Source organism: Lemur catta, chromosome 10 (assembly GCF_020740605.2).
Source record: "Lemur catta isolate mLemCat1 chromosome 10, mLemCat1.pri, whole genome shotgun sequence".
NCBI lineage: Eukaryota > Metazoa > Chordata > Mammalia > Primates > Lemuridae > Lemur > Lemur catta.
Window position 1 is genome coordinate 513,823 of NC_059137.1, and position 227,388 is coordinate 741,210.

Consider the following 227,388-nt stretch of genomic DNA (forward strand, 5'->3'; position numbering starts at 1 on the left):
ATATCAACTGGGTGAGGCTGAAATGCTAATTTGGGTGTGATGTTATGATTCTCAAAGTCAGTGAACCTTTCATTGTATTCTCCAATTAATATTAATAGGGCTGTAACAGCTGTGTATTCTTCAGATGATTCGCATATATCATCCTGCTCATCAATAACCTTTGCTAACGGGGGAAAATGTTCATCTGAAATTTCCTTTTGAAGAAGAAGTATTTTGAAAAAGATAGTTTTCAAAATGCTTGGATTTTTAGCCACATAGCATACATAGACTTAGTTTTACCTGGCAAACAAATAGTCAAGTCGTTTTGATTTGACATCATATCACACAGAAATGCTGCATTCCTATAGAAATCTTGTTTCACTAATTCACATTGCTGATGCTGTTCTTCATAAAATTTAACTATCTGTTCTCACAGAGATACAATTTTGGCTGACACCTGTCCCTGCAATAGGTGATATGGCAAATCCACACTGAATACCTCATCGTTCAACTTTACCATGTTATAGAGCTGACAATGCCGTGTTGCATTTGTATGAATATAGTTAATACTTAGAACTTTTTGCAACGTGTCACTTAAAATAGCAGCTTTAGTGCAGAGATTTGGTTGATGCAGGATACAATGAAAAGAAATGAGAGCATCTGGATCTGTGAATACTTTTTTAATCTGTGCAATAAACGCTTCATGTTTTCCTGTCAACTCACCCAAATTTACCAAATTCAGTCCAACTTCACATTTACCTTGAAAGTTGTTGAAGGTATTTATTCCCCATGTTCTGTTCGCAAGAGTGCCCAAACCAAGTAACTCTTCGTTAAATTTTCTTCTGTTATGACTCGAATGAAGTATAAAACCTGCCCGAGTCCGTAGTAACAATCGATTCATCCAAAGCGACTGAATAATACGTATCTTCCTTTCGAAGTGTTGCATGAAGTTTTCTGTTAAGTTGAAGGCTAATTCATGCTGCCAATCAGTTATGGTTCTCCTTGAAAGAGGCAGTTGTTTGTACTTTGAAACGTTATCGGGGTCTAAGCATCCTACAACTTGGACAGTGCATTCTTTCACAATTCCTACATCACTGAATGGGTTCCCCGAGTATATCAGCTACTTTATAAGTCACTTCAGTGGCATTATTTCCAGGCCTTATTGCTGCTTTAAAGAGTTGTCTCTGCTTTTGCTTTTTTCATCTTTTAATTTCTGCACTACGATCTTTTGTGCCTTTCCCTCTAATTTAAAATATTTGTGGTCCTTATGAGTGTTATATGCTGATGAGCACTGAATTTCTGTAATCGTGGTATTGCAGTATCACACAGCAAGCAAATCATCTTTAGTAGAAGATGATATTGCAATTCCCTATCCTGATTAAAAATCTGTTTTCCTCCTTCAGCGTTCTCTTGGTCTTCTTTGACACGATGGGCTGTTAAGCATCAGAATTAAAAAATACTGTCGAACTGTGCAACTATTCACAAATTCCACTTCAAACAGAAACACAGTGCACCCTTGGCAAAAGCTGACACAGACTGGCGTACTCAACCCCCATAAACTCTCGCCAACCAGCCTCGTGCGTAGTGACGCCAGTCAGGCGGGGGAAGTTAGAACTAAACCGTAAGCACAGTCAGTTTACCCTCATGGCTACTAATGTTCTCATTGTGCCAGTCACTCTGGGAGGATTATTTTGTTGAAACTTATTTTATTCTTTGGTATTTTAAATACATTCATTTTAAAAATAAAAATATAAAAGATGAACAAAAATGTCTTAATACAAATAAAAGGATTTGTTCCGTAAAATTTGGATTCAGTCAAAAGGCTGCACTTAAGGACCTAGAAGGTCACATGTGGCCTTAAGGCTGCAGGGTCCCCACCCCCGCCTGGAACATTCCGTTGCGCCATAGAGTAAGTTTGTGCTCAGTGAACGATGACAGGGAGGTCAGAGGAGGCAGGAGTCACCCTGGTAGGTGCCCAAGAGCCAAAGTTCGGGCGATTTCAGCACCCAAATAAGTAATGACAGTAACAGATTATAACCCACTGCATAAAACACAAAAACACGAGTCCACAGTCACACAGTAGGAGTTCGGGAAGGAGGCTTGAAGTACTTCCTCCGCAAGATACCTATTAATTACAATGGAAAACAAACTTTGCAATGCAAAAAGTCGGCAGACTCTCTTAATCAAATAATTCATATAAATAATAAAAATTTGATTAACTAAATTAATCGAATAATTAAAGTTCACATTATCAATAAATGGACCAGAGCCAAATTGTGGGCCACCCAATGGGACACACAGAAGGAGCAGCGGTGGCCCCGCCTGTGCCACGCAGCTGGCCCGCATCTGAGGACAGACACGCGTGCAGACTGCAGCTGCTGCAAGACCATCAGGGACCGAGACTGCTCTGATCGCGGTAACCAAGGAGACGCAGTGACCAAGTGCCACACGTGGTGCTGACCCGGCCCATCCGCCACGCAGGGAGTGGCAAGGACAAGCGGTGAAGCTGCACGGTCTGTGGCCCGGCCGTGGACAGGCACCGCCAATGCCTGACATGGCCCGCGAGGCTGTGGGTGGCCCTGCTTGCGGGAACGTTCACTGAACCACATGAGAATGTTGGGCACACGTTGGCGACTTACTCTTCAATAGTAGCGCAGAGAGAAAACCAGGTCCTGTGTTGCACCTGCAGCTTTTCTGCAAGTTTGAGATTGTTTCAAAGCATGAAGACACGTGTTCAGCCAGAGACAGAGAAGCACAGGCTTTAGGATTCTGATGACAGGAAATTCTAGGGCAGCAACTGTTAACCACAGCAACGGGAGCAGAGCAGCGTCTCCAGGGGTTCAGGCCTGGCTACACAGCGGCACCAGGGGACTTTCCGGAGTAATAAAAATGTCCTCTGTGTCTTAATTGTGATGGTGGCTACGTGGTGTGTATGTTTACCTAAACTCATGAAACACTTAACTGGGTGCCTTTCACGACATGTAAATGATGTCTCAATAAAGTTGAATTATCAGGTTAAAAAAATGCCAGGCACAGTGGCTCATGCCTATATTACAGCACTTTGGGAGGCTGAGGCAGGAGGATCCCTGTAGGCCAGGAGTCTGAAACCAGCCTGGAAAACAGCAAGACCCTGTGTCTTAAAAAAAAAAAAAAAAAATTAGCTGAGCATGGTGACATGAGCCTGTAGTCCCAGCTACTCGGGAGGCTGAGGCAGGAGGATCGCTTGAGCCCAGGAGTGTGAGGCTGCTGTGAGCTGTGATGATGCCACTGCACTCTAGCCTGGGTGATAGAGCGAGACCCTGTCTCTAGAAAAAGCAAAATAAAAGGTTAAGAAATAGTCATATCAGGCATTTCTGCAGATGTTGACATGGCGATTCTAAAATCTGTATAAAAATACAAGGGACACACGAAATCACAATGGCCAAATATTCACCCTTAGGAAAACAGTTGGAGGACTCACACTACCCATGATTTTGATACTTAAAGTCGTGATCATAAAGACAGTATGATATTGGCATAAAGACAGACAATAGACTGACGGGACCACACAGTCCAGATACTGACCCAAAGGGCAGACAGAGAAAGGAACAGAACGGTGCAGACTCTGTCCAAGGCCACGTGCTCGTACTAATGATGTTCTGTAAAGGAGCCTGTTCAATTCAACTGGGGAAAAGTCTCTAAAAGGTCACTTAGCAGATGAGGCTGGAACGACTGGACGTCCACATGAAAGACGACCTCTGGATCTCCACTCCGCTCACAAAAATACATCCCAGATGGATCACACACCAACCCAAAATCTAAAACTATAATGCTTTAGAAGAAAAGAGAGTATCTTCCCAAGTTGAAAAGACACATTCCTGTTTCCTTCTACAGCATTATTTCAAAGACACCTTTGGTAGAGAAAGTCTTAATTAAAAAAGATGATAAAAGATAAAGTGTACTCGGTCGTACCTGGAACGGATACTCACTGCTCCGAGGACGTGAGGCCACAGAGCGCGCCCACGTGACCGGTGCAAACGCACGTTGCCAGCCACAGCGGCACGTGGGACTCACCATGGGACTCAGCAAGTCTATTTCTGGGAATTTACCCTCGACAACCCAAGACATGTCCACACAAAAAGGCCTGTACAAGAATGTTCATGGCAGCTTTATTGATAATAGCTCCAAATTGGAAATAACCCAAACATACATGCATAAGAGAATGGTTAAACAAACTTCGTATGTTCCTAGTATGCAATTCTCTTCAGCGATAAGAAAGGATCAGTGTACCAAGGCTCCACACAGCGACAGCTACAGCAGCTGAGCAAGAGAAGGCGGGACAAGGAGGAGGGGCCTGTGGCACGGCTGCAGGTTCCACACACATCACGCGACGTAGAACAGGCAAAACTAATTGATGGTGGAAGGAATCAGGCGGGGAGCGGTGCCTCTGGGGGCAGGGATGGACTGGGAAGGAACAGGCATTTCCTGGGGGTTGGAAACATGCTGCATCTTGGTAAGTGGTGGATTATGGGCAAAGGCATTTGTCAAAGCACATTGAGCTGTGCTTACAGGACCGACGCGTACATTTCACTCGCTGTAACCTATGCCGCAACAAAAAAATTTAAATTTATATTTCACACCATACACAACAAATATATTCCACCTGGATTTAAGAGCTAAACTTAAAAATAAAATACTAGAACCAGTGCTGGAGGACTTTTTTATAAGGTAGAGGTGCTGAAGGCCTTTCTAATTATAATAATCATAAGTCACAAGACAGATTTTGCCACATAAAAATTTTAAATTCAGCATACATATAAAACTACAGTATATAAAGAGCTCATAGAAATCAATAAGAAAAATATAAGCAGCACAATAGCATTTTTGCACTAAGGCAATTTGCGTAAGAGGAAAGCCCAATCTGTAATAAATATAAAGAGACACGCAGCTTTATCAATAATAAAACTGCAAAATAACACATTAAAGTGTAATTTTTCCTCCAGACAATTAGAACAAGTGAGAAGCATGACAATGCTCTCAGTGCAAGATGTGGGGAAACGTATAATTTCGGGAGAGGCAAACACTGGCACGCATTTTGGGCTCAGCGTTTTGGTAACAGAGCCCCAGGGTGCGGCGTGCACCCTCGACCCCTTCCCTGAGGAGGTGACTGCGCAAGCGGAAAGACGCTGGCTGGGTCCTTCTTCACGGCATTGTTTCCACAAGGAAAAGGTGCAACAGCCACAGGTGTGTCGGCAGGGGCTTCTGCTGCGGTGCAGGTGTTGCACGCGGTACGACGTACTCGCCAAAGCCCGGAGCACATGTCTTTGCCGAGCAAACACGCAGGCTGCAGGAGCCGCATGTGTGGTGCTCGGCCAGGTGTGGTGTGTTACCCAGGAAGGGGGTGGGGGAGGCCGCGGAGGGGGATTTCTGGCAGGTTTCATTTTCTTTTTCCAGTTCTTAAGTGTTGAGCTTTGGCAATTAACAGGTGTGACTTGCATAGAAATATGGGCAACCCCATGTGACCTCTGCTCACACTCCAGCCGTGTTTTGGCGGCTGCCCCTCTGTGGGGAGAGCCCTGCACTCCTAAGGAAGGGGAGCCAGGGGCCCAGACCCTGCCCAGCTGCCCCACCGCACTTGCTGGGAGTCCCCGAGCTCACACCCCCAGGGACAGTGGAGACTGGCCGGTGGCTGGGCCCCATCGCCTGACCTCGGGGACCATGTTGCCCTCAAGCTATTCCAGTAAAGGGAGGTGCCGCGCAGGAGGCCCTGGGTCCCTCAAGCCTGAACTGGGTGTGCCAGGAGCTGGGGCACAAGGGACCATTGTGAGGGGGGCCCCACACCCCTGGCCTCCCCTGGCTGGGGGCCCTAGGGCTCCACGGGTCCCATCGGAGCCCTGGTCACTATGGGTGTCTAGTGTGGGCAGACCCTCACCCTAATGGGCTCAGGCCTCCCCGCCGGACCCCCAAGCTCACTTTCTTTCACAGACCACAGCCTGGCACAAGACAAGGATGCAGGATGCTCTCTGCCTAGGTGGGCTGAGAACCTTCTGGAAACAAGGAGCCTATATTCACAGCCTTGCCCAGGTGAAGGGTTCCAGCTGTTACAGGAACTTGAGAATGAGCCTGCATGGGTTTTAGACTTTTATGTATCCAAAGAAGGAAAAAGAAACGTAGAGAGGGAAGGGAAGGCCCTGCATGGCTCCCACCTGCTTGTCCCCACACGGGGAGCCCTTGTCCTTGCTCAGAGCCGTGGTCTGAAGATGCCACACTGCTGGAGCAGGGACACCCCCGGCGTCTGATGAGGAATGAGGTGGTCACTGTGGAGCCATCCAGGACCAGGGGAGTCAGGTTCCTGGGAGGGCCCAGCAGTGGGGGCCCCCATGGCTGGCCCTCCTGTCACCCCTTAGGCTTGCGACTGGCCTCATGCAGAAAATATTGCGAGTGCATGCAGCACCTGGCCCAGTGCCTGGGACAGGACAAGATGCAAACCGTGGTCGCCTGCCAGCCAGAGCCGTCTTGAGGGGCTGGAGGGGGGCTGTGTCCGCTGCTCCCCTCCCCAGGGCCGGCAGGGCTTACATTCTAGCTCCAGGTGGACCCTCAGCTACCTCTCGCCACTGGTTCAGGCACGAGGTGAGCTGCCGGCCCCGCCTCCCTAAACCCTCCCGGTTCTGGGCTCAGCTGGGCCCCCCTCGTGCACTAGGAGTGAGAGGCCAGAAGCTCCGGCGTGCCAAGGTGCCAGTGGTCAAAGTGGCCTCCGCCGAGGTCCAGCGCTGCCCTGTGCAGACCGTCACACCTGTCCTGGGCCCTCCTGCCCATCCCCCGTGCAGCTGCCGAGTGCCTCGGGTCACCCACCTGTCGGCCCGGCGTGTGGCAGGGCGCCCTGCTTGGCCTTCTACTGACAAAGCGCGAGACTGTCGTTACCGTTCCAGGCAACCGTCTAAAAACAACTGAATGAATTCTGTGTATTAAAACATGGACCATTTCAGCTATTTTTTGTTGAGTTTACCAGCTCTCCAGCCCAACACGGAGAACACAGCAGGTGGCAGGTTTGGGCCTACGGGTCCCTGTGGAGGGCAGAGGTCACGGGCTGCCAGAGGAAGGGAAGGGCCCGGCCTCACTGCACAGGGCTGATCTGGGACGTGGGGACTCACCTGGTGCTGCCCCTCCAGCTTCCAGGACAACGCCCGGACCTGAGCACCTGGCGCTGGACACACACTGTCACGCGTGCACACACACACTCACATGGACACATACACATGAACTGAATACACATGCGAACGAGTGCACACACACTCACATACATGGACATTCATGCACTCAAGCACACGCATGAACTCACACATGCAGACGCACACGTACACATGCACTCACACAGCCATGGACCCAGAAGCACACGTGCACGAGTGTACTAATGTGTACACACGACGCATTCACACGGACACACACACACGCGAGACACACCCACAGGCTCCACCAACACCGCCTGGGGCATCCGCTCCTCAGGGAGCTGCCCGGGCCTGCGTGTGGCGGTCAGTGTGGCACCCACGCGGGAAGCGCAGGTGTTGTGAAGCGCCCGGCTGAGACACGGTGCCATAAGAAAAGCCTCATTTAAAGTACTTCTTTTTTTTTTATTGATTTCATTGAAAACAGAACAAGAAATGGTCGGAGCCAAAAGATTGCTCTTAAAACCGTCAAAACATTTTAACAGAAAAAAATAAACATGGCTGCATTATGAATGTTTTAGAAGAGTCGCACAAAAAAACCCCACTGTTACTGCACTAATTACAGTATTTAAAAAGGTATATGCCAAAAAAAAGGGTATGACCTGCCTGGCCCTCACACAAAAGGTGACGGCAAATTTATTCACACTACAAGACTAATATTTTAAAAAAAGTTTTTTTCCTGCATTTTATTCTAAAATCACTTTGTTCTCTTTATACAGTTGATAGTTTATTTTCACGTGGTGAGTAGAAACCACACCAGAATCAGCACCGTTGTCTGTGTTTTGTGTTTTTTATTTTTTGTTTGTCCTAATGTTCATAATGGTAGAAAATAAATCAGTTTATGCATCATCATAGCATGTGGCTTAAAAAAAATCAACAGAAGGTGCCAGCATCAGCAGAACTGGCGGGCCGGTGCGGGGTCCGCCTGCACCCACCAAACCGCTTTCTTGAAAACAAATGTCAGTTAGAGGTTTGATATATAGGACTAGATATAGGATTCCTTTAAAAAGCAAACCCACGTTTTCTCCAAAGTTAGTGGTGGGCTCGGCCCCTGACCTCTCCAAGGCCGCGGCGGAGAGGCGTCCTCTGCGCGGGCGAGGGAGGGCAGGCGGCCTAACGGAGCAGCTCGCGGCGACGGCGGCTTTGGCAGGCGACACGCAGAACAGTCTGGCCCAGACAGGAGAACACACCGGCCCAGCGGTGGCGCAGGGACCTCGGAGATCAGAGGGAGAAACAAGGTACTTTGCAACAACAAAGCCACCATCAGACTCACACGGTTCCGCCGACGGGGAATCCCAGCCTCTTCCAAAGCTGCACGGCCGTCCCAGGCGTCCGTCCGTCCGAACCTGGCCCAGGTGCGAGGCCCCAGGTCTGGGAGGTGTCCACACCGCCCGCGGGACTTGCCGCCTCACCCCTGACCCCTCCGGGAGCCAGCGGCACAGCCCCTAAGCAGGACCTCCAGGCAACAGGTGCGGAGTCCCCTCCTCTCCCAACCGCTCCGACAGTGGCTCCCGAGCACCCCGCTGCCCCGGCGGCTCATAGAGGGTCGGCGGCGGCGGCAGAGCTGGTGTCCGGCAGGCCGTTCTCCTGGGCGTCCTGGGCCGCGCTGGCCTGTCGCTGGGCCAGGGCCGCGCTCGAGTGCCGGCACTTGGGGGACCCGCAGCGGCAGCTGAAGAGCTTGCCCTTGATGTCCCAGAAGCGCTCCCCGTAGTCGAACCTGGGGACGGAAGAGAGCCCGAATCGCACCGGCACCTCCCGCACAAACCAAGCCAAGGCTAAAGCCTCCCCGCCGCGACCTCCGCTGTCCTTTTCCGGCGGTGACTTCCGGAGGTCGCAGCACGAAGCTGCGTGGGCGGCAGCGCGCACGACCCGCCCCCCCGCCCGGCCGCCCCAGCTACGAACCCCAGCTGCTCCCCGGCCTCGATCGGGCGCGCGCTGAAGAAGGCGATCCTGGGGAAGCGCAGGTCCTGGTGGGACATGAACACGCGCACGGGCACCAGGTTGGGCTCGCAGTGGTGGTTGATGAAGCGGCTGACGTTGCCGTAGAAGCGCGCGTCGATGCAGTAGACGTCCCCGTCCTGCGGACACACGGCGGGGGGCGGGGCTGGGCCGGGCTGGGCCGGGCGGCCCCGGAGAGACGCGACCCGCCCCGCACGCGACCCGCCCCGCGCCCTCCCTGGGGCCCCGCCCCGCACGCGACCCGCCCCGCGCCCTGTAACACCGCCCCACACGTGACCCGCCCCCAGACCCTCCCGGGGCCCCGCCCCGCCTCTCCCGTGGGGCTCGACCGAGGGGGGCTGCGGGCCTGGCGGGGGACACCTCCAGGGGGACTATAACGGGGCGGCACCCACGACAGGCCACGGGGGCTCTGCGAGGGCGGAGCTGGCGTCCTGGCCACTGTCTGGTGAGGACCACGGGGCAGGGCGGCTCCTCAGAGACTTGGTGGCAAAGGTCCAAGAGTTGAGTCCCCGGGGCCAGGAGACTGGGGCGCCAGGGAGGACGCAGGGTGAGGGGCGGGGCGGGGCCGGGGGCGGGGCGGGGCCGGGGGCAGAGCGGAGGGAGGGGAAGGGGCGGGGACGTGTGGAGGGACGAGCTGGGTGGAGGCTGCCCTGGGGTTGGGGTCCGGGTCAGAGTCAGGGTCAGGCTGTCAGAAGGGCCCTCTGGCCACAGCCCTGGACCCACGACGCCAGAGACTAAGGGGTCCTGCTAACCCGGCGGCGGAGAGCGGAGCGCAGGCGTCCCAGCGCCGCGACCTCTGCCGGGGATGACTCCGGAGCTTGCGTTACACCCCGGAGGGTTCTGAGCCCACAGACTGGGCGAGTGGGTGGGTGGGCCTGACCCGACCGCGTGAGCCCTTTAAAAGCACAGTTTTCTCTGGAGAGACCCAGAGTGCGAGAAGCGACTGCCGGCCTGGACGGGGGCTGTGTGGGGAGGAGCGGGTGGCCCCAGCCACCAGGTGGCAAGGCCCGCGGACACTGCTCGCCACGGTAAGGAGCTGGACCCTGCATCACCCGGCACGAGCTGGCAGGACTCCTCCCCAGAGCTGCCAGTGGGGTCGCCAGGCCACGCGGGACACCCGCCCTGCCCGACAGGAGCTGCCCCGCGGTGTCGTCCCCAGCGTCCCGTGTGCAGTGTCATCTGTGCACAGCAACGGGAGCCGGTGCCCAGGCTCCGAGAGAACAGGCAGGTGAGCAAGGGGAGGTGCTCCAGCACCGAGTCCCCGCAGGGCGGGGCCTGCAGGCACAGGCTGTTCCGCGGACACCTGGCCACGTCATTATGCACGTGACCAGGAGGCCACAGGGTGCTCAGAGGTGAAGAGAAGTTAAAGACCCAAACCAACAGAGGGAGGAGTGACGCCTGGGCGCCAGGCAGCTGACAACGCCCACAGACGGGAGTCCAGGCGCGTGGGAGGTGTAGACACAGACAACCGCCTTCCATCAACACCCCCAAACTCCACCAGGCGCAGAAATCGGCCATCACCACCACCATCAAAGAGCAGCAGCCCCACTTCTCAGGGTTCAAAAATTCAAAGTGACTCGGGGGGGAGGGGCGGGGGGATTCTGGCCTCTGCTTCAGGGCGTGAGGAGCTAAGAATCCGCAGGTGGCGCGCGCTCCCCTGCAGAAAGCACCTCTAAAACCACAAACAGTAAAACCTGAAGGTCCTGGGGAACACACAGACCGACTCGGGGGGGCCCCCTGCAGGCAGGAACCAGGCCCCTCTCTGCCTGGGCTCCCGCAGGGCTGAGGCCGGTCTGGCCGAGCACACAGGGCTCCAGCAGGGGAAGGACCCTCAGTGCTTCTGAGGGGAGGGTGGTGTCACCTCTGCAAACACCAACCTCCGACTGGCCATGACCCAGACTAAAAGCAGCCACGAAAGACCTGAACAGAGACGGGTGACGCTGACAGTGGCAGACAGCTGGGACGGAGAACACAGCCACCACGCGCGCGCAGCCAGGTCAACCAGCAGAGCAACGCGCGCACGCTGGAGAAAGAGGGAGACTCTCTCCCAGGTCTACATGAACAATCCAAATGACCTGACGGACAACAAACCAAGACAAACGTAAATCAACTGAGTCCAGCCCTGAGATGCACCAGACACTGGACTAACAGATGAGTATTTTTAAAGCAGCTACTAAGACCATCCTCAACCAAGTAAAACAAGGCATTTCAGTGCATGAAAATCTCAGAGAAATGACAAGTTTCAGCAGAGAAATAGAGAAAGAATCAAATGGAAATTCTAAATCAAAATTCGCTGCCTGTTAAATCCGTCACTGGATGGATGAACAGCCTCGGAGACCTGTGTGGCGGCAGCGAAGGGTCCAACGAGAGGACCTGTGTGCAGGGTTATTCCTCGAGAGTTATTTGTGAGCAACAGCCGAGGCTGAACTTCACCTCAATGCCCCAAAAAGAAAGAAGGATTTCTATGTACTGATAACGGACAGGCAGTCCCCGGGTTACGGAGGAGACACGTTCCTGAGCACACCTTTGGGTCGGATTTGCATGTAACTCAGACCCCTGCAGAAGAGCACACGCACAGGAGCGATGACGGTACCGCTGCCCACACGTAACACCACTGTCCTGGAGTAACGCACTACAGAAACTACCGTGCGCTTTCTTTTAATTCAAACACACACAAAAACAAGCTCATACAAAAGGTTTAGACAGGAGACAGGAGAAGTTTCAAAAGAGAATATTAAAGGTTAACACTCATTTACTATTGCACCAGTGCTAGGCTAGTAGGAACGTTATGCTTATTTTGATCTTCTAACCAAATCGGTAACCACCTTTCCATCTCAATTACTGCTTAGTACTAACTGATGCTTTCAGCGGCTCACGCCTTTCACACATTTTGTTATTTTCACTTGATCGTTTATAATTGTTCCCACAGTCAGGTGACTCGAGGCCTAATGCTGTCCCAATGAGCGGTGGCATCTGGCCACCTCTGAACGCTTAATTATTTCTACTTTGGTTTCCACTGGAGTCACCCTTCTCTGTGCGGCTCACCTGGACTTGCAGTGGACTTCTGCTTTGGAGGCAGGTCACAGGGTAGACACAGACTCTCCTCAGACAGAAGTGACGCTTGCTAGGCGACACACAAACAAGGGGACTGGACGCCACACAATGAACCACTCATGCCATGCGGGTGTGTTTACATGTGCAGAAGAAACTGGTCCCGAATTGTCAGTTTGATTATTTGGTTATAAATCATCCTATGGGGAGCGGTGGGTCAGGCGTCCGCAGCCCTGGCACGGACTCGCGATACACGGCCACGTGAGAACTGTGAGGGTGGTACCGCGCGTGCATGCACACACACACTCACACACACACACTCACACACACACACCTCACACTCATATTATACCACATGTGTAAGAAAAGAAAGGAAATAAGGAACATGCATAAGTGTTTTTTCTATATTTCTACACATGTTGCCTGTGCAGGCAGGGCAGGTGCTGTGCTCAGGAGGTGGTAGCGCTGGAGGTGGGGCTGTCGGGAGAAGACCAGGCCTTGAGGGCAAAGCCCCGTGAGTGGGATCTGCCCTCACAAAAGGGAGCCCACAGAACCACCTCCCCCTCCTGCCACACGGGGACGCAGTGACAAGGCGCTGGCCAGGAGCCAGGAGCAGCCCCTCCCAGACACCCGACCTGCCGGTGCCTGCGCCTTGGGGCTGATGGCCTCAAGAAAGGCTGAACGGGGAGAAACACATTTCTGTTGTTCATAAGCCTCACAGTGTGGCAGCCTAAACGGACTGAGACAACAGGCAACAGGATGCAGAGAACACGGACAAAAGCAAGATATTTCTTAGGAGGATCTTGTCATATAATTTTTACTTTTAAAGCATGTAAATATTTTACATGATCAAAAAATAAAATAAAATAGGCCGGGCACAGTGGTTCACACCTGTAATCCTAGCATTTTGGGAGGCCAATGCAGGACGACTGCTCAGAGCCGGAGTTTGTGACTGGCCTAAGCAAGAGTGAGACCCCATCTCTACTAAAATCAGAAACAACTAGCTGGGCGTGGTGGTGGCGCCCATAGTCCCAGCTACTCAGGAGGCTCAGAGGCAAGAGGATCACTTGAGCCTAGGAGTTTGAGGTTGCTATGACGATGCCACCACACGCTACCTGGGGAGACAGAATGAGACTATCTCAAAAAAAATAAAAATTTAACTCGTAAAACTTACAATGCACTAAAATTAACATAACTGCATATCAAATTGGTAATATAATTACTTCAAGTACTGCAAAGCACAGTGCTTTGTACATCCTTAGTAGAATATGCTCTAAGGACCAGAACACTGCAAAGAACTCGTAACGGCCACTCACTGGTTGGACTGGTACTTGCTGTTATCAATAATATTGGTAGTGCTATTTTGAAACTGAAGTTTTTAGGAAGCAAGATTTTCACTGTAAGAGATGTAAGTATAAAGTCAAAGAAGCTGGGTAAAAACCCTATACCATTAAATTTGTTTCATAAGTTTTAAAAATTTACTTCACAGCTCTGTCCCCTGAAAAATGGGTCTTAAGCCAACAGCAGACCAGTAGCAATGAGCACCCCGGAGTCTGCGTTTGATATCTGAGAATCACCGTCCTCTAAAAGGAACAAGGACTTCTTGGAGAAATGGCTGATTCCAAGTCTGGGGCAGGGAACAGACAAGGGTGCCCTGGACGGTGGGCAGGACAGGCCACCAGGAGTGGTGCCGTGTCCTGAGGTCCGGTCACTCTGAGACTCTGGCGCTCGGCTGGGTCTGGGCTGGGTCTGGAGCAGACACCTGGGAGGCACTGGCGTATCTGTGGCCTTTTATGTCCCCAGAACGAACAAGAACCGCACCCGGGCCTGGGTGTCAGTGGCTGGGAGGTACGAGGACACACAGGGCAGGGCTGGACACTGCTGCCTCGGCTGGGCGGGGACCTGACTTAGGGACACTCACAGATGGCTCCGGGGGCAACGCCTGTAACGCAGGGGGGAGGAGAGGTCGCTGGCACAATGTCCCTGAGAAGGTGACAGTGGGTCTGGCTCCAGACAGGAACGTCCACGTCAGGGAAGGGGGACAAAGGCAGATCGCTGGCACGATGGGGGAGGTGGGGCGATTTGGGGAGGGCAGCGCTGGGTGGGCCGGGGCCTGGCTGGGGCTCCAGGTTCCCGCAGGCCCACGTGGTCACGTCTGCGGAGGGGCAGCGGGTCAGAGAGCACCCAGGCCGGGGGAGGCACGCGACCACTCGGAGGCAGTTCTGAAACCCCAGCACAGCTGCGCCCTCCCCTTCCCAGGCTGCTGTGCAGGGAGGTGAGTCCTGCTGGGGGCTGCGCCCCTCACCTACCCACCGCAGCGCCAGCAGGGCGACCAGGAACCCCAGACCGCCGACAGGGCCTGCTGAGGACAGCAGGAAGTCCGACAACATCATGAAAACAGAAAGAAAAGACGAGGTCCGCCTGAAGGACTCGCACTCCTATGGAAGCAAAGAGCTCCGGGCCGGATCCAGGAGAGAGCCGGGCGAGGCGGAGACCCGGCTCCTCGGGCTGCTTCGAGTGGCCGGAAGACGGACCTGCGGCTTCACGTCACTGTGGGGCCCGGGCCACTCAGGGGCAAGGGTCTCGGCTGCATCCTCTCAAGATTCGTGTGTTGAAATCCTGCACCCTGCAGAGGGCGGAACCTCTGGGAGGGGTCATGTCATGAGGGTGCAGCCTCATGACTGGGACCTGGGACTTGTGACGGGCCCCACGTGAGGACAGAGACGTCCACCTGGGAACCAGGAAGCAGGGCCCACTCCAGACCCTGAGTCCACTGGTGCCCTGATCCGGACTGTGAGACGCCAGGGTTCGGTGCTAAAGCCGCCCAGTCTGCAGCAGTTTTTCACAGCAGCCTGACCGGGCGGAGACGGGCTCCCCGGAACCAGGGCCCCGGGGGCGAAGGTCAGCTGGAATCGGAGGAGTCAGGCCTGCACTCGGCTCCGAACCACCTTCGTTCCTAGAAATGGACTGCACTGACCGGTGCTCTCCTTCAAGCGCGTTTGCAAACACAATGTTTGGCACCCAAACAAAAACTAATCAGGAACATGAGGACACAAGGGAAAAATAAAAACAGTAAGTAGAAAAAAACAGATGCTAGAAAAAGACGCACAGTGACGCCAGGTGCTAGAGGTGTCAGACAGAAGCGACGAGTCCTACACGAGGGCAGCAGACACAGCAAGGCAGAAACCCCACAGCACGCCGGCCACACGGGCAGGTCCACGCCGACCACACGGGCAACCCCAGCCACATGGGCAGGTCCACGCCAACCACACGGGCAACCCCAGCCACACGGGCAGGTCCATGCCGACCACACGGGCAGGTCCACACCAACCACACGAGCAACCCCAGCCACACGGGCAGGTCCACGCCGACCACACGGGCAACCCCAGCCACACGGGCAGGTCCATGCCGACCACACGGGCAGGTCCACGCCAACCACACGAGCAACCCCAGCCACACGGGCAGGTCCACGCCGACCACACGGGCAACCCCAGCCACACGGGCAGGTCCACGCCGACCACACGGGCAACCCCAGCCACACGGGCAGGTCCACGCCGACCACACGGGCAACCCCAGCCACACGGGCAGGTCCACGCCGACCACACGGGCAACCCCAGCCACACGGGCAGGTCCACGCCGACGACACGGGCAACCCCAGCCACACGGGCAGGTCCACGCCGACGACACGGGCAACCCCAGCCACACGGGCAGGTCCACGCCGACCACACAGACGACCCCAGACACACGGGCAGGTCCACGCCGACCACACAGACGACCCCAGCCACACGGGCAGGTCCACGCCGACCACACAGACGACCCCAGCCACACGGGCAGGTCCACGCCGACCACACAGACGACCCCAGCCACACGGGCAGGTCCACGCCGACCACACAGACGACCCCAGCCACACGGGCAGGTCCACGCCGACCACACAGACGACCCCAGCCACACGGGCAGGTCCACGCCGACCACACAGACGACCCCAGCCACACGGGCAGGTCCACGCCGACCACACAGACGACCCCAGCCACACGGGCAGGTCCACGCCGACCACACAGACGACCCCAGCCACACGGGCAGGTCCACGCCGACCACACAGACGACCCCAGCCACACGGGCAGGTCCACGCCGACCACACAGACGACCCCAGACACACGGGCAGGTCCACGCCGACCACACGGGCGACCCCAGCCACACGGGCAGGTCCACGCTGACCACACAAGCAACCCCAGCCACACGGGCAGGTCCATGCCGACCACATAGACGACCCCAGACACACGGGCAGGGCCACGCCGACCACACAGACGACCCCAGACACACGGGCAGGTCCACACTGACCACACGGGCAACCCCAGCCACACGGGCAGGTCCACAGTGACCACACGGGCAACCCCAGCCACACGGGCAGGTCCACACTGACCACACGGGCAACCCCAGCCACAAGGGCAGGTCCACGCCGACCACACAGACGACAGTGATGTTTCATGGTTCAAATATACACGACTTGCAAAGTCTAATAATGATGACATATAAGATCAGATTATTAACCACATCAAGAGGATACGGAGAAAAATTAAAGGATCATTTCAGTAGATTTGGGAAAAAAATTAACAAAATTCAACATCAATTCATGAAACTCTCGGGGACAGAAAAGAGAACTTTGTAGTCTGATAAAGGAATCCCAAACCCTGAGCACGAGCATCACACGAAGCAAGGGATTCCGAAAGGACACGGGTGCCCGAACCCCTCCCTGACACCACGGTAGGGGTCGGCTGCGGCAGGGGACAAGCATGGGAGCAAGACGGACGGGGACAGGGGCAACCTGCTTGCTGAAGACATGATTATGGACACAGAGGACAAACAGCCACAAATATAACGCTTAAGATGTGATTTTAGGTCACGGGTTAAAGGTTAATTTTTAAAAACCAACTCTATTTCTACATATCAAACAACCAAGTGTGAAAAAAACGTCATTTAGAAGAGCAACAAAATATTTCAGACCCCAGGGTTCTCGCTTCCGACCATGAGGGACGGCTGGCCCTGCCCTCTGGCCAAAACCAGCCAAACACCTGGCAAAACCCACGGGAGACCAACCAAGAACAACAGGGGGCCCCACTGGGCAGTTTACCATGGAGGTGACACCACTCGCCAGGTGGCCCAGCAATGACGTCAAGACACACTCCACCAAGTCCCACAGGAACGTCTGCAACGGCCCTGCTCATCAACGGGCTGAGCGCGGCCCTGAGCCGTCACCCGCAAGTGGACACGCAGAATGCGGGCGCCACACTGCGGGGCTTCTGGCAGCAGCCCCTGAACACCTCCGCAGGAAGCCCCGGTGCGTCCCAGACACACTGTGCTGGGCGAGAGAAGCCAGACGCGAGGCCGTGTGCTGTGACGGGGTTCTGGGGGAGACAGGCTGGGACAGCCGGGGCAAGGGGTGGGTCAGGCAGGCACCCTGGGAGACGGAGTGTCCCCACTTGGCGTGGTCGTTCTTACACAGACGCAGAATTCTAGGCTGACCCCAAGATGTGTGTGACCTCTTCCTGCTGGCCTTCAAGAACGAGCCGCCTCCGGGAGCTCCCAGCACCCCAGCGGGCAGCCAGCCCCACCCTACGGCAAGGTACCGAACGCCGACAACCGGGTGACCGCTCACTCAAGGGCTGGAGCTAGCATCACACAGGCGAAGACAACGTTTTCCCCAGTGACAGAAAACAAAGCAAGGAGGTCCCAGCCAGGAAAGAAGGCCAGGTCTAGCAACAAGAGTTCAAAGATCGGAAAAGAAGTAAAACTGTCTTCACTCACACATGAATATGTGCAGAAAATCCTAAAGAATATTACAAAAAGTTACTAGAATTAGTAAGTGAATTTAGCACGGTTAATATACAAAATACCAACTACTAACAATTGGAAAATGAAATTAAAAAGCAAGAGCTCATTTACAAGAGCGTAAAAAGCATGAAATACTCAGGAATAAATTTAACAAAGTACAGTGTAAGATCCATCCACGGGAAGCTACAGGCTCTGCTGGGGGACCCATGGCCCGTGCGCGGGGCAGAGCGGGACACACGCAGGCACCGGCAGCAGGGGACGCCCTGACAGGACCAGCAGCCATGCGCGTCACACGCAAGGTCCAGCGGCCGCTACCTGCACAGACACCCGGTTCCCCGATTTACACAGAAATGGAAACGACACAGAAGAGCTAAACAGTTTTGAGAAAGAACAGAGTTTGAGGACTTAGTACCACCTGGTTTCAAGATTTACTATAAACCTACAGTAATAGAGAGAATGTGGCGTTGCTCTGAGGATTAGCAACTAGACCAAAGGAACAAAATATGGTCCAGACACAGATCTGCATTCTTCTTCTTCTTTTTCTTCTTCTTCACCCAGCTGTGCTGGAATAACAGAAGGGACCTCAAGCCTTACCTAAAATCATACATAAAAGTTAGTTCAAAATGGTTCAGGCTTTTTAACTTTTGTTTTTATATAAAACTTCTAGAGAAAGGCGTAGAAGAAAACCTTCACAACCTTGGGGTAAACATGGATTTCTTAAGACATAGAAAGCACTAGACATTAAAAAAAATTCTGCTCACGCCTGTAATCCCAGCACTTTGGGAGGCCGAGGCAGGGGAATCACGCACCCTTAGCACATGGCAGGTTTACTCCAAACAGCAAAACTGGAGACAACCAGAGGTCCAACCGCAGGGGAGTGGGCACAGTGGCCAGGAGCTCCTGCTGGCACACGGAGGAACCAACCGGGTCAGCCACAGACACGCAGAGCTGGGCACGGGTTCCACTTACAGGAAATTGCATCACAGCTAAACTCACCCACCAGGACGGGGGGACGCAGGGCCCACAGGGCGTTTCTGGGGTGACGGAAATGTTCCCAGTTTTGATTGTGATGGTGATTATCCTGGTATGTATGTTTGTCAAGACTAAACCTACACATTTAAAGGCAGTTTGTTTTACTGTATGTAAACTAATTATAATAAAGTTGACCTGAAAGCAAAAACAACAACAACAACAAAAGAGATACAAGATCATACCACAGACAGCCGTCAGCATTACTGGAGGTAGGCAGGGAAGACTGAACACACGAAGAGACATACCATGTTCATGGACTAGCGAACAGCATGGGAAAGACCTCCATGTCCCCACCCTAACTGCAGGTTCAGCGATCCCAACCCAATCCCTACTGGGTTTTTGGAGAACTTGTCCAGCTGAGTTCAAAGTTTACACAGAAATCAAGACGAGCAAGACTCTCTGGAGCCCGCGAAGCTGGGCAGACGTCACCTACGCCAGCCAGGGAGGCGCAGCCCCGTCCACCGACGCTCAGCAGCTGGGCGGGGCAGGGAGAAGCCCGGGCGTGGACCCAAGTCACGACAAAGCCGCACTTCTGAGTGGGGGGAAAGACAACCTTTCCTGCAAATGGTGCCGAGTCAAGCAGGGATCAAGGTGCGGGAAGGAAAACGCCTGGCCCGACCTCGTCACACAGCAGTGAGCACAGACCCACACGGCCCCGGCGTGAAGGCAGACAGCACAGCTGCCGGGAAATACTCGGGTTTTCAAAAAACTTAACTGGGACATTATGAAACCCAACAAGTACTGAGGAAAAGATAAACTGGACTGTAATAAAAATTAGAACTTCTGCTCCTTAAAAGACATCATTAGGGGAAAAAGCCACACAGGGAAGAAGGTGCCCACAGCACACACCAGTGGCAAAGAGCCCGCAGCACACATGCGACCAACGGACAGAAGGCAAATCAGCCCCAGGAGGACTAGAACACGCAGTTCACCAAAGGCCCTCCGTGCAGTGCACACACACACACGCGTGTGCACACAGGACACCGTCCCTCGAGGGCCCAGCATCACTGTGTGTGGAGAGGAGCCTGAGCACTGTGACCTTCCGGAATTCGGCTTCTCTTCAGTGAAAGACACAAATCATCTCAGACAGTTACTCCCCGAAGGGGACTGCAGGCCAAGGCCAGGGCTCGGGGGCTGGGGGACACCGTGGTGACAAGGCCTGCCTGGCTTCGCCTGCTCTCCGGGGACATCCTCTATCCCGTGGTCTGGGGCTGCTGTTAGAGATGAGGAAACCTCTACCTCCCCAGCCACGTGCAGTGACTGCGAGTGTCAGAGGGTTTTCAAGAGCAGTGGTGACTTCGGGAGCAGCGGCAGGAACCCGTCTACAGAAGGGCAGCGTGGAGGCTAGGATGGCTCGGCTGCCTCCGTCCTGCCCCAGAACTCCCTGGAAGCCAGGCTCCTGGAGCAGCACCTGGTCCCTCCCACACACAGTTCCAGCCCCCGTGGGGGGCGAGGGTGTGGGCTGGGGACAGAAGGGACGTGCCCGCTGTACACACACTCGACCCTCTGCCTGCGAGGCAGCTCCGTGCTGCCTGTCTCCGTCACTGTCAAACACGCGTGCCCCTTAGCTTCTCAGAGGCCTTGGGGGTTGCTGGGCCCGTCCTGGGACGACCAGCGGGGTGGGACAACTGGAGTGCGACGCCCGAGGCCACACCCTCACGCCAGGCCGGCAGGCGCGGCATGTGCTCAGGGCCTCCCCCGCCAAGGATCCCGGCCGACGGTGCCGTCCAGGCCGTGCTGAGCGGTGCAGCCCGGCAGGTGTGTGGTACTGAGCACTCGTGTCTGAAGGACGTCTCCGAGACCGGCCTGTGCCAGGCACTTTCCCAGCCCTCCTAGAACAAACATGCGCCAGGTGTGTAGCACCGTCAGCACTCCGTGCCCCAACCCTGCAAAACGCTCACCTTGTTGTCGAGATCAAAAAGGTAAGAGTCTTCTTCCCGAACGTCGGCTTCCGAGTCGGAGATGAGCTCCCCGACGTACCTGCAGGGTGAGGCGGAGCAGCAGGTGAGAACTGGGAGGCCCTGAACACCAAGGACAAGTGTGTCAGCACCTCTGTGCCCTAAAATGGAAGAATGAAGCCCCAAGGAACCGTAATGGAACCCCAGAACAGGCCCTCAGACGTTCTGGAGACTCGTGCCTGTGACTGAACCAGGGTGTAACTTTGCGTCCCAGAAGACGATGACGATGGCAATAGAAACGTCTGCATCTGCAGCGTGGCAGACTGAGGACCCAGACGATTCTCCCCCCGGAGGGGACTGATGATGCCAGGTGACATCTCAAATGCGTTCATGCGCTTGTGAGAGAGGGACCGAAGGCAGAAAACCAGAGCAGTGGCGAAGGGCGGAAGCCAGCATGGGCTTGGTTGCTGGGGGCATCCCACCGGCTCGAGTGGCTGCCACTGGGCAGGGGCAGGGACAGGGCCCACAGCCCCCTCAGCCCACACCGCCGCAGGCCAGGAGGGACACGCCTGGCACAGGGGGGCCTTTGTCCCAGAAACGGCATGTGCCGCTGGCAGACCTAGGGACTCACTCACTCGCAGACAAAGGTGCCCAGTGGGATGTCCTGCAGGGACCGCACGCCCCAGCCCATGTCCCGCGTCCGAAAGAGCTGCAGCCTTGCCCTGGAAAACATCGAAGGTGGAGATGGCCCGGGCCACAGCCTCAGCCACCTGCCACAGTGGTCAGCACAACCCGGCCATTGACACGAGAGCATCAGAAAGAAACTGGCTTTGTGTCTGAAACGCGGGAACGTTGTAGGTGCCTCTCAGCAGCAGCGCCTCACACCCTCAGGAAGCTGAGAACCTGGGAATCAGCCTGGAACACATCAACCTGTGACCTTGGCAAGTCACAGGCCCTCGCTGTGCCTCAGTTTCCTCATCTGGGCGTGGTACACCAGGCTGCGGTGAGGACCGCAGGGCCAGCCCTGGAGAAGCCCTCCTGCCGGGAGCCAGGCTGCTGCGAGGCCCGTCGGCTCGGGCAGCAGTGTCCGCAGCCCGGACCCACATGGGCTCCTCAGTGCTGGGCCGGGCCGTGCTCGGTGAGGCCTCTGCAGCTGCTCTGAGGACCCCTCACAGCCATGAGCACCCCGTCTGTGCACGTGTCTGTCTACCGTGTCCCGTGGGCACGGAGGGGGACAGCCTCCGTCCTCCGCCCCCAGGCCTCTGTGCCACACAGAAGACAGGCAGGCTGGTCCCCGGCACTCTGTCCTCCGTCCACCACCACCAGGACTGAGGCTAAAAACAGTCACAGTACTATGAAAATTAGTGTTCAGCTAAGTTTGTAGTGTGCATAATTCTTCCCTATAACTCGGGGACTTTAGGTTTTCTAATCTTAGGCACATTCACAGAGGGACAGCTCGAGACCAGAGCTGGGGGTGGGGGCAGGGCGCCGCGGGAGCCTCACTTGACCACGCGCTTGTGTGACTCAGGAACAAGGAGTCCACGTGGTCTGGAAAGTGTCAGAACATTATCGACACTGGCTGTTGGAGAAACACAGTACGGAATATCTAGAGAATAATTTGGGTATTAAAACAGAATTATGATAACCCTAATCCGCTGAAGAATGTGAGTGTGAACTTGGTGGCAAAGGTAGCTCCACGCCACGCCTGTCCCTCTGCATCAGGTCACGTGAACCGTCTGTCTGTCCTCTCGAGCCCCAGTCTGAGCTGCGGGAGCAACACCGGGCACTTACAGCCCACGGAACACTTGCAGAGGATGCAGGGCTCAGAGGTAAACCGCCGGTTCCACCTGTGCGCATGCATGTGCACACACACACGCACACACACGCACACACATGCACACACACATGTACACACACGCGCACACACACATGTACACACACGCACACACACATGCACACACACACGCACACACACGCACACACACACGCACACACGCATGCACACACGCATGCACACATGCATGCACACACACATGTACACACACGCACACACACATGTACACACATACATGTACACACATGCACACACACATGCACACACACGCACACACACGCACACACATGCACACACACATGCACACACGCACACACATGCACACACACACCAGGTCCTCGTGTGCTGGGGACAGTCTCTGCACCGACACGCACGCCGCAGGGGCGGAGCGTGGGGCTGTGCGAGAAGCCCCCTCACCCCTCACCTGAGCCCGTTCTGCACCACGCGGTTCCGGCAGTTCCTCCAGCAGGAGCAGGCGTGGTTGCACTCGAAGATCAGGGGCGGCTCCGCCATGTTGAACTCCGGCAGCAGCCGGCCGTCCTGCGGGCAGACGGGCCGTCAGGCCGGGGGCCACTCGCTCTTTCTGAAGGAACTGGCGCCGACACCTCTCACAAAGCGCCCCGTGTGGCCTCAAACTGACTTAGGAACAACGGTTTCCTGTGAAACTCTAACACCCGAGAGCAACAACGGGGTGAGGCCTCACACTTGTCATCTGACGGGAGGGTCCAGCGAGAGGCCCGTGCGGATGGCGGCTGGGAGAGCTCCTGCCACCGCTGACGGGCCGTCTCGGTCCCCAGGAACCGCGGCCTTGCTCTGCCCGTCCTCTCTCGGCCCTGCGAGCCGCGGCCATGGGCCCTGCCCTTCCTTCAGGGCTCAGTGCCTGCTGGACCCTCGTCCGCGCTGCCCTGCGAAGCCCCAGCTCTGGAGGAAGCCGAGACCTGGTCTCCTGCCCACACCCGACGCCAGGCTGGCACAGCGACGCCGGGAGCAGACGGCACCGCCCAGCCCGGTACCACCCAGGCTCGCCCTGGCCCGACGGCTTCAGGGGCTGCTCAGAACGATGGGGCTTTCTTGTGTCCCATCCTGCCCACCCAGCAGGGCCTGCTCCCGGGGACAGGCACTGAGATAAGCCCACCAGCCACACACCCGCCCTCGCCCCTACTCCTTCCTGGGGCCCCTCGTTCAGGTGACAAACACTCCGCCACCATGGCCGTCCCCTCTTCCTCTAGAGCCAGCCTTTGGGAAGAGTCTGACTGATGCCTCCACTCTCAGCTTGTGGCTTCCGCTTCCACCAATGACCTCTGACCTCTCGAAACCAAGACGCTTCCCACTTCTCTGCCCTGACGCTCTCCTCGAACTGCAGCTGGGCCGCCCGGGGCCTCCTCTGCTCACCATCTTCACACTGGGCTTGGCCCGCACTCACCCAGAACTTCTGCGCCTGTGGTCTCCCCGCACAGTGTCCCTGAGCTCACCCCCACCCCCAGCCCCGGCCCGTCTCCCACTGGGCATCTCACGGGCCACCCACACGCCACAAGCACAGAGCAGAGCTCACAGACCCCACAACAGAACCACTGCCCCCACGGCCATGCCGGGCCTGCCAGCCGGCACGGTACGGGCTGCCACCGTCCAGGAAGCCCCAAAAGACTGGGGACACCCCTCGGCCCGCAGCCTGCCTTGGGGCTTGTCCCCTTCTTCCTGGGGCCACACCTGGCTCACCTCCACCGCCTTCCCAATGCCGCCTAGAGTCTCGGGGTAAGAGAGCCACTGCCGCTTCCCCGAGTCCCGAGCCGCAGGGCTCACCGCCACTCACCGCGCACGCAGGGCGGCGCCCTGTGGTCCTCACCTTATCGTACCAGCAGCGGATGCTGAGCTGGCCACACATGCAGTTGCTGGAGGAGCAGTCGTCGATGCACACGCAGTACTGGGGACAGAGACGTCACGTGGCCCTGTCAGCCGGGGCAGGCGTGTTCTGCCCCGCCCTCCCCGTCCAAGGCAGTGTGGGTCTGACCTTCCCCAGGGACACCAGGGCAGTGTGCGGCCTCTCAGGGGGAGGCTGTGAGGCCAGCAGGAGGCCTGGGCCACGGAGACAGGCGCTGAGGACGTGCGGGAGGGGTCCCGCAGAGGGACGGGGTGGGGACCTATGATGCAAGTGACGTGGCAACAGTGGAGGGCTGGCAGAGAAGGAGGCGCCGAGAAGGAGTCAAGGAAACCCTGCTGCCTTGAGGGCAGGATGCCCACGGGAAAGGTGAGGCGGCGGTGCCCACAAACCCTGAGCTGCGGCCCCCAGGCAGTGTCCGCTGCGAGGATGGGGAGGACAGCACTAGAGAACACGTCTGCCACTGGCCAGGAGAGGGACACACATGGGGTGAGCCAGGCAGGGCCGTGGGCTCGGAGGCGGGGGCTGCACTGTGCTCTGGCACCCAGGGCGCCTGGCAGGTGCCACACGGTCCTCACCGGTGCCCGGGGAGGAGGCAGCACCAGGTTGGGGTGCTCGGCACTGCTCTGGGGCCGGCAGGAGCCCCAGGAGGAACCCGGGCTATGCACAACATGGGGCTTGGGACCCTCTTCCCGGCAGGATCTTTATCTGCCATCCAGCTCTTTCCCAGGAGCGACGGCAGAGAGCAGGTGCTCTGGGAAGCCCCCCGGGCCCTCGTGCCTGGGGAGTGGAGAGGACCTGGGACCCCCAGGCTCCCACCAGCGCCCGCCCACCAACCTGCAGGTGGGTGATGTTCCTGTCGATGTTCATCGGGGAGGTCACGCAGCTCTGCGACACGTACTTGTAGTTGCTGGGGCACGGCTCCCCGTCCACCGCGTTGACACAGGGGATGGGGACTCGCTCGTAGCCTCGAGCAATGTCTCTGCCACGGGAAAGGGCAGGGGTCAGCCTCTGCAGTGACAAGCCCTGCCCAGCAGGGTGACACAGAGCATGACAGGGCACCAGCAAGCACCTGGACCCGACAGTCTGGACTCTGGCCTGGGATGTTTCCACTTTAGAAGAAACTTTCATTCCAAGTTCCTCATGCCCCGTTCATCGACACTTTGCTACAGAAGCGCCTTGGTTCTGGAACCTTCTCACCTGCTCACCGTCTTCTCCACGGGGACGGGCTTGTCGGGGGCCGAGTCTCGCAGTGCCTTGCTCATCTGCAGGGCTCCCCAGACCTGGGAGTTGAGGCTCGCACACTGCAGGGGCGTCTCTCCTTCCTTGTTTTTTAAGGTGACATCTGAATCCCGAGAAAGAAAGAGGCTAAAAGGGAAACGCAAGCCAACAAAACAGCCACATCTTAATGTCAGGTGCGAAGGTGGGATTTACCAAACGACTACAATCACTAAAAATAAAGACAACACATTCTTCATTTTGAAATATCTTTAACAAGTTTGCTCACCAACGATCCTAAAAAGATTGGCTTCAACTCACCCAAAACCACACACTTCACTACTCTCCCGCACGCAATCACAGCCTTTCTGGCAGGAAGAGCGTGTAAAGAACTAGGGATGGTCTTTGATTTTTCCCTCAGATCCACCCTCCAGGGTAAAAAGCAGAGCGACGGCGGAGAATCGAGCTCCGGTGCCAGCGTGGTCAGTGGCCCCAGGGGCTGGATTCCGGCCCACGGGGTTGAGACGTGGCCCCGTGCACGGAGCTCGGGTGAGGCCCCGACGTGGGAGGGCACGTGCCCACTGTGGGGGCCGTGGAGACATCTCGACACCCGTTCCCAGGTGAAGTGGGGAGTCACCAGGTCACACCATGAGGCAGGGCTCGGTCCTGTCCTGGGGGGGGGGCAGGGGATGGCCTCCCCCAGGAGCATAACAGAGACCCCAGCCCAGGACCCCGACCACAGCTGAGCACGAACGACTTACAGGAAAAAGGTCTCAAGCTTAAAAAGGGCCCTGAGTGCCGGCAGCGCCAGCATCTCCAGCCCTGTCTGCAGGGGATGCCCTCCCAGGCGGCACCCAGAGCCTTGAGGCTCTGAGCCGGAGTCCCCTGGGAGAGAACTGTCCCTGTGCCACCCCTCGCCCGCCTCTGGCAGCCTCCCAGCAGGGTGTGAGATCCGAGACTCAGCCTGAGGTGCAACCTAAGAACTCGGGAGTTTTTTGTGACGATCCCCCAAACCAGACATAAACGACAGCGATCTCGGTGTGGACTGGGACGTGTCTCTGCTGAGAGGACACCAGGATGCGCCTCCACCCCGGCAGCAGAGGCTGCAGCAACGCCAGGGCGGGTCGGCCACACTCACACGACGCAGTCGTAGCGGTTCTCCCGGGCGGCGATGTGCAGGGGCGAGTCTCCGTGGACGTTCACGGCGTGCAGGTCGCACTTGGCAGCCAGCAGGATCTCGGCTATGTCCACGCAGCCGGAGAACGCGGCCCAGTGCAGGCAGATGTTCTCCTCCTGGACAGAGACACAAGTGAGAGCCCGGACGGCGGCTTCTGGCCAGGGCGTGACGCACGCGCTCACCCGAGGGGCAGCGCCAGGTGCATCTGGCCAAACGGAAAGGGCTTCACGGGTCGTCGGAGAAGAGCACCAAGCACCCACCTGCGTTCTGGAGGGCGCTTCCTTTCTGTTTTATTTCTTCATTATACAAGTAACATAATCACAGTACAGAATATTTTAAAAATAGAAAAAAAATCACAGAGTTACCACCCGAAACTCAGCACCTTAAAACTCAGGGGGGCACTTGTTTTCTATCCGTGTTAGAAATTATATTCATTCCCAGAGTTACAGTCACAGGATAGGTGATGCTTGTGCTAACATGTGAAAAAGATAGGCACATTAGATTAACGTTTTTCTTTAAAACCCTCTATAAAATAAAAAATTTTAAATAAAACAAAAGTTGGAAAAATACTTGTGTGACTGTAAAATATATACGACTTATAATTACCCTGTAAGTTTATTATTACTACAATTCTGAAAAATAAATGTGCAAAGGATATGAAAATGAAACTTACACAGAAAGAGAGTAAACATAAATATGAGAGAATGTTCAGCCAGACGGCCGAGAAACAGAAACTAAAACACTAAGGCGACACTTGGCTCCGTCACACCAGGGGTGCGGTGGCAGTAAGTGACGCGCCCGTGCGCCCAGCCCCCCACCCGCACCCGCGGCTCCACCTGCGCAGGGCTCCCCGCGGCAGGTGGCGTCCACGCCAGACCCTCAGTGGCCACCTGATTGTCACACAGCCCACGCAACTCTGGACCTTCCCTTCACCAAACCCTTCACGTCTGCCTGTAACCGGATGTGATGCCAGAGAGCACTTTAGTGCTTTTCTGTGTCCGAGTTATTTCTCCAGGGACTGCTGGGCCAAAGGACGTGTCGCTGCCCTTGGGGCGGCCTCTCCTCCCCTGGTGGTGTCTGAGTGGACAGGCTCACCGCGGCCTCCTCCCTTCTGGAATAATCGGCAATTGCCACAGGCGCCATAAGCAGAGCTGGGCCCGACCGTCACTCGGTTCCGGGGGCCGCGGGAGGCCGAGTGCCTGCACAGACCCACCACGGCGCTGCTGGCCTTTCCCCGCAGACCCTGGCTCCTCGTGCGGCCCTGGACGGGCTGACGTGCTTCTCCCTAAACCTGCTCCCCCTGGGAGAGGCCCCCGCCCCACCCCATGGCCACCCCAGGGACGCTCTGCCATCCTCAGGGTGCCGCCCCAGGGAAGGGACACTCCACCATACAGTAAAATCAGCGCTTTTCAGCTCAATGAACATTAAAAAAGATAAAAGCAAAACAAAACCAGAGTGGCCCTGTCTCTCGACCCTCTACAGCAAACAGCTCCCGGCCCCAAGCGCAGGCTTTATTGTTTCCTCTGTTTCTACAAGAGAAAACTAAAAGCAAATGAACATTAAAAAAGATAAAAGCAAAACAAAACCAGAGTGGCCCTGTCTCTCGACCCTCTACAGCAAACAGCTCCCGGCCCCAAGCGCAGGCTTTATTGTTTCCTCTGTTTCTACAAGAGAAAACTAAAAGCAAACTCCTTTTGTCAACCTCAGTATTTTCTGGAAAACCTCAGCTTATCTGGGGCATTCTCTTCTGATGTTATTCTTAGTAGCTTTTCTCTCTCTGGTCTTTGTTTCTGGTTTCCATCCTCCATACATGCGGAAGTTCCCTGAACAAAGCACTGTTTCCTTGGGGGATTTTTTCTTTTTCTTTTATCAGAATGATTTATGATTTCATGACCACAATTACATTTCTGAGACCTCCCAGTGCCCTCTCCTGGGAGTGTCCAACGCCCGGCTTTTCTGAGGCTGCTGCTAAGCTGCACAGGGCTGGCCCGCACCTTTGAGCGCTCCTACTCTTAGAACAACAGAGGTGACTTCTGCTTCCTGCAAAGGTGCCTAAGGCAGACCATGGTCCCTGAGGTGGGGCAGGAGGGGGCCTGAGATGCCACTCACTGCCTGGGGAGTCCAGCCACGGCACCAGCAGGGACGAGGCTGGGCCCTGGGTGCTCAGAACAGAGGCCGGAGCTCCGGAAGGGGTTCTGGAGAGCAGGGGATTCCGGCCCGGGACAGCCAGCAGTGGCGGCCACGTCCTGGGAGGAAGCACCCCAAAGCCACGCAGGAAACACTCCCAGCCACGGGCCGAGGCTGGAGGACACAGGAGGGACCTGCTTCAGTGGCTCCAGACCCACTAACAAATCCGAAAAGTAAAATCCATCATCAGACCGACTCCAAGTAACTTAACTGCTTCCCAGAACAAAGTTCAAGAATATTTACAAGAGGATAAAAATCCCAGCACCCAACAAGGTAAAATCTGTCCCTTCCAGCATCCAGCTAAAGGTTAACAGCAACCAAAGCAGCAGGTGATGCGACCCACGACGAGGAGAAAGAGCCATCGGTGGAAACCCAGAGCGGCGGACACTGGACCCGCAGCTGGCGTGACTGTTCCATGTACGCCCAACAGTTAGGTAAAGGCGTGTTAGAAAATATCTGAAAGACTCCAACAGAACTTTCAGAGCTGAAAACCACAATGCCTGAAACGAAAGTACATCGGATGTGTTGACATCACGATTTGGTTGCAGAAGAAAACGTCAGTGACTTGAAAGCCACACCAATAAAAACCAGTGAAGCTGAGTTACAGGGTAAAAAAATAATTTTAAAAAACTGAAAAGAGCATCAGTGAGCCGCGGAACGGCTTCGAGCCGTCTGGAACATCCACGCCTAGAACACCCGCAATGGGTGGCAGGCAACAAACACACTGGAAGAAATAATAATCGGAAAATCTCCAAATTTGACAAAAACCCTAAATTCACAGATCCAAGAAGCTTGATGAACCCTAAGCACAAACAAAATAAAATAACACCAACACACCTCAATGATTAAAATTGCTAAAATCTAGTGACAAAGAAACAGTCTTAAAAATATCCATAACTGGGCACAGTGGCTCACCCCTGTGAGCCCAGCACTGTGGGAGGCCGAGGCGGGAGGATCACTTGCGCCCCGGAGTCCAAGACCAGCCTGGGCAACAAGGTGAGACCCTGTCTCTGCAAAAGATAAAAAAGATTAGCCAGGCGTGGTGGTGGCACCTGTAGTTCCAGCAACTGGGAGGCTGAGGCAGGAGGATGGCTTGAGCCCAGGAGTTGGAGGCTGCGTGAGCTGCGGTTGCTCCAGGGCACTCCAGCCTGGGCGACAGGCGAGACCCTGTCTCTACAAAACAAACAGCAGTAAGAAAAAAGGTGCGCTACCTACAGAGAAACAAAGAAGGGGATGACAACAGATTTCTCATTGCTGCAAGTAAGAACCCAGGGAAGCAACATGCTTAAAGCAGTGAACCTACATCCAGTAAAAATATGTCCTCAAAAATGCAAGCAAATCAAGGACTTTCTAGACACTAAAAAGCTGAAAGAATTCACCGCGAGCAGACCAAGACCACCAGAAGCGAAAGAGGAAGAGACTGGGTGGAAGGAGCGTGTGTCGCAGGGAAGGCGAGTCCATGCGGCGACGGCGGGAGCAAGCGAGGCTTTTTTATGAAGGAGACACAACCCTTTTAAAAAACCATCGACTGTTTAAACAAAATAAAACATGGTTACTGCGGTGTTTAAATCGTATGCACAGGCCCAGTGAGTAAGCAGGTCAGCATGGAGTCTGGGAGAGGAGAAGGGGAGGCGTCACGCAAGGCCCTTCTGCTCCGCGATTTCAAGGCCTGCTATGAAGCACAACGCCGGCGTCCCGACAGACGGACCAGCGCGGGGGACAGAGCCGGCCTGGACCCACAGGTACAGGGACGAAGGTGCATCACTCAGCCGCCACCCCAGACACAAAAATTAACTCGTGACATTCACAGGCCTAGATGCAAAACCTAAAACCATATAACTATTATAAGAAAATGTCAGGCAATGATTTCTTAAAAAGAATACCACAAGCAAGATCTATTAAACAAAACTGATAAACTAGACTTTATCACAATTAAATAACTTCCGCACTTCCGAAGACAGATTTATAAAGCACATATCTGATAAAGGACTTGTATTCAGAATACAAAATAAATTCTCAAAACTCAAGAATAAGAAAATACGCCGGGCACGGTGGCTCACGCCTGTAATCCCAGCACTCTGGAAGGCCGAGGTGGGTGGATCGCTCAAGGTCAGGAGTTCGCAACCAGCCTGAGCAAGAGTGAGACCCCGTCTCTACTAAAAATAGAAATAAATTATCTGGCCAACTAAAAATATATATTCAAAAAAATAAGCCGGGCATGGTGGCGCATGCCTGTAGTCCCAGCTACTCGGGAGGCTGAGGCAGAAGGATTGCTTAAGCCCAGGAGTTTGAGGTTGCTGTGAGCTAGGCTGACGCCACGGCACTCACTCTAGCCCAGGCAACAGAGTGAGACTCTGTCTCAAAAAAAAAAAAGAATAAGAAAATAAACCACCCAATAAAAAACAAGCAAAAGATATGAGCAGACCCTTCACCAAAGATGTAGGGACAGCAAATAAGCTTATAAAAAGATGCTTAACATCATTCATCGTTACAGAAATGAAAATTATCACCATGATGATATCGCGATACACCTACTGAGGTGGGTAAAACCGACAAGACTGAGCACGCTAAGTGCTGGGGAGAACGTGGAGGAACAGACAAGTTAAACACACACACTCACCGGACGACCCGGTACCCTACTCCTAGGTGTTGAATCAAGGGAAATGAAGGCAAGGATGTTCACGGCAGCTCAACTTGTAACAACCCCAAACTGGAATCACCCCAAATGCCCACCAGCAGGTGCGGGATTAACTGACTCGTCCACAGGAGGAAACACTCGGGTCGCGAGAAGGGGCGGCTGGCACAGTGGCACGGAGGAGCCACACAATTAGCAGTTTGAAAACAGCACACGGTGTAGGTTCTTTTCCCACGAAACCAAACCACGCACCCTAATCTGCAGTGGAGGAAGGCCACACGTGGACGGCTGGCATGGGTGAGGAGTGGCAGAAGGAAACTTCTAGAAGTGAAGGAGGGAGGTATTCACTACCTTGATTGTGGTGATGGTGTCGGGTGCTGAAACTCACCCAGCCGTGCTCTGCATACCCACAGTCTACCTACTCCGCGTCCACACAGTGGTTAAAATAATAAAGTATAACGTATAAATCACAAACCTGGAATTTAATCAATCACCCGTTTCACGGGAAGGGCCACCAGCACCACAGAGCTGACCCACGGCCACGGAGGCCACAGCTGCCCTCCCCTCACCAACCACGGAGCGAGGAAGCCACCGCTGTGTGACCTCGGCCGTGGCGACACGAGACCCTGTCCCTTTCCTCCATCACACAAACCCGCGTCCCGCTGCCACCCACTGCGCACGGCTCCTCTTGTGTGATGCCACTGTCCTCGTACCCGCGGGGACAGACTTTGATGGGACCAGGAGCAAATGCCCGGGGGCCCACCCGTCAGCCGCGGAGGCCGGTGCTCAGGCCTCACCCACCAGAGCCGCACGGCCGACGCCCGGCAGTCCCCAGTCGCCTGTGCGCTCGCCGGGCGGTAGGCCCACCCCAGCTGCCCCCACGTGGCCTCCCACAGTGCTCTTCAGGAGTCACCTTTTTCGTGTCAAACCTCCTTTGTTTTTATCAATTAATGAGTCTATTTGTGGTTGGACTTTCCACTCGAGGCCTCCGCAGACTCTCGGTAAAGGTGCACGCGCTCTTCGAGCCACGCCATGCCAGGTCTGCCCTGAGGCGGCCTGAGGACCCACCAGACCCCCGATTTCCCGAGGTCCCATCCGTACCCACACTCGACCCTCCTGCAATCCCTCTGGGTCTGCAGGTCCCTGAAGACCTCCCGGCGACCTCCCTTTCGGGCTCATCAGAGCCACCCGCTGCTGCTGAGCTGGGCTGACAGGAGCCGCCCAGGACCGGCAAGTTCCAGCTGGACTCCAGACCCCACCACCCTCACCACCAACACCGCGTCGGCCGACTGTGCGGGAACCCGCGGCAGAGCAACCTTCACTCTTCTCTGCTACAGCAAGTACAGGCGGAGCCAGTGGTAGCCACGGACCACGCACAAGGCCACAGGCCCTGACCACGCTCCCCGGGGCCGCAGCACGTGTGTCGCAGGAGGGAGAGCAGGCGGCGGTGCTGTGGGAAAGCGCAGATCCGCCCGAGGGCCTCGCCTGCCCGACTTCGCACCCTCCGTCAAAGCCAGCACAAAACCACCGCAGCAAACCGCGCTGCGCTCGTGAGCCACGGATGGGAAGAGGTCGGAGGTGCCACCACGCGCCTGGGCTCTGCTTTTGAGAAAAAGGAGCCTTCCAGAGGAGGATGCCACCCCTAAATGGTCTCCCATCCTCCAGCCGGACGCTGCTCCCTGGGGGCCCGAGACGCCCGAGAGACTCACGTTGTCCCGGATGTTGATGTCCGAGCCCCTGGACAGCAGCAGCTTCACGAGGTCCACGTGCTTGTACTCAGTGGCCCAGATCATGGGCGTCCAGCCTCCGTCATCCTAATTTCGAAAGAAGGAGACAAAAACCTGGCACAGCAGCAGAAACGAGCCATCTCGGGTGACGAGAAGGGCCCCATGCTGAGGCGTCCGTGACCCCAGGTGCTGTGCCCCAGCGCACACGGCCCCCTCGGGACCTGCAGGGCGGCCCAGGGCGTGGGAGCCGGGCCTTAGCTGCCCCAGGCAGCTCCTCAGGGACAGGATGAAGGCAGAGCCAGGACCGGGTCTGATCACACAACACAGCACTGCCCTGGGGGTGGGGAGTGGGACTGCTGGCCAACTGCCCCCTCCAGGTCAAGTTCCTCCAGTGGAACATCTCAACACGCCTGAGCACTCCTGATCTAGTCACGCAAGCCAGGTGGACCCAGGCGCCAGCAGTCCGTCGGGGGGACACCTGCTCGGCAGGTCTCTGCTCATCCTGCTGTCCCAGACGACAGACTCCAAGCACAAGAGCAGCAGCCGAGAGCGGCAGAGACAGGCGCACGCCGGGCACGAGGACCAATGCTCCTGCCTCTTCTTGAAGGCCCCCCCCCCCCCCCCCGGCTCCGCCTGAGTCCCCCCACCCCGGTCCCAGGGAATTCCATTCAAGACACAAAAAAGGTGACTTTTTAGGAACTGAGTGTCGTGCTGCTAGTTCCTAGTCTGGAGGCAAAACCTCAGCCTCCTCCCCTGCACCTCTGAGAGGACCGACCACCTTCACCCCCACGGCCCCCCGCTCCTCGGCAGACGCTCCAGCCCCCGGTGAAGCTTGACCTCCCTGCAGGTCCCGGGGACACCGCAGGGACGGCACAGCGCCAGCTCCCGGAGCCCAGCCCTGGGGACTCACCACCGCCCAACTACACAGGTACGAGAGAACTCGACAGTTGGGGACATTCCGGATGGGTGAGCAGGGGGGCCCCACCTACGGCTTGTCGGGGTGGACAGCAGGCTGTGGTCCAGGGAGCGGCGGTTTGGGTCTGTCGGGACGTCGCCGTGGCCAAGGTGGCACCACAGAACCTCCCAAGGGGAGGGGCATGTGGAGAAGGAGACTCGTCCCAGACCCGACCGCTCACAGCAGGGACCCCCAGGGCCCTCTGACGTCCTGACGTCCCCTTTCTCTGGTCTCTTCAGTCACTCACTGGTGCCGCAGACACCTCCGGTGCCCGTGAGGGAACGACACACACACACACACACACACACACACACACACACGAAGGCCAGTGCCCAGGGCAGAACGGGCAGGGAAGGAAGCTGGGGCTGCCGGGGGCACAGGGGGTCAGGGGGCGCCGCACTCGGGTGGGGCCGTCCGGACACAGAGCTGGCGGGGGCCGGGGCAGCCCAGGCAGACACACACGAGGCGGGGGACGAGACCTTCCCGGGCCTGGTGAGTGAACTCTCTGGGTGCAGGTGGGAGCCGCGGGCCAGGAAGCCAGGGCACAGGTGTGGCGCAGCCAGCTGGCCAGGCGCTGTGCTGCGAGACGGGGCGCCCTTACCTGGCAGTTGACATCCATCTGTCCATTCGAGAGCAGATACTGAACCACGTCATAGTGGCCTTTCTTGGCAGCCAAGTGCAAACACGTGGAGCCTTCTGCATCCTGCAACATGAACGCCATTTAGGTCCAAAGAAAGCACCTGGACCTCCGTGTGCAGGCCCCGAAGGCAGGGCCACACAGAACTCTGTTCCCTGTCACCAGAGGCACTGTCACTGCCCTGCTGCAGTGAGTCACAGGAGACCCAGGCCACGGGAGGCCCTGTCACTGCCCAAGGCCACCCGGCCCCTGCTGCTCCTTCCGGGCCGCTGTGAGCTCAGGGCCACACAGCGGGTTTCAGACAGTGCCTGTGATGCGGGAAGAGCAGCCCCCGTGCGGCAGGGCTCACAGTAACAGACGGCGGGAGGCGCGGGGGGAACAGGGGTGAGCCTGCCACACAGCCCCCAGACCACGGCACCGTGGCCTGCCTGCCTGGCCCTGTGTTCTCTGGCTGCCGGGGCTTCTCGTGAGCTATCAGCTCTGTGTCCCCAAGGACATTAAATGGATCACACCAGCCAAACTACCTCAAAGCGGGGAGAAAGCCACCCAGGGAAGGGTCGGACCCAGGGAACTCCGCGAGAGGCAGGAGAGCCACCAGCCACCGGCTCCACAGGGCTCCTCCCGCCTGCGCAGCACGAAGCCCCCAGGACACACTCGCACCGCCCTCTCCCCTCCGGCTTCCTCTCTCTCTCTCTCCGTCCCTGTCTCTGTGCCGGTCACGTCTCCCACCGTCGGTGCGGCAGTCCTAGACTTTAACCCGCGTCGTTAAGCTTATTCCTAATCACACGGTGCTCACCAGGACGCCCTTGCTCCAGAAAAGCCTGCACAGCCGATGCCCACAGGAGTGGCGTCAGCTTATTGTTTTGTCACACACAATGTATGGCTGTCACTCTAAAAGTCACCTTCCTTTCAAACGTCCTCAGTCACCGGGGAAGGCAAAGCTGAGACACCCTGGAGGCTGTGCAGGGAGGAGGCAGGCGCCCAGCAGGGCCCGAGCGGAGCCAATGTCCAGATGAAAGACGCGCTCGAGGAGGGGGAGCCCCAGTGGGCGTGGCCGGGCCCCGGACAGGGGGCAGAAGGTGAGGGGAGGCCACAGGGGTCTTGGGAGGGAAGGGCGGGTGGGGGTGGCAGAGTGGAGACCTCCCATGGGAATGAGCCATGGGGGGGGGCTGCAGGGGTGGCAGCTAGTTCCGACGTCTGGGCACCCACACAGGGGCTCCCGACACCACCCCCATGACCCTACCGGTCCCGGGGAACACCCCACACCACTCCGCGTTCCCAGGAGAAAAGTCACCGCCCTCGATGCGTTACGTATCATCCCGACACGCGTGCTGTGCAGGTATCCACACACGCTGGTCTTTCATGTTTTTAAATCGTCCACATCAACCGTCCATAAATTGTCCAATATTGCCGTGTTGCATATCCTTCTACAACTCCTACTTAGTGCAATGTTGTATTTTTAAGATTTATCTTTATAGATAACAGCACTTGCTCATTTACTTCAGAGGATGTAAAACTGTTTCCACTTTCTATATTCGTCATCGAGGAATATCCAGTTGTTTCTGACTGTTTGCTAAGGACGCACTGAGCACAGCAATGTTTCCCTGGTTACACGGGCACCTCCTGAGAGCGGCTGTGTCTGGGCAGTGCCAAGCTGCGGCACGACTGGCAGTGAGTGACCCCTGCGCCCCGGGGTCCACGATCCCCCCGGCAGCAGCCGCAAGGAGGGGCCCACGGCTGCCCACGCGTGCCGGCATCTCCAACACTCGCGTGTCATGTAATCGATGACTATAAAACGGTCTCTCAGGCTTGTTTTCAAAAGGCTGAGAACTTTCCCCTTGCTTGTCGGTCTGGTATTTCGTCTTCTGTGAACAGCCTGTTTATGTTCTTTGCCCAGTTTTGTTTTTATTTGCAGTCGTTTTGGGACAGGGGTCTCTGCCAGTGTGCCATGAGGCCTGCCCCAGGCTGCCACTGCTCCGTGCCCACTTTGTGACATCCTGTGTTGAAGGGAATTTCTTAAATTTTAACGCACTTAACTTTATCAATCATTTCTGTGCATTTCTGTGTCTCAAACCGGTCGCTGCCTGTTTGCTTCTACCTGTTTTAATTCTCTTTCCAGCATTTCAGTTGCACAAATTATTTTTCAGCATTTCATTTCACTTCCTCTATTAGCTTGTTTTTCCATAAGGCTGCATTTCTTTTCATGTTCTTTTTTTTAATTTTAGTTATTTTACAAACTATTGGGGGGGGTGTCTCCCAGTGAGGACGGGAAAACCTGCTAGGCAAATTCTGCAAGTGCCGTCTTGCTGCCCACACGCTGAGCTCCCGCTTACGTCCGTCAGCCGTGGCAAGGCCGTGTCCTGGGACGCCTTCCACCGGAAGTCACGGCTCGAGACCCACTGACACGGTACGTGGAGACTTACCGCACTGCTGAACTCGCACACACTCCACCTCGCAATGTCATTTGTGCTTTCACTGGTCTCCTGTCCTTTAGAAAAGTTACAGGGAAAACATTCACACTGGCCACTTCTCACGCTTCTCCTTCACTCCCAGGGCTGCATTTTCCTTCCAGAGTCTCACTATCCCTTTTAGTGCAAATCTGCTATGGAACCTTATCAGCTTTTGTTTTAACCGGAACACATTTTATTTCACTCTCATTTTTTGAAAAATATTTTTACTGGATGCAGAACTCCAAGTTCACTTCTTCCTTTTAGGTTTTTTCTTTCCACACAATGAAGATGTCATTCCACTGACTCAAGGCCTCCGTTCCACGCGGGAGGTCAGGAGCGTTTGGTAAGTCGTTTGCCTACATGTGTAACGTACTGTTTTCCTCTGGCTATTTTTAAAGATGTTCTCTTTATCGTGGATTTTCAACAGTTTCAGCATCATGTATTTAGGTGTAATTTTTTTTTATTCATCTTGTTTGGGGCTTGCTGAGTTTCTCAGACCTATAAGTTGCCGTTTTTCTCCAAATTTGGAAAATTTATGACCATTATTTCTTCAGTACGCTTTTTTCCTACTGGGTTTTCTGCCCACTGTCGTCCTGGGACTCTGAGCACGCACGGTGTACCGTCCGATGCTGGGCCACCATCTGTTTGCAGACCAGTTCAGGTTCACGGTCAGTCGTCACCTCCACACTAACCCTTATGCCCACGTTGTCCCACCTGCTGCTTAGCTCAGCCATGAATGCCCCACGTCAAGCATCTGCTCCAGCAGCACCGCGAGGCCTGCAGCTCCCTCTCCGGCTCTGTCCCGGAGGCTCCAGCTGCTTCCGCAAAGCTCCGAACTCCTCCGGTCTGTTTCTCCAGCTCGGCGGAGCTGTGCGTGGCACCAGCTGTCCCAGGCAAGGCCTGGAACTGTCCCCGGGCAGACGGTGGGGCAAGTGTGGAGCCTTCTCCCCAGCATGACGCCAAGGATCACCAGTAGTCATCTCCAGTTATTTACAGAAAAATTAAGGCTACCACATCTCAAAAGCCACCAAAACCAAGATAAAGGGCTAAATACCAACTTGAAAAACCATATTTGTAACATATGTGAGTAACTATACACAAAAAATGTTGACTTTAACAAGAGCAAACAGTAAAAAACAACACACAACACTTGTGCATATCCATCTGTTACCACGGACCCGGGATGGCACCGGGCAGGTGGGGGCAGGTGCTCGGGCACCACCGGGGCCGTCTGGAAACAGGCAGAAAAAGCCTTGGAGATGTTTGTATGTTTTGATCCAGCAATTCCACACCCAGAAATCTGTCCTGAAGAAGTCAAATATGTGCCAAAATTTAGCTATGAAAATGTTCATTGGAGCACTGTTTATAATAGAAATTGAAAATAAGATAAATATTAATCAATATGCAAAACTAAAACTGATACAATTATATCATAAAATATCATCAATGAGCCATTGGAAGTGATGTTACAGAGTAATATTTAATAATAGGAAAACGGAAAAAATCTAATTTGATGTGAAAAGAAGCTGACAGATTAGTATGGAGGGTATGATACCGTTTTTGTTTGAAAAAGTGAGTACTAACATGAAAGACTACAAAAACTGTATTTACATTTTTTATTGTGGTAATATATACAACTTTCCATTTTCACCATTTTTAAGTGTGCAATTCAGTGGCACCAAGTACATTAACAATGTGCAACCATCACCACTGTCTCCAAACTTTCTTATTACCCCAAACAATAACTCTATGACCGTAAAGCAGTAACAGGCCCTCTCCCCTCAGCCCCTGGTACCTCCAATCTACTTTCTGTCCCCAGGAATCTGACGGCGCTGCGACCTCACATAAGTGGAACCAAACAGCACGTGTCCTTCTGTCGGGATTCGCTTGCTCAGCATAGCGTCCTCAAGGTCCACCCGTGCTGGGCACGTGTCCGAAGACCACGGCCTCTTATGGCTGAGAATGGCCCCACTGCCTGGAGGGACCCTTTGCTCCCCACCCCCGTGGGGACAGTTTCCGGCTGCTGTGAGCAGGGCCGTGCCATGACCCGCTCCTGTCCCTGCCCTCAGTCCTCTGGGTCTCTGCGGGGTCACGTGTCAACTCTGTGCTGAGCTGCTCTCCACAGTGGCAGCAGCTCACGTTCCCACCATCTAGGCGTGAGGGTACAACCCCTCCACGCCTCACCAACACTCCCTGTCCGGCTTTTAGACTGTGGCCGTCCCCAAGGGCGTGAGGCAGCATCTCCCTGTGGCTGTGGTCTGTGTTCGCCTCACGACTCGTGGTGCCGAGCGCCTGTCCACGGGCCACTCTGGCCACTGGTCTTCTCTGGAGACGTGTCTGTTCAAATCCTTTGCCCATTTTGTTAATGGATTGTTTGGTTTCTTTGCTGCTAAGCTGTAGAAATATATTCTGGATCATAAACCCTGATCAGATACAGGATTTGCAAATACACTTTCCCATTCTATGGGTTTTCTTTTCACTCTCTTGATAGTATCCTTTCATGCACAAAAGTTTTAATTTTGATAAAGTTTATTTTTTTTTATTGTACTTTTGGTGTCATAGCCAAGAAATCATTGCCAAATCCAATGTCATGAAAGCCTTTCTCCATGTTTTCTTCCAAAAGTTCCATTGTTTTAAGCTCTTAAGTATAGGTCTTTGATCCATTTCCCATGAATTTTTGAATATGGGGTTAGGTAAGGGTCCAACCTCGTTATTTTGCATGTGGCCGCCTAGTTTTCCCAGCACGATTTATAGAAATGACTGTCTTTTTCCCATCAAAGGGTCTTTTCACCTTGCCAAAAACCAACTGCTTATATCTGGGCTTTTTATTTTACTCCATTGGTCTGGATTTGTCTTTATGTCAGAACCATACAGTTTTCAGTACTACAGCTTTATACAGTAAGTTCTGAAATAAGGAAGTGTGGGTTCTCCAACTTCATTCTTTTTAAAAACTGTTTGGCTATTCCAGGTCCCTTGAGATTCTATAAGAACTTTAGGACCGGGCACAGTGGCTCACACCTGTAATCCCAGCACTGTGGGAGGCCGAGGCGGGAGGATCACTTGAGGCCAGGAGTTCAAAATCAGCCTGGACAACAGCGAGACCCCATCTCTATAAAAAATAGAAAAAGTAGCCGGGTGTGGTGGCATGTGCCTGTAGTCCCAGCTATTCAGGAGGCTGAGGCAGGAGGATTGCTTGAGCCCAGGAGTTTGAGGCTGCAGTGAGCTTTGACGGCACCACTACACTCCAGCCTGGGCAACAGAGTGAGACCCTGTCTCAAAATAAAAAAGAAAAAGAAAAAGAAAAAGAAAAAAAAAAAAAAAAAGAAAGAAAGAAAGAAAAAGAAATTCAGGATGAGTCTTTCTACATTTATAAAAAACACTGTGTCGGGATTTTAACAGGAATTTCATGGAAACTGTAGATTGCTTTGGGTCATATTATTAATACCATTTTAACTGTATTAAGTCTTTTAATGAACAATTCATTGCAGGCACATAGAAATAAAACTGATTTTTGTGTTTTGTATCCTGCTACTTTGCTGAATTAGTTTATTAGCTAACAATATTTTTGTGGATTCTTTAGGGTTTTGTACATAAAGATCACGTCATCTGTGAACAATCTGACTTCTTCCTTTCCAATCTGACTGCCTTTTATTTCTTCTTCTTGCTAACTTCTCTGGGCGGAAGACAGAGAGTCCCGAGGGAGGAGGCCAGAGGCTTCCGCACGGCAAAGCTCTGCCTGGCTGATCTGCCCGCTGCCAGGCACTGTAGACCCAGCGCTCACTCACGGCTCCACTAATAAACCAGGTAACCAGGTAAGGTGAAGAAGCTACTGGACAACCGGGTAAGTGTGTGCAGGCCGGCGACTGCTGAGGCCCCTGCTCACACCTCCAAGAAATGCGCACACACAGGACTGACGCGGACAGGCGCCTACCTTAGGGTCCACCTGCGCCCCAGCCTTGATGAGGTACTTCACTGCATCCAGGTGGTTATTTTCCGCTGCCTCCATCAACGGGGTCCTCTGGTCCTCCGAGCAGGTGTCGATGTTGGCGCCCGCCTAAGGGAACGACAGTTCGGGCGTGTGGGAGGGCGCCCACCGCAGCCCCCGCCTGGTGAGGGAATGGGCTACCTGCTTCCACACTGGCAACACAGCTATGTTAAAATCTTCTGACTGATCAACTATGTCTGAGTCTTCTAAAAATGTATTCAAAAACTTAATTATTCTGTTACTATCAAGCTTTCAGTTCAAGCAGAATATTTTTGCTAGATTTCATTTCACTTCTAGGTTAATTTGATAGAAAATGTTTACAGCACAGCAGTGTGACAACAGCTTCAGGAGAGCGAGTGACAACAATCACCTTCTTCAGCAGGCAGAGGGGAGGGGACAAGGGGGCGCCGACCCCGCCCTGCAGGGGCACAGACCCAGCCGGGGCCCTGCTGCCACCTTGCCCCGCCGTCTCTGTGCCTGCCACAACAAGCAGAACCAACGCGAATTTCTGGTAGTGTGCACTTTGGAGCAATTCCAATTTTCCCAATAGAGTGAGAACTTGAGAGACTAGCAGGTATACGTAGGTAAATGTTTGTTTGTCTGAAACTTAAGAAGCTCCCAACTTTAAAATTGGTTTTGTGCTAAAAGGAAATCAGCTGTTTGGCAGTTGAAACCTCTTCTCTATAGCGGGAAAAACGGTCTCACTTCTTAGACTAATATTCTAAGAGCTAACAGCATATAAAATGAATGCTATGAAAAAAGGCTGAAAATAGTATTGATTTTACTATTAGCAAAGTAAAGCTACGGAAAGTAAAGCTAAATTCTATGGCAGCTATTTTTAACAGGAAACTAAAAACACGGAATGAAGCCCAGAGCGCGGCCCAGGCCGAGCTGCACAGGCCGTGGGGGGGGGGGGGGTCAGGCCCGGCCTGTGAGCTGAGCTCACGCTCCACCCCACCCCCCGGCCCCTGCATGCCAGGCGGAGCGGAGGCCGCCCCACAACGGGGAGGCCAGGCCGGACGGAAGGTCGAGGGCACGGGCTGCAGGACGCCCGCGGGGCAGGGCCACACGCTGGTGACCCTGAGCAGAAGCTGCTCGAGGGCTGGGGGCCCATCCCTAAGAACAAGGGTGGGGGAGACCCGGCCAGCCTGCAGGTGCCCGTCTGAACTCGGAGCTGCCGGCTCCTCCCACACGGCAGCCAGAGCCCCGGTAACCAGGAGAAATCGACCACCGCCCAGAAATGTAATGGGGACTCAGAGACAAAGGCAAAAAATCTCCAAGATCTTCGGAACACAGAGAGGAGTAAAGGGAAGAGAGAATCAAACTGAGAGATCGCCAGGTGACGAAAGGGCTTTCTCGGCAGAGAGACTGGGCCGTGCAAAGAAGGGGCCTTCCCAGGCCTGGCCCACGTGAGCAGGAGGGTTGGGTCAGGGAATGACGCCTGGACCCACGTGGTCACGGGGGTGGTGCGAGATAACAGTAAAGGAACTTCTAAAAAACGCTGAGAGATGAGGGAGAAGCAGACGGGTGAAAACACGGGGTCCGTGGCAACGTCTCCGGGAGAGCGTGGCCTCGCTGGGGGCCACCAGGGAGTCCGGACGCAGTGGCGGGCATGGGGCAGCAGGGCTGACGGTGACACCCCAGAGCGGGCAGAGGGGCACAGCGCCCGACTCAGGAGGGCGGAAAGACACAGCCCACGCCTGGGGGGGAAGCCTGGGCCCGCGAGGCTGGTGGACAGGGCAGCCCTGGCACTGCGGATGCCGCGGGACCAACCCCGAGCACCCCCAGCACCACACAAGCTGCCCCCAGGTTGGAAGCCGGGAAAGTGCTTCCTGGGGTGAGAGGGCGTTCTCCATGTGGCGCAGCTACTGTGACTGAGGGGCACCCCCTTTTCTTTAACTGTGCTCGTCTGAACGTGGCATAGCCACACGTGGCAGGGCCCAGCTGGGGCGGGGGAACTTGAACCAGACAAGAGCTCTGCTCTGGTGCCAGCAAGACCCCTCAGTGAAAAGGAAAACAGGCTGCATAAACACAACAATGGCTCTAGAAGGTGCCCCTGTGCTGGCACGGGCTACTCAGTCCAAAATTCAGCAAGGACAGGAACCCGGAGAGGGGAGCCCAGAGCAGGTGGGTCCCCGAGAGACGGCGCCGCAGCCTGGGCACAGCCGCGTCACTCCATGGCTGCTTCTGGACAGGGCCAGCCGGCGAGGGGTATGAGATGCCCGACACCCCACTAAAGCTGCAATCCTGAGGACCACCACCCTCGGAGTCAGGGCAAACGAGAAACAAAGCCATCCCATCTCTTCCTGGAGAATCCCAGGAAAACTGCTTAGGTTCTGAGAGGAAGAAAAAATACACAAAACTAAAAACCCCTCTAAGATCGGCAACAGCAAGTTCCTCCTCTCCTGGGCTCGGACACGGCACAAGGGCCGCCCCAGACGCAGCCCCTCAGCCTCTCAGACTTTCTAACCTCCGGGACCAAAGAAATAAATGTCTTTTCTTTACAAACTACCCAGTCTCGAGTATTCTGTTACAGAAACAGAAAATGGACTGTAGATAGCTGGGACTTAAAATTATAAGATATTAGATATAAATAAAAATATGTCAGAAATTAGAAGTATAACTGGACTAAAGTTTTCTATTAAAATACCAAGACTGTTAGACCAAGTTTTTTTGTGTCTTTTGTTTTGCCTGGGCTGGAGTGCAGAGGCGTCACGACAGCTCACTGCAACCTCAGACTCCTGGACTCGGGTGATCCTCCTGCCTTGGCCTCCCAAAGTGCTGGGATTACAGGCGTGAGCCACTGTGCCAGGCCTAGATCAAGTTTTTAAAAATTGAGCTGCACGTTTAAAATACATATGTGCAAAAAGGAGGAAAAAATGGTCAGAATAAAAGGATGGAAAAACATTCCAGGCAAACAGCAACACCGTGTCCCCAGCGGTGACCAGACACGTGTGACGGCACCCGGACGGCAGGGGTGTGGGTGGCTCGGCCCCACATGTCTCCTTCTCTTGGCTCTAAGAAAGGTCCAGCCAGGGCACCGTCTAGGTGGACGGGCCTTTCAGAGAGCCCTGTTTAGGGGCCCAGGTGACTCCCAACCTGCAGGTCACCCAGCAGTTGACAAGCTCCCCCAACCAAGAGCCCACCACTGGCATTTCAGTACTTCAAATATAAACAAACAAAATCACCAGGCATTTGAGGAAAACTGTAAAATAGGAAAGATGGGCTAAAACAAACAGAGCGGCATAAAACTTAGAAACAACTGCACTGTCTTCAGAGGAAAGAGGGAAGCAGGAGAGGCCATAACAACAGGACCCGCCCGAGAGCAGGGCAGGGCTCCCGGGTTCCGGAACGGGGCAGCGCACACGCCGCCGCCCGGAGCCCCGGCTGAGCCGAGGACCTGCCCGGACAGAGGAGCACGGAGGTGGGAGGGGGCCCGGCAGGGACTCGGCCCAGAAGGTGCCGCCCCCGGCAGCAGCCACCGCGAGGCCGGGGCAGACGGGGCTGCTCACAGAAGTCTTGCCCAACGCCATGGACGGGGAGGACCTGTGCTACCACCAGGTGAAACGTTCCTGAAGCTTCCAGAAATAAAAGGTCACATGTGAAGGACCGGAAGTCAGACTGCACCGACTCAGAACATGGCATCTGAGCAACAGGGAACCCGACCGAACCCTGTCAGGGCAGGGGCGTCCCACGGGTAGCCACGGCACCTGTCTGGACACGGGCGCGCTGCCGTTTGCCCCGCAGGCAGAGTCACCTCAACCAACAGAAGCAAGAAGACCAACGACAGACAGAACGCGCACCGCAGACGCTGGCTCTGCTGGAATCGTAGTCGCATGATCACCTGACACAAATGCTGCGTGACAACTGCTAGAATGGCCGCACGGTCACCAGGAGCTGGGCAGGGAGACGGCGTGCACGCCTCGCCTCCCAGTCCCCACAGGCAGTCAGTCGACGCTAAAAACTGCAAACAAAACTGAAACTGAAGACACGTAAATCAGCAAACAGCCGCATTAGCAGCAAACGCAGAAGAGATGGCGGGAAGCCCGCGTGGCGGCAGGACAGGGAGGGACGGGAACGCTGACTTTGTTTCCCCTCACAGCACCCACGAGCTCTTCGCCGTGAGAACTACGAATCTGGTACGATTTCGCTTTGATAAACACAGACGAGCAGGTGAGGAGCCCGGGAGGGCTCAGACGAACCTGGACCAGCATGTGGCAGATGTCCACGTGGCCGGCCTCCGCTGCGGCGTGCAGGGGCGAGCGCTTACTCTGGTGCTCCATCTTGAAGTTGGGGTCGATGCCATCAACTGTGAACAAACATGGTTTCACTCATTATTCACATGCAGCCCACGGTCCCTCCTGAGGACGTCACAAAGGCTGACAAAAGCCCAGCACGTGCCCTTCCTCTGTCTGTGGCCAGGTCAGGCCCTGGGAAGGTCTGCGGGAAGCGTGTGTTCCACATGGAAGTGACAGGCAGGCCCGGCGGTCAGAACCAGCCTGACCACGCACACTCCTCCGTACGTCTCCGCTGTGCCCAGCGCTCCTGCCTCGGCTGCCCACCCCCGTGAGGAGGCCACGGAGGCAGAAACCCCTGGGGCAGAGCAGGGCCCGGACACAGACGACTTGGACACGTCCACTCCCAGGAAACCTAAATGGACAGTGAGCCAAGAGACTGACCGTGCAGCCAGGTGACTTCAGCATCACGGGAATGAGGGAAACGATTAAAGCTGCCACTTTGGTCAACATGAATAAACCCGTTTTTAGACCAAATGTTCAGCTTCTTTCACGATTTACTGTCAAGTAAAGGGCTTCTTAATCACCTGCTCAGCCCAGAGAAGACGAACTGCAGAGAAGTCAAACCTGGAGCTGTGAGCTCGGGGACGCAGTGGCCCTGGGAAGGCTCGCACAAGCGTGTCTCAGGCACTGGAGACCCAGAGCCACAGGCTTATCTATCAAAATGCAGGTGCAGCAACGTGCTCCGATCCAGACGTGGCGGAGTCGTGCTCTGCCCACGGTGCGGCCCCGTGACCAGCGCAGAGAGGACGTCTGTGTCTCCTAACGCTGCACGTCACGAGGGGCCTCAACCCACGAGTTGTTTTTTTGCATCTACATTTCTGCTTGACTTAATAATTACATATTTAATTCCCCTTTAAAAATCAGAAATTCACAGAGGGTATTTCCAGTACCCAGAATAAATGAATGCCTGCACACGGGCGGGCAGCCTACTTGCCCTGAGTGGAGGATGCAGAATCACACGAACACAAAGACAAGACGCGACTGGCCACGTGAGAAAGGGGGAACCCCTGTTCTCTGCCCCTCCGAGTGCCCGTGGTGCCCCACGAGCCAGGCCCGGGCGCGGCACTTACCCAGCATGAGCAGCACCTTCTGCAGCTCCCCCTGCCTGGCGGAGAAGTACAGCTGCTTCGGGTGGAAGCGAAGCTTCTTGGGCCTGTGGGAAAGCACAGCGTCAGTGATGCTGGGGGCCGAAGGCCTGGGGGTCCCCACCCACCAGCCTCTCAAGTCAAACGCCCCAAACCCACCAATCCTGAAGCATGTCACAGTGAAAGTAAAACCACCCCACAACGGACGGCCGTCGTCTTGGTCACCGCGTGAGACCACCGTGCACAGTCAGACTTGCGCACAGCGTACGAGCACCCGCGTGCTGAATGAGGCCAAGGTAGGCGGCGCGTGTGGCCTGCTCACAGGGGGTGACACGCTGTCCCATGGGCCCCTCCGGCAGGTACGGAAGGTGCCTAGGCAGCGGGAGCCGGAACACAGGAGTGTTTGCTCTGGAACCTGACTGGACAGCTACGTGGGGAACCAGGGGACGGGGAAGGAGCAGGAGCCGGGAGCAGCCTGGGGCCTGCGGTGAGCAGGGACCGTGGGCGGGAACAGGCTCCGAGAGAGGAGCCAGGGCGAGGCCGTCCGGGCGGGAAAGGCGGAGCACGAGGACTCCGTCAGCGCTAGAGCTCTGTCCTCTATCAGGCGACAGGCTGAATGCGCTGCTTCCCCTCCCAGGAGACCCGCCGCAGTGGCCTGTCTGCCTCCCTGGGGAGAGGAGGACGTGGGCCTGTGGGGCCGGAGGGAGGGTGTGGCGTCTGGGAGCTGGCGGGTAAGCCACGGGGCGCCTGGCCTGGCCTGACCTCGCATTGCACAGATGAGTCAGGGACCCGGGAAGTGGCCACTTGAGGCGGGCGCAGGAGTGTCGGGGGAAATGCCCTAAGAGCTCACCACAACTGGCCCCACCTAGGATTTCGCCCTAAGCACAATGAAGAGGACAGTAACTTGCAAAAATTTCCCAAAATAGTGTAAAAATATGCCAGCTGTTATGATGAACAGCATTAATCAAAACGCTACAAAGTATCACAGTGAGGCCATGGAGCAGCACACACGGCGCTGATCAAAACAGGCCCCGAGACGCCTCTAAACCCACAGGTCAGCGCTTACTTCTCCGAGTCCAGAGCAATCAGGGCGCTCTCCAAGGTCTCCTTCCCTGGTCCCTGGGAAAGGCCCGGAGTCGGCCGGATGAGCCCAGCGGGTCCCGACGGATCGAAGCCCTCAGGCGCCTGGGGGCCTGTGCCATGCGGCTTGTCATCCAGCAGTGGCCCAGCCGCGCTGCGGGGGAGGAAACCGGTGGGGCTGAGTCTAGTGGCCACAAACCGCCTTCTGACAGACACCAATGACAGCACAAAACTTGACTGACTCCAACCTAAGTACGCTGCTCTTCTGAAAGAAAACAACCGCCAGCTTGCTCACTGTCTGCTTAGGCCCTGGGTGAGGGGGTCTGGGGTTCAGAATCAAATTTCCTGAGAAACGGGATATTCAAAACTGCAGGCAACTCTTCCAGGACTTCTGGCCCCGTGTCACACCTTCCCTCAAGACTGACTTCACACTCACTCTATCGAGTCCGCGGCCCTCCCCGGAAAAGGAAATCCTGCAGCAGTTTTTACTTAAACTTACAGATTAATGAGGAGGAATAGATACCTTTCTGATTGTTAGTTTTGATACGTCCACAATCTGAGTCTCTTTGAAATGACCATCAATGAAGTTTTAGTTTTTTATGTGACATTTACGTTCTTTTCTCTCTTTCTGCTGGGTAGCTCCTGGGCTTTGCTGCTGTTCTCAAAGCGCATCTCTCTTCGTCCTAGGCCCTGGAGGAGGGTCGCCAACAGGGAATACGGCACCTCCTTCCGCTGTCTCTGTCTTACCTGATCCTCTCACTGACTCCTTTTAGCTTTAAAAATTTTACAGCTACTTCTACCGGATTCTTTTAGGAAGACAATGATATGTGTCTAATATGAACACTTCTGATTCTTTTAGATTGTTTTTTGTCTGCAGCTAGGGCCTTCAAACCTCAAAGCCAAGCACTGCGGTACGCGACTGCAGCAGTTGGTGCTGTTCTGGGTGTGCACAGCCACCTGCAGGGACCAGGCCAGCAGGGAAAGACCGTGAAGCTGCCTCACTGAGGGCCATGTGGAACTGGCTCAGAGACGGGCAACTGAGCCTATCAATCCACTGAAGAGACCTACACACAGTGGCAACAAGGGAGTCTCAGTGTCTCTGAAATGCCAGCACCCACAGTGAGCGTCAGTCGGCTAGAGCCTGCTGGGTGAGACAGCAGAAATCAGTAAGGACCAAGGTGGCGCCATCTCCAGGTAAACCACCCGGAGGGCGTGGCCACGCCCCTGCCAAGCACCTGCCCGTGGTGGTGTCAGCCCTGCCCTCCAGGGCCGAGCCTTTGTCCTGCCCGGGCACCGGCGTCACTGTGGAGGTGGTGTCCGCCTTCGCTATGGTCACCTCTCTGGCCTTGGAGGTCTCCTCCCCGCAGTGGGGGCAGTAGCTGGCACCGTTGACTCTCGAGGCACAGTCTTTGTGGAAACGGTGGGAGATGCTGCTCTCGGGCTGACACTCCATGAAATTACCCTAAAAATGAGAAGAGGGAAAATTGCTTTTCAAAAGTTGGGACTAATATTCAGGAAAACAAACAAAGCACTACTAAGCTGTGCTGCCTCTCACGCCCGGCTGGGCTGAGCGAGCCGGCAGCCAGGCTGGGGGAGTCCAGTCCTGGCTCCCAGTCTCCAGCGCGCGCGAAGGAAGAACAGAGCACCCCACATCTCCTGCCGAGAGAAAGCCGCACCCGATCCTCTCGTGGTTCATTAGCAGATTAGGTTTCCACGTGCATGTGTGAGACGTGCCCCCCAAACCGTGTTATGATGTCAGCACATCACCCGTCTGACACGACAAGAAAAACAAAAAATAAAAAAACAAAGCCGAACCGGGCAGAGGTCACCTCACTGACCCCGTCCCACCCCCGGGACCCAAGAAGGCTAAGGCCTTGCTCTACCTGAGCTAGAGGCTACATGAAAAGAAAAGTCCAAAGAAGGGCCTGGAACAGACCCGTGTTCCGCAGGCTGACGAAGGGACAGAAGTGACCACAGAACACCAAGGATGGCGCCGTCTGGCAATTCAGGCCGCGGGAAACCACCAGGAGGGACCCACAGCAGTAAGAACAGCACGTTCTTGCAGAAAGCTAGAAAAGCAGCTTCTCGCATTTTTAGCAGAAGCAAAAAAAAGGATATTTGAAGACAGGGGAGGGAATAAAGGGTGTGAAATCCGAAGAGAAACCCCCCAGAGTGGCAGCTCCTGGCCCAGGTCCACGGAGGGGCTGCAGGGCCTCTGCGGTGTCTGAAGCTGCCGGCAACGTGACCGCAGGCACCCAGGGGCGCCCACGGCAGGCTCACCCGCGTGGGCGCACAGACACGCATGGGCTCACACAGGTGTGCCCGTGGGCACGAGGCCCGTTTGCAGGGGCCCCTGGGCACCGGTGAGCACAGCTGTTTGATGGAGGACGGAACCGGCAACACCAGGCCCTAGAGGGGCGGCAGGCGCCTCTGCTTGGAGGATGTTCTCTACCCCGACAGGACGCTCACAACCGCTTGAGGCGGCGGGGGCTGAGAGGGCCAGGCCAGGGTCCCGTCATCTCCGGAAGACTGAAGGCTCCCCGGCAGCAGTGGGGAGATGGGGGAGGGATGTAGCTCTAGGGCAAGACACCTCGAGAGCTGTGGTGAGGGGTTTGTGAGGTGCTGGGGACCTCAGGGTGGGCCCCGTCCAGGCTCCGGACGAGCTGCTGGGACGTGTCTGCTGCAGGCTCGCCGTCGGTGGCCTGTCCTGCAGCAGGCGGACGTAGGACGGCAGCACGCTGGTGACCAGATGGCATGTGCTGTACAGGACACAAGAGGCCACCAGGAGGGCTGGGCTCTTACCGCTGTGCAGAAGTAGCCGCAGCCAGGACAGCACTGGTGCTTCACCATGCGGCCCCGGTGGTCTTCACACAGCACCAGGAGGGGCGCCTTGTTGGACGGGCGCATCAGCTCGTACTTGACCACGCTGTTGGTGCACCGGCCCAGCTGCAACCGACAAGACCCAGGGTCCATGAGAGAGCCACGAGGAGACGGCTGTCCCACCCTCCAGGCCCTAGGCGGTGCCCGACACACGGGAGGCTCAGCAAGCGTGAGCCAACCAAAAGAGCAGGGAGCCCTGCGAGGCCGGCCGAGAGCCCTGCAGGATGCCACTGTCTTTTGCACAGCCTGCGGAAGGCGGCCGTCACACGGCCATACCCGGTGTGCCAGGGGCAACAGGCACACGTGCACCAAACCAGAGAACCAGCTGCTTGTCTTGGGCAGAAATCAAGGGAGTGTCAGGGTCAGAGTGGGGCCGGGCACGGAAGGAAAATGGAGACACACCAGGCAAGACGGCCAGGCCAGCCCAGCAGTGGGGAACGGGGCAGCCAACCCGTGGGCCCCCAGTACCCCAGAGCAGCCAGAGCAGCCCACACAGGGCGAGAAGCAGACAACAGAGTCTCCTAGGTCTGCCTGAGGGGCACAGCCACTGGAGGGTTCCCAGAGGACCAGAGTTTGAGGATGCTCCTCCAGGGGCAACAGGGGCTGCTCTGGGGGCGACCCCTGGACGCTGCTGTGCTCTGCCACGCGCCACACAAAGGTTACTGGTTTGCTGCGTAAAGATCTCCGACAGCCCACGAGAAGCAAAAAACAGCCCAACAGAAAAATAAGCCTCTGCTTATTTTTATTGTTAATTCACAGAAGAGCTACAAATGCCCCCAAAACACATGATGAAAAGTTTGAACTTCTTGCTAATGAAAGAAATGCACTGTGAAAAGCCTACGCATTCCTCCCCTCTGCCTGGGGCAATGTCATCGTCAGCCGGTGGCAGGAGCAGGCTGGGGTCCCTGGGGTCTGCAGGAACGGACACACCGAACACTGAGCCCTGCGCAAGCTCCGCCGCAAGCGCTTTGGAGAAAGGAAGGCAAAAGCTTACAAATGCGTCTTCTTCTTTTAAGGGCTGCCTGAGTAAGTGCACAAGCACGTATCTGCAAAGACGCAGCATTTGCAGCAACAGAATACAAACAACCAACATGTCAATCTACAGAACAGTGACCACAGGACGTGCCTGGGTGGCATTAGTGATATACTTGTGAAACCCACGAGGACATCGCTGATGCCCAGAGGAGACTGTATGAGAATCATCCAGGAGTCTTTTTTTTTTTTTTTTAAAGACAGTCTGGGCATCACCCCGTGTCTATGAAACAAAAACTGAAAGGCGTAGGACCAGGGCATGCATACCCTGACCCCCCACCCCACCCCACCCCACACACCACCAACTGCTTCTGCTGTGGACCCTGGTCAAGACCCGTGGACCTAAACCATCCATGGCTACTGATTTTGAAAAATGTTTACAATATTTAAAGGAAAAAATAAGTTTTCTTTAAAAAAAAATTCAATGTAGCATAGACATAGGTCTGGAAGGACATAAAAAATACGAAGACTGATTTCCTCAGTTTTGGAATTAGAGGTGACTGACACTTTCTATTCGTGCATGTATGCAGTGTCTGAGTGTTTTACAGTGAGCACGCATTGCTTATGTCACTGTGAAGACGACAGAGGTGTGTGACTTTGTCTGTGCGACCTGGGAGATGGAGACAGGAGGGCTGGGGACCGAGGGGCTCCAGGCAGGAGGCAGGAGGATCAAGGAAGTGGGTGTTCTGGGAAGAGTCCTTCACATGAATGACAATGGAATCTAGTTAGGGCTGGGAAAAAAGACAGGACAGGCCAGGTGTGGTGGCTCACACCTGTAACCCCAGCACTGTGGGAGGCTGAGGCAGGAGGATCAGTGAGCTGTGATGATGCCACTGCACTCCAGCCTGGGCGACAGGTGGAAGGGAGGGGAGAAATGCAATCAGCGCAGACCACAGCTGGGCTGTGCATGTTGCCACGGCAGCCACAAGCCGCGGGGAGCCACAGCCCCGGACACCAGCGCTCCCTGCCGGCCCCCCTCAGCTCGCACTGGGTGCTCAGCGCTTCCTGCCAGCCCCCCTCAGCTCGCACTGGGTGCTCACAGGCGGCAGGGCAGGTTCAGACCCAGGGAAGCCGCCCTAGAGCCCACGTGGACCCTCCTCCCTCACTGAACAGAGGAGCCAGGAGGGGAAGCCAAACCAGGGCACAGGTAAGAACCTACGATGACTGAGGGAAGGGCTACAATCGAACCCCCTGCTCCCAGTGCAGGGCAGTAAATAGTTCTGGGCCCAGGACCCTGCAGGGAGATGGCTGAGGCCTCCTACACCCGGAGGGCGGTGGGGAGGCCCATCCCCGACGCGAGACTGCGTTTCCCTGCCACGGGCAGGAAGGACAGACCCAGGCGCACAGGGCCTGCCGAGGACTGGCTCCGGGAGGACGGAGGCCCCATGGCCAGGCTGGCCCAGCACTGGGTAACACGCAGCAGTGACCTCCCATGGGGGGCAAGAACACGGAGAGAACCCTCCCTCCCTCACTGAAGTGGAGGCACGCAGGAAAGGCAGAAAGCCAGGGGCGAGGCAGGAGCACAAGGAACTACTGCTACCACGCAGCCACCACCCAGTGCACTGGTCTAAGGACAAGGTGACAACAGAGCAGTGATTCTCCACGGGGGACAATTTGCCCCCCTCAACCTCCCAGGGGCATTTGGCAACATATGGAGACATTTACGGTTGCTATAAATAGGTGATGTAACTAACATCTAGTGGGTAGAGACCAGAAATGCTAAATATTCAACAAAGCGCAGGACAGCCCCCTTCCCCCAAAGATTGGGTCCAAAATATCAACGGTACTGAGGCGGAGAAGCCTTGCTCCAGAGGAATCTGAACCCACTGTCCAGAGAAAAAACCAGCAGCAGAAGCAGACTCAGAGATGAGTGAAATGAATTACAGACTGGGAATTTTAAGAAAGTCAACGTAAATGCTAGAAATCACAAAACACAGTAACAGAGACAAATGCCTTTGACTGGCCCTTAAGCATACTCAACAAGGAAGAAAAAAGAATCAGTGAATTTGAAAAAAAAAGCCAATATAAATCTATACCTAAAATGAAAAGAGAAAAAAAGAGCAGAGCATCAAAGAGCTACGAAACAACGTCAAACAGTTTAATCAGTGTAACCAGAATCCCAGAAAAGGAAGGAAGAAAAGCACAAGGCTGAAGAAGAAAAGCACTAGCGGCCAAGAATTTCCTAAGAATCAGCAGGCATCAAACCAAAGACCCAAGAAGCTCAGACAAAACCTACACAGGATAAACACTGAAAAAGCAAAACAAAACAACAAAGCTACTACACTTACGCACATCATTTTTAAACCAGCGAAAGCCAAAGATAAACAGAAAATCTTGGGGGCAGCCAGAGAAAAAAGACACAGCATACGCAAAGGAACGAAGGTAAGAATTACAGCCAACTTCTCTGAAAAAGCTGTGCGGACAACACTGGAGTTCCATCTCTAAGGGCTGGGGGGAAGCAGAAACTGTCAGCCTAGAATTCTATATCCATAAAAATATCTTTGAAAAATTAAGGCAAACAAACAGAAGCTGAAAGAATTCATCATCAGCAGACTTGTGCCATCAAAAAAAAAAGAGAACAGGTAACGGAAGGTCTTCGGGCACAGGTACTATAACACCAGACAGGAATTTGGACATAAACAAAGAAATAGAGACCTCTGGATATATTTAAGGTGAAGGTTCAGACTACTGTTATGTTTAATCAATTTAAAAAGTAACTACAGGCCGGGCGCGGTGGCTCACGCCTGTAATCCAAGCACTCTGGGAGGCTGAGGAGGGTGGATTGCTCAAGGTCAGGAGTTCGAAACCAGCATGAGCAAGAGCAAGACCCCGTCTCTACTAAAAATAGAAAGAAATTATCTGGCCAACTAATTTATATATAGAAAAAATTAGCCGGGCATGGTGGCACATGCCTGTAGTCCCAGCTACTCGGGAGGCTGAGGCAAGAGGATCGCTTAAGCCCAGGAGTCTGAGGTTGCTGTGAGCTAGGCTGACGCCACAGCATTCACTCTAGCCAGAGCAACAAAGCAACACACTGTCTCAAAAAAAAAAAAAAAGTAACTACAAATAAAAATTATAGCAATATACAGTGGGGTTTTAGCACATACAAAATTAAAATGTAGGACAAAACGCGAGGGAGGATTTGGAACCACACCACTGCAAGAGTCTTACACTGTATGTGTAGTGACATGGTATTAATCGAAGGTAGGTTGTGATAAAGATGTGCCTTGTATACTCCAGGGCAACCACTAAAAATATTTTTAAAAGGTATAAATAATAAAGCCAATATTGGGATAAGCTGGAATCATACAAAATTTCAATCCAAAAGAAGGCATAAAATGAAGAAAAAAGGAGTAACAGACAGCATAAATAAAAAACTATTAAGAAGTTAGATTGTAATCCAGCTGTATTAATAATTACGTTACATGAAGATGATCTAAACACACCAACTTAAAGAACAGAAATTGTCATACAATCATGTATCAGGTAACAGGGTATGTCTTGAGAATTACACCATTAGGCGACTTCGTTGTGAGAACATCAGAGTCTGCGAACCTATGTGGTCCAGCCTGCACGTGAGTTTCACGCTGCCTGTTTCTCCTGGACTACAAACTCACGCAGCCTGGGGCTACACCGTACACGGCAGGTGACTGTAACACAACGGGAAGTGTCTGTGTGTCTAAACACATGCAAACACAGAAAAGGTACCATGTTCACACACTGGAGGCTGAGCATTCCAAACCCGAACATCTGAGACACTCTGGGCCAAAGCATTTCAAGTAAGGGACATTCGACATACATTACGGTCTCAGGGACACTGTCACATATGGGGCCACTCAGTGACAGAAGCACCGTCAGGCAGCACGTGACTGCATTACATGAAGGAGCAAATGCAAGGACACGCTGTCTGCAGGAGACTCATTTTAAATTTAAAGATAGGTTAAAAGTAAAAGGCTGGAAAAAGATGTACCGTCCAAAATTAATCAAAAGAAAGCTGAGCAGCATGTTACTATCAGACAGAGCAGCCTTCAGAGTAAGCGGTTTGAGTGGGGACAGGGACATTGCACAGAGACAACGGGAGTCACTCACCAGAGTGTACACACGTCTCACAACAGAGCTACAGAACAATTCGGCAAAAACTGACAGATCTGAAAGGTCACTCAACACACCCCACTGCAGCTGGAGACTTCAATACTCCTCCCTCGGCAGCAGACACAACAAACGGACAGACAAGGGTCAGAGACCTGAACACCTGGGTCCTGACTGTGCCGGTGGCCACAGAACCATGCGCATTTGTCGCGACGTACAGAACTGTACACAAACAGCGGTGATACTCACTGTGTGTGAACTATGCCCCATAAACCTGGCTGAAAACAAACAGAAAGGAGAAGGTCCGCTTCTGGCCAAGCGGAACAGGCCGAACACCACAGAGACACCCTTCTGGGAAGACAGCGGAGGCCTCAGCACCTCCTGGAATCCCACACAAAGCAGAGGATCGACTGGGCAGCAAAACCAAACCCACAGACAACATCTGTAACAAAACCACGCCGCCAGCCGGTGGGCAGAGACAAACCCTCCCGCCGTGAGAGGAGGACGTGGGTGTCAGGGCGGGAGGAGGAGCACTGAGCGGGGAGCACACGACACCCGCGGGCGCCGCCCCGGGGGGCAGAGCAGGGCAGCCGGGCTGTGGGGCGGGACCTGCAGGGTTGGTGCAGCCCGGCCTCCAGGAGCTCTCAGAGCTCACCTGTTGGGGCCCACCAGCGCAGGAGAAGCTGATGGGGACAGAACAGGGACGGTAGAAGCCAAAGGAACAAACAGGCCCGTCGGCGGTGGGGGGGGACTGTCCAGATAGAGCTCAGGTCTGGTCTAGCAGTTCTCAAGACCTCTGGTGTGAGGGTCTTCTTATAACTCTTAAAAATTATTGAGGGTCCCAAAGAGGTTTTGTTTAAGTAGGTTATTGTATTGATATTTACCATATTTGAGATTAAAATACAGAAAATTTAAAAATATGCATTTAAAAACAGCAATAAACTGGGCTGGGAGCAGCGGATCACGTCTGTAATCCCAGCACTTTGGGAGGCTGAGGTGCAAGGGTCGCTTGAGGCCAGGAGTTTAAGACCAGCCTGGCAACATAGCAAGACTCTGTCTCTACAAAAAATGGAAAAACAATTAGCCAGGCGTGGTGGTGTGCGCTCGTTATCCCAGCACTTTGGGAGGCCCAGGCAGGACGGTCATTTGAACCTGGGAGTGGGGGCTGCAGTGAGCTATGATTGCACCACTGCACTCCAGCCTGGGCAACAGAGCAAGACTCCGTCTCTAAAAACAAAAAACAAAATAAAACAAGGTAAAAACAGCAATAAACCTATCACATGTTAACAAAAAAGAATATATTTTAATGCAAATCTATTTTTCAAAACACAAAAATGTTAATGAGCAGCACTGTTTTACAACAGTTGCAGAATTCTTTAATGTCCAGTTTAATACAGCTGATTCTCATACCTGCTTCTTCACTCCAAGCAGATAATCACGGATATTCTTGTTTGAAACTACACCAAAACTCAACAAGTGGTAGTTTCTTAAAGATTTGTGGCAATACAGAATCTCAAAAGCATTATCAACAAACTTGTAGTACAATTGCCTTAAAATCCATCGTTCTTTCTTGCACTTTGAATGGGTCTTTTACCCTTGCTTGGTTTTGCGACACTGGAAATTAGCAGCTCACTGAGTTACGCGGATCTTCCCAGCATACAAAACTACAAACTCCACTACACGCTCTACGAAAAGGAACATAGCTTCTCAGTATCATCATAAAGACAGTCTGGTCTTCCCGACCCCACGACAGAGTTCAACACGAAGGCGTCCTGTGGGCCCAACACACGGCAGTAACAGGGACACAAATATGTCTAAATACACAAGTTCACAGTGACGTTTACAAGAAAGAATTGCTCAATCTCAGAATTGCTGAATCTCTGTCATCTCAGAAGATGACAGAGAACCAATTCCGTATCATAAAGACTGATAAGCACAGGGAAAGAAGCCATCATTGATCCCGTCTTTCCATTTGAGCTGTACTACTGGCTATTAAAATGGTAGCCAAGACCTGTCTCTTTATAAAACCTTTCCAACCAATAAATGAACCATAAATCATAGGATGAGACCATTTTGAAACTTCCAGTGAATAACAGTGGCTGACGTCAGGAAAAGAGGGACAACAGGCCACTGTGTGCCCCGAGAGTCTTGCACAGGGGAGGGGGAGGGAACTGAGCCCGCGCGGTCTCTGCACCCAGCAACAGTTCTGCGGGAGCACAGAGCTCCACTGAGCCGGGACCGCAGGGTGGAGTCCACACTGCCCAGGGGCTGGGGGCCGCGAGGGGAGGGGCCAAGGGGCGGGGGAGGCAGCGCCACGCATGGCGGGTGAGGAGGAAACCCATGGGTGGGAACAGGGCAGAGAAAAACGGCGAAGTTCTACTTCTGGACCTCAGTGGTGGTTACCAGAGTTCACCTCAGGTGATTCGTAAAGCCCAACCTTTGTTTTGTATGATGTTCTGGATTTATGTTTAATTTTTAAGAAAAAAGTTTACAACACATTCAATATAGAAAAGACCATGAGTGCTAGGAACGCCAAAGGCAGACAGGGAGGTGGAGAGGACACAGAGGAGTAAAGCCGAGCCTTGGACACCGGGGGTTGAGGGAGCACCGGTTTGCTCCTCCGAAAGGAGAAATCAGTAGCTATTTACTCTGCCCGTCGTGATAAGACCTATTTCTGAAGCACCAAAGAGCCCTAGCAGGTAAGGGAACGTTTCCTCTATCAAAGAATTCTAGTATGTGGCTGCAGGAGGAACGACAGAATTGCAAAGTCACTATTTTGCAACTTGTGATGAAAACCTGGATTCAGGAGGTAGTCACGGGCAAAGGCAGGTGAGGGAGGGAGGGAGGGGTGGCCGCTGCAAACTCCCGGATTCACCTCGGCACCACCCCTACCTCCTGGAGCCCCCCCAGAGCAGCCTGCCACAACCAAATCATAAAATAAAAACCTTAGGTGCCTGAACCTACCCAAGGCTTCAGATCTAACTTCCAGGCCACAGGAACTAGAGAAACGACTTACATAACACAGCAAGAAAGCCACCAGCTAAATCCAGGACCTGCCGTCCAGCTTCAGCGGGAGGAAGGGGAAGCAGAGGGATGTTCTGGGTCAAAGGCGACATGAGAGACTAAAGACACTGCAACAAGCTTAACGAGCAGAACCCACTTGGATCCAATTAGAGAAAAAAAGCAAGAGGCATTTCTTTTGACAGTCATTGAACTATGGACTAGGCACTACGTAATAACAGGAAAGTACTGTTCTTTTTGTTACTTGTGAAAATGCACTGCTGTTATGTGAGAAAATGTTTTTTCTTAACAGAAATACATACTGAGATACGTGGTGGTAAAACAGAGTTTAACCCAGTAGCTCAAGACCAAGACAGGACAGGAGGCTGAGAGAAAGCACTGGGGGGCCGCAAAGGCTACGTTCTGCTTTTTCGTTTTAAAACGCTCTTTCAAAAAAGTAAAGGATTCCGTGGCGAGGTCAAGTGTGACAGAGTATGTGGCAGGTGACATGCATGTTTCAGAGGGGGGACCCGCCGGCCACACGTGCTAGGGGTGAGAACCGCCGAGGTGGGTCATCCAGCCAGGCCGGGGCGGGCGGAGCGACGCTGGCGTCCGAGTCAGAGTGGGTGCCGCACACCTGAACCACGGACGTTCAGTTCACGTAGGAAATAAACTTCTGAGCCGCACGCCACGTTGGAGGAGAAACGAGGAAGCCCGCGGTCCTCCAAGGCTGGGCCCTGGACCCGCAGCATCAGGAGAAAAGTGAAATTCCAGCCAGGCGAGATCTGCTGGCCGGGAACCGGACACCGGGGTAGGGGCTGCAGGCAGAGCTGCACCGCCGGACCCCCAGGGCAGCCCTGGCTGGGCTGGATCCTCCCAGCCCAACCCCCGGCACGGCCCACGCTCCCCGACCTCCAGCCCTGCCTGCGCCGCTGGGAGCCAGGACTCTGGACACCCGCCCGACCTCTCTGCCCTCCCTGGCAGGGCTGCCACGAAGACCAGAGCAGCCAGGTGGGCGGAGCCTCGGCACAGGGCCTGGCGCACGGGGAGCACTGTGAGCTGTTGCTGGAGTCAGTGCCTCACTATTGCTACAACTTACAGGTTACACTCAACAACTGTGCTGATGAGGACGGCTCCACTGACCAAAAAGACAAGATTGCCCAGGAATGGCGGCCAGACACCCGCATCGGGACGCGGACAGAACTCAGAGCACCTGTGTGACCTCGTCCCTGGCACACACAAAGCTCGTGTGGCCGCGGGGGTGGCGTATCTCCCGGCCTCACGCCGACAAGCCTCTGCTCAGCCCCTCCCCACGGCCAGCCACGGCCCAGTGGCTCGAGGGCTAAAAGAAATCTTGTCAAAAAGAATTGGAGAGACTCAGAAATCGCGAACTCCCTCTGTGCTCTGCCTGTCCCTCCTGTCCTGTTCCAGAGGGAGCGCGTGGCGGGGCGCAGGCTCACCTTGGCACAACTGTCCCGTCTCTACCCAGCCACTGCCCGCCCCACAGCGGAGTAGGACCACCTTTACAAAAGCATGATCGTAAAGGAAACAACAGGCCACTTGTATTCAGACACAGCCTGCACACCATCTTCCCTTCGAACACGCCTCGGCCCTGTGCTTGGCTTTGCCACCTGCAGCTACCTCACTGGCATTTGCGCGGCTGGCTCTGGGCACAGGCTGCTCAGCGTCCCTGGCTGCGCGGCCCATGGAGGGGGTGTCTGCGGCTCCCCGGGGCAGGGCTAATTTCTTGTTGTGTAAGTGAAAATAAACGGCTTACTTCATGGTCCACACTCTCGGTAGCCATGCACTGGTTGTTGGCCAGGGTGCTGATCTCTCGGCTCTTCGGCGTTTCCATCCGGCAGCTGCAGAGAGGCACTTCCTGGAGGCCGTCCGTCTCCGGCGCGTCCGGACCGTCGGCCAGCCCTAACGTTACAGACACACGTCAGCGCAAGCAATCCTGACCTCGAAAGAACTGTCCAGAAAGCGATCAATTATAGTCTTGACAGTGATCTCGTGTGCAAGGAAATAAACACGGCAAATGGCACTGCATGGCGGGAAGCGTCCAGTGCCCACCGAACACCCGGCACAGCCGAGGGCACAGCACGGCCGCCTGCATGTCTCCAGCTAACACGCTGCCCGCCGGGGCACGAGAGGTGCTTGGTAATCTGTGTTCTCGGACCCAGGGCCTAGGCTCAAAACACAGAGGCTGCACCTTCAGCAGCAGCTGCTAAATCTTTTGGTTTCCACACAAAAAAGCATTCACTACACATTGAGACCTTGTTTTCCTCACTTGGTTTTAGACTTGCAGCTATCAAAAAATGTTTTCAATTTGTAAGGCTTTAAGAGTGGCTTATTGGCCGGGCACGATGACTCACGCCTGTAATCCTAGCGCTCTGGGAGGCCGAGGCGGGTGGATCGCTGGAGCTCAGGAGTTCGAGACCAGCCTGAGGAAGAGCGAGACCCCGTCTCTACTAAAAATAGAAAGAAATTAGCTGGCCAACTAAAAATATATATAGAAAAAAAATTAGCCGGGCATGGTGGCGCATGCCTGTAGTCCCAGCTACTCGGGAGGCTGAGGCAGTAGGATTGCTTGAGCCCAGGAGTTTGAGGTTGCTGTGAGCTAAGCTGACGCCACGGCACTCACTCTAGCCCGGGCAACAGAGCAAGACTCTGTCTCAAAAAAAAAAAAAAAAAAAAAAAAAAAAGAGTGGCTTATTTGTTTCCTAGAGTATCACTCACCTACTTACGACGACAGTCCAAAGAGCCCATTTATTAGGCTGAGAGAAGAGTTGGGGAAAATTAAAAAAAAAATAAACTAGAGGATAATCAGGGCTAAAGAAGTTACTGGCAGTGACAGCAGGAATCACCCCCAGAGCACTGAGGGGGCGGCGCTGGGAGCAGGGCTGGTGCCAGGCGGGCAGCCGGTGGCCACCAGGAAGACCCTTGGACCCAAGTAGCGGCTGCCGCTCCCACAGGAAGCCAGGCGGCGTTCCACACTCTCTCCCTTGTGAAACAAAGGAGAAGCACAAGGTGAACAAGTGCTTCAAACACTCACTATTGACCTCCCTCCATTAAAAATAATTAACTCGAGGCCGGGCGCGGTGGCTCACGCTTGTAATCCTAGCACTCTGGGAGGCCAAGGCGGGCGGATTGTTTGAACTCAGGAGTTTGATACCAGCCTGAGCAAGAGTGAGATCCCATCTCTACTAAAAGTAGAAAGAAATTATATGGACAGCTAAAAATATATATAGAAAAATTAGCTGGGCATGGTGGCGCATGCCTGTAGTCCCAGCTACTCGGGAGGCTGAGGCAGGAGGATCGCTTGAGCCCAGGAGTTTGAGGTTGCTGTGAGCTGGGCTGACGCCACGGCACTCTAGCCCGGGCAACAAAGTGACACTCTGTCTCAAAAAAAATAATAATAATTAAAAATAATTAACTCGTGTTTCCACATCTAAAAAATATACTGTTAAAGTAAATCAAAAGGAAGACAAAGCCAGGCAAGCCAAGGAGGCTGCCCTGACCTTGCTTGATTTGGAAACGTAAATGAAACTGTGCGCTATTTCTTGCAAACGTCTGCATTAAAGAAACATGAAACTTACACTCAACCAGTCGGAAGCAGCCAAGCGACACACACCAGGGAGGGTACAGCGGACAGCCAAGGCAGCTGTGCCTCCCTGGCCAAGCTCACGTCTGCTCTGCTTTACCTCCATGTTGCCTGGGGACAGCCTCCCCTGGGGCTCCCCTGGTGGAGCTCCCAAATCACTTCTGGTGTGGGGCTGCCTCATTCACGAACTGTTGTTTGTGCCTCAGTTTACCTCTGAACAACACCCATGCGGAGTCAGCCACTCTGCTCATCTCTAGCCCGTCTGGAACCTGACACTAGTCACAGCCAGGACGGAACCTGGATCCGTGCAAAGGGCCAATAACACAGTAACTGATACATGAGTCGTATTTAACTCACACCAGTTCTGACCCCAGGGCCTTGCAAAGCACATGTAACTCACACGTCTCTACCTTGGGAGCTATAAGAACTATTTTTCAAGTTGCATATAACTCATGCACAGAAAACAATAAAAAGTAACAAATTTTTCATTAAATTAGAAAGGATCGTTTTGTTTTCGAAGCTTTTATTCTGTTTTCATAATAAAACACTGTGGCCCCAAGGAAAAAAACTGTTTTTCCTCGCGTGGCCGTCGGTGTGACACATGGGGACGGCAGAGCGGCGGCCCCCGCAGGGAGGAGGCTCACGACCGCACCCACCTCGCCATGGTGGCGACGCTCTCCTGCCGCCCGGCCCACCAGCCTCTGCTCGGGTCGCCCGCACCCGGGAAGGTCAGGAAAACGAGGAGGTAAAATTCAAGTCGGGACTGTCACTAGGTGAGAACTGGGAGGGCTTCTGAGACATCCTGCTTAGCGATGCGATTTTACAAACGAGGAAACAGACACGAACTGCACAAAGCAGCTGTCGGGGCAGCATCCTCAGCAGGCTGAGGTGACGCGGGCGAGACCAGGCTCTGACACTCAGGCAACGCCGTCCCCTTGGGCCTGGGCTGTGCTCCCACAGTGGGGAGTCTGCAGGGACAGCAAGGGGAGGATCCCAGGGACTCTCCTCCCGCCCACACTGCCACCCCCGCCCAGCCTCCCGTCCCTCGGCCTGGGCTGGGCGAGCGGGGGCAGAGGCAGCGAGGAGGGACGAAGTGCCAACGGCAGGCGTCCCATCTCCGTGCAGAGACTCTCCTGGGTCCAAGGCTCAGCCTGGACCCTCCTGGGCCACCACCAGAGCCGTCCGCAGCCCGCTGGCCACGTGCACCTGTCCTGTCTGAGGCGCGCTGCCTCTGTCCCCAGGAAGCCTGGCCCTCCACTCTCCTGCCCAGCTCCAGGTGCCTGGCCGCAAGCAAGAGAGCAATGCTGCTGCTTCTGTCCTGTCGGCTCCGCAGGTCAGTCAGTGCTGACCAGGCACGGAAGAGACTTCTGGGAGACCCTCCACAGCGACTCCTCAGCTGCTCTTGCCACAGACGGAGCAGAAACGCCCACAGGCCGCAGGGCCCTCTGTGCCACCTCACGCTCCCGTCACTCAGCAAGCCCAAGGTCACCAGAGGAGTGGATTTGATAAAACGAAATACTATTTCCTGTTCACAACCAAACCTATAACTTCCTGATACCCCCAAATCTAAAAGCAAGTTTAAAAAACTTAAATACACAGTGTTACACTTAACCAAGAAAGCAGGCGCGGTGACTTTGCCAAGGACTTCGCCATGTTCAAGAGGTGGGTGCTTCTGCTCCATTTGGTGGTGCAGGAAGGAAAAATATCATTGTTTCTCTGATGGACAAGCCTAGAGTTTGTGTCTTAAGCTAAAGATACGATTTCTTAAATTACACAGGTGAATCAAACCTCGCCTAGTGTTCAAAACCCTAAAAAGCTGCCTATTTGTCATTTTTAAAATGATCCATTAAGCCCAGCGTCCACCCACAACCCCCCAGTGCAAGGTCCGCGTGGAACGTCAACACTGTGGGATCACAAATGTTCCCATATTATGCTTCAGATACATCTTCCAACGATCAAACAGATATTGGTTACCTGCCATTAATACAAGGGGTTTTTTTGGTAGATGTTTGTTTTTACTGTTACTTAACATTGTCTGAAAAATTCTAGGTAATACAATAAAACATGAAAAAAAGATACAATGATTATAAATGAATGAAAAGATAAACTATAGTTATTTGCAAATGATAAGATTACATTCCTCAAAAACCCAAAGAACTGGCGGAAAATCCTTTAGAATAGAGGTTCTCAAATCTATCTACTCATTGACATCCACATGGGGAAGGTCAAAAACTCTAGCTGCCTGAGCCTCAACCCAGAGGCTATGAGTTAGTTGTTCTCGGGTGTGTCCTAGATTTTGGAATTTGTAAAGATCCCTAAAAGTGATTCTAAAGTGCAGACAAGTTTGGTAGCAATTGTTTTATAATTAATAAATAAGCTCAGTAAATTGGCTGTATCCAAGGCAAAGGTACAAAAATAAATGTTTCCTATTGAAATATGCATTTCAATAGGAAAATATAACAGAAAAAAATATCATTTATAATAGTGACAAACATAAGATACTCAAGAACGGTCTTAGCAAGAGAAGTGTGGTTCTTGCGCAAAGCAAATTCTGACACTGTATTAGGGGCTGTAAGAGGAGCCTTAAATACATGGAGAGATGCAGTGTGTTTATAAACACAACGCAGTTCCAAACAACATCCCAGGAGGATGGGGGGAAGGTGTTAAGCGAAATTTTAAGAAAATTACTTCAAATTTGGATAGAAGAGGTTTTTTTAAAAAAAACAACCAAAACCAACACAAGCATTTTGAAAAATAAGAATGGAGGGTATTTGCCTCACTAGGTGTTGAAGCAGATCTGTAAATGTTGTAATGCTGGTCCACGAATAAGGGAATCAATGGAACAGAGTAAGCGGTTCAGAAAGAGCTCTCACACCAAGGAGCACGCGACACACCAGCGAGGAAGGCAGGGTGCGGTACACGGTACCATGACACAAGCTTTTCAGTGGCTCAGGAAGAACAGCTGACAGAGAAAAGGGCGAGTGAGCGTTAACAACGGGCACAGGAACTTCCTCGGGAGCCGCCGGTGCGCCTGGGACTTTCAGGCACGAGGACAGCGCAGCAGCTGTATCTCATCCCTCAGGGAACGTGCCCGAGAACTGACAGCTCAACACTACCCAGAAGACATTTTCCACTCAGGGTCCACGCTGGAGACCAGTCCCCAAAGTCCTGTCCCCGTGCACACCCGAGACACAGCCAGGCAGAGGAGTGCCTCCTCCCCAGGGCCCCTGCGGAGAGCGAAGGGAGACGACCAGCACACACTGCGCCTGCCTGGGGTGCGTCCCACCTCCCCCCGGGGGGCTTCCAGGACTTCTGCTTCCGACTTGAATGCTCTGAGGCACAGCACAGGCGCTCTGTACCACGCCTACGCGGTCACCTTTAAGTGACATGTGTGCCCAAATTTCCCACTAGCACCCACCAGGGGGCACCCGGCTAGCGGACAGAGAACCAGGATGGTGCCCGGCCGCGGGCGCAACACGGCACTCACCTTCAGCTCCCGAGGACAGGATCCCTTTGACGCGCAGCTCCAGGGAGTCCAGAGAAACTTCCACATACCCTGTGCTGCCGCCTGGCGCCGTGGGCTCTGTGCTTCCCGAAGACGACTTATAAGCCTCAGAACCTAGATGCAAAACGCACAGACCGTGAGTCACTGCGCAGAGACCCACCCGCCCAGAGGACGGGCAGCCAAGCCCCAGGACACGGGCCGGCTCTGGGCCGTCTGCAAAGACAGACGGAAACCCACTGTCACTCAGGACGTCCCAGTCCCAGTCAGCCGTCCCGTGGCTCACTGCCGCCCCTACGTGGTAGTCACGGGACACGGGGGCTGTGTCAAGAAAAACAAAGATGCTACCGCGTCAACACGTCTTCCTCTGCAAATATGCAGCCACATGAAAGCCGATCAGATGATTGAGGAAGTGGATAAAAATGTGGTAAACCTGTGTTCTGTGAATCACTCTAAAATAACAGAAAATTCTCATTTGAAGATCTGAAGGACTGGCGGACATAGAGTGGCTACAGAGAAAGCCCCAAGGGTGCTGTGTCCCTGGGAGACGGTGTCGGCTGGCAAGTGCCCCGTGATCCCCAGGGACACGGCGGTTCAGGACGGGCGCCCCTCCCTGGAGGGCAGTAAAATCGGAGTGTGCCAGGGAGCGGGAGGCTGACGGGGCAGCGGGCTCCCGGCTTCAGCAGCGTGGGAAGTTCAACCACTCCCGTGGCCTCCTCCGCCCTTGAGGACACGAGTGGCAGTGGCAGCAGCCCAGCCCTCACGCACTTCCCAGGAGGGCCAGGAAAAGCAGCCCAAGGCTGGGTGACTGTAAGGGCGTTCACCAAGCCCAGGACGTGGTCACTTAGCAACAGGTGACCTCTCACCCAGCGCAGGGCAGACAACAGCCCTCACAGCCACGCTGCCACGCAAGTCACCAACACTATTCCAGTGACCAGAAAGAAGTGAGCCACTAGCACAGAGAGGTAGGTTATCCCTGGTCTTTAACTCACGCCAGATTTGGCACCTAGATCTTAGACGGACAGGAAGAATCAACCATCTTTCAGAAATCATTACGTTGTATCAATATGAAGAACATGAGTGCTCTGTACAATTTTAAACTTAAAGAATAAAGAAATAAAAAATAAAATTCATAAAGAAATAAAATCCAAACTCCCATGTAAATATTTCAAAGCATGCATTTTACACATCACAGCCAGGGTCACAAGGGCAAAATCTCTACCCCCAAAACAACTTTTAGACCCAGATCTGCAAACCCTCTTGTTGGCCAACAGCAAAACCATATCAAGTTATGACGTCAGCGGACAAGCTGAGGAAATGAGAAACGGGACTGAAGGAACAGATGCAAGTTCCAGGGAGGCACCAGCTCACCCACAACCCAGAGCCCCTGCGACTGGGCACAGCTGCCTCTTGGGGGTCGAGAGGATGAGCCAAAATAACTGAACAACAGAACAAAGTGCTGCTGGTGTAAGGACAAACAACGGAACAGACTACAAAGTCCAGAAACAGCCCCAGACACCGACTATCTACAAAGGTCCCAGGGTGATTCACAGGGAAAGAAAAGCCAGTTCACCCAGTGGAACAGGAACAATCGCAGGTCTACACCTGCAGCCCAGTGAGCTGGCCACAACCCTACACCTGGGAACGTGGGTGCAAAGCGGGCCAGACACCTGCGTGCAAGCACTGAAACCATGAAAGCTCACGAAGAAAACATGGGACAAAAGCTCTGTGCCTGGGTTAGTCAAAGACTTCTTAGAGCAGAAAAGTATGAACCATAAAAGAAAACAATTCACAAATTAGACTTTAATAAAATGTTCATACTTTTGCTCTTCTAAACATACCATTAAGAAAATGAAAAGGCAGGCCTCAGACTAAGTATAAATACACGTAAAACATCCACCTGATAAAAGACTTGTAACCATAGTATTTTAAAAGTTCCTACAACTTAATGAAAACAACCCGATTTACAAAGTAAGCAAAAGAGATGAAGAGAAGCGTCCCGAGAGCGAGCAGGCGGGGCTGAGAAGCGCCATCTCCCTGCCGGCGAGGCGCACACACCGCACACACCACACACGCCACAGAACCACCGAAACCAAGGACTGACCCGCACAGCGGTGGACAAGGACACGGGAGAACTGCAACTCTCCTGCACGGAAGGGGCATCGTCACCCAGGGCCAGCGCTCTGGGAAACAGTTTGGCAGCTTCCTACAGACCTGAACGTACCCCTGCCCTCCGCTCTTCCACTCCGAAGTACCCACCCGAGACGCAGCAAAGCACCTGCTTGACTGAGCCTGGCACACAGTGTTCACAGCAGCTTTGTTTCTAGCGGCCCGAGACAAGAAAGAGTCTAACGGTGCATCGACAGGCGACTGGATACGCAAGCCATGGTGCAGCCACTCAGAGCACGGCCACAACAGGAAGAAACCAGCCACACACACAACGGTGCGATGGCGCTGAAACTACCTGTGTGGTCCCAGCAGCCACAGGGAACAGAACACACTGAGCGACTCCACTACTCTGAAGTACTAGGAAGCGCTAACCAACCAGTAAAATCAGAGCAGATCAGGGGCTGCCTGGGGGCAGGAAGGGGCAGTTGGGGGGGGCAGGGTGACCACCTGCATGGACACTCCCCAGGGACACTCCCCCTGAGTGGAGGGGTCTGGGGTGACAAAGTGCTCACAGTATTGATCGTGGTGATGGTTTCATGGTTATAAACATGTTAAAACTCATCAAACCGGGGAGTTTGTTTATGTGCGTTTTATGACAGGCCAACTGTACCTCAATTAAGGTGTAAAAAAAATGACCCCTGGCACCCTAAACCTGCCGCAGCCTCTCTGGGTTGGAGGGACGCTTTTCTTCCCCGCGTTCACCGTGTAAGTCACAGAATTACTCCTGGAACAGGGGACTCTGACCAAAGGCCGAGGCGCCACGTGGACCAGGACGCAGGCCGCTCAGGACCCTGAGGGCAGCTACCGGGGCCACAGACCTCCCTCCTCCGCACCCTGGGAAACGTCGGCACAGGCCCCCGGTGCCTGGTCACCCTGTGAGGTTCAGCGTGACAACGAGGCCACCGTCAACCAGGTCTGCCAGGAGGAAACCACCTAGGTCACCTGAGGGCTGCGAACAAAGCCCTTCTGAACATTTTTTTTTTAACCGTGGAGGCTTCTTTTCCAGTGAAATCCCCTGAGAGCCCCAAGCCCACACCCCGGGCTGGCCCCCGGCCCGCGCCACGCGGCGCTCACCCAGTGCGCTGCTGGGCTTCTTCCTGCTTCTCCGCCTCCTTTTCCTAGCGGGCTTGACCCAGGGGCTGTCGGTCTTCCCTTTCCTCTTGAGAAACTTCTTCTTGATGCTGGATTCAGAGCTCTGGAGAACCAAAGGCGGGTGCATGAGCAGCAGAGCACAGGCAGCTCTTGAAAACAAACATACTGCAAGTTTTGTTGTTCTGCAAAGTGAAATACTTGCTATATCTTGATTCTTCAACCAAAAGGTTAATTTTGCTTTTAGACATTTTTTTGGATTACATTCTTAAAGATATCCATGCTGTTCCCTAAACATCTCCCTAAGCTCAGTCTTTTAGATGCAAAAAAGCCAAGAAAATTAAAATGGTATTTATAAATCTTATTTGAGTTTGGCACAAAAGAGAAGAATAGATTGGAAAGTTCTATTCAGAAACTAGATACATAAGCTCAGGAAGAGAATCCACATTTAATCACATGCATCCACTCGTCCTGTGCACAAGAAAGGAGCAATCAGTGCCTCAACTGACTCAGAATCTATACCCACACTCATTATCTATGTACAGAACAGGGAAACAGGCAATTATTAACTCATAACATTTCAAGTTTTTTGAAGTATCTGTTTCTAAAATCTAGATGCGGCATGGTGGCATGGCCTGTGGTCCCAGCACTCGGGAGGCTGAGGCAGGAGGATGCTTGAGCCCAGGAGTTGGAGGCTGCAGCGAGCTGGGATCACATTGCTGCACTGCAGCCTGGGAGACAGAGTGAGACCCTGCCTCCAAAAATAAACAAACAAACAAATAAAAAACAAGGAAAACAGACGCAGATGCAGAAAGGGCGCTGAGTGCCAGGCTCACAGGTGCAGCGGGCACGCCCAGCCCTTCCGCACTGGTGGACACCCTGGCGCTGGAGTGAGGAGGCCTCGCAATTCCCTCCTGCCGCGGCTACACAGACACAAAGGCAAGTACGGCTGCCGCACCCACAACGGAGCAGGGCCCCTGCCCGCCGCCCACGCGAGCCCTGGTGTCGGAGCTCTGTCACAGACAGCCCTGCTCCAGCTGTGCTCCCCACACAGCAAAACTTCCAGAAGGAACAGCGCGGTGCCCGAAGTTTACTGCTGCTTGAACCCAACTACCCTCCACCATGCCACAGGAATGACCCTTTGTCACCAAGCCCCTTCTGTGTCCCCCTCTCATTCCCCAACTCGACCAGCCGACCTCGGACTGCTTGCTCCCTCCTCGGAGTGTCTCTCAGGCCCCCCAGCCCCCTGAGCCCCCTCCCTGCGGCCCAGAGACCTCCCAGTGTCATAAGCCGCTGGTTCTCCGTCCAGCCCTCGCCAGCGGGCAGCTCCTCAGCCTCGCCTGGGCCTCACCCCGCTCCCCACTTCCACGCTGCTCCCCACTTCCCGCAGACCTGGGTGCACGACTCAGATCTGGACCCTCCACTGGGATCAGCAGACTTCAGCGTCCCCCCCTCCCCGCTGTGTGGCGGCCGACCAACCGTGGTCCTGTCTGCGCCACCCAGAACACCCTCAGAGCCGGCCTCCCTCCCTCTCACCTCAGCCACAGCGGCAGAATCCCGACGCTGCCCGTGCTGCCACCCCACGGCCACCCCGCGGCCACACCACTCGCGCCGGCAGCCAGCAAGTGGGGCCACTCTGTCCCTGAGGGCCTCCGCGCCCCGGTCTACCTCCCAGCTCCCAGTCGGGCAGCCCTGCACCCGGCCCTCCCTCATGCGACTCTGCCAGGCCGGGACCACAGCGCCGCTCACCAAGTCAGACTCGTCACCGCCTTCCTCTTCCTCCCCAGTGTCGGCGGACTCTGGCTCCTCCTCAGACTCCCCGTCCACCTGATCGGCCGCGCAGTCCAGAGGCGGAAAACCAAACAGAAAATAAAAACTAATGAGATTCCCTGGTGGCAGATGATTGGATCCAAAACAGATTTTTAAAAACACTGCAGCAGTGCATGTTGGGGATGCACACCAGGGGACCTGCCCATCCAGGGGCCGGGCCGGGTGGCTGCGGAGTGACCGTGTGCCACCCAGGCGGAGAGTCAGGCACGGCCTGAGCTGCTGCTCCTGCTGCCCGAGAGACCCCGCCCCGGACAGGTGTGCGCCCGCGCCGCGTGCTCGCTGGGACAGGACGGCGGCCGCCCCGGCGTGCGCTCCAGCAGGGTGCCCTGGCGGGTCTGTGCACTCCGTGTGTTTTACATGTGGGAGAATTCAATTAAAAAGTAACAAAACAAATACACAAATCATAAAAAGACTTTCAGAGGAACATGCAGTGCAAAACCTTCCCCACACGCCCAGCATCGCCGTCCCCCGGAGCCCCCACCTCCTCGCCGGCGTCCCGGCACACGTGGGCCTCAGGTGAGGGCACGTCTGTGCACAGGTGGCCGGCACTGAACACGGTTTGGTTTGGTGACTGCGTGTTCTTCTAATTAAAAACGCCTTGGCATCCCGTCCACATCAGAACAGGAACACCTGCTGATTCTGCTGTATGCACCTGTTCTGTCTGCACAGGTAACACGCGAACGCCTGTCCAGCGCCAAGGACCCTAACCTGTGGGAGTGCCCACTCACCCCACGCCCACCCACTGCCTGAGGCAGGGACGCGGTCTCTTTCACTGCGGTCACACGTGTTCCCCGCGTTCCCTAATCCACATGCCGGGCGACTACACACTTAGCGTGTGCTCTAGACAAGCCGGGACTCCCAGCACAGACGGGTGCTGCACCTGCACAGGGCTCTCGGATATGCAGCTCCCGGGTCAAAGGGCAACGCCTCTCCCATGGGGCCGCCCGCCGGTAGCACCCACACAGGCGCCACAGCCCTTCCAGGCGCACACGGGCTGCGCTCATGCCCGGGAACCAAGGAGGCTGCGTGTTTTCTGTGACTTCACGGCACGCTTCCCTCTCTCCTACTGTCTGGCCCAACCGTGTCCACAGCCCAGTTTTCTGCCGAGTCCTTGCACTCTTGCTGACGTGCAGAAGCCACACGTACTGCACACGCACACACACGCACACACACAAAACACACATACTGCACATATACTACACACACGCACAACACACGTACTGCACACACACTACACACACACAACACACGTACTGCACATACTACACACACACGTACTGCACACAGTACACACACTACACACACACCACACACGTACTGCACACACAGTACACACACTACACACACACAACACACATACTGCACACACACTACACATGCACAACACATACTGTACACACTACACACAACACACTGCACACACACTACACAGTACTGCACACACACACTACACACAACACACGTACTGCACACACTACACACACACAACACACGTACTGCACACACACTACACATACACACTTATCACTGCAAACTACACACACGTACTGCACACACACTACACACACATGTACTGCACACAACTACACATGCACAACACACATACTGCACACACACTACACACGCACAACACACGTACTGCACACACACTACACACACAACACACATACTGCACACACTACACACACAACACACGTACTGCACACACTACACACACAACACACATACTGCACACACTACACACACAACACACGTACTGCACACACTACACACACAACACGTACTGCACACTACACACACAACACATGTACTGCACACACTACACACACATACTTATCACTGCAAACTACACACGTACTACAGATACACTACACACACAACACACATACTACACACACTACACACATACCCTACACACACAACACAATACTATAGACTATACACAAACTACACACACATACTACACATACCCTACACATACACACAACACATATTGCACATACACTACACACATACACACAACACACATACTATACACTACAAACTACACATGCATGCTACACATATCCTACATACATACACACAATGCACATACTATACACTACACACAAACTACACACACATACCCACAACACATACTGCACATACACTACACACTACACATACCCTACACACACAACACACATACTATATACTACACACAAACTACATACTCCAGATACACTACACACATACTACACACACATACTATAGATACACTACACACAGTACACAATACTATACACACTACACACATACACTACACACATACTACACACCCTGTACTATACACACTATACACTATACACACACTACACATACTAAATACACTAAACAGATACTACACACACATAGGATAGTAACTCTTTGTCTGTAAAATATGTTATTGAGAGTTTTCCTATTACGTTTTTTAAGCTTTGTTTCTGTTATCTCTTGCTAAGGAAAACTCTTAAATTGTATCTGAACAACTCAAAGGCGTCCGTCTTCCCTTCGTGGCTTCTGGGTCTGTGTCTCACAGTGGAAAGCCTTCCTCATTCGAGATTAGAAAAATAGTTTCCAGTATTTTCATCCATAGTTCAATGGTTTGTGTTGACACTTTAAGTCTTCTGGAACTTACTTTTTAAAGTAAGAGCTGTGGTGACATACGGTCCACCTGTTCCAACACTGGCCCTCAGGGTGCACAGTTCCGTGGTTTGGTACATTCAACAGCTGTGCAGCCAGCAGCACCCCAGCTCCAGAAGACACGCATGTCTGCTACACACCACGGCACAAGCGCGGCCTCTGCTCTTGCCAAAGGCTTAGCAATTGTCCCCATAATCTTTTTTAGAAACTTCATGACCCCTTGACCACGGATTTGAGACCCCGCTCTCACAGTAAACTGCGCCTTTCACACACACACGGGTCTGGGACAAGCCCCTCTGCTCACACCTCCCTGCCGGTTCTCACAGCCCCGGCTGCTGCGGAGGAGCCCGGCGTCCACACGGACCACACGGACTGCGGGGGCCCCGGCTGCCACAGAGGAGCCCGGCGTCCACACGGACCACACGGACTGCGGGGGCCCCAGCTGCCGCAGAGGAGCCCAGCATCCACACGGACCACGCGGCCGCGGTTCCGCGAAGTCCGCAGGGCACTGACGGGAACTGCTCTGAGTCTGCTGACGATCGTGGGGCCGACAGAGCAGTGGGGCTTCTCACTCAGACAAACACCAGGTCTTTATGAACTTAAGTCGCTTTAACCTCTTTCAGCAAAGTTCTATTAGTTTTTTTCTTTTTCTTTTTTTTTTTTAAGGCTGGTCAAGTGGAGCAGTGGGAATGGAGAAGGAATATTACTTTTTCTTTTAGAGGTCACACACTTCTGTTAAATTTATTCCTAGGTAGTCTGCTGATATTATAAGAAATTACAGCTACTTTAGGTGTGATATTGTGGTGTTTTTTTCAAAGATTCCTTCTCTTTTAAAGACCCACACTGAAATATCTGCTTCAGACAATCCAAGCAGGGACAAGACGGGCCGGGTGAGAGGACAGCACACCATTCTCTGCACGTCTGTGTGCCTCGCAGTTTCCCACTTAGAGGCTTTCGAGACACCGAGGCACCTGCTGACTTCACTGACGTTGCAGCTCTACAAGAAAACGGTTTTCACGTCTTGATCACGCGCGAGTTCAGCTCACCAGACGTAACGGTCTCTCAGCGGCTCTTCCTGCGTGTCTTAGATGGACAGTTGTGTTCTCCGCAAACTCTTCCTGCTTGTCTTTTCAAACGTTCATGTTTCTTTCCAGTTCTTCTCTTGCAGAATCAGCAGGAGCCCTCAGCAGGGCTGGGAAAGCGGCAGGCCCTCCCTCTGCTCAGGACTGACAAGAAATGCTCTGAATTTCTCACCAGGAAATAACCTTTTCTGTAGGATTCTGACACTTTTAGTCAGCTTGATTTAATGTGAGTTTCCTTTTAATTTCACTGGGTAGTTTTATATTTTAAACAAGATGGAACAATGAAACCACCAACCAAAAGGAGCAGACTGACACACAGGTATCATCACTCCTGCCGAGCTCTGGGGAGGCGGCTGCAGAGGAAGGCGAGGCTGCTTGAGCGAGCCCCACACCCACGGCAGCCACGGAGCACCCACACAGCACACCCCGGGAAACTGCACAGAGAAGGGGCAACAGCTGACACAAAAATAAATACATAAATAAAAAGGGAACTGCATTCTGAGCTAGCTGAACCGAGAGAGCTACAATCTGTGTCGGCCAGGAAGAGAGAGAGACCAAGGTGGCAAGCAGGGGACCCGCGGCTGCCCTCGCCCAGCTCCCAGCTGGGACCTGCCAGTCCCTGACCCAGCAGGACACAGCCCCCGTCAACAAGCCCAGCTTCGGGCTAAAAGGTGAGGGTCCAGCTTCCCCCTAACCATCCCCCAGAGTGACTGCCACGCCCAAGTGACAAGTCTTGGAGACTGATTTCTGGTCTCAGTGGCGAGAGGAGGACACCAGTCACTCCCGTGAAAAGGCCCCAAGTGGAGGAAGAGATCGTGCTGACTGCACATACAACACAGGCTCATTTCCAGACCCAAGAACTAACTACAAAATGCTTTTCAAAAAGGACAAACGACTCAGTAAATAAATGGCCGAGACTTAAACCTGCACTTCACAAAAGGCGGCATCTGCATGGCACATCAGCGTAAGAAAAAGTGCTCAGTCTTCCTGGCCATCAGGGAAGTGAGGTGAGAACTGCAGTCAACACCACGGCACGCTGCGGCAGGCCCGGACGGCGGACGGACACTCGCAGAGGCCGGACGGGATGTGAACTGGCTCCCTCTCCCCGGGAAACCGCGTGGCGGTGTCCGCCGCGCTCCTGGGAGGCCGGGCAAACCCACACCTGAGTGTGCACCCAAGGAAACACATGCGTGTACAAGGATGCTGGCAGCAGTCTCCTCTGTGACAGCCCCAACTGGAAACCCCGATGACCATCAACACAGAACGGATACAGGAACCGGAAGACAGCCATACTAAGGAGTGCTTTGTCACGGTGGTTCCTAGACAGTTTGGTCTCAGGACCCCCAGACTCTGTAAAGAGAATCACTGAGAACCATAAAGAGCTTTTCTGTTAACGTGGGTTACAGCTACCGACATCTCCCACAGGAGCAATCTCAGCTGAGGCCAGACGCGGTGGCTCACACCTGTGATCCCAGCACTCTGGGAGGTTGAAATGGGAAGACTGAGCCCACACGCTTGAGAGCAGCCTGGGCAGCATTTGAGACCCCATCTCTACAATAAATAGAAAAAAATTAGCCAGGCGTAGTGCCGTGCACCTGTAGTCCCAGCTGCGCCGGGGGGTTGGGCAGGAGGGTCGCTTGAGCCCAGGAATTCCAGGTCACAGTGAGCTGTGACTGTGTCACCGCACTCCAGCCTGGGCGACAGAGTGAGAACCCGTCTCTTAAAAAAAAAAGAAGAAGAAAGGAATGAAAGGACAAGGACAAAGAAAAGGAACAGAAAAAGGAAGAAATTTAGGCTGAGAAGTGTTCAAACCACAAGCACACACGCTCAGCCACCACGGCAAAGACGTCCTCCTGAGCAACTGCACGGAGTGGGAGGGCAAAGGTAAGTAACAGCTGAGCATTACTGCAACAGTCTTGACCTTTGTAGACCCCTCTGAAAGGGTCTTAGAGACCCCACCACCACCATTTTGAAAAACCACTATTCCATAACAATGAAAATTAACAATGTAGATAAATCCCACAAATATAATGTTGAGTAAAATAAAAAAATGCATGCTATGTACTTATATGAAGAACAAAAACAGACAAAACCCTACAAGTGCTAGCACTCAGGAGAGAGGTTACTTTGGGTGTAGGAGGTACATTACTGGGGGGCTCCCGAAATGCAGGTAACATTCCAAACTTCGGCCCAGGAGGGGGTCACACGGGGATGCCTTCCTTTAACCACTACTGGACGGTGCCTTGTCACACATGCAGTTACAAAGTAAACCCCCCAATTCAAAAGCAGCACTGACTGAACTTTCTAAAATGCCTCTTAAGCACATATGTAGCTTTTCTCATTTATTCTGCTCACCTAGTAAACCCTGTTGACAGATTTCCAGAACGAATCCGTCGTCTTCCCTCTGAGCGTTACTAGTTTAATACATAATTGCATTTGACTAGTATTTTATTCAGGACTTTTGCAGGTACGATGTTAAGTGAGTCTGGCCCACAGCTCAGCCTCAGCACGGGCGGAGTGCTTCTTCCATCTCCATTCTCCGGACGCTCACGTCCTAGAGACCTGCTCAGGTTTGTTCCTGTCCTCTAATTTTGCTCTCTACTGACCGCATTTTCTTCTTGGATTTGCTTGTTTCTTGATTCTCTTCTTGGCTTGAAAGTCACTTGATTTTTTTACTTTACATCAATAACTAGAGTTATTCAATGTCTAGATTCTCTCTGGAAGATGAGAACCTCAAATCAGGAGAGAATTGGAAACAGACTCAAAGTCATAGGCCACATGGCACGTGATAAAGGTGGCATTTTAACTCAGAAGGGGAAAGAAGTGTCAATGAATGGTGTCGAAACACTCACCTAACCATTTTGAGGGAAGCCCTGGGACCCTAGCCTCACATTTTATTTTAAAAACTTTATTGAGATATAATTTATTTACCATAAAATTCACCCACTTTAAGTGTATCAACCTATCATTCTGTAACAAAATAAATTCTACATGAATCAAATATTTATGTAAAAGAATGAAATCAAAGTGGTATTAGAAGACGGCTTATATCAACTTATTCAGAATCACTAGTGAGAAAGGTCTAGTCTGTCATAATTAGAACGCAGAAATCATGAAGAGACAGACGAGAACCTGTGAGTTCTGATGTCACAGACGAGGCTGAAAGACAGAAACACCTGGGGAAACGGCTGCAGCGCGCCCTGGAGTCAAAGGTCAGCCCTCCCCGTAGCCCACGGGACTGCTCTGCAAAAGGTGCACAGCGGGGAGAGACGGGCAAGGTCCTCAGCAAGTGGTTCATAGAGGACACACCCCGACGGCCAGTGGACATGGGGAAACTGCCCAGGCTCATGCGAAACTTCAACAGTAAAACACTGAAATTCCCAAAGCAGAGATCTGATATTGAGTCAAGACATTTAAGTGGGAAAAAATATAATAAACTTAATTTTGTTTTAAAAACTTTTTTGATTTAAAAAAAAAAACAAAAACCACAGATCTGCTGGGGACAGTGGGAGAAACATCGCTCTCAGGTTGCTGCAGGTAGAACAGACTTACGGGTGACCTGGCAAGTCAAAGCCCCCATTTTAAATGCAGATGACATTCACTATATCCCCGAGGACACCCAACAAATGTGAGACCCTAAATGCCCCTGAAGTATCACCTGTAACAAAAGCAAAATGGTAAAACCCACAGGACGGAGTGTCACGCAGCCGTGAGACGAGACGGGACCCGCACACCCGTGCGGAGAGAAGCGCAGCGAGGACACGGGACGGGTGGGAGTCAGGGGGCTCGGCCCTCCTCCTGGGGGCCGGGACGTGCTGGCGGCTGCGAAGGCGGCTGTGACGCTGGTTAAAGTGCACCCTGGGTCACCGACCACAGGCTGTGACACTGTCTGTTCTTCTTTACACTTCTCCATAGGAAACGGGAAAAACTAATAATTACTTTTTTTTTTTTTTGTAATATATATATTTTTTTGACAGAGTCTCACTCTGTTGCCTGGGCTAGAGTGAGTGCCGTGGCATCAGCCTCGCTCACAGCAACTTCAAACTCCTGGGCTCAAGTGATCCTCCTGCCTCAGCCTCCCGAGTAGCTGGGACTACAGGCATGTGCCACCATGCCCGGCTAATTTTTCTATATATTTTTAGTTGTCCAGATAATTTCTTTCTATTTTTAGTAGAGACGGGGTCTCACTCTTGCTCAGGCTGGTCTTGAACTCCTGAGCTCAAACAATCCGCCCACCTCGGCCTCTCAGAGTGCTAGGATTACAGGCATGAGCCACCGCGCCCGGCCTTGAATAATTATTAATAACTTCAGAGCTAGGAGCAACATTTTAAAATCTGCCCTAAAACCTTCTAAAAAAGTAAAACAGACGTAATTGCTAAAAATGAATTTGAACTTGAAGCAAAAATAAGACATGTCCAAAACTCTGACAGATGAAAGAAGATGCACGTTAAAAGACGTGCCCCAGTGCACAAGGCAGGCTGAGCGTGTAGACAGCTCATCAACAAAACTGCACACTTCCCGGCAAGTCTGTTTAGACGCATCCACCTGGACTTCTCTACCATTAGTTTTAAAATAACTCACTAGGTGTAACACTCCACCTTAAATAAAGACGGACAAAAGTTCTCTCAAAAAAGTCCGATACGCCTGAACAGTGAAACCGGCAATAGCTATGGCGGCCTGATTCTTAACTTTCCAGCGTTCCTCCCTGCCCACATGCCGCTCCTAACTTACCCCTCTCAGAACTGAAAGAGACTAAAAGCCCTCACGCATCATACAAGGTATCCATGTAACACAAACATTTGTACCAGCTGGCGCGGTAGCTCACGCCTGTCATCCTAGCACTCTGGGAGGCCGAGGCAGGAGGATCGCTCGAGGTCAGGAGTTCGAGACCAGCCTGAGCAAGAGCAAGACCCCGTCTCTACTAAAAAAAAAAAAAAATAGAAGGAAGTTATCTGGACAACTAAAAATATATAGAAAAAAAAAATTAGCTGGGCGTGGTGGCGCATGCCTGTAGTCCCAGCTACTCGGAAGGCTGAGGCAGGAGGATCACCTGAGCCCAGGAATTTGAGGTTGCTGTGAGCTAGGCTGACGCCACAGTACTCTACTACCCTGGGCAACAGAGTGAGACTCTGTCTCAAGGGAAAAAAAAAAATTTTGTACCCCCTTAATAGTGTGAAATTAAAAAAACAAAGACAGAACCGAAAGAGCATGAATTTATGCCTAAACCTCAAAGGCTACTCAGAAACTCTTTTTCTAGGTTCCCTGAGATGTGGGGCTCAGTGCTCACAGGCTGCCTGTGTCTGGCCGTAGCAACGACAGGGCTGAGACATGGCCCAAGTGCACTGCCCGTGCCCACCCTCGGGGGGACACAGGAGAAGCTGTCCCTGAAGAGAGCGTGCCAGCCTGTCTGTGATGAAGCAGGTGTTGGCAGAACTGCACACTGTTCCCCAGGACGAAAACACCAGCCTGGACGCCTGCTCCACGAGGAGGGCGAAGCTGCAGCCTGGGGGCGGGGGACAGCAGGCACACCGTGGGCGGGAGGGCAGTACACCACAGAGGGGACAGCAAGCACACCGTGGGGCGGGGGGGACAGCAAGCACACCGCGGGGGGACAGCAGGCACACCGTGGGGGGGAGGGCAGTACACCACGGAGGGGACAGCAAGCACACCGCGGGGCCGGGGGGGGACAGCAAGCACACTATGGAGGGGGCAGCACACTACAGAGTGTCCAGTGCACTGAGGAGAGTTGTGCAAAAGCCAGCCACAAGCAGCCACCACTGGCACAGGGTGACCCATCAACCAATACTCCGGCTTATTTATGTCATTATCCTGTCAATCTGGAGTTTAAGAAAAAGCTCAAGAGGCTTTCTTCAATAAGTGATGTAGGGGAAGACAAACACTTCTCAGATCAAAATAAACTGAGGTAGTAATTCCAGAAAAATAAAATATAAAAATCCAAGTCAAAAGCAAATAGGGGATTTTATCAAGGTCTAGAAGCACCCAGCCTGCTGACCCTCAGAACCGATGACGGTCTCGGTGAGTCTCCTCCTCCTGCTGTCACCCAGGACAGCAGCGTCCTACCTTCTGGGCGCGGTCAGTCTCCGATATGCTCTCCTTGGACGTCCTGCTGTCCTCAGTGGGGAAGGCGGCTGCCTGCTCTGCCCCGTGCCCTTCGTCCTCCTCCAGCTCCTCGGAGTCTTCCTCGTCCGAGTCCATCTCCAGGCTCTCCCCGTTCACGTGGAGGGTGCTGTCCCCCAGGTCCTTGTCACCCTGGAACACAGCAGGTGTACACCCCAGGGCAGAACCATGTGCTTCACGAACAACCTGCTCTCACCTACAGCTCCGGGAGCCTGGGAGGTGCCAGGCCCGGGGCGGGGGTGGGGCGCACAGAGAAGCAGACGGGCAGGGGGGACGGGGTGGGCTTCCCAAAGGACCCTCGGGTGCGAGGCTGTGCCCCTAGACAGAAGAGCTGTAGAGCTCTGGCTCCTTCCACGGGGACGAGGTTCGCTAAAATTGCAGGTGGCCTCGCCATGCTCTGGTGGCCAAATGGACCCTGGACACAAACACTCTTCCACACGCACGTGGCACCTGACTCCAACGCGGCACCTGACTCCAACGCCCCTCTTACCTTGGAACCCACAGTGGAATGAGTGATACTCTTAAACATCTCAATCACCGTCCTCTGCTTTAACACTTTGGTCTTTTTCTTGGGAACCAGGCTATAGGTTCCCATTCTTCGTTTTTTCTTCCGAGATACTGCAGCTGCTAAAACAAAAGGCAAGCAAGCTAAAAAAAAAAAAAAGTCAAAAGGGGACAAGAAAGGAAAAGAAACACCATTCAAATGATTTTTAAAGGTAGGAGACAGTTCATAAACCTGATCACCACCATCACCAGCCAACCCCTCACGCGGCCCACTCCCAGGGGCCGTCCGCGCGGCCGGGCCAGGCAGCCCCGCTCGAGACCAACCGCACGGGAAGCAGACACACCTCCCAGACCACCCGTCCTCTGCCTCCTCCGCAGTAAAGCACTGGGCAAACAGCCTCACCGCACCCTGCAGTCAGGAGCCACAGACCACCAGGAGCAGCGCCCGAGGAGACTCCCACCCGCCTCCCTGGCGGTGGACGCGGGACACTGCTGCCCTGGAGAAGTCCCCTCGCTTACGACACAGACCTGCACCAACGGCACGTGCAGAAGCCACATGGGGCGGGAAGGGACAGCCGGCCTCACTGCCCAGCCCCGGGGTCCGGCCAGGGAGGTCTCCCCCAGGACGCTGCATTCCCACCGCAGGGAGGAGCCGTCTCTGCAGCTCTCAGCCCAGCCCTTCACCACCACCGGGGTCCCGCCCAGCACAGTCCTCCTCTCTCCGCAAACCGGACACGGAGGGACAAGGAGAGCCCTGAAGACACCGTCCAGCTCACCACCCAGGGGCCAGACGAGGGCGAGGAAGGGGAGGCAGCAGCAAGGAAAGTGGGGGGCCTGGGGTTCCCAACCTGATTCTGAACACAGCAGCTCTAGTTTGACTAGTTTTACATAATGAGACTACAATATTTTGTTTTATTTTTTTTTTTTAAGTTCTGAGGCGTAAAGAAAAAAAAAAATCTAAAAGCCATTGCTGCGACATAAAGGAAACGCTACCACAGGGCTGGGGAAAAACACGTCATGTTTTCGGCCGGGCACAGTGGCTCACGCCTGTGGTCCCCGCGACTGGAGAGGCTGAGGGGAGGATCCTGGAGCTCAGGAGCTCGAGTCCAGCCCGGGCGACGTTGCAAGACCTCATCTCAAAACACACACACAGAGACGCTTCAGTTCTGCAAGATGCAGAAAGAGAACGTTGGCAGAACACCGCGTGGACCGTCCAAAGCAGCTGGTCCCCTGGACGCCAGGGGGTCCGGGGCACAGTCGCCCCGTCCACCCTGCAGTGTGTTCATGGCGGGGGCTCCGAGGACACGGCCCATCCTGCAGACACCCGGCTCTGCCTGCCACGTCGGAACACGTGGCGGGTCGACAGCACAGCTGTGCTCCAGTCCCCAGCATGCCTGGGCAGCCCTCAGGACGCTAAATTCACTGTCACAGTCACCTTGATATCCTGACTAGGTCTGGGGGAAGGAGTGGTGGAGGCCTGGATTCAATCAGGTAACTCTTAAGTCTCCAAACTTTAAAAACATTTGAGTCTTGAACAACACAGGTTGGAGCTGCACAGATCCACTCATAAGAGGGTTTTTTATTTTCAAGCAAACGCGGATAGAAAACGTGTTCTGCGATGTGAAACCCAAGCAGAGGGCCAGCCTGACACGCGTGGACTCCGCGGGCCCAGGGCGGGACGGCAGCCCGCTCAGAGCTTGGTGCGGGGAGGAGGCAGGTCCTGGAACGAGTCCCCACATGTGCCAGAAAACAACCGTGTGGTTTTCTACCAGGTTTGTTCCCTTGTTTCACGCGGTACCCACGGTTACTCGTGTAACAGACCAGGACGTGGCACCTGTCTTATAACTACAGTCCCGCTGGCACGCAGCTGCATGCGCTGCCCACAACTGTCACGCTGCCGCAGCACAATCAGGGGGACGCAGGCAGCACGGCCACGAAGGCCCAGACGCCTGCTGCCTGCTCCGTAGGCACAGTCTGCCGACGCCCGTCCTGAACGGCAGAGCGGGGACAAGGGGCACAGACCTGCCTGACAGCTGCCTAGAATCAGCTCAGGAAGTCTGTCTGTCGGACCCAAATGAAGCACCATGTTCTAACGGTCTTTTCTTACTGGGCTAAGTAGTTATCGATGCAAAATGTGTCGGTTAAGTATAAAATTTACCATCCCATAAAACAGCACAGAGCCAGGCACAGTGGCTCACGTACTTCGGGAGGCTGAGGCAGAAGGATCCCTTGAGCCCAGGAGTTCAAGACCAGCCTGTGCAACACAGCCAGACCCTGTTTCTACAATTTAAAACTTAGCCAGGCATGGTGCACCTGTAGTCCCAGCTACTTGGGAGGCTGAAGCAAGAGAATGGCTTGAGCCCAGGAGTTCAAGGCTGCAGTGAGCTGTGATGACGCCACTGCACTCTAGCCCAGCAAGAGCAAGACCCAGTCTCAAAAAAGAAAAACAAGAAAGAAAAGAAGGAAAGGGAAGGGAAGGGAACGGAAGGGAAGGGAAGGGAAGGGAAGGGAAGGGAAGGGAAGGGAAGGAAGGAAGGAAGGAAGGAAGGAAGGAAGGAAGGAAGGAAGGAAGGAAGGAAGGAAGGAAGGAAGGAAGGAAGGAGGGAGGGAGGGAGGGAGGGAGGGAGGGAGGGAGGGAGGGAGGGAGGGAGGGAGGGAGGGAGGGAGGGAAGGAAGGAAGGAAGGAAGGAAGGAAGGAGGGAAGGAGGGAGGGAGGGAGGGAGGGAGGGAGGGAGGCTGGCTCTATGAAGCCCCTGAGTACGTACAAGCAGTGGCTACAGCACAAAGAGGAGCCCCCTCGGTGCCGCAGGGGAGGCTTCCCGCCGTGTCCAGGGGGGACGTGGCCCTGGACCACACACTGGGGCTCAGCATGGTCGGGGCCCGGGAGGGGGAAAGCCGCAGGAAGGCTGGCGAGAAGTTCAGAAGGGCTCGAGGCCTCCTTGGGAGGAGGATTCCAAGTCCAGACCGCCAAGGAGAGGGCGCAGGCCCTGTAGTGGGGTCCGGCACACAGCGGCACAGGCTGGGGAGGGCACTGCCCGGCTGCCCTGTGCTCAGGGGAAGCGCCGTGCCCCAGGGAGGGGGGCGCAGGCCCCAGGCAGCAGGGGAGACGGGCAGGGAGGGCGGGTGTGCGCAGAGCGCCCGCACACACGGCACGGCGGCCAGCAAGACCCCACAGCCGCTGCTCCGCTTCCCAGGGTCTCTTCCCTCCAGCCAGAGATCAGGACCCGGCTGTCCTCAGCCCGCAGTGGCAGCACCCACAGGACTGTCCCCACCACGGGACTGTCCCCGCCACAGCAGCCGCTGTTCTCCTTCCCCGCCGTCTGGCAAGCCCACAGGGAGCCCCCGGGCCCACCCGACACACGGACAGCACAGACGCTCCGTGTTCTCAAGGCCAGTGGCTAAAGCTCCTCCCGGGAGCACCGGTGGCGACTGGCTGCTACGAGGCGCGGAGGACGCAGCGGCCCCTCGGCAGCATGAGGACGACTCATGACTGCCCCGTCAGCACGGAGACTCGCTGCTGTCTGACGGGAGTTTATGTCCACGCCCACCCCCTTTTTTTACTGTGCTAAAACACATGTAACAAAATGTACCATCTTTATCATCTTTAAGTGTACAGTTCAGTGGTATTAAATACATAAAAAATGTTGTACATGTGACTCAAGAGACATCATTTTTTAAAAATATGTTGTACAACCATCGCCACCCTCTGCGTCTATAACGCTTTCCATCTTGTAAAATGGAAACTCAGTCCCCGTTAAACACTAACTCCCCCTGCGCTCTCCCCACCCCTGGCAGATACTGCTGTGCCTTTGTACCCGTGACTGGGGCCACTCCAGGGACCCGACCAATGGAAGCAGACAGCATTTGCCCTTTCGTGACTGACACATTGCACTCGGCATAATGTCCTCAAGGTTCGTCCCTGTTGCAGCGTGTGTGAGAGTCTCCTTTCCTTTCGAGGCTGAGTAGTATTCCGCTCTGTGTATAGACAGCATTTTTCTCACCCATTCATCCGTCAGTGGGCACTTAGGTTGCTTCCACGTTGTAGCTATTGTGAGTGACGCTGAGTGACGCTGCTGCGTACACGGGTGTACAAGTACATCTTCAAGACCCTGCTTTCAGTTCTTTTGAGTAAATACCTGGAAGTGGAATTGCTGGTAATTCCGTGTTTAGATTTTTGCAGAACCGCGGTACTGTTTTGCGCAGTGGCTGCACCATTTTACATTCACACCGGGGGCACACGAGGGTTCCAGTGTCTCCGCATCCTTGCCGACACTTATCATTTGCTGTGTCTTTGATAGCAGCCGTCCTCGTGGGTGTGAGGTGGTATCTGATTGTGCTTCTGACTTGCATTTCCCCAGTGATGAGTGACGTCGAGCATCTTTTCATGTGCTTTTTGACCATCTGTATATCTTCTTTGAAGAAATGTCTATTTAAGTCCGTGGGCCATTTTAAAATCAGGCTGTCTTTTGTTGTTGAGTTGTAGGACTTCTGTATGTATTCTGGATAGTAACCCCTTATCAGATAAAGGATTTGCAGATATGTCCTCTCATCCGACAGGATGCTTTTGCACTCTGCTGACAGTCTTTTGATGCACAGAGGTTTTTAATTCTCATGAAGACGCTATTTTTTCTTCTGTTGCTTGTACTTTTGGTGTCATATCCAAGAAATCGCTGCCAAATCCAGTGTTGTGAAGCTTTCTTCTATGTCTTCTTTTGGGAGTTTATGGTCTTAGGTCTTACATTTAGGTCTTTGATCCGTCCTGAGTTAATTTTTGTACGTGCTGTTAGATAAGGGTCCAACTTCACTCTTCTGCATGTGGATGGTCAGTTTTCCCAGCACCCTCTGTTAAAAGCTGTCCCCTCCCCATGGAATGGTCCTGGCACCCTTGTCAAAAATCAACTGACCATATATGCAGAGGTTTGTTTCTGGGCCCTGCATTCTATGCGATGGGTCTCTATGTCTGTCTTTGTGACAGTAGCATACTATTTTGATTACTGCAGCTTTGTAGTAAGTTCTGAATTTCTATCTTTTAAAATCTACTGAGGTTTAATTTGTGGTCTACCCTAGAAAGTCTTGTGTGCACTGGACAAGCGTTTTCTGTGTACCCCATTAAATCGAGGTAGTCACAGCATTAAGTCCTCTGTACCTTTACTTGCCTTCTGTACGGTCATCTACCCATTGTTGACAGTAGGTACTCAAGTCTCTAAATATTATTGCAGAATTGTCTGTTTCTCCCCTCGATTCTGTCAGTTTTTGCTGCATATGTATATTTCGATGCCCTATCATTCATCAGGCACATAGGCTTATCCAGGCAACTGTTACATCTTTTTGCTGCATTGAAACTTATATTGCTATATAACATCCACCTTTGTCTCTTGTAAACTTTTTTGATTTAAAATCTATCTTGTTTGATATTCACTATAGATACTCCTATTCTTTTGTAGTTACTGTTTGCATGGAGTATCTTTCCCATCTTTTCACTTTAGATCTGTTTGTGCCTTTGGATGTAAAGTGGGTCTTGCAGAAGCTGGCAGGGCCATGTGCTCTCACGCACTCCGCCTCAGGCCACTCGGTGCTGCGGTAACAGACAAAGGAGACCTACCTGGCTCACAGTCTGGGGGCTGGGAAGTTCGGGGCTGGGCAGCTGCCCCTGGCGTGGTGAAAACCAGAAGGGGAGCAGGTGTGTGCAGCGGTCACAAGGCAAGAAAAGCCAGACTTTCTTCACCACTCGGGGGGGTCCCATCCGTTCCCAAGATGGGAACTCACCCCCCCCAAGGGAGGGCACTGATCTGTCCACGAAGGATCTGTCCCCAGGAGTCAATCACCGTTCACTAGGCCCCACTTCCCAACAGTGTGCCACATGGGGACCAAATGTCAGCGTGACCTTCGGTGGAGACAAGCCACACCCCAGCCACAGCACTGCCAGGCTCTGTCTTGACTGGAGAGCCTCGTCTGCGTACATTCAGAGGACTGCTGACGAGGAGAGACTTGTGTCACTGTGCTGTTTCCTACGTGCCTTGTAGCTTTTTGTCCCTCATTTTGCATTACGGTCTTCTTTTGTGTTTAGTTGTTTTTTTATAGTGAAATGTTTAGATGTTTTTTCTCATCTCCTTTTCTATATGTTCCATAGCCATTTTCTTTGTAGTTACCATGGAGATTACATTTAACATCCTAAAGTTATGACACTCTAATCTGAATTGATACCAGCTTACCTTCAATAACATACAAAACTCTGCAACTTTACAGAATCTGTTTCCACCCCTTTCAGCTGCTGACGGTACAAAATTACACTTTTATACATGGTGAGCCCCAAAACATAAACTAGTAATTGTTTTAAATGCATTAGTCTCTCAAATTATAGAGAAAACATGTGGAGTTACAAACCAAAGTTATAATAATATTAACTTGTAGATTGTTTCTTTAAAAATGCATTCACCTCTTAAATGTTGCAGAAAACAGGAAGTGGAAAACAAACCATGGCTACAATATTGCTAGCTTTTACAACTGCCTGTGTCCTTCTGTCTACTGCGTGTTTACTTCTGCATGTAGCTTCAAGTTACCACTGGGTACCTGGTTCCACCCGCAGGACTCCCTGCAGCATTTCTCACAGAGCAAGTCTAATGGAAACAAACTCACTCGGCCTTTTTTATACAATAATATCGTAATTTCTCCCCGACTCTTAATGGGCAGTTTTGCTGGATATAAGATACTTACTTGGTTGACAGGTTTTTTGTTTCCTTTTAGCACCTTAAATACACCAGCCCGCTGTCTTCTGGCCCCCAAAGCTTCTGATGAGAAACCTGGTATGTGACGAGTCTCTTTTCTGCTCTCGTGATTCTGTGTCTCTGGATCTCTACAGTTTGAGGTCATGTCTCGGTGTGGTTCTGTCTGAGTTGATCTCACACCTGGAGCTCCCTGAAGGTTTACCTTCACGGCTGTCACCAGGTATTCCCGGGGAACCCCCCCCTCTTCTCCTGCCCAGACTCCCAGGTGCACCTGCTGGTCCTGATGCCTCGATGGCTCTGTTCACTCCTCTTCAGACTTTCTGGTTTTTTTTAGGAGACGGGGTCTTGCTCCGTCGCCCAGGCTGGCCTAAAACTCCTGGCCTCAAGCGATCCTCCCACCTTGGCCTGCTGCCATAGCCAGCTCTTCAGTCTTTTTTTCCTGTTTCTTGGACTCGGTAATTGCCACTGTCCTGTCTTCAAGCTTGCCGACTCTTTCCTCTGTGTGCTCAGATCTGCCTTCAACTCCCTCTTTTGAATTTTTCACTTCAGTTATTGTACATTTTAGCTCCAGGGTTTCTTTGTGTTCCTTTTCAAGCTTTGCACCTCTTTACTAACATTTCCATTTTGTTCATACATTTTCTTGATTCTCCATATCTCACACGCTGCCTGGGACGCACGCGCTGAATGACCACCCACCTGCAGCCCAGGAACGGGGGGCAGGGGGAGGCAAACGGGGCTGCTAAATGCACGGCACATCATTTTCAAAAGCTCTTACTAAAAGATGATGAAATAATAAAGCTAAAATAGCAAAAAATCTCAGTACTATAACAAAAGTACTCACTTTTCACATTCCTTGCCAATCCTTACATACATGAGCGTAACTCCATAGCTTTGCAAAATGCCAGGTATAACTGTTTAAAACAAATACTATGCAGCTGAAGAGCCAGAAAGTTGAGGGGTAGCGGTGGGCAATGACTGATCTTGTTCCCTAACTTCCAATCAAAAGAACTAGGCCTCCCTGCGGAACAGCCAGTTGCAGAGCTGGGAAGGAACAGGGCAAGACGAGCCTGGACCAGTCAAGCCAGAAAGTCTTTGGCAAGTGATGAGGTCACATCCAAGGACTCAGGAACCAGCCTGAAGGGGCCCCGAATGGCCAAGCCTAGGACAATTTCAGAAACAAAATAAATAACGACAGTAATGAATTACAGCCCAGAGATTCGAGTTAGAGTCCACGGGTCAATACTTAAAAATAAATACAGATGGCTGGGTGGATAGATGGGAGGTTAACACTTCCTTACAGCAGAACCTGAAAGAACATACAGAGAGGGGGTGACGGAGTTAGAAACCACCACCCGGAGCCCACGACACACGCTGGGTGCGCGTTACCAGTGGACACCAAGTCCCCATCAGGGTGTCACCAAAAGCACCTGCAAAGCTCAGAGTCTCCCCCAAGACACACTGACCAGAACCTGGGACACAGGAACTTCCTGACTGAGAGGCCGGCAGACTCCACCTGGCCACAGCAGGACAAAAGGCCACCAAAACGCCTCTCCTGAGAACAATGACGGTCACCTGCACTGTTCCCTGACTTGACCTCGATCCTGGGAAACACTGGGCAAACCCACATCCGGCACATTCTACGAAACCCCTGGCCTGTGCCTCTCAAAATGCCAAGGTCCAGAGAGACAAGGCTGAGAACATTTCAGATTAAAGGAGACTCTCAAGACACAACTACTAGGTGATTATAGGAACCAGGACAAGAATTTGGGTTTTTTTGCTGTAATAGACCTTAATAGAGCAACTGGTAAAAACTGAACAAGGTATGAAGTTTAGATAACAGTTTCACAGCAAAGCTAATTTCCTGACTCTGATAACTATACTGTAGTTACCTAGGAGAATGTCTTTATTTTGCGGGACACTACAGTTATTTTTAGGAAATAACACTAAAGCATTGAGAAATAAAAGAGTATAATGTCTACAATTTACAACTTACATTCACATCTTGGTAAAAAAGAGTTACACAATGGGGGAGGGGTGGATAGTTGTGCCAGGTGGTAAAATGAGTGAAGGGCTCACAGGACTTCTTTGTGGAATTTTTGCAAAATTTTTAGAAGTCTGAAATTACTTTAAAATAAAAAGTATTTTAAGGCCGGGTGCAGTGGCTCACACTTGTAATCCCAGCACTTTGGGAGGCTAAGGTGGGAGGATAACTTGAGGCTAAGAGTTTGAGATCAGCCTGAGCAACACAGTAAGACCCTCTCTCTATATAAAATTTTTTAAAAAGGGCCAGGCGCGGTGGCTCACGCCTGTAATCCCAGCACTTTGGGAGGCCGAAGTGGGAGGATCACTCGAGGTCAGGAGTTCGAGACCAGCATGACCAAGAGCGAGACCCCGTCTCTACTAAAAAAATAGAAATTATCTGGCCAACTAAAAATATATATAGAAAAAAATTAGCCAGGCATGGTGGCGCATGCCTGTAGTCCCAGCTACTCGGAACGCTGAGGCAGAAGGATCGCTTGAGCCCAGGAGTTTGAGGTTGCTGTGAGCTAGGCTGATGCCACAGCACTCACTCTAGCCCGGGCAACAAAGCGAGACTCTGTCTCAAAAAAAAAAAAAAAGGTCAGGCGTGGTGTCGCATGTCTGTAGTCCCAGCCACTCGGCAGGCCAAGGCAGGAGGATGCTTGAGCCCAGGAGTTCAAGGCTGCAGTGAGCTGTGCTTGTGCCACTGCACTCCAGCCTGTGCAACAGAGTGAGATCCCATCTCTAAAAAATAAAATATTCTAAAAGTCCAGAAAAAGACATGCACCTGTGGCAAGGTGACAGTCCCCAAAGTGAAGCCTTTCAGGTTGGTGGCCACAGCCCCGAGCTGACCTCACCCGTGTCGGCGGCTCCTCCTGCAACACTCACGGGAGGCATCCCAGAAAGACCCTTCCCAAATTTCAAACTCGACTCCTGCATGATGGGCATCGCCCACCTCGGGGACGGTGCCAAATGCAGCCCTTCTGGCGGCTCCCGAGGGAAAGCCGAGGAGCCTGGGGCAGCCCCTCACTGCGAGGCGCATGAGCCCACCAACCCAGCCCCCAGTGGGAAATGGCATGCGTCCACTCCCCAGCTGACCACAGGAGAGGCCGGCCCGGGCGAGTGGGGAGCGGCAACTGGAGACAAAGTGAGAGCGGGCGGCAGCTCCCCTCACCCAGGGCCAGGGGTCTCCCCAGCACACCCCCGTGCTTCCCACAGCTTTGACTTACAAACTGGGAGAGTTGTCAAATCCAGAGTCTTCTACCCAAATAGATCAAGTTTAAGATTTTAGTAAAGAAAACAATCTTTATCTTGAGATTGAAAACAAGGTAGGAGTGAATGCAGGTAGGTGCTAGACAAGGTTTTAGAGCAGAGGTCAGCGGGGCCTCCTCAGGTGCACAGGTGAGCACAGAAGAACCTGCTGCCGCCAACGATCCGTCCTCCGGAGCAGCACAGGCACCTACAGCCCACGCACCTCCCGTCTGGCAAGGCGCAGGCCTGGAACACACAGCCACACAGCACGGCTGCTCTGAGCCGCCCTTTACCTGTCTGTGACTTCGTGGTGGCCACGTAGCATTGGTTCTGAGGTAGCGACTGATGAAGGGACGGGAAGGGCGTTAAGAGCGGCTGTCGTCCAAAGTCAGAAACGCTTTTGCTGATCTCCTCTCTTGGTTCCTTGTGGTCTCGAGCTTCTCTGGGGTCCTTACCGGCCGCATGCTTCAAAACAAAGACAGTCCGTGACTGCGACCGTGCACGGCAGACGCACCCACACTCTTTCCCCGCTGATTCCCCGCAACTGAGAGAGGGCATACTATGGGGGAGAGGAAAGTCTGCAAACCGAGACAGCACAGAAGCATCTGGACCTACGGTCTCTGTGCCAGCCATCCCCGGCGATCCTGGCCGGTGTCCCCAGACCACAGCCTGAGTTCACAGTGCTCACAGGTGCACGGGAAGAAGCGGGAGTGAGAGGAGGAGGGGGAAGAGGGTGAAGAGGGAGGAATCATGTATGGCAAAACCTAAAATATTTCTTTTCTATCTGTTTCTTTGCAGAAAAAGTTTGCCAACCCCTGATTTATGTAATAAATATCATTAAGCTAAAAAATACCCAAATGGGCAGCACGGAAATCTTTCACGAAGTGCTTTCACAGTATGATGGCTACAAGCTGCAACATCCCCCAAGTGGTATATATTCCACAACTGAAAATTACGTTGTATTTTCAAAATGGTCTTTTACTCACAGTCTTACTGATCTTCTAAATCTGTCCTTAGTCCCAGCCTTCATGAGACCAAGAGCAGGCCCTAGTGCGTGCTGTGTCAGGCCCGCCTCCACCTCGCCCGCCTGACGCAAGACGCCTCCACTCACTGTCTGCTTCCCGAAGGTCGCCGACAGCCTCACAATCGTTTCATCCCAAATCCAGTTCCATTTCACCAAACTTGATCAAGCACGCAGTAGGTATGATAAGTAGCGAGAAGTGTGAAAAGACAAGGCACTCTCCAACAAATGTGCTGGGAAAACTGACCGTCCACATGCAGAAGAGTGAAGTTGGACCCTTATCTAACAGCACGTACAAAAATTAACTCAGGACGCATCAAAGACCTAAATGTAAGACCTAAGACCATAAACTCCCAGAAGAAGACATAGAAGAAAGCTTCACAACACTGGATTTGGCAGCGATTTCTTGGATATGACACCAAAAGTACAAGCAACAGAAGAAAAAATAGCGTCTTCATGAGAATTAAAAACCTCTGTGCATCAAAAGACTGTCAGCAGAGTGCAAAAGCATCCTGTCGGATGAGAGGACATATCTGCAAATCCTTTATCTGATAAGGGGTTACTACCCAGAATACATACAGAAGTCCTACAACTCAACAACAACAAAAAACAGCCTGATTTTAAAATGGCCCACAGGCTTAAATAGACATTTCTTCAAAGAAGATATACAGATGGTCAAAAAGCACATGAAAAGATGCTCGACGTCACTCATCACTGGGGAAATGCAAGTCAGAAGCACAATCAGATACCACCTCACACCCACGAGGACGGCTGCTATCAAAGACACAGCAAATGATAAGTGTCGGCAAGGATGCGGAGACACTGGAACCCTCGTGTGCCCCCGGTGTGAATGTAAAATGGTGCAGCCACTGCGCAAAACAGTACCGCGGTTCTGCAAAAATCTAAACACGGAATTACCAGCAATTCCACTTCCAGGTATTTACTCAAAAGAACTGAAAGCAGAGACCAGCCTGAGCAAGAGCAAGACCCTGTCTCTACTAAAAAAACAGAAAGAAATTAGCTTGACAACTAAAAATGTATACAGGAAAAATTAGCCGGGCATGGTGGCGCATGCCTGTAGTCCCAGCTACTCGGGAGGCTGAGGCAGAAGGATCGCTTGAGCCCAGGAGTTGGAGGTTGCTGTGAGCTAGGCTGACGCCACGGCACTCACTCTAGCCCGGGCAATAGAGCGAGACTCTGTCTCAAAAAAACAAAAAAAAAAAGGAAGAAAGTAGGGTCTTGAAGATGTACTTGTACACCCGTGTACACAGCAGCGTCACTCAGCGTCACTCACAATAGCTACAACGTGGAAGCAACCTAAGTGCCCACTGACGGATGAATGGGTGAGAAAAATGCTGTCTATACACAGAGCGGAATACTACTCAGCCTCGAAAGGAAAGGAGACTCTGACACATGCTGCAACAGGGACGAACCTTGAGGACATTATGCCGAGTGCATTGTGTCAGTCACGAAAGGGCAAATGCTGTAGGATGCTGCTTACAGGAGGTCCCTGGAGTAGTCAAGTTCACCAGGACAGGGAGTAAAACGGTGGGTGCCGGGGGATGGGGGAGTGGAGGAGGAGTCGCCATTTACTGGGGACAGAGTTTCAGTTTGTAAAGATGGAAAAGATCTGGAGAGGATGGTGGTAATTGCACAAAAACATGAATGTACTTAAGGCCAATGAACTATATACTTTAAAATGGTTAAAACGGTCACTTTTAAGTTACGTATCTTTTAACACAAGTGAGCACACACACACACATGACAAGGCATCCCCATCCCCTGGGGTCAAGACCAGGGTCATAAATACCTGTAAAATAGGTGACCACAGGGCTCCAGGCAGAGATGGCCACAAGGGAGGCAGGTAGGCACAGAGGGGAGGCCAGATGAGCGAGGGAAGGGCACACAGAGAGGAGGCCAGGTGAGGGAGGGAGGGAGGGGCACAGAGGGGAGGCCAGGTGAGGGAGGGAGGGAGGGGCACAGGGGAGGCCAGGTGAGCGAGGGAGGGGCACAGAGGGGAGGCCAGGTGAGGGAGGGAGGGAGGGGCACAGAGGGGAGGCCAGGTGAGGGAGGGAGGGAGGGGCACAGAGAGGAGGCCAGGTGAGGGAGGGAGGGAGGGGCACAGGGGAGGCCAGGTGAGCGAGGGAGGGGCACAGAGGGGAGGCCAGGTGAGGGAGGGAGGGAGGGGCACAGAGGGGAGGCCAGGTGAGCGAGGGAGGGGCACAGAGGGGAGGCCAGGTGAGCGAGGGAGGGGCACAGAGGGGAGGCCAGGTGAGGGAGGGAGGGAGGGGCACAGAGGGGAGGCCAGGTGAGCGAGGGAGGGGCACAGAGGGGAGGCCAGGTGAGGGAGGGAGGGGCACAGAGGGGAGGCCAGGTGAGCGAGGGAGGGGCACAGAGGGGAGGCCAGGTGAGGGAGGGAGGGAGGGGCACAGAGAGGAGGCCAGGTGAGGGAGGGAGGGAGGGGCACAGAGGGGAGGCCAGGTGAGCGAGGGAGGGGCACAGAGGGGAGGCCAGGTGAGCGAGGGAGGGAGGGGCACAGGGGAGGCCAGGTGAGCGAGGGAGGGGCACAGAGGGGAGGCCAGGTGAGGGAGGGAGGGAGGGGCACAGAGGGGAGGCCAGGTGAGGGAGGGAGGGAGGGGCACAGAGGGGAGGCCAGGTGAGGGAGGCAGGGAGGGGCACAGAGGGGAGGCCAGGTGAGCGAGGGGCACAGAGGGGAGGCCAGGTGAGGGAGGGAGGGAGGGGCACAGGGGAGGCCAGGTGAGCGAGGGGCACAGAGGGGAGGCCAGGTGAGGGAGGGAGGGAGGGGTACAGAGGGGAGGCCAGGTGAGGGAGGGAGGGAGGGGCACAGAGGGGAGGCCAGGTGAGGGAGGGAGGGAGGGGCACAGGGGAGGCCAGGTGAGCGAGGGAGGGGCACAGAGGGGAGGCCAGGTGAGGGAGGGAGGGAGGGGCACAGAGGGGAGGCCAGGTGAGGGAGGGAGGGAGGGGCACAGAGGGGAGGCCAGGTGAGCGAGGGAGGGGCATACAGAGAGGAGTCCAGGTGAGCGAGGGACAGGCACAGAGGGGAGAGGGGGCAGGTGCCAGGGTGGCCGGGAGGCCCGTGGAGCACGTGCTGCCACGAGCTTGCGTGCTGTCCCCGTCTGTCCCTCCTTCTCTCCCTCTGTCTCACTTGCACGCTCTGTCTGCCCTCTGCTGCTGACACTCTGCCCAGTGGAGACCCCGTGCTCGCCCACCCTGCCTGCCACATCCATCCAGGCCTCAATCCACCCTGTGCATGCAGAACGCTGCTGGAATGTGACACATCTGCTTCGTGAAATTTTATAAAAGTCTTTCTCAAATGCACCGAGTGTGACTCGAAGGCAGTGACTGTCCAAACATAGGAACCAGACAGTGCCTTCTCGTGTCACCTACAATCGACCAGGCAGCCTACTGTCCACCTCAACTGGCGCTTGTACACAGACACAAAACGCAATTTTAAAGTACATACAAATGAGGGGCAGAATTAAAACCTGAAGAATAAATAACCACCGGAGGCTAATTCTTTCTAAGAACAAAACCTATTCTTTAATGTAAAAGGTTGTCTTCAGAAATCTAGACAGTAAGATTAAGGACTGCTGAACCTGGGTGAGGATTCTGGATTGCGCTGGGACCCTTATCTCAGGGCACAAAGCTAAGGGCAGGGAAGGGAAGACACACAGCTGCAGGCAGGGTGGCGCGGCCACAGCCGGACACTCTCGCACACGGCTACCAGGAACCGCGTGTGCACAGCACCCGGAGCCCGGCGCGGGCACCTGGGGGAGGGGGGTGTGGAGACGCGGAGGAGGGAGCGGACGGGCTGCCACCGATGCCTCCCAGAGCGCGGCTCGGTCGGGACACGGCTGCAACCCAGACACGGGCTCCCTTCCCGCAGCACCAGCTTGCCGTGCTCTGTCCACGGGGAAGCGGCAGTGAGGACGTCTGAAGCTGAGCTGATGCTTTTGCAAACTTTTACAAGAATACTGGATTTAGTATCATAAGCCTGAAACATTCATTTTATCATTGGAATGACTGTCCTTAAAACACGATTTTCAATAAAATGTGGTGTCCTAAAAATACCCAACAAGACTGGACTGGCTTTGGGGTGGCAGGAAATTCCGAGGGGTGCAGAGCCGAGGCCAGGTCCGAGCCACAGGCACCCGGCAGCCCCCGGGAGCAGAGCAGCACATCCAGGGGCCCACGGGGACAGCCACAGGGACAGCCAGCCCAGGTCAGTCTACCTCCCCCTTCCTCTCGCAGGGACCCCCAGGAGCAGAGGGAGGCTTTCTACGGTGCGGAGAAGGCATGGATGGTCTTCGGGAAATCAGGTTCCAAAGCCTCAAAACACCCAAGTTCTCTTTTCCTACAACTGACCAGTCTGCAAATAGTTAGTAATTTTCAACCAAATGATACGTGTTGTAATCAACTGTATACTATTAATTATCATAATAATAATTCCATCCAGAACAAAGGTTTATGGTCAGAGAAATTTTTTGACATTAAATTTCAAAGTGCTTTTTCCCTAAAGGAATATAATAAGGTGACAATAAAAGATCCTCACAAATAAAAATATATTAGAATAAAATCCTGGAGGTGGGAATGCAATAGAAGTGTCACTTCAAGGAGATAAATGAACGATGTAAAATTTCTGACATGCATCCTAAAATGGGTAATGCTGTGTCATCCACAGACAAAAAAATGAACCTCAACCCAAGCCACAGACCTAATACAAACGTTAAACTCAAAAAGTTAACATAAAACTAAAAAAATTTTTAGAAAAAGCAATTAGAGAAATCAAGATCTAGGGCTAGGGGAAGAGTTCTCCGACATGACACCAAGAGCATAATCCATGAAAGAAAACTGATCAACTGGACTTCATCAAAATGGAAAACATTTGCTCTTGGAAAGACCCTCTGAGAGGAAGGAGATAAGCTTCACACCAGGAGAAATACTTGCAGACCACGTATCTCATGATGGACTCACACCCAGAGCCCTTGGAGCCAACAGAACAGGCCAGTTATAAAACGGCAAAAGGTGTAAAAGATGCGTCACTAGTGGTGCCAAGGTGGCAGGCAGGCACCTGGCGACTGTGACAGGTGTCGGGAGAGACGTCCCGTGGAGCGACGGGAAGCCACCCCCGGTGAGAACAGCTGGGTCAGAGCAGCAGCAGCACCACATGCTGAGGGTTCCGGAAACCGGGTTGCTCACACACCGTTGCTGAGACTGTAAGACGTCGCAGCCACTCTGCAAATGCTTGGCAGTTTCTTATCAAACTAAACATCTAGTACCACACGGGCCAGCAATGACACACCTGTACACTGAACCCACAGAGAGGAAAACTTCTGTCCACACAAAGACGTGCACATAAACACTCAGGGCAGCTTGAACGTAACAGCCAGAAACTGGGAACACCGGTGTCCTCCCGCGGGGGAGGCGCCGAGGCGGAGCCCGGCACACCGTGAGCACCAGGGACCAGCACGCGCAGGAACAGCCTAGCGCTGCGACCCAGATGGAGCTTAGGAGAACGACGCGAAGCAAGAACAGCCGCTCTCACAGGTGACAGACCCTACAATCCCATCTGTGTGACATCTGCAATAGGCCGGGTGTGGTGGCTCACACCTGTCTTGATGTTGACCCCGTGCTCGGGTTATGAACAGGTTGCCACCGAGGCAGACTGGCTGCAGTGCACACAGGACGTCCCCACTGTTTCTGCAGCTTCCTGTGAATCTGTAATCATTTTAAGGATTTTTTTTTAAAATTTTGACACATACTGAAAAATATCGCAAAAGGCTGAAGCTGAGTCAGGCCGGCCATGCTGGAGGAGGCCCAGGGCCAGGACCAGTGTCAGGTGCTGGCATCGGGAGGCACCCACCCTGGCTGTCCTAGAAGAGAATGGAACCCTGGCAGCTGCAGGGAGCCCTGGGGAGAGGGCAGCCCCCACCCAGCCCTGCAGGCAGGCATGTCACTCCCAGTACACACAGGACACAGGCGACACACCTGGGGGACAGGAAGTCAGCATTTGTCAGGAAAGACCACCATGAACACGAGCTGCCAAGTCCATGCAGAACTCTCACACAAGGAATCAGAATTTATAACAGACTATAAAAAATTACAATCACTATCTTTTGAAGGGTAAGACAAAATATAATTCAGAACAGTTTTTCTAAGAGAAACAGAAACAAAGATTAAAATCAGAGACATTGAATATAAAAAACACACGTCAGAATAAAACATATCAACATATAGAATGAACAGCAAGAATGTGAAGGGCTAAAGAACAAATCAGGAAGCTGGAAAACAGGCAGGGAACTATCCAAGGAATAGAAGATCCAACCACCTAAAAGGAAGTCTATGGGAAGAAAATGAAAAACTACGCACAGCATTTTTCTGGAGCTAAAGACACGAACCCTCAGACGGACAGGGCCCGTGGGAAAAGCTCTGCATGCGAAGCCCTGAAGGGCTGCAAACTGCAGATGATCCACAAAGGACAAGAACACGGACTCTGAATGCTCACCAGTGACATCAGATACGAGAAACTCCACGGGAATGCGGTCATACACCCAGAACTCAGACCCAAACTAAACCAAGGTGGGAGAGCAAGGTAACAGCACCACACACAGTCTGAAAACTCATCAGGCACGCGCCACGGAAGATAAGGGCATAAGCCACAGACCAGCACGCTGCGGGCCCAGCCCAGGCCCTGCCGGTGCGGCCCTCCAGGACACAAGGCTCACTGCGCTCTCAGGCAAGACCGAGTCCGGCGGCGCGGGGTCGGGAGGGAGCCTTGGGCCTGGGCCTCACTCTCGCGCCGTGGCCCTGCCCCGCTGCCCGCTGCTCACTCTCAGTGGAGCAGGGACGAGCTGCGCTTCTCCAGCTGGAAGGAAAGCGCCAAGCCAAAGCAGAGGAGGAAGTGGCCTCCTTGAAAGCGTCTGACACACCCTCACACCAGGGCAAAAGGATCCTATCAGAAGAGCTAAGCCCAAAAAGGAAGCGAGAGTCACTGAGCTCTGCCACACATTCATGAGGCACGAGCAGCACCTCCTAGCTCTCCACAGGCCCAGAGGTGACCCTGTGTTGGATGGCCACTGCCATTTAGAGCATGGAAGTCCACTCGCCATCATTAAAACGGACGAGAAGAACGAAGGGAAACAGCAAGAGAAGACACAAAATTACCAGGCCCATGATGGATTTCGGCATGGTCTTGCGTGCCCTGTGAACTTTGACATCGGCGCCGGGGGCGGGGGGCTTCCTGTCCTCTGCGTCCACACTCCCTTCCCCGAGCACAGGCGATGCTGCGGCGGGCGTCTGGGGGAAAGCGCTTGGAGTCCTGCCTTTGGCAGCCCCTCCGGGAAGGGTTTTTGCAGCATGGCCAGGAAGCGAGGAGGCCAGTGCGCCGCTAGTCCTCGTGGGCTGCCCCTGCAGGCCCGCTTTACCCAGGAAGAATCCGTTGCTGCCCACGACAGAAGTCTGCACGAAGTCGTCGGTTGGGACATGGTTTTGCTTTCCCACTTCTGTGTCTCTTTCTGAAATCCCATTTTCTGCTATTCGGGTTAGTTTATTGGTACCTTCCTGTGGGCTGACTTTTGTGCTCTCCTGAGTGTGTTTCGCTGCATTCAGGTGACTGCTGGCATCGCTTTTTTCACAAGACCCGTTGGTTTCGCCGTCTGCGGCCATGTGGGCCTCTCCCGCCTGCTTCTCTGCGGAACCTTCATCGGCAGCCATAGATATCTCTGCGGACAGAGGACAGAGAACCGTCACCGGCTGTGCACACCCGCCCTCCCGCGACACCACCACACGATGTCTTTGACTGGCTTACATGAAACTCCTACAGACGGTCCTTTCATTTCATATACAAACTAACATTTAAGTTCAAACATGAAAGATAAAATTATTTCTTAAACATTAAGCTTGAAAGTTAATTGGTTAAGTTAGAGTCACCAGTGTAAGGAGAAACCGAGCGTGTTGGGAATTGATAGAACACAAGGCTTCAGAAGTAGCTTCTTCCCAAGAACAAACCTGAGCAGGCAGTCAGGAAAGGGGCCGAACTTCCAGCTACCCTGGGTCTGCGTGCCTTGCTCTGCAGACACTGGCAGATCTTACCCAGGAGTCATAAACAAGAAATACATTTCACACAGAAGACAGACAAAAATATTTAACTTCACCGACAGGCTGAAGCAAAGAACTCACCATTACATCCCTGGACGCAGAGAGAGCTTCGATCGAGCTTGAGGCTCCGCCCCTCAGCGGCCCTGACTGCTCTATGTGTCGTGAGCCGAGCCGCTAACACTGCAGACCCTGTTATTTATCACACTGATTGTCCTTCCTACCCCAGGATGTAAGTTCTACGAGGACGATACTCTTTCTATTTGTTCACAACTGTGGCTTGAGCAAGCAAGCAGGGCCTGGCACATAATATATGTGTAATAATACTTTCTGAATAAATAGAAAGCCATTAATAATTTTGTAAAACCTTTAGCAAAACAGAACAGGTAGACGCCTCTTGAACTTGGAGAAAGCTATAGACCAAATTCTGCAGCAAATGTATACTTATTCACAATTAGGAAATTAACCACATATAAGATGAGAACATGAGGACACTCACTAATACCACTCGTGCGTAACACAAAGACGGAGGTGCTGGGCGAACCTAAGTGGAAAGAGAGACATGAGAGGCACGGGGGCCGGAGAGGCAGGGACAGACCATCCCATCCCACCTGATGTCATCGTCCCTTGGAGACAGAATCAACCCTTGACTAAACACACAAGTGCAGTACGATTGCTGAATTTGAAATCAAGTTAAAAAATCAAAGGTATTTCTCTACCCAAACATTAACTAGAAAATGTAAGACCAAAAAAAAGCTATTATTCACAAAAGCAGGAAAAACTACAAAGGATATAAAAAATTAACCAAGATTACTCAAAGCCTGTGTAGACAAAATTTTTAAACAGAGGGCATTTCATGGTCTTAAATGGGATGACAACACTACAAAGCTGTCAGGTCTTCTCGAATTAAATCTATAAATTCAATGATACTCTAATCAAAATTCCCACAGTGTACTGAAGAACTCCATGACCTTAATGTAAAACATACACAGAAGAATAAATTTTCACAAGTGACAAAGTAAATCATGAAAACAATAACAAATCATGGAAAAGGGAAAACAGACTCACTGTAACAGAGAAAACTTGCAGGGGCCCTGACCAACACCACGGGCACAGCTGGTTCCAGCTGCCTGCTCAGCGGGTGCGGGTCAGGGACCAGCAGCAGGATGAGACAGACAGACCCCCCCCCCTGCTGAGTCTGAACCAGAAGCCAGAGCCCCCAGCGCCCCCGCCTGCTGGTCTCAGTGAGGCCCATGGCGAGTCCCTTGCTCTCACACTTGGGAAATAACGTCCCAAACAGTCGGAAACCTCAAGTTCATAAAGGAAAATGCAGAACAGATCTATGGCCTAGAAACTGGGAAAATTCATAAAGTATCAAAAGCATAAATCGTCAAAAGAAAAATCTGATTATATCAAAATTATAGATATTTGCTCTACAAGGAATTTAAATAGGCAGGTTAAACAATGAAGAATGATACAACTGCAATTTCTAAAACTGACAAGGGATTGATATTCAGATATAAGCCTTTAATCAGCATGAAAAAGCAGAAACCCTACCGGAAGAAAGGGAGAATGACACAATCATTTTCCGAAAAGGAAATTTACTAAAAGGGAAATTAAAAAATGCTATTAAGCATGTAAATGGCCTAAAACCCTAAATGAAAGGCAGAGATGATCAGAGTGATAAAAAAGCAATACAATAAACAATACAGCTACAAGAAAACACATATTAGCAAAATGAGCAGCACAGGCTGCAGAGATGGCAAAGGTATACCACGTGCTGTGCGGTCAGGGCTGACCCCATCTTGGATGCTAATTCACCCCGGCGACTTCTGGTTCACCCCAGTCCTGCGAACACCTCCTGACTCCTACCTTATTTACTGTCCTGAGTGCAAGAACGTGCACTGTTACAAATCCTGCCTTTAGGGCAAAGCAACTGTGATGCTACTGCACAGATCACAGGCTCTGGCTCACCCGGCACTCTTGCCTGTCTGGAGGGTCGCCTGTAGCTCCCCACGGAGCACGCAGCCCAGCCCCATGGTGTGCGAGCCCTGGGTCTCGCGGGTAACGGTGCAGACACACACCGGTCTGGACGCAGCCCTAGACACTAGCTTCCCTCCACAAGTTCCCCAATAAACTACCCTTTAGTGACAAACTGGATTTGCCTTCCTTGTTCTTTGCTTTCTTGGTTCCTTCAGCATTTGGGGGCCACTCTGCATATACAGCCCTTTCACAAACATGAGCAAAAATGAATTTTTAAAAAGCTGGAGTGGCTACTTTGATAGCAAAGTAGATTATAGAAAAAAGAATATACAATAAAAGGGCCTCAAAATATTGGAGTCAAACACCAATGGAATTGCAAGACCCTGTCTCTACAAAAATAGAAAAATCAGCCGGGTGTGGTGGTGTGCGCCTGTAGTCCCAGCTACTTGGGAGGCTGAGGTGAGAGGATGCTTGAGCCCAGGAGTTTGAGGCTGCAGTGAGCTGTGATGGTGTCACTGCACTCCAGCCTGGGTGACCAAGCAAGATCTCATCTCTTAAAAAAAAAAAAAAAAAAAAGATTAATCAAGATTGATGAAGGCTGCAGCTCGGGTGCAGTGCGTAAGGGACAAAAGGACAGCATGGCCCCTGCAATGCCAGTTCCACGTGTGTAACAGGCTCTGCTAGAAGAGGCCTGGGGGGCGACCTGGGAGGTAAGGGGGGAGGCCGGAGAGCGCTGGAGCCAGCAGGAAGGATCATTTCAAGGGCAGAGAGGGGTGGCAAAAAGAAGGGGCCAAAGAACAGGAAGAAAACACCCAGTCAGGTCTCAACAGGCCCGTGCGGTGTGACATAGGTGGAGGCACAACAGTGTGTGGGGGCAGCTCTGCAGGGCGGGCCAGGGTGGCAGCAGAAGGGAACAGGGTGGCCACAGCGCAAGGGGGTGAGCAGTCAGGCGACCGGTGGGCTGCACGAGGTGCCCAGCGGCTGTCTGGTGCGAGGGCAGGACACAGGCAGGGGTGCATGGGGGGGCCTGGCTGTCTCGCAGACACAGGCCCCAGCCAGGAGCCTCCCCAGGGCCAGTGTCTGAGCCTCTCCTGTGGCAGCCAGCATCAGGGGGTCGTCAGGACACTTCTCTCCAAGGTTACCTGGTCCACTCCCCCTCAACGTGGCCAAGTGGACGTGGGTTACACTGTGGACTCGTCCATCACACCCTCTGGGGTGCACAGCTCCGTGGGCACCTCCCGCAAATGCAGAGCGGCCCGGCCACCACTCCCCCCACGTCAGCGCTGCAGCCCGGTCTCCCTCGGCCGCCCCGTGCAGACCCCCGCAACACGCCTCCCGCCACCGCCGGCAGCCACTGCTGTGCTCTCCCCACGTGCGCCACACACACGGAGGCATCAGTGTGTGGCCTTTCGGGTCCGGCCGCCTTCACTGCTCACAACGTAGCAAGCACCACCCACGCCGCTGCACGAATCGCGCAGCCTGCCCCGTGGTGCTGCGCCCACGGCCTGCTGCGGGGAGCCCCAAGGCGGGTCCGCCCCGTCGCTACCAGGGGAGGACTCCGAGTCCCTTCCCGCTTGTGGTGATCCACGCAGCTGCCACAAACACTCGTGTGACCACGCGTTCATCTCCCGGGTATACTTTAACACAAGGCTATGCGGGGTTGTGCTTTCCAGACTCTGGGACGTGTTTTCCTTCTCTAGCAGGTCTGTGTGTGTCTGCGTGACGTGCAGTCAGCAACGGGACAGATGGGACTCTGCACAGTAGCCTGCGAGAGCGAGGACAGTCGGAAGCCCGGGACCGGCGAGAGGCCAGGGAGAGCAGCAGGTCTCCGTCTGCCGTGCAGCCCCGCCCCGACGCACGGGAGCACCGCCCTTACCTTCTCGCAGCAGCTCGGTCTTCACGCAGCAATCCTGCTTCGGCTCCCCCTTCGCCGGAACTGCCTGCTGAAAAGAAACAACAGCCATCAACACAGCTGACCGGCAGATGCACAACACGCCAACACAGCTTCTCCAAACGCACCCACCTGGAGGAAGCCAAGGACAAAGCAGTGCAAGAGCCACAGTCAGCAGCAGGACAGTTGGGGCTTATTCAGGCCAGCAGACAGCACAGTCCCTCACAGGAGGAGGACCGGTGTTCAGAAGGCAGCCCCAGAAACTTCTACTTTATCTGTACTGTTTTTCTTTTTTTTTTTTTGAGAGAGAGACTTGCTCTGTTGCCCCAGATAGAGTGCAGTGGTGTCATCACAGCTGAGAACAACCTCAAACTCCTGGGCTCAACCGATCCTCCTGCCTCAGCCTCCCCAGTAGCTGGGACTCCAGGTGCCACCACCACACCCGGCTGATTTTTCTGGTTTTCTTTGTAGAGAGGGGGTCTCGGTCTTGCTCAGGCCGGTCTCGAACCCCCGACCTCAAGCAATCCTCCTGCCTTGGCCTCCCAAAGTGCTAGAATTACAGGCATGAGCCCCTGCACCTGGCCTCATCTGTATTTTGGAGACAGTTTTTTTAACAGTAAGAATGCATTCATGTATAACTTATGTAATTAGATATCTAAAATGCTCAGGCTCTGTTATAGGAATGCTATAATTCACTTCAAAATGCATTCTGCTGCTGACAATAATTCCTGTATTTCAAATGTCCAACCCACCAAAAAGTTACAGAAATGGATAAAATGGAAAAAATTCAATAAGAAACTTAAATCATTAAATATTTGAGTTTAAGTGTCTACCACGTAGAGGCATGTATCACACAAGGCCTCTTGGAATTTTCTTTTTAAAGACAAAAATCTTTGCCTTCAAGCAGCCTAGAGTCTGGCTGGAGAAGTAAACACAGACACACAAATGCTCTTGACCAGGTCTCTCCGGACACAGCAGCGGCCACAAGTCCCAGGAGGAGAGGCGGCAGGGAGCTAGCGAGCGCCTTGCCCACGTCTTGCGGGCAGGGCAGGCGGATGCTGAATACTCCGTCTTCCCATTTCAAGCTCCAGAAACTTCAGGCTCCCAGAATCTAAGAGCATAACTCCGTAACACTTCTGATAACTTCTAGAATGTCTTCTCCAAAAGACACCAGAAAATTTTCTCAGCATGCTCCCACTGAACCTTGAGCTCACTGCTAATTTCACTTCAAGGCAAGTCTGGCTCCCAGGAGCAGGGCCATGCCCCACCCTGTCAGCCTGGGCCACCAGCCTACTAACCCTCCCACCTCCATAATGTCCCTCCCTCCTCTACCCCGCTGGAAACCAGGGTCCGGTACCCTCAGTGCCTCCCAGGGCAGCCCACAGCAGCCCCGGGACAGAGAGGGCAACCTCGCCGCTCGCCAGGTGTGTGAGACAGGTGTGCTGCCGAGACAGGCGTGCGGCCAAGACAGGACGCGAGCATGGCCCAGCTCCCTCCAGCAGGGTCTAGGCCAGCACCTCCACTTCCCCCGAGCTTCACGTGTGGCCACTGGGGGTTTTCGAAGTGTAAGCTGAGGACCCCAGGGGTCCCTGAGACCCTCAGGGGACGTGAAAGGACGTGGTCTTTTGAGGCACGCACAGACACACACTCTGTGGGGGGCAAGGCCCTGCAGGCACGACCTGATGCTGCCCCCAGACCACAGGGATGGGACCCGGGTGGACCTGTGCCCTGGGTGGACCACACAGACCTCCTTGGACTTGAGGAGGTCGGCTCCCTGCTGCTCACACGGAGGGAAGGTCAGTCACTACCACTGAGCACCTGTGCTGGCCCAGGCACGTGGGAAACCTCAGTGGACACACGGGCCACATCCTCACGACCGTCACGCTGGGACCCAAGGGCAGAGCCAGGCCCGGAGCCAGGCCCGCTGCGAGTGTGGGGCTTGTCAGCAACGGCAGCAGCAGACACACGTGACAGAGGCCTCTGTGGCCAAAACCTCTGTGGTCCTTTCATCAACCCTTTTCTGCCTGGGGTAGAAGACACAGAAACCGACAGGTTCGTGTCAGACAGAGCCAGGTCGTGGTGCCCTCGGCGGGCACAGCGCTCCTCGCTCAGCCCCATCTGGGCACCCCGTGTCCCCCACCCGCAGACACAACCGTCTGTCCACCACTGGGCCCCACGGCGGTGGGGGGACGACTGGTCCTGTTCCCTGAGGCACCCCCTGCGCCTCCACTGCCGGCACCTGCGAGGAAGAACCCGAGGCCTTTCTGAGAGGACTGGGAGGGGAGGGGCCCGCGGGGCACCCGGGAGCCTCTGCCTCAGCTGCCACCTCTGCTTCCCCCACTGGACACACCCAGGTGCACAATCAGTGTCTGCTGAGTGAGCCAAGGGGGCCAGGCTCTAGCTGCTCCCTGACGCCCCTGGAGGGCACCGAGCAGGGCGTGCGGAGGACGCATCTGGAAGGACAAATGGCCGAGCCCGGGCAGGGCCTGGGGCCCCAGCTTAGCCCAGGACCAGAGCAGGAAGAATAAAAACCTCCTGAAACTGAAATTCAAATGTTCTGTATAAGCTGAGCCTACATTTTGTCTAGCAGGAGGGAACCTGGTTCTTGTCACTTTTGCAAGGGGCCAACGACCAAAACGGTCAGAACTCCCGATGTGGATGGAAAGGGTTAAAGACAGGATCTGTAGCCCAGACCGGTAACAAACCCTCTGCCCAGGTCTCGAGGTTGCCCACGTGGGCTCCACACAGGACTCGCGATGGCAGAACCAAAGCCATCTGTTGGCAGGGACTTCAGGCCTGACAGTTCTCCAGCTCAGGATGGAGAAAGAACAATCTCGACACCAAAAGGACCCTCTCTCTTGTGTTGGGTGGCCTGAGTCTCTGTCCTTTGCAAGAAGAGCCTTACCTAAGGACGGGGACCTGGGCTTCGGACGTGGGAACACGAGATGGAGGAGGGAAACTGCAGCCGGTAGTAACACGCACACGTCCAGCCCGACCGCCACAGGACCTGGGAACACGCACACGTCAAGCCCGACCGCCACAGGACCTGGGAACACGCACACGTCAAGCCCGACCACCACAGGACCTGGGAACACGCACACGTCCAGCCCGACCGCCACAGGACCTGGGAACACGCACACGTCAAGCCCGACCGGCACAGGACCTGGGAACACGCACACGTCCAGCCCGACCGCCACAGGACCTGGGAGCACGCACACGTCCAGCCCGACCGCCACAGGACCTGGGAGCACGCACACGTCCAGCCCGACCGCCACAGGACCTGGGAGCACGCACACGTCAAGCCCAAGGGGGCACAGGACCTGGGAACACGCACACGTCAAGCCCGACCGCCACAGGACCTGGGAACACGCACACGTCAAGCCCGACCGCCACAGGACCTGGGAACACGCACACGTCCAGCCCGACCGCCACAGGACCTGGGAACACGCACACGTCCAGCCCGACCGCCACAGGACCTGGGAACACGCACACGTCCAGCCTGACCGCCACAGGACCTGGGAACACGCACACGTCCAGCCCGACCGGCACAGGACCTGGGAGCACGCACACATCCAGCCCGACCACCACAGGACCTGGGAACACGCACACGTCCAGCCCGACCGGCACAGGACCTGGGAACACGCACACGTCCAGCCCGACCGCCACAGGACCTGGGAACACACACACGTCCAGCCCGACCGCCACAGGACCTGGGAGCACGCACACATCCAGCCCGACCGCCACAGGACCTGGGAACACGCACACGTCAAGCCCGACCGGCACAGGACCTGGGAACACGCACACGTCCAGCCCGACCGCCACAGGACCTGGGAGCACGCACACATCCAGCCTGACCACCACAGGACCTGGGAGCACGCACACATCCAGCCCGACCGCCACAGGACCTGGGAACACGCACACGTCAAGCCCGACCGCCACAGGACCTGGGAGCACGCACACGTCCAGCCCGACCGCCACAGGACCTGGGAGCACGCACACGTCCAGCCCGACCGCCACAGTACCCGGGGGCAACGCAGAGGCAAACCCCACCTGGCGGAACACCTGGCAGCCATTTTCTCCACGAACACCTTCTCGCATTTTCAAGTGCCACCTGTGCACAGTCGAGCACACGACCCAGCATGGCAGCTAAGAGAGGAAACCAACGTGTGCAGCGTGACAGGGAGCACAGCCACATTCTGACTCGTACCCAGACAAGGGCTGCTTCTCTCCACTGGAAATCACATTGTGACGACTGCAGAACGGTTCCCTTGAAGCTTTTTCTTTTAATCCTCAGTGTATCTGCCCGAACTCAAGAGCATGTGGGAGCAGACTTCACGTGCGACTTCCACACCCAGCTGGAAAAAAGGAACTCCCTCCCAGAGCCTGGGATTTCCAGGAATTCTAGGGCTTCCTTCAATCAAAGGGCCTTTTAAATGCAAAACTCTAGGTTAGAAGACAGCAAGGAGGGGGATGAAGAGAGCACAGGGTGCCGGGGGCCACAGCGAAGATTCTTGCAAACAAAAGGGGCGGGGTGTTGCGAGAGGGGTAGGGGACCAAGACAGCCACCTAAGGATGCTCCCTCTCCCAACAGGAACAGAGAAACCTTCACAGTCCTAAGACTTTACTCTTCCTCAATATGGTTTAAAAACCACCACCACCAAAACACTATCTTAAATGTTCGTGTTCCTTAAGCAAAATTAAAAGCCATTAGAACATCTTCAGGATCTACAGCCAGGGCAAGGCTCACCTGCCTCCTGCCCACTGCAGCACAAGGGCCCCCAGTCCTTCCCCCCAGCTCTGAGCTGGGCCAGTGGCTCCCTCCACCGTCACCTCCCTGCAGGGTGCCGGGAGGAGGCTGGCACTGTTGACAGACACACAGAAACCTGCCTTTTTTGACAGTAAAACCAGAGCTGGGACTTGTGACTCCAGAGCAATCACAGCGACAGCTCCTTCACTGGCCTCCCCAGATCCTCCCTCAACTTCGCTGCCCGTAGATAACAAAACCCCACTTGGAGCAGCCGGTGAGCGTCAAGGGGGGAAGTGCCGGGGGAGGGGTGGCTCAGCACAGGTGCAAAACCTGCGCCCACATGACCAGAATGGGCGACAGGGGTCGGCAACAAGGCAGGCCTTCTGAGAGAAGGGGAACAGGGCAGAACACGGAGCCCACCCCGCACACGTCTGATGCGCTGCAGTTGCACTCTGCTATCCTTCTAGAAAACTATATCCTACTCTTGTGAATGCCCATCTTCCTATATTGTCTAAGGCACTGGTGTGGCTGGAGAAAAAAGGATAATTTTTCAGTTGATGAAGTTTTTTCCTTAAATGCAAATTGGTAGATTTAGATACATACAAAAACCTAAGGGGAAAAGGTTTCTGGAAGGTGAAGCAGAATCCTGACCCCATGCGGGCTGTGTAAGGCCAAGTGCACCACCAGCTACCAGCAACTTGCCACCAGCAGCTGTCACAAGACGCAAGTTCAGAAAAGGGACCAGAGGGGACCAGGCACCCACATGCAAAGTCCATAAATGCAGCATACCCGTTAGGTGAATACTGGTGTGCAGTTACGTTCATTCTAGTGACCTCACAAATTCCTTTTAGCAACACAGCAGACAGTATCAGCCTTTTTATTCCATGTGGGGATACAGACTTTCTTAACGATTAAAATAAAAGATCCTCTCCAAGTTTTTACAGTCCCATCTCTTTATATGGTGCATCCCTTCCTCCAAACATAGTCACAACATACGCACGTAATAATCACAACATAATAAATAAAAATAACAAATAAAAGCAACATACATGACACCTTCAGTCGAATGGATTTCCTTCTTGTGGCTAACACAGCATCACTCCTCACCTACAAGCAGCCGTTTCTCCTTCGTCATTTAGTATGAAATGACTGCTTCAAATATAATTTGTCATGATACACTCAGCATAAATTTTACATTTTATTTTAGGCACTTTAAAAATTCGTTTCTATTATACAAACACTATAAACTATCAAGGCTGAAGTTCTGTGAAGAGCCCACCGTTGCCTCTGCAGGGGAGGCCAGGCGGCCCCCTCGGCACACAACCGCCTGCTCCTCGGGGCTTGTCCCCACATGGGTGACGGGCCAGGCACACCCTGCAGCCGACGATCCCCGTGTGCCGCCTCCCAGGTCCCTGCCCCATCTCTTTCTACTGAACTGATTTCTTCCTTTTATTAAATAAACACTGTCTGGTGGGGGAAACTCAGACATTGCCCCTCAGAAGATTCCTAAAATTCAAAGACAAAATAAGAACTAGATATATTTTGGATCATCTGTGTTAAAATAATTAAAGACAAGCCCATAAAGTGCTTAAATAATTTTATAAATTTAAATTTTGAAGACATGGCAGAATAAACCAATGGAATTGCACCAGCTCCACACCGATGGGGCACTGGCCTTTGGCACAACAAGGACGAGACTCGACTGCTGCACGGCTACCGGTGGGCCTGGGCCCCGCCGAACCCCAAGAAGGGACCAAGAGGGAGCCTGGGGCGGCGGGAAGGCAGGAAGGAGCCCTGCCTCTCTGCACCTGGCGTTCAGGACAGCCCTGCGCACCCGGCCCTTGCTAAGCAGCCTGGCAGCCGCACGCTGTCAAGCTCAACCTGCTCACGAGGGTTAGCAACCCTCTCGGTGACACCTGGTGTTAGGCAGCTCTAACGGCCTTCCGGGAAGCTCTGGCCGGCTGCAGACAGGGCACCTGAGCCTTCTGGCTCACTGAAGACGGGGCAACCACAGCATTGTACCATCTCTCCACTAAACCGCCACCACGTGGCAAAAACGAATAAGGTAGTTTATTTACCACGTCTCCAGTAATACATCTAGAACAGTTACCTCCAAAGTGATCGTTTTATGTCTCTTCCTGGCCAAAGTCTAAAGTCTCCACAGCAATCCCTGCCTCTGCACCACGGCTGGACGAGGCGAACTGTGCCAACAAACTCACAGCAACGACAGTGATTATTCTCAGCGTCCATGGATGTGGCCTGTACTCCCACACCGTGTCCCTGCCGTGGAGGCTGAAGCCGTGGCCAGAGGAGGAAATCTCTGCGGCCCACCCCCTCCAGCAGTGCCACCTTCCCTGGCACCAGGTGACACGGCCACATCTGGCTCCGGAGGCTCCATGACAACAAGGGGCTGTGCAGACAGAACAGTCTGAAAGGCAGACGTCAGGGGGAGAAAACAAAATACTCTTATCTCGGGGTTCTTCTGCTCGTTTTTCCAGAAAGCTTTGTTCTTCTCTTACACTAGCTAAATTACTGAAGACTAGTTGTACCTTGGCTTCATTTTATAAAGACGCAACTACGCAAACTACTTTGGAAATGAATATTCTCTGAACATATTCATTCTAACTTACCAAATACAATATAAATGATCCAAAGGAAAAACTTCTAATTTCAACAATAAGATTTTTTTTTTTTTGAGACAGAGTCTCGCTCTGTTGCCCCGGCTAGAGTGAGTGCCGTGGTGTCAGCCTCGCTCACAGCAACCTCAAACTCCTGGGCTCAAGCGATCCTCCTGCCTCAGCCTCCCCAGTAGCTGGGACTACAGGCATGCGCCACCATGCCCGGCTAATTTTTTCTATATATTTTTAGCTGTCCAGGTCATTTCTTTCTATTTTTAGTAGAGATGGGGTCTCGCTCTTGCTCAGGCTGGTCTCAAACTCCTGACCTTGAGCTATCCTCCCGCCTCGGCCTCCCAGAGTGTTGGGATTACAGGCGTGAGCCACCGCGCCTGGCCAACAATAAGATTTTAACCATAAAAAGTGTCCTTATAAACAAGACTAAAAGTAAAATCCTCAAAGTTACCAGATATTTAAAACACTTCCCAAAAAATCTTCAAAATATGGTGCTGGGCCAACCGCACGGGCCCATGGTGGGGGGCACTGTGGCCCCAGAGACTGGCACACAAGGGCAGAACGGGGCCTCCCTCAGGACAAATGTGCTCTGGCCACACCTGCACCACAACGCACAAAGGCCACCACAAACAACACGCAAGTCAAATGCTGGAACACAACCCGGCACGGGGACCTCAGACTCTGGTCTGCTCTGCAGTCCTGGCCACCCCGGGGCAGGCCTGGAGCAGCCCACAGCCAGGCTCCGCCTCGGGCCCCGGGGACAGCGTGCCCTCTCGGGGACAGCATGCCCTCCCAGGGACAGCGTGCCCTCCCGCAGGAGCAGCAGCACCTCCTCAGAACGGCGTCCACACATCACTTCCGCATCCCTGCATTTCGTACAGAACTCGAGGTTCAAGCACAAGTATCAAAAAGCTTAACTCTGTAGGTGCTACACACACATCCGGAGTTTAAAGCAGTCAAAGGCGTTTCAGAAAGAATCAGAGATGAACCGCGAGGCGTGGCCTCGAATGACGGAGCCACGTCAAGTGGTGACATGCAGGTGAGGGAGGGAGAGAAGGAAGAAGTAAGCTCTGTCCTGTGGACGGGCATCTTTCCCGGTTTGGCCTCTGGGTCCTTCCGTCTTGCCCTTGGCGTTCTCAGCAGGGGGCGAGGGTGGGCGCGTCAGCCTCACCTGTTACCCACCGTGCGGCAAAGACGCCCCGTGACGCGAGGCATCAGGAAGGGGGACACATGTGCACGCTCTTTGACCTGCTCTCCATGATGCTGCGGAGGAGCCTGACTTCAGCACTGCAAATGCGGGGGAGACTCTGGGAGGAACGTCCTTCCCCCACAGAAGCACACGGGCTCACGGGCTCCCTCACGCTATCAACATGTGTGCACATCAGCTCACAGCACGCAACACACCGGGCAGATAAGAAATGCGTCAAATTCCAATCTACCACTTTCTCCTCTGCTTCAGGAAAGCCCACAACCCGAAAGGGAGATGCAGCTTCTCCTGGGACACGTGACGCTGGCAAGAAAGAACTTCAGATGCCAAACAGCTGCTGAAAGACGAGCAGCGTCCTCAGTCCAGGAGACTCAGCAGCATCTGCCCACCCCCTAATTTCAAACTGTTTTCCACATACCAATTTCTCCAGCTAATTATCAAAAGGGGTGGAGAGAAAAAGAATGAATTCTTTCAATATCAGAGAGATTTTCTTTTCCCTCTTTTGTTTTTTTGTTTTTTCCCTTGGCAGAAAAAGGAGTGTTAGATCCTAAATTTGGAAAACACAATTAATATCCAAAGTAGCCCCAGAAATTACATTTAAGGGATTTTAAAATATCAGAACAGAGTCCCTCTCCGTCTGCTCCTTAACCCTTAACTGGGCCTCTCTGTAAAGCAAAGCAAAGCAAAGGTGGCTTCATCCTCGCCACTGTCGTTCAGCTACTGCGTCTTTCCAAAGGTGGCAAGACCAGTATGTACCTGACCCCTGTGTCCCTCTAACAGTGGGACATTCCTCCACCGAGAGGTGGGGTCTTTGTAACTGCCTGGACTCAAAGAATGTGGCTAAAGTGACACTCGGGACCCGGAGGGCAAAGGACAGCCCCTGCGCGGAGCCTCAGCCACCAGATGCGCCAGTGCATGAGCCGTCACCGGGCACAGCCCAGTGCGCGGGTCTTCCGCGGAGGCCGGAGACTCGGAGACAGAAAACAGTCATTCCCTCTGTGCCGGTCTGGAGGGGATAACGAACGGTCACCGTGGTTTCAGCCACTAGGCTCTGGGCAGTGCAGTACGTGGCAACAGACGGTGAGACAGTGCTCTCCTTCCTGCCCTTCACCCCCAGCCAGAGGTCAGAGGTCAGAGCAAGTAGCGACTCCAGGGAAGCCACCTGTGCTCCCAAGGCAGGCCTGACACCGAGAGCTGACTGGGCCTGGGCGGGCAGCTGCATCTGCACCGTCCGCAAGCTGCAGGGACCACGTGCTGCGAGAGGAGGCTCGGGCCGCAGGAGTGCACAATCGAGGGCACAGGTGTGAGCACCTTCCCACCCCAGACCTGGCACGCCACAGCCCCCAACAAGCCTAAGTTTCCATAAACAAAAACCTGCTTATTTAGACCTTTCCAGGTCTTTAGAGGAAAACAAAAGCAAAGACTAGCCATGAAGAACAGGCTCCTGAGATGCACCTGCAGCGCAGGGCGAGTGCTTGCTCGGGGCACCAACATCGGGAGCTGGGGCCAAGCGGCTGAGTCTGACTTCCCACCACCAGCAAACACGCCAATTTTCCAGCTTATTTGCCAGTCTCTCTTGAGTTTGGACAGCACAAGTGCCACAATATGGTTTCCAGACATCAAGTCTCTTGACCTGCCAAGCTGACAACCTTACTGTCCAGCACTAAGTCAAGAGCACCTCCTCGGCCCCTCCAGGCTGACAGCTCCTGCCCGCCCCGTGTGCAGCGTGTGTCCGTATCGCAGCTGCTGACTGGCACTAGCAGGCGCTGGCATAGCACGACCCTGCGGAGAGTGACCTCTACCTGCAGGCAAGCAAACGACCACTCCCTTCCCCTGATTTGACATGGCGCAAATTAAGATGAAAATTCATAGAATCCACTAGAAGCCGTAAGGCTGCTGATCAACAGGAACGCCTGGCAGGCGGCAAGCAGGGCAGAGGCAGAGCCCCAGGGGCACCCACTGGGCTCAGCACACCACGCCCACAAGCCCAGGCAGCCCAGTCCCACTCTGAAGATCGTCCTCACTTTCAACCAAACTTTTCACTATGTAAAACCATTTTACAGGAAAGGCAGAATTGCTTGGTATGATGTCATATGTTATACCTAAAATGGGCCACATGCCTCATAAATAAATTTGCCCTAAGAAGTCAGTAATGGTCACCCAAAACCTGGGTCATCCTGCAAGACCACAGACCACCTGGTAGTTTTTCTCCAAGTTAATGGCATGAAGGAGACATCAGTGGGGAAAGGAATTGTTCTAGATACTAATCTTAAACATAATTGAGTACAAAGTGTGGACTGTGTTAGGATCCTGATTTGAACACATCAACCACAAAATGACATTTTAAGATAACCGCGGGAAATCTGAAAATGATTAGATGATACCAAGAAATTATTGTTAACTTTGTCAGTTGTGAAAACAGTTGTGGTTTTATGAAAAATATCTCTATTTGTTAAAGATACATACCTAAGAATTCAGAGGTGAAAATTTCATGACATTTATGATATGCTTTAAGATACCTGAATGACAAAAAAAAAGAAAAGGTATCAGGAGGTTGGGGTGGGAGGATCACTTCAACCCAGGAGTTCGAGACCAGCCTGGGCAACACAGTGAGACCCTGTCTCTACGGAAAAAAATCCGCCAGGCGTGGTGGCACGTGCCTGTAGTCCCAGCTAGGCAGGAGGATCACTTAAGCCCAGGAGTTCAAGTTTACAGCACCACTGTACTCCAGCCCAGGCGACAGAGTGAGACCTCACCCCTTCTTTTTTAGGGGGAAAAAAAAGGAAAAGGTTAAAAAAAGAAAAGGACAGTATGGCAAAATCTTGACAACTATCACTCAACTGCAAGTTATCTACTTTTGTATATGATAAAGATTGAAATTTTTCATAAAATTTTAATTAAAAACTAAATCTAAAACACAAGATATTTATATCATCTTTGCATCAAAAAAGAAATCTCAGCCTGGGCACGGTGGCTCACAACTGCAACCCCAGCACTCTGGGAGGCTGAGGCAAGAGGATCCTTGGGGTCAAGAGATCCACACAGGCCTGGGCAACAAAGCAAGACCCCAGGCTGGGCGTGGTGACTCACACCTGTAATCCCAGCACTCTGGGAGGACGAGGCGGGAGGTCAGGAGTTCGAAACCAGCCTGAGCAAGAGTGAGACCCCGTCTCTACTAAAAATAGAAAGAAATTAGCTGGACAACTAAAAATATATAGAAAAAATTAGCTGGGCATGGTGGCACATGCCTGTAGTCCCAGCTACTCGGGAGGCTGAGGCAGGAGGATCACTTGAGCCCAGGAGTCTGAGGTTGCTGTGAGCTAGGCTGACGCCACGGCACTCACTCTAGCCCAGGCAACAGAGCGAGACTCTGTCTCCAAAAAAAAAAAAAAGAAAAGAAAAGGAAGAAATAAAGCTGTCATTGTTCACAGATGACATGATCATCTATGTAGAAAATCCTAAAGAACTGACAAAAAACCTCCTGAAACTAACAAGGAAATATAACAAGATTGCAGATTATAAGGTTAATATATAAAAGTCAACCATTTCCTATACATAAGCAATGACTCATTGGTATTCGAAATTTTTTAAAAAAGCGAGACACCATCTCTACCAAAATATAAAATAAATAGACAGATAAAATTTAAAAAAAACCCAAGTCCAGTCTCTGGAGTCAGGCCTCCCCTTGCCATATATCCAGTTCCACAGCGTGGCTCTGGCCCCCGCCGTATCTCCCCTGAATGAACACAACAGCCAGACTCTCTGCCATTAATCTGTTCTTTCCATCCAGCCACTATACTATTTTCCTTTTTAAAAAATCCCACTACTGCCAGGCAGTAGTTTAGAACTGCCAAAGCAGTTCTGAATTGCTGGGTCCCTGTTCCCTAATGGACACACAGTCCAAAGCCCCCAGGCGAGGTGGGCAGAGAAACACAGTCCAGCCAGTTCCGAGGACAATGTCCTTCTGGCTTGCCACATCTGGCCTCTCAGACTGCGGACTTTTCTCGAGGCCTCGGTGTGTCTGCACACACCACGCCCCTTTTCCTGAAAGGTGCCCCACCCCCTGTGCAGGCCCATCCCTCGTCAGCCAACTCTGAGGTTGGCTGCTCCCAAAGCAGCCCAAGTATGTGGCCAAGCCCTTCCTCAGCGCTGCCACGGCTCAGGGCTCAGCCACGGCACCAGAGCTAAGTGCACAGGGAGCCCCTGGCACACACCACACAACGCGCCCCAGACCAGGGTGCAAGGCCATCTGATTCCTTCCCACACAGAAGACAGTAATGTCTAAAAGAGTATTTTTTCACTTCTTTACAGTTTTAAGAACTCCTTTCTAAGGTAAAAACAAAAATAGAAAAAGTGATTGAAAAAAACCATATAATGATGAAAAGCTATTAGAAATATCCAAAGGTACATCTAAATACTCTTTTTTTTTTTTTTTTTGAGACAGGGTCTTGCTATATTGCCCAGGCTGGTCTCAAACTCCTGGGCTCAAGTGATCCTCCCACCTCAGCCTCCCAACGTGCTGAGACTACAGACATGAGTCACCACGCCTGGCCTAAATATTCTTTGTTTGAGATAAGATCTCACTCTGTTGCCCAGCCTGGAGTGCAGTGGCGTCATCATAGCTCACGGCAGCCTTGAACTCCTGGGCTCAGGTGATCCTCCTGCCTCAGCCTCCCAAGTAGCTAGAACTACAGGCACGTGCCACCACACCCAATTGATTTTTTTATTTTTTGTAGAGACAGGATCTCACTGTTGCCCAGGATGGTCTCACACTCCAGTCGATCCTCCCACTTTGGCCACCCAAAGTGCTAGGATTACAGGGGTGAGCCACCGTGCCTGGCCTACGTATTCTTTATGAATGCCGACAGAGGGTTCCCTCCCTTGACGATATGCTGGCACCTTGAGCAGCACTGGCTGGTGATTGGTGTGATTCTCATATTATGCCGCGTCCAAACTCTTCAGAGACCCATCAGCCTTCTCATCAATTCTGCCTATTCTGTACTTCAGTAGAATCAGCAATTTCCTGTTAATTTTTAGTAAACTGCACTTCATTTATATTTTAGGGGAAGAGAACAATTTTTAAAGCTCCTGTATAAATGAGTAAGGGAACAAACCAAGAGCCACCAGCCCGACTGGAGAAGACAGGGCTGCCTGATGCCTAAGCTAAAGCCAAGAGCCAGCCAATCCCAAGGTACACAGTGAGAAGCCACTTCACACCCACTGGGATGCGATCATCAAAGAGATGGACAATAACAAGTATTGGTGAAGATATGAAGAAACTAGAACCCTCGTGCACTGCTGTAAAATGGTGCAGTCACTATGGAAAACAGTATGACAGTTCCTCAGAACATTAAAAATAGAATTTCCATGATGATCCAGCAATTGAAAGCTGGGTCTGAGAGATATGTACGCACCAGGTTCACAGCAGCACCGCTCACAACAGCCAAGAGGTGGAAGCCGCCCAAGTGCCCATCAGCGGGTGAGTGGAGAAACCGCATGTGGTGCATCTATACAGCGGAATATCATTCAGCCTTAAAAATGAAGGAGGCCAGGCACGGTGACTCACACCTGTAATCTTAGCACTTTGGGAGGCTGAGGTGGGAGGATCACTTGAGGCCAGGAGTTTGAGGCTGCAGTGAGCTGTGATGACATCATTGACTCTAGCTGGGGAAAGATCCTCTTTAAAAAAAGCGGGGGGGGGGGGGGAGGAAATTCTGACACGTGCTACTTGGATGAACCTTAAGGACATTATGCTATGTAAAATAAGCCAGGCACAAAAAGATAAACACTGCACAATCCACTTATATGAGGTACCTAGAATAGTCAAATTCATAGAGACAGGAAGTAAAATGGTGGTTTCGAGGGGGTGAAGGGAAGGAGGAACGAGGAGTTAGTATTTAATGAGAACAGAATTTCAGTTTGGGATGATGAACAAGTTCTGGAGATGGACAGTGTGATGGTTGCACAACACTGTAAATGCACTTAACAATACTGAACCGGACACTTAAAAACAGTTAAGATGGTGGATTTCATTATGTGTATTTTACCACAATTTTTTTTTTTTTTTTTTTTTTTTTTGAGACAGAGTCTTACTCTGTTGCCCAGGCTAGAGTGAGTGCCGTGGTGTCAGCCTAGCTCACAGCAACTTCAAACTCCTGGGCTCAAGCGATCCTACTGCCTCAGCCTCCTGGGTAGCTGGGACTACAGGGATGCACCACCATGGCCGGCTAATTTTTTCTATATATTTTTAGATGGCCTGCTAATTTCTTTCTATTTTTTAGTAGAGACGGTGTCTTGCTCTTGCTCAGGCTGGTCTCGAACTCCTGACCTCCAGTGATCTACCCGCCTTAGCCCCCAAAGTGTTAGAATGACAGGCCACTGGGCCCGGCCTTTACCACAATTTTAAAACATTTTTAAATGAGCACACTCTGCATGACCCAGCACCTTAACTTTATGGGTGTTTATCTAGAAAAACTCTCGGACATGTGCACAAGGAGGAATGTATGATCTTTCAACAGTATTATTTATAACTGCAAAACACATACACACACACACACACACACACACACACACACACACGTATACAAATGATCACCAAAGACCACTAACATGGGAATGTTTAAAGACAAAATAAGGTATGTTCCTCTATCCCTGGTATGTAATTATTATACAACACTTCATAAAGTAGAGCTCTATGTACTGGTATGGAAAGAGCTCTAAGAAATATTGTGAAACACAAAAGCAAATACACAAGAGTCCTCACTTTCAAATTCTACATCACATCCATTGGCAAATCCAGTGGTTTCTACCTTCAAAGCACATTAGAAATCCTGTTGCTTCTCACCACTGACAAGAGTGATCCCACTCTCGCTCAGTTCTCCCCACGTCACCTTCAGCATTTGTAACACAGCAGCCGCAGTGAGCCCATTAAAATTTAAGTCGGATGGTGTACCATTCCTATTTAAAGCAGCCTAATGGCTTCCCATCCTGCTTGGAGTCAAACCCGAACTCCTCACAAAAGCCTACGCGTGTGCACAGCTCCCGATCCCACCACCCACCCGTGCTCCTCACTCTGGCCCCCACGCCTCTGCTCCACTCCAGGCATGATGGCCACCTCGCCCTTCCAAGAATGTTGAGGACCAGCTCGTGCCAGGCCCTGGCACTGTGGTTGCTCCTGCCTGGAGCATCTGCCGCCAGCTCTCTCCCCAGATGATCTCTCTCATCTTCTGCAGAATAATCACATCTACCCCGAAAACAAGTATGTACACAAACAGGTATGTATGTATGTAAACAAGTATACACATAAACAAGTATGTATATATACAAGTATGTTCATAAGTATGTACGTAAACAAATATGTACATCTATTATATTAATACGTCAATAAAAAGTAAAGGAAAAAACCAATCACTACAGGGAGGAACAGGGAGATAGTATTTAATGGGGACAGAATCTCAGTCTGGGATGATGAAAAAGTGCGGGAGATGGGCAGACTTTCTGTTGTCTCCACTGTGCCTGAGCCAGGGACGTCCATTCCTGCTCCCAAGGCGGGTTCCAAGAAGGCTGTGACCAAGGCGCAGCAAGAGGATGGCAAGAAGTGCCAAGCGCAGCCCCGGGCAGAGCTCCTCCGTGCACGCGTACGAGGTGCTGAACCGGGTCCACCCGACGCCAGCCGCGCCCACGGGCATCAGGAACTTATGCGTCAGCGACATCTTCGAGCACAGGGCGGGCGAGGCATCTTGCCTGGCGCGTCACAACACGTGCTCGACCGTCACCCACAGAGACATCCCCACGGCCGTGCGCCTGCTACTCCCGGAGAGCCGACCAAGCACACCCTGCCCAAGGGCGTCACAGCTGTCACCAGGTACGGCAGGGCCCCGTGAAGCTGCCGACCCTCACGGAGTGGAGAGGGTGCCGGACCCCCAGGCAGGACAGTCTCCAAGGGGGACACGAGCAGCACAGCTTTCCTCCTGAATGAAGAAACGCAACACGCGGGACCACGGAAAAGATCTTACGTGACCAGTTTATCAGTGTTTAAGACAGCATTGCTGATGTTTGCTCATTCGGTCAGTAATTCCTTCACTCGACAAACAAAGCTGACAGGACCCTGAGAGGGAAACACCTGATGTGGGCTCCGTGGCTGCCGGCAACAGACCGTGGACGGGGCCGCCCCCGGGGCAGGGGCGGGAGGCGGGAAGGCTACTTGTGCCAGTCCTAAGAGCAGAGTGAGACTTTTTTTTTTTTAGACTTTTTTTTTTTTTTTTTTTTAGAATAATGGAGCCTGAAAGGAAGAGTCAACAAAATTTAGTTGTAGCCTGGCTAAATCTGTGATTTAGAAATTTGGCCAGTTTCATAAGAAAATGATTTATTCCGATGAACTCAACATACACATTTGTATGTATATGAAGCATATGTGTATACATAAAAAATACACGGAGTATAATTCCGCTATGCTAAAAGTACATACTCATAAAAACAGCAGCACAGAGCTCAATTATAGATGTAAATGCACAAAAATACTCTGGAAGGATACGTACCAACTCGTAACAGAAAATATTCCTGGGGAAGAGATGAGAATCTGTAGGTAGGATGCAGTGATCAAAGGCAAATGTAAACATATTTATAATATTTGATTTTTTCCACAATAAGATTATGCATGTATATTTCTTTTGTAATTGAAAGTAAAGTCCTTTCCAGTTCAAAAAAAAAAACAAACAAGGGGGCAGCGAAGAGAAAGGGACTGGAGAACAGGCTGTCACCGGCATGGCCAGACACAACTCCCGCCAGGCCCGTCACTGGCACAGCCAGGCGTCACTCCCGCCAGGCCCGTCACTCCCGCCAGGCGTCACTCCCGCCAGGCCCGTCACTGGCACAGCCAGGCGTCACTCCCGCCAGGCCCGTCGGTGCCGTCTGCGCAGAGACGCCCGCAAGTGCAGGAGGGAAGAAGACTCCCAGATCCCCGCAGCCATCCACACAGAGCCGGTTAAATCGTGACGGACTCACCGCACAGCGTATCACACATTCCTTTGCAAACAGACTGCTCGTGCTGTGACACGACACCAGCCAAGGAAATGCAGAAACACGCTGCACCCACCACACAAGTGCTCGAGAGAACACGTGAAGCACACAGCTGGGTCAGGGTGATCGGGTTATGGATAATTTAGATAATGCAACCGCGAGTAAAGAAAACAGAGCACAGCAGTGCGCGGCATGAGTGGGCTGGTACTGGCCGCCTGCATGCGTTTGGCTCTGTCAGGTCCCCCCCACGCCCCGCTGGGCGCACAGAAGCAGAAGGGACCCTGCCAAGTGCCTCTAACAGCTCACCCCTCACTGAAGCTGTCTGAAAGGAAGCCCGGCCCATCAGACCAGAGGAAAGGGCGGCCCAGGGAAGAAGAGGAACCGGACCCCAGTGCAGGGGCCAGCCTTTAGGCATCTAAAGTATCTGTTTCAGAAAAGGGAAAAATGAAAATGTTGCTATTTTTGCTAACCTTTCTTTAGTTATTATTTTTTTGTCTACAGGATGGAGAGGCAGCTCCTTGGTGAGGATTTCTCCAGGCTATCACCTCTTCTGTTACCTGTCTTGCAGCTGGACTTGTCATCCTAAACCTTGTTCAGTGCAAGTATTTCTGTGCATGATCTCTGAATTTGCAGAAGCTGGTCTCTCAGGTCACCACAGGGTGCAACTAGCAGCTCCCTGCTCAGAGGTCCCATGTTTCTTCCCAGCCCAGCCCCGTAGCAGGCACTGTGTACACGGTGACAGTCCATGTCGCCTTGTCAATCCTCACTGCCGTAGCTGCTGCTTATGACTTTTTTTCACTTGGTAATCTGCTGTAAATACACTGTGAAAGCTTTGCAGTGGCATACAGAAACATAAACTTCCATCATAACATAAACATCGCCCAACTCAGCAGGAAGCAGCACACTGACTACGTCGCCCCTCCTCCCATAGACAGGGAAGCGTGAAATTGGGGGGGGGGGGAATACGTTACACAGGGAATGGCCTGGAAAAATGGCAAAATATTTTCTGTCTCTTTAAAACATCCTCCACTCCTTTTTTTTTTTTTTTTTTGAGACAGAGTCTAACCTGTTGCCCAGGCTACAGTGCCGTGGCGTCAGCTCAGCTCACAGCAACCTCAGACTCCTGGGCTCAAGCGATCCTCCTGCCTCAGCCTCGCGAGTAGCTGGGACTACAGGCATGTGCCACCATGCCCGGCTAATTTTTTTTATATACATTTTTAGTTGTCCATATAATTTCTTTCTATTATTAGTAGAGACAGGGTCTCACTCTTGCTCATGCTGGTCTTGAACTCCTGAGCTCAAGCGATCCGCCTGCCTCGGCCTCCCAGAGTGCCAGGATTACAGGCGTGAGCCACTGTGCCCGGCCCCTCCACTCCTTTTTGAGACCTACAACCTGCATCCCTGTCTCAGGCAGTGGTCAGTGGTTGAGAGGGGCAGGGTGATGTCTTTTGTTCTTTGTGCTACAGGAGAGGCAGGCGGAGCCAGGCGAAGGTCCTGAAGGTCCACGTGGCCCCCAGGTGGAGGGAGGTCACAGATTGTTTTAGGCAGAGACAGGATGATGAGACCATCAGAATTATCAACTGGGCCGGCAAGGTGGTTCACACCTGTAATCCTAGCACTCTGGGAGGCCAAGGCAGGAGGACTGCTTAGGCCCAGGAGTTAGAGACCCCATCTCTACTAAAACATAGAAATAATCAGCCGGGAACAACTAAAAATAGAAAAAATTAGCCGGGCACAGTGGTGCTCACCTGTAGTTCCAACTTCTCAGGAGGCTGAGGCAGGAGGATCGCTTAAGCCCAGGAGTCTCAGGTTGCTGTGAGCTAGGCTGACGCCACGGCACTCTAGCCCGGGCAACAGAGTGAGACTCTGTCTCAAAAAAAAAAAAAAAAGGTTTCATTTCAACTCCAAGAGAGAGGAACCCTTACCTAAGCCTCCCACGCCCTAAGAAGCAAAAGCTGCTGCGGCAGTGCAGGCGTCACCCTGTCTATGGTGACAGGTGTCCCAGGTAGAGGGGGAGGTCTTGAGAGCTCTGTCCACTGACTAAGGCGCAGACAGCAGGGCTGACTCACAGAAAAGCCTCGAACCACAAAACAGTGGCAGTCGTGCTTGCTCCCAGCTGATGTCCACAGGGTGAAGCTTCGCTGTCCGTCGAGTGCTTACTGAGCCAACCTCAACACCACAAGGTAAATGAGAAAAACAGAGGCACATAAACCTCCGCCGTCCTCCACACTCCAAGGAGCCAGCTGGCTCTCAGACCAACAGCTTAAGGAGGTGACCGGTCCCACCACCACACAACTCCCTGCCTGTTAATGACATCTGATTTCTGAAGCACAAATTCCAGCAGGGCAGGTGACATTACTAAGATGTCTATGTGACACATCTTTAACCACAGCATATGAGGAAGACGGCCTGGCACGACAATCACCCAATCCCCTGGGAGCACCAGCAGAGACTCTCACACATTACCACTTAGCCTCATTAGAGCTCAGATTGCAGGAAGACCAGCTATTGGCTACAGGGATTACCTCTTGCCTACAAACGCTATTTTAATAAAGATTCAAATTAGTGTAATACATTCTATATCCTAGCTTGTATCCCAGAGAAACAGCTTTACTGATCTGATTTTTATAAAGTCTACTAGATAAGAATGCCTGTCAATGAGCTAACTAATCCATGTAAAAGTCAATCTAGATACCAAAAACATAATTTTGCCTTTTATACATATTAATATAAACGTATCTAGTTGTACTACAGAACTAGAAAATGAAAGAAAACTGGCATGGGAAAACACTGAAAATCTGCATAGTTAAGGCCGGGGGATACGTATGACTCTCGTTTGTGACTGTCACGTCTGCGGCACCATGAATTCAACTGCCTCCTGCAGGTGAGGCGGCTCACCCACGCAGGTGGCCCTCTGGGCCACAGACCCACTCCAGGGGGGTCACCGGTCGTTCTAGGTGCCGAGTGCTGCTAGTCCAGTTACAGAAACCACCTCTCTCCCCGCTCTCTGGCCTTGGCGTCCGCGGTTTTCACTGAGGCACTGGGCCTCACACACCAGCCATCGGCCTCAGGAGGCCAGCGCATCTCCCTGGACGGCTCGTGGCTGCCAGAGGAAGGTGGCAGCAGCAGCAGCAGAGCCGTGAGAACCCTCAGTGCTGTGGGGCCCTAGGCCTCTTTGAGTTTCTTGTCCAGTGGGGTGATACACGCCCTTTCTTGCTGAGGCCGACTTAACCTAGTTTCTGACACATGATGAGCAGGCCCAGGATCCCGCCCGGACACTGGGGAGCGCGGCGTGCGGTCCACAGAGCTCGGGACGGTGCCAAACTCTGGGCAGTGGGAAGACGCTTACACGACAGACTGAACTAGTTAAGATTTGGAAAAGATAAAACTAAATTTCTAAGTAGGGAAAAAATGACTCCTTGGAAATCATAAATTTTCTATCAAAAACAATAAATTCAGTATTTCCTCACAAAACACAAGAAGGTTGATACTAGGGGAAAAACAACGGTTCACTTGAAACTTTTAACTTTTTAAGATTTTTCAGTACTTAATAAATCCCAAAGCTAATTGACTACTTAAAGAGAACACTGTTGTGACAATAGCTTCCGACAGCAGCAATCCCTGGCGGTCACTCTCAGGTCCCAGACACAGAGTACAAACTTTCCTGACACTGAAGGAGCACAATGTCTGGCGACACACCCAAGTGCCCTGGAGGTCACCCGGTCTTAGCAAAGTGAGACATTAGTGGGACGTGAGGCTGAGGCAGGAGGATCACTGGAGCCCAGGGGCTCCCTCTGCCGTGAGTTACGACGGCACCACTGCACTCCGGCAGGGGCCACAGAGTAAGGCCCTGTCTCTAAAAAAACTTAAAAATAAAAAAAAATATTAGAGGGGAAACAGAACGGGTGTACACAACCCAGTGGCAGCAGGGGAAACTCAAAGACACCTCGGTGCGAGGCTGTGCTTGGCGGGAAATGGAAGACAGGAGAAAAAGCGGACATGCGGCCTCCTGGGGACAGGAAAGTCTGTGGAGGTGCCGGGAAATCAGACTGGTGGCCCAGACAAGCCCAGGAAACCAGGAAATAGGTTAGTGGATGATCCTGAATTCCTAGAGAGAAAAAACAATGTTTTTTGCTACTGTAAATAACGATGGAATTTCAGAAGCAGTTTTATACTGTTTTATTTCAATAATATATTAAGTCAAATTATAGTTCCTTGAGAACCTTAATTATATATAATAGGCCATAAGAACCTGTAGGATGTGTAATGCAGACAGTACAAATTTTAGCAAAATCCTGGTGCCTCGGGCTGAATATAATTCTCAGGATTCCAATCCAATCCTTTTGTAATGGGGTGTTGGTCATACGAATGGCAAATACATTGAAAATGTGGCGTGTCACTTCAAGTGTCCCCTGTGGTACAATTCTCTAGGTGGCCTTGGACCAATCCAGTTCTCCCACCTTTCTTGCTTGCAGTTCTCAAGAATAACTGTAGACTCTGCTGGGAATGCAACACCCTGAGTAAGGAGGAACCATCCAGAACAGCTGGCTCTATGCCCGTACCCCCAGAACAGGATGTCCTGCGACACTCTTGTCCAGGGATCAGGCTGCCGCCAGGCGTAGACCCAGAATGGAGCGCCCGTTCTGGTCCCTGGGCTGCAGGGCCACAGGGTGCACAGACAGGCTCCACCCGCCAGGGGCAGCTTTCCCGAGTCTCGAGGCACTGGCTCACCATGACTTCTGGGCTTCTACTGTCCCCCGCTGCCTGTTTCTGAGTAATCAACCCGCTTCGGGTAACTTCTGTGCCAATGTCCTGCCTCCCCAGACTCACGCCAGTGGCAGAAGTCGGCACAGCGCAGGGCACAGTGGGTGGAGGTGCGAGTGGTGCCTGCTGCACGCCCCCCACATGAGGGTTCTCTGGAAAACTGCAGGGTCTATTAATAATTTCTAGCTACCGACTCCCACGGTTGCTACCAAATCATGGTGAGGAATAATCTCATGATGACGAAATGGAGCTAAGTTAAAACGCTGGCACTTCACGTACAACGTGAACAGCACAACTGCTACCTTTCTTAATGGACCACTCCTTCTGGTAAATCTTCATACATTTCCAGGCAAATGGTGACCAGTGTGATGTTTTAATAGCATAAGCAACAACAACAACAAAAAAAAACCCACAACTCTAAGACTTTACATATCTGGTAGGATAATTATGTTTATCAGTCATGACGTAAGAGTCTGAAAGAAAAGGACAAAAAACCTGCTTATTTTCCATGAAAACTCTTAAATTTCTCATTGAGCATATTTAAGAGAGTCTGCAAATAGTTACTTATAAAAATAAGAACACAGTGCAGGATAAACAGCCATTTCAAATCAACAGGAAGAGAGAATAATTAATGAAATGGTCCCCGAGACATCGAGACAAGAGGCTAACCACGCGGGGAGTTGTCATAAATGTAAATGAATGAACGAAATGACTAAATGTAAAACAATAAATCATAAAAGCAGTACGAAAAAATACTTGACAACCCTGAAATGAGGAACTCCTGATTTTAAGCATAGCACTAAGGCCAGAAGTCATAAAGAAAAAGCTTTACCAAAATATTTCAAACATTTATGTGGCAAAATGAACAAATAAACTCTAAAACACAGAAAAAATGCAATGTAAGTAGCTAAGTATCATAGGTTTAATATCACTCTTACCTCTGCAAGAAAAGAACTACTAATCAATTTTTTATAAAAAGACAACCAACATAAAAATGGCAGGCCAAGACACGGGAAAACGCCCAACCCCTTTAGTGCTCTGGGATTAGGAAGAGCAGGAGGAATCCCTTCCCAACTCCTGCTGTGGAACAGTACGACACAGAAAACAAAGCAAATCAAGGAAAACTACAGATCAGGCCTCTCATAAACACAGACTCAACAATCCTTAACAAAGTATCAGCAAATGAACACAGCAACATGGGAAAAGGATTATTCATCTGTGACCAACTGGGGTTCATCCCAGGTACAAGGTTGGTTTAACACTCGAAGTCAATGACAGCAGTCGCCACCCCTTCACCCACAGCTTTGCCTGCCGCAGCTCCAGCTACTCACGGTCAACCACAATCCAAAAATATTAAATGAAAAATTCCAGAAATAAACAATTCATAAGTTTTAAATTGCATGCTATTCTGAGCGGCATGATGAAAATCTCACACTGTCCTGCCCAGGATGTGAATCAACCCCTGGCCCAGCGTGTCCGCACGGCACACACTAACCCCCACCCCGGCGTGTCCGCACGGCACACACTGACCCCCACCCCGGCGTGTCCGCACGGCACACACTGACCCCCACCCCGGCGTGTCCGCACGGCACACACTGACCCCCACCCCGGCGTGTCCGCACGGCACACACTGACCCCCACCCCGGCGTGTCCGCACGGCACACACTAACCCCCACCCCAGCCCCAGCCCCAGCGCCAGCCACTTGGCAGCGGCCTCGGTCCTCAGACAGATCACAAGGCTCAGCACAGCACGGTAAGATGTTCTGAGAGAGCAGACACATAACTTTTATTACAGGACAGTGTGATAACTGCTCTGTCTTACCATTAGTTACTGTTCTTAATCTCCTACTGTGCCTAATGTATAAATTAAACTTTATCCTAGGTGTGTACGTGTAGGAAAAAATAATAAATATGGGATAGGGTCTGCTACTATTTATGGTTTCAGGTATCCACTGGGGGTCTCCAAACGTATCCGAGGATAAGGAGTAAACCACATTAAAACAAAACAAAAACCACACGATCATTTCAACAGACATAAGAAAGGCATTTGACAAAATTCTTTCATGATAAAAACTCTCAACCTGTTAAAGGGTATCTATGGAAAGCTTGTGCCTAACACCATATTTAGTGACTTTGCAGTGAAAGGCTTAATGCTTCCGCTGAGATCAGGAACAAGCCAAGGAGGTCTGGTCACTCTTGCCCCTTCTGCTCAGCATGGCAACCCCGCACGGGGGGCTGTAGCCATGGGATTCGGAGAGGTAGAAACCCAAGAATAACAAGTGAGGGGAAAAACACCCATGATCCTACCACCAACAGTAAACATTTTAGTACATCCCTTACAGATTTTACATTAATTATATAATATACTGGTTTGTTTGTTTTTTTTAAAGACAGAGTCTAGTGCTGTCACCCAGGCTGGAGTGCAGTGGCGTCACTGTAGCTCACTGCAGCCTCAAACTCCTGGGCTCAAGCCATCCTCCCGCCTCAGTCTCCAAGTAGCTGGGACTACAGGCACACGCTATGATGCCTGGCTAATTTTTCTATTAATATACTCGTTTTTAATCCATTTATTCACTCAACTTGATAGCAAAGATTTCCATAACATTACTTTTTAAGACACGCAATAATGTTGTGTTACATGGGTACAGCACAATCTGCCCAACCGGCCTTTTCTGTCTACCGTCTACACCCCTGTGGCCAATGCCACACACCCTTCATTAAAACTTTCCCATCAACCTCACGGTCACTCTCCCTCATGTCACTCCCATCCCGTTGATCACTACACCCTATGCCTCCTATATTTTCCACCAAATTCCACTGATACCCTCTTATTTTAAGAAATATTATCCCTTAAAGTCAACGGTACATATAGCAGTAACATTCATCAGGCGTCGGGCAGGGGGGAGGGGGAGGAAGGGATGGGCATATTCACACCTGAGGGGTGTGGTGTGCACTGTTTGGGGGATGGACACACCTGAAGCTCTGACTTGGGTGGGGCAAAGGTCATATGTGTAACCTAAACATTTGTACCCCCGTAATATGCTGAAATAAAAAAAAAGTAAAGTCAATGTAAGAAGAATAATCTAGCAACTCACTTTCCTAATTCTAATCTCTTTTTCAGTCTAGTATCTATTCTGCAGTTAAAATTATCTTTCTGGAATTGTGACCCTACCACAATCTTCTTTAGAAATTCAGTGACTGCCCACCGCCCGTGAAATCAAGTCCCTGCTTCATAACGTGGCACAGAAGGCACCGCGAGGATCCAGGCCGGGCGCGGGCCCGATGGCCGCATCGAGCTCAGCCTGTTTTCTTACTTCCCACAAGCTAAGAATGGGTTTTATTCTGAGTTGTAGAAATAAGAAAGAACATGCATCAGAGACTGCATGTGGCCTGCACACCTGTGGTCCTTTACAGCAAAAGTTTGCAGATCTCTAACCCAACACAATTTTCAAGTCCAAAAATGGCCTGTCAAAAATCGGTGCCAATCGCACCGAACTACTTAAAACTACACGAACAGTGGCATCCGGTCTTCAGGTCACGCACTTGCCCTTCTCCCCGCGTCCCCTGACTACCCAACTCTGCTCTGAGCCTTCCAGGGGCCACATGGCTCTGGCAGCTTAACCCAGGCTGCCCTGCGACGCCCTACACATCTGTCTCCCGCTGAGAAGGGAACCCCTAAAAACATGGACTCTACTTCTCCCATCCCTGGAACCCAGCACCCAGCATAATAGCTGGAACAAAACACACATTCCATGACTATTGAGGAATACATTTTGAAATGATGATTAAATTTAAACTGCAGGCCTCCAACATCCAACAAGAGCTAAGTCATGCGATCAAAGGGAGATTCCACAAAGCAACGCACCACAGCAATCTGAACTTGCTTTCTAAGACCAGGCAGGTTAGCAAAGGAGAGCAAAAAGAGCACCAGAGCCAGGACTTAGGGACACTGGGGGACATGTGCCAGCAGTGAGACTCTGTGTCAGACTGAAGAGTGTGGGAGAACTGGACAAAGGGAGGGAGTTTTGAGAAATTTTGCTGTGGGTTTTAATTTATATCACTTTAATGTTCTTTGACACATGCCAGTCAAGATTATAATCCTGTTTAATTTCTTTTGGCTCCCAGAATTTGCTTCTTAAGACATGGCTCTGTGAAGAGGCCAGTCCTCTCTAGGCCCTGGGTTCACAGGGCTATGCATGTGTCCCCCAACCCCTGCCCCGTCCAGGAGTGGCGGCCGGTGCTGCTGTTGCGAGTCCCCTAAGCTGTGCTCCACGTCCTCCCGAGAAATGACTCAGTGTCTCGGAAACTCCCCGCCCCCCCCCCCACGCACCTCCCCACTGCCTGTCTCCTCTAATTACGTTTCAAAGACAGTGTGTGTTGGGGCGTGGGGGGGAGCAGCTGCAGCCGGCCACCACCCGTCTCAGCCTCCTGGGCGCCACCCCCAGACGGCACCTCCTGCCCCAGCTCCGGGGCTTCAACCACCGGCTCCGAGAGCAACAGAGTCACCAGGCAAGGCCCAAAGACCAGTCCTCCCAGTGCCGGCCATGTATGGAAGCTATTTTTAGATGTTACCGTGTTTGTTATAACTTTCTGTCATTTTCTATCTTTCCAATTGATACATACTTTCATACAATTACTGCCATGAGAGGAAGAGCCTTAAAATTCTTTTTTAATGAGAGAAAAAGTTTTTAATACACTGAAAATCCGAGCAACACCAGACAGAGCGCCTCCCCGAGGGCAGGACTTGTTCTGACACAGACACAACCGCCACGCAGGCCCGGGCACGGCACACACGCGGTTTCACTGTAGGTTGCTTGGTGAGCAGGTCCCAGAGGGCCGGTCTGAGGGAGGGACACAGGCACGACCCCAACCCTGACCTGCACACAGCCCTGGCGCACCCTCAGGGCCAGAGCTCAGCCAGACGACGGTGCAGCGGCACACGGCTCGCCCTCCTCCCAGGGCACCGTCTCCTTCCGAACCACGCGGGGGTGCTGCTGACACGAGGCTGCACAGACTCACACACCGAGGGAACCAAGTCTTCCTGCTCTCGGATCAGGAGAGCAATAACTTAAGCAACAATCCTGGCTGAAACACTACGAGTCTAAAAGCAGCAGTCCAGAGCGGTGGCAGACTGCAAACCCCAGGCGGGCTCGGTCAGTGTCTGCTCTGTCCCCAAAGCGCAGCCGAGTCCCAGCACACAGACAACAGGCGCTTGACACACATCTGCCGGGACGGAGTTCTCACGCTGCCTGGGACATCACTGCCCAGTAAGAAGAGACCGTGGGGATGTGGAAGGAAGGTCAGGTTCTCCGCCACGTACTGTCACTTCAAAGCAGGATGGCCTCAAACTGGCAGCAGGCAATCCATGCACACAGAGCTGGAGTCCCCGCACCCCGGGAACCTCCCAAACCCAGTGGGCCGCTCACGTGTTGGAACAAAGGCACCATCTCGTGGTGAAAACAGTAAGTGCAGGCGACCTGCAGAAAACCACAAAAATACAATAACCGTTTTCCTTTGCGATCAGAAAAGTTCTTGGAAGAAGACCACACTCCTACTCACATTGTAGATCTTTTAAAAATCTTTCCACAAGACTGCTCTGTAATAGGGTTGAAACAGCCCAGGAAAACAAAGACACATTTATAGCTGAATTTCATTCAAAATCTCCATGTCTCCTTTGGGTTTACTGTCTATCTTGAAGCATGTAACACAAAAGTGTGAAATTTGTCCCCAGTCAGAAAGTAAGCTCCATGAGAAGTAGGAACTTTGTTTTGTTCATTACTGTACTACCAAGTGCTTCAGTTTATGATAAAATAGCAGTTTCCAAACTTTTCAGTCTCAGGCAGGATCTATTACACTCTTAAACAGCACTGAGTTTTTGCTCACATGCGTTGACACTGACCACGTTAGAATGGATATTAAAGCTGAAAACAATTTAAAATAGTTGTCACTAAGGCCAGGCCAGGTGGCTCACACCTGTAATCCTAGCACTCTGGGAGGCCAAGGCAGGAGAATTGCTTGAGCTCAGGAGTTCAAGACCAGCCTGAACAAAAGTGAGACCCCGTCTCTACTAAAAACAGAAAAAATTAGCCAGGAATGGTGGCGAGTGCCTGTAGTCCAGCTACTCGGGAGGCTGAGGCAGGAGGATTGCTTGAGCCCAGGAGTTTGAGGTTGCTGTGAGCTATGATGATGTCACGGCACTCTAGCCCGGGCAACAGAGTGAGACTCTGCCTCAAAAAAAAAAATAAAATAAAATAAAATAATTGTCACTTCCTTTAAAAATAATAATAAACCCATTACATGTTAGCATAAGTAAAATATTTTAAGGAAAAGTAACCACTCTTCAAAACAAAACAAAAAAACAGGTAAGAGTGGAATCGTTTTATATTTTTGCAAATATCTTTTTTTGGCTTAATAGAGCCAGGTGCTCACATCTCGTGGATTCAATCTGTGGCAACACCACACACCACGTGCTGGACACTCGTGACAGAATGAGAGTGAAAGGGCAAACGATGTCTTTGTTTCAGTGTGCAGGCAGTTCTGAGCCCCTGAAGGCTGCTGGGGCCCCGCTGCTACAGTGTCTGGGGTACAGGAAGGACTGGTGGAGCTTTGCTGAGCTGCGGGGGAAGGGACCGCACCACATGGGCTGGGCTGAAGGTGGGCAGAACACAGCGTGGGATGGGGGAGGCCTGCGCTCCCAGCGCCGCGGGGTTCATGTCCTTAGTTTTTCTTATTACAAGTACATGGGGCAACTCTTTGAGTAGCTCTGTTGCGATAAATCATTGTCTAAATTCAGGGTCATCTTCCTTTCAGGTTTTTACTGTATATTTTTAAAAGTAATAAGCATTGATCATATGAATTAAATTACATATAAATGAGGGTTTCTATTAATTTTTTCTTACAGTAAAACTTACACGTGTTCTTTGTAAAAAATTGTATTATACTAAAAAACATGTAACAAAATCACTGGCAGTTCACGATTTAGAAACAATGAAGACAACTTTTAGCATAATTCCTTCTGCTTTTTTTCCTAAGCATTAGAAGTTTTAAAACATTTCAGCTCATTTATAAAGTATAAAACAGAATAATAATATAGGAAAACAGGCTGGGTGTGGTAGCTCACACCTGTAATTCCAGCACTCTGGGAGGCCGAGGCAGGGGGATCACGCGGGGCCAGGAGTTCAGGACCAGCCTGGGCAACACACAGGGACCCCACCTCTACAAAAAATTTAGTGTGGTTAGCCAGGCATGGTGGTGCCTGCCTGTAGTCCCAGCTACTCGGGAGGCTGAGGCAGGAGGATCACTTGAGCCCAGGAGATCAAGGCTGCAGTGAGCTATAATCATGCCACTGCACTCCAGCCTGGGCAACAGAACAAGACCATCTCTTAAGGAAAACAAAAAAAAGGCCAGGTGCAGGAATTCATGCCTGTAATCCCAGCACTTTGGGAGGCCGAAGCAGGAATATTCTTTGAGGCCAGAGTTCAAGACTAGCCTGTACAACATAGTGAGACCCTATCTCTATAAAAATTAGAAAACAATTAGCCAGACATGGTGGCTCACACCTGTAGTCCCAGCTACTCTGGAGGGTGAAGGAAGAGGATCTCTTCTGTCCACGAGTTTGAGGTTACAGTGACCTATGATGACACCACTGCACTCCAGCATGGGCAACAGAGTGAGACCCTGTCTCAAAAAAAAAAACCCCAAAGCACTTCTAACTGTAGACAAGAAACCCTCGCAAATCTGTAATTCAAGCACACAGTGCCCTGGGACAGTTCCATACTGGCCCAGGGCTGCCCTCCATTACACTAACATGTTCACAGCACTGAACCTGGAACAAAAGTGTCATAAGACAGTGGATAATGACAAACCCACTCAAAGATGTACAGACGCTGCATGGCCATGGGAGGCCAGCTCAGGCTGTGACGTCCACTGCAGCCCAGCACCACCAACTCCAAGAAACATCAGGACGAGGCAATGTCCTGCACCCCAGAAAAGTCCTCTCTCAGAAGGAAGAAGGCAGCCAATGCAAGAGGACAGACCCCCCACTCCCACCTCTGGGCCCAGCCCCCGGAGAGCACTGGGCCCCACCCCCAACACCGAGGATGTGGGTGCAAGAGGGAGAGGGGCAGACAAGTCAGGGGGAACTGAAGCTGGGAAGGCATACGGCCTCACTAGGGCCTGACCAGTTCCCTGGGGCCACCGTACTGGAGACCAGCCTCCACCGGGGCACCTGAACAGAGGGGTCACTCAAGAGAGGAAGGCCAGGGGGTGGTGGGATGAGGTCAGAACGCAAAGCACCAGCAAGGAAGCAAAGGGTTCCCCTGGGGAAAGGTCAGAACATGTGAAGAAAGCAGGAGGGGAGACGGAGCAGGCAGGTGAACACAGGAACCTGCACTGGGTGACAAGGCCAGCGGGCCGAGGACTGACCAAGGACGCTCCAGCATTGGGCAGAAGATGGAGCCAGGCTGGGGAGGGAGGGGTGACCTAAGGGGAAGGCCTCCACCAGGAAGGCTGCGTTGGTGCTGGGAGCAAGGGTGCAAGGTCTGACTAAGGGCTGACGGGAGAATGGGACAGGGTGCACATACCAGGAACACACACAGATCTTTAGAGGAATTTGGTGCAAAGAAGGGCAAAGAAATGAGGTGAAGCTGGTGGGAAGCAGGATCGAGAAAAGCGTTTTCACACAGAGGGTGGGGACAGCATGTCTGTGTGCTGACGGCACCACCCCAAACAGCAAAAGTAAAGGTGGGCCGAGCCAGAGAGGAGCCGTCTGGGCAGCCAGGGCAGGAGCCCCATGGATCAGAGGCGCGGGGGCCACGTGGGCAGAGTGGTGCGTGCACATGCTGGGCGGGGACTTCTTCCCAGTGGGCCCAGTGTCTCAGTGGAGCAGGAGGAAGGACCTAGTGGACGTGAGCACTGCAGAGGGAGTTCAGGGTGTAGGGGGGAAGATGTGAAGGACACATCAAGAACCCGCCTCTTACCACCCTGCTCCAGCCTCTCACTCCTACTGCCCCTCACAGGACAGCAGCCAAAGGGACCTTGATCAACTGCCCCGCCTGGCTCGCACGTCGGGAGGAGCCCGTGGGGCGTGCTGCTCTCTCACCCGCGTCCAGCGCCCCCGCCAAGTGTGGCGGGCAGGCTCCCACCTCGCGGCCTCTGCACTGCTTTCCTCTCTTGCCAGAACTCACTCCCTCACCTCCTTTAAATCTTTAATGGAATATCACTTTCACATAAGCAACAACAATAAATAAATTAGACTTCTATCAAAATTAAAAACTTCTGTGATCCAAAGGGTACTACCAATAAAGTGAAAAGACAACCCACAAAATGGGAAAAAAAATTTGCAAATCACATATCTGATAGGGAACTTGTATCTATAATACATAAATAACTCTTACAACTCATCAATTTAAAAAATTTTAATAGGCAAAAGGTCTGAATATCCAAAGAACATATACAGATGGCCAAAAAGCATATGAAAAGATACTCAACATTTTTAGTCATCAGGAAATGCAAATCGAAGCCACACTGAGATACCACTTCGTACCTACTAAGATGGCTACAATCAAAAGATGGACAATAACACGTGTTGACAAGAAGGCACAGAAATTGGAAACCTCCTGCATTGCTGGTAGGAAAGTAAAATGGAGCAGCCACCTTGAAATACTTTGGCTTGTCCTCAAATGCTTAAAACATAGTTAGCATAAGACCCAGAAATTCCACTCCTAGTAATATACCCAAGAGAAATGAAATAGGTCCACATGAAAATGTGTACACGAATGTTCACAGCAGCATTATTCATAATAGTCAAAAAAGTGGAAAGAACCCAAATTGTTCATCAATTGATGAATGGATAAACAATGTGGTGGCCGGGCACGGTGGCTCACGCCTGTAATCCTAGCACTCTGAGGGCCGAGGCGGGTGGATCATTTGAGCTCAGGAGTTCCAGACCAGCCTGAGCAAGAGCGAGACCCTGTCTCTACTAAAAATAGAGAGAAATTATCTGGACAGCTGAAAATATATATAGAAAAAAAATGAGCCGGGCATGGCACATGCCTGTAGTCCCAGCTACTGGGGAGGCTGAGGCAGGAGGATCGCTTGAGCCCAGGAGTTTGAGGTTGCCGTGAGCTAGGCTGACACCACGGCACTCTAGCCCAGGCAACGGAGCGAGATTCTGTCTCAAAAAAAAAAAAAAACAATATGTGGTATATCCATACCATGAAATATTATTCAGACATAAAAAGGAATGAGATATTGATACATGCTGCAACATGGATGAACCTTGAAAACAATTAAGTGAAAGAAGACAGTCATAAAGACCACACATTACACAAATTCCATTTATATGAAACGTCCAGGATAGGCAAATCTGTAGGGAAAGAAGGTAGCTCAGTGGTTGCCAGGGGCTGAGGGGGGAGAGGAATGAGGAGAAACTGCTAATGGTATGAGGTTTCTTTCTGGGAAGACTAAAATGTTCTGGATTTTTTTGTGCTCTGTCCATTAATATACCCAAGCTTCCGGACAAATAGTTCTGGTATATAACAGGTACTTAATATGTGATGGATAGTAGGTGGGTGGATGGTGGGTAGATGGGTGGACGGATAGTGAATGTGGATGGATGGATAGTGGATGAATGGATGGGTGGATGGATGAATGGGTGGATGAGAGGATGGTGAGTGATGGTGGGTCGATGGTGGGTGGATGGAGGGTGGATGACAGTGGAAGGATGATGATGGATGGATGGATGGATGGATGGATGGATGGATGGGTAGGTGAATGGTGAATGATGGGTGGGTGGTGGGTGGGTGGATGGATGGGTAGATGATGGATGGTGGATGATGGATGATAGATGATGGATGATGGATGGTGGGTGGGTGGATGGTTGGTGGGTGGGTGGGTGGTGGATGATGGTGTATGGTGGATGGATGGTGGGCGGATAATGGTGGATGGATGGATGGTGGGTAGGTGGATGGTGGATGGATGAATGATGGTGGATAGATGGTAGATGATAGTGGATGGTGGATGGTGGGTGGATGGATGATGGATAGATGGTGGGTGGATGGTAGATGGTGGATGATGGTCGATGGATAGTGGATGGATGGTGGATGGATGGTGGATGGATGGTAGATGATGGTGGATGGATGGATGGATGGTTGGCAGGTGGGTGCGTGGGTGGTGGATGGTAGATGGTGGATGGATGGTGAATGGTAGATGGTGTATGGTGGGGTGGATGGATGGTGGGTGGAAGGATGGTTAGTGAGTGGGTAGGTGCGTGATGGTGGATGGTGGGTGGGTGGATGGATGGTGGGTGGATGATGGTGGATGGTGGATGATGGTGGATGGTGGGTGGATGGTGAATGGTAGATGGTGTATGGTGGGGTGGATGGATGGTGGGTGGAAGGATGGTTAGTGAGTGGGTAGGTGCGTGATGGTGGATGGTGGGTGGGTGGATGGATGGTGGGTGGATGATGGTGGATGGTGGATGATGGTGGATGGTGGGTGGGTGGATGGATGGTGGGTGGATGATGGTGGATGGTGGATGATGGTGGATGGTGGGTGGATGGTGAATGGTAGATGGTGTATGGTGGGGTGGATGGATGGTAGGTAGAAGGATGGTTAGTGAGTGGGTAGGTGCGTGATGGTGGATGGTGGGTGGGTGGATGGATGGTGGGTGGATGATGGTGGATGGTGGATGGATGAATGGTGGGTACGTGAGAGAGTGGATGGTGAGTGGAATGGCGAGGAAGGAGAAAATGGAAGGAAGGAAAAAAGGAAGGGGAAAGAGGCGAGGATTTTCTCTTCTAGAAGGAGCCTGCAAGTCTCACATACATCAGTCTCCGTGGGGCTGACAGCTCCCTCAATGCCGAAAGCCTGGCACCCAAAACCCCCCACACTCCCCATCTTCTCCATCAGTATTTCTCTTCTTCCTTTAGTCTCCTTTGCTCACATGCCCACCTCCCCACTGGTCCTGTGTCTTCTCCAAGGCAAAAAAGAAGAAAGTAGGAAAAGTAGATATGAGCTCTCCTTTGCAACGCACTCTCACTTAAAAAAAAAAAAAAGTTTGTGAAAGGTGCAGTCCTTCCACGAGGTCCCATGGGCCATCTGTTACAATGCTGAAAGGTGATATACCCTGAAAGCAAGGAAAACTTGGAATGGCTCTTCTTTGGATTCTATTGAACTAACCAAGTTGCATAAACTCTAAATAAGACAAATTCCTACAAGATTTGAGATGCCAAAAAGGCCAGCCCAATGTGAGAAACAGTGTAAGAGCACATCTTTTCTCCCCTAGCTTTCTAAAGAGAAGATACAATGCTTTGGCCACAAATATTTTCATTTCAAAAACCACCAAAACTTTCACTTCACTAAAATTTTTTCTCTTGGGTTATGTTTTTTTCCCCTAATACCATGCTCTACAGAAGATTCACAGTGCTTCAAGCAAAAAATAATAATCTCTAACACTAAAATCCACCACCACTGCAAATACAAAATGCAAAACGTAAAAAGCAAAGAAAGGTCCACCTAAGCTGCAGCCTCCTTGTGGAGAAGGAGGTGAGGAGGAAGGCCAGAACCAGCAGATTGCAGGACCTCAACGTCGCCAGAGGAGATGTCTCCTCAAAAAATACATTTTTGCTCAGGAAGGATGAGAACGAATAACCCCTACAGGGTAGAGCAGCTAACATTAACCACCCACCATTAAAATTCACATCACAAGTATTCAGAAAAATTCCTGGCATCAGCATGTTTGCATACCTGGTCAGACAGTTCATCTCAGAACCGCCACCCAAAACAGTGCCAACTTCCAGTGCACGGCACCCCGCAGGCACCACTGCTGCTGGGGACACGTAAGCGACACCCGGCCAGTGCTCTCCACCCTGAGCTTCAAGGGCAGGCACAAGGGAACCGTCCCTATTGTTCCCTCTTCCTCATTACACTGAGCCCGGCCGGAGTCCTTGGATCTAGGAGAGGAGCCTACCCTCCCCCACCCTTTTGTTCCAAGAATATGGTTCTAGAACAGGCAGCCTATGAACCAATCTGCTCTAATCTTGTTATTGACAACAAATAAATAAAAAAAGTATGGCCTTCCTTGCTAGGTCTCTCCCCAAGATGTGTTAGCACTTGCTTATATGCTGTCTTGTTTTTCTGTGGATTCGCTTAGAAAACCCAAGTGGAAACTCTGCTGCCTCAGGTTTCCACCTCTCTCTGCCTTCCTCTGTCGGCCCAAGGAAAACGGAGTCTGTCAACCAGCAAGCCAGACAGGTCACCACAGAACCCAAACATGCAGACTGGATGGGCTCCGAGGGGCTCCTGGAGAGTGGTAGTGCCATTCCCACACCGGGGACAGATTTCCCTTTCTGCAACCTTTGTGGGAAGTAGCCGCCTGCCCAGTAGCACAGCCAGCCCCTCCCTGAGGCACCTGGCCCCGGGTCCCTGGTCCCCAGGACCTGGCTCCTGCTCACCTGCAGTGTCATTCTCTCCCAGCCCCACTGTCCCACCACTGAGACTGCCATGGGGGCACGGCAGGAGAAGAAAACAAAGCAACACTGCTAGTCCACAGAAAAGTTCAAGTACTCTCAACAGAAAAATTACTGGTTGATCATCAGCATAACTGGAAAAGTTATGAGCTTCTTCCTGCCACGCAGCAAACAGGAAACGGGCCTTAACTGCTTTTCAACACCCTCAGTTCGGGGGGTCCCTCCCATCTGACTCCCAAGCAAGTGCACATGTTGGGTGGCCAGACATCAAACAGGGTTACTGTGGCAGGGAGGGGCAGGGGGACAGCACACATCCCGCTCTGCAGGCCCTGGCCCCGGCCTGGGAGCCCCATGGAAAGGAGGGGGTTAAAGTATCAAGCACCATGTCCTCTGCACCCCCCAGCATCTAAGAGCGACCACCCACTGCGCCGGCTGCAGACAAAGCACAGCCCAGCAGCGCCCCCTCCCGGCTGCCCGCTCTGGGCATGCTCACCGCCCCGTGGCACAGCCAGGCCTGCCAGAGCCCACGCAGCCCACAGAGGCACCTCCAGGCCTCCACACCTTAGACCCCCAGATTAACAAACTTTTTAAAATAATGTGACTTTTCTCAGATAGAAACCATTTGTCTGTCCATTTATTGTTTTCACCCTAAAAGTGGTCCCTCCACAGAAACCATCAGAATAGCTCATGCCACAAAGCAATCACTCCTCATAGGGTTTCTCAGGACTAGCTCTGTGCAAAAAATGCCAATGAATAAAAAACCTAGACCAGGAATCTGGGACAGCCCTATCCCGGAGGCTGGGGAGCCACCATACACAGATATTCACCTCCGGGGCCAAGAGCCCACAACCTGACAGTGACACAGAGCAAACCTAAAACCTGGGCCTGCAGCACACCACGGACGCCTCCAGCAGTGCTTCTGGCCCAGGGCTGACAGGGCTGGGCGCTGGGTGCAAGGATTCCCTGCTGCCCCAGGAGCAACTCCAGGCCTCACCCATGCAGAGCAGACTCCGGAGCAGCCGGCCTCAGCCTCTTCCGGAAAAACGTCTCCCTGGAGGGGTGGCCCTCTACAGCCGTGCCAGCCCTCCAATCAAGACCAGTTTGTTGCTCTTAATATAAAGCAATAAATTTTAAGTCTTTTTTTCTTAAAGGAAGCAATATTTCAAAAATAATGTATTCAGGTTTCATGCAAACTACAAAACAAAAGCACAAGTATTTTCTATTTTTAAGGTTATATGAAAGTAAATAACACTAATCTCCTATATAAATGCTATTCCTTAACTCCCCCACTCACTTTCTAACTTTTTCGTGCAACACTGGTGCCGACTGTCCCAGAGCAGCAAAGCAGGGGGCCCAACAGAGATGGGCCCGCAGCTGTGCCCACCCCAACATCAACCGCAGGCTAGTGAGCAAGGCGGACCCCAAAACTGTCACAGAGAGGGGTCCTGGCAATGGAACATCAACTCTGCAAAATGAATGACAAATGATTCCTCTTTACAGAGATTCCCTGCCAGGAGCAAACAACTCGGACTCCAAACTCAGACACCAGACTGGAAATTCCAATGTGGAGAATGTAATATCAACAGATCCATCTTTAAAAACAAAGTCATTTACAAACCTACCTGCAGCTCACACACAAAAAAACAGAAGAAAACGCTACCCTCCGCCTGAGCTCCCTCTCCCAAAAATGTACAAAGAATATAAAAGGCAAACTGAAGGAAAATAAATGCATATGGCTAAGAAAATTAAACTGAAAATACATTTAAAGAAACAAAGATACCAATTTCCTCCTACCAAATGGACAAAAAAGTGTAGTCTGTTAATATGAAAGTGTAGAGGCATTTCTCATACTGTTGGTGTAATAAAATAATGAAACCTCTTTGGGGGCAATTTGTCAATATTTATCAAATTTTTTAAATGTACCAATCGCGGGGCATGGAGGCGCGCAGCTGTGTAGTACTGCCAGCTACTCGGGAGGCTGAGGCAGGAGGCTCACCTGAGCCCAGCAGTTCAAGGCCAGCCTGGCAACAGAGCAAAACTCCATTTCTTTAAAAAAAAAAAAAAAAAGGTACACACTCCTTGGCTGAACAATTCTATATTTCAGTTTGCTCTACAGACATACTTGCAAAGTTCCCCAAATCACATGTAACAAGGACATCCACACGGTCTTCTTTCTAGATCTGAATATCCACTAACGGAGTGCCAGTTACATAAATTGTTATATCCCTACAAGTGACTACCAAGGGTTCTTGAAAAGGTTAAGAAAAAAGTGATGGGAAACCGTGGCAACAAGCCAAACCTAAGGTGGAACAGGGTGTGCAGGACACAGAGATCCCCCGTAGGAGAACAGAGAGATGCTGGTATGTGCAGAAAAGTCTTTTCAGAAGGAATTACAAGAAATTATTAATAGTGTGACATTTGTAAGTAAGATTAAGATCAGAAAGGGAGATGGAAAGTCTTTCCCTCCGCAAATGCACCTTCTCTCACTATTTAACTTTTTTTTTCTTTTTCTTTCTTTCTTCTTTTGGACCTCAAAAGCACTAAGAATTCTGAGTACTCTGATTCTGTACCTGCTGCACCATAATCACTGTCCACGCTGTTCTTCACTCGTTCAATTATTTCTATCATGCAATAAGCACCCATTAACCCACCTCTCACAACAAAACTAGGAACATGACGGTAATAAATACCTAACCAGCCGTGCCTCTTCCTGCCCAAAGGAACTATCGAAAGAAAACCTGTGGGCTACAGCTTTAAGGAAGAAAGTCCCAAAATTAACAGGCTAACAAGCCATCTAAAAAAGGTACAAATGAAAAATAAAATAAATCCAAAGAAGAAAACAGAAAAGAAACAGTAAAATGAGTAGAGATATCTCTTATACATATAGGTAAAAAATTCTAAACCAAAACACAGGCAACTTGAATTCACTAGTGTAAAAAATACCACCAGGCACTGCTGGGTGCACCCCAGGTGTGCAAGCGTGATTTAACTTTAAAAAACCTCAGGGCTAAGAGCGGTGGTGGCTCAGGCCTGCAATCCCAGCATTTGGGAGGCCAAGACAGGAGGAGATAGATTGCTTAAGCCTAGGAATTCAAGACGAGCCTGGCAACATAGCAAGACTCCACCTTTACAAAAAAATTTTTAAAAAGTAGCTGGGCGTGGTGACATGCACCTGTAGTCCCAGCTACTGAGGAGGCTGAGGCAGGAGATCGCTGGAGTCCAGGAGTTGGAGGCTGCAGTGACCATGATCGTGCCACTGCATTGCAGCCTGGGTGACAGAGCAAGTCTCCATCTCTAAAAACAAACCAAAAACGGCTTGTGAATGTAACTCACCTTATTTTTTATTTTTATTTTTTTTTGAGACAGAGTCTCGCTCTGTTGTCCAGGCTAGAGTGCCGTGGGGTCAGCCTAGCTCACAGCAACCTCAAACTCCTGGGCTTAAGCGATCCTACTGCCTCAGGCTCCCGAGTAGCTGGGACTACAGGCATGTGCCACCATGCCCAACTAATTTTTTCTATATATATTTTTTTAGTTGTCCAAATCATTTCTTTCTATTTTTAGTAGAGACAGGGGTCTCGCTCTTGCTCAGGCTGGTCTCGAACTCCTGAGCTCAAGTGATCCACCTGCTTCAGCCTCCCAGAGTGCTAGGATTACACACGTGAGCCACCGCGCCCGGCAACTCACCTTCTTAATACATGTTTTCAAAAAGATAATTTTTGTAGAAAAATTATTTGGTTAAATACAATGCCCAAGCATGATTTTTAGGAATGGAAGAAAATTTTCTTACTCTGATAAAGAGTATTTTTTAAAAAAGAAATCATCATAAATAGGAAGATATTGGAAATATTCCTTTTAAAATCAGGAATGATCATAAAAACCAAATTAAGACTAGAGAGACATATAGGTATACAGAATGACCCAAATGTGGTAAAATGTTAACACCTGGAGCATCCGGGTAAAGGGCATATGGGAATTTTATGTATTATTTTTTTAACTTTTTTGTTTCTGAAATTATTTCAAACTAAAAGCTTAATAAAATAATATTAATAAAAATAAACAAAATCAAGAATAAAGAAGCTAGGCATGGTGGCTCACCTGTAATCCTAGCGGTATCATTTAAACACTTCTTTAAACTCAGTGAAGAGAGAGTGCTCACAAACAGGAAGACACACGGCAAAGACAGAGTTCCACCAGATTGATCTATAGATTCAACGCAATCTCAGTTAATTCCCAACATGATTTTTCATGGAATTTGATGATTCTCAAATTTATATTGAAGAATAAATCGCCCAAAATATCCAGACTGCCTCTGAGCAAAGGAGCATGGACATGTGACCTGCCCTCCCAGTCCCCAGGGTCTCTGACGGAACCATGCACTAAGAGGCACAGTGTCGGGCAGCCAATGAAAGGCATGAAATGCAGGGTGCAGAAAAGAAACTTCCACACGCATGACCTCTGGGATGTAGCGCATCGGACTGATGGAGAAAGAAGGGCTTTTCCATACCTAAAGCTAGGAAGAAACAATTAGGTGCAAGAATAAAGATGAAATTGAATGCCTCCTCCACACCATTTATTTAAAAAGAAAATATAAGAAAAAAGTCAACTCAGAATAAACAAGGAATTAAACGTCAAAAACAAAACTTTGGCTTAGAGTTTAATATCTAAGTAAAAATCATTTGGACTGCAAGACAAATGCTTCTTAAAATACAAAAAGGAGCTGGGTGTGGTGGCTCACACCTGTAATCCCAGCACTTTGGGAGGCTGAAGCAGAAGGATCACTTGAGCCCAGGAGTTCGAGGCTGCAATGAGCTGTGATCACGCCACTGCACTCCCGCCTGGCACACTGAGCAAGATCCCGTCTCTAAAACATACATATAAATAAAAAGAATATACAGGCTGGGCGCCTGTAATCCTAGCACTCTGGGAGGCTGAGGCGGAAGAATTGTTCGAGGTCAGGAGTTTGAGACCAGCCTGAGCAAGAGCGAGATCCCATCTCTACTAAAAATAGAAAGACATTAGCTGAACAACTAAAAATATATAGAAAAAATTAGCCGGGCATGGTGGCGCATGCCTGTAGTCCCAGCTACTCGGGAGGCTGAGGCAGGAGGATCGCTTAAGTCCAGGAGTCTGAGGTTGCTGTGAGCTAGACTGACACCAGGGCACTCTAGCCCAGGTGACAAGACTCTGTCTCAAAAAAAAAAAAAAAGAAAAAGAAAAGAAAAGAAAAGACCAATTAAGACGACAATGAGATGCCATTTTCTACACATTCAACTGACCAAACCCAAAAGCCCGACATGCCCATCATCAATCACTGCAGCCCACACTCTGAGTGAGTCTTAGCAACATCACATGAAGTGAAAAAGAAAATCCCAGAAAATTGCATACAGCATGATACTCTTTATCGAACCAAAAACTAATCAGTTTTTAAATATGTACTTTTTAGAAATACAAATAAGTGTGATGAAACTATAAAGTAAAGGAAAGGAAGGGAATGGTAAGCAGAGACTCAGAATGACTAAATTTTCCAAGCAGGTATGTACATTTATATGAGCACATTTTTTTAATGTGTCGACAGAGGTTATATGGGTCATGAAATTATGGACAATTTTCTTTATATTAAAATTTAAAAAGTCACTTAAATATTTAAGATTTTCCCTTTCTCTATGCAATCTTATAAAAAGCCATGAAGAGAAAAAACAAACGATCATCTCAGATGATGGTGAGCACACCAGGTGAAGAACACGGACACACAGGCCCCGTGGCCAGGACAGCCAGGCAGGCACCTGCAACACGGAGACCAGCGCCCCAGACGGACGGGACAGCGGGCGAGCCTGGCCGGTGCCTAAGAGCAGCCGCCGGGCTGGCTGGTCCAGACAAGCCAGGGAAAGACAGGCAGGGGGTCTGGTGTTTTCTGGTAACTGTGCTGACTGGGTGGCACTGAGCCCAGTGGATTCTGGTTTGCTCTGGTTCTTTTTAAAGACCACCCTGGATTCTTGGTAGAACATAAACTAGAGACAAGGGAGTGACCAGTTCGGAGAGTGCTGCAGTGGCCCTGCAGAGAGAGGGTGCGGCAGGACCCTACTGCATTCTCTTTAAACAGGTGGTTCTCAGGGACACGGGGTCACGCCAGGACTGAGGGTGCTACTGGCACCTGGCAGGTACAGCCAGGCAGGCTGCCAAACATCCTGCAAGGCACAGGGCTGCCCTGTAACAGAACCGTCAGGCCCAATCCACCAGTGGTGCCAGGGCTGAGAAGGCCTACCTTAACCCTCTCCCCTGAGGACCCCACACAGTTGCTCTGACTCTACCGAGTTCAAATCTGCCTTTCCGGATCAGACCTCCCTCTGCCTGAACATGCCCCTTGAGTCCTCGCTCCTTCCCATGTGCAGGTTGCTAGTGAGTCTCGATTGTTCCATCTTTACAACAGACTCTGCATCTGACCTCCTTTCTCACCAGCTCCACCTCCATCTCCACCTAAGCCTCCGGCCACTCAGCTCAACTGCAAGGCCGCTCATCCGCTCTGTGATTCCTGCAATGCAGCCACAGCAGCCCTGTGGGAACAGAAGTCAGACCCTGCTGCCCCAGTGCTCTGAGCCTCCCCACGGCCCCCTCACTCAGAGAGCGAGCCCTGGCAGCGAGTCCTGGTGAGGGCCGAGCCTCTGGTGCCCGCCAGCTCCGCTCCTGCTGCCTCCTTGGGACTGCGGCACCACCGCTTCCCACTTGCTCTCCGTCGTCCGCACCCTCCCCAAGACACAGGTCTGCCTGCTCTGCTCACTGCTACCCACCAGCACAGCGGGCATTGCGAGAGGACAGAGGAACACAGAAGGACGCGCAGACTGTGCATGAGAAGCCGCAGGAGGCCGCAAGACCCCGTCCCGCGCTGCCCCTGCCTCGGGTGTGAGTCCGGCTCGCGCTGCAGGCCCAGCCTGGGCACAAGGCAACCAGGAAGCAGTGAGCCCGGGGTGAGCCCTCTCTGCAGATTAGCACAGAGCCCACGTGCGTGTTTATCAGGAAGATAATATTAAAAGGAAATGCCAACATAAGTTATTACCACCCTAACTCAAAATTTTTCATTTCCTTCCAGTTTTTCTTCATATGTATACATTTTACACGGCTGTGAGCTATAGAAACAATTTTTCCCTTAAACATTCCATCATGTCTCCAAATTCTTCACAATTATCACATTAATGGTAGTATGTTCCATGTTGATATATCATAAAGTACTAAAACATTTTTCTATCATTGATAATCTATGATCTTTCAATTTATCATTACTTTAAAAAACACTTAGCATCTTTATGTAAATGGTAACTTTTGTGAATTCACGCATTCATTATTCAACAGCACTGAGTGGCACCTACTATGTGCAAAGCATTTTATTTTTCTCTTTTTACGTAAAGCTCCATGAAGATTCCTGGCCCATGGGTGACAGCAGTTTTTGGTCTGCTGAGCAGTAAGCCCCCCAGCGAGGCTGCCAGTGCTGTGCTTGGCCATCAGCCACTGGCCCTTCCTGCTGCGCCCTCCCACCGCGGCTCCCACCACAGCCCCACAGCCCCCGCCCCAGGCCTGGGGGAGCCACAGCGTCAGCACCCAGCGTGAGGCACCCCAGCCAGCCCAACCCTGGCGCACCATTCGCCTCACTTTGCACCTACAATGCACACCTGCTGTCTGTCCACCCATCAACACGTTCTGGGGTACAGCAGGCCCAGCCGTCCCTGGAGTCTCAAGTCTGCGCTGTTCCCCATCTGCACTCTCCAGTCTGGCCCAAGCCCTCCTCAGGACCCCAGCTGGCTTCTCTGGACTCGGTTATTCACTAGGAAATGTCCAGTTGGCATCTGACACGGCACTTTGACACTTCTTGTCTTATGTTTATTGTGAAGGTACATCCTCAGTCTTTCAAACACACATTTGGGCTTGTGATTATCTTTCAAGTTTTTTTACAGCAATTCCTGTGAAACCATGGATAAGTCAAAAATTCGTGTTATTTTTCGAATATGAGTTCCATTGTGAAAACAATGCAGAGCAGACAGCACAAAATATCAACAAAGTGTTGGGGAAGGATATGACTAACAAACACAGTACGTCAATGGTTTGAGAAGTTCCAGTCCAGTGATTTTAATCTTCAAAATGAGACACGTGGGTGACCTGAGACCAAGGTGGATAATGATGAGCTGAAAGCTGTAGTGGAAGTGAATCCATCTCAACCTACGCCTGAATTAGCAGCAAGATTTGACATCATTATTCCAACAATATTGGACCATTTGAAACAAATGGGCAAGGTAAAGAAGCTGGATAGATGGGTTCTGCATGAATTAAATGAGTGTCAAAAGAGAAATTATCTCGAGGTTTGCCTTTCTTTGCTGTCATGACATAAAGGCAAAAACATTTCTATACCATATTGTTACATGTGATGAAAACTGGATTCCTTTTGACAAATCACAAACATTCAGCACAATGGCTGGATAAAGATGAAGTGCCAAAACAGTCCAAAACCAAACATTCATCAAAAAAAGCTAATGGTGTCTGTCTGGTGGTCCAGCACTGGTGCTATCCACTATAGCTTCATGAAACCTGGTCAGTCGATTACAGTAGATGTCTATGCAACCCACTGGATGAAATGAGGAGGATGCTTGCAATGAAGCAGCCAAGATTGGTCAATAAAGACAGGACAATCCTCTTGCAAGACAACAAACATGCTCGACCACATGTCGCACAAACAACACTGTTCAAAGTACAGCAGCCGGACTTGGAAACTCTCTGTCATCCACCATATTCACCAGACCTTGCACCAACTGACTACTACTTCTTCCAGCCTTTGGACCCCTTCTTGCAAGGAAAAATATTCAGTTCTCAACAAGCTGTGGAAAACGCCTTTCACAATTTCATCGCCACTCGCTCTCCGTCCGGGCTTCTTTGCTGCTGACATAAACAAGCTACCGTTAAGATGGCAAAACTGTGTCAACAGTGAGGGTGTATACTTTGATTATTTGTACTGCTTCTTGTTTGAGATATAATAAACTACACTTCTGATTGGAAATCAAACATTTCATATTTAATGGCCAGTAGAAACTGACAGGCTGACCCTAAAACTCACATGGAAACTTAAGAATAGAAACCCAGGATAGCCAAAACAATTTTGAAAAAGAAGAACAAACTTAAAGGACTCACGTTTCTCTATTTCAAAACTTGCTACAGGCCGGGCGCGGTGGCTCACACCTGTAATCCTAGCACTCTGGGAGGCCGAGGCGGGCGGATCGTTTGAGCTCAGGAGTTTGAGACCAGCCTGAGCAAGAGCGAGACCCCGTCTCTACTAAAAATAGAAAGAAATTATCTGGCCAACTAAAATATATATAGAAAAAATTAGCCAGGCATAGTGGCACATGTCTGTAGTCCCAGCTACTCAGGAGGCTGAGGCAGTAGGATCGCTTGAGCCCAGGAGTTTGAGGTTGCTGTGAGCTAGGCTGACGCCACAGCACTCACTCTAGCCTGGGCAACAAAGCGAGACTCTGTCTCAAAAAAAAAAAAAAAAAAAAAAAAAACTTGCTACAAAGCTACAATAATCAAGACAGTGTGGTACTGGCACTAGGACAGTCATTTGATCAATAGAACAGAATTTGGAGTCCAGAAATAAACCCATATATTTATGGTCAATTAATTTTTCAACAAAGACCCCAAGACCATTCAATGGTAAAAGGGTCTTTTCAACCAAGTTCTAGGACAACTGGATAGCACAGGCAGAGTATGGAGCTGGACCCCCAACCTGACACCAGACACCCACAGAACAGTCGCGCATTGCTGACAGTGGAGACACACTCTGAGACCTGCATGAGGCAATGCTGTCGCTGTGGGGACGTCAGACGGGGCGCTCACGCAGACCCGGACAGCGTGGGCTGCTGCTGCTCCTGGGCTGCAAGCCTGCACAGCTCGTCACTGCACTGAACGCTGCAGGCGATGTCAACACAATGGTAAACATCTGTGTCTAAACATATCTAAACATAGAAAGGTACAGTAAAAATACAGAATAAAAGATAAAAAATGGTACACCTGTAGAGGACATTTACCATGAATGGAGCTTGTGGGACTGGAAGTTGCTCTGCGTAAGTCAGCGAGTGAGTGGTGAGCAAATGTGAAGGCCTGGGACATCACTACCGTACACTGCTGTCGACTTCATCTACACCGTACACTGAGTCTACACTAATTTATTTAAAATTTTTTTCTTCAATGTTAACTTAACCTTAGCTTACTTAACTTTTTTACTTTGCAAATTTTTAAAATTTTGTAACTGTTTTGTAGTAACACTTAGAACATACACATTGCATAGGTGTACAAAAATATTTTTTCTTCATATCCTTATTCTATAAGCATTTATTAAAAATTTTTAACTTAGGCACAAACACACATATCAGCCTAGGCCTACACAGGATCAGGATCATCAATATCCCATCTCCACCTCCACATCCTGTCCCACTGGGAGGTCTTCAGGGGCAGTGACACACACGGAGCTGTCAGTGCCTATATCAGCAATGCCTTCTTCTGGAATACCCACACGAAGGACCTGCCTGAGGCTGTTTTACAGCTAACTTTTTAATAAGTAGAGGAAGTGCAATCTAAAATAACACTAAAGGGGGGGTGGGGAGCAAGGGCAATATACGTAACCTAAACTTTTGTGCCCCCACAATATGCTAAAATAAGAATAAAAAAATAATTAATAATAAAATAACACTAAAAAGTATAGCACAGTAAATAAACTAGTAACACAGTCTTTTATTATCACCATCAAGTATTATGGCCGAGCGCATGTTTGTTGAAACGAGTGTCACGTCCTAGGTTGCACTACGACATTAGGACAGCACCAGGAGTCAGGAATTTTCCATTACGATTTTACTGGACCGTCATATGTCACTGACTGAAACGTCATTGTGCGGCGTGTGACCAACTCAAAATGGATCAAAGACCTAAATAAAACTGAATTATAAAACTCAAAAGAAAACACAGGCATAAATCTTTATAACCCTGAATTTAGAAACTGTTTCTTAGATATATGACACCAAAAGCACAAGCAACAAACGAAAAAAAATGGATAAATTAGACTTCATCAAAATTAAAAATGTTTGTGCCTCAAAAGACACTATTAAGAAAGTGAAAACGCACCCAAAAATGGGAAAAAATGTTTACAAGTCATCTATCTGACACGGGACTTTTGTCTACAATATATAAAGAACACTTACAACTCATTAACAAAAAGACAACCCAATTTAAAAATGGGCAAAAGATATAAACAGACATTTCTACAAAGAAGATATATAATACAAATGATCAAAAAGCACATGGAAAGATATTCAACATCGTTAGTCATTAGCAAAATGCAAATCAAAACCACAATGAGATGCCACTTCACGCCCACTAGGATGGCCATAATCAAAAAAAATTAACGGTGTCTGCGAGGACGTGAAGGAATTGCATTGCCCTCAAACACTGCTGGTGGGAACAGAAGATGGTACAGCCTCTATGAAAACACAGCAGTGGTTGCTCAAACGGTTTCTCCGAGATCCCTGTGGAGTGACACGCAGTTGTAAGAAATAACACACCCAGATCCTGTGGACGCTTTGCCCAGTGTATGAGCCACCTGGGGTTACCTTAACAGAGCACCACAAAGTGGGCATCTTAAAACGACAGAAATTTACTTTCATCTTTTCACAGTTCTGGAGGCCAGAGGTCTGCAATCAAACTGTTGGCAGGGCCAAGACACCGCTGAAGGCTCTAGGAAAGAATGATGCCTCCCTGCCTCTTCTAGCCTTGTGGCCGTGGCAACCCGTGGCACTCCCCGGTTTACAGACGCCTTGCTCCAGTCTCTGCTGCTGCTGTCACACAACCGACTTTTCTGTCCGCTTTTGTGTCTGTATCTACCACTCGTTGAATTAAGGGACCATCCTAAATCTAGGATGATTTCATCTCGAGATCCCTAATTATTATAATTACATCTGCAAAGATCCTATGTCCAAATAAGGTCATATTCTGGGGTTCTGGGTGAATCTGAATTTGGGAGGACACTATTCAACCCACTAATACCCAGCTTCCCCCAATGATACTATTTTGCAAAACTACAGTCCAATATCACAACCAGGATCAATCTGGCTTTTTGGATGGACAATGGATAAGGCGGTAAGGCATGGAAGCGGAAAAATAAGGAAGACCAGTGAGGGAGGACTGCTACAACCTAAGCAAGGCACAGTGCAAATTCGGATCCAAGTAGAGGGAGAGTAGTCAGAGAAATGGACGTGTTCTGAGGGCAGAGGCTACGGGGTTTTCTGATGAACTGACTGAATTTGAGACATGAGGGGAGAAAAAAGCAGAACTAAGAATGATTCCTTGTCGGTATTTTTATAGAGAAAAGGGTAAATTTTTATATTAACCTGGAAGAACATCTTTATGATATCTAAGAAATGTCTTTCCACGACTCAAGTCTTTTGTTTTAAAGTATTTTATAGCATTCCTCACACAAATTTGGCACATCTTATTAAATTTATCTGAGTGCTTTATCTTCTGCATTGCTACTATAAATGAGATTATTGTTTTATATACATGAAGGCTACTGATTTTTTTTTTTTTCTTTTGAGACAGAGTCTCACTCTGTCGCCTGGGCTACAGTACCATGGCGTCAGCCTAGCTCACAGCAACCTCAAACTCCCGGGCTCAAGCGATCCTCCTCCTTCAGCCTCCCATGTAGGTAGGACTACAGGCATGTGCCACAACGCCCAGCTAATTTTTTCTTTTCTTTTTTTTTTTTTTGAGACAGAGTCTCGCTGTGTTGCCAGGGCTAGAGTGAGTGCCGTGGCGTCAGCCTAGCTCACAGCAACCTCAAACTCCTGGGCTTACGCGATCCTCCTGCCTCAGCCTCCTGAGTAGCTGGGACTACAGGCATGCACCACCATGCCCGGCTAATTTTTTTTTTCTATATAGACTTTTAGCTGTCCAAATCATTTCTTTCTATTTTTGGTAGAGACGGGGTCTCACTCTTGCTCAGGCTGGTCTCGAACTCCTGACCTCGAGCGATCCACCCGCCTCGGCCTCCCAGAGTGCTAGGATTACAGGCGTGAGCCACCGCGCCCGGCCAATTTTTTCTATTTTTAATAGAGACGGGGTCTCGCTCTTGAAGGCTCAGGCTGTTCTCAAACTCCTGACCTCAAGCAATCTTCCCACCTCGGCCTCCCAGAGCATTAGGATTACATGCGTGAGCCACCATGCCTGGCCATTAGCTTAAATCTACACTGCAGCTCACCCCCAAATGGGCTTTCAGAGAGGCTCTTGGGAAATCCGCATGCATCGTAAGACTCAGGTTATATAACTCCCTACTGTCCATCAAAGTGGTTCCATGGTGACATCTGAAACCACCAGGAGGGCCCAGCCTAAACACTATAAAACAAGACCGCAGAGAGGGGTCCATTCCTGTTGTCTGTGGCAAACCTTTTTTTTTCCAGAGACAGAGTCTCACTCTGTCAACAGAGCTAGAGTGCCGTGGCGGCAGCCTAGCTCACAGCAACCTCAGACTCCTGGGCTCAAGCGATCCTCCTGGCTCAGCCTCCCAGAATGCTAGGATTACAGGCATGAGCCACCCTGCCTGGCTTGTGGCAAACCACCTTGCTCTTACTCTGTGAACCTGTTATCTTGCTCCTGCTCTGTAAACTTATCTTTGTCCTTCTCCAGTAAACCTCATTTCACACTTGCCTTGCTTTCGGTGTGTCTGTCATTCCTTGGCCAAGAGCACACCAATAGCCGAGAACAGTCTACTACTCAACAGAAAAAGTCAATACTCTGACGTACAATTTAATGTTAGCATTTGGGCCAGGCAAGGTGGCTCATGCCTAAAATCCCAGAGCTCTGGGAGGCAGGAGGATCGTTTGAGGCCAGTTCAAGACCAACCTGGGCAACACAGCAAGACCCTATCTCTACAAAAAGTAAAAAAAAAATTTTAATTAAAATATATTGTTAGCATTTTCATTACCTAAGTTTACATTCAAAACCTTAAGTTACTTTCCTGTTAGAAGAGCTAAACTAAGTCATGAAATGTTTCACCGTGGAAAAAAATTATCTTTTTGTTTTTAATCAACAGATTCAATAAGGGTTCAAAAGCAAACAATAAACAAAACTAGATCAAGTCCTATGGTAAAAACTACTATTACAGCACTGTCAGCATGGAAATTTCTCAATTAGAGTCACATTTCCACGACCACCTTCAGGACACAGCCTGTAACCAACAAGTGAAAACATTCAAAGACTCTAAGTAAGTAAGACTCCGTTATTTACAGGTGCTGCAAGGCCCAAGAACAAAATCCCATGGGACAGCCCTCAGGTCTTCACAGCTTTCACCGAGCTTGGTGACTCAGCTTCCCAGCAAACGGTAACTGCAAAGAGTGAGCGTGCTCTAAAGGAAAAGAGAGCAGGAGAGGGGACAGTGTCCACAGATGCCATGTGAGGCGGCTCTCCTGTGAGCAGAGCTGCATGAGGAGCGTGCTGCAGGGGGAAGTAACAGGAAGGACGGAAGAGGTGGGCAAGGGCCAGCAGCCACGCAGCCCTCAAAGCCACGGAAGTCTGGGCTCCCGAGTGGAGCAACGGGAAGCAAGGAGAAGAGGCAGGGCTGGCCCACGGCAAAGGCTGTGAAGGACGTAAGATGTGCCACCAGGGGAGGGCCAGCGGCCCCGCCTGGGAAGTGCTGTCCACAGACGGTGGCTGCCACCGCAGGGTGGGGCCCCAGGAGCACACTCAGAAGCCGAGAGAGAGCTCGAGCCCCACGCTGGGCTAAAGGTGCCTGTCAGTGTCCATGCAGCCAGCATGTCCCCAAACCTAGAGGTCAGGGCAAAGGTCAGGCTGGGGTCAGCAGAGCACTGGATGGCTTCAGGAATGGACACGCAAAAAGGGGGACCAGGACTGGGCCCTGGCGCACTTCATTTAGAAGTCAGGCTCAGGAAGGGTCCCGCAAACAGAACTGAGAGGACAAGTTCAAGGAGGCAGGAAAAAGAACAGCATGATGAGGTGTTCTGGAAGCCAAATGAAGAAAACTAAACACGCCCTTTTTCTTGAATTACCACGTCAAAAGCTGGTGAGAGGTCCAGTAAGGTGAAGGACGGGAACTAACCAAGGGACTGGAAACATCTAAGACAGCGGTGACCTTAGCAAACGGTGTCTGAGCAGAGGTGGAGACAAAAGCCTGCTCGCAGTGGACCCAAGGGCAGCCGTGGCAGGTGCCGGAGGCAGCGAGGGCAGAAGGAGATCTGAGAAGCCGGGATCTCATGTACAGAAAGGTTACCAGAGGTTAGCAAACTACAGCCTGCCACCTGTTTCTACAGCCTGAACGCTAAGCGTGGTTTTTGGTTTTAAATAAAATTATATGAATTTTTCAAAAGTTACATGGAACTCAAATTCCACTTTCCATACATAAAGTTTTGCTTTGGTTCTTCTTTCTTTTTTCTTTTCTCTTTTTGAGACAGAGTCTTGCTCTGTCGCCCTAGGTAGAGTGCAGTGGCATCATCATAGCTCACCGTAGCTTCCAACCCGGAGGCTCAAGCAGTCCTCCTGCCTCAGCCTCCTGAGTAGCTGGAACTACAGGTGCCACCACCACACCCAGCTAATTTTTCTTATTCTTCATAGAGATGGGGTCTTGCTATTGCCCAGGCTGGTCTCAAACTCCTGGGCTCAAGAAATCCTCCCACCTCGGCCTCCCAAAGTGCTGGGATTACAAGCGTGAGCCACCTCGCCCAGCCCATACATGAAGTTCTACTTGCACACAACCCACACCCCCGCCTTGCTCACGTACTGCCTATGGCTGCTTCTGTGCCAGCAGAAAGCTGAGCAGCTGGACAGAGACAACATGTGGGACTCTCAGCAGTGCAGGGAGGGGCACTCTGTCACCACACCACCACGGCCACCTTTTCTGTCATCACTGTAAGTAGTGCACACCCATCATGTCAAAACAAGAAGAAAACAGTGGACTTTGAATGCTGTGCTTTTCACCTACACTGCAATTACTGTGCTCCTGAATGCCACGGCAAAGCACAGTATTCACCATGCAGTGCCGCTTCCCACAGGGCGAAAGAACAATGCACACCAGCACTACAAGGAAGCACTTGCCACAAAGTTCCCAGCTCACAGGAAAGCAACCGCCAAAAAAGTCAAAAGAATTTCAAGAAGCTCAACAAATCCAAGTAAGATAAACTCATAGAAATTTACACCTAGACACATCTGAAAGCCAAAGACAGAGAATCTCGACAGCAGCCAGAGAGAAGCAGCCATGCACAAGGGATCCTCTGTCAGATTAGCAGCCGCCGTCTGAGAAACCAGGGAGGCCAGAGGCTCTGGACAACACATCCGAAGTGCTGAAAGAAATACACTGTCGATTGATAATTCCTGACACACCAAAACTATCTCCATAAATAAAGAAAAACTTTAAAACATTCTAAGATAAACCAAAGCAGAGAGTTCATCAGTGAAAGACTCATCCTACAAGAAATATTAAGAGCATCCTTCAAGCTAAATGGAAGACAGTGGCCCCAACCCACATGCGGAAATAAGCAGCATAAGTAAAAGCAGCTCCACAGGTAACTACAAAAGACAGTATAAATCATTTTTTACTTACAACTTCTTTTCCATATGATTTAAAAGACACCTGCACAAAGCATTAATCGTAAATCTGTGTAGATGGATAATGTAACGTAATTTGTATGACAATAACAGCATGATAAGGGTGAAAGAAATGGAGCTATATACAAGCAAATATTTTCTATACTACTGTAATTAAATTGGTATTAATCCAAACTACATGAGGCTGGGCATGATGGCTCACACCTGTAATCCCAGCATTTTGGGAGGCTGAGGTAGGAGGATGGCTTAAGGCCAGGATTTCGAGACCACCTTGACCAATATAGTGAAACCCTGTCTCCACAAAAAATAAAGAAGTAGCCAGGTGTAGTCGTGTGCACCTGTCGCCCCAGCTACTTGGGAAGCTGAGGCAGGAAGATCACTTGAGCCCAGGAGTTCAAGGCTAGAGTGAGCTATGACTGCATCACAGCACTCTAGCCTGGGTGACAGAACAAGACTCTGTCTCTAAAAATAAATAAAAAATAAGAAACAAAAGCTACATTATAATAAATTAAAATAATCATAATTCCCAGGATAATAAAAAAATTTAAAGAATAGCCAAATAAGCAACAAGGGAATTAAAATGATACAGTAGAAAATATCCATTTAACAGAAAAGAAGAAAGTAACAGAGGAAGACAGGAACAGAAATAGACAAAAGACATACAGAAAGAAAACACCAAACTGGCAAATGTAAATACTGCCCTTTCATCAATTACATTAAATGTAAATGGATTAAATGTTCCAATTAAAAAGCAGGCACTGGGTAAATGGATAAAAAAAAAATGATCTGGACTTTGCTGGGGTCTTTTCTCACCCCTCCCCCAAGCCTGAGGGGTCGTGAGGTGACAGCACCTGTAACTGCGAGGCCAGCAGAGGAGCACAGACACGAGGGAGCGTGGGCAAGGACGATCTTCATCCGCCGCCTCCTGCATCTTCCAAAAGTGAATGCAGAGTCAAACAAAGGATCTGAAGTTGTGCTTTCATTACATTTTCATTCAGCATACTTTCAGTTTTGAAATTGCTTAAAGTTTTAAATGACTGTCTGCAGTTTTGTGTACGTCTTAGAAACAAGCAGCAGAGTTATGACACGAGGCAAGGCTCCCCCCAGTCACCGAGCTTCAGTCAAGCATCTCGTCCACTACCGAGGCCTCAAGGCCTCGTGTTAAGGCTACAGACGGAGGAGAGGACAGACTCTAACGAGCCTACAGCCCAACACGCAAACTAACATCCAGTGAATCCACTATTTCATTTCCATTTTTTCATTACTGATGGTACTGTTCGTTGTTATAGAGACAGTGTTAACAATCCCAAATTTATTCAGGATTGCCCCGCGGTGGCGCCTCTCAAACTGTGTGGTCTTAACTGCAAAGGAGAGTGAACAAGGATCTCTGGGCCATTGCCTGAGGCAGTTAAAAGCCTGAAGTCCCTTTTCATATGCAACCAGAGTTATCAATTCTTTTGTGTTTTCTACAGATATAAGATATTCTTTCCTTTTCAAAATATATGTATATGTGATATATGTGTTTATACATGTAAGTATGTATATGCCTCCAACAGATCAATGTTTAATATCCTCCTCCTCACCCCCAAAACCTTTAAGTAAAATCAACACATGAGGGAAATGCACAACATTTACCTGGTATTATTTGGATGCTTCCTAACACAGAACTTCAGGTGTAATCATACCTCAGTTTAAAATGCACGGCCTTTTCTCAATTAATGCATTTCATCTTGGCCTGATACATTTCTTTTTGTCGGGAGGGCAAGGTATTACCCTTCCACATAAGTAAATCCCATCCCCTTTGCCTGATTACACTCAGATTTATTTCTTACAATTTCTTACAGTTACTTAAGTAGTTGTGTGGGCCGGGCGCGGTGGCTCACGCCTGTAGTCCTAGCACTCTGGGAGGCCGAGGCGGGCAGATTGTTTGAGCTCAGGAGTTCAAGACCAGCCTGAGCGAGAGCAAGACCCTGTCTCTACTAAAAAATAGAAAGAAATTACCTGCACAACTAAAAATATATAGAAAAAATTAGCCAGGCATGGTGGCTGTGCCTATAAGTCCCAGCTACTCAGGAGGCTGAGGCAGGAGGATCGCTTGAGCCCAGGAGTTTGAGGCTGCTGCGAGCTAGGCTGACGCCACGGCACTCTAGTCCGGGCAAAAGAGCGAGAGTCTGTCTCAAAAAAAAAAAAAAAAAAAAGTAGTTGTGTGAAGTGAAGTTTGACAATAAACCTATTAATCCTTAAAAGACATTGATATTCATGTTAGTTATATCTCTGGAGTGGGTTTTTTCCCCCCTGAACTGCTCTTTTAGAGCTGCCCTTTCTGAAAAGTAACATACAGTAAAAACCATTCCCAAGTCTAATGTTACCCAGCTCTTCTTCAGTATGCCTCCAGTTTTAAGATAGGAACATTAATTTTTATGAATGCTGGTTTTCTTAATAGTGTATATTTAATTTTTCCACATGTAAATTCTTGGAAATAAAACATGATCAGTTGGTAAGAAAAACACAGAACAAAAAATGTGACCTGGGTTCTCTGAGTGTCTCCTGACGAGCAAGGAGACCCTTGGGTCTGGTCCTGGGACACCTCCCAGCGAGTCCCCAGACACCGGCCTCCGCTCCCACGCAGAGTGAGGAAACTCAGACACCTCCTGCCCTGAGGCCAAAGGATACATCAGCCTGCGCGGACTTGCCAAAAAGAGAAAAAGGACAAAAAGCAATTGAACCTATTGATGAAGTGCAAAATGAAATAGACTTAATGAACAAGCCAGTGAGGAGATTTTGAAAGTAGAACAGAAATACAACAAACTACCAGCCATTTTTCCAGAAGAGGTCAGAACTGATTGCCAAAATCCCAAATTTTAGGGTAACTACTCCAACCATCCACAAGTGTCTGTACTGCGTGGGAGGGAGGAGGAGGAAGAGGCACCAGAGTGGAAGTGACAGAATCTGAAGATGTTAAATCAAGTTACAGAGTAGATTTTATTTTGATGAAAATTCTTACTTTGAAAATCAAGTTCTTTCCAAAGAATTTCATCTGAATGAGAGAGGTGATCCACCTTCATAGTCCACTGAAATCAAAGGGAAATCTGGAAAGGAAATTCTACAAGTCAAAGGCAGAACGAAGCCAGCAGGAGGAAGCGCGTGAGGCAGCGGAGGGCTTCTGCGCCCGGGTGCAGATGACTCAGGACAGGGCAGCAAAGGGGACACGTGGCCGGATCATTCACAGGACGACGTGGCTCCCAGTGGATGCTGAGGGGAAGGAGGAGCAGGACGAAGAGACACCGAGGAAGAAAGGGATGAGGAGAAGACGACTAACAGAACACTGATGCATTCTAACCTCCCGTTTTAAAACAGTGCCCCGCGGTCCCAGGAGCAAGGAGTGGCCTTTCTACTCCCCTCTGGTCCTCAGTCGCCCTGTTCCTGAGGTCTTTTTTCTCTACACATGGTTCTCGACGTACTTAGGGGGAAATACCTTGAGCAGAATACAATGGGAAATGAATCTCTACCTTCCTGTTCCAAATTCATTTTTATCCCTTCCTGCCTCAGCAAAAACTGTATGGAATCAACACCACTGAGCTCTGTGGGAAAAAGAAAAACCTTCTGCTCGCTTCACTCTGTGGAAGGTGGAAGGTTCTGGGCCCCTCTTGGGTAACACATAGAATTCTAGCTTTTTTCCTCCTTTCTCTATACGTTAGACTCAGAGATTACACTATGTCTCTTTGTGAATGTGGACAGTTAGCATTTACCAATGTGTATCTACTTTTTCCTGTTTAAAAAAAGAAAAGAAAACTTAAAAATGAGGTTACAGAAGGTCAGCAAAGGGTGGGTTTCATATGTTTGGCTGGGTTAAGTGGGCACTGTGACAACATGACTTCTCCTTTGGCATGTCCAACTGTAACATTTAACAGACATCCTTGCAATTTAAGATGACACATTTAAAATAAAATTCTTGCCAGGTACAGTGGCTCATGCTTGTAATCCCAGCACTTCAGGAGGTAAAGGAAGGAGGATCACTTGAGGCCAGGAGTTCGAGATCATCCTGGACAACATAGCAAGATTCCGTCTCTACAAAAAATTTAAAAGTTAGCTGGGCATCGTGGCACATTCCCATAGTCCCAGCAACTCAGCAGGCTTAGGCAAGAGGATTGCTTGAGCCCGGGAATTCAAGATTACAGTGAACTATGATAATGGCACTGCACTCTAGCCCAGGCAACAGAGCAAGACCCTGTCAAAAACAAACAAACAAACAAACCAAGAAAGAGAATAGAAAAACAATAAAGAATATCAACAAAATCAAAAGTTGCTGCTCTGAAAAGTTCAACATAATTCACGAACCTTTAGCTAGACTGAACAAGAAAGACGACTCAACTTACTAAAATCAGGAATGAAAAGGGGAATATATGACCAACCCTGACAAAAAAAAAAAAAAGGATTACAAAAGAATACCATGAGCAACTGTACAGCAACAAATTAGAAAACCTAGATGAAATGAACAAATTCCTACAAATACACAAAACACCTAAAAACAACTCAGAAATAAGCAGACAATCTAACACCTATAACAAGTAAAGAGATTAACAATTTTAAAAAGTTCCAACAAAGAAAAGCCCAGAACCAGAAGGCTTCACAGGTGAATTTTAACCAAACATTTTAAGAGGAAACAACACTAACCCTTCCCAAACTCTTCCCAAAAACAGAAGAAGGGTTACACTTCCCAACTCGTTCTATGAAGCCAGCATTACCCTGACACCAACAACAAAAAGACAATACAATACAAAGAAAACTACAGACTAACATAACACCTCTTATGAACACAGACACAAAAATCCTCGACAAAATACAAGTAAACCACACCCAGCAGGATGTAAAAAGCACTCGATACCATAACCAGGTGGATTTAGTGTGGAAATGCAGAGCCGGTTCAGCACGTGGAAATCAGTGTAACACACCACATCAAGAAAGGCAAAAAAACATATAATCATCTCAACAGATGGAGAAAAACCATTTGACAAAATTCGATACCCCAATGATAAAAACACTCAACAAAGTAAGAATAAAAGGGAACTTCCTCCACTTGATAAAGGACCCCTATGGAAAAGCCCACAGCTAACATCATACTTAACAGTGAAAGACTGAAAGCTTTTCCCTAAGAGGAATGAAGACAGGGATGTCAGCTCTCACCACTCCTAATTCAACATTGTACTGGAGGTTCTACTCAAGGCAATTAGGCAAGGAAAAAAATAAGAGGTGTCCAGATTCGAAAGGAAGAAGTGAAACTATACCTATTTCCAAATAACATGATCTTATATATAGAAAATCTCGGGGGAACGGGGGGAGGGCAAGGGCAATATACGTAACCTAAACTTTTGTACCCCCACAATATGCTGAAATAATAATAAAAAAAAACAAATTCAGCAAAGTTGCAAGATACAAGATCAATATACAAAAGTCAACTGTATGTCTATACAATTGCAATCGAAAATTGAAATTAAAAAAACAATTCTATTTACAATAGCATCAAAAACAATAAAGTACTTATTTCTAAGAAAGAAGTACAAGACTTACACATGAAAACACTGCTAAAAGAAATTAAAAACCCAAATAAATGGGCAAGTATCCTGTGTTCATGGCTAATTATTAATATGGGAATACCCCAAACTGAACAACATACTTAACACAATCCCCATCAGAGTTCTAAAAGGCTTTTTTTGTAGATAGTGACAACATGACCCTAAAATTCATATGAACACGCAAGGGACTTGTAGGAGCCTACACAATCTCGAAAAAGAAAAACATTTTGGACTCGCACTTACCCATTTCAAATGTATTATACAGCTACAATAATCGAGGCAGGGTGGCAGTGGCATAAGGACAGATCAATGGATTAGGACTGAGAATCCAGAAATAAACCCTCCCATTTATGGTCAACTGATTTTCAACAAGAGTACCAGGAGGGCTCTACGGCGAAAGAACAGCCTTTCCAACAAACAGTGCTGAGGCAAGGGCACAGCCACATGTGGAAGCGTGACTCTGGACCCCCACCTCACGTCACACACAGAAACTAAGGCACAGTGAATCAAAGACCGAAAGGTGAGAGCTAAAACTATAAAACCTTTAGAAGAAAACATAAACTCCCTAACTTGAATTAGGCAATTAGATATGACAACGAAAACACAAGCAACCAAGCAAAAAAAAAAAAAAAACAGAAAGATTGGACTTCCTCAAAAATTAAAAACTTTTATGCTTCCAAGGATACCATCAAGAAAATAAAAAGAAAAATAAGAAAGTGAAAAGACGACACATAGAATGGGAGAAACTATTTGCAAGAAGTAGATCCGTGGCTGCCAGGCACGGGGAGGGAGGAGAGAACAACTGTGCGGGGTGCGGGGTTTCTCTCTGGGGCAACAGAAATGCTCTGGGACTAGTCAGGGAGTGACAACGGTCGCACAACTCTGTGAATATACCAAAAAAAAAGACTGAATTTTACACTTTTAAAAGATGAATTTTTTGGTCTACGAGTTACATCTCAATAAAAATAAACCACATTCTCCTGGACTGATGTTGGGACACCTACCAATGTCAGGCCACTTTCAGAGAGGAAACACAGAAGTCGTGTCGCAGATCAGTACTGACACACGGACTTTCCCAATGATCTTTATGACAGGGAACACTAACTCTGAATCCCAATTAAGCAAAATGTTATCCCTCTAAAAACTTTACTCTTCTAATTTACTAATAGGTGTTACCAAAAGAAAAGCAGTCAACTGTATTTTCACTTTTGTCAATAAACATGTGTGGAGTTATCCTTGATTTTGCTTCTTGGTGCACAAAGTGTGACATAGTTATTTCCAGTCTTTGTAGAAAACGCTTGCTACTCCTGCAACCACCCCAGAGCCAACCTGAGCAGGCCAGTCCCCTCTGGGTGAGTGGCACCACCAGCCACCCTGCTGTTCAAGCAGAAAACCCAGCACCACCCTAGAGTCGTCCTCATCGGCCTCAGCAAATCAGCCACCGGCCGCCCCTAAGGACTACGCCTGCCCCTCCGCTGTAGGTCCTCCACATCACTCTTCCCACAGCTGCCAGAATGACCTTCACAACACACGAACCTGATCAAGTCACTCACCACCGTAAAGCCTTCCCTCTGCCCTTAGGACACGGAAGTCAGTCTACCTCAGCTAGCGCCCTGCCCCACGTGACTACATAGGAAGATGGTAAAGGAAACATTCGCAAATTGCTTTAACAAGCAGTCTCAAAATACAGAGGCCTCATAATTGCTCTACTGCCTCTGCAGTTCATAGGTTTACTGACTCACACAGCTTGCTGGACTCTCACAATCACAGGGCAGGCAGGCCCACCGCACCCGGTAAGCAAGGAAGTCAAGATCCAGCAAAAAGACTCAGGCTACAACTTGGTGCACTCACCTTCCCCACCTTCCCCACCTTCCCTGCGTTTTCAAGGTGAGTTAAGGCTGAAGGGTTGATTCCTATTCCCACCTACACCTCTAACGTGCTCTCTGGGATTTCCCCTTGACTTTCCCCCCAGCTTGTAACACTCTTCCACCACACCTTCCACGTAGGCCCAGGGCAGAACTGGCTCTCACATGTACCAGCCACATGTGAAATTCACCAAACCTCTAGCAACTATGATCTAAAATAAAATCTTAAGCCCCCCAGCTGACTGAATGGACCCCCCTCTTGGCTGAGGGGACCCCCAGAAACCCTAAAGCTGGACTGCTGGCCATGAGAAGAGAGGGGTCAAACATGACTCATCATACCCCTTTTATAGTTATTTTTTATAACAATACGATACAAAATTACTGGCAAGGCATGGTGGCTCACTCCCTTAATCCTAGCACTCTGGGAAGCCAACGCTGGAGGATCGCTTGAGCTCAAGATTCCAAGGCCAGACCGAGCAAGAGCGAGACCCCGCAGTCCCAGCTACTCGGGAGGCTCAAGCAGAAGGATCGCTTGAGCCCAGGAGTTGGAGGTTGCTGTGAGCTAGGCCGACGCCACTGCTCTCTACCTGGGGCAACAGAGCAAGACTCTGCCTCAAAAAAAAAAAAAAAAAAAAAAGGAAACTGAACACCCCTCCTCATCCCGCCCCCTAAAAAAATAAAAATTTTTTTTTAAAAGATGCAAAATCATTAACAAGACTAAGACCATGTGAATCAAAGGTTAAACCACACCTGCAGGTCATCAATTTACTTAACAGATCACTTGAGTCTCAGTACATGCCCAGTGGCTTGTCTCTGATTAACAGACTTCCTTAATTTAAAAACGTTCCAAGCCTTTAGACAAAGCTTGATTTCTTTAACCAATTACAAATCAAAGAATCTTTGAACCCTCCTATGACCTGCAATCCCCTGCTTCCAGATGTCCTGCCTTTTCAGGCCAAACCAATGTGTGCCTTCCATGTATTGATGCATGTCTTTACGAAGTTATTCCTGTCTCCCTAAAATGTGTAAAAGCAAACTGCAACCCAACCACGGAGAAACCACATGCTCAAGGCTTCTTGGGCGTGGCTCTCTGGGCCACGGTTACACATATTTGGCTCAAAATAAACCTCTTTAAATTATTTTACGGAGTTTGGGTTCTTTTCCATTGACATAAACATAACATCATCCACTGTGAAGAGGTGATGATAACACTGAATTAGATAATGCAATACAAGTGCTTCCCAAAGTCACCAATGACCTCCACATTGCCAAATTCAAGGGTCAGGTCTCAGTTTTCAGCTCAAACTGTTAGCAACTGCCAACGGAGCTCATCACACTGTCTTCATGAAGTACCTCCTTCAGCTCCTTGTTCAAGTCCTCCTGCTCCCTCACAGTCCCCTGTTGCTGGCTCATCCTGGTCCTCCAAGGCGTGGACTCAGGGCCCAGTACTCCGCAGACCCGTTCTGCACCAGACGCAGGCCTGGTCTCTTCTGGACTCTGGGGCTCTGGCTCCACCTTCCTGCTCCACATTTACACCTGACAGTCCAACAGGAACCTCCATCCTCTCCCTAAAACCTGCCATCCTGAAGACTTCCCCATCTCAACAAATGACAATATTCTCCACGGTGTTCAAGCCAAAGGACTGCTCTAGTTTGAATGGCCCCTCTAAAACTCACAGTGAAATTTAATTGCCACTGTAACAGTATGAAGAGGTGGGACCTCTAAGAGGAGACTGGAGACTCTGTCTCAAAAAAAAAAAAAAAAAAGTAAAAGTTTTGATTTTTTTTTTTTTTTTTGAAGATAGATCCTTGCTCCGTCACCCAGCATAGAGTGCACCAGCAGCATCATAGCTCACTGCAGCCTCCAACTCCTAGGCTCAAGCAATCCTCCTGCATCAGCCTCCCAGTAGCTGGGACTACAGGTGCACACCATCACACCTGGCTAATTATTTTTTAATTTTTTTGCAATGATGTGGTCTCACTATGTTGCCCAGGCTGGTCTCAAACTCCCGGCCTCAAGCAATCCTCATGTCTCGGCCTCCCAAAGTGCTGGGATTGCAAGTGTGAGCCACCACACCTGGCCTAAAAGTTTTGACCTTGATCTGGAAATTCATTTCAAAAAGTTCTTCTTCAATTGTGCCATCCAAAATAGTCTGCATTCACTGACTAATTGCTTATAAACTGAAACAAATCAGTATAAGGCAATTCTTCTTAAGAGAACTAAAGCAATTTCAGTCTACTATATGAAGTCTTTGTCATTTTTAAACAATCTTAATGACGAAACTATCACAGCATATATATTCACAAATGAGACTGACAATATTCTGTTTTTACAAATTTCATTAAGAAACAAGGCCAGGTGGGTTGATGTGGTCGGGAATGTCCAGCAGCCTACATCCTAGTCTGCTGCTCGCTGGCCCTGGAGGCTTCAGTGGTAGATGGAGCCGACCCCGCCTTGCTCCGGCCTGTGGGAGAACAAGCTCCGCCCCTCCCCCGGCCCTGCTGCACACCCAGCACCCAGGACAAACAGGTGTGGGAGCCAGCAGGCTGCCCCTCACTTCCAGGGAAGGGGAGCGAGGCCCCCTACTCACTGAGGCAGCCTCAGTCCTGGCCCCTTAAGGACCTCAAAGGCCCTGGCTCTCTGCCTGGCAAACACCATGTATTCTTCCAGATTCTGCTCCAATGGCACCTCTCAGCAAAGTCCTCCTGCTGCAGCCCGCAGCCGCTCTGGGCAGCCGCACAGCGCACAGGGCCTGTGGCCTGCGTCGCACTGGGCCTGCTCTACCGCTCCACCGCTCCACCCACAGCCCTGAGGCTCGGAGCACACAGGGGGTGCCAAACTGACCCATGCACTCAGCTCCCCACCACATCAGAGCTGGGAAAGGGAAGCTGCCCCAAATCTCAGTCCAACATGGTTAATGATGACTGACAAAACCAAAGCAAGGACCGCATGCCTTGAGGAGGAGCGTTTGAACTCGAGGCCAGGAGAGGGAGACAGTCAGAGTCTATACAGCAGCATAAACAGAACAAGCAAAACAGCACAATGGCCACAAGGACGGGCCTTACCCTCAAACTGCGAGTTTGTGACTCTGGGCTCAGCATATTCCCTCCCCCGCCCCGCCATCGTTATCGCTACTGCTGTCCTTACGTTCCCACGTGCAAAGACTATACACGCCAAGCACACGAGAGTCCAGCAGCGTCTCTACAAGCCACATCTGTGTCCACCGCCAGACTGGCTTTCAGGAGAGTGAGAACCATGCTGCCCTCCACAGGCCTCCTTTCAGCCTCTGCCACAGAGGAGGGAGGGGGAGGTGACAGAGCTCAGGAGGCGGCCTGTAGCACGCCCGCTTCTTAAATCAAAATCAGATCATCCAAAATAAAAGAAAATGGAAACGGAAAGCATGAGGACTTGAGCCCACCGGTATCTGGGCCACAGTAGGCACTACGCATCGCCCTGCAGGACGATTGCTGCAGACAGGGCAAACAAATGGAGACAAATTACAGGAGAGAAAAAAGCAAGCAAACGGTTGGGGTTCTTTGCTCCTTGTTCCCCTGACCAAGCTGTGCAAGGGAAGGCCAGGCAAGTTCAGGCTGCAGCAGGTGCCCAAGGGGCGAGCCGCCCGCACCTGTCTGCACACAGGAGCGTGTTCCCGCGTCACTGGTGCACTCGGGAGCAATCCCCCCTCCTCCTTCACGCCCAGGTTTGCAGCTAGGACAGTTAATGGACAGGAAGCTTGAATTTAACTGTGTCTCTGACTCCTAGAGAGGTTTTGCTTTTTTGCTATTCTGTGACCCACAGCATACCTCAGATTACCTGGCTAAAAAACAATGGCAAACCACTCCTTTTCCTCTTCTGTGAAATAAAGAAATGGGGCTAGTAACCCCATTGGGTTATGGCTGTTATGAGGATTAAATTAAAAACTCCCCATAGGCCAAGCACAGTGGCTCACACCTGTGAGCCCAGCATTTTGGGAGGTCAAGGTGGGAGGATCATGAGACCAGCCTGAGCAACAGAGCAAGACCCGTCGCTACGGAAAAAAAATTTAAAAACTAGCCGGGTGTGGGGTGGGCACCTGTAGTCCCAGCTACTCAGGAGGATCACCTGAGCACAGGAGTTCAAGGCTGCAGTGAGCTATGATGACACCACTGCCTGGGGGGACAGAGCGAGACCCTGTCTCTTAAAAAAAAGAAAATAAGAAAGAAAGGAAAGGAAAGGAAACTAGACAGGGAAACCTGAGCTGGAGGAAGGGGAAGACTTGACCATTCATTGGGCCATTACAACTGCATTTTTTTTTCACTAAGTGTCCAAGGAGCTCACGGAACACAAGCAAACTCTGTTTGGATAAGGAAGGAGCCAAGGTTCTCTAAGCCTAAATGCTGGCCTTGGAATCTGACGATGAGCACAGAGACCTAGACCCCAAGCACAGAAATAGTATTAACAGCTCCAACCTACCCGGGACAAGGAAAACCCTCTTGGTCTTTCCTAGGCTGGCACTTAGGAGAAGGCTAATATACACCAAGTGCTTTCCGTGTGAATGTGCTTCGTGGTGACCAGCCTCTGTTTACAGCAGTGCTGCAGCTAACACGTGGACAGGCTGCCTCTCTCCACCTGCTGCTGAGTTAATGGCTCTGGCAATGACTATCTGTGACTATCAGCTTTGTGCTAACATCACGAAGCACGATAATCAGACTTATTATGCCTACTGGTAAAGAAACTCAATACTAGTTATGACATATTTTTGCTAAAGAGAAAAAGACAAGTCTGCATCAGATGGAGACTCTAGACCAGGGCTGTCCATCCAAAACACAATGTGAGCTATGTATGTAATTTTAAATTTTCTTGTAGTCACGTTTTTTAAAAAGTAATTAGAAACATGCCAAATAATATTACATTCCAACACGTAATCAACATTTTTAAAAGTTTTAATATGATACCTTACATTCATTCTCTTTTTCACAGTAAGAATTCAAAACCCTGTGTGTTCTGCACTGACAGTACAGCTCGATTCACACTAACCACGTCTCAGTGCTCAAGAGCCACACGTGGCTGGTGGACGTCACACTGGACAGCAGCAGCCAGCAGCTCTAGATCTTAAATGCCAACGACAGGAACTGCAGGGGACAGAGGGACACATTAAACATCACCATAAGAATACAATCAGCAAGACAAGGTTATGGGAAACACTGGGACAAATGAACCGTTATCTTCAAAACTTAATTGCAAGAGAAAAATAAAGACATGGAAGAGAAATCAATATACTGAGACTGAAGAGATTATCTACCAAGAGCAATGAATAGACCATATTTGGTTCCCAATTTGAACTAAGAAATCTACACGTTGACTGGATATTTATTGACTGGAATATTTACATTAACTGAAATAATCACAGATGAAGTATGTCTGAGAGTTGCTTCAAAATAACTGCAGACGGGGTGGGGAGCAGTGGAGGTGCAGATGGCACAAGACCGGCCATGGGGAGAAAACCGATAGTGCTGGGGACAAGTGATGGTGTTCATTATGCCACCACATCTACTTTTGAATAGGTCTAAAAAGTTCCATAATAAAAAGCCTAAAACATCTACACATCCATTTGCTTATACAGTCATGTGATGCTTAACGAGGGGGATATATTGAGAAATGTGTCTTTAGGTGACTTCATCACCGTGAGAACATCACAGAACACACTTACGCAAACCTAGACGGCACAGCCTACTACACGCCCAGGCTCCCCAGGCGCAGACGACTCCGAGGCTACAAACCTGTACAGCACGTTACTGCCCTGAATACTGAAGGCAGCCGTAACACAAAGGTATCTGTGTGTGAAAACATATCTAAACATAGAAAAGGTAATGCAGGCTGGGCGTGGGGGCTCACGCTTGTAATCCTAGCACTCTGGGAGGCCGAGGCAGGAGGACCACTTGAGCTAAAGAGTTCGAGACCAGCCTCAGCAAGAGTGAGACCCTGTCTCTACTAAAAATAGAAAGAAATTAGCTGGCCACTAAAAAATAGAAAAAATTAGCCAGGCGTAGTGGCACATGCCTGTAGTCCCAGCTACTCAGGAGGCTGAGGCAGGAGGATAGCTTGAGCCCAGGAGTTTGAGGTTGCTATGAGCTAGGCTGACACCACGGCACTCTAGCCTGGGCAACAGAGGGAGACTCTGACTCAAACAAACAAAAAAAAAGAAAAAGTAATGCATTGCCCTACTACATTATGATGGCTACAACATGAGTAGGCAATAGTAAATTTTCAGCTCCATTATAATCTTACGGGACATCACACATGCAGTCCATCACTGACCAAAATGTCCTTAAGTGACGCATGACTGTATACTCATAAACATCGTGAAGGATGCACAATAATTATAACACTGGTGACCTGCCAAGAGAAGAACTGAGTGGCTAGGGGACAAAGAGGGGAAGCGTTTCACTTAGTACTTTTGGACTTCTGAACCATGTAACTGTCTTACCTACTGAAAAAATTAAACTTAAACATCTGTATCTTGTCCCTCTGCATCGCCCTCCACCCGTGCCACCTGGCCCAGGCTTCTCACTGGCTCCCTGCTTCCCCTGGGTCTCCCTTCGTCCACTGTCCACACAGCAGCCAGGGTCACCTTTTTAAACTATTGTTCCACGCCTAAAATCTTCAAGGACTGTCTCCAGTGCTTACGAAACATCCCAACTTGTTACCATGGCGACAAGGCCCTGTATGACCTTGCCCTCCCTCTCCAGCTTGATCTCAAGCCACCTGCCCCTTCCGACCTAGTAATTCCACTGTATCCTAAAGGATGCAGTCCTCACCCAAATCATAATCAAGGACACTGGGCTTTCTCTGTGACAAACACCACCATGTAGCTAATAAAAATGTTAGAGACACAAATGTATGTCAGATGACACAGAAAGCGGAAAGCACATGGCACATAAGCACTGATGACAGCCAATTTCAAATATGCACATGCACACTCACAAGGACCAGAAAATAGGAGATGACAAACATTTGGCATTCTACGGTTTCTAGGTTTCAATATTCTAAATTTGCTAAAATCCCTAATTTTTTTTTTGAAATGCACATACTGTATATCTGGCCATGCCAATTTACTCTCACCTCTTTTAAAACCTAGACTAACTTAGGAGCTTTTCCCAACATATGTCTGGCCACAGCAATTACTGCAATACAAGAGGCCTTTTCTTGTTTACGTTTAACTGATTCCATCTCATTTTGCTCAGTAATATTTGTGCTATTATACCATTAAATTTTGTGAAATCAGGGATCAGTCTCAAGAACATGTATATCCTCTCACAAATACCTACAACAGTACTTCATAAATAGGAGGTGTTCAATAAATGCTTACTGACCCCCTGATAACAGCATTTTAAACATACCGTGATCAGAACTTATCAGCCTATTAAAAGTGGGATACAGAAAGTGGTCCAAACTTTTCCAAAACAAAATACCAGCTGACAGTGATGCTACTGGGAAAGTGACCCCTTACCTAGGGAAATGCTACCTCTGAAGATTTAAAGGAACCACTTCAGCTTTTGTTTTTCAAAATCAAAAACCTTCAGAGATTTTTTTTAAACATATGAAAATACTAAACGTTGTATAAAAACAAAACAGTAAGTAGGGGGAGCAGGGGACCTCTCAGTCCTGGAACTGATGCTTTCTGTGTCATAACACCATAGACCAAATTAACCGGACTCTAGTGGCTGCTGCCTACACGGTTTGCTGAGTGAGCAACTTAAGCTGAAATCAAACTGCCCACTTACCTTAGGATAAAGGCATCCATCAAACACAGTAAAGCCAAGGAAATGATAAAAAACATAAAATTCTAAAGAGAAGAGCCCAAAATATGGTTCTTACAGGCTAAATTATTTTCAAAGACAAACTCAATAAAATGTGGTCAAACATACAAAACTGTTTGGTGACACGACAGGAAGCAGGAGGAGGAAACCAGCGCTCTAGCCCCACTCCGGCTGTGGCCACACGTGAGGTCTTGACAAACGCGCCACCCATGTGGGTGCTGGGGCTGCGGTGCACACCCCACCGGGCCAGCCCTGCTGCGACTCCAGACTCTTCCCAACACAGACTGCACAGTCAGATTTCAGCATGGTCAGCCCTTTCCTCAGGACAGCTGTGCCTTCGGTGTAGGTAAGAATTCTCAGGATTCAGAGAAAACATTTCTGATCCTCCCCCTTAACAAAAATCAACCAAAGACAAGAAGAACAGGAAAGAGAAACAAACTCCATCTAGGAGACATTTGAAACCTCTGCCCAAGACAAGAACAGGAAGATGGAGGGTGGAGAAAAGCTCAAGCACTCCACAGAGCAGAGGAAGGAGAAACTGAAATAGGGGCTTCCTGCTTGAGAAGCAGCTGCCTGGGAAGACGGATCGGGTAATGTGCTGGCGCTACCAAGGGGAGTGGGTATAAAAATCCACACACGAACAGTTAGATTCCAATGTCCCCCTCCTGCACTCAGGCAAGTCCTCCTCTTCTGTAGCCACAGACACCAGAGTGTTTAGTGCTGTAAAAAATTCCACCAAAAATGCACCACTCTTGGGGAAAGCAAGCACAAAGAAAGGCTGGAGTGAGCTCCTCAACTGAAAACAAGGAGTCAGGGAAAGGCTGTCCACTGAACTATGGGAAGAGCCTCTTCTTCCCCCTGCCCTTTAGCCTGGTTGTGTAACATCCAACTCACACCAGCAAGGCAGGAAACTGAGCGATCCACCAGGCACAGGAGCTCCCACCTACAATCCCAGCATGAGAGAGGATCTCTTGAGGCCAGGACTTCGAGACCATCCTGAGCAACATAGTCAGAACCTAACTCCAAAAAATTTTAAAATTAGCCAGACATAATGGTGCGCACCTTTAGTCTCAGCTACTCGGGAGGCTGAGGCAGGAGGATCGTTGAGCCCAGGAGTTCAAGGTTACAGTGAGCTGTGACTGTGCCACTGTACTCCAGCCTGGAGGACAGAGCAAAACCCTGTCCCTAAGAAATGGGAACAATGGCAAGAGAGGCAATGAAATAACAGCAGCCAATCATTGCCCTGCAGTGAAAGCAACAAGTAAACAAGCCCCTCAAACACTCAGCTTTCCACATTTAGTGCTTTATTCTTACAGGCGACTAAAGGGTCAAAGATCACCAGACATTGGAAGAAGGTCTCCATCATGAAAGATTGACCAAGAGAGAAAGCAGCAAAGAGTTATGCAGGGCAAGCACAAAAAATGAAAGAAACAAAATTTTTAAAATAATTTTACTGTAATTTTAGAAATTTAACTGTAATTAAAACACATAAGGTATACATAAAACAAGAAGGGGAGGTACTAAAAAGGTAATAGAGAACAGAAAAGAACATAAAAATATAATAGCAGAAAAATTCAGTTAAAAAACAGTCAAAAATCCTCTCAAAAAGTAGAACAAGACTGAGACATAACGAGAAAAGATTTTAAAAATTAGAAGACTAAATACAGGAAGCCCAACATTTAACCAAAGGAAATGGAGAGAACACAGAGAAAGCAGAAGAGAATTAACATTCTCAAATATATCATACGAAATTTCCCATAACAAAAAGCATCAATCTCCAGATTTCACAGCCAATAGTAACCTACGTGATAAATGAAAAAAAGCTAGCACTAAGCACATGATAAACATAAGGAAAATCAAGGATGCAATGATCCTAAAAGTTTGGTGAGAGAATAATGTTTACAAACGATTAAGAATCAAACTGGACTTTTCAACAGCAACAATGGAAACTAGACGATATTGGAGCCATGCCTTGAAAATACCTTCCAACCTGGAATTCCACGCCTAGCCAAACTTTTTCTTCAAGTGTGGTGGTAGAATAAGCACATTTTCAACACACGAGCCCCGAAAGATTGCCTCCCATCGCCTCCTCCTTGGTTGGCGGCTGGAGAACGTGCTCCAGCACCAGGAGGGAGTGAAGGCACAGAGGGCCACTAGGTGCAGGGAAGGTGGGCAGAATCCCCAGGATGAGAACGCGCACTCTGGGGCAAGGTGAACAGGAGAGAGAGCATGAGAGCATGAAATCTTCATCTGCCATTAGTGGAAGTCCTTACACAACCCCTAAACTTGGTGAATAAAGACATGACAACACAAGCATATACTTAGGAAACATGAAGTAAATGCTAAAGAGTTCCAAGTGGCTGCTGCCTCTCTAGAAAGGCAGATGAGAACAGCTTTTGCTAACGTCTTTTAACACTGACTGACTTTGTAAACTATGGGCACGGACATGCCTTATTCTAAGAACCAAAAAATAAGGAAGAGATACACAGTAGCCACCCTGGCAGAAAAGTATAGTCTTTGCCTGCGAAGGCCTTCCCACTCAAAGACGACATTTTACTGAGACAAAAGCCTTACATCAAGTGCACCACCCTGGGCTCTAATCCTCGATTACCCTGGACATATTTAAACCTCAGTAGTCACCATTTACTAATCCACAAAATGGGGAATGAAGGATGTATTCCACTACCTCAGTAGTTCCTTTTAGTGTGAAAATGTATTGACTATCTTTTGTAGGTCAAAGAAAAGAAAAAAAAATATTCAGATAAGTTTCAAGTGCCAACTTTGCTGGTTTAATAATTCGGCAATTAGTGAACTCTGACCAGTAACCACTTCCCAGATTTGGTGGCAACACTGATCCCATGCCTACTTACCATCCAGGGGTGCTGGACTACACACAAGAGGGCCCCTCCCCCATCACACACGGGCGTTATAAACCCTTAGAATCATGAATCTAAAAACAGAGCTTTTATTAACCTAAAAATGACCATCACAGATGTAACACATGTTTAGCAAACAAGGGCTCGAAAGCCAGACCACGGGCATATTAATTCTCCACCACAAGCTCTTGGGCCTCACTGTGCCTGTCCGCATCTGCAAATGGGGATATAACAGTACCTACCTCATTGAGACTGCTGTGAGGATTAAGCAAGCGAATTCACACAAAGCAAGCTGGCAGGGCTGGACACAGTAAGGGCTCAGTAAACACAGGCTGTCATTATCATCAGCTCTGTCAAGCCCTCTATTCAAGGCTGCCTGTGGAACCAGCACATCTGGAGCCATTCACTCATCGCTCATTTATGAAACACCTACTACGTGCTCAACATGGAACAAGTGCTGGTCCCACAACTGACTAGGCCAAGTTATTCAGTCCCTTCCAAGTCTTGTTTTCCTCATCTGCTAACAGGAAAAAAACAGTACCTGCTGCACAGGGCAGAGAAAACGAAGTAAGATGACTTACCTGAAGGGCGTGCACAGTGCCTGAGACCCAGCAGGTGCTCCAAAAATGATATCATTAATCACCAACATGTTCTCCCCTACAAGCCTGGAAGTGACTTGGAGTTCTCTAATTTACTTTTTTGCTCCCAGCGCCTAATACGTTCCTGGAATGTTGCAGCTACTCAACAAAAACTCCTTGCATTGAACTCCCCTGCACTTGCCCCGTTTACTTGTATCAACACCCCTAAAAAAATCGTAGAAAAAAATAAACAAATAAAAAGACTGTACATTACCCAGGTTAAAATAGACTGTTAAGTCTACGCACCAGGATACCGCACAGCTCCTTACTACACCCAACTTTCTGATCTCTGGAAGTCCCAGCAGTTACTACTTACACGGTTAATTTCAAAAGAAAACTACCAGGTTATCACTTTTTTCCAAAGCAGTCCCTTATTCCGGCCCTCAGACCACACCGTTTCTGCATTTCCACGGACACGCCGCCTCCTGCTTGCTCTTCCTGCAGACGGACGCCAGTGGGTCTGCCTCGCAAGAGTTTGATTTCTATGCTGCTACAAGCAGGGAAACAAACTACCCTCGGGAACCAGTACAGGGGAAGGCCAAGGCCACTAACAAAGAACGTGAACTTTTGCATCCAGAGCCCTCCGAGCTGTGTGCTCGGAAATGAACTTCAGTCCGAAAGCTTCCCACCGAGCGTGCACTCCCGCTCTGACAGCACCGGGCTGGAGAGCATTGTCTCGGGAGGAACGCCGCGGCCGGCCAACTTTCGCTAAAGATGGTGCCATCCTATTCGGAACAAAGTGAAAGGTCAACGGAGCGGAGGGAAAGCGCCGAGAGCAGGGCCAGCTCGCCCGGGCCGGCGCTCCAAAGTTGGCCGGCCCCGCACTTTCCCTTTTGTCCTCGCACCCTCCTCTCTCCCCGGCCGAGGCCCACCCGGCGGACCCGGCGGACCGGCGGCGCGGGGCGCGCGGGCGGCGGCGGGGGCGCAGGTACGCGGCCGCCTCGCCTCACCTGCGCCCCCGCCGCGCCCCCGCCGCCGCCCGGCCCGCGCCGCGCACAAAGCGCGCCCGGCGGGAGCGCGGGCCGGACGCCCGGCGGCCGCGGCCCGGCCTCGGCCTGAGGCGGCGGCGGCGGGGGGCGCGGGGCCCCGCCCGGCCCGCCGCCCGCTCGCCGCCCGCCGTGCCCGGCTCCTCGCCCCCGCGCCGCCGCCGCCGCCCGCCGCCCGCCGCCCCCGCGCCGGCCCCCGCCGGCCCCGCTCCTCACCTCGGCATCGGCGGCGGCCATGGCCCGGGCCCGCAGCGTGGCCCCGCCCCTCCCGCGCGCCATCGCCCCGCCCGCGCCTCGCGGCCCAGAGCCGGGGCGGGGCCGGCCGCCTGCCTCTGCGCCTGCGCGCGCGTCCGCGCCTGCGCGCCGCAGCCCGGGTCGGGCGGCGCCTGCGCGCTGGGGGCCTGGCTTGCGGCGCCCGAGGCGCCGGGCCTGGGGAGGCCGGAAGCGGAACGGTCGCCGCGGGGTGGGGGACCTAGCCCGGGAGAAACGGCCCTCGGCAGTCGTAGCAGTGGGTGGGGAGTAGTCTTCCCATTTTCAATAAATATCCTTTCATTCTAAATAGGCATTCTGGCAGGCTGGCCGGAGGTGGAGAAAGACCCGAGGCTCCGACCCCTGACCTCTAACCCCGGACACACTTTGATTTCGCCGGCCTTCGGGAAGGCGGAGTCGCTGAGTTGCGTCCTGGTGGGATGCCCCGACTGGGGGTACTCCGGGGCGGGGCGGGGCGTTGCTCCGCTTACGGGGTGTGCCCAGCCGGGGGAGGGCGCCCTGGCCAGGGGACGTGCCCCGACTGTGGGGTGGCGAGAAGGATCCTGGTTAGGGAAGGTGCTCCGACGGGGGGGTACCCCGGTTGTGGGGTGCCACAGTTAGAGGGGATACCCCGGCTGGACGGATGCTCCGGCGTAGGGCCGTGTCCCGAGTGGGAGGGCTGTCCCGACGTGGGGGGAATGTCCTGTGGGGAGGGTTAACCCCGCTGGCGGATGCCCGGGTTAGGAGGACTGCGCGGGTTGGCGAGGCTGCTCTGCTGGGTGGTGTGTCTGGAAGCGGTGTCCCAACCGGCATGGCTGAGGAAGTTCCCCAGCTGGAGAGACGCCTACTGGGCGGGGGAGTCCCGTTAAGAGGTGTGCCCTCCCCGGTCACCCCAAGCTGCCTGCCAGTCACGTGCCAGCTGCGCGGGCATGCACTGGGCAAGGCCTTTCCTGCAGCCTTCACTGGACAGCGTCCCCAGTCACATAAACTGCCTTAGGCTGCCTTCTCCCTATGGTCAGACCTCCTTGTTCCGGCCCCGAGAGACCTAAAAATACAAGCGTAGACTGAAATTGAGCTTCTCTGGCTGTGTGAATCTGAGGGCTGGATGCACAAGAACTGAGGCAGCCCTGAGTCTTGAAGGCTATCTGGGCCCCTTACGGGGAGAGCTCAGCCTCATGGTGAGACTGACTCGGAAAAATTATTTCACTAAGTCTGGTATTGATGGTGCAGACAGGGACAGAGGAGGAGATGGACAACCCGAACTGCCAAAGAAACCATACCAGGTCTCTCTGGGGCAGCTAAACTGCTCTGTCAAAGCCTAAGTCAGTCTGTGACAGGCCAAGGACCCTTAGCCCTCCCAGGAGGCACAGGATTGGTAGAGAAACCCACCTCCCTCTCTCCTCCTGCCTTGTCCCTTCCCCGAAACCTTTTATCTTGGATATATGTGTGGCTTGTTTCTTTACTGTTCTTGGGTCTTAAATATCACCTCTTCAGGGAAGCCATCTGTCTCCTTCCTAGTCAAAAAATGATACTGCCCCCCAACTCCCGTACTTGTCTTCCTCACTTTATTTTGCTCCATAGCGCTCTTTGTCACCTGACTCCTACATCCTTATTTGGAATAGTCTGTCTGCCCACTTGACTGTAATTCCACTGTTTTGCGTGCCCTAGTGCCTGGAGCAATACCTGGCACATGGGAGACCAGTATCTGTTGAATGGATAAATGAAGGAATTAAAATGTGAAGAAAAGTCCTTTGCCAGGCAAACATCGACCATAAATGGACGTATCAGAAGTAGGCTGCAGGCAGCTGGACCCACCCGACCCGTGTGACCACTGACCACTCATCATGTCAGGTGCTACTCTCAGCACACGTGTTAACACTGTAAACTTCACATCTGTCCCGAGCGGCGGGTGCTGCTCTTACCCACGTGTCATGAGTGAGAGAACTGAACCAAGGGAGCTGAGAGCCTTCACGGTCTCACAGCTGCTGAGAGACAGATGGGATTCAACCAGCAGGCGGTTCACAGACCATCCCACGGGGGGCATACTTTCTGCTTTTCTCAATACTCATGCTCCCCTTGTCCCACAATTAGTAAACTTTCAGCCAAGTACATGGCCGCCTGGCTAAAGACCACATTTCCAACAAGGGGGAGAGGAGGGAGGGCAGCAAGTGGTATGATCCACTTTCCAGTCTGTCCCTCAACAAGTTGGAGGTGCAGGCCCAATAGGCTGAGGGATGGTGAAAACTGGAACAGCCACCCGGGAGCCAGGGGTGAGAGCCACTGCTTGAGTATGACAGCTGTGTCACCAGGCCTAGACCTGCCACCTCTGGACTGTTCAAGAAATAAACGTCTATCATGCTATTTAGGGGGAAGGGGAGCACTCAACCTGTCCCATAACAGTCCCATGAGCTTGTCAGACAGATAAGGTAACGACACACCTACCCACAGTCACCCTTTGACCCCATGGGGAGCAGGAATTTGACCTGAGTCTGCAGGATGCACCTTTGGCAACATGCCCTGTGCAACCCACGGGTTCACTGTGCCCTGGGGGCCTAGAGAGAATGGCCCTCGGGATGCAGGACGTGGCAGGAGAGGACCTGGGCAGGGGGAGCCAGGCACAGGCGTGGGGCCAGCAGAGGCCAGAGGGGCAGATCGGCAGACCAAAGGCGAATACTAACGGGCGCAGGAGCCACCCCTCACAGATGCAGCTCTGATCAGCACCAGGACCACGCCAGGCTCCAGACTTCATGGGCACATCCTTTTGCCCTCTGGAGCAGCTGAGCACCAGCCCCAGCCTGGGTAAAGGACCATGCACTCCGACCCCGGCCCCCAGAGGAGCCGGTGTGCCCAGGAGGGGAGGGGCGGTGCGAGGCCAGGCCACTGAGGCTGGAGGGCGCCCAGGAGGCTGGCCTCTGCCCAGCTCTACAAACAAAGCCTTTATTTACTGAGTAGTCTCTCCAGGTCCCAGCTCCCTGCCACCCCACCCCGCCCAGCCCAGGGAAAGGAGGGCCAACTCCAGGGCGCTGGCAGAGGCTGGGCAGGTCCTGAGTGCTCCGGGGCGGGCTGGGAGTGAAGGCACGAGGCCCTGGGCGCCCAGTCCCAGAGCAGAGGCCAGGCCCGCCCAGAGAAGGCAGCATGGGAGTCAGCACCCAGGGGTCAGCTCCTGAGGGTCAGCTCCTGGGGGACAGCTCCTGGGGGATCAGGCCAGCGGTCAGCTCCCAGGGGTCAGGCCAGGGTCAGCACTGCCACAGCTCTGCTCGTAGGATGGTGGGGCCTCTGCAGGGAGAGAGCGGGGTCTGCATGGGGTTCGTGGCATCCCCTCCCCACCAGGCCCCGGCCCCTCCACTCACCATCAGGGTAGCCCCACGTGCTATACTCTGGGGGGAGGACCAAGGTGCTGGTGGTGGGCACCGGCTCCCCGGAGCCCTCTGCAAAGTAGGGGACAGTGGCACCTGTGGAGATGCACAGGGGAGGGGGCAGCGGGTGGGGGGCGGGGCTGCCATCCCGGGGACGGGGCTCAGAGGCGCCAGGCACAGAAGCCAGGGCGGCAGGCGGCAGCTGCTGCTGCGAGTGGCTCTTGGTGGAGAGGGAGACCAGGTCCAAGAAGTGGGGGCCAGCAGCCACAGCCTCGGCCTCCTCCTGGGGTGGGGCAGAAGGCACCGCTGGGGACAGGGCCCCAGGAGGTGGCCCTGGGCCTGGCGGGGGGCTCAGCGGGGCATGGTTCACAGCAATATTGCCAATGAAGACCGGGAGGGTCACAGTGGCTTCAGGCGCCTTCAGGGAGACCTGGGAAGGACCAGGGTTGGGCATGAGGGGCCAGGGCCGAGGCCACCGAGCCTCAGGCCACCCAGCCCCCAGCAGCACGGAACCTGCAGGAAGTAGTCGATGTGGATGAGGCTGCAGCCCGGCAGCGCTGACTGCGGCAAGGCTGGCACCAGGATCTGCTCCCACCACTGCGCCCGCCTCCAGGCCTTGACACCTGCACCCTCCACCTCCGCGATGGTCCGCACATCGTAGATCCAGCGTTTGGCCTTGTAGGACACTTTCTGGGGAAAGACCAGCCTGTGAGCCTGGGCAGGCCACAGCCCACCCCAGGGCACGGGCGCAGCAACCTGAGTGGAGCTCCGACCTGCAGCAGACTGGCCACCACGGGACCGGTATCTTTTCCCGACTGGTTCTCGATGTCAGCCCGCAGCCGCAGCACCTGCCCCACCACGTAGCCGCGGAGGTCAGTGCTGGCTGTGAGGACCACACTGCCGGTCTTCACCAGCTTGTAGGAGAACTTCTTTGTGGCAGAGGCCACGTTGGGTTGCTTCGGGGGAAGACCAGGGAGGGACTTAGCAAGCGGAGCCAGGCAGGATGCCTGTGGCATCGGGACACGCCCACTCGGCCCTGCCACGCCCCTGGACACCAGCACCCTCAGCACCAGAGAGAGAGGCGGCCGTTGTCAGACCCTGGCCACCTCACCTCAGTGTGGGTCAGGGTCCTGGGGCAAAGCTGTGCCTGCCCAGCTCCCTCCCCACACACTTTCCGGAGTGGGGCCACCAAGGAGGCCACTGCTCCATCCTCACCTCGATGTCTGGGATGCTGTTCAGATTCAGGGGACTCAAGATATAGAACACGCAGCTGCACTTGTGATCCTTGGAAAAACGTGGCGTGTCGATCGTGGCCCTCACCTGGTGCACAATCTTCCCGAAAGGCCCCTCGAAGGATGTGGGTGCTGTGGCTGGGGAGACAGCAGGGACTGGCACGCAGCTGCCTCCCACCCTGCAGAGGAGCCCACCCTCCCGGGACCAGCCGGTCACCAGCAGGCCTGTCCAGGCCGGGCTCTCACCAGGAAGCAGGAACTGGAAGGGGAAGCTGTGCTCTCCAGCGGGCAGGCTACCTGCGGAGACAGGGGGAGGTGGAGGAGACAGGCCTCAGGAAGTGGCCACGGGGCCAGGACGAGAGTGAGCATCACCGCTGAACTGGGCTGCTGGGTCTCCCTGCCCCTGTCTGCAGCACCACAGCAGCACAGCCGTGGCCTGGGCAGAGGAGTCAGGACTAGAGCTTGGCTTGAACAGGAGAGTGGTTTGGGATGGGAGCAGGGGTGCAACAGCTATGCCAGGGGTCAGATCCAGCACCAGGCCACCCAGCCTCCACGAGGCAATGCCACAGTGCCTGCCAGAGAGAGACCCGTCAGGGTTCCAGCCCTGGAAGAGCGTGGCCCAGATCTGGGGAGGGGCTGCCGCTCGGGACAGGTGAGGGACTGGCTCCCAGACTCACCCTTGTCGGCCAGCGACAGGGAGCTGCTGAAGTAGCCCTCCTCCACCACCCAGGCAGCATCATTGGCCTTGTTGGACACCCCGCAGGAACCTGTGCAGGTCACCCGGATGGCTGCAAACAAGTGAGATGAGCTCAGCCAGCAGGTGGCCTGGGGCACTCCCTGCCTCCACACAGGAAGTCAGGCAGGACTAGCAGCCCCACCTGGGCGGGGTCCTGGCAAGGCCAGTGAGCTAGAAGTCTGCCCCCCCTTCAGAAGATACCTCCTGCCCATGCCCCACCTTGGGGTGGTCCAAGGGAGCCAGGCTGGTGAGAGGCCTGACAGGGACAGAGTTACATCTGTCCTGCAACCCAGAGCAGGAGGACCCCAGCATTTACCCAGATGACCCCTGGGCTATCCCCCAGATTGGTAACCCTGACTCCCTACAGGAGAAGCCTGGGACACCCCTGCTGGCCCACCGTCATGCTGCCCTGCAGACAAGTCAGGCAGGCAGGGAGGCACCTTTGCACTCCAGGAAGCTAACTGCCAGCTTCATGCCCTAGGAATGTGGTCGGACCTGCCTGAGCGGAGGGTACCCAACAGTCTGGCGTGCTGGAGGGCGGGCCCTTGGCTTCCTGGGCCAGGACTGCCCAGAGGGCTGACTTTCTGCATCATGCGATGTCTTGGTCCCCAGTGGGAATGCCCAGACCAGGACTGTTCGCAACAGAGGTTGCTGCTCTTCTGCGGTCAGGAACGTGAATTCCTCAGTCTAACAGACATGTTTCCAGAGCCCACTGTGGTCAGAAGACCATGGCTGGACAACCAGGTCCAGCTGGTCACGAAGGGGACACACCCAGCAAAAACCACACCACAGCAGGAGACTCAAGCAGGGGTGTGTGGTGGGAGCCAGAGGCAGGTCCCTGCAGCTGCACCCCTCCTCTCCCTGCAGGGCTGAGACAAAGCCAAAGACCACCTCCCTGCCCAGTCCTGCCAACTTGATGGGGGTCACGGGAGGGAGGGCATCTCAGACTCTGACACCCTGCTGACAGAGCCACCAGGCAGAAAGTCTGGAGTGCCCAGGGTCAGCCACACCTGCCCCACCTGTGGCCCCCCAGACAGCCCCACCTGTGGCCCCCCCAGACAGCCCCACCTGTGGCCCCCCCAGACAGCCCCACCTGTGGCCCCCAGACAGCCTCACCTGTGGCCCCCCAGACAGCCCCACCTGTGCCCCCCCAGACAGCCCCACCTGTGGCCCAGGCCTTCTTTCGGTTACCACAGAGCACCAGGCTTCCTCTCACCCATTCTTGACCCATTCTTGACCCATTCTTGGCCCATCCTCAGCCCCAAGTGGCTGTCCACATGCTGCCAGGCCCCATCCATCCGGAGAGGCCTCTGCTTCCAGCTGTACCTCCCTCGGCCCTGCCAGTGACTGCCTTGGCCTCCATTCCAGCCCACCCACCACCCAGCCTCAGCCCTCCTAGGCCAGACCCCACACTGTTCTTACGCTGGGGCTCCAGAACACTGGTGGCACTCCTGCTGACCAGAGGACGAGAACAGCACAGGCAAAAGGGTACGCACGACTGACCGATAACTCCTGGGGACTTCAGATGCTGCACGCTTTTTTTTTTTTTGAGAAAGAGTCTCACTCTGTCACCCAGGGTGGAGTGCAGTGGTGTCATTGTAGCTCACTGCAGCCTCCAACTCCTGGGCTCAAGTGATCCTCTTGCCTCAGCCTTCCAAGTAGTAGCTGGGACTACAGGTGTGCACCATGACGTCCCGCTAACTTTTCTATTTTTAGTAGAGACAAGATCTCACTCTTGCTCAGGCTGGGCTCAAACTCCTGAGCTCAAGGGATCATCCACCTCGGCCACCCAGAGTGCTAGGATCACAGGTGTGAGCCACCGCGCCCGGCCAAGATGCTGCACACTTTAACCCTCCCCCACAGAAGGAACACATCCCCCTCGAATCCTGCAGCCCTGTGGATGCTGGGACCCACAGAGGATGTCAGCAGGTGCAGCGGTCCCCAGACTGGCCAGGTGCCACCAAGTGACCCCAACCCATGGCACAGACCTGAGGATTTGCCCTGCCCACAGCTGCCCACACTCACACACAGTGCTGTGAGATATCACAGAATGTCTAGGAGTGATTTGTTACCTGGGATGACTTTTACACAGCAGTAGATAATTGGAACAGATGTCCAACCTCACTAGAAATTAGGGAAAACCCCAGTGATTTACCATTTTAACCTATCAGATTGGCAAATGTTAAATGTTTTGACATCCATTGGAGAAGAGGTCAAAAAACAGACACCCCCATATGCTGATCAAACTGTAGTCCGATACAGGGCCCTGGAGAAGAATAGGGTGGAGCTGCTGTAATTTTACCACATACCAGGGGACTGCACAGTTCTGCTTGGAATCTCACACTATTCAACCAGGAGCCCCACACACCACTACTTATAACAGCCAACAGCCCAGGCATAGGTAAAACCATCAACCACTCAGCCCAGACCCAGCCCCCAGAACTCAGGCAAATGAGCATGGAGGCACCAAGCTCCAGAAAAAAAAAGTATCCAACTGACCCCTGGGTAATCCCAGAGGGGTCCCGGCTCTGTGACCTTCCCAACATCCAAGCAAAGTGCCCTGTTTTGCACACACACCAAGGCTCCCATGGAGGACCCTGCCAGAGTGAGCAGCCTCCAGCCACTTCCCAAGGTGACTCCTGTCCTGCACTGTCCCCTCTCTGTTCAGCAGGGTCAGTGGAGGCACAGGGTTTCCTGCCAGCATGGCTGCCACTTCCTCACCAAAAACACCCAAAGCTGCTCCTCTGCCTCTCAGCAGCTGCTTCAGGTCAGGCTGGGTGAATTCCCCAGGGAGTCAGTTCTCATGGTCAAGGCCAATGACTGTGGCCACATTTTGCCTTCTCAGATGGGCAAATCAGGCAGGGTGACAGGATGCAGTTCTGCCCAGGAAGAAAAGGGGCATCTGGGGGGTGTGTTGGGGAGGCTCCCTGCTCCCGGAGAAGGGCACCCCACATTACATTGCTCCCTCCTGCTGTCCCAGCTGGCAGGCTCACAGCTGAGGAGCCTCGACCTTTGCCAGCAGGAAAGGGCCAGGCGGGGCTCAGCTGGCAGTCACCGAGGCAAAGTCCCTGACCGCCTCCACCTTCTGAGTTTTAATGATTGAGCCTCATGGTAGTGACCCTGCAGCCCCACCCTTCCTTCCCCATGGGGGGTACCTGCTCCTGGAGGTAAGCAGAGTGGCAGAGTGATACACCCTGCAGTACCATCCAGGGTTCAAATGTGTTTCCTGAGGGTGTTCAGATGCGTAACAAAAGACAAGTCGCTTGTCCCTGCAGGAGGTTTGGGGCTGCTTGGGTTGTGCTCCAGAGCGATGTCCCCAGCTGGGACCCCCACCTGTCCAGCAGCCCCCTCCCTCGCACCACCTGCACTCTCACCACGAACCCCCACTCGCGCATCTTCATCCCGGAGGTTTCACGGTGGGGCCACCCTGCCAGCTCCCACAAACCAGGAGCAGCCTAGCCTTTGCCACACGCCTTTCCACCAAAACTGTGGCCCGGGAGCCACTCTCCCCACTGTCCCATTTCCAAATCTGTGTCATGAGAAAAATAACAGCACCCACCTCCCAGGGTGCTGTGAGGACTGGTGAAGCTGGTCCATGCAAAGTGGAGAGAACTCCGGGTGGTCCCCAGTGAGAGCTCAGCGAGTCACTGTCTGCCCTGCCCCCCCCCCAGTAAGAACAGAATACAGGGCAGCCCCCCCTGACGCCCAGCCCTGCGCTAGCCGGACCTGGGCCCAGAAACTGCTCCTTCCTCAGCTCCTTTCCACACCAGCTCTCGAGGCAGCCGGTGTCCTCGTGGTGGAGCGCTGACCGCCTCTGTGCTCACCGCACCAGCACTCAGACTGGGAGCCGCCAGGGCAGCCCTGTGGCTACCTAGGGGAGGGAGGGCCTCCCTGTTACATCTGCCGGCTCCTAGCAGGAGCTCAACAAGTATTTTTGAATGAAAGGAAAAAAGAACCATGGTCCCTCTTGTCCCATCCCAGGCAGGGCTGGAGGAAGCCCCAGAGCAGCCCCTGCACTGACACCGCCCCCCCCCAGCAACCTGAGTAATCCACTCTCTGGCTTGTAGCAGCCCTTCACCCACTTCCCAGCCCATGACCCTGGGGTCCCTCCTCCACTCAGACCTGGCTGGCACTTCTACAGGTGGGACCATCCACCTGGGCTCCCTCAGGCTCCTGAGGCCCAGCAGCCCTCCCACCTGCCACATGGAGGTAGGGGAAGTGGGGGGCTCCGCCCAGCCCAGGCCAGTCACAGCTCAGGCCATCCCTTCGCTGTGGTCAGCAATGGCTGTTTGCCCCATGCCCAGCATGGGGACAACAGGACAGCCAAGCCGGGATGTGATCTCTGCAAAGGGCCTCCGTCCTGCCAGTTCTGTGGCCCCACATCATTTGCTCTGCTCTGCCAGGACCTAGCCCCCATCTCCCCTCTCACACCTTGCTGTGCCCCAGGGAAGTGTGTTTGTGCTGTCTCTGCTGCACCCCCAAATGCCAAACTCCAAGGGATGACACAGGAGAGGAGGCTCCCTGAGGCCAGCGCCAGACAGGAACACCTGCCACCCAACTCCTTCCTAGACCCCTGCAGCCCCGCACAGTGGTTGGGCGGAGTCTGGCATCACAGCACCATCACTGAGTCCCAGGTAGTGGCCCTCAGTCCTCGGCAGGCCCCAGAAGTGGTGCCACCATGGTAGAGGCCCAGCAGTCAAAGTCAGAGGCAAGCCTGATGGCTGTGGTTTGGGCCAAGCAGTCCGGGCGCTGCTCACAGGAAGACGAGGTAGAGAAGCCCTGAGCGGTCGGGACCACACTAACCTTGCACTCAAAGCCAGGCACCAGAGAGAGGCCACAGGTGCCGCCCACCCTCCCCTGAGGGCCCTGTCCACCGGAGGCAGCCACGCCTGGACGGGCAGATGAAGCCCGCACCTCCAGAGTCCCCTATCAGTGGCCACTGCAGCAACCTGATCTCCAGTCCCAAAGTCCCAGATGCCTGCATCAGCAAAGACGTTGGCCAGCGGGGCTCAGGCCAGCTCTCAGTGCCTGCTGGGCTGGGGGCGCGGGAAGGCGGGGAAGCCCCCACAGCCTGCAAAGACAAGCTTTAGGCAAAGGGCAAGCAGGTGCCCGTGCATCCTGCTGGCACACCCTCGCACTAGGGCCAGGAGCGTGGGTGTGCGGAAGAGGGGGCCCAGCGCAGGCCAGGCTCCAGGTGAGAGCCCCGCAGGTGCAGAGCGGAGCCGAACCTGCACACCCGGACGGGGAAGGTCGGAGGCCTGCATGTATCGGCGCGCAGTAAGGTGGCCAGGCTCGAGGCCCCCGCCCCGGACTCTGGCCGCCCCCGGGCGAAGAGGACAGGAAAGGGCAGAAGCGGAAGGACTGGGCCTCCCAGACCTCCCTGCCTCGCCCCAGCCGCCGCGAGCTCCACCCCTGCCCTCCCCGCAGACCGGTGCCTCGCGGGCCGGCAGCCGCTTCCGGGAGGGCAGGTGCGGCGCGGCCGGCGGCCCTCCCCGCGGGGACCCCGCGCCCACCTCGGAAGGGCAGCGGCGCCCCCAGGCGCACGCGCACGGTCCCGGCCAGTGGCTCCCCGGGGCTGTAGACTACGCGGCCGTGGCTCAGGCGGATCTCGAAGAGCTGCACTCGCCCCATGCCGCGGCCTCGCCGGCCCGCCGTGCTCTGACGCGCGCCGCCGGCGGGCCCAGCGCGAAGCCAGCCTCCCCCGCCCCGCGGACCCGCCCCGGCCCACTTCCCCGCACTCTGCGGACCCGCCCCCGGCCCGCCTCCCCGCCCTGCAGACCCGCCCCCGGCTCGCCTCCCCGCACTCTGCGGACCCGCCCCCGGCCCGCCTCCCCGCCCTGCAGACCCGCCCCCGGCCCGCCTCCCCGCACTCTGCGGACCCGCCCCCGGCCCGCCTCGCCCGCCTCCCCGCCCTGCAGACCCGCCCCCAGCCCGCCTCCCCGCACTCTGCGGACCCGCCCCCGGCCCGCCTCCCCGCCCTGCAGACCCGCCCCCGGCCCGCCTCCCCGCGTCCTGCAGACCCGCCCCCGGCCCGCCTCCCCGCGTCCTGCAGACCCGCCCCCGGCCCCCCTCCCCGCACTCTGCGGACCCGCCCCCGGCCCGCCTCCCCGCGTCCTGCAGACCCGCCCCCGGCCCCCCTCCCCGCGTCCTGCAGACCCGCCCCCGGCCCGCCTCCCCGCACTCTGCGGCCCCGCCCTGGCCTCCCTCCCCCGGCCCTGCAGCCGCGTCCCCGGCCCGCCTCCCCCCGCCCCCGGACCCGCCCAGCAGGGTGGAGGCCGCGCTGCAGCCCGCGCGGCTCCAGGTAGCCGACGCACGGTGCCCTGCGACCCGAGGGCGTCACGGCGGCTCACCTGTCGCGGGGGCGGAGCCGCTGGCCGGGGAAGGGGCGGGGCTGCCTCCACTCCCCAGCTGTGGGTACAGGACACGCCCTGCCCAGGGGTCTTCCCTACCGGACCCTCAGAAGGACGACGTCACGAGGGGCGCAGGGGCCAGTGCGGTCCGCGGGCACCTGCGCAGTCCTGGGGGTCCCCGAGAGAGCGATACTGGGGCGCAGGCCTGGGCGTGGCGCGCTGAATACCGGGTGGGCACCCAGGCGGGGCGTCCCGAGCGGCTCCCGCGGCGGCGCAGGCGTCGGGACCGCGGCGGGCGGGGATTTGGGTGACTGAGACCAGGAGGAATAAACTCTGATTTACCTGTTTTTAGAGGTCGCTTTGTGGAGTGAACCGTGGGGGAACCGCGGGGAACTCGGATACCCAGGGACGCTGGTCTGGGAGGGCGGGGGCTCCCCTTGCCCAGAGACTAGCTGGACATGGGGTGGGTGAAGCGGGGAGTCAAGGTGGGGAGGGTTTTGTCCACATCGGCTGGCAGAGGGATGGCCAGAAGACTGGCCTAGGTACGGATCGCTTTGGGAAAGGGAAAGTGGTGACGCGCCGAATCCGAGATTCCCATTAGACACCCAAGGACTACTCACTTCCATGCATTGGCGGGAGGAGGTGGGTGTCAAAGGGCGGGCTGCTGAAACTGTTTTTTTGTTTGTTTTGTTTTTTCTTTTGTAGAGACAGGGTCTTGCTCTGTCACCTAGGCTGGAGTGCAGTGGTGTCAACACAGTTCATTGCAGCCTCCAACTCCTGGGCTCAAGCGATCCTCCTGCCTCAGCCTCCCCAGTAGCTAGGACATGCGCCATCGTGCCAGGCTAGTTTTTCTGTTTTTTAGTACAGATGGGATCTCACTCTTGCTCAGGCTGGTCTTCAACTCCTGGGCTCAAGCGATCCTCCCTCCTCAGCCTCCCAAAGTGCTGGGATTACAGGACTGAGCTTCCTGGCTTGGCCAGGACTGAAATTTTGATAACTCTGGTTTGTAGATGATAAGTGAAGTCAGGGCCCTGGACGACATCACAGTTTGGAATCTAAGACGCAGAATCTGTCCCTCTCCAGCAAAAGGAGGAGGGGCTCACAGGCTGGAAGGTCCCACTGGCCAGGCTGGGGAGAGGCAGCGGAGACCAGGCAGTCCTAGAGCCCTTGGGGTGCTGCCCTGCCAGGCCCACCTGTCTCCCGCTGGGTGCCGATATTCTAGGAGGGAGGGTCAAATTGGCCACACTGCAGACACTTAGCTCCAAGGCTGTGCAAATGGGGGAATTCTTGATTTGTGGGTAGTTCCCAAATGTCCACGATAGAAGTCAAGACGAAAGTGTTTCAGGAAGGCGGGAGCAATAGAATACAGTATGAGGCCAGAAAATGGATGGTCTTTATCCAGGTCTCCCACGACCTAATCCCAGAGGGCTCTACGCATCCTTCATTCTGAGCCATCTCCCACCCGGCCCCTGTTCTAGAACTCGCAGCTGTGCCCTCTGGTATCCTGTCCCCTTCAGGTGCAGATGTTTCTTTTCACACAACCCCTGTACCTCTGGCCCTGGAGGTGGGGCTGGTGCCCTGCCAGCTCCCTGTTACCATTTCCAAACCATTCTCCACCCTAAAAGCTACCAGCTTTAGATCCCATGTCCTCTGAATAATAATCCACCACCTCCCCTGTTGCTGTCATGTCGCGGTGATTTTAGCTCCTGACTCACCATCATTTTCTCCGATTCCACTCTTGTGGGAATTCTTAGTGACTTCAGAATCCACACAGGTGACCCTTCCCACCTGCTGGCCTCTACTTGAAATGTACTGGGATTGTCTGAATCAGGTGTGGAAAGGGGACAGACTCAGGGACAGGTGCCTTAACACAAGAGTTTAGTTCGCTAGGGGTTCCCCAGAGTGGGGGCAGGGCACAGGGCCACAGGGGAAGGACGGCCCAGAGCTTTTATTGTGTTTTCCACAGGGGAAGAAATGGCAAGGCAGGGTAGGCAAGTTTGAGCAAGTTTAGGATTGGATAGTTTGAATACTTTCAGCAGGTTCCGGGCTGTATCAGTGGTCTCTAGCTGTCTGGACCCTTGCCCTGAGGTGATTTAGGGCAGGGGAAACATTGGCTCAAGGTATGAAAGTCGATAAAGGAGGTGGTTGGAGATAAGGGCTCTGGATTGGTTGGTTTGTATATGAAAGCCATGCTCACAGGCAAGTTGTTTGCCATCTCTAGCAATTAGTCAACCGTTGGAAGGGGCAGGCTGTCCCCGATTAGCAACACCACCAAGATGTCAAAGCATCATAAAATACATAAAATAAAAAACATCATTAATACAGCTTCTCAGTCTCATGAGTCCTCTCCTCCAAAAGCCCTCGCTGCCTGGCTTCAGCTCTCTCCTAGGGCTTAGCAGTTTGTCTTCGAAGATGTCAGCCAACAGTTCCTTCCATTCCTTTGCATTCACCCTACCCTACTCCTCCCACCTTGAATCTGAGCTGGGCACATGACTTGCGTTACACTGGGAGAATTGCAATGAAAGATACGCAGCTCCAGTTCCAGACCTTTCCCTGAGGAGGCCTGACAGCTTATGTTCTTGTTCCCTCGGAGTCCTGAGGTGCCAGGTTACCCTGCTAGAGAGATCACCGGGAGAGCAAGACGGTGCCCAGATATGCGAGCGAAGCCGTCTTGGATTTCCAGCCTCAATCATACACAGCTGTATGAGTGACTCCAGCAGCTTCAGCTATCAATTGTTGCGTAACAAACCACCACCCCAATTTATTATTTATTCTGAAAACTGGGCTGGACTCAGCTGGGCGGTTCTGGTGCTCTGTGCAGTATCTGCTATTTACTTACACGTCTGCTCCCCCAGCTGGGGTGGCTAGGATGCTTGCAGGCTGGTCAGGCATCTCTTTCTTCCAGGTGGCCTCTCCACATGGCTAGCTTGGGGTTGCACACAGCGTGATGGCCTCAGGATAGTGAGAATGATCACCTGGTGGCTGGCCCCCAAGACGGAGGAAGCTAAGGGTGCCAGTCTTAAGGCTGGGCTCAGACGTCCCAGAACTTTCTACCACATTAATTGCATCAAAACAGTCATAGGACCAGTATGAGTACAGCAACACATATTTACAGGAAGGGAAGAAATTGATGGTGACAATTTGAGACAACCTACCACGCCAGCCAACAACAGCAAAACCAACCAGCTGAGCCCAACCTAGACTACGAATCATGACTAAATAGTTGTTTTAAGTCACTAAGTTTTGGAGTGGTTTATTATGCAGCAATAGATGAGTGGAACAGAAATTGATACCGAGAAGTGAGATACTGCTATGACAAAAACTTTAAATATGGCATTTGCTTTGGAGCCAGGCAGCAGGAGGAGGCTGGAAGGGCGGGGAGAAAACTGCTACTAGAAGCTGGAGACAGTGTGGACTGTTTATGTCCTGACAAGACCATTGCCTGTTGTAACATGGAAGACAGAAAATTAATCTATGGTCTGACTTTTCTGACTGAAAGTTTAAAGGGCCAGTAGGCTTCTCTCAGTTATTTACGATAAGGTGAAAGTAAAAAGAGAAAGATGAACTCTGGGAGGGCTGAGGCACAAGCATCTCTTGAGACCAGGAGTTTGAGAGTAGCCTGGGCAAGACAGTGAGACCCTGTCTCTAAACAATTTTTTAAAAAGAAAGAAGAAAAGAATAAACTGTCCTGTATTCAAGCAGAAGTTAGGGAAAATATTTCTAATCAGGTTTTTTCTTTTCTTTTTTTTTTTTTGAGACAAAGTCTTGCTTTGTCGCCCAGGCTAGAGTGACATGGTGTCAGCCTAGCTCACTGCAACCTCAAACTCCTGGGCTCAAGCGATCCGACTGCCTCAGCCTCCCGAGTAGCTGGGACTACAGGTGTATGGCATACCTCCCAGCTAATTTTTTCCATTTTTAGTAGAAATAGGGTCTCACTCTTGCTCAGATTGGTCTTGAGCTCCTGACCTCAAGCAATCCTCCCGCCTTGGCCCCCCAGAGTACTGGGATTATAGGCGTGAGCCACTGCGCCTAGGCTCCCATCAGGTTTTAGTGCATTGGCAAATACAACTCTTTCTCATTGCCAGCCTTTGCCTGCAGCACAAGACTCTCAGGTAAGAAATGGAGTCAGGATGAAGACCAAACCCAAGATACTGCCAGCAAAACATGACCTCAGGGTTAAAAGCAACCCAAGGCTGTGTATGGTTGTGAGATCCCTGGTTAAGACCTCTGAAGTGTTTCAGGTGGGAGTGGAGGGAGGGTGGGTGTTCTTGTATGCCTATCTTAGAATACAAAACAGCTTCTAAGAATCTTGAGGTCATTGTCCCACAGTACCTGACTTGTAACCTACAGTAAGGAAGAGCCTTTTCAAAGAGCTTTGTGGTGTGGCTTTTGTATTATGAAGTGAGTTATAATTTCATGCATAGAACATCCACAACGGTTTGTTTTTTTTTTAAGGTTTGTATCTGCTTGAATGAAGAGGGACAGAGTTCAAAATAAAAAAGGCTTCTGGGCCCCAACTTTCCATGGGCAACAAGTAGGCTGAGGAAGCTCCTCAGCTGCAAACATAAGCCATTTCCTAAAGAGAAAAAAGGATGACTCAGAGTGCAGAGCCTGCCCAGAGGAGAAGCCAAAACCTGCTAAAACCATAGACTGGGGCACCACTTGCAGGGAGCAGGCCAACCCCGATCTAGAACATTCCCTGTCCCTAGAGTCAGGGGAACTATGGCATGTGTCTGGCTGGATTTCAAAACTGCTATGGACCAGTGACTGCTCAGTGCCCTCTTCCTCCCTGAATCAAGGTATCTCTACAGCTATCCTGTGCTTGGCTGTTGATTGTGGAGGTGCCGGGAGCAGGAAACGTGTCTTTTATTTCACATGCCTCTAGAGCAAAAGGAGCCATTCCCAAGGTGCCTCACCCACACCTAGACTTGATACAGACTGCAAGATACTGGATTTCTGGATACCGAATCGTTAGAGGCCATAGGGTGCATTGTGGCAGCCTGTTCCGCCAGGGGACCACGCTTCCCAGTATCCATGCTCTTGTGTTGAGCCCTCCTACATCAACTCTGATCTGCCCATATGCCTTCCTTTGGCCCGTGGGATACCAGCAAGCATGAGTCAAGCAGAGGCCCAATAGGAGATGTTACTTAGAACACAGCCTCCATGCTGCAAGAAGTCCCAGCTACCTCACCTGGCTATGTGGGGAAGCCCTAGAATGGGACACCACATAGAGAAAAGTCACATGGAAGGAGAAGTGAGGTGCTCCAGTTGAATGCCCAGCTGAGTGCAACCACATGAGAGACACCATGGAGAGCAGAAGACCCCCAGTCAATTCACAGAACTGTGAGAAATAAGAAACCAGTGTTGTTTTAAGTCACTGTTTTGGGGTGGTTTGTAACATATCAGTAGTTAACTGAAACATACGGTCATTGCCACCACCACCAGCCCTCCACAGCCTCAAGCCTATGCACCTCTGACCACCTCTTCTTCCAGCTCGCTCCCCCGGCACCGTGACCCCAGCAATCCCTTGGGCCCCACCAGGACCTCCAACCCACCGCCCCTTCTTCAGTCAGTTCAAATGCCACAGCCAGGCATCATGATCCCTCTTGTAGACGCCGCCCCCAGTGCCCGAGCCATGAGTTAGTCACATCATTCTGGCCCTCTGTGCTTGGGTCACCAACACTTGCTCCTTCCTTCGCACTCTCAGCTGGTGACCCTGTTTTCTACTTCACTGAGAAAGTCCTCATCAGAACCCCCCAAACTCCTAGCAACACATCCACTAACCTTTCCAGAATCTTCATATGAGATTCTCCTTCATACATACTGTTACTGAGGTGAGCCACCCATGCTCCCACCTAAAACTGACGCATTCTCTCCCCAGCAATTCTCTCATCCCTCTCCTACATCATCAATTTCTACTTCTCCATGGAATCATTCTCATCGGTGAACAAACACACCTCTCCCACCATTAAACAATCTCTCTTGACTTCTCTTCTCTTTCCAGCTTCAGCCCCATTTCTCTGATCCCTTTTTCAGCAAAATGCCTTGAAGAGTTGTCTATCTCGTGGTCTGCAATTCCTCTCTGTTCATTCCTCCTTAGCCCACTTATTCCCCACTGCTCCACCAAAACCGTGCTTCTCCAGGGAACTAGTGCCCCGTGTTACTAAATCCCTTGATTGATTCCTGATCTTCACCTTGGCAGTGGTCCCCAACCTTTTCGGCATCAGGTGCAGGTTTCGTGGAAGACAATTTTTCCACGGACTGGGGATGGGAAGGTGTGAGGAGCGGAGCTCAGGCAGTGATGCTGCAGCCCGTTTCCTAACAGGCCACAGACCGGGAATTGTTTGCGGACTGACCGCAGCCTCACATAATCTACCGGCAGCTTTGACAGGGCTGATCCTCCCTCTGCCAGTCTTTACTTGGCTCCTAGGCCCCCTCCCTCTCTTGCTTTCCCTCCTAACATCTTAGTTCTCTTTCCCCTTAAAGTGAGCACCTAGGACTCAGTCTTGACCTCCCTTTTTCACTACCCACATTTTCTCTCACGATAATCTCATCCAGTTTCATGACTTTTGCTACGGTCTGAGTGTTCGTGGTCCCTCCCCAATTCATGTTGAAACATAATCCCCAATGTAAGAGTATTAACAGGTAGGACCTTTCAGGAGGTGATGAGGCCATGAGGGCTCTGCCCTCATGGACGGGATTAGTACCATTATAAAGGCCTTAAGGGAGCCAGTTTGTCCCTTTTTGTCCTTCTGCCATGTGAAGACACAGCAGGAAGGTGCCATCTTTAAAGACTCCAAGCCCTCACCAGACAATGAAACTGCTGACACCTAGATATTGGACTTCCCAGCCTCCAGAACTGTAAGACATAAATTTCTATTATTCAAAAATTACCCCGTCTAAGGTATTCGGCACTGTTATAGCAGCCTGAATGTATTGTACTAGAAGAGATTTTATTGGTTGATTGATTGATTGAGAGTCTCACTTCATTGCCCAGGCTGGAGTGCAGTTCACCACAGCCTCCAACTCCTGGGCTCAAGTGATCCTCCCACCTCGGCCTCCCAGAGTCACGGAATTACAGGTGTGAGCCACAGTGCCTGGCCTAATAGAGCTTTAAATACAATAAATATGCTAATGAATGTCAAATTTATACTCCCAGTCTAGACATCTCCCTTGAGGACTATACTCATATATTCAACTGCCTTGTAACCTTAACATGTAGTGTAAGTGAGAAATACATTTTTATTTTGCTAAGCCGGTGAGAACTTGGCTCATCCCGACATAGAGACCATTCCACCACACATGTCCAAACACCATCATCTCCTGCCCCAGTGCAGTATCCCTTATCCAAAAGGCTTGGGACCACAAATGTTTCAGCTTTCAAAATTTTTTGGATTTTGAAATATTTGCATTATATTTACTGGGTCAAGCATTCCATATTCTAAAATCCAGAATCTGAAATGCTCCAATGAGCTTTCCCTTTGACTGTCATGTGGCTACTTAAAAAGTTTGATTCTGGAGCATTTTGGATTTTTGCATGTGGATGCCCAAACTGTACGTTCGTCCACTCTAACCCTCCCACATGCTATTGCTTCCTGGCAGCCAGTGCGTTGGTCACCTCTGGGTTTTTTTTTTTTTTTTGAGAGAGAGTCTCACTCTGTTGTCCGGGCTAGAGTGCTGTGGTATCATCCTAGCTCACAGCAACCTCAAACTCCTGGGCTCAAGCGAGCCTTCTGCCTCAGCCTCCCGAATAGCTGGGACTACAGGCATGTGCCACCATGCCTGGCTAGTTTTTTCTATATATTTTTAGTTGTCCAGCTAATTTCTTTCTATTTTTAGTAGAGACGGGGTCTAGCTCTTGCTCAGGCTGGTCTCAAACTCTTGACCTCGAGCGATCCTCCCGCCTTGGCCTCCTAAAGTGCTAGATTATAGGAGTGAGCCACCGCACCCGGCTGGCCACCTGTTTTTTCAAATGTGCCAGACCTGTTCCCAGCTCAAGGCCTTTGCACTTGTTCCCTCTGCCGGGAATGTTCTCCCCCCATATACCCATTTGGCTGCCCGCCTCCCCCCAGACACTGTTTGTTCAAATGCCATTTCTCAATGAGGACTACTATGTCCACCCCTTCACGAAGACCCTCAACCTGCCCTTGTGCAGATCTGTTTTCCTCATTGCATTCCTCACTTCCTAACACAGCTGGTAGCTACTCAATCAATATGTGTAGTTTCTGCCTCCCTCACTGGGATGTGAGTTTTTATGTGTTTTATTCACTGGTGTAGAACCGTTTCAGTGGATGACAGAGGTGAAGCCCAATTGGAATGGGTTGCCTGGAGACCTGGGTGGTAGGCAGATTGCCACTCTTTCATGCCTGCAACCTGTAAATATGTCATGTTACATGGCAAAAGAGATTTCACAGATGTAATTAGGTTGCAAATTAGTAATCTTAAAATAGGAAGATTATCCTGGATTACATGGGTGGACCCAATCTAATCCTTAAAAGCTGAAAACTTTCTCCAGCTGAAGGTTAGAGAAATGAAGCAGAAAGCGAGGTCAGAGAGAGAGTGTGAGGACCCGCTGGCTTTGAAGACACAGGTAGCCTCAAGAAGCTGAGAAAGAGCCCAGGCCAATAGCCAGCAAACTAGGACCTCCCAAAACCACATGGAACCACCGGAATAAGCCTATAGCAGATTCTCCCCTGGACTCCCCGGCTGAGCGCTCAAGCCATCTAACAACTTGACTTCAGTCTTGAGACCTGGAGCAGAGAATCCAGCCAAACCCACCTGGACTTCTAACTCACAAAACCGTGAGATAGTGTATTTGTTTTTTATGCCACTGTGTTTGTGGTAGTTTGTTATGAAGCAATAGAGAGCTGATTCACTAGCAGATACGAAGAGACAGCAAGTACAAACAACCTTTTCAAGAACTTTTGCTGGAAGGGGATGTGGGGTCCAGGATTCCTTTTTAGGGGACACGTCTGTGGGAGACAGATGCTGCTGGAAGTAAGGAAGGCGTGCCCGAGGGTTACCTCATTTCAGCCTCACAGGAAACTGAGAGGTGAGGGTTGCCATGTTCCTTACACTTGGTTAGAATGGGTAGACAAAGCTGCTCACAGACGTCCACATGTGTGTCCCCCGAGCCAGGTGGGCCCTGCCCACACCGTTGCGCCACAGTGCTCAACATTTGCAGGTTTCCAGCTGTGGCTGCAGAGCCAAGAAGCAACCTTCCCAGGAACAGCCTCTCATCAAAAACTGCGGCAGGGCATAGGGTGAGTGCAACGGCTCCCTGCCTTTCTGGAAGGTACTCAAGATGGTTTCTATACTGCCTCCCACCACAGTAAATGGAGTGATAGCACCCCCTTCCCTGCCTCATGCCCCTTCTGGTGTTTCCTGGGGGGTCTCCTCTCAAACAAACATCTTGGACTTGAATCCTTGTTTCAAATTGACTTTTGGGGGAACCTGAACTAATACACCAGTTTTTCTCAACTGTCCTGTAGGAGGAACCACTGAGCCCCACCCTGTAGGGCCCAACCTCTTTTCACAAAGCACTTTCTCATCATCTCATTACACCTTTACAACTCTTTGAGGTCAGTAGAACAGGTACGTTACGAGCAATAAGGACCAGCCTGAACCCGGATGTCTCTCTGGTGGGCCAGGACCTACCAGCCCCTCCTCTCCTCTGGGGTGTCTGGGGGAACTAGCAAGTCCCAGGAGGCCCAGAGATAGAACTTCTGGCCTCTCTCATGAAAACCCTTTGCAATCACATCCCCTTGAGTCAGTGTGTCCGAAACAGAACCCGGCAAGCTAGAAAGGGGTTTCCCTGGGAGCCTGTGCAGATCCTCAGGTGCCTGGGGTTCATCCTAGAAGCAGGGCGGCGCCTACCCCTGGGCAGCTGAACTGCAGCATGAGTACAGGACCTCACCCCACTCAGTCCAGGCCGCCGCGCCGCCACCCGGGCCCCCACTCAGCCCCGGGGCGCACACTGGCGTCTGTGACCACCACGGCCTCCGCAGCTCCTGCGTCGGAAGATGAGGACCGGGCGGCTCCAATAGCCGCCGCCGTTCACCGACTGGGCGCATCACCATACCTGAGTTAAGGGGTGTCGGCCCAGGATGGGCTGCTCCGGGGAAGCCCCCGGCCACAGTGGTCCTCGCCCGGGCCTGTGGGGAGACAGCAAGGCGGTCAGTACCTCAGACAGCCAGCAACTACTGGGCGCGGAAAAGGGGCGGCAGGCTGTCCTGGCGACCCCCGCCCCCACAGCGGGCCCACCGCATGCCACCTCCCCTTCCCCACCCCCACATCGACGACCCCCGCCCCCACAGCGGCCCCCGCGCTCCCCGCCTTCACATCAGCCCTCGCGACCTCACAGCGACCCCGCCCCACGGGTCCCCCACCCTCACCTCCGAGCCTCCCCACGTCCCCACAGCAATGCCCCCCGGCCCTGTCGCCCCCGCCAGGCGGCGTGTCGCCCGTTCGGGCCACCTCCTTCTTGTCGGCGCTGCGGACCGAGGCAGCTTATGAGGGGGTCGCGGCGAACGAAGCTGAGAACGACTTTCCCGGGACACCCTCCCGGGGAGCAGCCCCGCCGCCCGCACAAAGCTTCCCGCTAAACTGACGTCGCGCGGGTCGGCCGCGCAGGCGCCGCCCCCGGTATCGCCCCTCCCCCGCGCTCGCCCAGATCCTCAGCACGCCGGCGCACTGCTCCTTTTCCTATTGGTCGCTGCGCGGCGGCGCGCGCCGGCCAGCGCCGTGCGCGCCCCGAGATTGGCCGGGCCGCCGCGGGCCGGGGGTGTGTCCCGGGCCGCGCCCCGCCCCTCGGCTCCGCTCGCTGTGGTGCGCGCGGCGGTGGCGGCGGCGGCGGCGGCGGCGCGTGGCAGGTCCGGCGGGCGCGAGGCGGCGGCGGCGGCCCGAGCCCGGCCCAGCCTCGTCCCGCCCGGGGCCCGCCCGGCCCCGACCCCCGCCCCGGTCCCGACGCGCCGCGGCCTCGCCCTGGCCCCGGCCCCGGCCCCGGCCCAGCCCGGCGCTTCCCGGGGGAGCGGCGCTGCCGGCCCAGAGCGCAGGCCCGGCCATGACCGACTTCAAATTGGGAATCGTGCGGCTCGGCCGGGTGGCCGGGAAGGTGAGCGGGGCCGGGCCGGGGCGGGCGGGGGCGCTGCGCGGGCCCGGCTGCGTGTCCCCGCGGGCGCCGCCTTCTTCCCGCGGGCCGGCGGGGCGCACACCCGCGGGCTCCGGGCGCACCTTACTGCCGCCGGCCGGCCCTGCCGGAGCGGAGGCCACGGCCCTGTCCGGCGCTGGGTGCGGAGGTGCGCGGCCCGCGCCCCCGGCAGCGCTCGGCCCGGCCCGAGTTCGCCCGGGGCCTCCCCGGTGGTGCCTGCGAGCCGGGGCCTAGCGCGGCGTCGGGGCTGCATCCGCGCCCGCTCGGTTTGGACACAGCGCCCTTTCCGAGGCGGCGCCACCTCCCATCTCTCGCTGAGACCGATCTCGTGTGAGGGTTCTGTGGCTCCCAGGTCGCAGCAGAGCTTCCAGACGCGTTTTAACTTGGCCAACCCTTGGCTGAGACTCAGGCTTCCCCAGAGCAGGGGCGAGGAGGCCATGGCCCTGATGCTGCAGACTCAGGGACCCCCTGTACTCCTCTGCTCCTTACTCGGCCCCCACCCTCTGCGTGTTTGAGGCTGGGGCTTCCATGGCCCACGTGGGCGTTGAGGCTCTGCTGTTCCTGGGAGCCGCCTGTGCAGTCGCAGCAGCCAGAGACGTTACCTTGGGTGGGAACCCTGTTCCCTCCCCATTGGCTGCAGCTTTGGCGGGAGAGATGCAGCCAGATTAAGGTAAAACGGGTTCAGATCCGAGAAGTGAAACTTCCGAGAGTGAGACTGGCCCGTTTGGGGGCCTGTTCCCATTTCTCGCCCCTCCTCAAGGGCTCAGGCTGGGACTGTTGGGATATGGCTTTCTGACTGGGGGAAGGCGGCTCCTCAGTCAGCTGAGACCCCTTTGGACTCAGTGACTGGCTGCATTGCCATCTCTCAAAGCTTTAACTGGAACATTACAAACAAAAAGCTAAAAAGGTAATTTAGGGAGCACCCTAGCTTAATAAACACTAATTGAAACCTTTTAGATGTTCTGCCTCAATCCTGACTGGACCCTTCTGTGTACTCCAGTGAAACTTAGGCTAGAGTTAAGTGCCACTTACTGTGATTAGTCTTGTGGGGGTGGGTATTAAAGCCTGGGACCTGCTTCTTTGGGACAGACTAAAGTGGGCAGTAACTGCTTTTGATGATCCACCTGCGTTTTGGTGCAGACTGCTTGCTGATGCATCTCAGTCTGAAGAGGCATGTAGTTTCTTTCTATGTTACGAGGAAACACAACTGTTCCTGCCTGTTACTGGTTATGATGTTGCTGTCCTTCATGCAAATCATAAATGTAATGGTTTGAAACATGTGGTTAATTTCCAGACCAAATACACGCTGATAGATGAACAAGACATCCCACTAGTGGAGAGCTACTCCTTTGAGGTAAGGATGGCTGTTCCCTCGCTGCTGCTTTTGGTCAGTCCCTGGAAGGACGATGAAGAATGAGTTTTCTTCCCTGTGCTCTGAGAGCAAGCAGCTTCACAAGAGGACATCTGGCGCTGGCCTGTGACCCCCTCGGCTACTATGTCGAAAATGCAGGTCTGGGTAGAACCTGACCATCACTGCCCCGTGGAGCCCACCGTGGCCCCTCCTCCCCTGAAGCTCCAGGCGGCCTCTGAGACACTGGGCTTTCCCTGTTGTCACTCTGGCTGCTGGCTCTTCCTGAAAGCAAATTACATTTTGTCATGTTTGTGATTGAATGTTAACTCAGACAAGCTGTTCCTTAGCGCCAGCTCACCTCTTCTGTGGCCCCGGGCCCGCCAGCCCTTTCTGGCTGCGCATCTGCTTCCCATTCTCTGCTGCATGTGGTCTCCTGCCCCTTCCTAGCATTCCCTACATGAGGAACTCCTATTCCTGCTGCTGCCCTTTGCCTGCTGTCTCCTTGGAAGCCTCCAGGAGCCGGTGGCCTCCCTCACCACACTTTTCCCTCAGTGCTTCACATGTGTACAGCAGTTACTTGTTAAGGGGTTTCTCCATCTCACTGGGTTGTGGGGTTTTTTTTTTTTTTTTTTTTTGAGACAGAGTCTGGCTCTGTTGCCCGGGCTAGAGTGAGTGCCATGGCGTCAGCCTAGCTCACAGCAACCTCAAACTGCTGGGCTTAAGCGATCCTCCTGCCTCAGCCTCCCGAGTAGCTGGGACTACAGGCATGTGCCACCATGCCCGGCTCATTTTTCTATATATATTTTTAGCTGTCCATATGATTTCTTTCTATTTTTAGTAGAGACGGGTTCTCGCTCTTGCTCAGGCTGGTCTCGAACTCCTGAGCTCAAATGATCCACCTGCCTCGGCCTCCCAGAGTGCTAGGATTACAGGCGTGAGCCACTGGGTTGTGGGCTTTTTTAAGGGTAGGAAGTTCAATTTTTCTGTGTCCATACAATTTTGCAAAGAGTTGTTCATGGGTCTTTCTTGCCTCAGTAGACAGAGTGGTTGTTGGAACATGGCTGTCGTCTTGGTGCTGTGTGTCTGGGAACCTCTGCTCTCCCCCAGGGTCCCAGAAGCGGGCTGGCATTTGTCCCTGTGGCCTCTTTGTTTCTAACAGGGATGTGAAATGTTGCTGAAAATTGGAGGCTTTTTAACAGACCTTCTTGTTCCTTCCAGGCCCGAATGGAAGTTGATGCGGATGGAAATGGTGCTAAGATATTTGCGTATGCCTTTGACAAAAACCGGGGAAGGGGAGCGGGGAGACTCCTCCATGAGCTGCTGTGGTGGGTATTTCCCAGCTGCCTTTGTCTCCCGCCACAGGGGTGCTGTGTGAGCTCTCACGGGCATAGGCTGCTTGGAGGTAGAAGAACCCCTTTCCCCCATCTTGGGCTGGCCTCACCTTCCCTAAGTCTCTCAGAGTTATTTTTGTGTCTTTTGCCACTAATGCAAAGGAATGACTAATTTAAATATTGTGGTACTTCAAACACCAAGTGAACGTTCTGAGGGGGACTTGCTCTGGACTGGGCTGCTCTGGGGGTGGGGTGTGGTGGGGCCTGCTTTCTGCTGAGTTTTGCTGAACCTGTTGGTGGGATATGGGGAAAGGGTTGCCTCCCTGGGAAGGTAGCTGCCTCTGTGGTGTGTGTGGTAGGGTCTGAAATGTTGGGAACACTCGGGGAGCTGTCTCTAGGCTGTCTGTTCCGATGACTTTTGGGCTCCATCCTTGGCTCTCTGAGTCTAGCTCTGACGAGCACCTGAGTCATCAGCGTGGGCCCTGTCCTGCAGGCCACAGACTGAGCACTTGGATGTTCCTCAGCAGCGTCCTCCTGACGTGCCTTCATGAGTAGGATGAGGGGCCAGATCAGATCACATGGCTGACATTGCCTGGTTGGTCTTTCATGCTGAAGCAGGAATACTTATGAGGGTCGGAAGTGGCAAGCTAGAGAGTTGTCTGTTTCCTAGGGAGCGACACAGGGGAGGCGTCGCTCCTGGGTTTCAGGTGGTGCATCTCAACGCTGTGACTGTGGACAATCGCCTGGACAACCTGCAGCTGGTGCCATGGGGCTGGCGGCCCAAAGCTGAAGAGACCTCCAGCAAACAAAGGTGGGTCCTTTGGGGACCTGGTGATGCCAGGCAGAGGTGCCTTCTGAGGATGGCTGCCTCCAAGCTTTTGTTACCAAGAAGGGCCTGTGTTCCTGCTCTGTGCCCTGATGCTTTTGTGTGTCTTGGAATCTTTATTATTTTTCCCCAGAGCATGAGATTCTGTTTTCTTAATGGGAGTGGGAATGGTTTTGATGATCTGTTTGGGTTGATCTTCTGATAACCGGCTCTTTAGCTGGTGTGATGAAGTCGGGGGAGGGCGGCTACCTGCCCCAGGGCAGGGCTGGCGCAGGCCCCTGTGGGAGGGGGGCTTCTGCTTGCACCCCTGAAGAACATCAGCCTTCTTCATCTTGGGATTCCTCCTCACACAGATGAGACTTTTTTTCATGTTCTTTTCCCAAATAATTTTCCCTCGGCAGTGACTTAAAGGAATCAGGACCATGTGGTTCAGGGGCTTGGCCTCCCATCTTCCCACCTCCCTGTGGTCCTGAAAACAGTGCTGGGCACAGGCTTCCCACTTGGGAGGGCTGCTCCTGCCATCCCCACCAGCAGCCCAGCTGTGAGCTTGGCAGAGCCTGTGGGAAGAGCTGAGGGGCCAGCAGGATGGGGGTTGGGAGCCGAATTGAGCCAGTGAGTCCCCGGCCGCACCGGCACAGCCAACATGATCAGAGGGGTCCTGGGCAGAGATGACTGGCCAAGCAGATGGTTGTCAGTGACCTTGGTAAGGTTCCGTGTTTGGGGTTTGGTTGGCAGCTGTGGGTGGAATCTTCGCAGTTGTCAGTCATCTCAGGGTCTTGCCACAGCTCTGTACAGCAGAGGTAGAAATGGTAGGAGTACCTGGAAGGTGGCGGTTGGGGATGTCAGGGGACAGTCCCCAGGCCTTCAGAAGGCCACACTCAAACTGCTGCTCCTGCCTCTCAGGTGCTGCTGCAGCTCGGGAGGGGCACCCTGCAAACCACACCCGCTTTACTCCCTAACCAGGCTCCGCAGGGCAAAGGTAGAGCCCACGAGTGTCTGTTGCTCTCAGCTGGGCTAGTGGTTTTGTTCCCTTCAATTCCCTCATGCTGCTTTCGAGTGATACTGACCCTTTTAAAATAGTTGAGTAGGATTTTTATCCTTTTGGGGATTAGGTAAGTGTGGACTTTTGGTTGCAAGTAACAGAAACTGAGATCAATTTGGCTGAAGCACAAACAAAGCACTTACTGTTGCCCAGAGTAAAATGCGGCAAGCTGGGGACACCACCACCTCATCCGACACTGTTCCTTCATTGGCTGCTGCGGGAGGTGGCATGGGCACTCCGGCTGCTCACCACCTGTGGGGTGAGGTGTGTATCCTGACCTGGTGGCAGCTGAGGAAGTCCCGGGATCAGTTCTAGTGAGCTTGCTTTGATTTACTCTCCTACACCGGCTGGGGAGGGCTCTTCCATCAGAAGCAGCCAGGGTATGTTATCAGCCGGAAGGGTGGGGGTGCTTGGAGGGCAGAGCCAGCACCCCTAGCATTTGTCCCTCGGTCACCCCAGGTTAGTGTGTGTTCAGTGCACGTGCTGGGACGTGCCCTCCCCTGGATCAGTGAGTCCTTCCACTGTCCACCACACCACCCAGCCGTGGCGTCTGCCTCTGCCCTGGTTCAGCCAGGTCGTTACCTGACTCACAGTCTATGGCAGAGTGTGTGAACACCCTTTATAGTCACGAGAGGAGATAATTTCAGTTAAGAACATCTGTTTGGAAAAGGGGGCAGTGGGCTGATGTTCCTGGTCAGCTGGCCTAGCTGCCCCACCATGGCCTATTCTCTGTGGCCATTCCAAGATAAGCCCTGCCGAAGCTGTGCCCTCCAGGGACCCCCTGCTGGTGGAGGTGGGCCCAGGTTGGCTCAGGAATGATCAGGCATGGCCATCTAGGTCAGCTTGAGGGGCCTGCAGTCCCAGCTGGCCAGGTGCTGTGCGCCCTTCTGGCTCTTGGCTTGTGGCCTCCACGTGGGCTGGCTCTTTGTGGGGGGGTCTTTGTCAGGTCTGGAGTAGGATCCCGGCTTTTCCCAGACCTGGGTTTTCTGCTTTAGTGACACTGTGCCAGTATGAGGCCACACGGTCAGCTCAGCCACTGACTAAACTGGCCTCTTGGCAAAGGTATATTTTCTTCTCATTCTGCATTCAAAAACTGGCTGTGTCTGAAACTTGCTTCTGCCTCGTAGGACTTCACCAAAGCGCTCAGAGAGCAGCTGTATTGTCCCCTTTTTAGGCACGTCCCTCAGGGTCTGGCCTCCATGGAGAATGGGCTGGGTTTAGGGTGGTTTAGTAGCTGCTCTGGTCCTTCCGTGTGGGTCTTGCTCCTGCTGCATGCAGCACATGCTTCCTGACCTCAGTTCTTGGTGGGAGTCTTCAGTTGCAAGCCTTTGGCCCACTCAAGAAGAGTTTTCAGAAGGACATAGGGCAGCTCCCATCGTGGAAGGGGAAGGGGGCTGGGGAGCAGTAGTGGGCACCTCTGAGGGTCCAGGGCAGGAGAGGGGCTGGCTGGTCTTGCCCAGGGTCCTGAGTGGCTGGGCCCATGGCTGCGTGCCCATCAGTCCCAGGTGTCGGGGAGAGTGTCGCGGCTGTGGCAGTGCTTCTGTGTTAGTGGGAGACAAAACATACGGAATGTTTAGTGTCACATAGTGATAAGCACATGCAGTGGAGGTGACCTGAGAAAAGTCAAGCTGCTGTAACAAAAGTTGCGTCGGGGTGTCCTGGGCAGGAGGACATCTCCGTTTGTGGTGTCACCTCCCCGTGCGTTGATGCTCTTTGGCTGAAGTGCATTGAAGTGTCTGCTTGTTTCTTTAAGGGAGCAAAGCTTGTATTGGCTTGCAATTCAGCAGCTTCCCACAGACCCCATAGAAGAGCAGTTCCCTGTCCTAAATGTGACCCGGTACTATAACGCCAATGGGGACGTGGTGGAAGAGGAGGAGAATTCCTGCACCTATTACGAGTGCCATTACCCGCCCTGCACAGTGATCGAGAAGCAGGTAGGTGTGCTGCAGTGAGGCGTGGCCACCTCCACTCTGCAGCCCGCCTTGGTTTGGGTCTTGTCCCCTCCTTGCAGAGCTCATCCCAGCAGACCACTCGGTGCCTCTCTGGCTCTCCCCGCCCAAGGCAGCTCTCCCTTTGCTGTTGAGTTGGCCTAAGCAGAGCCCAGGTCCTCCAGCCTCAGTACCTGGGGTTTTGCCAGGTCTTCCAGATTCCAGGATGTAGCTTCCACCCACACCGCTTCCCAGGTGAGACAGTGAGGCCACGGTGCTCTGTGTTTCAGCTACGGGAGTTCAACATCTGTGGGCGCTGCCAGGTGGCCCGATACTGCGGTTCCCAGTGCCAGCAGAAGGACTGGCCGGCCCACAAGAAGCACTGTCGGGAGAGGAAGCGTCCCTTCCAGCACGAGCTCGAGCCGGAGCGATGACTGGCAACGGAGCTACTGCCTCATGCTCGCGTCTTCTGGGCTCTTCCTTGGGCACAGCAGACAGACTACTGGTGGTTGAACCTGGAGGAGGCGTGAGGAAAGCCAGCAGTTGGCCCAGAACAGCCACCATGAGACTCCTGATGTCACGCACAGTTTGCGGGGACAGCGCCCGCTTCAGTGTTAATCTCCAGCAGAGACAACCGGGGAGGCTCCCGCCAGGACGTTTCTCATTATTTATATGTTAATATGTTTGTAAACTCATGTACAGTTTTTTTTTGGAGGGGAGGCTGTGGGAGGGGTAGAAATTACCAATAGAATCATTTGCTGTAATCCTCAAATGGCAAACGGGCCACATGTCTGAAAACTGTCATGTAGCCAAAGCTTCCTCCTGGGTGTCAGGATCCCCATGGAGTGCAGCCTGCATGGGAGTTGTGTCCAAAGGGTCAGAGTAAAGGGGTGGAATCGTCTCGCGTCTCCGCCGTTCTCTGCGCTCTGCTTCACTCCCGGTGCTGTTTAGGGTTAGATTACTTTTGAGTGGAACCAGGGAGTCAGGGTGGGTGTGGGGTGAGAGGCCTGTCCTTGCTGTCTGTGAGCTCTTGCAAGGAGCAGAGCATGCTCAGACCTCTCCAGAGTCTGGCCAGGAGCATGCATGAGACCCAGGCCCATTCTTACCTGCAGGAGGACTGAGTGCTGGAGGTGTCCAAGGAGGGTGGCCACCATCTTAGTGGGTGTGGGATGCTCTAGACTCCAACATTGGTGAATTTCACTGTGACTTACACATGAGTGGCTGGGGCTCCACAGTGAGAGCTGCTGCCTAGTGCTGCCTCTGTCCCATCTTTTGTCTGCCCAGCCAGCCTGTTGCTGTACTACCTGTTAGTTGGAGCAGCTTGGGGGAGGGTGCTGGGCGGCCAGGATAGCTCTCCCTTTGGGGAATCATCTTGCCCGTGGAGAGCCACCGTGGGGAAACAGGCCTGGCTATGTGGCTGGGGTCTTCCCTGTCTTGAGGTCCAACCAGCCATCCTGCCCAGAGGCTTTGCTTCCTGGGAGAAGGAAGTCTGGCCATTCCAACTCTGACCTGTCACGCCTAAGTCAACCTGGCCCTGTCTTGGCCCTGCAGATTCCTGCCACACTTCCCTCTTGCAGCTTCTCTGCCACGTTCCAGGATGCCCTTCGTGTTCTCGTTGCTGCCCTGGCTAGGAATAGCTGTCTGGTGGCCTTTGGTCTGTAAGTGGAGTTTCCAGTAGCTTCTCTTGCAGTGCCCTGGGGCCTCCTGGAAAACAGGATGCTAAAAACAGGTGGCGGCAACACCTGTTTGTCATCCCCTGAGGGGATTTCTGGAGCTTAGAGAACTCCATGTGCCCATATTGAGCTTGCACCAAGAAGCCACCCTTCGCTGCTGTGAGGGTCAGGGATGGTTTTTGCTGGGTACGTGAAAGCCATCAGGAAAGGGGGGAATATGTGTTTCCTCAGAGATAGTGGTTCCTGTAGACAGCAGTAGGCTCAGGCCCTGAGCATGTTCCCAGGGCTGGAGTCACTTTCCTTCTTCCAGAGTCCAGCTATGGCCAGGACTGTTGGGATGGGGATCTCATGTAGGTTGGCATGTTGGGATTCTGGGCAGTCTTAGAGCACAGGGCCCTGAGCTCCCTCAGGTGATCTTCGTTCAAACAGCTCTGGGGATGAGGCACACACTGCAGGCTGTCTGCCTGTGCCCCCGGGGGAGTAGCCACATTGGCACTTGAGCCTGTCCAAGTCCGCTGACCAGGGGCTACCTCGTTCTGCAGTGGGTCTTTCTTTGGCAAATTGTGTTGAAAGACAAGGTGCCCAAGGTGACTGGGCGGCGGAGGGTGGTGTGCAGGTCTGAGGTTTGCCCGTGTGGGGCTCCTTCCCTCTTCTCGAGGTTCGCCATGCTCACGGCACGGATGCCCCCTGAAGGTGAGGCGGGATCCACGGCGGCCTCTATTCCCGTGGCTTTCCTGGCCTCTTCTCTGATACCCTGGCTGCCCTTCCCCTCCCCATGCCCCTGAACTCTGGGGTCTTTGTAGCTGTGTATCAGGTGTCCCTTGGCTGTAGGTACCTGGTTCCTGAGGGTTTCATGTGCACCCCCCTCAGGTGTGTCCCCTGGTCCTCAGGTGCTCGTCCCAGCAGCTGCTCCTCTCTGCATGTGTCCAGATTCCCGTTTTGCGAGGGCACCATTTGTTCTGGATCAGGGCCCACCCTAACACCTCATGTTAACTTGTTTATTTCTGTAAAGACCTTCCAAAGGTCCCTTTCTGTGGTCCTGGGGGTTAGGACTTAATTATCTTTCTGGGAGGGACACAGGTCAACCTGTAAGTGTCCCACACTTGCCTTCCCCAGTCTTTTCCGTAGGTAGCGGGTGTTCGCGAAGGCTCCAGCCCCCAGGGAGCGATCGCGGGTCCTCGCCCCGCTCTGCCTTCGCTTTGCCCCCCGGAGGTGCCCCGCCCCGCCCCGCCCCGGGCAGGTGCGCCGCCGCGGTCCGCCGGCCGGCAGGGGGCGCGGGAGCCCGCCTCGCGGGGTGTCCGCCCGGCCGCCAGCTCCTGGCCGGAAGTCCCGCCCCGCGCCCCGGAACGAGTCTGAACAGGCGACTGTGGGAGAAGCTGCCCGGGCTGACCCTCGCGCTTCCGCCCTCGCCCGCCTGGTCCACGGCCCCGCAGCCTGCGTCTGGCGCCCCGAGTCGGCGTCGTCCGAAGGCCGGATGACGGGTGCCCGGCTGGTGCAGGCGGTGGACACCGAGCTCACCGCCGACTCGGTGGAGTGGTGCCCGCTGGACGGCCGCAGGCACCTGCTGGCGTGCGGCACCTACGAGCTGCGGAAGCCGGACGGCGGGCTCGGCGCCCAGAGCCAGGTGCGCGGCCCTCGTCCCGCGGGTGGAGCCGCTGTCTCAGGGAGGCGCAGCCGGCTGCACACGTTGAGACCTCTCTGGGCTGCAACGAGGGAGGCCGAGAGGAAGAAGTCCCGTGTGTAGAGTAACCCGGGAGGTGAAGGGACATTAGCCTTTTGGCCAGGACGTAGGTTAGAAACAGTTTAGAGTCTTGAGAGCAGAACGTTCTCTGTATACAGGTGTGGCTGAGGTTTATGGATGAAATCTATAGTACAGAGAAAATGGGATTTCTTGGCAATTATATCTAATCTCTGGAAGGCACCCATGAGAATACAAACCGGAACACTTTTAAGAGGGAGAAGGGGCCGGGCGCGGTGGCTCACGCCTGTAATCCTAGCACTCTGGGAGGCCGAGGCGGGTGGATCGCTCGCGGTCAGGAGTTCGAGACCAGCCTGAGCAAGAGCGAGACCCCATCTCTACCAAAAATAGAAAGAAATGATTTGGAGAGCTAAAAATCTATATAGAAAAAATTAGCCGGGCATGGTGGCACATGCCTGTAGTCCCAGCTACTCGGGAGGCTGAGGCAGTAGGATCGCTTAAGCCCAGGAGTTTGAGGTTGCTGTGAGCTAGGCTGATGCCACGGCACTCACTCTAGCCCGGGCAACAAAGCGAGACTCTGTCTCAAAAAAAATAAATAAATAAATAAGAGGGAGAAGGGTCACTGGAACGACAGGACTAAGTCAGGACTGCCCCTGGCAAACTGGGTTCCTTGGTTGCCCTATCCATAGCTGGTCCTCGCTGGTGACTTCAGAGGACCCTTCTTTACTGGGTCCAGGGGAGCTCACCTACTCTTTAATCATATGCAAGAAAAGAGACACTTCTCCAGCTCAGAAAACCAGAAGTTCTGCATCTAGGCAGAGTTCTACTCTGGCAAACCTTTTCGTTTCCTGGATCTCTTTTCCCATCCTTTGGGCCCCTCCATATCTTAGGGTAATCAGAAAATATGTCTGCATTTTTTGTAGAGTGGACTGGATCCTGATGAACCTCAAATCCGTTTAGGTCGGCTCTACCTGTACAGTTTCCATGAGGACAATTTCACTCACCCCCTGGTTGAGGTGCAAAGAAGAGATACTTCTGCAATCCTGGACATGAAATGGTACAGCTCTGATAACCGGCCTTGGTCCGAGCATCTGTTTGTCATGAGTATCTAATCACTTAATCAGGGGAAACCAATGCCTGATAGCCTTCAACAAGATAGGGAAACATCTGGGCTTTGGGTTTGTTTCTTTACTTTCCTACCCACCTGTTGGCACTTGGAGAGTGCTTTACTTGGGGCTTATTTCCTTTGTTATTTTCCTAGCCCTAGAGTTAGCATCAGTCTGGGAAGTGATGCAAGTTCTGATTTCATAAGCTGTAGAATCTTTTGTTTAGGAACAAAATTGTAGGCTCTAACCCGGTTTTGGAGCTGAAATTTAAATGCAGTCATGTGCTGCATGCTGATGTTTCATTCAATGACAGACCGTGTATTCAATGGTCCTGTGAGATTATAATGGAGCTGCCCTATGCAGGTATACCTTTTTAAAAACCTTTTATACCGTATTCTTACTGTAATTTTTCTATGTTAGGCTGGGTTTAGACACACAAATACTTACCACCATGTTAAAGTTGCCTACAGTACAGTCAGTACAGTCACATGGCATACAGGTTTGTAGGCTAGGAGTAATAGGCTATACCATAAGGCCCAAATGTATAGTGGGCTATACCACCTGGTATTGTGTAAGTACCCTCTATGCTGTTTCCAAAACGACAAAGTCGCCTACAGATGCTTTTCTTAGAACGTGGTCTGATGTGTGGGTTCTCTCCTTAGGTGCCACATCCCGGTGGCCGGCCATGCCCTGTTGGGCTTGGCAAATGCCAGTGGATCCATAGAGCTGTTCCGCCTGGTAGGATCTGAGGTCAGTGACGGGCCAGGCTCTGTGGGGTGGTAGGGACTTGAAAAGAGAGTTACGGAGGGAGGCTGTGCCGGTACAGATGTTTTTCCAGAATGATCTCTTTTCAATGGTGAGCTATACATAAATATTCTAAAATAGCATGGAGTCTATTTTAAATCGTATTGGGTTCTACATCTAACTCCAAGAGGAGGTCATCTCATGTGTCACTAGCAGAGGGCTGAAGTGACAGGCTGTTCATTCACCTGTCAGTGAGTCTGAAAGTTCTCTAAAGAAACCCTGGACAAGCATGTCTTGGGTTGATGGCAGCGCTAAGAGTAGCAATGAATTTCCTATGTGAAAATGGTATTTTTTTTTTTCCTTTTTCCAAGATGAAAGAAAGAAGAGTAGAAAATGCTATTTCTTGTTGATTATTGGGAAGCATATGATTCCTATATGAATTTTTCTTTTTTTTTTTTTTGGAGACAGAGTCTCGCTCTGTTGCCCAGGCTAGAGTGCTGTGGCATCAGCCTAGCTCACAGCAACCTCAAACTCCTGAGTTTAAGAGATCCTCCTGCCTCAGCCTCCCGAGTAGCTGGGACTACAGCCATGTGCCACCATGCCCAGATAATTTTTTGTATATATTTTTAGTTGTCCAGATAATTTCTTTCTATTTTTTTTTTTTTAAGTAGAGATGGGGTCTTGCTCTTGCTCAGGCTGGTCTCAAACTCCTGACCTCCAGCGATCCTCCCGCCTCAGCCTCCCAGAGTGCTAGGATTACAGGCGTGAGCCACCTCGCCCAGCCCCTATATGAATTTTTCAAGTGTCTACAGTGATCCTGCACCATGCACTTGGAAAATGACTTCATCTGATTGTTGTGGGTTAAGGGGGAACAGGTTGTCACATAGTGGAGTGACGTAAATAGCCCACGAGGCCATGTCCTGACTCTGGGCGGAAGGGACACACACTAGGTGTAGGTGCTGTAAGTGGGGCTGGGCCACAGGTCCAGCTGGCCTTGGATTCATGGCAGTGAAGGGCCTTGCTTCCGGCCAGTTCAGGGCAGCCACCCCGTCTTAGAAATGAGGGAAGCAGTTGACTACGGAAGACTATGGGCCCAAGGACCAGGTTTCAAGGCAGGAGCACATGAACCCAAGAAAGGACTGATACAGCAGCCTGCCGGGAGCCTGTCGATGGAATTAAGCACTGGCCAGGTTGTTTAGGTATTTACATTTACATAGTTCTGAGACAAGAGAAAAAACATTTGAATAGCCAGTTGTACCTTCTGGAATGAAAACCAGAGGAAAGTCCCCATTGTCACTGTCTCTGGAGACAGCTGCCAGCATCCCTGGAGGCCTGGGGTGGTGAGGAATGTGCCACGGTGGTCTGGAGCCTGCCCAGGCTTCTTGAGGGAGTGCACAGCCAGCGAGTGGGTGTGAGACTCGGGGTCTCCTTGCCTCTCGGTCGTGTGGGGCAGGGACATCCTCCTGCACGTGAGCGAACTCCAGTGTCCTCGGGTCCTTCTCAGTGCACACGGCAGGGGGCCAACATTGGGTGACCGTGTACATCAGTGACTGAGGCACTGCATTCATGTAGGGAGTAATTGAGGGAACCACGACTTACCTGAACATGAAGAAAAATCCTCTTGGGGTTCTGGGGCAGTTTCCCTTCTTCTCCCCATAGACAGGATCTCACTATGTTGTCCAGGCTGGTCTCAAATGCCTGGCCTCAAGTGATCCTCCTGCCTCAGCCTCCCAGAGTGCTGGGATTATAGGTGTGAGCCACCTGGCCTGGCCTGGCCTGGGGCTGTTTCCTTTTGACAGAGTTCCTTTCTTTCCAGTAGGAGAGCAGGTTCGAACTACAGCCATTATCCAGCCTTGCCCTGGGGGAGCATTGTCTGGCTTTGTCCCTGGATTGGTCCACCGGGAAAACTGGAAGGTGAGGGCCAGGCTTGGTCAGGTGCCCTGAGTCTGTCTTCTAGGGTCGATTCCTGTTTCCATGCTTTAGAGCAGGGGTCCCCAGCCTTTTTGGCACCAGGAAGACAGTCTATCCATGGGCAGGGTCAGGCGGGGATGCGAGCGACAAGGAGTGGCTGTAAATACAGATGAAGCTTCACTCTCTGCCACTCACCACTTGCTGTGTGCCTCCCATCCGCGTTTCCTAAGTTTCCTGGAAGACGATTTTTCCGGGAGGAAGAGGGCAGGAGCGGGAGGGAAACAGTACTCCAGGGCCCAGTCTTTAGACCAGGGTTGGGGCCACCTTCTGTTAGCCTTTTTTTTCTTTTTTAAAGAAACAGAGTCTTGCTCTCTCTGTCACCCAGGCTGCAGTGCAGTGGCATCACCGTAGCTCACTGCAGCCCTGAACTCTCGGGCTGCAGCAGTCCTGCCTCAGCCTCCCTAGTAGCTGGGACTATAGGCACTGCCACCTCATCCAGCTAATTCAGCTCACTTTTTCGTACCTCTCTAGAGATGGGGTCTCGCTGTGTTGCCCGGGCTGGTCTTGAACTCCTAGGCTCAAGCAACCCTCCTGCCTTGGCCTCCCGAGTTGCCAGGATTACGAGTGTGAGCACCATGCCCAGCCTGTTAGCCTGGATTGTGCTCCCGAGACCTGGGAATAGTACTCCCCATCCTAATCTTAAAAAAAAAAATTTCCAGCATTTTAGATAAAGGGTAATAGTATTTTTATCCTGATAAGTTAATACTGGCTTCTTTGACAAGCTGAGTGGTAGTTTTGGCCTTTGTCAGATGCCCAGGCAGGTCCCTGAGGCGTGTCCACATTCCACGTCCGTGGGGGCCTCTCCTAGGACAGGGCGCGAAAGTGGGAGAGGTTGGTGAATGAAGTGCGGCTGGGCTTCCCCACTGGTTCCTGTGTCTAGGGCCAGTGACCGTCCCTGGAAAATCATCAGCAGTGACTCCAGGGGGCAGCTCCACCTGCTGACGGTGGGCGAGACGGAGCCCAGTCTGCAGAAAGTGTCCTCCTGGCAGGCGCATCACTTTGAGGCCTGGATTGCTGCTTTTGACTATTGGCAGACAGAAACCGTGTATTCAGGTCAGTGCCGCTCCCTGGACACAGGCCTCCCCCGGGGGGGGGGGGGGGGGGAGGCGCCCGCCAGGGCTGGTCCTGGTCCCCCTGGGATTTCGAAGGCCTTCTGTGGAGACTGTTCCTTCCGGGACGAAAGCTGTAGTTGGCACTCGTCACTTAGCTGTCCCTTAGAAAGCAAAGCGCAGGTTGCCTCTGGCGTTGCAGGACCCTGGGTGGTGCTGGCCTGTCTCTGCGGTGCCCTCAGCTTCACCTCCTTTGCATGTGCTCCTAGGCATTGGCTTCCAGGCTTTGCCTGATACCTGCAGGTACAGTGCTGGATTTCAGGCTTGTCTTCTGAAAGAAGAGGAAGCATGGGAGAAATAGGATTACTTTCCTGGTCTTGGTTGGTATTTTGGGGGTGCTGGTGTGGGAGCGAGAGGGCCTAGGAATGGGGTAGGTTTGGTCAGACCAGCACCCCCAAACCACTGATTGTGGTTCAGTGCACAGCTCCTCTGTTCTTCCCATCCTTCCCGTTCCCCTAAAACACGTGCAGGGCTGTCTTTCCCTGGCAGGTTACACAGAGCATTTCCCCTTGAAACGCGTGTACTGTGCTGGAGTTTCCAGACACTGGAGAGGTGCTCCTGTGGCTCTTTTTCATCTCTGTGCTCAGGGTTCTGTGATGGGGCGGCCGGGGTCTTGGCATCCAGGCTGCAGCTGCTGGAGCCCTAAGAGACGCGGTTTAGCCGCATGTGACGTGGCAGTTACTGTCATGAGTAGTGGTCACGTGAAACTAAATGCCCCTGCAATTTCCACTTGTTCCCTTTCATCCCTACAGGTGGAGCCTGTTGACATTTCCCTTCTCCTTGCCAGCCTGGCTTCAAGTCTGCAGACAGTTAGGCACCTGTGACTGTCCTAGTGTCATTTCTGGGCTTCTCGTTCCGTGGCAACCTGAAGCCACCCAGGAAAGTCACCCGAGGAGACTGCCTGACAGACAGCTCGTCTCGCTGGGAAATGGCCGTTTCCTGTTGTCACTACCGTTGTTGACAGCGTCTCTGTTTCCACGCAGGGGGGGACGATGGCCTTCTGAAGGGCTGGGACACCAGGGCACCCAGCAAGCCTGTGTTCAGCAGCGCGAGGTAACCGGCCCGGGTCCGACACGGCGCCAGCCCCAGCAGCCCCGCTCCTCCTCCGTGGGCCTCCCCCCGCACGAGCCTCGCGGCCCTGCCCGCTCAGGCGTGGCCTTGTCTTGCAGACACTGCATGGGCGTGTGCAGCATCCAGAGCAGCCCCCACCGGGAGCACGTCCTGGCCACGGGCAGGTGAGTCGCCGGAGCGGGTCAGGGGTCCCTCTCCCGTCCTTTGCACCCTCTCCTCGTGGGACCTTCAGTGTGTGGTCTGGCCAGCTCTCAAACGGGAGTGTAGGCGTCAGGGTTTGGGAAGGGGACTTCATCTCGAGGGCGAGTGGGAGGGTCCCCAGGAGATGCCACCCAGGGGCCTTGGGGAGCAAGCGAGGGCGGGCTTTGCTGCAAGTCCGCTGCGGTTGGTCGGTTTCAGCTACGATGAGCACGTTCTGCTGTGGGACACTCGGAACATGAAGCAGCCGTGTGCAGACACACCTGTGCAGGGTGGGGTGTGGAGGCTCAGGTGGCACCCTGTCCACCAGCACCTGCTCCTGGCGGCCTGTATGCACAGCGGCTTTAAGATCCTCGACTGCCACAAGGCGATGGGTGAGTGCGGCCCCTGGCAGCCGGGCCTCAGGGCAGGAGCTCCCAGTTCCCTGCCCCCTTGCCTTGCACGCTCTTCCTCATCTTCCTCACGTTCCCAGGGCCACAGCCTAGACCTCGTGGTCTGTAACCGCGCCGACTCCAGAACCCGAGTTTCAGGAACTCTGTGCCCTGGCCATTGTTTCCTGCTGAGCAGCCCCACGGTGCTGGTTTCGCCTGCATTTCAGCAGTTCTCTGACCTGCCGGTTACTCTCTCACGGCACTTACCCACCCGTCCTTCTCCCAGGGTCTTCCTGCCTGTGAGCAGTCTGGGCTCCACGGTCTGAGGTCCCCAGTGGGCTCCCTTCTGGCGCTGTCTGGGCGGAACCCGGCGTTGTTGGGGACGCTGTCCTCTGTGCCTGAGCCGGGGAGTGTGGTGCAGGGGGACACCCACTGGCGGCGCCCTCCCCTCGGGCCCATGCCCCGGTGGTCCTCGCACTGCCTGTGGTCCTCCACATCCCTCCTGTCAGAGCAGTTCCACGTGTTCGCTCCTCAAAGCCCCAACACCCCTCTTCCCTGCTCACTCTCAGCTCTCCATCTCCCTCCTCCCTACTCCAAAAAGAAGTGATCAGAAAACGCCGTCTTCCCATCGGCCTTCCTGGGCCTTTCTGCGTCGCCTGCGTGCGCTGCCTTCTCTCGCGCAGCGGCTGGACCCTCTCTGTCCTTGCCGGCACCCTCTGCCCTCCGCCCAGGAGCCGCCTGAGGCGCTGCTCTGTCTCCGCAGCCTCAGTTTCCCAGCCCCTCTGCGCCGCCCCTGCTGTTACTCAAACACACTGTAACGTTGCGCATCTTAGGACTGAGCGTCTAATTCACACAGGCATTTATAGCGGTAAACTTGCCTCCGAGCACTGCTTTTGCTACATCCCACACGCTTTGGTGTGTATTGTATCTTTATTTTCTAATTTCCTTACAATTTTTTCTTTGACCATTGGTTCTTTATGTGTGTGTTGTATATTTTCCACATTTCTATGAGGTGTCCCAAATTTCTTTCTGTTACTGATTTCTAATTTGGTTCTACTGTGGAGTTCTTTCAAGTTTGTCGAGACTTGTTTGTGGCCTAGAGCGTGGTCTGTCTTGGAGAATGTTCTGTGCACTGGAGAAGAGTATGTGTTCTGGGGTCACTGGGTAGAGTGATCTGTAGACATCTGCTAGGTCTCATTGGGTTATAATGTTCATATCTTCTTCTTGTTTTATTATTATTATTTTTAGAGACAGGATCTCACTCTGTCACCTGGGCTAGAGTGCAGTGGCACGATCATAGCTCCATGCAGGGTTGAACTCCTGGGCTCAAGTAATCTTCCTGCCTCAGCCTCCCGAGTAGCTGGGACTACAGGTGCCACCATGCCCGGCTAATTTTTAAATTATTTTAGAGATAGGATCTTGCTGTCTTGCCCAGGCTGGTCTTTTTTTTTTTTTTTTGAGACAGAGTCTGACTCTGTTGCCCGGGCTAGAGTGAGTGCCGTGGCGTCAGCCTAGCTCACAGCAACCTCAAACTCCTGGGCTCAAGCGATCCTCCTTCCTCAGCCCCTGAGTAGCTGGGACTACAGGCATGCGCCACCATGCCCAGCTAATTTTTTCTATGTACATTTTTAGTTGTCCAGCTAATTTGTATTTTTTTAGTAGAGACAGGGTCTTGCTCTTGCTCAGGCTGATCTCGAACTCCTGACCTCGAGCGATCCACCCACCTCGGCCTTCCAGAGTGCTAGGATTACAGGCGTGAGCTACCGCGCCCGGCCGGGTCTTGAAGTCCTGGCCTCAAGCGATCCTCCTGCTTTGGCCTCCCAAAGCTGTGGGATTGTAGGTGTGAGCCACTGTGCCTGGCCTCTGCTAGTTCCTTACCGATCTCCCATCTGTTCAATATTGAAAGTGGGGTATTGAAGTCTCCAGCTATCACTGTAGAATTGTCTATGTCTGCCTTGTTTCTGTCAGTTTTTGCTTCATGTATTTTGGGGCTCTGTTTTTAGATGCATGTATGTTTATAATTCTTGTATCTTCCAGATGTTTGACCCTTTTTTCAATATAAAGTGTCCTTCTTTATATTTAGTAACATTTTTTGTTTTAAAGTCAACTTTGAAGGCCGGGCGTGGTGGCTCACGCCTGTAATCCTAGCACTCTGGGAGGCCGAGGCGGGAGGATCCTTCGAGCTCAGGAGTTCGAGACCAGCCTGAGCAAGAGCAAGACCTCGTCTCTATTAAAAATAGAAAGAAATTAGCTGGACAACTAAAAATATATAGAAAAAATTATCTGGGTGTGGTGGCATGTGCCTATAGTCCCAGCTACTCGGGAGGCTGAGGCAGAAGGACTGCTTGAGCCCAGGAGTTTGAGGCTGTTGTGAGCTAGGCTGACGCCACGGCACTCTAGCCCAGGCAACAGAGTCAGACTCTTTCTCAAAAAAAAAAAAATAAAGTCAACTTTGAGATTAGTGTGGCTCTTCAGCTTTCTTACGGTGGCTGCTGTGTGGTACATCTTTTTCCATTCTTCCACCTTCAGTCTGTTCCTGGCTTTGAATCTGAAGCCTGTCTCCAGCCAAGCTGTGTGTTTTTCCCAGTGACCTGTGCCCTCCTCGGTGCCTCACGGCAAGAGGCTTGTGATGCCGCCTTGTCCGTGGTTGTGGCGTGAGCTCTGCCCCCTCTGCAGGTGCTGTCTGCGGGTCTCTCCACTGCAGAGCTGCCATTTCCCCTTTGTACTCAGCAAATGATCTGTGGTGAGAGTCTTTGAACCTATAAACAAGTGTTTCTAATCAGACTTTTCACCCAGTCCAGTGATGATTCTTGCCTAAATAAATCATTGCTGTGATAATTGTAGAATGATTTTCTAACTTTTATTGTACCTTCTACATTTATTAATTAGCATTCTTTTCTAAGATGGAGCTTTTCCTTTGTATCTGTCTGTATTTTATATCCACGTAGATACATGGGCTTTATGTTATTCAGTGGGTCATAATCCATTATTGTGATTGTTCAAATGTTCAAATCGTCCCAGAGTTCAACCATGAAAGCCCCTTTAAAGCTGGCTTCTCGGTTCTTTTCATACATCCCATTGTCTTTTTTTGAACATTTCCTTACATTTTGACACAAGATACTCCAGGTTCGTTTTGTATTTTATCGCTGCCATTCCTGATACCAGCTGTTTCTGCAGGAAGTCCTGGATCCTCTTAGCGGTGAATTGTGTTTTAAAAGCAAGATTTGATTGTCCTTTTAGCTCCTGGAGTGTCGCGGGTGTGTGTGTGTGTGTGTGTGTTACGAGCATGAGTTCGTCGTGACATCTCTAATTCCAGTCCAATGCCACGGTGTTCTCTTGCCCTCCCCATTCCGCGTGCACCTCCCTTCTCCAGTAAGAACCCTGGTGCCCAGCAAACGTTTACTTACCTGCTTGATCTTACAGAGTTGCTACTGGTACTACCAAAACACACCTACTGAGGAAATTCAAGATGTTTCTGTAGTTCATTTTTTTAGATTGAGGTGTATATAGTCAAACTCCTGTGGCCGGGCGCAGTGGCTCATGCCTGTAGTCCCAACTGCTTTAGGAGGCTGAGGCGGGAGGATTGTGTGAGTTCAGGAGTTTGAAACCAGCTTGGGCAACATAGTGAGACCCCGTCTTTAAAAAAAAAAAAAAAAAAAAAAATTAAGTTCTAGTGTTCTATACCACTGTAGGATAACTAAAATTAACAATAATATATAGTTTCAAATAGCTAGAAGGAGGATATTGAATGTTCCCAATGCAAAAAAAGGATAAATGTTTAAGATAATGGATATACTAATTACCATGATCTGCTCAGCATACGTTACATACATTATATGCATTGAAACATCACTGTGTACCCTATGAATAGGTACAATAAAAACAAATTCTGGAAGATAAAATAAGCAAATGTCCAGAAAAAAGTTACTTGGATTAGTTTTGTGTGTGTGTGAGGCTATCTGAAATACAATTAGATTGATTTGATTCGTTTTTTTAAGGATTTTTCTTCATCATTAATTTTTATCTTTTAAATGTATAAAAGCATTAACAATGTTGCAGATGTTAAAATTACACAGAAAATATGCTCTGAGGAGTGCAGGTCCTTCCCTATCCCTCTGTCTCCTTCCCGCTCACTGAGTGTTGGTACCAGTCTCATTAGTTTTGGGTTATAATTGTGTTCTTTGCAGAAATAAGTATAAATATGTATATATAATTTTTCCTTTTTTATAACATGAAACATAACATTCTACATATATTCTTTTCTTTGCTTATTTCATATAAAAATAGATCCTTGAAATCACTCCAGGTTCACTGAGATCTTCATGTTCTTTCTCGCAGCGACGGGGTCTTGCTGTGTCTCAGGCTGGGGGCGGTGGCGCGGCCATGCTCCCTGGCCGCCGTCTCCCGGGGACGGGATCCTCCCCGTAGCTGGGCCCGCAGGCGCACCGTCACGCCCCACTGATTTTTTTTTTTGGTACAGATGGGAAACAGATAACATTTATGTAATTTCCATATTATTTTCTGTTCTTGCCCCGCCTGTTTTTCCTCAGTCTTAGCTCAGAGCTGAGTATGTTTCGCGCTCGAGTCCTGGTGTTAGCGGTTCTTGCCCTCTTCCGTCCGGGTGGAGCTTGTCCCCTGACAGACCCTTGAGGAAAGGCTCTTGAGGACGGTGGTCCCTGAATTCTCACGTGCTCAGCCCTTTTTCTGTGGCCTTACCACTCGAAGGCAAACCTGCCAGTTCGTCCTTGATTCACGCGCCTTTGCTGGGCGCCTGGAACGCGGCCCGCCCGGCGGCCGTTCCCGGGGCTCTGCTGTCAGGCAAGGGCCCGTGCGCGATCTGCTCTTTCTGTCTGGAGGAGCTGATGATTTTTCCTAAACTATTTTTTTAAAAATTATGGTAAAATACGTATAAAACATGCCATTTTGACCATTTTAATTGTGTACTTCAGTGGTTATGAAACATGTTCAAAATGTTGCGCAGTCATCACTCTGTTTACTTCCCAAACCTTTCCATTGCCCCAGACTTTTTCTTTGAGCTCGTGGTAACTTCTAATTCACTGTCCATCCCTACGAATCTGCCCAGTCCAGATACTTGATAGACGTGGGGTCACACGACACGCGTCCTTTTGTACCTGGCTTCCTGCTCGTAGCTTGGTGTTCTCAAGGCCCCCCCATGCCGCAGCGTGTGTCGGAATTTCCTTGTTAAGACCGTGGGGACAGACCACATTTTGTCTGTCTGTCACACACTGGTGCACATCTGGGCTGTTTCCACCTTTTGCCTGCGGCACTTTTGCACCCTTGCTAGTGAATGGCTTTCTTAGGGTCTGTCTCAGAGGCCGCCTGTCAGGGACTTTGTAAGCCTTTTTCATAAACAGATTTCGTTTTTGAAAGACTTTTATTTCTGGAAAGTGTTCTTGGTTTTTAAATGTCAATTCCATTTCATTGTTTTGTTTTCTCCAGAAATTCTAGTTTTCTCTGTTGGATCCTCTTTTCATTTCGGTCCGTCTGATCCTCCCTACGTCTTCCTCTCACTTTCCTCCTCATAGCTGTTGCCTGCCACTTCAGTGCCTACAGTTAATTTTCCAGTTGAATCCTTTTTCCCTTGTGCGCCTTGTATTTGATATCTTTTTTTAAAGATGGTTTTGTCTTTTTCTGGTCTGAGCATTTGACTTTCTGTGCCAGGGTGGGGCTTCCCTATGCAGTGGTCAGTGGGGATCCAGGGACCGTGAGGAAATGGGCCAGGGGCGGACTCTCAGGAGTGGGTGCTGAAGGTCCAAATGCCCCGAGGAGCCAGGCTCCATGGCTCACACTGATAATTCCAGCACTTTGGGAGGCCGAGGCAGGAGGATTGCTTGAGGCCAGGAGTTCAAGACCAGCCTGGGCAACATAGCAAGACCCTGTTTCTACAAAAAATAAGGACAGTTAGCCGGGCGTGGTGGCACAGATGAGGCACAGTCAGGCACAGATGAGACGTTTTCACTGGAGGTTTCTCGGATGTCTGGATCTCAAGTTACCGTCCTTGGTTTCCCGCCTAGCTGCCAGCACCTTCGGAGCCAAGCAGGAAAGGTTACCCTTGTTTAATGTGTCAGCTTTTACCTGCCCCTGGTTCTCAGCCGATCCCCTGTGCTTGTGTCCCCTGACCTGTCCCTTCAGCTTCTCCCAGTGACCCTCCAGTTTGATGCCACAGCTGCTATAGGGCCAGTTGCCCAGGCAGAGGCTGGGGAGACCCGGGAGTGTGTCTGGTTCCCCGGTCAACTCTCACCCCACGGTCCGAGGAACCTCATTTCTGGGCCTGTCTGGAGAACTGCAGTGAGAACAGTGTGTTCCCCACCCTGCCAGCCCAGTTCCAGCCTGCTTTGATCTGCTGAGCCAGTTACCACTCACTGACCTACTTCCCACCTGTAGAATTTTCTTTCCTTCTTATTTGTTGTCATTTGCTGTCCTGTGTCTGTGCCTTTTTAATTCTCTGTACTGTCATTTTTGGGAAGAAGAAGAAAAGAAACAGTTGTGTTTGTTCTGCTATTTCTCTCAAGTCCCCCCACTGCGTGCAGGCCACTCTAGCCCACCTTACCGTGCGCTGTCCTGCGGGGGCTGCATCTGGTCCCCAGCCCGTCCCTTCTCCTGAAGTCAACTTGGAGCCCACAGCCTCTACCGCTCGGCCACTCCTAAACCAAACGGTGCCACCTCAAACCTGCTTCTTCACTTCTTAGAAATTGGTGCCTCCTTTCAGCGTCCCGGGTCTCAGACTGAGGAGTTCTGTCTTTGCCTTCTCCGGTCATCGTTCCCCTTTCCCTCCGACGCCCTGCCAGTGCATCCGGTCCGTGCCCCCAGGGGCTCCAGCTGGTGCTCGGCACCTTCCCGCAGCTGGCCTGGCTGCTGTGCCTCCCGCTGCACCTTTCCGCTGTGCTCTCGGCCCACGGTCAGGTCCTCACACAGCCGTGACCTTTGTAAAAACATGAACCATGCGAAGTATCCAGTGGCTTCCACACCACTGGGATAAAATTTTGGGATCCAGCCCCTGCCTGCCCCTGGCTGCATGTTCGCCCTCTCCACGGCCACACCGCTCTGCTGTCCCCCAAACACACTGGGCTCGTAGGCTCACGCACTTGCTGCTTCACATCTTCACCCCTCGGCGTGTTTGTTTTTTCTTTTTGTTTTTAGAAACAAGGTCTCACTCTGTCGCCCAGGCTGGACTGCAGTGGTGTGATCATAGCTCACTGCAGCCTCCAACTCCTGGCCTCAAGCAATCCTCCGGCCTCAGCTTCCCAAGCAGCTGGGACTACAAGTGCATGCCACCATGCCCAGCTAATTGTTCTTATTTTTTGTAGAAACGGGGTCTTGCGATGTTGCCCAGGCTGGTCTAGAACTCCTGGCCTCAAGCAATCCTCCTGCCTCGGCCTCCCAAAGTGCTGAAATTATCAGTGTGAGCCATGGTGCCTGGCTCCTCAGGGCATTTGGACCTTTAGCACCCACTCCTGAGAGTCCCGTCCCTGTCCTATTTCTTCACGGCACTGATCCCCCCCGGCAGTGCCTTGTGTCCATTCATTCATGGTCTCTCTGCCCTTCCAGAGTGAGCTCTGTGAGACGCAGACTCTGTCTTATTACCTTTCTGAAGCCTTAGAAGAGGCCCTGGCCAGGAGCTGGTGTGTTGAGTGACTGTTGGGTGAAAGACGAGCTGAGGTCCTTCCTGCCCAGTGACACAGGGCAGCGTCTCCCAGAGACGGCAGCAGCTTCATCCGGGGCTTCCTTCCCAGGGCTGGCCCATGCATGCTGCCCCAGCGCCCCTGTGGCCGTCTGGAAGGTTCAGCCTCTTGCCCCCCCTTGGATCCACCTCTGGGCTCAGGGAGCTGGGTCTCCTGTGCTGTGACTCCATTCCTGGCGTGTTTCCTGATTCCAGCATCCTCCTGGTCTGCCCTCGGCCTGCCTTCCTCAGTGCTCATTCTGGTTCCGACTCAGACCACTGGCACTGATCCCTGTGTTTCAGAGGTAGCCATGACAGCCCCTTTAGAGCATTGTGACCATCCAGGCTCACAGAAAACCTGAGTGGCCTCCTGGCCTTCCAGAGCCAGGCAGCCCCCAGCTGGCTAAAGGCTTCTACGTCTGCACCCCCAGCTTACCTCCTCCTGGCTCTCCACGACTGGTCTCTCAGCCCTGGCCTGGCCTCCTGACCCCAGACACCTGAGATGTGGCCACGCTTTGTCATTTCTTCCTGGTCGTCATGTCCCTTGCGCACCATCCATTGCTGTGCACTGTCTGGATCGCTCCCAGGCCTGTTTCCATCCTGCCCTCCCTCCTCCAGGTGCCACGACCACTTACCACAGAGAAACTGCTCATGCTTCACCCGTCAGTGACCCCCTTTGATGCCACAATCCAAACCCTGAAGTGGGGCGTGTGGTGCTGCAGCTGTAGCAGCTCGGCTGTGCCGTGGCCTTTCTCACCTTGGCCTGTACACACACTCCCTGTTTCCCATACAGCCCCTTCCCTCCTGTCTAGCCAAGTCCTTTGTCCTTTGCTTTTAAGTCTTGACTGAGTTATGTCCCCCTCTGAGAAGTTTTTGTTACGTTCTCCAACTTGGAAAAGCACCCCTCACGTGTGGCCCTATAGTTCCAGCTGATTCCTCTGAGGAACACGTCCTGTGTGCACTGCAAGGGGAAATGTCTGTTTTCTTCTCCACCTGTCTGTCCAGGTCTTAATGCCTCTGCGTGACCCACAGGGACTGCTCCCGGTGGAGTCTCCCCTTAAGGGTAGACAGGGGCATTGGTTGGGGCTGATCAACTCTGGGTAACATTGTTTCCTGTGTTCTCCTGTCTCTCGCCCCAGAGGAGAGGCAGGAAGCGACAGTCTTGGTGTCCCACGCGTTGCCCAACTCACTGGTGTATGGAGCCGACTGGTCCTGGCTTCTCGTGCGTTCTCCACAGCCCGTCCCCTCGTGGTCCTGTCCTCAGAGCCACCCAGGAGCCAGAGCAGCAGACCTCAAGGTTGTAGGTGGGTTGCCAGCACCCTCTCTTGAACACATAGTGGATGACGACAGGGAGGGCCCTGCCATACTCCACAGTGGCATCGAGCTACTCACAGAGAACAAGAGGAAGACTGGCATGGAACTGCACCCCAAAGCAGCCAAGCCCTGTGACCAAGACACGTACCCGGAAAGGGTGAACTCGGCTGTCAGCCTCCTGGCCACTTGCTCCTTCTATGACCATGCTCTCCACCTCTGGAAGTGGGGGTGACCTGGGCTCAAGATCATGAAGACCATTCCCACAAGGAAACCAAGAGTGTGACTTTGTGAGGGAACTGCCCATGGCTCGTTTGAGATTTGTCACTGCAACCCTGCAGGCAACTGGACCATCAGAACAGCCGCTGGCTCCCACACGGGGCCGTGGGGTTGGACCGGGTGGTGCTGTCTGGCTGTGAGTGGGGAAGAGACTTGGTTTCAGAGAACAGACTTGTTAGTGTCTCAGGTAGATTTTGACTCTCAGCCCTTCATACATGTTCAAGCACCTATGTATGTTAATTAAATGAAGTTTAAGAAGAAAAAAAGTTACTTTATAACATCAGAAGTAATTTCAAATGAACACTTTAAAAGATCACCTCATTGTAGCACCAGAAGTGCTTGTACAGGTTTGGCATCCCTAATCCACACATCCGAAATTTTAAATGCTCCAAAATCGGAAACTTTTTAAATGTAGACATGTCTCCACAAGTGGAAAATTCCATACCTGACTTTGTGACAGGTTGCATATATTATTATATTATTAATATAATATTTTCACATAATTATATTATGTGAAATGTGTATAAGGTGTATATGAAACAACTGAATTTCATGTTTAAACTCAGATCCATCCCATTCCCAAAATAACTCATTGTGTAGATGTACAAATATTCCAAAATCCGAAAGAATCTGAAACTTGTAACCCTTGGTCCCAAGCATTTCTGATGAGGGATGCTCCACCTGTATTAGACCCCTGTGCAGATAAACAAAAGGAAGAAATATATGTATGTCCTGAGTTGCGTTAGGGGGTCATAAACTGGAAATATGTGAAGTCAGTGTGAGGCACTAATGACTCCATCATTGTGGCATTAAAAAAACTATTTGCTTCTATAACTTGTTTGGCTTGAAAAAAATTATAAAAAAGAAAAAAAAAAAAAACTATTGGCTTCCAAATCTGGGACAGATGGTGCCTGCAGGAACAAACTAGATGTGTGACACCTGACTCCCACTTTGAATATTCTTGTCTCTGGGTGGAACTGTGTGGTTCAAGTACAGGCCGCTGTAAAATTGGTCAAATCCTCAGCATTTACTAACATACATAGGTGTTTAGAAGCAGAAAACATGCACTTCTATCCTTTGCTATTTTTTTTTTTTTTTTTTGAGACAGTCTTGCTCTGTTCCCCGGGCTAGAGTGCTGTGGCGTCAGCCCAGCTCACAGCAACCTTAAACTCCTGGGCTCAAGCGATCCTCCTCCCTCAGCCTCCCGAGTAGCTGAGACTATAGGCATGTGCCACCATGCCCGGCCAATTTTTTCTGTATATATTTTTAGTTGTCCATATAATTTCTTTCCATTTTTAGTAGAGACAGGGTCTCGCTCTTGCTCAGGCTGGTCTCGAACTCCTGAGCTCAAACAATCCACCCACCTCGGCCTCCCAGAGTGCTAGAATGACAGGTGTGAGCCACTGAGCCCGGCCCTTTGCTTTCTTATATTCTGAAGATAGAACACAACATGCCAACATAAGTCACATTGCTATGAGAAATTTTTCTACGTTAAAGTAATCAATATCCAGCTAATGGCCCTTTTATATCTATAGAAACATGTTGAATTCTCCCTTAGAGTTTGTGTTAAGGAAGTTTAACTTAAGTGTCAACTAGATATTAAAGAGAATACAGAAGGTCTGCCGTACTATGCACTGAAAGAGGCACACACAAAGAAGAGAGACTGGTTTGCAGAAGAAATCCCAGTGTGACACTAACTTCGTGTGGCCTCATTTTTAGGTTTGCCCCAAGAAGGGCAG

At 52.2% G+C, this 227,388-nt stretch overlaps 4 protein-coding genes and 1 pseudogene across 19 annotated transcripts; 3 read left to right on the forward strand and 2 right to left on the reverse strand.

Moving 5' to 3' along the window:
• Nucleotides 1-7,565: 7,565 nt before the first annotated feature.
• Nucleotides 7,566-177,167, reverse strand: EHMT1 (euchromatic histone lysine methyltransferase 1). Of its 14 annotated transcripts, none has more exons than XM_045563176.1 (27): nt 177,103-177,167; nt 104,665-104,731; nt 99,876-100,432; nt 91,963-92,134; nt 81,661-81,797; nt 81,114-81,302; nt 71,209-71,286; nt 69,445-69,565; nt 66,187-66,318; nt 60,873-61,018; nt 50,897-51,040; nt 49,330-49,556; nt 48,081-48,248; nt 47,000-47,082; nt 45,834-45,940; nt 41,578-41,700; nt 35,161-35,262; nt 33,587-33,691; nt 27,017-27,171; nt 25,861-26,028; nt 25,498-25,642; nt 24,628-24,705; nt 23,209-23,324; nt 21,586-21,672; nt 20,954-21,032; nt 9,084-9,259; nt 7,566-8,898 (listed from the first exon to the last, which is right to left on the reverse strand). In XM_045563176.1, exons 1-27 carry the CDS (start codon nt 177,163-177,165, stop codon nt 8,718-8,720), a joined length of 3,906 nt encoding a protein of 1,301 aa, XP_045419132.1. In that variant the 5' UTR covers nt 177,166-177,167; the 3' UTR covers nt 7,566-8,717. The 14 variants fall into 14 exon arrangements, with proteins under 14 accessions (XP_045419132.1, XP_045419131.1, XP_045419133.1 ...); XM_045563175.1 differs by having other exon boundaries at nt 81,661-81,818; XM_045563177.1 differs by having other exon boundaries at nt 81,661-81,818; nt 104,665-104,728; nt 177,103-177,154.
• Nucleotides 49,774-49,871, forward strand: LOC123646812 (annotated as a pseudogene).
• A 2,889-nt stretch (nt 177,168-180,056) lies between the features above and the next one.
• On the reverse strand, nt 180,057-188,163 carry ARRDC1 (arrestin domain containing 1). Of its 3 annotated transcripts, none has more exons than XM_045562334.1 (8): nt 187,973-188,163; nt 182,401-182,511; nt 181,970-182,020; nt 181,707-181,861; nt 181,265-181,447; nt 181,005-181,181; nt 180,486-180,921; nt 180,057-180,431 (listed from the first exon to the last, which is right to left on the reverse strand). In XM_045562334.1, exons 1-8 carry the CDS (start codon nt 188,088-188,090, stop codon nt 180,361-180,363), a joined length of 1,302 nt encoding a protein of 433 aa, XP_045418290.1. In that variant the 5' UTR covers nt 188,091-188,163; the 3' UTR covers nt 180,057-180,360. The 3 variants fall into 3 exon arrangements, with proteins under 3 accessions (XP_045418290.1, XP_045418291.1, XP_045418292.1); XM_045562335.1 differs by having other exon boundaries at nt 180,057-180,411; nt 187,973-188,156; XM_045562336.1 differs by lacking the exon at nt 182,401-182,511 and having other exon boundaries at nt 187,973-188,156.
• Nucleotides 188,164-199,621: 11,458 nt separating this feature from the next.
• Nucleotides 199,622-207,337, forward strand: ZMYND19 (zinc finger MYND-type containing 19). The gene is made up of 6 exons (XM_045562338.1): nt 199,622-199,922; nt 201,253-201,312; nt 202,528-202,634; nt 203,311-203,451; nt 206,262-206,442; nt 206,727-207,337. The coding sequence occupies exons 1-6, from the start codon at nt 199,872-199,874 to the stop codon at nt 206,868-206,870; spliced, it is 684 nt and encodes a 227-aa protein (XP_045418294.1). The 5' UTR covers nt 199,622-199,871; the 3' UTR covers nt 206,871-207,337.
• A 2,153-nt stretch (nt 207,338-209,490) lies between these two features.
• DPH7 (diphthamide biosynthesis 7) lies at nt 209,491-226,480 on the forward strand. Its single transcript, XM_045563772.1, has 9 exons — nt 209,491-209,733; nt 210,732-210,865; nt 211,577-211,664; nt 213,478-213,572; nt 214,510-214,682; nt 215,722-215,791; nt 215,908-215,973; nt 216,209-216,381; nt 225,199-226,480. Exons 1-9 carry the CDS (start codon nt 209,584-209,586, stop codon nt 225,603-225,605), a joined length of 1,356 nt encoding a protein of 451 aa, XP_045419728.1. The 5' UTR covers nt 209,491-209,583; the 3' UTR covers nt 225,606-226,480.
• The last annotated feature ends 908 nt before the right edge of the window (nt 226,481-227,388 follow it).

Coding starts and splice junctions, on each gene's coding strand:
- EHMT1 (XM_045563175.1), bottom strand. CDS start 177,165: ATGGCGCGCGGGAGGGGCGGGGCCACGCTGCGGGCCCGGGCCATGGCC. Junction 100,433..104,664: donor GACCGAGCTGCTGCGAGAAG/GTAAGGGCGGTG, acceptor CTCTGTCCGCAG/AGATATCTATGGCTGCCGAT. Junction 25,643..25,860: donor GTGGAGAAGACGGTGAGCAG/GTGAGAAGGTTC, acceptor TTCCCGTGGCAG/AGACATTGCTCGAGGCTACG.
- ARRDC1 (XM_045562334.1), bottom strand. CDS start 188,090: ATGGGGCGAGTGCAGCTCTTCGAGATCCGCCTGAGCCACGGCCGCGTA. Junction 182,021..182,400: donor CCTGTCGCTGGCCGACAAGG/GTGAGTCTGGGA, acceptor CTGTCTCCGCAG/GTAGCCTGCCCGCTGGAGAG. Junction 180,922..181,004: donor ACATCGACTACTTCCTGCAG/GTTCCGTGCTGC, acceptor GGTCCTTCCCAG/GTCTCCCTGAAGGCGCCTGA.
- ZMYND19 (XM_045562338.1), top strand. CDS start 199,872: ATGACCGACTTCAAATTGGGAATCGTGCGGCTCGGCCGGGTGGCCGGG. Junction 199,923..201,252: donor TCGGCCGGGTGGCCGGGAAG/GTGAGCGGGGCC, acceptor GTTAATTTCCAG/ACCAAATACACGCTGATAGA. Junction 203,452..206,261: donor GAGACCTCCAGCAAACAAAG/GTGGGTCCTTTG, acceptor TGTTTCTTTAAG/GGAGCAAAGCTTGTATTGGC.
- DPH7 (XM_045563772.1), top strand. CDS start 209,584: ATGACGGGTGCCCGGCTGGTGCAGGCGGTGGACACCGAGCTCACCGCC. Junction 210,866..211,576: donor GCAATCCTGGACATGAAATG/GTACAGCTCTGA, acceptor TTCTCTCCTTAG/GTGCCACATCCCGGTGGCCG. Junction 216,382..225,198: donor CGACTGCCACAAGGCGATGG/GTGAGTGCGGCC, acceptor CTCTCGCCCCAG/AGGAGAGGCAGGAAGCGACA.